The 217,870-nt window shown below is 38.8% G+C and overlaps 2 protein-coding genes across 3 annotated transcripts; one reads left to right on the top strand and one right to left on the bottom strand.

The window, feature by feature from the left end:
• Window positions 1-79,333: 79,333 nt before the first annotated feature.
• LOC5571274 lies at window positions 79,334-217,456 on the bottom strand. Of its 2 annotated transcripts, none has more exons than XM_021840211.1 (12): window positions 217,330-217,456; window positions 180,002-180,745; window positions 134,945-135,015; window positions 109,303-109,400; window positions 108,886-109,238; window positions 108,513-108,818; window positions 97,760-98,014; window positions 96,262-97,654; window positions 96,020-96,207; window positions 95,809-95,960; window positions 95,505-95,749; window positions 79,334-81,872 (listed from the first exon to the last, which is right to left on the bottom strand). In XM_021840211.1, the coding sequence occupies exons 2-12, from the start codon at window positions 180,183-180,185 to the stop codon at window positions 81,458-81,460; spliced, it is 3,660 nt and encodes a 1,219-aa protein (XP_021695903.1). In that variant the 5' UTR covers window positions 180,186-180,745; window positions 217,330-217,456; the 3' UTR covers window positions 79,334-81,457. The 2 variants fall into 2 exon arrangements, with proteins under 2 accessions (XP_021695903.1, XP_021695904.1); XM_021840212.1 differs by having other exon boundaries at window positions 180,002-180,735.
• LOC5571275 (neurogenic locus notch homolog protein 1) lies at window positions 109,619-124,893 on the top strand. Its single transcript, XM_021840213.1, has 8 exons — window positions 109,619-109,881; window positions 109,943-110,175; window positions 118,266-118,491; window positions 118,566-118,802; window positions 119,140-119,399; window positions 119,466-119,679; window positions 119,789-119,927; window positions 123,587-124,893. Exons 1-8 carry the CDS (start codon window positions 109,707-109,709, stop codon window positions 124,692-124,694), a joined length of 2,592 nt encoding a protein of 863 aa, XP_021695905.1. The 5' UTR covers window positions 109,619-109,706; the 3' UTR covers window positions 124,695-124,893.
• Window positions 217,457-217,870: the final 414 nt, after the last annotated feature.

Here is a 217,870-nt window from a genome sequence, read left to right as displayed (position 1 = left end):
AAATGCCACATTATTTCGATTCGGTAGACTTTCAGAGATTGAAGATATGATTAATGTGGGTTCAACCCTCGGAGATAATGCCCACCATGCTGGGGAGTGATCAGTGATTTGTTTTGAAGGGCAACCCGAGTGAATGACCAACACGGTGTGTCTGAAAATGTCATCTTATGTAAAACAAATGTCCTAGAAGTTGGTTTCTACTATTCTGAAGATATAAAATCACACTTAGAAAAAATCATTAATCAAATGTGCCCACCATATTAAAGCATTGCCGGGCGTATTGTAGAGCTCCATCTTCGTCGGTCTTGGGCGAAACTTCGCCAGTTGCCCCGATCGTGTAGGGTCGCCAGGTCTTCTTTCACTGCGTACAGCCAGCGTATTTGTGGTCTTCCCCGAAGCCGCCGACCTCTACCTGGTTCCCTGCTGAATATTATTTTCGCAATTCTTCCTTCCGACATTCGCACTAAGTGACCAGCCCACTGAAGTCTGCCGTTTTTATATTCGCATCTTTGTACACTTGATTGTGATTCGTGCATCTGCGCCACACACTATTTTCAAGTTTCCCACCGAGTATTGTCCGCAGCACTTTACGCTCGAAAACACCGAGAGCTTTCCAATCTGACTCTTTCGACGTCCACGCTTCGTGCCCGTAGAGAGCCTCCGGAAGAATCAATGTTTTATACAGGGCGAATTTTGTCTCCGTTAGCAAGCTGCGGGACCTAAGCTGGTTACGTAGTCCATAATAGGCCCTATTCGCAGCCGCAACACGTCTTTTCAATTCGCGTTGTCACATGCCACAAGTGTTCCAAGGTAAACAAATTCTTCAACAACTTCAAACACATCCCCATCAAACATTACCTCAGCACCTACACCACATTGCCTGGCTCTATCTCTACCTCCAACCATGTACTTCGTTTTGGTAGAATTAATAGTCAGGCCTATCCTCGCTGTCTCCCTCTTCAGAGGCACGAAGGCCTCTTCCACTGACCTGCGATCAATTCCAATTAGGTCTATATCGTCCGCAAAGCCAAGAAGCATGTGCGACCTTGTGATAATAGTGCCATTTCTCTGCACGCCAGATCTCCTAATAGCACCCTCGAGTACAATGTTGAACAGTAAATTCGAAAGTACGTCTCCCTGCTTCAATCCGGCTAACGTCACGAACGAAGTTGACACCTGGTCTGCGATCCGAACACTTGATTTCGAACCATCCAGCGTAGCACGTATCAGCCTAATTTGTTTCGCCGGAAAACCATTTTCAGACATTATCTGCCAAAGCTCATTTCTTTTCACTGAGTCGTACGCAGCCTTGAAATCAATAAACAGATGGCGAGTCAGCAAGTTATACTCCCGGAATTTGTCTAGGATCATTCGCAAGCTAAACATCTGGCCCTTTGTCGAACGGTCCTCACGAAAACCAGCTTGGTATTCGCCGACGAAGGACTCCTCGAGCGGTCTCAGTCTGTTAAACAGGATGCGCGACAGAATTTTGTACGCCGAATTCAGCAGGGGAATTCCTCTGTAATTGGCACACTCCAGTCTGCGCCCTTTCTTGTAAATAGAACGAACCTTCAGAATTACTCGATGGATCGACTGGTAAAGCTGCTCACTTTCGTGTTTGAGAAGCTCGACCGGGATCTCGTCCTTCGAAGCAGCCTTACAGTTCTTCAGCTCGCTGATAGCCTTTTTAACCTCTCCTATGGTCGCTTGATCGTCATCATCTATGTTCATCCTGTTCCTCGTTACATTTCCATTTTCACCGTTCAACAATTGCTGAAAGTGCTCCTTCCCCCTGGCAGCCACCGCCGTTTTATCGGTCAGCAAATTCCCTTATCGATCATTGCAAATAGCGGGCACTGGTAAGGTATTGTGCCGCGCACCATTGACCGTTGCATAGAATCTCCGCATATCATTCCGGTTCATGCTTTCTTGAGCATCAGCACACTTTCACACTTTCTTCGTGCTGCCTTTTCTTTCTGCGGTGGATTCGCTTTTCTTCGGCTCTCGCTGCCCTGTACCACTCTCTATTCTGTCGGGTACCGGCCACAAACATACGGCTTCTAACGACATTCTTCATGTCTGTCACTCTCTGGCACTCTTCATCGAACCAGTCGCTCCGTCTTCGTCGTTGACCACTGTCAATCACTTCCCGCGCCGTTGTTGTCACAGCTTCGTGGATAGGGTCCCACAGGCTGTCGACGTCTCCAGCAACGTTGATTCTTCCCAACTGCTCGACTAGTTGCTGACGGTACTGTGTAGCTACCCTATCAGTCGACAAGCGTTGTATATTGATGCGCAGCGTTCTGTTTGTTGTGGAACTCGTGACGCTGGATAACCGCGCCCGAATTATCTACAACGAGATTATGATCCGAGTCGATATTAGGGCTTCGGAAGGTCCTGACATGCATGACATCTGAGAAATGTCGACCATCAACCAGCACGAGGTCTTTTTGGGAGCAGGCATCGCCACTCGGGTGTCACCAGGTTGGTTTGCGGATATTCTTTCGTGCGAAGTAGGTACTGCTGATTGCCATCCCTCTAGCAGCAGTCAAGGTTACTAGCCGCAGGCCATCATCATTGGTAACGGAATGAAGGCTTTCCGTTCCAATGACGGGTCGGAAGAAATCTTCTTTCCCGATCTGCGCATTTGCGTCGCCGATGACTGTCTTGACGTCTTGTTTTGGGCACTCTCCGTAGGCCTTATCCAGGCTCTCATAGAACTCACCCTCCATGTCATCGGGCTTATCGTTCGTTGGCGCATATATGCTGATCAGGCTGTAGTTGTCCTTCATTCTCAACACACAGATTCGGTCGCTTACCGGTTTTCATCGAATAATTCGCTTCATCTGCTGCCCAATCACTATGAAGCCAACTCCACGTTCTGCTCTGTCGCCACCGCTGTAGTAGGTGTGGTACTTGAATGAAGTATTGGCGATGGGGTCCACCGCTCGGAATTCGCGTATTTCCTTGATAGCTGCCACGTTCACGCCGACATTCCGCAGTTCACGAGCCAGGAGCCCAACACGCGCGGGTTCATTCAAAGTTCTCACGTTCCAAGATCCGACTTTCCAATCGTTGTCCTTCATACGTTGCCGTAGAATTAATCCGTTTGCTCTAATTTGCCTTTCTTTGTTGGTGAAGAGTCATCGATAGGCCACCTAACCAGGGTTGCACTACCTACATCGTGCTACAGGGGCTGCCTCCTTGGTGCTGACACGACACAGTACTGTCCGCTTGTTCTTAACATGATGACCACGGTCATAGCCATCACAACCATCCACCTTTATCAGAGCTTTGTACCTGTAGCTCTGGTTCTGAATAGTTTCAAGTTCTTTCGGACATGCTACTATGGTGAGTCGTCATGCGCTAGCGGTGTTAATCACTCCATATGAAATACTTTACAGTATTAGAAAAATAAACTAAATTCTAGACTTATCGAATTTTGTCCAATTTTACCCAAAACCCCAAAAGTTAAACTATTTTTTAAATTTCCATTATATTAAACAAAAACTCATGTAATTTTGTAAACACATCTTTGTAATAATACAGTAATACTTGTTTTGTATTTTCACACAGTTTTAAGAAAATGTCCAGTTCTTGAATAAAGGTCACATATGCGAATATTGATTTTACATGGCCCACACACATGAATAGTGTACATAATGCTTCTAAAAATCATTGAAGACGTTGAAGCGATAAAAAGTATGAAGAACGTCTGCCACAATCGACATTACGGAGATAGATTCATAGCATAGTACAACCCTACGGAAAACTGCTTCAAAGTGAACCGTTCCAAAGTCTCGATGTCACATTGTTCCATAAGGATTACATTCTAATAAGGTTTCAAAACTAATAATTGAAAAATAAAATTCGCAATATGGGTTCCGTTTTTGGCAACTGAAAATTTCGACCTTGTTGCCAAAAACAGAATCCCACTGTATAACCTAAAATTTTTCAAGGATACCCATAGAAATTACCTTATTTAAAAAAATAAGATGTTTTTCAAGATTGTACCCCGTTTGGCATAAAGTCGTTTGGCATAAGGTCGTTTGGCATAAGGTCGTTTGGCAAAAAGCCGTTTGGCATAAAGTCGTTTGGCATAATGGTTGTTTGGCATAATGGCCGTTTGGCATAATGGTCATTGGCATAATGGCCGTTTGGCATAATGATTGACTTAAAATAAATATCGGCATTTTTCTAGATTTTACCGAGATCAACAGCACCGAGCCCATAGCAAAAAATTTTGGTAGATTCTAAACAAATGTGGTGTTCGTTCAGAGATTTTCCAAGCTAAGAATTTCAAAAATTGTTGTGACATTAGAGAGCATTACTAAATAAAACTCGTGACGGGTCTCTACATCTCAGAACATAGAGTATCTTTGAGCTTGTTGCGATATACATATTTGAAAACAGTAAATTGGCAAAGAAAGTTTGCAGTTATTCATCAAGGGAACGCTTATAGAATATTTCGCTGCAAGCTCTGTCCCAGTTTGAACGTAATACTTGATAAAAATTACTTGATAAAAGCATGGAATGTTTTTTGCAAAATATCAAAAGCTCTAATTCAAAGATCTGCAAATGCGACTTAATGTAAAAATAGCCTATATATGAGAGCAGATTATTTTTCGTTCAAAATGTTTAAGGCTCTAACACAAAAAAATCTCATAGCTCAAATAAACAACACATCTTTAAAAGAAAATATTTGTGGCAAAACTTTTCAACGGTTCAATATAAATTCTCATTTTGAAGTGTACATTAAAAACACCGTCTATTATCGAGAGTAGGAAAAATTTGTGATTGAAATAATATTTTTTCCAGCATATCTCGGAAGGAGATCACGCGTTTACGTATAAAAAAAAGTTAATGTTGAATATTGACAGGTTCTAAAGTAATTACCATTCTAACAACACATCTGGCAAGAATTGATAAAAAAGCAAAATATAAAAATGGTTAACATTTAACTTTACTAAATAATAAAATTTAAAACAGTATAACTATAAAGAATAGCCTATTTTTAAAAGAAGGCAAAATTTATAATTAAACCAATAGAAGAATGGACGCCAAAAATCATTGTGGCATAATAAAACGAAAATACATAAAAAAAGTTCGTTCAGTATCATCGGAGTGATTGTGCTGCTTTACCCCAATTGCCATTTCCCCGAAAAGTGGTGACGAGAAAGAACGATAAACAGTCAAAATAAGGAAGTCATTCTTGGCTATACACATGTTGGCAAAAATGCTGAGGACGGTAAAACTCGAAAGAACCGCCAATTAAATAAAGAAGGGTGCATATTAGATGGTCAGTTCGTTCACCACCCTGAAATGTATAAAGTTACGACAATCATAAGTGCTAAAAACTTTTCGGGGAAGTGGGCTAGTCCTGGAAACGGGATATTCAGGGAACTGGCATTCTTGCAACTGGCGTTCGGGGAAAAGTAGCACAACCCATCGAAGTAACTGCAATAATAAATTTCTCTTTTCGCTGATAATTTGAGCAGATCAATGTTGCCGATTGCCGCCTTTTCGTCAGTTGGAAACAAAAAAATACTTAAAAAATATAGCTTCAAAGAACAGCCTATGCATAAGAGAAGGAGAAATTTATTGAAATTTTAAATTAACAGTTTTCATACCTAAAATTATGGTTACATAATATATAGAAAAAATATAACAATTAAAAGAAGGGTAAATTTGTGCTAAATAAACAAAAATCTTCAGTGCAAAAATTTGTTCCAATAGCGAAACTCAAAAATATATATTGTTGAATAAAGTGTCATTTTGTATCAATTTACTCCAAATCAAGCCTGATGTCATCAGAAAGATTCAATAGAAACTTAAAAACGAAAAATTGAGCAATTCTTGATTTCAGACTTATTATGCCAAACGGCCATTATGCCAAACGACCATAATGCCAACAGACTTTATGCCAAATGACCATTATGCCAAATGACTTTATGCCAAATGACCTACCACCGTTTTTCAAGGAAATTATTCAGTCTTTCAGGATTTTATTTGGTTATTCTTCCATCAATTTTCTTATCTTCCAACGTTCATAACATCTGCAAAAATACTTTGTGAGATCTACTTGAGTAATAACTGGAGAATTTTGTTGAATGATTAGTGGAAAATACTTCTTTGAAAAAAAATCAGGGTAATCCCTAAGGAAATTACTGAAGATAGTATTGTTGGTGTGCTCAAATATTTCATGGAGAAAGTTCTGATGAGAACCTAAACATTTAGAAATAGCTAAAAGTATTCATTGGAAAATTGCTGGAAGAATTTTTGCGAGAATGGTAGAGAAATCTCTAGAACAATTTCTAGATCGATCCCTGTTTGAGTCCCTGAATGTATTCTAGATGAAATCTGTGGGAAAATCACTTGAAGTTTTTCCTCTAGTCATGTGAGACAAAATTCTTGAAGAACCGGCTGAATAGCCGCGTTATAGTCTTTGACTTAGTTTTATTGAAGCCTGTTGAATTTTGTATCAGGACTCACTGCAATCAGAATAAGAAAAAAAAATGACTAAAAGACCATTTTGACTAAAATAGATCTAAGTTTCTATTAAAAGTAGAAACTTTTTGAACAATTGCATTAAAATAGAGATGAAGTCTCTAGAAAAAGACCACCCTTACACCTATGTCTTCAATCAAATACTTTTAAGAATAACTGTTTCTTCAACAATTTGAATAATGAAATATGAATAGAATAACTATAATTAGAATTATGTTACCATGTTATATGGAAATCATCAAATGAATCTTGTTTTTGACAAATAAGCCCCAGAAAACATGGAATTTACCCTTTAAACATATACAATCTACAAAGATATAAATCATTATAGAATACTTGTAACATTAATCAAATTTAAAATTGATTTACGTTATTAGGGGCAGTTTTGAACGTTATAAAATTGTTTGTTTTCTGATAATTAAAACATTTCAAAGAACATCAAAAATATCCATTCTATTCTAAAGTATCAAAATGTATCTCTGGAAAAAGGACCCTCACAAGACAATGGTCCCCGTGCCCCCACATTTGTAAATCTGGCCCTGGATGGGACTAGAGTTACGTATTTCTCAGGAGCACATAAATGTACTGACGAGCCTCCTACCAAACCGTCCTTCAGCTCATCGGAATCCTAGTGTGCTGCGCTCGGGGAGACTCGTCTCATGCGCTGCTCGGCGCTACGGCTCGCCATCGGTATCCAAGTTGTGAAACAACTGCTTAGTAACAAAGAACCTCTACAAGTATTATCGCCTCATTATGCCTGTGTCTAGATGGCCTACATGATATGACCGAAGACTCGCGATCCAAGAGTTACAATTTCAATCCTCGTTGAAAACTTTTGTAATCACTTCATTTATTGCGCTGAATTTTAAACAGCACATGTGACGGAGCGCATGAGACCGCAGTGAGACACATCTCAAGAAATATGAGGCGCACTAAAAAAGGTCTCACAATGCACAGCGCGCCCGTGTGCTTGCAAGCAATGAGGCCTCCTGCACCTAAGGCTACAGCACGTGCACAATAAATCTAGATGGGATTTCCTATTAAATGAAACAGGAATAATGGCTTGAGACGACACTTGTAGGGACGAACTATTCATAGTTTGTTTGAAAATAAACGTAGCATGAAACGAGCCCACCAGTTGGCAACCCATCGTCCATGGATATGTGTATATCCATGTAACTTCCGATTTTCTAGACAAAATTATTTAAAATTTACAGAAAGGATTCTTGGATGTTACATTTTGAAACGCTTAACCTTCCTTGTGCATTGGGGTCATTTTTGGCCAATCGGCACGGTAAATAAGCTGTAACTTTGTAGAGAAAAGAGATAGAAATATGAAATTTTCTGACTTTTCCGAACTTTTGAAAACGAACATTTTCGTACTAAAAGAAGCTTTCAGCGACCTCTAGGAGCGGCGCTACAAAAAAGTGACACATTATGCATTAAGGGTCAAAAATGACCCATGACTTTAAAACGCTCTCAAAAATCCATTTCTTAACCGATTTTTGTTCTTTTACCTGTATATGAAAGATATGGAACTCAAGAATGGAACCCTGGAAATTGTTTGTCATTATGGCCATTCTTGGCACAAGGGCACAAGGGAACCCGGAACCTGTTTCAGAAAGAATCACATAACAAGATTATGACACATTGTAACAAAAGCTGTTAAATTAACAGAAGTTCATATAACTTTGTCAAGATGGCTTTGTTCTTAACTTGTCACATTTTTTGTATCAGATTAGTTACATGACATTTGTTATATTTCTTACATTGCATGTGTAAGTTGGTTGTAAGTAACATCTAAAGTTATGAACAATAACAAAATTTGCAATAATGTTGTTTTGTTGTGACAGGTGGGTAACACGTTTTGAAATCATATTGGTATAATTTTAATAGGATTTGTTATATTCTATACTAGTGTTCCCAGCAAACTTCGTCTTGCCATCAAGTAGTCTGTTGAAAAACGCTATGGATCGTCCCATACTGTGTACTCTCGTTTTTTCTACGTTCCAGGTGAATATCCTGGGATTTTTATTCACACAAACTCGTTGGAACCCTTGACGAACAAAACGGAGAAAAAATCATTCAAATCCGTTGACCCGTTCGTAAGCCATTTCGTGACATACAAACACCATTTCTTTTTTATTTATATAGATTAATTTGGCGTTAAATTTGTTATTCCAACTACTAACGGTATATGTTTTATAACAACTGGTCTTATAATAATATCATATAAGAGCAAAACTGTTATAATCTTGTTTCTTCTATCTGGTCGGGGACTCTTCTTAGCATTCCTCCAGGAATATTTCTACAAGGATTTATGCAGTGATGTCTTTAAGGCTTCCTCCAAGTTACAATACAACGATTTCTTGAAGCATTACTCCAGATATTTCTCAATTTGTTTCTTCAGAATATTCTCGGGTAGTCTTCTCGAGATTCTTCTACGAATTATTCCTGAGGCTTCCTCCGGGATCGCTCCCGAAATTCTCCTGGAGAAATTCATCTAGGGATTCTACAATAAATAACTTCTTGAATTCCTTTAGGGATTCCTCAAAAGTTTACTTTAGGAATTCCCTCAGGCATGCATCCAGGAAATCGCTACATGAATTCTTCTAAGGATTTTTTCAGGTAATCTTCCAGGAATTCCCCTCAAATTTCTTTAGAGACTCGTTCTGGGCCTCCAAAAACTCCTCCGGGCAATTCTTGGAGAATCCTCTATAAATTCCTACATAGATTTACCCATGAATTCCTCCAGAGATTTCATCAAAATGAATAATAATTCATCCTGAATTTCATCTGCGATTTTTTTTTTTAATATTCCTCTAGGAACTTCTTTTCTCAAGAAGATGTTTGAATGAAAATAGATGAGGTCCTGAAAAGATTCCTAGAGCAATTCCTGGAGAAACCTTAAAAAAACACCTTCACGTAAATGCTTCCAGTGGACCTTTTGTTCTTTGAAAGAAGCACCACACCAGACCACGGACTAGCATGCAACGCCCAATTTCACAATCGAAACACGTTCCTAACGAAAAGTTTTCCTAACTGAATTGGGAATCGAACCCACACTCCTTGATCGATGCGGATAAATGTGTTGTAATTGTTGTAATTCTAGAAAAAAATAGATTAATCCCTTGAAGAATCCCCGGTTGAATTCCTGGAAAAATGTCTGAAGTAATTCTTGCAAGAGCCAATCGAGATTTTCTTGGAAGAATTCTCTAGAGGAATTCATGAAAAAATCCCTGGAACATAAAATATGCTTTTTGGCTCCGCTGTTTATTTTTTTACCGGCATTTTTATAATAAAGACTACGTAGACGAAAAGCATATTTCATTAAAATGTGCAGTTGATTGTCTACCAGCCCATCCCTGGACAATTTCTAGAGGAAATCATTGAGAATTTTTTTAAAGCAATCCTCTGTGATATTCCTGATGAAAAGCTGAAGAAATCCCTGCAGGAATCGCTGTAGAGGTTTTACTAGAGAAATCCATGATTCCATGAAGAGATTTAACAAAAAAATCAATGTAAAGCATTTACTGGAGGAATATTTGTAGAGATTTTCGTAAAATGATCCCTGAAGTAGTTCTTAGCATAATGTATGACTTAATTCCTGCAGGAATTCATAGGAGAATCACTGAAGGAATTTCAAGAAGAACTCTTAGAGGAATCCCTGTTGGCGGTTCAGAACGAGTCCCAGTTAGTCGGGAGAAATTATTAAAATAATTCATGTCGCGATTTTCCTTTTTGGTAACTCTGGGAGAGTTCCTCCAATAAATTCCTTAGGAATTTGTAAGTTGAGAAACACCTGTAAAAATTTCTGGTAATTTCGGGAGGAATACAAGAAGAAATTTTCGGAATAATTCCTGGAAGCATCTTGAGAGCACTACTTGGAGATATCTTTGTATGTTTCCGTGGAAGAATCATCAGAGAAAATATTCTGAAGAAATCACTAGATAAATATCTTGAGTAACCATTGAAACAAAATGTCCTAGTGTAACTCTTAGAGATATTCCTGGGGCAAACCTTGAAGATATGAACATTAACATACTCTAACAATCCCTTCATAAAAAAAGTTTTGCCTTGAAGATTCTGTGCAAGTATCCTTGATTTTCTAGAGGAATCTCTGAAAGAATTCCAGAAAAAATCGCATAAAAATAATCTGGAGAAATTCCGCAGCTTTCCTGAAAGAATTTCTGGAACAGATCTTGGAGGATTTCTGGGAGAATCCCAGTAAAAAAATTACTTTAGTAATCACTAGAGACATTCTTGCAGAAACTCCTTGAAATCTCTAAAGGAATCCCTGTAAATGTCTTGACTGTCTTGGTAGTGTTATTGGAACAACACGCCAAGCCGTTCCCATAGGGGACGTTAGCCAAAAAGAAGAACGTTTCAAGTAATATTGTTCTATATGGTATGCCCTCTTCAACATCTAATCCAATTTCTCTCGCCGTTCCTTTACGGTACCTATCCATCTAGTATTCATCGCTTTCTTCTTCATGCTCCCTCTTACTTCAAGTAAAATAGACCGATACGCCGGTAATTAAATTAAATGCCTGTAAATATTGTTTGCAGGAATCCTAGGACGAATTTCTTATCGAATCCCTGAAGAAACTCCAGAAGGAATTGCTAAGATATTCAGCCTATCAAGAGCCCTATCAAAACTGGTCTAAAATGTATCATGGAAAACAATATTTCTTCCTGGAGCAATCTCTGGCAAAAGCCCTATTGAAGAAATTGCTGTAAGAATTACGGTAGAGATTATTCGTGAAGGAATTTTCGAAATAATTCCTGGAGAATTCTCTGGAAGAACCTCTGGAGATATTAAGAGAGTAATTCTTGAAGGAACATCTGAAGGTTCTCCTAAAAGGATGTCTGATGCACGGTGTGCCCAGAACCGTTATTAACAAAAAAAAAAATGTCCATCAAATCGGAACTCACCACCTGAAAGATATGATATTCAAGCATCTTCTCTGTGAAAATGAAAATATTTGAACGAGGGAATCGAAAGTTACAGTGATTTGAAATTTTACGCTATATTTGATAGATTTCCAATCAGCTCTAAATCAAACAAACACTTAGTTTTTGTTCGAACGTTAGTTCAATTAAAAAACAATTTCACCTTTGTTTGCGGCTTGCAAGAACTTTAATTATAAAGCAATATTTAAGCAAAGAAAATAATATTCCATCAAAATATTAACGAGATATCGAATTTTAAAAATTGCCTTATTTTCTTCATAGAGACTCTTGAGACTAAATATTCAAAACGCTTTCTTTCTAAATGCTATTTATTTTCTAGTTTCAGATTTCTCAGCCTTTGTATTTCAATTATTTACATGACCGCTGTTGTAGTCTACGACGGAGCGTAAAAGATGTTCAAAATATGATTTCGACGTTTTTGGTAATTGATACCTCGACCAAGTTTCCGCAAAATCACTATGAACGCTTTCTGATGCTTGTTCACCATACACTCCCAAAGATCTACCAGTATCCTCGCAAAATTGTCTCACATGAAACCGTAGGATATGGAACTTTGAAGAGTTTGGCAGCTTTAACGATTCCCATAACGTTGTAACTCGTCAATCAACGATGAATACTCCGGTTTTAGATCATCTTTGAAACACGCCTGGTGTATATTCCTGAACAGTTCCACTGCCTGAAAATATAAGCATAGTGAAATTAATATTACTTATTAAAATACTTTCTAACCATTTTACTCACTTTTAGAAAGTCTTTTAGCTTCACACATCCTTTGAGCACATCAGAGTTCTCCATCAATTCATGGCAAGCTTTTCCAGTGAATCCGTAATTACGCTGCTGGTGCCTCACACAGGCTTTCGTAGCCCACATTTCGGCAAATTGGGAATTCGTTTTCTCGACAGCTTTGTATAATGCGTTCACAATACCTAATGTAATATGCAATGATGGTGGAGGACAGACTGTCAAAACTAATTGCTGTTCTGAACCTTTGAACAAAGGTCCATTAACACAACAAGCAAATTGCTTAGCTGACTTTGAATTTGATTTTCTCCATAACTGTACGTATTCCATCATATTGCCGATAGTCCTTAAGTTTCCGTTGCATGTTGTTAGATGCTGTTTATCAGCATCGCAATATGGGCATGGATGTGACGATGAGTGGGCCATTATACCAGTAATAATATTCATGATTTTAAGGTCTCCTGCAATAACTCCATCAATTTCTTGCAGCCTTAAAATTTTCCAGATTGGAGCAACATTTTCATATTTCTCTGCCAAACCAGGGACAAGGGCAAGAATCAACAATCTAAAGTAAAATAAACATGTTTAAAATATTGGGTTCTGAATAAACAATCAAATACTGACCGGCGAACTCCTCCATCTTTGAAGCGTTCGGTTTTATTTTCATGTTCCGCTGCAATAACCGATAAAGTTATTTTAAAAAAAACCACCGCCTCTATCAATGCCAAACTTTATCAAAACATCTTCACCGTTGATTTTGCGGGCCTCTTGAATTTTTCTGATCAGTCCCTCAACATCGACGCAGTATACAACTGGAACATCTCCGACACTTTCAACGCCTGCTATCTCTCGTATGTTTTTGACTTCGAAGAAATCACGGTTGAAAGAACTTAATTTCCTTTTTAGGTTAGACTCAAACTTTATTCCGTATTGCCGAAAGTTTTTTGTGACGTTTATAGCTTTTCGTATGATCAGATTGTTATCTGTTTTCATTCGGAAAACGTTCTCGGCGGATACCAAAGAAGGTTGTTGTGTTAAACTAAAATAAATTAAACATTTAAAAATTTCAAAAACTCAGATTCAAAATTTTGAACTAAATAGTTTACCTATGTTTCTGGAATACTGATGGTTTGCCCCTTCTATTTCTAAGCTGGATAGTCAAATTTTTCGTCTCGACTATTTTTTTGTGGATGAAGGATGAAACAGCCGCTTCTCCAGCGCGTGATGCAGAGGAGTCATTATCCAGTAGACCAGTCAAATTTCGGACACGCTCAGAAATTGTACAAAAATGTCTTTTTCCTTGGCCAATGTTAGACAAGCAACCAGTACACATGCGTTTAGTCTCCTTGGCTTTATTTTCTTTGATCCTTGGGCGACCTCGTGGGAGCTTGGATGGTTTGATTTTGTTAATCCCAGCCCGAGCAATTACACAAATTTCACAACAGCACTTAGGATTCAACCTTGTAACTGTTGAACTTGTGTGCAAAAAATTGTACAATTTTAGGGACTTTTCGAAATTACCAGCAGCCTATTCAATGTAAAAAATTCTTCAAGTTCCACAAATCACAGCAGGATAATTAGCCACAAGTCGTATAAAATCACTTATAAAATGTGTAGTAATCGTTTGTTTCTGAGCCTCCGTTATTTTTCTCAATTCACCTTTTTTTTGAGGCACATAAGGCACACAAAACGTAGCGATTTGCTTCGTGTGATTTATGTTTCACCATTTTCGTTCGATTTAACGTCAACGACAACGTGTTCGCGCCACTGATAAAAACAGACTACGCAAGATCCGACAAATGACGAGACGTACATTATTTCGTATACACATAAAACTGACATAGTTTTACTCATTTTGTTTTGATGTGTATGTGAGTGGTAGCTGAGTAAATCAATTTCTAATTGTACATAGAGTATATTGTCAGAGATTTTCGGATGCTAAGAGCATCCATTATTTTATGCTTATTAGAAATCGAATCAAAGCTGAATGTGTGCGCTGTTAGTACATAGCTGATATATCTGAATATATATCAAATAGAGCGCAAACCTTCAAATCGCTCTAACTTTCGATTCCCTCGTTCAAATATTTTCATTTTCACAGAGAAGATGCTTGAATACCATATCTTTCGAGTGGTGGGTGCCAATTTGATGGACTTTTTTTTTTTGTTAATAACGGTCCTGGGCACACCGTGGATGCCCTATTTGAGCAGGTCTCTAAATTGTGATTGGTGTCAAAAGTTATATAGTTATAAGTTAGAATTATGTCGATTGATTTCGATTCCTTATATTACATTTTTTTTACTAATTTGGTAATAACGGAAATAAAATTCAAGTATGATAACTTTATGTTTAAGACACCCATATAGCCTCAGCGGTAAACGCGCAGCTAAGATAAAACTGAGGGGCATGGGTTCGATTCCTACCGGTCGAGGATCCTTTCGGGTTGGAAATTTTTTCGACTTCCCAGGTATACAATATCATCATGCCTTGGCATATATACATAGACAAAAATAGTCAGATGGCAAACCTCTTCGTTTATAAATGCTGAGAAGGCTTTGTTCCACTAGGTGCGTAACGCCAGGTATATGGCATGGTGTCCATTCACATCTGGATGAAAAATCATGTATTTTGAGCCGTCGCATGATGATACTATATGATGGTCTGAAAATGTCCACATCACACCCTAGCGGAACCGGTTCCGGAATACTCCGAAATACCGGCCAAATCTAAATGTTGGTCCTCTTGGTGCTCTTATAAATCGGAATGAAAAACCTTGAAATTTGAACCGTCGTTATATACATGTGTATGAATTGCTGAATATGATATACGCCAGTTCCTTCTGAAACAGGTTCCGGGTTCCCTTGTGCCCTTGTGCCAAGAATGGCCATACTGACAAACAATTTCCAGGGTTTCATTCTTGAGTTCCATATCTTTCATATAAAGCTAAAAGAACCAAAATCGGTTCAAAAATTGATTTTTGAGAGCGTTTTGAAGTCATGGGTCATTTTTGACCCTTAATGCATAATGTGTAACTTTTTCTAAATGCATTAGGAAGGTTAATGCAAACCTGTTACATATTAATATTGATGCACTGTTCGCGAATATTTTGAAGTGGGGAAGGGACGTTTCGCATAAAGACATTTCGTATAAAGACGTTCCGCATAATTTTATGGGTGGACGTTTCGCATAATGGACGTTTGGCATAAAGTGAATTATATGCCTTCTTTAAAATGCTACCTGTTCTTATATGAGACTGCTTTATGCGAAACGTCCATTATGCCAAACGTCCGTATGCGAAACGTCTTTATGCGAAATGGGTCACCCCCATTTGAAGTATCTGGATATTCTTTTCAAAATAGTCCAAAACCTTCAAATATTTGCGGAGGAGATGCTCAAAAACTACAACTTTCAAACAGTTGCTGCAAAGTGCTAGGACACTTTTATTCGTTAATACCGATTTCAGTCACACCGTGACCACTTATAGTGACTCAGTCAAGCTGAGAGGATGATGTTGCGTAATCGGCCTGTAAAGTGCCCTCCTTTGGCATCCGATCGACCTTGACGCATTTGTTTCGACTTGTTTTTATTTCGCTTTCATTTGGCTGGTACCAGCATTGAATCGCGTCCCCCCGGGCTATGAATAGTAGCGGTAGGTAGGTACGAGTTCGAGAAAAATGTTTTCGGGTTATTGATCGATTTTAAGTGCTAGAGCAGGCATGATTTGCATAAGGCAAGCATTACATTTCAAAATCGAAGCAGACATTTGACATTTGTTATTTACCACTTTAGCCATCCCCAAGTGATCATATGACGCGTTAAGAAAAGGAAGGGATTTACTCCATGCAACAATGACAAAATTGACATGCATGAACTTTGTTGAATCAGGTTAGTGAGGAAATTTACAGTGTGAAAGGAGTTCTGGAGTGGTACATATCTCATTACAACAAAATATGATTATTTGTAGCTCAAGGATAAAAATTTCATAGAAAGAACATCGAATACAATATTGGCAAATCATTGTGGCGGAAACAGCGGAAGATGTCGTATTTGATTGCGTAAAGCAGCAAACATAGCACATCTGATGATGCGTGACGGTGTAAGGTAAAACTTATATGATATTGAAGAAAACAATTGTTTGAATACTTGAAAGCCCTGAAAACTAAATGCTGCGCAGTCAGTTGCATCCAATTTCATTACACAAAATCAATTTACGCCGAAAATTAAACCCACCATTGGACGGTTGATCAACTCAATGAAGCAATTTATTATTTCAGTACCCATCTACTGGCACCAATTGGGCTGCATTTTCTATAATTTACTTGATGAAAGGCACTGCTCCGTCACTAATAGGAACCATAATCCGTCAAAAATGTGTTACTCATACCTTTTTTCTTCCAAGCATCATTTCACTTTCATTTTGCCAAATTAGCTTCACGTGATCACCGACACCAGCTCCGCTCATTACATTCCCCTCGCAGCAGATCGTTTCGCACACCTGCCACTCTGCCAGCCCGAGCAAAGGCAACACACAAAATGTGGGTTCAAAACTTGGAATTTGTTTATTTTTTGTAAAAAACAGTCATGCTAAAACGGGAGCCTTCCTTAGCCCTGTAGTTAGAATCCGCGGCTACAAAGCACAGCCATGCTGAAGGTGTCTGGGTTTGATTCCCGGTCGGTCCTGGATATGTTCGCAAAGGAAATTTCCTTGACTTCCCTGGGCATAGAGTATCATCGTACCTGCCACATGATATTCGAATGTGAAAATGGCAACTTTGGTAAAGAAAGCCCTCATATAATAACTGTGGAAGTGCTCATAAGAACACTAAGCTGAGTCCCAGTGAGGACGTGATGCCAAGAATAAGAAGAAGTCATGCTAAGATATAAACGGTTTAAAAATCACGACCAAAATTGTCATTTTTTCGTTTGTGAAATACGGCCGAATTAAGGAAAAATCAAGCTGAGAAATTGAAAAGATCGTAACTCCAACTTTCGAGCTCATCTTTCAAACCCCAAAAAGGGTGCTGCTGGTATGAGTATGTACTTTCAGGATGTGAAGACAAAGTTTTTTTTTTACATTCTATGACATCGAAAATATTGCACTGTATGATTATGGTATGATTATGGTATGATTAAGGTGAAGATCAATCGAAGCCAAACCTCAAATTTTCAAGAGCTCAAATCTAGAGAACCAAGCATACGTTTAAGCTCAAAACTTAATCGATTGGTCACTATCTGGTGGTGACCAATCGATTAAGTTTTCAGCTCGAACGGGTGTTCGGTTCTCTAGATTTGTGGTCTTGAAAATTTGAGGTTTGGCTTCGATTCATATTCACCTTAACACACTTCTTTCCTTCAACATTTCAATAAATCGTAGAGACGACGAAGTATATTTTTTTCCTTACAAAATTTTATAAATTTGTTTGGAACGTAAATTTAAGCTGGAACAAATCAAAAAATAGTAACCAGTTAACAAAATTTCTTATAATTTTGTTATCAACTTCAGCAGGGGCGCGCCTCACAGCGAGCACGTCAACTAAAAGGCCACTCACAAATCTGGCGGGAAATTTGCGTGCAACAACTAACTATCTCCGAAGGGGGGACCTTGGCCTCCTAGGGTTACGCCTCATTTCACTCCGAATGCGTAAATCCGATCTCGTCCACGCTGCTTCACGACCTTCACCCGTGCGACTGTTACTAATTACAAGCTTCAGTTGTAGCTGCAGGAAATAGCTTTTTACAGAAACATTGTCACCTCGCCGTAAGCTCCCACTGCCACCCAGATTGCCGGTCATGCGGCGCCAGGTCTGTGCTCCCAGAGCGGCCGGATGTAACAAATTGAATGTGTTTCATTTCCCTCGGCTCCCTCAGCGGTACCGCAAGCATCATTGGGTAGGTTGATCCATCGCCACAGTGGGCAAAACCAAACCCGTAATATGATCTAGGTATTTATAAACCGTTGAATTGGAATTTTAAAGTTGCCCATTTCTGACTTTGTGACATTTAAGCTATTTTGTGCATGAAATCATGCAAAATGTCAGTATTTTTTGTTAACTATCTGTTCGATAGTAGGGATGAATAAAAACGCTTGAAATTCATATTAACTTTTGAACATATATTCGCTTTGAAGGTTTGGACAATAATGACCTTTAGTACAAGTTAGAGCAGTATTTGTAGTAAACTTGGATGTTAGTTCCGTTGTTACGCGGTATACACAACAAGGTAGGCTATTCCCACGTGTAAACAACGATTTTTAATCAAAACATGTGTCGTCATTTCTATCGTCAAGCATGAGGCTCAAAGGATAGTAAAAGAGAGTAGGCCTCACTCGTTCGAGTTTGCGATTGGAATGACGTCACTATCAAATATAATACCTTGTTTCTTTTTATCGTGCGTTGTTTATAGACTACTAGGATAGTTGGTTGCTACAATAAACATAGTTGGTTACTGCCTGAGAGAGAGGAGACAGCTCACTGACAACTGGCTTGTTTTCTTGGCTTCTTTGATTTCTTCTTCTCATGTTTGGGTTGTGCACAATGGTTCAGAGAACACAAACTGGGTCAAAACCATTTTCACATCCTATTTGTTATCAAAAAGATCATAAAATTAAAACATTTCAATAGCAATTTGAGTTCAATCTACAATATTCAAATATTCAACGATTTTATATGCGAAAGTACAGGAAAAAAAACCCAAATTTTCAATCACATCCAGTTTTAGTTTGACCAAATTTTGACGGTTTATTACGCTCTGCCCTTCGAATGTGCGGTTTTCCAGTGACAGTTGATGACAGGTTTCCTTGACTTTTGGGAGCTCGCAATCTAAGCCAGCTGTCTCCTCTCTCTCAGGTTACTGCGATACAATAAGCAGGAACACTATCTTCTAATATATTGGTTTATTTAACTTTTGTCGTTGTGTAGATTATGGTGATACAAAAATTAAAAATGTGTCCAAACCAAATCCTCCATATCTTGCTCACCATCCCTACGTTCCGTGAAATATTCAGCTTTTTCGTAGATGATGGCACAAATCTCCCAACTGGTGGGGAACGTGCCTTTGGAGCCGGCCTTCTGATCTGTCTGATTAATAAATAAATATCGACCTAAGAAAAAAATAATTAACATAAAACTGCATCATTTTATGACCACCTTTAAATATTTACCTAGAAAGCTGAAAATTTCACAGAACATTATTATACTATAAAGTGAAGAAGATATGAGATATTGGGTTTTCAAACATTTTTTTTTTAATTTTGAACCGCCCTTGTGTACATCATTTGATCCAAAAAAAAATAATATTTTGTTCGATTTTAGTTTTTGAGGCTCTACAGTTTATTCTAAAATCGTCAAACCATTTTAAAATTAAAAAGGAATTTTGCTGTGGTACACAACATGCGTATTGTAATACTCACACTGAATATTGCAGCACCTTGAAAAATTTAGCATCACCTAAAATAAATTTTATTTCGGGATTTTAAAGAGCAATGTTAATATTATTTTAGGTAACATCTTGACCTCGACCTTGAGCCACTGCGATTCTTTATTTTAGTTGAAAAAACTTTTTTCACTTGGTTTTGGGTGATGGTAAACTTAAAAGTGCTGCAATATTCAGTATGTCTTCAATTCCACTCTTTTGGTGGGTAGTGTATACTACTTACTTTGATGGCTATAGAGTAGTGTCACGCCATAACCGAAGGTTTTGGGCGACATTCTCCTGTTGTCCGAATAATTTAGGTTCCTAGTATCTCTTCCAGTGTATACTGGATACTCTACTCTACTTGGTTCCTTGTTAAATATTAATTTCGAAATCCTTGCTTCCAAAATTTGCACAAAATGACCAGCCCATTGAAGTCTGCCGTATTGTACACGCCTAGTAATATACGCTTGTTTATACACATGATGTGCACAAGTGTTCCAAGCTAAACACATTTTTCAACACTACCTCAGTACCAACACCAGTAGGCCTATTTCTATCTCTACCTACAACCATGTACTTTGTTTTAGTAATTGATGGTCAAGCCCTAGGCGGGTTCAGCCCCTAAGGTGACACATTATGCTCGATTTGTGGAGAAAACCGAACCGGGCAGGTGAGGAAGGGATGATCGTTTTTGTTTACAAACATCTGAGACAGGTAGTCGGACGATTGACTTCTGATTGGTTGAAGAAACAGTGTTGTCAAGAATTATTCTAATACGGTAGCACTTGCTCCTCGTGTCCTCTATACTTCTTTCTCTCTTTTCTACAATTTCGTCCACACTTATGGCAGCACGGTTAGTTTTAGTTTTAGCATCTTCCGGGCTAGGCAATAATGACTCAATTGGTTGGAGAAAAAGTGGTGTCAAAAATTAAATTGCGGCTGTATAATTATTCTTATAGAGCCGCATCTGCGTAACGCATTCTACTTTTATTTCTCTTTTTTAATATTTCGTTCGCACTATTGGCAGCACGGTTAGTTTCAGCTTGGGAGGGAGGCACCGATATTACACAAAGTTATTTCGAATTGCAAGAAAACTCCATCTTGCCAACGACAATCAAGGCAGACATGATGAAAATCGCTAGTTTTCTTTTGTTGTGTTCCTTCAATCGTTCTGGACAAACATGGAAAAAGAGCCAAAGTTTTTTGTGCATTTAATTTTCGTTTTTATTGGAAAAAGTAAAATAATGCGTATTTGAACACTTTGTTTTCAATCAGGATAAAAGTTGCTATTGTGACATTACTTTTGAATAAGCATGAATAGCTTTTCAGTCGATTTTTTGTCACATTTGATAAAATTCAAAAATAAGTTTTACTCAAATAACGCGATTTTATCATGTTTGTCCATTGTTTTAGATCTGGGCTCACAGTGACAGTTCGTGACAGCAGAATCTCGGCTCACCTTGACGTACATCAATTTCGTATTGGTTTTTCCCTCCCAGGTTTCAGCGTTATGCAGTCCAGGCAGAAATGTTTATCAACAAAACGGCCAGCAAGTCTAAGATGGCTTCCTAGCCATTTTCGCCAAGTGAGACCACCTTACTCTGGCTACAGATCCCGCCTTGGCCAGGCCTATCCTTGCTGTCTCTTTTTACACACGCTCGTTCAAATCTACTCAAAAGAGAGTAACTTTGACTCACTTTTGAAGTTTCAAGTTAGCTGTCAAAAGTGAGTAACTTTATTTTATCAAAGTGAGTAACTTTTTACTCAACAATGAAAGAAAACGACCTTACTCACTTTTGATTAAACACAAACACTTTGTAAACGTCAAAGACTTGTGAAAATTTCGCGCGCTCGAACTGACAAATCCTCCATTGTGGTGAAATTTCTTCCGTCGCCGTGATGTCGGACTGTTTTCAAAAACAGTCGAGATAAAAGCCGAGCCGGCAGAGCGCTTCGGAAGTCCAACCGGCGAACTCCAGAATAGTGCTGCGAAGTCAATAATCCTGATACCAAGTGAAGCGAGGTCGGATTGAAGATGACCAAGATTTTGATCAAATAACCGCAAAAAGAAATATAAACTGTAAGTTTTACCGTCGTTCTTTTTATTGAACTAATTATCAATTCTTTACAGTCTAACCGGGAAGGTTACTGGATCGGTCAAACAACATCCTCCATGACTTTCATCAATGCCCCAGATATTTATAACATCCGGGGATCCATTCCAGAGCAGCGAAAATTTCAACACAAATATCACAATTTTTTTACTTGTAATCATGTAGTATTATTATGTATTATGCATGGGATAATGAATAAATGTTATGCTCTTTGTATATTTCTTCTGATTTCATAAATAACATAATACATTTATTTCCAAAATTATTATTTCCTGAAGTGAGTGACATCTACTCACTTTCGCAAATTTAAGATTAAACGAAGTGAGTAAGTGTTACTCCCATATTGACATTTGACTATGTTACTCTAAAGTGAGTAACGATGGTGATACTCACTTTTGAGCAGTTCCACTTTGTTCCGAAGTGAGTCGAAATCTACTCACTTTTGAGTAGATCTGAACGAGCGTGCAAAGGCACGAACGCCTCTTCAACTCACCTGCGATCGATTGCAAAGCAAAGTATGATGATAGTGCCGTTTCTCTGCACGCCAGATCTTCTAATACATCCCTGTAGTGCAATGTTGAACATTAAATTCGAAAGTGCGTCTGCTTGCTTCAATACGTCGAAAGTTGACATCTCGTCTGCAATCCGAACACTTGATTTCGAACTACTCGGTGTTGCACGTAGCAGCCAAATTAGTTCCGCCGGAAAACCATGTTCAGTGATCATCTGTCATAGCTCATTTTTTCATTTAATCGTACGCTGCCTTGAAACCAATGAACGGATTATGAGTCTGAAAGTTATACTCCCGAAATTAAGGTGAAGATGAATCGAAGCCAAACCTCAAATTTTCAAGAGCACGGATCTGGAGAACCAAACATCCGTTTGAGCTGAAAACCTAATCGATTGGTTACTAGCTGGTGGTGACCAATCGATTAGGTTTTCAGCTTAAACGGGTGTTTGGTTTTCCAGATCCATGCTCTTGAAAATTTGAAGTTTGGCTTCGATTCATCTTCACCTTAATCTAAGATTATTTGCATGGTAAACATCGGGTCCGTTGTAGAGCAGCTGTCACGAAAATCAGCCGGGTATTCACCGATGAAGGACACCTCCTGCTATCTCAGTCTGTTAAACAGGATACGTGGCAGTGTTTTGAAAGTGGAATTCAATAGAGTAATCCCTTTGTAATTGATAAACTCTAGTCTGTATCCGCTAAACGAAGAACGTGAATTCCGAGCGATGAATTTGTGTGTTGAGAACTGTGTCGTATTGAATCTGCATTATTGCAAACCTACAAACTCCGAAAAAATCATGTGTTTTTACGTCTTTTGGATGCACATAAAAGAAGCGAGCCAAATGACGTTAATTTGTGTCACATTTTAAATACGATGATGTCTGATTTGGGAAATGTCAATCATAGTGGCATTAGTTTTCATGTCCTACATCATGTAAAATTACATTTTTCGTTCAATACATTTTTCAGAACACATTTTTACGTCGTTCCATCACTTACATCATGGGTCATTAGGGTGGGGCTTATTTCCAAAAATCTTCCGTAGTCAGGATTTACAAAGTGGAAAATGATCATCGGTCCCAAAATAACATCCTGTGAAAGAATGAGAATTTTTGGTGAAGGTTTAGAGGTGGCGCAAAGGGCGTAAGTGCAGTTTTACCATTTTAGTGAACTCTGAAAAATTTTGGTATGCTTTTCAGCTTGTTTTGGTGATTTTAAGACCCTTAAGGGCAAAAAATCACCTCAAAATTGCGATATCTCCACTTCTTTAGATGACATTTGACGAAATATATTTTATGCATGCGATTTTTGACCCTTGAATAGGTTACGCTGGCTGATTAATATGAACCCGAATAAGCATATGAATAGCTGGGGAGAATTCCTATGCTAGTAGAATGGAACAAAAAGCAATGAAGAATGAGAGAAAGAACAAAGAACACAGAAGAATGTAAGGTGGGGTGGGTTAAACAGGTGGGATGGTGACTGAGAAATCTAGAAAACGATGATTATGTTTATTGACTTCATTTTTTTTTCATTTTTTTTTCTCGGGGATGGGATTTGATCCCAGATCCTCAGCGTGAAAGGTGTGTATTCTAACCACTACACCAGGTCCGACCCCTTGACTTCTATTTAATATTACCTACTTCAGAAATATTTCGAGCAATTTTTCTTCAAGTAGGGGAAGAGCACCAAATTTTTAACCATCTCTAGTTTTCAACCCATGTATACGATTTTATTGGAACTTATTGCAACTTTATTGGACTTTATGGAAAAATTTCAATAACGGCTAAAATGTCCTTAATTCCATGCGAAGTTTCATCATTATTCTCCTGGTAGATATAGATAAATGCACGTCACTTTACTGCTTTAGTTCAATAATCGTTTGGTTGTTTTTTTTTTTGAATGATGATAGCAATATATCGAAAGGGACCGTTGCAAAATTTACATCCTGGAAATTCAGCCTCACGCAGTATCTATTAGGTTCATAACTAATTAAAATGCTTTATCCTCTAATTTGTCGTCGATCACGACTCAAAAGCGTGAATAAAATACTAATATATAAAATGATATTCCGGCCTATCATCACATACGGCTTTCCAGCTTGGCACAGCTGCGCTCAGTCTCGTCGCATGAAACCTCAAGTCAAGCAGAACAAGATCTTGAAAATGATGCTGGGTTTACCATTCAACTGTTCATCTGATGAGCTACAAGAAGTATCACACACTGAACACTTGGGTTCATGGACCACAAAGCTGCTCCAAAAATTCTGGACTGGATGCACAATTTCGGAAAACGATTTGATCGTCAATTTGGTGCCATAATTTGTCTGTGATATAGTTTTAAGTAAATAATCCTTCCTCTTTCTGTCCCATCTCAAGTAATGATTGCAGGTTTTTTGCTAGTATTTTCCTGCAGAGCTGCTCAAACGATATTGTATAAATTACGTCAAATAACAAACTGAATTATGAAATAGTTGTAAGGAAAACCAATATATATATATATATATATATATATATATATATATATATATATATATATATATATATTAGAGTGGTTCAAAAAATCGTTTTTACTCCACACCGCTCATTCGATTCTAGATCAAATTCTGGGTGTCCTCCCAAAATTTGAGGTCATTCGGACGAAAACTGAGACTGCACAAGCCCTTCAAAGTTTATATGGGAATTACTATGGGAAAAGCGAGCAATTCATTCAATCGGTCATAGTGTTTGCCCATGTGCTCTTGGAGACTAGAGCAACGTTGATACTGTGAGATACATTCATCAGCTACAACTTTGCCGAATACCGTTTTTGAGTCGGACGCCCCAGTAATTAGTTATTGATTTTTGAATGAGTTGTAAAACTTTGGCTATAATTATTGGGCAGTTCTGCAGGCATCACTGGGTATATGCAGTAAAACATAGTAGCCATGATTTGTGCGTGCTATCTTTCGCGCCAGGTGCAGCAATGTTGCCTGTTCAGAAGTTGAATGAGCACTGCTGAAGAATTTGTAACCGGATATGAATCAATAACTAATTACTGAGGCGTCCGATTTGAAAACGGTATATATATATATATATATATATATATATATATATATATATATATATATATATATATATATATATATATATATATATATATATATATATATATATATATATATATATATTTATATATATTTATATATAGGACACCCTGTGAAAACTTCTTCATGTAGCTCTGTCCTAAAAAATATGTTTCAGAACTGTGACGACTTAATTTTGGTTTAATTTGAGAGGTTTTCAACCTGAAGTGCTTTATCTATTGCACCCTATAGAAGCTCGTGCACTAATTCGAATTTTGACTACCGATTTTTTTTCCTTCTGCAGTTGTTTATACACATCGATTTCAAATACAGATGTAGAACGATGTATTGAACTTCATCTGCATTTTCGTTTGTCCGAAGTTATGTTGAAGGTGTTGTGGCGAAAGTGAAGTATTGGAACCCCAAACGCAATTAATTGCTGAAATGGCATCATAATCCAGAAATTCCTGTGGAAATTCTAACAAGAAATGTTATTGCTGGAAAGCAAAAATCGTTTATGGATTTACCTAATAAGGATATATCGTGTGGGATCAAAATCCGAACACCTAAGAAATGAATCAAAACCTTTCCACTTCATATAAAACTCCTTCTATTTGTATGAAGTGTACGGACTTTAAGCTTGTATGGATTTGGGCCCCTTTGTAATTTCTTTCAGATTATAAAAGCAATTGCTGGAGTTATATCAAACGGACATTCTAAAATACTAATTGAGTGATAAACTTGCATATAATCACATCTCATACATCCAACTGAGATATTTTCACGGCTCCATAGTTGATTCTAATATAACATCATCAATTAGACCCTCCCCCTTGTTTAACCCACCCCACCTTACATTCTTCTGTGTTCTTTGTTCTTTCTATCTTCTTCTTTGCTCTTTGTTCCATTCTACAAGCATAGGAATCCTCCCCAGCTATTCTTATTCGGGTTCATAGTAATCAGTCATTGTAACCTATTCAAGGGCCAAAAATCGCATGTATAAAATATATTTCGTCAATTATCATCTAAAGGAGTAGAGATATCGCAATTTTGAGGTGATTTTTTGCCCTTAAGGGTCTTAAAATCACAAAAAAAAGCTAAAAAGCAAACCAAAATTTTTCAGAGTTCACTAAAATGGGAAAACTGCACATACGCCCTTAGCGCCACCTCTAAACCTTCACCAAAAATTCTCATTTTTTCACAGGATGTTATTTTGGGACCGATGATCAATTTCCACTTTGTAAATCCTGACTACGAAAGATTTTTGGAAATAAGCCCCACCCTAATGGGTCATTCAGTCATAATGTGAATTACGTCCGCAGTAATTTTCAGTATTTTTAAGAGTGTAGTAGCTAAAGAATGTGAAGATGACATCCAATTGTTAATCATGCAACCAAGTAGGCATAGCGAAACCAACACCTCACTCTTCCAGTAACATCATAAGCAGAGTGTCGAACTTTTGGTGGTGCTCCCGTTTGCTTGCTACAATTCCAAAAAAAAGCCTGATCAGCACCTGAGACGAGACTCGCGAAGACGGTCTTCTTTTTCTGTGATTGCTGAGTTTTTTTCTTATCCCACTCAGTGTTTATGTAAATCTTGCGCAAGCCGTTCAAGCTCTCACATGACCATCTTGGCAAAAAACTGTTTCATTTGAATCAAACCGAAGCAAAAACGGCATTTTGAGTGAAATATTATGCCAGCAAACGTAGCAGACATTATAAATAACTAATGTTGTGTTTAGATCAATCAGCATGTTTGGATAAACTGCTCGGCTGACTGAGGTCTTCAATAATAGTTTATTTTGAATACAATACTTCTCACTTTCTCAGCGATAAAAACGACTGGCTGCATTTGACGTTTCGTGACAGTCGAATCTGGGCTGCATATGACGTTGATATTTTTTCACTTTGCGAGTCTCTCTCAGATCAGCACTAGTTTCACCTTAACAATGCAGCGGATGGAGTCGACGGAACGATTAGTTCGACCAGGAATGCATGCAGATTCTGGAGGAGAAGAATGCAGCGCGGGCGATCATACTGCATCCAGGGACCCGGCAGAACGTGGAACGTTATAGACAGAAACGGCAACAGCAGACCCGCCTATTTCGGGAGTAAAAATGCCATCTGGAGGAGACGAAGTGCGAGGAGATGGAGCAGCTTTACCAGTCTGAAGAAACATGTAAGTTTTATCAGAAGCTTAACGCATTCCGCAACGGCTTTGTGCCGCGAGACGAGATGTGCAGGGATAAGGATGGGAGCAGCACTTCGACGAGCACCTGAATGGCGCTGAGAGCACAGGCAATGAAGGACGGGACAACGGAGGAAATGCCTTCGTCAGTACTAAGGGCGATGAAAACCAACCAGCAACCACTTTGATGTAGGTTAAGGATGCCATTCACCTGTTCATGAACAATAAAGCTGCTGGTAAGGATGGTATCGGAGCTGAACTCATAAAGATGCTTCATCTACAAGAAAGGCGACAAGTTAGATTGTGAGAACTTTCAAGCGATCGCCATTCTAAATGCGGTTTACAAAGTATTATCCCAGTTCATCTTCCGTCGTCTGTCACCTGTAGTAAACGAGTTCGTGGGAAGATATCAAGCCGGCTTCGTTGACGGCCGATCGACAACGGACCAGATCTTTACTGTACGGCAAATCCTCCAAAAATGTCGTGAATACATACCAGGTTCCTACGCATAACCTTTTCATCGATTTCAAGGCGGCATACGACAGTATCAATTGCGTAGCGCGAGAACAGCTTTCCCGGTAAGCTCACGAGACCAATAAGAGCGACGACGGAAGGTGTGCAAAATTGTGTAAAGGTTTCAGGCGAACACTCCAGTTCGTTTGGATCCCGCCGGGGACTACGGCAAGGTGATGGACTTTCGTGCCTGTTGTTCAATATTGCGCTAGAAGGTGCGGAGAGCCGGGCTCAACAGCCGGGGTTCGATTTATACGAGATCCAGTCAATGTGTTTGCTTCGCGGATGAACGTTGGGTGCTTAGGACAATCTTCGGCGGTGTGCAGAAGAACGGTGTGTGGCGAGCTCGCCCAACTCTACGGCGAACCCAGTATCCAGAAGGTGGCCTAAGCTGGAAGGATACGATGGGCAGGGCATGTTGCAAGAATGCCGGACAGCAACCCGGCAAAGATGGTGTTCGCTTCGGATCCGGTTGGTACAAGAAGGCGTGGAGCGCAGCGAGCTAGGTGGGCGGATCAAGTGCGTGTCCTTTTGGCGAGCGTGGGGCAGAACCGAGAATGGAAAGATGCGGCCACGAACCGAGTATTGTGGCATGAAATTATTGATTCAGTGTTATCTGTTTAGATGTTAACTAAATAAATTGATAAATTAAGTTCGAAAACGGGTCCAATTTTGCCCACTGTGAGTGGTGGTACGATTAATTATTGATCGACATAACATCAAGGCCGTTTGATCACCCGTAGAATTGCATTGAAACCAGCATAACCTGTGATTGCCGTTGAGTTGTATCCGTCGAGAGGTAACCCGATAGGCAGGCAGGCGCTGTTCGCTCATCGTCAACGTCGACGAATCATAATACATCCGTGAAAGGCCGTGATCAAATGAGAGCGTGAGGTAATAGAAATTTCACAGCACGGTAATTTGCAACCGGGATCGCAGCAGCGGAGCAATAATCATTGTTATTGAGCACCGTGGTGTACATTATATACCCTAGCACTGTTTTGTCCCGGGAGTGTATATTACCCCAAATGTTCCTAACCACTTTTTTAGAAGGAAAGTGAGATTTAGAGGTTTCAGAGATCCACATTTCTTTGTATTCATGTTTCAACCATGTTCAGTGAACATTCAGAAGAAACGTTCTAAGAAAGGTTACCATCGCATTCAAAATTGTACTTTCGCCAAGACATCAATTTACAGACAGTACTGAAAATTATTCTCAACGTGTGCACAAACAACGTGTAGCAATATCACCTTCGTGAGGATCCCGTCAAAGGTTCCATTCTAATAAATCTGGTAGCTAATATGGATTCAATCCTTTATGCCCTAAATTGGCATTTTTGCCGTTCATTCATGTTCCCTTACCGTCCAGTACAGTAGGTGTCAGCAAGTGCGCATTTTTTCATTGCTAATCCATTAGGCTCAACCCGTACATTACAATGTACAACCACACGAGGTCAACGAATCGTTCGTGTCAATAAATCCGACATCAACCAATTTCATTGCCAACCCTCCGCTGAAACCAGAGTAATGTAGAAATTTCTCGTTAAATTTAATTAAACTCGAATTCCACACATGTGACCAATTCGATTCCCGAGAAACACCGTCCAGCTGGCAGTTGACTGATTCAAGTCGATGGAGCCCAACAAAGTGGATTACTGTGGAGAGGCGGGGGTCATCTGCAGGTAACGACGATGATGACATAACACCTCGCGCGATTTGGCCCAGAACCACTTTCCGAAAGTAGGTACTCACATAGAGAGGTATCTGACCGCGGAGACAACATTTTACAAAACGGCGGCCAGAAGTTTGACACATGCGTGCGTAACTGCCATACTGCCGCGGCGGCGGTGTCGATCTGAGACGACTGCAATAACTTTTGGGGTGGTATAGGAAGGGGGAAGCTGCATTGATGCAATGCATTGCGCTGTAGGGGTATGTGATATGCATTTTTGTTTCATGTCGATTCGAAACAAAATGATACATGATATCCATGTATCATGCAGCACGGGTAATTGATATAATCACAAAGAGTTAAACCCGAGATGAGATCTTACATTCCAATCCCTTCTTTAAGGGTCGGCGCTCACCACTGATCTGAAGCAGGCTTGACAGCAATTCCTTCATTTCTTTTATTTAGTTAACATCTAAATCTGAATCAACAATTCCACGCCACAATACTCGGTACGTGGCCGCATCTCTCCATCCTCGATTCTGCCCCACGCTCGTCAAATCAATCTGCACTTGATCCTCCACGTTTCATGCCCATAGAGGACTACCGGCCTTATGGGCGTTTTGTGCATGGTACATTTGGTGCGGGTATCAATCTTTTTTGTCAGCAGCTTATTGTGGAGACTATAGTAGGCCCGATTTCCACTGATGAAACGCCTCCGTATTTCAAAGCTAACGTTATTGTCAGCCGTCAGCAAGGATCCATGGTAGACGAACTCGTCGACTACCTCTAACGTATCCCCGTCTACCGTAACTCTGTTACCTAGACGAGCCCTGTCTCGCTCGGCTCCACCAACTTGTACTTTGTCTTGGTCGCATCTACCACCAGTCCAACTTTTGGTGCCTCGCGTTTCAGGCGGGTGTAATGGTCTGTCACCTTTTCAAACGTTCGGCCAACAATTTGCATATCATCCGCAAAGCAAACAAATTTACTAGGTCTCGTAACAATCGTACTCCGGTTGTTAGGCCCGGCTCTCCGCATATAGAACGTGCACGAAAATCCATCACCTTGTCGTAGTCCCCGGTGGGATCCAAACGAACTGGAATGTTCGCCTGAAATTTTCACACAATCGTTGCTTTTATCAGTCTCGTGAGCTTCCCGGAAAAGCTGTTCTCGTACATGACTTCCAATAGCTCTACACGGTCGATACTATCATATGCCGCCTTGAAATCGATGAAAACGTGATGCGCTGGGACTTGGTTATCGATCGGCCGTCAACGAAGCCGGCTTGATAACTTCCCACGAACTCGTTTACTACAGGTGACAGACGACGGAAGATGATCTGGGATAATCCCAGTCAACATTTTGGTGGGTATAACTATTGTTATACATCATTCTATATGAACCAATTCAATCGTATAGAATGCATGAAAAGGCTATATACCTACCAAAGTGGAGGCTATATGCGTCCTTGGCACGACTTTTTCAGACTCTCTGCGATCAGATATACGATGCCACAAAATATGGATGAAAATAAAAAAAAGTTTCCAGCGAGTCCTCAAACGCGGGACCTCTAGATCAGGAATCGGACATCTTAACACTATCCCACTAAGGGTTACACATCAGACGGGTGATTATTTGCCAATATTAATACATGTTTCATGTACAGCGACTTATACTTTGTTGTTCTTTGAGGCCCATCGTCAGCAGATACAAAGTTTGGGTGTCAATTTTTGCTAAGTTTTTGCGATTTCATACGATGCTTTCTGGATTGATATATGATCTGTCAGTTTATGTAACATAACGCGATTCCATGTTGCACGATTTACGACAAGTTTTGTTGTCAATACAGATTGTCGTTTATGAATCGTATTGGGGATTTATATACAACTTGTATTAACATTGATAACGCCTTATTTGGCATCTTGCGCGATTCTGATTTTGGACGCATGAATATGTGATTTTGGATGCACATTCTTAAACGATACGTGGTTGACTGGGATACTTTGTAAGCTGCATTTAGAATGGTGATCGCTCGGAAGTTCTCACAATATACTTTGTCGCCTTTCATGTAGATGGGGCATATTACCCCTTCCTTCCACTCCTCCGGTAGCTTCTGATAGAACTTTCGTGTTCCTTAAGACCGGGGTCTATTTTATTCCTGCAGGTACGCGAGGTGCCAATGGTACGCCATACCCAGCCATATACCGTTCCATGTAAGCAAATGCAGTAATGTATTGATTTGTACTGATACTCTTGATTTTCCAAGAATAACATGCACTATCAAAAAGATCTACAAGCGTGCCCAGTGCTCTAGTAATAGTTTTTTTTTTAGTTATGGTATATAATCTTGATCCTTCATATAAGTAAACGGTGTATTGTACGGATTCGTGAGCAGTTTGGGGTCCTTCGAGGATTTCAAGGAATATAGGCCTATTTCACGAAGATTCGCGTTGGCGAAAGTCTGTTAGGATGCGTGCAGCATGGTGCCCCGACAGACCGTTATTATGTAAAAAATTGTCCTTCCAATCTGAGTACAGGCAATGTTGATAGACTCACACTCAAATCTCAATCAATACGTTCTCCCGTGAAAGCTAACTAATTAGAGATCTGTTTAGCAAATCTCACGCTTGAGATTTTGATGCAAAATCACTCAATCAACTCAAACTATAAAAAATGATTCAGTCCCAAAACCCGTCAAAAACTCGTGAAATCCGTATGTTGTTGTTAACGTTAGAAAGGATTACTAGAACTTTACTAGACAAACAAGAAATTATTGCCGTTTGTGGGTAAACTGTGGAAATACGAGACAATGAGTAAAACGGTGAGCCAACTCATACATGATTTTTTGACTGCTGAGTTGCGTGATTGACGACTCACGCATGAAAAATCTCAAGCGTGAGTTATAAGAAATTTGAGAGTTTTTCACAACACTGAGTACAGGGATCGATTCCTGAGGTCATTCTGCACCTTTGGGCCAAATTTTAAAGTAATCCCTAGGAGGAATCTCGAGTAATCGAGTTTTGAAGTTTTTAATTAAAAACTTCGATACACCTAAACCATATTTAAATTACACAATAGCACTGAAAAACCTTCAAAATCACTCAAAAAATGACCAAACTGTTCTCAACTAGTATACAATGGATACCGTTGTTATAATTAGAAATATTTACAACAACCTAACTAATCGGAGTGGCTTAAGTATGTGTTTTTTTCATAGTTTACTGGTCTAAGTTTAATTGATTGTCGTTTTCTTTGTAAAATCGATTGAAAGGTAGAACAAATAAATTTACAATTACCAATATTGTTGTTTCGAAAAACAAGGATCATAGAATAAATGTAGCATAACAATAGTCAGAAGATAAGCCATTAATGATTAATCGACTATTTAGAGAAAGTATCAAACGTTTGTTTCAAATCTGGAATGATTTGGTTGCTCTGGTACGCTCACGTCAATATCAGAATGAACTTACGCGGATGTATTCCACGGGGCCACTGACCTCCACCTGATTGATTTTACTTTTTATTCCGTCATTCGCACTAAATGACCAGTTCACTGAAGTCAGCCGTATTTTATTCGCTTGATAGTCTTCGCTCCTATTCTTAAATAAATGTGGTTAGAGAACCAAGAATCAGCGTTCTATACAGGGCAAATTGTCAATGATGTTTTATGTGGGCATGCTTGCATTGATCGTTGCCCTCTTTGTATTAATATTGAAAACTGATTTACTTTTCGAAACACTTTTCAGTGTTGTACAATAAAGGGTAGCAAGGTGTTTTGTGCGAAGTTATTAACGAAAGAATGTATCTATGAAGTCAGATAAGCCTTTATCAAGTAACAGTGTGGAAATGTCTAATTATAACAACGGTAACAATAATAGCACAGTTGAACCAACTTTTTAAGCGTTTTTGTAGATTTTTCAGTGCTTTTTTGTTATATTAATATGGATTATATTGAATTTTCAAGTCAAAAACTTCAAATCGAGATTTTTCGAGATTCCTCCTAGGGATTTCTTCAAAAATTGTAATCCCTGTACTCAGATTGGATGAACATTTTTTTACATAATAACGGTCTGTCGGGGCACCGTGTGCAGGTGTACAAAGATCTTCGAAAGACCGCGATCATCCGTGAAAGTAGACGAAAGTAGGATCAAGTCCGCAAAGAACCCAAGCAACCAAAAGTTCGGTTAAAAGGGTTGATTTTGGCTTAATCAGCTTGCATTTTAAGTAATTTTTTGTATGGGTGTAGCCTCTTATTTAGCTTTTAAGTTCGGATACGGCTCTAGTCAGCTTGATTCGAACCACGCCGAACTTTAAAGTTTGGTTAAGAAAAAAATTAAGTATTATCCGAACTATTGGTTGCTTGGGAACCGCTAATAGGTTTACTGTACCTGCGAAACTCCGCGAAAGTTCTAATAAGCCTATGAAAATAAGCAGTTGTGCTCGTTCCAAAAATCACCTTGTCGTGCCCGTTCTAAAACTACCCATATTGCATTGGTTTTCCCAAACCAGATGTTGCCATCTTGGATTCCAAAATAGCATCGGACATCGATTTTCGTCATACCCGTTAAAGAAATATTCATATTGCAACATTGGTTTCCAATGATTTACCCAACTAGAGGTCGCCATATTGGATTTCAGAATGGCATCGGATATCGATTTTCGCCATACCCTCGTCGTACCCGTTCCGAAAATATTCATATTGCATGGATTTTCAAAATTTTTACAAAAGGAAGTAGCCATATTGGATTTCCCACATAATAGGGTCCTAAAATGTTTAATGAAATCTTGTTTTTTATTCAACAACACGAAAGAGCATGTTACTACAACTACTTTAAAAAAAATTTCCCGCTCAAATAACGGCTATATTACTTTAAGTTTCTGCCAACACTGCTGGCGATTCATTGAGCTGCATCCGAGTTGTTTTTACTTTTGATGTTTTTTTGATGTTATATGATTCCTAAATTACTGTTATTGTGCGCAACCGTTAGTTATCGCGTCTAGATTTTTATATATTGTTAATGTGTGAATATTTTTTTGAGCTTGTGCAGTACTGAGTGTTTTTTTGGTGATAGTATATTATTTGTTTACGAAGACATCAAGCAAACCACACACGTTCCTTTTCTCCATCGAAGCGTCATCTGCCTGCAAAAATTGAAAGCTACCTGCCTGTACATCGTATGCTGCCTACTTTTTAGCGATATTCGTCTTTGCGCTGTACGCTACATAGATTGATTTTTTTCTGTTGCGTATTGCGTATCCCGATTACAAAAATGAGTGAAATCTGCCACTCTTGCACTAATGAAATCCATGAAGATCGTGTTACGTGCGGAGGATTTTGTACTGCCGTATTTCATTTGAAATGTTGCCGCCTACCAAGTGGATTACTGGACGAAATCAATCGAAACAAGCAGATATTTTGGATGTGTAACGCTTGTGCTGTCATCATGTCGGATGTTCGGCATAAGAAAAACGTTAAGGCGGCTTACGAAGCCGGGTTGGAGAAGCAGCTAAGTTCCCATACAGAGATTCTTGGGAACTTAAAACAACAAATTCTTGATGAATTGAAAATTGAAATCCGATCCAGCTTCTCCAAAATGTCAAATATTGCTTTCACTACACCGATTACTTCAAGACGCTCCAGTAATGTGCCACGCACCATCGGAAGTCGACGGTTGTTTGCGAAGAAGGACAATAATGTGCCAACTTTAATTCACGCTACTGGAGAATCCGAATCTCCAAGTCTAGGTCGATTGACTGTCCAACAACCGACAAAAAAGTTTTGGATTTACCTTTCACGAATTTCTCGAGAAGTTACTCCAGAACAAATCGCTGAGCTCACCAAAAGGCGTTTATCTACTGAGAACATCGAAGTTGTCCGTTTGGTTGCAAAAAACAAAGATATTCGCACTATGTCGTTCATATCTTACAAAGTGGGCGTTGAAATGGAACTGAAATCTGTGGCTCTCTCTTCGTCCACTTGGCCAAAAGGGATGCTATTTCGTGAATTTATCGACGATCGCAAATCGGAAAATTTTTGGCGGCCTCAAACGAATTTTCTGCACACTACACCGAATTCGGTCAATTCAGACGATCAATCCCCAATGATAGAATGATGCTTTTATCCCCGTCTCCACAAACGCTTCAGACATCGGGACGCAAACTTGCCTTAAGCCGCTTGGAAGTCCTGGATCCTCTCAGCACAGTCGAGTTATTCCAGCCAGCGATCGTCAGTCGTCCCGATCCTGTGTTTGAGTCCGGTGATAGGATCTTCCAAACCCAAATCCAAGGCAAGTATCATGATGTATTGAACAAATCCGTTCCTGAAATGCCTACCAGTTTTAGCCAACCTCCCATCAATGATTCCTGCATGATTGACATAATTCGGAAACCGGGACGCACGTATGCCGCAAGTATTATGGAAGCCCCTCATCCCCTCGCTGCAGTCGTGCCCTTCCAGCCAGCGACATCCAGCCGTTCCGGTCCTGCGTGTGAGTCAGGTGACGGGGTCTTCCAAAACTCAACTTCAGGCAAGTACGATAAGGCTCCGGACAGTTCTCTCCCTAAAATCTACGATGCTTACAGCCGATCCTCATCACAATCATTGCAAACTGCCTCTTCAAAATTAACACCGGGACGCACTCTTGCCTCTGTAATTATGGAAGCCTCCAATCCACTCATCACAGTCCCGTCTCTCCTGCCAGCGACCATCAGACGTCCCGGTCCTGTGTTTGAGCTAAGTGATTGGGGCTTCCAAACTCCATCAATCGGCAAGTACAATCGTATAAAAGCAACTCCTCCATCTGAAAGAAAATTAAGTTTCAGTGCGCCCTCTTCACTACCCGTGTCTCGCCAGCTCTGGTCTAATTATGACAGTAGCAGCAATCTTCGTTCATCAACTGCCGTCACTATCGGTGAAACAGCCGAAATTCTGTCCGAGGAGTTCCGCTCTGCGCCAGAGAATTTGCCGACTAGTTCTCAACACGATTTACGTGTATTTTATCAGAATGTTAGAGGGCTACGTACGAAAATTGACTCTTTTCACCTGGCAGTAGCTGATTCAGAGTATGACGTAATTGTTCTCACCGAGACGTGGCTTGATGATAGCATATTATCAACTCAGTTGTTCAACGGTTCATTTTCCGTATTTAGAACTGATCGCAGTCCTCTAAACAGTAGAAAATCCCGAGGAGGTGGAGTACTAATAGCCGTTTCCTCACACTTGTGTTGTCATGTTGACCCGGCACCTGTTAGCCAGTCGTTGGAGCAATTATGGGTTAAAATTAAGCTGCAAACACACTCTCTAAGTGTTGGTGTACTTTATCTGCCACCGGATCGAAGGAGCGATATAAGTCTAATTCAGCAACATGTTGACTCTATTGGATGCGTTTTAGCCGGTTTGAGTCCCGGTGATGGTGCTATCCTTTTGGGTGATTATAACCATCCTGAAATGCGTTGGATTTCATCGGATAATGGTGGTCTCAAGATTGATATTCACAACACGCGATTAACAACAGCAGGTAGTAGTTTGTACGACGCATTCTGTTTCCATGGTTTAACGCAGATCAACCATATCGAGAACTCTAACTCCAGAACTCTCGACTTAATTCTGGTAAATGAAACGTTATTGCCGCTTTCTCGTGTAATTGAGGCTGTTGAACCACTTGTCATGACGGACATTTCCCATCCTGCCATCGAAGTGACACTTTCCGTCCCTTCGCCTCAGCGCTTCGTACAATGGAACGACAATAATCTGTTCGATTTTCGTCGAGCAGATTTCAATGCACTAACTGATGCTCTCCATGCTTTGGACTGGCAATTCTTGGAATCGGAAGTAAATCTAGACAGTATGGTAGAAACTTTCAACAGTCAGATGCAAATGGTTATTCAAACACATGTTCCAAGACAGCAGCCACCATTGAAGCCACCGTGGACAACGAATCGCCTACGTAAACTGAAGCGCCTTAGACGGTCGGCTTTGAAGAAATATAGCCGTAATCGCTCTGATCTTACAAAACACCGTTTTGTGCTTGCCAGCAACGAATATATTAGGCATAATCGCTTTCTGTATGACTGCTACATTGACCGTACGCAGAGAAATCTGAAATCCAATCCTAAACAGTTTTGGTCATTTGTACGATCTAAGCGTAAAGAAGAAGGACTGCCATCTAACATGTTTTTCGGAGAGTCTACGGCGAATACAGCTTTGGGACAATGTGAGTTATTCGCGGAGCATTTTAAAAGTGCATTCTCACATGTTACGGTATCTGCAACGCAGTTAATTGAAGCCGCACGTGATGTTCCTGCAAACAGTTTCGATTTTCAGATCTTCGAAATAACCGAGGAGCACATTCTCAATGCTCTCAGTAAACTCAAAAACTCGTATTCACCTGGTCCGGATGGGATTCCGTCGTCCTTTCTGAAAAAATGCTCCGCTGCTTTGATGACGCCATTACTCAAAATCTTTAATTTGTCGCTGCAACGAGGAAATTTTCCTGCTGGATGGAAAGTATCGTACCTTACACCTATTCACAAGAGAGGTGATAAATGCAATGTTGCCAACTACCGTGGGATCACATCCTTAAGTGCATGTTCGAAGCTGCTCGAAATTATTATGAATAATGCTCTTTTTGAAACCTGCAAGAATTATATTAGTAGTGCTCAACATGGCTTCTATCCTAAACGATCAGTTACAACCAACCTCGTCGAATTTACATCTCTATGTACGCGTTCCATGGATGCTGGTTTGCAAGTGGACGCTGTTTATACTGATTTTAAAGCAGCTTTTGATAGAGTCAATCACGAAATTCTTCTGTACAAGTTGGAAAGAATGGGTGTGTCGATAACGGTAGTACGCTGGTTGAAATCTTACTTGGCAGACAGATCTGTGAGAGTACGCATTGGTTCAACATACTCAGAAACATTCTCATTCTTGTCTGGCGTTCCGCAGGGGAGTAATTTGGGTCCTCTCCTATTCTCCCTTTACATTAACGACATGTCTCGTGTGATACCTAGAGGTACCCGCCTGTTATTTGCGGATGACGTTAAATTATTCATGATTATCGCCAGCTTAGATGATTGCCAAGTACTTCAGCAAAATTTAAATACGCACCCGTAATTGTTTGGAGCTGTGTGTAACTAAATGTTGCACAATTTCATTTAGCAGGAGACAGAATCCTATGCGTTATGACTACTGCCTCTGTGGTCATATTTTAGAGCGCAAGGACGAGGTTAAAGATCTTGGAGTGATCTTGGATCGCCACATGACATTTCGTCCGCATTTCGATGATGTGATAGCTAAAGCTAATAAACAACTTGGGTTTATATTCAGGATTGCCTGTGGATTTGATGATCCCCATTGCTTCAAGTCACTCTATTGCGCTTTAGTACGCTCGATACTGGAATCTTCTGTGCTGGTTTGGTGTCCTTACAGCAGAAACTGGATCGATTGATTTGAGGCCATTCAGCGAAAATTTGTGCGATTAGCACTTAGGAATCTTCCATGGCAGGATGCCCTCAATCTCCCACCCTACGAACACCGATGCATGCTGCTTGGAATCGACACCTTGGAAAAGAGAAGACATAGTATGCAGGCAGAGTTCATTTCGAAGGTTCTCAACAGCGAAATTGATGCACCAGCTATTTTAGCGGAGCTGCAACTCTACGTTCCCGAACGTCCCCTTCGTCGACGAAACTTCTTACATTTACCAAGCCGCAACAGCCGTTATGGACAACACGATGCCCTGAGATTTATGGCCTCCCGCTACAATGAAACTGCTGAGCATTACGACTTTTACATGTCTGACCAGAATATTCCTTTGATAAGTTGAAGCTTACATTGTTTACTAGTTTATTAATTCTTTGTATTTAAGTATTTTGTAATTTTGTTTATATTTGTGTTATAATTACTAGTATTTTAATTTGTATTGCCAGACGTTTATATGTTATGTATGTGTAAATCATTGTCGAAAAGATATGGGGTTTTTATGCCAACTGAATTATGCACCATGCTGACAATCGTGTCAGATGGAGAAAATTAATAAAATAAATTAAAACTTTAATTTCAAAAATTGGGTCCATAAATGAACCTTCACACTTTTGATCATATTTGACGTTCGTTTAGTCGACAAAAACACCATAGGGCTTTTAGTTTTAACACTGGGGTTGTTCCTATCTGACATTTCGGAAGGGACACGCTTAACAAAATACACCCAAAATTTTAGTTTAAGCCAAAGGGTGTGACAAAATCAAAAATAAACACAAAACAAAATTTGGACTTAAACAAACGAAAAACATTAAAAAAATGAGTAAACATGTGTTTTTGGCCTAAGTTTAAGCGTTTAGCACTGAAATTTTGACAAGGCTTTAGGACCCTATTGTCTAAACTCCAATAACGCATTTCGTAAAAAAAAGTGACGTAAATTAAATTTACATCGTGAACAAAGTGACGCAAATTGAATTTACGTAAAAAAGGTTTCCTAAATTGAGATTTTATTGTAATATATCTGAATCTTGAATCGGATGCCTAAAATCATGAGTCACGCATCCGTTTAGGATCGACAAAATAAAAAAGGATTATCGCGAGACTCGTACCACATACCTCCTTATCAAAAGCCACGTGTTCTTTCCCACACTACCACTTTGTTGTATTGATGATGGGGTGATCAAAACGATTAAGATGAAGCATAACTCACCGTTTAATGTTGTCACTCTCAATGTTTTGTTTTATCAGTATGGGATACACTGTGCAGAAAAGTTACAATGGGATTGATCAAAGCAAGCGGTTTAAATGTGATGCATACTGCCATGGTGTCAATGTTGGCATTCCTACTGTCACTTGTCCACTAGATGCCTCCAAGGTTTTTATAATGACAGGTTTACCGATCTAAGCAACCAGTGCGTACGCGGTGTAATTTTCTGCGGGGAAGGTGGAAGTGACAGCTGGCGAGTTGACTAGCTGTTTTTTCACTCTACCGTATGACGGGGTTTGTGGTCTAATCGCTACTGCTTCTGGTTCATATGTCATGTCATGGGTTCAATCCCAGGCCAGTCCCTTTCCTCGTACTTTGTAGTTGTATCTTTCACTTGCTTCTATCTACCACTCTTAAGGCGTAGTAGGCCGTCATTGAAATTTGTACGCGTCGTTGATGATTGTTGCTAATTCATCTCACGATTTCGAATTAAAGAAAATCAGTCGGTTTTGCACTGACACACCTGAAAAAGTATCAGCATACTTTTTGCATGTTAGCGCGTACAGTGATACTTTTTCAAGTCAATATAACCTATCAAGGCTGATTATTATCACTTTGAAATGCAAGCTGAAAAGTCATCATTGTTGCCAAATCGAATGACGGGCTACTTAGCCTTAACATATCACAGTTTCATCCAACACAGTTCATAGCATTTGCTAGAACCCGAGACGGACAAAAATTAACCATTTCCCTACGCTTCCATTCTTTCATTATTCTAGCACACCTTGCCTTAAGCCTGATACATAGGCAGTCTGTGAACTAAGAGAATGTTTATTCCAACAAACATAGATACAGTGAAGTGGAAATTTTCTCCAGCATTGATGAGTTGATACAGTGGCGTAGCTAGAGTTCAGCAGGGATTGAAGAACTAGCCGGATGAGTTAATCGATTGGTCACTAGTTGGTGGTGACTAATCGATTAGGTTTTCAGCTCAAACGTATGTTTTGCTCCGTGCTCTTGAAAATTTGAACTTTGGCTTCGATTCATCTTCACCTTAAAATTCACACAAAAAAAGTCAAAAAAAAAAGTTCAGTAGACCCGGTGCGGAGGTATTTGGGGCCCCCAAAATAGAAAACTCTTATCTACCTTCAACTTACCAACGGTATTTTCGTAATTTAAACGTAAAAAATAATTTGCTGCCAAAAAATCACCCAAACATGGACGTAGCCTGGATTTCCGTCAAGAAGTAATTTCTAGAGTGACATCTTGTAGAATCCAAAACAATATATTTGCTTCGATAGTTTCTATGTATTTTTAAAGGAACTTCAAAGGTATTCATGGATAATTTTGTGTAGTAAAAGTGAAATAATTTACAGAAGTATACTTACAGTAATTCATAGTTGAACTCTTAGAGGACTCACGAATAAAATCTTGGAGCAATTTATAAGAAAATATCTTGTGACATCGCTAGACGAATTCCTAAAATTTAGTAGCTTATTTTGCGTCAATCAATGAAAAATTCTTTGCTATGGTTTTTGAAGTAATTCAATGAGGCAATAAAGATGAAATGCTTGATTGGATAATTGATGTATGGTGAAAATTTTGGTCAAATTAGGCTGATACAAATATTAATTTTCTTTTATGTCACCCCCCCCCTTCAAAAATCCGAAAATTTTGAAGGGGAGAAAAAAAAAGATTCGTCATTTCTTTGGCATCATTTACGTTTTTTTCAATTTTTGAAGTAAAACACAAGTAAAATAATGATCCAGAGGACGTTTGGAAAAAGTTTAACAATTATCGTTAAAAATAAAAATTCGAAAAAAAAACTTTTTTTCATTTTTATTTTTTTGTTCCTTATTTATTTTTATCCCCCCCCTCGAACCTTCCAAGTGGTCTCGGACATAAAAGAAATTTAATATTTGTATCAGCCTTATTGAAGGAATAAAACAAATCTGGAACATATCTTAAAAATATGCTTGGAAGTGCATACTTTTCCTCCGAAAATATCGAAATTCCATAAATACTTTCTCGGGCAACTCCTTGCTAAAGAACTCCTGAAAGATAAGAAAGAATTATTAACAAAAATTAATTTCTATAATGATTCCTGTAGGAATTCATAAAGAATCATTGGCAATAATCCAGGAGAAAATTATCGGAATCTCTGTGGCAATTTCATGAAAAATCATCTTATGAATTGAATTGTCCATAAAGGAATGTCAGTTAGATTAAAGCTATATTTGAATGGTTTTTCGCTAAAAGCAGTTCGTTAATAAAGTATTTGCAAAATCCCGATGGCGTTGCTCAGAATTTATTGTAAAGTTTCTACATGACAGCACTGGAAGAAGCTTTCTGGATTTGTTGCTATTGTTGAATCTGTGAGTATGCTTCATCACAATTCGTTGGTGAAATCAATCGCCTAATCTTATATAAAGTAACATGCGAAATTTCTAGAGAAATATCTTGTAAAGTTATTGAAGGTCACCCGAGTACAAATTTAGATGAATGTTTGATGATGAAAGAATCTGAAGTCACCATTACTTAAGGAAAGTCTACACTAATACTATTACATCAATCATGATTTCAATGTCACCTTGAGTTACAGGGGTTACAGTCAATAATCACAGAATTGAATCATAATTTTATCTAAATTTGTTACCAATAACAAATTTTGTTTCGTATTTGCTAGAAGCACATAAATAGGTCGACAAAACTACAACACAATATAATAGCAAAGCGTATTCATAATTAGTTCTACCTGAAACAATAATCATAACACAATTTGTTATAAGTAATCTAAAAACATTTTGAAATCGAATGATTTCAATTTTCATAAAACCCAGGGAAATGCTATTTTTAGTTAAGAACTTAAGAAAAAATATTAAAATCATAGAAATAGGGTCCTAAAGCCTTGTCCCAATTTTAGTGCCAAACGCTTAAGTTTAGGCCAAAAACACATGTTTACTCAATTTTATAATGTTTTCCGTTGGTTTAAGCCCAAAAAACATTTTTTTAGATTTTTTCATATCCTTTGGCTTAAACTCAAATTTTAGGTGTATTTTGTTTTCCGTGTCCCTTACGAAATGTCAGATAGGAACAACCCCAGTGGTCGAACTAAAACCCCTGTGGTGTTTTTGTCGACTAAGCGAACGTCAAACATGATCAAAAGTGTCAAGGTTCATTTATGAACCAAATTTTTAAATTAAAGTTTAAACATGTTATAGCCATTATTTGAGCGGGAAAAATTGCTAAAGTAGTTACAATAACATGCGTTTTCGTGTTATTAAATAAAAACAAGATTTCCTTAAAAATTTTAGGACCCAATTGATCAATATTTCTAAATCACGAAACATTTGAAATCGCAATATTTTATGGAATCATTCAAAATATCGCACACCCTTACCCCGATGAGGCAAATTGGGTTGATCTCGGTGAAATGGTTCCAAATGAGTGATGGTTGCGCTAATTGAAGGCATCAGGACTGGAACCGGTATTTTTCGAGAGCGGCATAGTTGATCCTCCTCCGTCTTCTCGGGTGACGGACGGCGTTTGATTTGGGAGTCGCAGCATTCCAAACAGGTGGTTGAAATTCGATTGCAAGCATGTTTTAACTGAGTGTAATGCACACTCTTGCCGGGGTAAAGTTGGTGGTCTTGTTTCGATTCGGTAAATGTGGGACACGCATTCGGTCGATAAAAAGAAAAATGCCAATAATGTTATTAATCGTTAAGACCGTATACGTTGGTACTGAAAAAGTTTTTGATCTCTTTCGGTAGATAAGACGTAAAAATCTTGTTCAGTAAGCATGCATGTGGGCAGTTGTTATGCAACGGCGGCGAAGGCGACGGGTTGAGTGAAATTCGAACATTGAACATTGGGTTGTCTTATGTTGACTTATGATGTGCGATTGTGGGAATATACGTTGCTGAACTGGTTTTATTACGCAAATGGCACTTGCTCGAATCGATGAATTGTTTTAATGTTATCAGAACTGCAAAATTCTTCTTCTTGGATTTACGTTGCTGGTGGCCAGGTGCTATAGATTATACCGGATAATGTTTCAGAAATTTGTCCGTAAGTTTTACAAAGAGTTCTACTGCATAGTCCCCCCTTAAATCAGAATTTCCATGGATTTTTCCCAATTTTTTTGACGGTTTTTCTTTGATAAATTTCTGAAAAAAATGTAAGGAATGATTCCGGCAGAAATCCTTGGAATAATATCTATATGTAATACTTTTCCCAGGATTCCCTCGACATATCTTATGAGGAGTTTTTCGAATCTATTTGTGAAGTAATTTCCAAAGGAACTACTGGAAAACCCCCAAAAATCTTGAAGATTGCTTACTGACAAATCGGTGAGTCACTTCAATCTGAAAAACCCTGATTTCAAACATAAGTGGTTAAGATATGCGGCCGCATTAATGTTAAAATTCCCTCAGGGCCCAGTCGTCATTGATTAACCACAACTCCGATAGACAATCAAATAATTCCGTGAGGTAGTTTGACCTTACCGCTGATGTCTATTTCTTAAAAAAATACCATCCAAATTGTATTGACCTATAAACCATGACAGCATAAGTGATCCACTTCGGAAACTTGAACCACAAACAATGGCCGAACTGATGGAAATGATGTATGCTTCCTGTCAAACGATATAAAACAAAACCAATTCCACCCAAAGAGATCACATGTCGATCTGTCTGCCTCGCCCCAAGAGGTCCACATCTCACACACGTAGGTACCTACCAACATTGGGCAACCCCATGGTAATGGCATTTCCATTCCTTCTGTCCGGCGTGTGGTTGTCCTCGTTGCTCTGACAAATCGCCCCGCGACATAATGGGCCACAGTGACGATGATTCCAAACCCGTCCACCCCTGATAAAAAAATATATATAAATACAACAAAATGATCATTGCATAGAATATTTTCTGCTGTTTCTACTTGGATTTCGGAAGAGTATTAAAGTTGAAGAAACTTTGAAGCTACCATTCCTTATTTGTTTTTCACAAGGTCAATTTTTAGTCAAAACACTAAATGTGTCCACCTTACTGAAACATTTACCAATAAATGAATTAATGATTATATTTACAAAAAAGGTAGCATGGTAGTTTAATATTTTCTGTAAATTTTTATTCGGGCTCTAACACAGCCAATTTGGTGCAATGGCAAGGGGAGGAGTGCATCGTCGTCGTCGTCGCCCAAGTCGCACCTCATTGATCTCGCGCCACGTTGAATGGGCTTGCTTACAACAATAACAATCGGTCCGAAAAATCAGTCTTCTAAGAGCATCCTTCTACTCTCAGATTTAAACAAGCATGCTTTGAATCCATCTTTATGAGCGGGATCGTTTTGAATCCTTATTTTTCGATCTCAGCGTGCGTGATTTGTGCTAGGATTCAATCCCGGGATTGAATCCCTGTCATTGAGCTCATAATCAACTATTCGGATGAAAATAAAATGCTCCTCATCTCGAACATGAACATTTCATAGGGGATTAGGACAAACAAAAACTGCTGAACGTGAAGCGATAAGGAAGGCAATGTTTCTGTCGTGTGAGATGTCTGAAAATTGTATCCAACCTCTGCAGTGTACTACAAGTTTGATGGCACGTCTGTCAGTCTTGTACACTCATGTTGAAGTTAATTGAGTCAAAGATTTGACCGTCACAGCACTATTATTGCTAAATCTAGACATGCTTTCTAGAGAGTCCATTACAACATTCCTGATTGCATCTCAATCATTGTCTGTTTTAGAGGAAGCATTCTGATAGTCCGTTCTAGTTGAGAAATCACTACATACAGGTCAAAATGCTGCCAAAATGTATCTACAGACTTGCCGCTCACTGGACCCATTGAAAACTTTTAGAAACTTCCCATGTGTCAGAAAATGTCTATCGAAGCTAAAGAAAATATCGATGCTAACTCGATTCATCTTACCGACAAACAATCGATCAAGGATTGAATCCTGGGATTAAATCCTCTCATACACGTGGCGTGATTCATTGCATCCCGGGATTTGAACAAAAAATGCGCTCGAAACGAATCTCGGTCTGATGGTTTTGAATCTCAGCAGCTCTTGGAGTAAGATTTTTTGAAGACTGCGAAAAATCAACCCCGATTTGACACCGCGCGTACTTTTCTCGACGGAGAGACGACGACAATACCCTAGGCTCTAGGGGTTGCTTGGCTATTGTTGAACTATGGGCATCGAATGCGAAATTGAAGTCGCGCTCGCGACATTGCTCGCCTGTCATTAAGATCAATCACCTCCCTTTGGACAGTGGGGTGAATTCGGAAACTGTGAGTCAAAATAACTTACTTTGATAAGTAAGTTAAGGTTACATTTAAAATATTTCAATTTCTCTCGGCACGCTTTGTGGGTTTTCCTCAACATTATGAAAAAAAGCCACCAACACGTTAATGCTTCCAGTGGACGATTTGCCCATAAATTCACTGGAAACTAACTCGATCTCGTAGAAATGTTTTGCTTTGAAAATTTTGGTCCAAAAAAATAAGTAATAAATAGAAGTGTTTTGGTAAATTATTGAATGATTACAAAAACGACGACAAAAGAACAACTTTATCGGCATGCAAATTTGTTTCAATTTTGTTTTGACGTAGGACTACGTCTTTGTTTTCTATATTGGGGTGCACTTTAAAAGTACGGAAAATGAGACATGTAACGAAATTAGGGGAGATTTTGAACGTTAATAACCCTGTTGTTTATGAACCAATTATCACGATTTTAGTATCATTCGATCAGAAATGTATCTACGCATCGTTAGTAATATATCCGATAAGTGAATTTTGTTGTTAAACTATTGAAAATATGATAAATGTTGACCCCTTTCTTATCCAACCAATCACGTTCGAGCACTTTTCGACGGTGTCGCTGCTCGGAGAAGCGTCCAAGCCATCGTCGTCGCCACCGCAAATTTATCCGCGCTCCCAGATTTCGACCCGTGATAAATTCAGCATCGGCGGTCAAGCAAGCCCGTTACGAGCCAATTACCAGAAGCCCCCAGAGTTGCTGATCCGAGGAGTTGCTGCTAATCGAGCGTCGGAATCGCTCGAGATTCCAAGAGTGAGCATCGTTTCCAGATTTCGACTTGTGCCCGGGGATCCACTACCCGTTGCTGTTGCTGTTTGCGTTGAGGATTTCCCGTTTGACCATGGCAATCAAGTGATAACTTCCCGCAGTGCTATTTATCTGCCATCGGACCTTGTCAGGACCATCAAATTTGTGGAAAAGAGTTGAAGGAATAATATTTCCGACCTTATTAGATCTTATATTTCTCAATCAATCTCGCAGCTTCATACAAAATTCAATTTGTTATGAATAATTGACTATTCGTGGACGCTGCTGCAGTGCAATGAATGATTACAAAAACGACGACTAAAGAACAACTTTATCGGCATGCAAATTTGTTTTAATTTTGTTTTATATCATATTTCTGCTTTTTTTGTGAAATTTGAATTGTGTTTATTTTATTTTTGGCTGGATTTAAACCAAGATTTTCCCAGTTCCAAATCTATTATGCGTTGTGCAAAAAAAATTCTCGCGGCAACGATCTTGAAACCCTTTAAAAAATTTTGTGGATCGTCGCAGTTATTTCAAATCGTTTGGCGGCTTTGAGCAATTAATCCTGCATCCTTTGTTTCATAAGATCGTCGGCACGAACAATTTTCGCGCCACACACAGTATTTTGACACTTCAATAAGCAAGCAAGTGTGTTAACTAGTTAGGATGTTTATCGGCAAAATGACCATCGTCTCTGGTTCCTATTAAAACAGGACAAGCAAATAAGGGAAATTTATTTCATTGCCTCGTTTTTGTTTAGCAATAATAAAGACTAGGCATAATATACCCAATCTACAAGAAATGGTGATAACTGGAGCGTGCCAATAACAGAGGGCTTACCCTGCTGAATTCAGCGTACAAGCTACTCTCACGCATCCTATTTAACAAACTGAGACCGCTAAAGGGGACCGTCGTCGGCGAAAACCTTGTATATGATCTTAGATGACTTCCTGGAAGTATAACTAGGTATAACTTGCAGACGCACCATTTGATTATTGATTTCAAGCCAGTGTGCGATTCATTGAAAAGAACTGAGCTGTGACAGACAATGTCTGAACATGGTTTGTCGGCGAAACTATTTAGGCTGATACGTGCAACGCTGGATGGTTCAAAATCAAGTGTTCGGATTGCAGATGAGGTGTCAACCTCGTTTTCGATGTTAGACGGATTGAATCAGGGAGACAAACTTTCAAATTTGCTGTTCAACGTTGCACTCGAGGATTCTATTAGAAGATCGGGTGTGAAAAGAAAAGGTACTATCATCACACGGTCGCATAAGCTCCTTGGCTTTACGTACGACATTGATATTTGTTTTAATTGTCGCACTTTCACCTACCCCAACTATCTGGGATGCTAATGAGGTTTAGGCTCTGTGGTTCTCACTCAACGGTCTATTACGGATGCACGTCTCAAGTGTGGTACAGAGAAAAAAGGAGTAAAACGACTCTGTACCACGACACCTTTATTTGGCTTGAGCTGCAAGTACGATGTCCTCCTGGAATAACCTCATGGTATTACTTCAAGGGCTGAGGGCTTGTTGATGCCTCTACGCCATTTCCGTCACTTACATTTAGGGGTTGGCCACTCGCCTGGGCCATGTGTGACTTTTTATGATAGATGCTTCTGTGCTTTTTGGTTCTCTGGGCTTTATTGTGCTATTCATATTGCTCTTCGGGCTAACCGGTTATATGCCGAGGTTGGTCTTGTGATTCCGGTTGAGTGGTGACTTGCAATACGCGAGCGCCCCGACGACCCAAGGCCGGCAATTCGCCGTGATCGATACTACTAGGCGTATTTCCCAACGGTAAAGCTAGCCTTCTCCGATGGAGAGTTCCCCGATGGAAGAATATATCCCGAAACCGGTAACGTCACGCGTTGATATCTCACCTTAAGTCGACCCAGCGATTTCGGTTGGAGCAAGGCTCCCGGTTCACTAGCGCTTTAACGACTCAAGCCGGTGACCCGCTGCGAACTACTGGCGGTGGATCTATCCTACTCCGACATAAATTTCTCCGATGGCGGAAGATCTCCCGAACCGATGCTATCCAGGCAGATTGCCGAGATCGGTCCTGCAATTCCGGTGAAGGTACACTTCCGGTTCACAGGCGCCCCGACGATTATTAGCCGATGGTGTTTCGTGATCTACTCAGCTAGTCCCCGGCGAAGGATCTAGCCTACACTGACTCGATGGTGGTCGGTATGGTTCCGAGGACAGTTCTACGATTCCAGTGGAGCAAGGCAACCGGTTCGCAGGTGCCCCACTACCCATCTCCGATACTACTTGACGTTAGAACTACTCGGCCTTGTCCCCAACAGAGGATCTAGCCTACCCTATCACTGCCCGACGTCCTCTGGTCTTCTCGCCATTTCTGTTGCAGCTATGATATGATATGCGTTATCGTTCTATTCACCGCGTGCCACGTACTTACGTGCTGACATTGTTGTCCCGTGTTGTCTACTCTTTGTTTTGCAATCTAGGCAGTGTGTCGACTCTGCGTCTATGACTGCGAATCTTTGGAGATACTTTCTGCAACATCCATGACCTGATAGGAGGTTACCTCTCCATGCTTCCTATTGATCCACGTCGACAGGTTTTGAATGAACCAGTGGGTCCATGTTCTTTTCTTCGCGCATTCTCACTTGTCCCGCCACACTCTGACCATCTTCCTTATGTTTCTGATTTCTCTTCGTTGGTAGCTAAAGTGATGCAAATGGGGATCATACCGACTTTAACGCATAGAGCATCTGACGATCGTTCTATACGCACTCGCGACTCGCACTGCCATCAGCCGAAATGCTCTGTTCAGCCTTTCGCGGTTCCCCCAGCAGGGACTCTATACCTTAGTATCGATGACGGACGTTAGCTAGCAAATGCCTCGTACTGCTGCTTGGATCGTCTAAGTCTGGCATGATTCTCCGTACTGTGTTTATTGCCTTCTCAGACTTTTTGACAGCGTAATCAATGTGGCTGTTGAAATTCAGCCGATCGTCTATCATTACTCCCAGATGCTTCAACACGCGCTTCGATGCAATCACATACCTTCCGACGTTGACATCCATCTGCTGAACCGCCTTGCAGTTGCTGACTTCTGTTTTGCGGTGAGCTATCTGCAGTTTGACTCCGTTCATCCAGCTCTCGATTGCGTCAATTGTTTCCAACACCGACATCTCCATTTCTTCCAGCGTCTCGCCCTTCGCCGGTAGTTCGTAAAACCAACGATCTTCACCTTCCTTGGTAGCGTCAAGACTCCGTCGTACATCCCGTTCCTAAGAGTTTGACCGATAATGGAACCTTGAGGGACGCCCGCTGTCACTTGCATTGACTTGTCTGCCCATAACTGCATAACAGTCACATTCGACATTTTTGACAAATTGGAGTTAATACCATGGAGAGTCATCAAATGATAAATACTTTCGATCAACTTACTGAAATCTGTGAGATTGTTCTAGAAAATTCGAGAAAAATACCAAGTTGTTTTGTCACATTGGTAATTATAACCGCATAACAGTCACATTGAGATTATAAATGAGTCTCGTAATGTAATAGCAATGAAATTTGTATCAAAATTATTTTCTGACTATTCACCTAGTATGCGATATGAGTTGTACAAAATATCAGCCTCAAATAAGCATTTTTGAGTTCCTGATAATTTTTTGAAATTTTAGTTTCCTCCCATACTGCCATGAAATGCACACTTGGTATTCAATTTACTCAATGCCTACTTTTGTCGAATGTTACAAATATGCAGTTATGGGCAGTTGTGCCATTCATTTGTTTCGAACAGCCCACTGCTAAGTAGCCATGTTTTTGTAGTGACCATCAAACTCAAGAGTAATTACTCACTTTGGCAAAATCGTATCAATAATAATTTTCCATTTCATCAAACTGTTTTCGAGGCTCACCATAAAAAAATGTTTTCGCTCAGAATCAAATATTTCAAGCGTGTGCAACTGTGTTTTTGATTAAATCAGCATAAAGTAGGATTAAACACATATTCCCCATAATTTTTTTCGCCATTCTCGATTATTTGTACCGAAACGGCTATTTGTTTACTAACATTGAGCTGTCTTGGGGAACCACTTACTAGTGGGAACAGAAGATGGTGGCTCGTTTTTTTCCCTTAGGGTAGTATTGTGGTGCCAGAAGCCTGGTTTCGAACACCAGGTTTCTGCTCTGGACGTAGCTCTTCGGCATTTTGCACTGCGGCGACGGCCTCCTAGCTGACACTGTTGAATGCGCTTTTCACATCTACCATGGCCACGCACGCTAAACTTGCTACGCTCAAAATGCCGAGTGCCGAGTACACAAAATCGGCCTCTCTTCATGCAGCACAGATTCTGTGCAAATGGGGCTGTACACAATTTTTTGCAAACGGTGGTAAACAAACCGAATGAGTGAAATGCGCACAGAGGAGGAACGCTTGGAATGCGGAATTCGCTTCCATTTTTGTTTTGCTTCTGAAAACATTAAAGAAAACATTCCGATTTTAAAGTTTTTCAGGGATTTTTTTCATTTGAATAGCCGAAGCGGAAGCAAATGGGGGAAAAACTTTCTCATTTGCGACCATTTTCCGGCTTTTCGCTAGAAAAATCCCAGAAAACTCCACATCTTACCAACGGTCACCTGTTTGCTGCCGCGCGGGAGATGATTGACAGTTCCGTTTCCATCGATCCCCGCACAGCCGAAGGCCAACACGTCGGCTGCTCACAGAATGAGTGCGACCTACACATAATTTTCACTCAGTCAGCCAGTTCTGCATTAGTTGCCTCATTCTGTGTAGTTTTCACACATGCGCTGCGTGGAGCAGGCTTAGCGTGCGGCACAGTAGATCGATACTTTTACCATTCGTTTCTGCTTCGACGCCTTTTCACCACACTCGAGTACTGCTCGAATTCGTGCCGAAAGTTTTCCGAGCGCATCCAGCTGGCAAATGAGCCCAAACGAGGCTGGATCTTCCAGTAGCTTCCCTGGCTTTGGCAGCAGTTTCTCGATCTTCCATATTCTTGGAAAGTTACCTCGTCAAGCCACTTCTGCAACACCTTCCTGAACACGTCCGAATATACCAGGATGACAGTTTTCAGCGCTACGTTCGGCATTCCATCTGGACCAGGACTGCCCATAACTGCATATTTGTCACATTCGACATTTTTGACAATTTCGAGTTAATACCGATAAATACTCAATGCCTACTTTTGTAGAATTTTACAAATATGCAATTTGTAACCAGTGGTGTGTTGAAGTGTCCAATGTTTGTGGGATTATCGTTATTTTGTGTATCGATTAGATGTCAAACCGCCATCGCAAATACCGATTTGATCAGGTCGGTACCGAATAGCATTTCCTTTCAAGGATGCTCAATGCTTCGTTGCCATCAAATACGTTCCATGTTTTCTAGTTTATAGATGTCTAATGATGGTTTTAAACTATTTCATTTTTATCAAGGTCAGTTTTGCATAGAAATATTCACAGTTTTTGAAGGTGTTAGCAATACTGTTGGAAATGTCGGTACTTAACAATCCGTTGGTGCTAAGCCAACATGTAAACTTTGAGTGTTAAAAATGTTGCGAAAGCTTCAGTGTGAATTGCTGAACTCATTTTTGAAGTCGTACAGCATTACAAAAATAGTTGTTTGCTCATAAAACCGTTTTATTGTTGACTAACGTGCTAATTTCAAGGGAAATTGCATACATTTAGGCGTTTCATGCAGATTTTCAAAGTATAATTTTGCAATAAAATGATGATACACACGAGTTGTAAGAATTTTGTCATCAATTTCAGATTCAGGAGACCCAAATTTAGTAGACAGGAAAATTTTACATTCTAAAATATGCTTTATTATATAGTGATCAATTTCGCCCCAAAGTGTCATTTTCAATTTTTGATATGAAAACTAATTTTATGAAATGTTAATTTTTTTTTACAAAAAATTGATAACTTAAACTGATGGAGATCAGTGAAGTACTGATTTTACCGAAATTTATTTGTCATTTTTTGAATTCCTAGGGAAAATATGACAAAAAGTTGTGAAATAGTGATCAATTTGCCCCCGGATTACGGTACCATTAATAGAGAAAGACGTGTACATAAGTTGATTCCTAGGAACATTAAAGTTAGACAAAGCAATTGAGAAAGATAGTGAGTGTTAGCAGTGGGAAAATAAAGACATCCAGGACCCTGTTAGTTCTCCCGTAGTTTCTCCGAGTTATACGTCGGCGTTTTCCCGTAGTGGTCCTGCGCCAGAGCCTGAGTCAGCCTGTAGTGTCGCCGAAAGGGTATGGTGATCATCTCTGATTGGCCATACCTCGGAGTTGGCCCAGAGTAGAACCATGCGCCAACCGGAGGCCAATCGTGAGCCGTTAGATGCCACCAAGGCGCGGCCATTTTGTAAATGGACTGAAGTCCAGGCGTCGAAGGGGAGTAGTTCTAGCCGGCCGTTTACCCCAAATGAGACCGTGAAGAAGAAGCTGAAGTATCCGTCCAGTCGGAGCGAGAAATAGCGGAGAGCCGATCAGCAAGGCGAAGAGGTGAAGTAGCGGGATGAGAAGAAGGGGCCTCGTCAACAGTGAATAAGAAGAAAATAAGTGAGGTAGGAGATAGCGTTTAGGAAAGTGGGAGTAATAAAGGCACCTGATTGTGCAGTAGAAATAATAAAATGGGTTTGTGTTCCAGTAAATGTAGTCAAGTGCGTACGCCGACCCTGAGGCGGTTGCAGAGAAGGGAGTCTCACCTGTACTGGGCAGGGATCTCCCCACCAGTAACAAGTTATGGGCAGAGGGACTTTCTTCGCTTTTAGTCATTTCGCCGCTTCTACAAGCTCAGCGATTGCTTCTGCGTCTTCACCGTACGGCATTGGTGGCGGTTGGATCGTGCTTCGGAAAGAGGCCCTCTTCGTTCAACTTCAGCTTGTCTGGGCACATATCAGCTGGTGTCGAAGGACTCTTGATCTTTACCATAACGACTTGATACGCATTACCCCACGGATTGGTGTCTGCATCTCGGACAACTCCTTGTAGCAATTAGATTGACCAGTTTGAGTGCAGTCCCTGTGTACTCGGTGGCACCGTCTTGACAAAGTACCTTAACAAATAGAAAGCCTTTACGTCTTCCACTTCCGCTCGCTAGTTATTCTTCCCATTGTTGGCGCAGGGTTCCGTTGACCAATAGTGAATTGGGTGAACTCCTTAAAAACTCTCCAGTTTATATTCCCCGACAGTTTAGAACTGCAGAACATAACGTAAATTATGGATACCCTTCCGTTTCTCCGAAGTGTGTCAATGGAGCCTTCATTAGACAATCGTACATCTAGCTTTGCTAAGGCTTCCTACAGGATATATCCTCTTGCGTTGGTCACTTTGCTGCCCCACACCACAGCTCAGGCATTGAAGTCTCCGGCAATGAGTTTCAGCTTCCCGTTAGCTGATACACCTTCCTCAATTGGATCGCCATTTGCACGTCGCCTAAGTTACACTGTGACTTAAGTGCATCACTCAGCTCTTCTTCTGACGTAATTGCGTCCAGTTCCTTGCAGACAATTATACGGGGCATCTGCCTTATCATCCAACAAAGCCATGCACTCCTGAGTAGCCAAACTGTCAATTGTAGGATTATCGTTCAACTCAAGAGCAACTCATTGATTTGGATATGTACGTCTGTCTTTGACCACGTTTTCGCCCAGGTTCCTTAACTTCGAGTCAAGTCTGATGCTTTTGAGGAACGCTGCGTACGCCGTAGCATCGTTAGTCTTGACGAGTACGGCGTCCCTCTTCGACGGCATCTGTCGAAGTGGAGGATTTTCTCTCTTCTTCTGCTCCATTTTTCTGTGCCTCCCTCCGCTTTGGCTGGTTTTTCTTCCTTCTGCCAACGACTTTTCTCCACTCATTCTCCCCTGGAGTGGCGTTCGAACTGCACATCTCTCTTAGAACGGCGTCCCTAGTATCATGTCGCGTCTGTTTCTTGGATCCACCTAGTCTCCCAACTCCCGGCGAGATTTTGCTTCTCTTTGGAGTCATGGACACTAATGTGTTTTCCACCCCCACTTTCTTTCGTCCGCTTATCCGATGTAACAGCGAGAGCAGCTTTAGCCGTCCCCAATGCGTACTCCGCTCTAAGGGACGAATGACCCTCGGGTTAAAGTCCCCCTCATCTAACAACAACTCCGCTCTCACCACGGCCATTCGGATCCGTAATATCATGAGCTTTATCTCTTTTATCTTCTCTCTACGTCAGCCTTCGTGCCTCTGAATAGGGAGACAGCGAGGATAGACCTCAAACTCCGAAAAAATCATGCGATTTTACGTCTTTAGGATGCACATAAAAGAAGTGAGCCAAATGATGTGAATTTTTGTCACATTTTAAATACGATGGTGTCTGATTCTGGAAATGTCAATCATAGCGGCATAGTTTTCATGCCCTTCATCATGTAAAATTACATTTTTCTTTCAATACATCTTTCAGAACCCATTTTTATATCATTTCATCACTTACATCACACGGGTAGAAATAAGAATCCAAAAACAAGATTGTGGCTCATGATATCATGATTCCAGCGTGTTTTCGTCTTATGAAAATACACCATGATTTGGACTCATGATATCATGAGTCAGATTGCCGTAACGCAATACACGCGTTAGGTTTTTGTAGCTGATTGCTCGGAATCATGATTCAAATTCCAAAAAAGCTGAGTCGCGCATCCGTTTATGATCGACAAAATAAAAAATAAATAAAAATAGCACACATTGAGATTCGAGCCAAGAACCTTCCGATTGCAAGACACGTACTCTACTACTCAACCACTTCGATATCTTGAATTAAAAGTGATCGATACGAATGACTTGAAGCAAAGTGCGCCGCTTAGTGTTTTCACACTGGATGTTACGCTTATGAGGAATCATGATTATGACTCCAGGAACCATGATTTGTGATCCTGATACTATGACCTAACCAATTTATGAATTTCATGATTTGTAAATCATGATGTGCGGATCAGATTTTTATCCGTGCATGTGTCATTCAGTCATAATGTGAATTACGTCCGGAGTGATTTTCATTATTTTTAAGAGTGCTGCCCATTAATTCTACCAAAAAGAAAAACCTGGTTGCAGGTAGAGATAGATGTAGGTCTAGTGGTGTTGGTGCTGAGGAATGTTTTTGAAGTTGTTGAAGAGTTTGTTTACCTTGAAACACTTGTGACATGTGACAATGACGCTTCTCGCGAAGCAAAAATATAAATTGCGGCTGCGAATTGGGCCTTTTACGGATTAACGTAACCAGCTTAGGTCCCGCATCTTGCAAACGGGAACAAGGTAGAGATCAGCGACTTCGTGAATGACCACGAATAATTATTTGAGATTTATCCAGAAGGCCTACTGGAATTCCACCGGGAGAGCCAGGCGTTCCATCAGATATTTCTCCAGTTGTTCCATCTGGAATTGCTCTAAGAATTGTTTAATGATTTCCTCCATGAATTCTTACGGAATTTCTCAGAACTGCTCACAAAAGTTGCTCTAGGAATTCCACCGAGAGTTCCTTCGCAAGTTCCTCCAAGAATTCCTCCATGAACTTTTCCGGGGATTACTCCAGGTGGTTTTTCTCTTAAACTTTCAAAAATTCCTACGGACTTCCTACAGGAATTAATTCGTGAATTTGACAACAAATTCTTTGAAAAAATAGCTCCAAGGGTACCTCCAAGACTTTCCTTAAAATTCCCACATGAGTTCCTCCAGTAGGCCTTCTTGAAATTTATCCGTTGGTTCCATCAGGAACTCCATAATGAATTCTTAAGAACTTCTTTCAATAATGTATAAGGATTTCCTTCGACAGTTCTTCCAAAACTGTCTCATAACTTTCTACAAAAGTTTCTCCAGAGATCTCTGAGAGTTTCATCATAATTTTATTCGGTAACTTTATCAGGAATTTCTCCGAAGATTCCTCTAAGAAGTAATCCGGGGTTTCTACAAGAGGTCCCACCTAAAATTCTTCCAAGAGGTCTTCAAAGAATTCTTCTTCATCTTGACTTTCTTCTTGAGTTCCATCAGCAATTCCACCATGAATTCTTAAAGATTTCCTCAGGGATTTCGTTCAAGAATTCTGATTACTGAGACGTCCGATTTGAAAACGGTCTTCGGCAAAGTTGTAGCTGATTATTGCATCTCATAGTATCAATGTAGCTCTAATCCCTAAGAGCACATGGGCAATCACTATGACCGATTGAATGAATTGCTTGCTTTTCCCATAGTTATTCCCATATAAACTTTGAAGGGCTTGTGCAGTTTCAGTTTTCATCCGAATGAGCTCAAATTTGGCGAGGACACTCAAAATTTTATCTAGAATCGAATGAGCGGTGTGGAGCGAAAACGATTTACTAAACCACTCTAATAGATATACTTACATACTTACATGGCAAATCACGATAATTTGCTCGATTTATAAAAAAGAGTTTCTTCTGAAAAAACAACCCTTTGACAACCCGCAGAGTAATCTATAAATTATCATTTTTTTTTATATTTACCTTCAATGAAATTCCCGAATTTTCCCACAAATCATCAAAATCTTTCCGAAATATCGAACATGTTTAATAATTTCGAGATTAGATATTCACTAGCTTCTTGCTATTTCTTATAAATAATTTCACTCCACCCCATTTGTACAAAACATTCCACATTCGCTTGTACAAAACAGACAAATATGTACACAAATATGCAGTTTCTTCCTGAAAAATACCTAGCATAATCTAAGATTTCTTTCAAAAACAAAGAATTCTGCTAGATTCTTCCGGTTCCAATCATAGTGTCATTATCTCTTGGTTACATTTGAAGTATGTAAAGAAAAATCCAACAACCGATGCAGGCAAAAGCAATTTTTCTTATTGTTTTGTGTGAATCACCACTATCACCACTTGTCATAAATCATGTACCGTAAGTAGTTAAAATAACAAAAACTTTAACAAAATTGGCACCAAATAAAAACTAAATATAACAAACCCAATTATTAATATATCAAAATTATTACAGAATGTGTTTTAAGGATGTTACAAAAAAAACACAATTATAGTAAATTTTGATACTTTTCATAAATTCGGATGTAATTCACAAAAAAATTACAAACACAAAAAAATAAAACATGTGTAATAAAAATAATAAGTAAGGAACAAATCCATGTTGATAACAAAATCAAATATTCCTTGGTTATTTTTATTTGCTATTGAAAGATGTGTGTTATATTTTATTATGTGATTCTGGTCGGGTTAGAAAAATGATATGGAACGAGCTCAACAAATCATTCAACAATAGTATTTTCACATTGGAAACAAAGGAATAAAAAATGAATTGCTGCTAATTCTAACGTTTACTATCGTTTTGTCATGATGTTGAGGAAAACCACTTCAATGCAAAATTTGTGGCCAACATATTCCGTACCCATCCCACAGTGAATTGCCTTGCTCCGGCGCTGAAGAGATCGTGACTTTCGGTTTAGTGAGCCTCCCGGCGATGGTGTGACCCTTTTGGTCGCCAAGTCAGTTCTTCAGAATTTCATCAATATGTTGGTATCGCTTTTTTTTCTCGCTTTAGCATTTCGATTAACGGCTTTGGCGGCCTCACCGTCCGTCCAGTTGCATTCATTAAGAACATCATATCTACCGTTAAATAGGTTTTTTTTGTGCTACCACGGTCAAACAGAAAACATGTCCACAGTGACCACCTCGATAGTGGACGAAAGAAACCGCGGATGGTCGGAGAGTGTAATTATGTGCGGATTGGATTCTGTATTTGCTGTTTTTTAAATAGTCTCGTCATCATTAGTGCAAATATGAATCGAACCAATCGCGATGCCGCTATTTACGGGCCGATTAAGGTGGCACGTTTGCCTTGTAAGTGCCTTGCAAGCGAAATGATGATCATCATCGTTGCAGAAAACGTCGACATTTGGATAAAAGAAATGTTGCAACGATGAGCGCTCCAATCATTTGTCAGATATTTGTCAATAGACATGTGTACGTTGGTGAGGATTAACTTCAAGTTGGTATAGTATTCAAGAAATGACTAATGACCTACACGTTATCGATGTTCGCAGTTAGATACCTTCGGGAGGTCTGAGTGTGGATCAAAAACGTATATGTCCAAGTTGAGAATTGAATAACCCTCACATTGCTCATGGGTAATGTATTTGCAAATTTAATTTTTTAATGCATTTAATGTTAAAAAAGGTATAACATTCGTTCATTTTTCACTGATCTACACTACTTTTTTTTTTTTTTATCTAGTTCATTTATTTGTGGCTCAATCGCGTTTAACGCTTTACGGAGCCGAAATTCATCTTTTGTATTTTTTACAATGTATTGACTTTTTGAGTGCCAAAATTAGTACGGGATGGAGCCAGGGTACTCGTGGCAACTCGAGGTTAGTGGTCACAATTGTTGAAGGAAGGACATGGTAAGGATTGGGTTTAGGGTTCTCTGCAGCTCATCCGGGAGGTATATCGTAACTTTCGTCTCATGGCGTTGGTACCAATTTCTTGTCGGTATTCGTCTGCCGGATGGCCAGGATCCTCAATCCAACACAAAGGGGACAACACAGAGAAAAAAAAAACTGGGGAAGAAAATACAAGAGAATTAAACTTTTATACCACACAAGCGAAGGAAATCGTAAATTGCGACCATATACATGTAATCACGGGTTCCCAACACATCTCTAACTGAAACATAGGGTTGTCTACCTCGGGCCGCGAGGGTATCCAAAAGTTGCGCTCTGGAGGCGTCCATATCCGGGCACTGCCAAACTACGTGATCGATGTCATCATAACCGGAACCACACCTATTACAAATATTGCTCACCGCGAGGTTAATCCTGTGCAAATGTGCATCTAGCGAGTAATGGTTGGACATAAGTCTTGACATCACGCGAATGAAATCTCGACTTACCTCCAAACCTTTCCACCACGCTCGCAAGGAAACTCTAGGAATTATGGAATGTAACCACCGTCCCAGTTGGCCATTTAGCCAATCGCTTTGCCAACCGCGAAGAGAACTTTGACGTACTAAATGAAAAAATTCATCGTGTGAAATTCGTCTATCATAAATCTCACCTTCCTCAGCGCCCACCTTTGCGAGAGAGTCCGCCTTCTCATTGCCATAAATTAGGCAATGTGAGGGGACCCATACAAAGGTAATCTTATGTGATCTTTCGACCAGTGCACACATCTGCTCTCTTATTTTTGTAAGAAAGTAAGATGCATGCTTAACAGGTTTCATCGATCGGAGTGCCTCAATAGAACTGAGACTATCCGAGAAGATGAAGAAGTGGTCTGCGGGCATGTTTGAGATCATCCCCAAAGCGAAGTTGATTGCTGCCAGCTCAGCAACATAAACCGTGCAAGGTTCCTGAAGTTTTCGGAAGGCGGAATAGTTTTCATTGAAGACACCGAAGCCAGTGGATCCATTTATACGGGACCCGTCAGTGAAATATCTCCTGTAGGAATCGACATTCTGGTACTTTGCGTTAAAAACACGTGGGATAGTTATACATCGAAGTTGATCTGGAATTCCATGAATAGCTTGTTTCATGGACAGATCATATTCAACAGAGGAACTGTCATTGGTGAAGCGTACACGTGGAGGGTTATAACATGGAAGGCTAATGTCAGATGACATGTAGTAGAGATAAACTCTCATGAATTTCGACTGAGTATTCAGTTTGAGCATTTCTTCGAAGTTTTCGATAACGAGTGTGTTGCTCACTCCACACTTAATAAGTATTCTTAGCGAGAGCTCCCAGAATCGGTTCTGTAGCGGTAAAACCCCTGCCAGAACCTCTAGGCTCGCATTATGTGTTGAGTGCATACACCCTAAGGCGATACGCAAACAACGATATTGAATTCGTTCCAATTTAATCAGGTGGCAGTTTGCTGCTGAGAGAAAACAGAAAGAGCCATACTCTAGAACAGATAGAATGGTTGTTTTATAGAGTTTTATGAGGTCTTCCGGGTGAGCACCCCACCATGTTCCGGTAATTGTTCGTAGAAAATTGATCCTTTGTTGGCATTTTTCCGTTAAATATCTAATATGGGTTCGCCAAGTGCCTTTTGAATCAAACCAGACCCCAAGGTATTTTGAAGTCAAAGACTGATCGATGTCTGTTCCCAATAGCTTAAGCTTTAGTTGGGCTGGATTCCGCTTCCTTGAAAATACGACCAGTTGAGTTTTTTGCGGAGCAAACTCGATCCCTAAATTTCTAGCCCATGTGGATAGATTATCAAGGGAATTTTGCAATGGTCTTTGCAAGATTTCCGCTCGTGGGCCCTTCATAGAGACCACAGCATCATCTGCAAGTTGTCTAAGCGTGCATGGTTCTTCCAAACAGTTGTCAATATCTTTAACATAAAAATTATAAAGCAAGGGACTTAGACATGAGCCTTGGGGCAGACCCATATAGCTAATTCTGGAAGTTGTCAGTTGACCGAGAGTGAAGCTCATGTGTTTTTCTGACAACAGATTGTACAAAAAATTATTCAATATTCCAGGTAGTCCACTATTGTGCAAGTTTTCTGACAATATTTCTATGGAAACTGAATCAAAAGCGCCCTTGATATCCAAGAAAACTGAAGCCAATTGCTCCTTGTCCGCAAAGGCTAGTTGAATATCTGATGAAAGCAACGCTAGACAATCGTTTGTTCCTTTACCCTTGCGAAAGCCAAATTGAGTGCTGGAAAGCATATTGTTTGATTCGACCCAGTGGTCAAGTCGCAAAAGGATCATTTTTTCTAACAATTTCCTTAAACATGATAACATAGCAATCGGGCGGTATGAATTGTGATCGGACGCTGGTTTCCCAGGCTTTTGAATAGCTATTACTTTGACCTGTCTCCATTCAAGTGGAACAATGTTATGCTCTATGAATGAGTTGAACAGGTCAAGCAACCGTCTTTTAGCGATATCAGGGAGATTTTTAAGAAGATTAAACTTAATCATATCGCGTCCCGGAGAGGAATTGTTTGATGAAAGAAGAGCCATAGAAAAATCCAGCATAGTGAATGGTCTGTCCAACGCATCGTCACTCTGGGTTTCCCAGAATGGCGGTTGAGCTGGAACTGAGTCTGGACAGACCTTTTTTGCGAAGTTGAATATCCAACGATTGGAGTATTCGTCACTCTCATTTGAGGATGAGCGGTTTCGCATGTTGCGAGCCACTCTCCAAAGCGTCGTCATTGAAGTTTCTCGTGAGAGACCATCGATGAAACGTCGCCAATAGCTACGCTTCTTCGCTTTTACAAGATTCTTCAGTCTTTTTTCGAGCTTCGAGTACTCTAAATAAAGTTCTGAGGTACCATATCTGCGAAAAGCTTTAAAGGCATTAGATTTTTCTCGATGCAACAGAGTGCATTCATCATCCCAACCAGGTGTGGCTGGTCGTCTTTTGAAGGATGCACTTGGAACTCGTTGCTTTTGGGATTCTAATGCACTTTTATAAATCAATTCTGTTAGGAATCGATACTCGTCCAACGGAGGGAGAGTGTTGAATGATTCGATACCAAAAGTTACCGCTGATGCAAATTTTTGCCAATCGATATTCCTAGTGAGGTCAAAAGGAACCTGAATTGACTGTTCTGACCTTTCACAATTATTTCTGATAGAGGTTATTATGGGCAAGTGATCACTACCATGGGGATCATCGATCACCTTCCACATGCAATCGAATGATAGTGAACTTGATCCCAAAGACAGGTCAAGACGGCTTTCTTTGCCGTCGGATGAAATACGTGTCACTTCACCTGTGTTTAAAATATTCAAGTTGAAATCGTCGCATAAGTCATAGAAAATAGCCGCTCTATAATCGTCATAAGATTCGCCCCATCCAGTACCATGGGAGTTCATATCACCCAGTATTAAAACCGGGAATGAGAGCATAGAGACTGCATTCCAAAGATGACGGCGGTTTATTGAAACTCTTGGAGGAATATAAACAGAAGCTACGCAAAGATCTTTACCCTTTACGTTTATTTGGCAAGCAACGATTTCTATGCCTGGATGAGTCGGGATGGGGATTCTGTAGAATGAATGGCACTTTTTGATCCCTAAAAGCACACCCCCGTAATTATCATCTCGATCCTGGCGTATAATGTTAAAATCGTAGAAGTTAAGATCATCTTCAGAAGAAAGCCATGTTTCACAGAGTGCAAATATATCACAATCGGAATTGTGAAGTAAAAACTTAAATGTGTCTAATTTAGGTTTTAGACTATGACAGTTCCACTGTAGCACAGTGATCATATCTTGTACCTCACTTGATGAATTAGCCATCGAAAGATATGATCGAAGCTAGGAGGGGCCATGAAATAGTCAATTCCTTGAGATACTCTTCTATTGCGGGGAGAAAAAGGTCGAGTATGCCTCTGAATGAGTCTGAAACTCCGAGAGCATTACATATGCGATCCACAAGGGCCGTAAAAGTTATCAGACCTCGCTTGGCCCTGGGGGTTTTTGAGGAAGAGCGAGGAGCTTCAGTAGCATTTCTTTTGCTTTCTTGTCTAGAGCTTCTTTTCGAAGTGTATTTTATCTGTGGAGGCGGGGGCGGCAGATCTTTGCTGCAGCACGGAACGGAAGCATCAAAGACCTGTTTCTTCGGGATTTTCAAATTTGCCCCACCACCTTTGGAATTAGGCAAACTTCTGAGGGAAGATTTTAATACCTTACGGCGCAATCCCGGAGAAGATGGAGACTTTCTTTTACCGGGTGCGTGTACCTCCGAAGAATCTCCCCCATCGGTTTCGTCGTCGTTCGCTTCATCGGAAGACAACTCTTGAAAAGAGTTACCAACTGGGATGGCTGATGAAGACTCTTTTGCAGGCGGATTTAGAGCTTTCACCATCTCCGCATACGTCTTCTTGGAGCGCTTCACAATTGAGCGACTCTCATTTCGAATGCGTCTTTTGTATGCCGGGCATTTCTGCAAGTCATGCAGATCCTTGCTACAGTAGCTGCATTTTTCAGCTTCCTGTGTGCAGGCATCTTCTAAATGAGCTTGGTTGCATTTGCCACAACGGGGCTTGTTGTCGCAAAAGCTAGCACTGTGGCCAAGCTGCTTGCAGTTGGTACAATTGAATACCTTCGGCACGTAAAGACGCACTGGGTAAAAAACACTATCAATGCAAACAAATTTCGGGAGGACGGAACCAGGAAAAGTCACTCGAAACGAGGCGGACGGCGAAAAAACTTTCTTATTTCCTTCCATGGAAACTGATTGCAACTGTTTGCAATCCAGTATAGCCACATCAGGAATTGACCGGTTCTCAAAAACGCCTTTGCCAGTCTTTATGTCTTCACATGTCAGACTCGCGTCGATGATTTTCCCTTCCACCTCGACTTCTCGTGCAGGAATGTAGATAAAGTATTCCACAGTAAAAGCCTCATGCTGAGCAATTTCGTTCGCTGCTTTGTAACTAGGTGCAGTTACACGCAGCTTGGATTGCTTCACTTGGTGAATAACGGTCCCAGGATATTTACGCGTCAGCTCTCTGGAAATCGAGAGCACATTCAAAATCTTATTTTTGCGCCGGAAATAGACAACCCAAGGCCCAGCCGAAGACGGTTGATAAAACCGCGTTCGAGCAACGAGATCTTTAGGAGGCGTATCGCCTCCATCCGATTCGTCCATGCGGGAAAAATCCAACCGCAACCGAATCAACAAAAATTAAAAAAAAATGCGGAGAAAAAAAAATGAGCAGAAAAACTAATCAATTAGTGAGCTATTTTGTACACACCTCCCCTATAAGGGCAAAAAAAAAATAAAAATAATTAAAAAAAAAAAAAAAAAAAACTTTCGAAGAGAAAAAAAAAGTCAGTGGACTATTTTGTACACACTTCCCCTAACAGAGCCAGCAAAATAGCTCCGGGAGAGAGACAGAGGCGAAGCGAAAAACAACTTTGAACTCAACACTGTTTGTTCTGGGAGATGCGAAAGCAGTTCAATAGAGTATGGATAGGTATAGAAATTTGCTACTTATCCGTTCCCGTTCGATGACCGCAAAGCAGCTAGCCTTCCACGTCGTAGGTAGGCAAAAAATCGTATCGCCGTCTTCGCTGTTGATTTGCACGGGGGGAACCAATCACCGGGGGATGAAGGTGACAATGTTTTATTGTGGCACGATACCAGTTGACCCTTGTCAATCTGGTTCGCTTCCTTCACGATGCGCGGTTTAAAGCACTACGGTACAATACTGCACTGGTAAAAACCACACGGGCGGTGGAAGAAAAAACCAAAACACTACCGACTGCCAAAAACTGAACTGGCTTGTTCAAGCGCACAGCAAGGAATGTACACTACTTTAACGACACTGGGATTGGTCCACATCTGGAACTAGGCAGTATAATTCATATTATATACATGAGCGCATTTCATTTCGAATATTTTCAAATTTGCACCAATGCACGAGTTCACTATTTTTGGACATTTTGCATCTTTAAAATATTACACGAAGAAAAAAACCCGCGACACGTGAGACCTAAAAAAAATCAAGTTCAGACAAATTGTTCCATAAAGCTTCCAGAAATATTTTTCCACTCTAACAGCTCAGGTGACGGTAGCATATTTGATGATGTTTGCCCTAATGGAAAGTGATAATTTCGTAATAATCAAAAGCTCAGTAGATACTTTGCAAATTGGCCTATTAGATACATTTACCCTGCTCTTTAGGGCAAGTGAAACACATTCAATTCAATTTATTTATCGACGTTGAATATGATGCTGAAATTACACTTTTACACAGTTCACATGCTAATAAAACAAAAATATTTTATTCGTAATACATTCCTTGTCATTATTGCTTCAACCTTCATGAAGAATACCCCGTTGGAAATCATACCATAAATGAGTTGTGCCTGAAGGTCCCACTTACCCTGGGTACCTTTTTCTATTTTATGTTATCCAAACCTCAAATGTTCAAGAGCACAAATCTGAGGAGGTTGGCAACCAATTACTTCATTCTTCTGGCATACGGGCAACGCTGCCTGTCGTGTTTTATGCGCTTGACAATATCCACCTCTTTATACACTTGGTACAACTCGTGATTCATGCGACGCCTTCAGATGCCATTTTCTAATTAACCGTCGAGTATTGTTCACAGCACTTTACGTTCAAAAACCTCGAAAGCTATCCTGTCGACTTCCTTCAATGTCCATAGTTCATGGCCATATAGGAGAACCGGAAGGATCAGTGTATTGTATAACGCGAGTTTTGCTTTCGTTTGCAGGCTACGGGACTTCAGCTGGTTACGGAGCCCGTAGAAAGCCCGACCCCAACTGCAATACATCTTTTCATCTCGCAGGTAACATCATTATCGCACGTCACAAGTGTTCCAAGATAAACAAATTCTTCAACCACTTCAAACTTTACTCCATCTAGCACCATTTTGCTACCACTAACACGTCCAGACCCACGTTGACCACTGTAGTAGGCTAAGAAATAAGGGTCACTAAGAGGGAGATAATAAACGTGACTGTTATTCTGTATACCACTAAATAGAGATGTGTTTTGGGTTCTCTACAATGGCGACGAGTGAAAAAAGTGAAGTAAAAGAAAAAGTTTTATTTTTACCATATAATTTCTCTGTGGAGTGGAACGTAAATGTAGGTATTTATTGATAAAAGAACTTTTCAAGGGAAAAAAAGCATGTGGAACACGAAGGCATACTATAACTCAATTCAGGTAAGATTAATACTAAATCCTGGTGAGTGCGGTAAAGAGCTTAAATTTATGAAAGATAGATTATGGTGAATATGCCGATGAATTTATTCCAGAAGTAAGTTAACAAGAGCTGTTAGTGTAGCGGCTGAGAAAAAATGAAACGAAAAATGGGGGTATTCGATACGTTTGTTATTGATTGTTTTTGCTTTATGTTTTTTCGACAAGTAATGAATCGTCCTCATAATATTGTTGTCATACGTTCCAATGCAATTATAGTGATTTTATCGAAAGTAAAAAGCCAAATTTTTCATCTTAAGATGCAAATAATTAAGCATTCATACAAAACTACAGTAAATTGGATTATTATATGCTGACCTCAGGTTTGATTCAGTTGTTCTGATTAATGTGTTCATTTAAAGATTGCGAGCAATGTTACACAAAGTAGTTGAATATAAATATATTGGGGATTCGATCAAAGTGAAATAAAGTTTTTTTTTTGCAAATAAACAACAACGAATATTCTGCCGTACAGCGTTTTAATTGTTCAAGATTAAGTTATAATTGAAATAAAAGGATTAGTTTTCAGGTGTTCAAATTATGGAACATTGTTAAGATGGAAAATTATGAACTAAGAAAATTTTCTACATGTAGTGAATATGTCTATTTTTGTTACATTATTCAAAATCATGATACCGTTATTTCTCGATACCACGGATTCAACAATTTTTGGCGTGATATAGCGAAGCGTGTTTTAATAAAAATGTATTTTAGTACCCTATAATTATAATTAAAATTTGAGCTTTATGATGCAGAAATAGAGCGAATGAAATAAAAAGCACGCAAGGGATCGATCAAACAGATATATGTTGATTGTTTAGTGTTATTTTTCAATATAAAATGTATTAATTTCATACAATTTTTGTGGCGTGATAAAATCAACAGAAAAGCGTTCTAATATCAAAGATATATAATGAAGTGATAATAAAACGAATAGTGATAAAAACGAGAAACTACTGTACAATGGAAGCTTGATGTATAAACTGACAACATGGATGGAAAATTGAAGATTTCACACCACTACCTAGCGTTAGCGTTAGCGTAGTTACGGTATACTTCGTAGATTGGATACTAGCAACATTCATGTTTCTTTTTAATAATCTCATCCTGACTACTTTCAAGAACAAGGCAGGGGAGTATACCTTGTTCAAATCATAAACAAGAATACTAAAAGCATGAATATCGCTATTCCCGGCCACGCCCATCTTTACCGTAACTTGGGATAGGGGAAGGAAATGTTGATGTAGCACTTACTTAATGAGAGGCCACCGACTCAGCGACACCCTCATAAGTGCTACGGAGTTGGAGGTTGGGGAAGGTATATTGTCAGGATTCGCCTAGAAAGCTGGCGATAGACCATAAATATTTGTTGTTTAAGCGTTTTCAAATAAATCTTCTGAATGCCGGCAATCAAAAGAGAAAACAATAGCTTATTTATAGTATAAATAGTATTTCGCGAAATGCTTGTCGATTGTGCAGTAATATTTTTGCTCAATAACCAGTAAAAAGCAAAACCGATCCCTCCAGGGTCATCGGATTGTATAAAATAACGATACGCGTAAAAAAAAATCACGCCTATTGAAAAACTGTACTGTGCCCATTGAAAAACTGTACTGGGTGGTACTGTATTTTTAGATAATCGAAAAACGAAAGGAAGCGCGTTCGAACTAAACACCCGAGGATAACACAGTCGGTTTTTCTGCTCAAAATTATACGAAAAGCAGAATCGATCCCTCCAGGGTCATCGAACGGTTGAAAAGCATCCACAACCGATTGTTAGTTGCGTAACACCCGCCCGGACAGAATGCGTAATCTGAACATAATTATCAAACTCCGAAAATAACATTTTCCGTTCAAGAAACGATCAGAAGTTCCACGACGCGGACAAAAACGATCCGGAAGGCTCACAAAAGTAAAAGTATCATACTGGAACAAACTCACCGGATTGATTCTCTAAATGTATGTGCTGCCTGTCACTTCCGGATGGTTCGGTGAACTAAGGGCAGCCAAAAACCAACAGTACTGAGGACACAAATCAAACAAATCACTTTTTCATTTTTCACTTTTCACTATTCCATTTCTGAATGTAAAAACTGTCCTGCTTGGGCTTCACGAAGCACTACCCAACAAGACGCTCCAAAACAGGAAAAAAATCTCCGGCGACGAAAACATTTGCGAAACCGTGAGCTAAATCTATCGGACTACGCAAAACCGAACTGTCCTGCTTGGGCTTCATGAAGCACTACCCAGCAAGACGCTCCAAAACAGGGAAAAACAAAAAAAAAAAACTCCAGCGACGAAAACACGCGCGAAGCCGTGAGCTAAATCTATCGGACGACGCAAAAACCGAACTGTCCTGCTTGGGCTTCACGAAGCACTACCCAGCAAGACGCTCCAAAACAGGAAAAAAAAATCTCCGGCGACGAAAACATGCGCGAAACCGTGAGCTAAATCTATCGGACGACGCAAAACCGAACTGTTCTGCTTGGGCTTCATGAAGCACTCGAAGATTTCACACCACTACCTAGAACCGCAAATCGCAATAAGGATCAAAATTAGGCTTAAACAATGACAACAAATACTTTTGTCTATGAATCGATAAACTCTTAAAATATTTATCTGGGAATCTAATTTACTATCAAATTGACTGAATATAATGGAAACTATATGAAAGCTAAATTGAAATCATGAAATGAGTAACGAATAACGCAAACACATTTTATTAGAAATGTAATAAAGAAAGATATTAGCTATAGCTTCTTTGAGTTCGTGTTGTGGATATGAAAGAAAGTAAATTCGGTCCATTTCTGAAAAGAAATGAAGGAATATTACAAATATCTTACATGATAACTAATTAGTAGAGAGTAAAGGGAATACTTTAAGTAATTCCGGTCTGCTACTCCGAAAGAAACATAGAGGTTAGTCATCCTGGTCTGTTTCTGAAAAAAAAGAACATAGGGAGATTGTGGAAATTCGGGCCATGTCTAAAAAGATATGAAGGAATAACACAAATCATCCGGTCCGCTCTTGGTCAAACTGTAGAGAGTAAAGGGAACACCTGATTCCGGTCTGCTTCTCCATAGGAAACGTAGAGGATAAAATTCCTGGTCCGTTTCTGTAAAAAGAACTTAGGGAGTTTGTGGAAATTCGGCCCATTTGAAAAAATGAAGGAATAAACAAATCATCCGGTCCACTCTTGGTTGATTAGTAGATAGTAAAGGGAACAACTAATTCCGGTCTACTTCTCCATAAGGAACGAAGAGTGTAGAAACCCTGGTCCGTTTCTGTAAAAAGAACGTAGGGAGTTTGTGAAAATTCGGCCCATTTGGAAAAAAATGGATTGTGCGATATTTGCCAGAAAACCATTCGCCAGAAAACTATTCGCCAGAATGACATTCGCCAGAAAGTACCATATGCCAGAAAACTATTTGCCAGAAAGTACCATTCGCCAGAAAATCATTCGCCAGAATGTACCATTCCCCAGAATTTACTATCCCCTAGAATTTTTTTGTATTTTATTTTCTAGTAAATCAAGTTTGCAATTGTAGAGCCTTAAAAAATGTGTGAGATTATTTTGGTAATATACTCAATAAAGTACAGGGTCTCTTGGACACAATCTACCGTTGACTTAGTGAGCCAGCTTCGAATATCCATATTCTAATTGTTGGACTAGGTACATATTATGAAAATATCGATTTCTAGAGCATTCAATGATCAACATCAATATTTGAAGTTTTATAAATATGAATTGAAAAAGCAACACTTAATACTGGGGGACCATGGAACTAGAAAGAATATACAATAGAATAACAGTTGCATTCATTAAAAGCTGCTTCATTATGCATGAAAGATACTGCTTACTGATGTAAAGTTTAATACTTAGCATGACTGATAGCATAGTAAGTTTTTTTTTATTATACGTTGTCCTTGTAAAATGGTATTATGGTTTGAAAGGCTTCACAAGAGGTTCACCCTTCTTTTCAGCATAAGCTGTTCTTCAAAGTTTAGTTGTAACTTATGGATTAATTCATTTAATATTTACGAGATTTCAATATACATTACAACCATCGTTCTACAGATGTTATAGCATGAGATTATGCTATTTTAGAATTATTAAATTCCATCTTTCTGTTTTTTTCAGTTTCAATTAATTTTTTATTTATGTATTATTAAGTTTTACAGGAAATTATGGTTTGGAATATTTCACAAGTATTGCTCCCTTTTCTTCATCATAAGCTGTTCTTAAAAGTTTTGTTGTTTCTTAAGGGCTAGTTCGCAATCCAAATTTACATTTACTATAACATTTTTCAGGTGGAGGACAAATAAGACAGTTGTAAAATTAATAAGAACATCCTATACATGGAGAATGGAGAATTCTTATTTGCCAAACACCATGTCAAGTAGCGGTAAGCAAATACTCTTTTTTGAATACTTTTTCGTGTACTGAAATTTAGGTGAACATTATTACTAAAAACCTTTTGGTCTATTTTTACCCGAATGTTGTTCCCTCGATGATATTCGAACGCCCCGAACGCCAGACACCCGAATGACACTTTTTCCTGCAATCTATTATCCCGAATGACCCAAAATTTGTATGGATCGTGGTATTATGATAGAACCACCCACTTCTACTCCCTCTTGAACGACCACGTGATTCATGGACGGCTCCAAAATAGATGCAGTTCAAAATGGATAAGAAACAATCTTCAGAGACAAGTGGTGAACTAGAAAGAACGATAAAGAAAACAAGAAAAAATGCTGAGTTCGGAGAAACATTAAAGAACCGCTGATCAAAAAAGAAGGGTGTATTTCATATGAACCGTTCATCACCCTGAAATAATCAATAAGTTCTAATAATTATGAATGCCAAAACATTTTCGAGGAAATAGGCCACTTGAGAAAACGGGGTATTCAGGGAAACGACAATCGGGGTATCGATATTCGGGAGAAATTAGCACAACCCCAATAAACTGTCAATTGAAAAGCAAAAAATATCTGGTAGTTGCACGAGAAATTCTGTACAATACAATATTCTGAAGAAGAACAGCTCGCGGTGACGCGGTGACAGGAAATAAAATTTTCTTAAGGCTAAGTAGCCCGTCATTCGTTTTGGCAACAATGATGACTTTACAGCTTGCATTTCAAAGTGATAAAACTCGGTCTTGAAAGTTTATATTGACTTGAAAATGTATCACTGCACGCGCTAACATGCATAAGGTATGCTGATACTTTTTCAGCTGTGTCAGTGCAAAACCAACTGATTTTCTTTGATTCGAAATAGTGAGATGAATTAGCAACAATCATCAACGGCGCGTACAAGTTTCAATGACGGCCTACTTCGCCTTAACACTTCAGTCGTCGCGCTGTTGTATTTTGTACAACACCGCTGAAAAAAACTCGCTTTTCGTTCACAATAGTAGCGTGGTGCTTCTGACGGTAGGAAACCGCGCGACGACTGGAAGGTTAAAACTAGGTAAAACAGCTTAGAATATTGTATCAAAACCTCATAGTCGAAAATCTCGTGAGAGATGTAGAATAGGGGCCCAGATAGCGGTAGCGGTAAACGCGCAGCTATTCAGCATGACCAAGCTGAAGGTCGTGGGTTCGAGTCCCACCGGTCGAGGATCTTTTCGGGTTGAAAATTTTCTCGACTTCCCAGGGCATAGAGTATCTTCGTACCTGCCACACGATATACACATGAAAAAATGGTCATTGGCTTAGTAAGCTCCTAGTGAATAACTGAGGAAGTGCTCATAAGAACACTAAGCTGAGAAGCAGGCTCTTTCCCAGTAGGAACGTAACGCCAGACAGAAGAAGATTTGGAATAACAGTGTTATATTGTCTCCGCTCTGTGTACTAGCAGAAAGCTTAAAATGAGAAAAACGAGATAGTTACCGTACTATTTGTTCAATTTAGTGCTTTTAAACATGTAAAAAGTAGCATAAGTCGAATATTGTGACGGCCGTCCTTGGATTCCGAGATGTTTCATGATCAAAATCGACAAGAAAAATATTTCTGGGGAATGGTACTTTCTGGCGAATGGTACATTCTGGCAAATGGTTTTCTGGTAAATGGTACATTCTGGCGAATGGTTTTCTGACAGATGTCATTCTGGCGAATAGTTTTCTGGCGAATGGTTTTCTGGCAAATATCGCACAATCAAAAAAATGAAGGAACATCTCAAATCGTCCAGTCCGCTCTTGTTTGATTAGTAAAGGTTAAAGGGAAACATTCCGGTCTACATCTCATATAACGAAGGAAATGGAAAAAAATCTGGTCCAGATCAGATTTTTTTTGAGAAATCATATATTCTCTAAAAAATGTGTTAGAGAACAACAAAGGTGACTTGAAAAATTCGTAACTAGTAATCGAGGTTGGTCTAATCCTTAAACTGAAAGATGAAAAAAGGGACCACATCAAGTGTGGTGCTACTGGTCGTCGATATAATTGATCTTTCTAAAAAGTTAGTGTACTCAGTGTATAAGCTTTAAGCTCAGCTACGGTTAAAAAAGTTAAATGTTAGGATCATGAAATAATTTAAACCATATGCGTTTTGATACATTCAATTACGCAAATAGTCCCAAGAAAATAATATATTTGTTTATTCTGTAGTTTGTTCTATAATGAAGTTTCTCATTAAATATGCAATATAATGTATAATAAGAATATGTTAACATTTTTGATATGTTAGATGCAACTTTAGTTACAATTTTAGAAAAAAAATCAAGCAAAATGTCCACTAACATTGGAGAGGTGTTTTGAAGAATGAAATATTCAAAAATAATGAAACTGAAGAAAACGCGGATGCACGAGATTTCCACTGAAAAGCATAAGTATCAACACATTTTCTATGTAAATTATATAAAAAAAGGAAAAATACGGCAAATTATATAGCTTTGAATCGGCTATTATTAATAAGCTATTTACTAATACATATTTTCCATAAAATTTAGGCAAGCGCAACTGTCAACTTCGAAGTTTGTGACGTCCAGGAATACGACGATTGAACCAGAGAACATGGCAGGATACTTATAAATTATACTGAAGCTCGATGCACAGCAAGAACGCTACGTAGTTCTGGAATTGAAGAAACATATCAATTTATTTAAAACACATTACACAACAGCAAAGTCTTACCAAAATATTTCATGTTAGGATAATTATTTTTACATGTTTTAGTAATTATCATGTTGTTTCATACCATTCGAGTTTGATTACGTCAGCTAATTATTGATTAAATTTTATTCAAGACAAGGAGAGATGTAGGGGGATTAGGGGCATAATGAACATATGGGGCGAAATATCTGATAATACGCATATTTCATCAAAAGTTCATTCACTGCATGAAATCTGTAATGCATTTGAAATGTTTGACGGTATAAAAGTTTATTTTTTGCTTCAATTGTTCTTCAAAATTTGACTTAAAATTTTTCTCAGTTTCAAATTGGCATATAAGCAAGACCGTGGAAGAATCTAATTTCTGAGCAAAGTAACGAACCCAGAAAGGTTCTTTTTAGCTTTTATGATTGAGGGAGAGCCCTTTTGCATATCGGAATGATTGACAGTCATTGAATATATTGGAATAACTAAATTTCATGCAGGTGTTCATTTCGTCCGGATACCTTTTTACCAGCCTTGTTTTCGACTCAATTTTCTATCTCGCTTTTCTGACATATGATATGATTTTTATCAATATAAATGAATGTGGTACGTCGTACTAACATCAAACTTGAAAACTAGCCGGGGGTAAATTAAAAACATTGCCATTTAATGGTCTTAAAACGAACATTTGCTTAACGTGTCCATTATGCCCCTAATTCCCCTAGTAGGCTAATAAATAAGGGTCACTAAGAGGGAGATAATAAACGTGACTGTTATTCTGTATACCACTAAATAGAGATGTGTTTTGGGTTCTCTACAACGACCAGCTATCATGTACATTGTTTTTGTGGTGGTGATCGTGAGTCCAATCCTCGCTGTCGCCCTCTTGAAAGGAACGAACGCCTCTTCCACTGCCCGACGGTCAATCTCGATGATGTCGATATTGTCTGCAAAGCCAAGGAGCATACAAGAACGTGTGATAATGGTACCGCTTCTCACCTCACCGACTCTCCTGATAGCACCTTCGAGCGCTATGTTAAACAACAAGTTAAAAAGAGCGTCACCCTGTTTCAATCCATCTAAGGTTACGAACGATGACGAAATCTCGTCCACCACCCGCACACGATTGATTTCGATCCATCAAGCGATGCACGAATCAGTCTAATCAGCTTCGCCGGAAAGTCATGTTCGGATATAATTTGCCACAATTCGTTTCTCTTCACTGAATCGTACGCTGCTTTGAAATCTACAAACAGATGATGAGTCTGCAAGTTGTACTCCCAGAATTTATCTAGGATTTGACGCAGGGTAAAAATTTGGGTCGACAAAGAACTCCTCATGCGGTCTCAATCTGTTGAACAGAATTCCAGACATGATTTTGTACGCCGAATTGAGAAGTGTAATCCCTCGGTAATTGGCGCACTCTAGTCGATGCCTATTCTTGTACATAGGACAAATGTGACCATCCAACCAATCCAACTAGTAGGCATTTGTTCTTCCTCCCATATCTCCGAAATGATACGGTGAAGGAGTTCGTGTAGCTGCTCACTTCGGTGTTTAAGAAGTTCGGCTGGGTGTTTGTCCTTCCCAGCAGCCTTGCTGTTCTTCAGCCCATTGATAACTTTATTTACCTCATCTAGCGTTGGAAATTCCACAGCCTGTGCATCGTCATCGATTTGAATCCTGCTACCAGATGCACTATCGTTATCTCCATTAAACAATGACTCGAAGTACTCTTTCCACCTGGCGGCCATCATTGTTTTATCAGTCAGCAAGTTTCCTTCGCGGTCGTTGCACATGGCGGAAGACGGCGAAGGAATTATGCCGCCCAAACACACATGTGAGGAAATAGCGAAATTTAAGAGATGAGAAGCAGGCTTTGTTCCAATGTGGACGTAATGCCAATACGCAGGAGTACCATTTTGATGTTGAAAAATCTGGCGGCCATCTTGAAATTTGACGCCGTCTTGGTTTTAAACAGTTGAATGCAAATTTTACCATCTTAGCGCTCATCATGTTGAGTTATGAAGCCTCTGTTGAATGAATGTATGGTATTCGAATAGAAATATTAGTAGTAGAACGCTAGTGGCGCATTTGTCTCAAAACTGATTTCAATTAATATTACCTTAAATTATGGTTTTTCATTGTTTGTTCAATACCATGCCGTTGTTTTGGATTTTATAATTACTTTGACACTTTGATGCCCGGTACTCACGCTGTCAGTTCGTGGCAAACTAGATGTTGGTAACACGAACAGCAGCGACAGTAGCATTCTTAGGTTAATGCTTCTACTGGTATTCGTGAACTCAAACATATGCCGAAGATTTATTCGGTTCCGGGTCATTTGGCCGAATGCCGTTTGGCCGAAATTGAAAACAAAAATGAGCTACAGTTAGCATGCTGTCAATGCTGAAAGAAGAAAATGCTGAATGTAAGCAGTTATTCTACTTCTCTGCTAGTGGTCATAGCTGCCAATTTGAGGTTTTCGCATTGCATTTGTAGTCAGCTTTTGACAGTACCTAAAACTGTTTACGACTTATTCATTCTTCTCTACCATCGGTTTGCTTTGATACTTCGAATCGTTCTAAGTAAATTAATTCTTAGTTCTAGTAACAAGGAGTTTAAGCTTCTTCTTTTCACAACGGAAAAACAGTGAGAGTTAATCTTGGAGAAGAATAACATCTCAGCTAAGTTAACCCTTGTGTTAAAAAATATGTTTTTTTTAATAAGACTCATTATGAGCGTCCAAACTACGAAAAATATTCAAATATGAAAGAACAGCCTATGATCAAAAGAAGGAAAAATAAAATTGTATTATTATATCAGTATAGCTACAAAACACACACCGGACACCGATTTATTCTGGTACCAAATATACATTATAAAAGAAAATTCCTATGTTATGTATTACCTGTTTTTATAACCAATTAAGTTTAGAAGCTGGCTCTGTTCCAGTAATGATGTGACAACAGAATAAAAAGGAACAAGAAGAGTAAGCGTTACGGTAGCCTTAAAATCCAACAAGTCCTAACAAGGTGAAAAACTAATTCCACTACCGTAATTCGAGGTGTAGTTGATCAGTGGGGAGAAGTTGATCATTCGCGTACCCACACGTATAAACTGTCAAGAGACCTATGATTCGATTTTAATTAGCACAATTTATGTGGCGTCGTATTACCTGATGGCTGCTCTTGATGATCCTAAATTCTGTTTGATATTCAGTATAATTATATCATGGAAAAACAGACTTTTTAGAAAATGTTTGATGAACTATTGAAGAGCTCTTCTCCAAACAATCGACTATTGACAAGGCTAGATAAAGACACCATTTAAATAAACTGTTCCATACATTTCAGATATGTTCTGTGAATCCAGTTTTGAATTTTCATTGTGGATAAATAATCATTTTCGGTGTAAAAATGTATTGTTTTGTGCGTGAGTTGCTTATTTCAAAGAACATTGCATACTTTTAGGCGTTTAAAGTGATGTATTCTGTATGTTGCCGCGCCACAATTCTACTGGCAACCCTCTCGACACAGAAATCTCTGCTTCATGAGTGCGTCAGTCTATTGCTACTTAACATTGCTATTGTCCTATTGCTACTGTCAACACAGTGACTAGACATAATCGCAAAATCTACAACCCTACTTAGAGAGTGAGAATACGAGTTTGGTTAAATTATATTATTAGCTTTGGTGAATTTGTAAACCTTTATCTTATAGACAAGTAGGTACCCACTATATATCCTGAATTATCCATAATACTAAAATACGGAATTTCATTAGACAACCTAATCAGACGACTCAATATAGGTGAGCAGCGACGAATAGTTGAGCATCGAAAGTCGCAAGTATGTACTCATGAATTCTTAGTTTACATATCTAATTAGTCGATTTATAGTACCAGAGTTCGTGAGAATTAGGCACAGTTGATGCGTGGATACCTTAGTTTAGAGAAGAACACTGAATTGTATGTATGACCTTTGCTTCTTATTTGACACTTATAACAAAAATTGTGTATTTCAGCTTTGAAGCACTACTGTTCAATAAACGCTATCGAAAATCAGTAGTTTCTCTGGTCCAGTATCAACACTGTAATTTACAACAATCAAATTTAAAATTGACCTATATATCATTAAGTTGTAAGATTTTCGAGACTTGAATAAGATTCAGTGACCCCAAGTTTAGTGAATAGTGAATCTCTTTATCTTAAGAAACTTACCGCAATAATTGATCAACTTCACCCCGGAATCAAAAACTCTACTTATTGATTAAAAAAAAATGTTTTTATCATGAAGAAAACATTTCGTTGAAATTTAGTTTGTATAATTTGATATATATCCAACCAGTACATGTTTTGAAAATATTTGGAATATAATACATGTATTCTACTAGGAGTTACAGAACAGAATCGCTCTAAAGTGATCAACTTTACCCCATTTTACGGTACTTAAAATGGCGCCTAAATCCAAGTTCCCAGAATTCAAAACAAGCGGTGCGCTAAAGAAACGTTTTTTCTGCCAAATTCAAGATGGCGGCTGTAGGGATTGAGAGGGGTACTATAGAAGATATCAATTCGGCTGATTGAGCCATTAGTTTTGAATGTGCCGGTTCCTCCTTCCGGACACTACAGCGGCCAAATTCAAAATGACCGCCAAAATTGCATTAGTTTTAAATGAAAGCTATATCCTTTTCTATACGGTGCCACTAAGTTTGCTACCTGCTCCACAGGAAATATGGGACATATCACGCAAATAAATACCTATGATTTATCAAAAATTGGGCTGGTTTTAGCGAGAATTGCTCCTATGCTATGCTAATAGCTGCTTTGGTAGAATAGTTAGATGTGAACTCGGTTGAGAAAAGGTTGTACAGGGTGGCAATAACTGAAGAAAACCATATCGCCGAAAGAAAAAACAGCACAAAGAAAGTGTGATAGCTGAAGCACAAGATAGCATGAACACAGATTAGAAGACATGCATGCATGACTCAGTACATGTGAAGAATGAGGTGATATTATATTGAAAATGATATGACATAAAATATTATAAAATTTATTGAGTACATCCAGGTGGCAGTCCATGCCATCAGCATCTGTTTTATTTTCAATGGTTCATTCCGGTAAAGATAATGGAATCTAATTACAAGTATTACTAATGTATTTTTTTATAAAATTGCGTAACATAACTCTAAGGACACATAACATCGATATTTGTAAACGAAAGATCTAATCATTCGTTGCCCCTTTCAAATCGCATGTGTCCCGCTTATGATCAATTCAAATAGCTATACATACCTAACATCGTAACATCCTACAATTTTACAGACCGATGTGTGTCGTCGCAACTTGTGATTATTTCCTATCGTGAACGAATCTACCCGCGATTAGAGGATAATGGCTGACTAAAACTTATACTCGAGTACTACATAACAAAAATGTATAAAACCATAATTTACACGCGCCCAATCCGACCTGTTCCGGTGAAGCTTGCTTCCAACCGGTCGGATGAACTATTCTGTCCTTTTGAGGTTAAATATAAAATTCTGGGTTCAATCTGCACATGCTCTCTGCTTAACGTTCGCTCATTAGGTCTATTGGGGAAAAAATAACTAAAACTGTGATTATTCTTGTTGTTGTGACTTCGGCTCCCTGATTTGTGTGTGTGAAACAGACAGAGGAGGATATAGAGTAAGGTGGCCCATTTTTATAATCAACTGTAAAAATTTTGAGTTGCACCCCTCAAATTTGTTCTTTTGAATTCCAGAAGTTTCTGTGAAAGTTAAAGCGAAATCCGTCAATTCTTAGAGGCGGCTATACGAGTTTGAATTGTGTTTGTAAAGAATCTGTTCCAACTACAATTTTGACCGTGAGGTAAGCTGTGGTCGATAAAATTCTTCCGTTATTTGAAGATTCTCTCATCAATAGAGAAGAGACAACAACATACTGGAAGAGTATTCGTTAAGAATCAAAAAACTTATACCTAGGGTAACCACCTTAGAGTTGCCAGATTTCGATCGAACTTTCCCAGTATATTCTAGAGGCCCAAATCAACGAATTAGGGGGATGTAACTAAAGATTTATGTAGTTTGATCATCATGTTTCATCCTAATGTAAAGATTGCATAGGAAAAAACAAAATCATAATCTATATAAATAAAAGTGAATTGAAATCATGTGTGGCTCAACTGAAGGGTGCGAAAAACAATAACACAAACTGAATCATAATTAAGTAGAGGAAAAGCTACTGCATCTGGTTGCATTCTCCTGCCAGGCATGCCCTTCATTGTGCCTATCAAATAGACGACACTCACTTCACTTTCTTTCGCATTGCATTTCGTTGTTGGCTGGCTGGCTGGCATTGCACAGTATTTTATGTTGTTGATTTTGTGCGCTTTTTCAATGGCGCAAAAACCGTTGATTTTAGCGATAAAGTTTGTTCGGAGAGATTTCTTGGTACACCTCTTTTTACGTAATGGATCAGAAGTACGTAAAGGAATTTTACGTGAATATAATTCAAACCCGCGAAAATCGTTTTGTATGAAATTTCTTGTATTAAGTCTACTACAGACAAGACTTGTTAGAAAAACGTTATGTTAAGGTATGTAAATTGTATGCTAGTTTGTCTGATCACTAAGATCAGGTCAACCAAGAACTGTAGAAATCAGGCCTTCAGATCTTTAAGCGTAATCAATGACCTTTGAAGGATTAGGATCAAAGTTGATACCTATACGGGATTAAAAATAACACGCTGTCAGATATATCGTCAAGAGATTACTAGTTACGTATGTTGATCTGAAGACCTAAGCTCAACGGACTTCTTGGATAAACCTAGAAAGCCGGTGGACTCCAAACTTGATAGAATATGTTTGTTTGAGTCTACTCGGGTATGAACCTTATTCATAAACTATCGAAAGAACTCTGGTTACGCGTGGCCTTCACTTCAAGAATGATCAGTAAACTTTTCACATCAAAGGATGCACCCTTATATACCTAATAAGAAACTTCTTCGAGCAAAGCTTATCGCTAAAATTAACGGTTTGTTTGCTATTCACAAAGCGCCCAAAGTCGACTAAATAGAACACAGTGCACTGCATGTTGACGTCTTCATCGCTTCGCGATGCACTCACCACACATAAAGTCACGCAAAAATGCCTCCCCGACTCTATTTCTTGTCCTTGTTGTAGTCGACAAAGACCCTCACCACCTCGCCGGAGTACTTCCGCTGCGTTGGGGTGAAGTACAGGTCCGACGATTCCGGCATGTGGTTCTGGTGCATGCTCGCCTGCTGATACTGCATTCCGTTGCCGTTGGTTATCGAACTGGTGGCATAGTGGGCGGCGCCTCCTCCCGACGATGGGGTCTGCTGACTGGACCGGGATTTGCTACGGCGGTCCTGGGTATAGTATTCGGATCCACTGGGTCGTTGCATATGGGATTGCTGGTGGTGTTGCTGTTGTTGCTGCTGCTGCTGTTGGTGCATTGGTCGCGGCAGGGAATAAGCTCGTTCGGCATATGAGGAGGACCGCTCACCATTACCGCTGCGGTCGTGCGTCGAGCGTGGGTACATTGAACCGTTTCTACGGTGGGAAGAGAAAGGAAAGAAGACGGTTAGTTGTTTTAATATGTTTGGATAAAATGCACTTTTTCACGGACACTTAAGTTTATGGCATCATAAAACATTACTGTTGACAAGTTCATTGTGTAACTTGGTGTGAAACTAAAAACTGGCTTCAGAACTGCAAAGCCTAATTATACCGGCAAAAATTCAAACTTCTGGTCATAAATAATTAATATTATCCGTAAACTGTAAAACCTCGCAGCAATCCTGTACATAAACCACGTGGTCATTTGGGATGGAGGGTGTGTCTGGCCAATAATCAAGGTGAACACCCTTTTCTTTTTAATTTTTGTGTGATGTTAAACCATGTAGATTCAGCAATTCAAAAACAATCACGAGGTCATTTATTTAGGAATTTCAGAACTCAAGTGGTTTTTGCTAATATTAAATGGACAACCTGAACGGGTGTTCCGTACGGAACGGGTGTCCCCAATCACTGCCGCAGTAGCATGAAAAACAGCGACACACATTCTATCATCACTGAATCACACGATGAACTCACCCAATTGCAGCCACTGATACGACCCACACTACCTACGTCACTGAGAGAGAGAGTTCCCACATCGAGTGTGAGTGCCAACAGTGAGTGTCCCACAATCAGCGTCATCGTCATCATAACACTCATCGTGTGGTTCATCCAAGGGTTCATCGTGCAGTGGCAGTGACGATAGGAGCCCGCGCATCGCGATGCTTCCACGCGATTCTAGAAGCTTCCGCGTGCAAATACGCGAGCCGTTCGCGTAGAAATCAGTATTATTTTAACCGCCGTGTGATTATGATCGACAGTGAAAGTGAAGTGTAATAGTAAAGTAGTGAAGTAGTTAAGTAAATAAAGTGTAGTGATTAGTAAACCAGTGGTGTCGAATATTTTCATCCGAAATACAGTCCACCCCGACCCGACCGGAGTTGGCCACGGTTAACGCGCCAACATAGTGGTCCTTCGAGCTGGATCCAGCGCCGCTTGCCGTAGGAAAATATTCGATACATCCGCTCGTTGTGACGAGATAATCCGACACGTTAGCATGGCTCTAGCCAGGACGTGTATTGTAGAGAGGTCTACTAATCACCATCGCCGTCCAACACGTCTGCGCGGTACCTACACAGGGACGTGTATTATTGAAACAGTTGTTCACATCGTCGCGCGCTACGAATCCCAAGCAGCTCTGAACCAGAACCCGTAACACCAGGAGAAATCGCCTACCGGTTATCTGACCCGAAATTCAACCCAACGAAGAAGTTTGAAGCCGAATCGAATCCGACGCTTCTTTCTCCAGGAATCACTGTTATCGTTTCGAGCCAACAGCTACCCGCTCAGTGAGGATCGCCTCGGAGCCATGCAGCAAGATCGTACACCGAAGTCCAGATCCAGAAACGAGAAGCCGTTTTCCACGACCAAACCACCGAATGGAAATTGTCCGATGACCCCATTACACTCAAGGAGCTGTCGTCACTTTGCCGCCAGAGAGACCAGGTGAGCCTTAAGCTAGTACGAGTGCAAAGGGCACTAGGTACCGCCCAACACCAAATCAACCAGTCGCTGTTGAGAACATATTTGAAGAATGCCGATGATGCCTACACCGAATTCAGCACCGTGCACAGCAATATAATAGCAATCATTCCCGACGAGGCTTTTCGGCAGGAAAAAAAGCAGTACATTGCATTTGAGGAGCGCTACCGTCAGATCCAAACAACTATCGATGAGCTAATGCTTGCCTGCGAGGTGAATCCTGCCAGACTTTCTGACCCACAGCCACAAGTGATAATTCAACATCAACCATTGAAGGCTCCGATCCCCACCTTCGATGGGTCCTACGCAAACTGTCTGAAGTTCAAGGCCATTATTCAGGACTTAATGGCCAACTCGCCAGATTCGGATGCCATCAAGTTATACCATCTCGACAAGGCACTTGTTGGTGAAGCTGCAGGAGCTCTGGACGCGAAGGTGATCAGCGAGGGAAATTACCAGCAAGCATGGGCTATTCTCACGAACCGCTATGAGAACAAGCAAATCATCGTAGAGACGCACATCCGCGATCTGTTTGATACTAAGCGAATGTCATCAGGGTCGTCCAAGGAGTTGCGACGCTTACTCGACGAATGTGTCCGCCACGTAGAGAGCCTGAAGTATCTCAACCAGGAGTTTTCAGGAGTTTCTCGTCTACACCGTGACGTCCGCTATGGATAACGCTACAAGGATGGCTTGGGAAGCAACCCAGAAGAAGGGCGAACTACCCCAGTATTCGCAAACTATCTCGTTCCTTGATGCGCGACACCAAATGTTGGAGAACTGTGAAAACGTTTTCCAGGCTGGCTCACAATGTTTTACCGACCCGAGTTTGAAGCCTTCCCAATCGTGTACAAAAACTTCCAATATTTGCACCGCTACAACCGAACGACCCACAAAGTATATCTGTGATTTTTGCCGAGGACCTCACCACAACTTCCAGTGTTATATATCGCTGCCTTTTGACCGAAGGATGGGCAAGGTAAGGACGACTAGAGCATGCTTCAACTGTCTCCGAAAAGGACACTCGTTCAGAGAGTGCTCTTCTTCAAAGGTGTGCCAAAAATGCCAGAAGCGGCATCATACACAACTCCACAAAGACGAACCAACGCAAGGCCTGAGAAACAACGTGCCCAACCCAACGATGGAAACCCGACTAATCCCGAACCAGAACACCGTGCCCACCAGTCCAGCAGTGTCGAGTGAAGACTCAAGACCATCGCTTCAATGCAGTTACGTCGATTCCTCCAAAACCGTGTTTCTACAAACCGCAGTCGTCAACGTTATAGACCAGCACGGCCGACCGCTGCCATGCCGTGTTTTGCTAGATAGTGGTTCGCAAGTGAACTTTATCTCGACCGATTTAGCTAACCGCCTAGGCGTGAAAAGGCAACGTGTCAGCGTCCCGATTCGAGGTATCAGCAACGTCCGAACTAATACTCGGGAGAAGGCTATGATAGATTTCCGATCCCGAATCACCAACTATCGTGCGAACTTGGAATGTTTGATAACGCCAACCGTAACCAGCAATATTCCGTCAGCAGGAACTGATGCTTCGACTTGGAGGTTCCCATCTGGTATTTGTCTTGCAGATCCAGACTTCCACAAACCGAACAAAATCGACATGCTGCAGGGTATAGAGTTGTTCTTCGAGTTACTGCAACGAGGACATATCAAGATCGACGAGGACTATCCCGAGTTACGAGAAACCCAACTAGGATGGGTGATTACCGGAGTTTTGAAAAACAGATCCGTCATCGAGGAAATCCAAAATTCATTCACCACTTATGTACACCATTCCAACCGACCACGTAGACGCCGTGAGCAGTTTGAAGAAAACACGAATATCAATCCGGAACCGATTCACTACAACATGTACGAGAGACATGATGACACCAGTAGCCGTGCTAACAACATCGCAGACCGTCATGCGCAAGACGACAAGGAGTACATCTTATCCATCGTTTCCGATCCACCAAGTCCCATAAAGAATCATCGAATACATCCGACGAGTTGTGCACAACGAATAGGTATTGACGTTCCTTCATCCGATCCAGTTGTTCACCAAGGAGAAATACCGTCCAGCATGCCTTTGAACTATCGTGTCAACCGGGGGGAGTATTTTCCGTATGGAACGAGTGTCCCCAATCACTGCCGCAGTAGCATGAAAAACAGCGACACACATTCTATCATCACTGAATCACACGATGAACTCACCCAATTGCAGCCACTGATACGACCCACACTGCCTACGTCACTGAGAGAGAGAGTTCCCACATCGAGTGTGAGTGCCAACAGTGAGTGTCCCACAATCAGCGTCATCGTCATCATAGCACTCATCGTGTGGTTCATCCAAGGGTTCATCGTGCAGTGGCAGTGACGATAGCAGCCCACGCATCGCGATGCTTCCACGCGATTCTAGAAGCTTCCGCGTGCATTCTAGAATGCGTGCGCGGTGCTATAAATACGCGAGCCGTTCGCGTAGCAAATCAGTATTATTTTAACCGCCGCGTGATTATGATCGACAGTGAAAGTGAAGTGTAATAGTAAAGTAGTGAAGTAGTGAAGTAAATAAAGTGTAGTGATTAGTAAACCAGTGGTGTCGAATATTTTCATCCGAAATACAGTCCACCCCGACCCGATCGGAGTTAGCCACGGTGAACGCGCCAACAACGGGTATTCAATAAATAGTAATTTACACAACAAGGTGCAGAATGAAGATTTTTACAGAACGAGTTGTATTTTTTACAATTTCACGAATGGTTATTAGAGGAATAATTTTTAAACTATTTCTCATCATTCCGCACACCATCGTCCGTAGCCATGTTTGAGAAATTCTGCTCATAGTAGGTTGTACAGAGCAACTGTCACAATGTCCGAATAGCATCATCATTCGAAACAATGAGCGACAATAGAATTGTACCTTTTTTTTCATTATGAATCGTGCTTTACGGCTAACAAGCCGAGTAGAAGTTTAACAACTACCGAAAAACTAAACATTACGTATAGGTACTTTGCAATTGTATTAAATGGACAAATTGATGTGAAATTTGTGAAAATGTCCAAATAATTCTTCCGAAAGAGGTGCGCTTTGCAAAAGAAGACCACGTGATTATTGAGCTGAAATTGAATTCAGGTAATCTTCTGCGTTCAATTTGTCATTTCAACTTAATTTCAAAGTATATGTAATGTTTTGTTTTTCAGGAGAATTGAACCATCAATCAAAGTAGATAGTTGGTTTGTTCAGTTATTTGTAATCTTTGGACGAAGTTTCAGACCAGAAGAGCAACAAAATAGGGTGGGGTGAAATGGGGCCAAAAATACGTAAGTTCTGTTTTCGTAATTTGATCGGAAATGCTCTGTTAAATATAAGAATACATATTTGCAAATGCTGAAAAATCAATTATTTTTCGTTTATTTTCTTTTGATTAGGAAACGTACGAAAAGTGGTCTAATTTCACTCCTTTGAGCGGGCGACTTGATTCGACATGGCGTCCAGTGTTTTAGTTCTGATAGTTTTGAGAGTTATAAAACAAAGTTTTTTTTATGAGTACGCGATGTCAATGCACAGTGAACACATTTTCATCGAATAATTTTCAGTTTTGAACAGAAAACCTGCTTTTGAAGTTTCGATGATGACGATGATTACGATAACGGAGCGTTGATCGTTAACCCCTCTACCGGCAGCTTCGTTTTTTACCGCTAAAAAAATATTCAAATCGCTATAACTTTTTTGTTTCTTGATATTTTTGCATCATTCTTCCACAAGTTCTCAAAAAACTCTTCTAGTTTTCGAATGTGTGTCGATATTGATAATTGGCCATCTGGATCCGGAGATAGGGGCCCAGATAGCCGTAGCGGTAAACGCGCAGCTATTCAGCATGACCATGCTGAGGGTCGTGGGTTCGAATCCCGCTGGTCGAGGATCTTTTCGTAAAGGAAAATTCTCGATTCCCAGGGCATAGAGTATCTGCTGCTCATAAGAACACTAATCTGAGTGTTCATAAGAACACTAATCTGAGAAGAGCAGGCTTTGTCCAAGTTGGGACGTAACGCCAGAAAGAAGAAGAAGAAGAAGATCCGGAGATATTCCAAAATTCCTTGGGGGATCTCAGGCGACAGATTTTTTATCGTATTCGGATAGTCACTCCTTGAAATGATACATTAATGCGAGTATGTTATGAAAAAATGAAGCAATTTGGTGTAGCCGTCTGTAAGTAATGATCATTTATGTTTCTGGTACCACCCTGGACAAATAAAGATCTTGAAAACTCTAAAAAACCTCATATCGTAATTATCAGATTTCTCCAAGAATACTGAACCGATTTGTATGATTTTTTCAGGGCAGCTCATTGTTACCTGGTATTATATAGTACACATAAATTGACCAAAAACATAATGGCGGCCCGAGACATTTTATATGGAAAATGTCGGTCCCCCAAGGTACCATATACCCAAGGAATATCTTCAAAACCAGATCATCAATTAAATATTGACACGGCTTCTTAAACAAGAAGAGTTTTTTGATATCTGGTGAAAAAATGGTGCAAAAATATCGAGAAACAAAAAAGTTATCGCAATTTGAATATTTTTTATAATGCAATTTCGGACTATTTCAATATGAGGACGCAATTTCTTTAAATTATGCCTGGAAAATATCTGATAAACACGATGGAAACATATTTTGATAAATAAAAAAATACTCATTTGACTGAAAATTGATTTACAATTTCAACACTGTATCGTTTTGATTCATTTTACGGACAGCTTCAAATTCCGGACACTCTTCTTTGTATGGGGAACATTTCACGAGAAATGCTTCAATTTTTGCCGTTCAAAAGTTCTTATATTCGAGGTTCGTTTTAGCAAGCGTTTTCTATAAATATCTATGAAAATTTATAATGCCCATTGTAAGATTTGACAGCCCGGCAGGGCGGCTTGGAGCAGGGTACTTCAACCAAACTTTGAATTTCGGATGGGTTAAATGGGGGAAAAGAAAATATTCAATTTAAAAAAAAAAACCTATATTCTAATCTGATCTTCTTTCTCCTCCCTTACTACGGCACTGATTTCGTTGGTCGACTCGTTGGGGCTCGCACGCTATGTCTGAACCAGACGATTATAAAAATCGAATGTACATCGGATTTTTTCTCGCTAGAGATCAGTATTTGGTCTATATTTTCATAATCGGAAGGTTTTAAAATATTCTATCGATGAAATTTTTTCCATACATTTTGTATGGGCGGAAATGCGTCGAAAACGTGATTTTCAAGGGATTTAGTATGAAAAATGGCTAAAAAGTGGAAAAAATCAAATTTCACCGATGGAATATTTTAAAACTTTCCGATTATGAAAACATAACCCAAATACTAAACTCTAGCTAGAAAAAATCCGATGTACATTCGATTTTTATAATCGTCTGGTTCAGACATAGCGTGGCCCGTACTGCAGCAGTGGCGATGGTTGTTCGCTTTCTTTCGCTCCCCACGGACTGTGCGAAGCTCCTTCTTCTTCTTCTTCTTCTTCTCCTTCACTGGGCCACAAAACTGCACGAAGCAGCTCTGCCCATAACTGCATATTTGTAACATTCGACAAAAGTAGGCATTGAGTAAATGGGATACCAAGTTTGCATTTTACTGCGAAAAAAAAAAATCGGCTGTCATTTTTTTGTGTATTAAAACTTTTCAAAAGAATTAATCTGGCCAGTGCTTTTAACATGAGTGTCATATGTAGTGAATGGTATTATCGGTGCAATTTAAGCTTTGAAGGACGAATGGATCGGTTTCCGGAGAAGCAATATGTTGTGGTGTGCCGTGGGGACGTTCGGTTTCTTGGTAGTGCTACCTGAGCCTAACGGTTGGCGTACGTGGTAATACGAACCACTGATGGAAATGGATTGGTCATCTTACCAGCTATACCCAATTGGGGGGAGATCCGGTGAGTTTGTTCCAAATTATTATCAGAATATTGTTAGCAATAGTTGACTCTTGATAAGTGCCGCGGGAACGATTGTTTTTTTTTTGTGATAAGCATCGTCGGTTCGAGGTCACGGATAATCGGATGGTTCGCGTATGAGAGGAAATGTATTTTGAAATTGCCACTATTTCCACATTTTTTTCCGTTTTTTTGAGCTTTTTTTACAATGAACATAAAAATACGCGTGTTTTTTTTTTGTTTGAATTGCTGCTATTCGTTTTAAATAAGTTGACCACGTTTTTTTGTTTCTAATGTTCAATTACCGAATAGTGAAATGAAAAAATTCTAGGTTTGTAGATCATACGCGTAGCGGTTTTCCGGTTTTTTTTTATTTTTTATTTTTTGTCTTCTATTATTTTCTTCCGATGACCCTTGAGGGATCGGTTCTGCTTTTAAATCATTAATAAGCAGATACCCACACTTGATTCGTCGCACACATAATTATTTAAAACGGAAAGTACTATGCGGAATCTTATTAATCATATATCTTAAATACGACAAATATCTTCTCTTTGATTGCCGGCATTCAAAAGATTAAATTCAAAACGCTTAAACAATAAATGCCATGGGTCTATCGCTAGCTTTCAAAGCGAATCCTGACTTTTTTTTTCCTCTCCCAACCCCCACCTCCGTAGCACTTATGAGGGTGTCGCTGAGTCGGTGGCCTCTCATTAAGTAAGTGCTACATCAACATTTCCTTCCCCTATCCCAAGTTACGGTAAAGATGGGCGTGGCCAGGAATAGCGATATTTATGGTTTTGGTCTTCTTGTTTAAGATTGGATCAAGGAATACTCCTCATCCTTGATCTTGAGAGCAGTCTGAATGAGATTATCAAAAAGGAACATAAATGTTGCTAGTATCCAATCTACGAAGTATACCGTAACTACGCTAACGCTAACCAAGTTTGCATTTTACTGCAGTATGGGAGGAAACTAAAATTTCAAAAAATCATTAAAAATTCAAAAGAGCTTATTTGAGGCTAAAATTTTGTACAACTCATATCGCATATTGGGTGAATAGTCAGAAAATAATTCTGATAGAAATTTCGTTGCTACTACATTATGAGGCTCATGTATAATCTCAATGTGACTGTTATGCGGTTACAATTGCCAATGTGACAAAACAGCTTGGTGTTTTTTTCGAATTTTCTAGAGCAAACTCACAGATTTTAGTAAGTTGATCGAAAGTATTTATCATTTGATGACTCTCCATGGTATTAACTCCATTTTGTCAAAAATGTCGAATGTGACTGTTATGCAGTTATGGGCAGAGCTGTCCTTAACAATTAGCTAGGGGGAGGAGATAGACTTCTTTGTCGGACCCCCCCCTAGCGACGCTGCACATTGGACCGAATCGACAATTTAGCCGGAAAAAAGTGTTATCTCTGTTCTCATCGATTTTAGACGTTCGATGTCTTCAGAGAAGTTATTCGTAATTGTGTTTTGCATCTTTTAAGGAAAAAGTTAAATAGGGTGACCCATATTTAAGCTAAAATTTTGACTCAAACTTTTTTATTTGATGAAACTCGTGGCTGCGCTCTTCTGCAAACTTTTAGAAAATGTTATTTTGAACAACTTTGTCGAAGACACTTTTGATCTAACTCTTCATTTAAGCTAAGTAAATTTATTTTGAAAGTTTTAACTTAGGGTGGACCCGAAAAATCAGTAATTTTGATCTAACTTTTTTGTTTTCTGTTTTACGTGAATGTGGTCTTTAGAAGAGTTGTAGAGGAAGTAAAGATACACATTTTTGCTGAACATCGCAAGTTTTTAATTCTTGTGATTTTGAAGTTATAAGCAAATTTAAGTGAAAAATTATGAAATCTTAAGATGCCCATAACTCATGGAGTTGATTCGATAAAATTTTTCTTTAAGTGGCATTCGAAAGGCCATACCATAGGCAACTTTTGCTGCAAAAACTGTGAGAACGTATTTTTTCTAAATTGAGAAAATTCACTTCAAAAATATACTTAAAAAACTCGAAATTCGCTTGTAACTCACAAGATTTTAAAGTTAACGGCGTGCTGTCTTCAGCAAAGTTGTAGAATTCAACTAGATCTATAACTTTTCCATACACCAATTTCAAGAGAAATGTGAAACAAAAATATGTAAAACTTATAATACATTTTACTATTAGTTAATACAAAATTATTCAAGTAGTAGCAATATAATTGTACTTTTATTCAATCAATAATTTTCCAAACCTGCACACTTTTTGATTACCTCGGCTACTTCAATAATATTAGATTATTCCACCATTTCCACAGTTCTGTATCCCAGGACACTATTGTATGTATTCAGTCACAATGACGAAACAGTTAAAGTTTCTTATATTGTATTGGCATCATTTAACATTTTGAATTATACGTGAATTATACCACTGAGTAATAATAATAATAAAATCATAATACGATACAAAGTTTACACCAGCAAGTATATGAAAGCGACTGCTGATATACTAACTTAATGTTTTATAGTAATAAATATAAGGTGACCTACATCTGAATCGTATCATCATTTCTTCATATTTTGTTTCACATTTCTCTTGAAATTGGTGTATGGAGAAGTTATAGATCTAGTTGAATTCTACAAATTTGCTGAAGACAGCACGCCGTTAACTTTAAAATCTTGTGAGTTACAAGCGAATTTCGAGTTTTTTAAGTATATTTTTGAAGTGAATTTTCTCAATTTAGAAAAAATACGTTCTCACAGTTTTTGCAGCAAAAGTTGCCTATGGTATGGCCTTTCGAATGCCACTTAAAGAAAAATTTTATCGAACCAACTCCATGAGTTATGGGCATCTTAAGATTTCATAATTTTTCACGTAAATTTGCTTATAACTTCAAAATCACAAGAATTACAAACTTGCGATGTTCAGCAAAAATGTGTATCTTTACTTCCTCTACAACTCTTCTAAAGACCACATTCACGTAAAACTGAAAACAAAAAAGGTAGATCAAAATTACTGATTTTTCGGGTCCACCCTATGTTAAAACTTTCAAAATCAATTTACTTAGCTTAAATGAAGAGTTAGATTAAAAGTGTCTTCGACAAAGTTGTTCAAAATAACATTTTCTAAAAGTTTGCAGAAGAGCGCAGCCACAAATTTAATCGAATAAAAAAGTTTGAGTCAAAATTTTAGCTTAAACATGGGTCACCCTATTTAACTTTTTCCTTAAAAGATGCAAAACTCAATTACGAATAACTTCTCTGAAGACATCGAACGTCTAAAATCGATGAGAACAGAGATAACACTTTTTTCCGGCTAAATTGTCGATTCGGTCCAATGTGCGCTGGTGATATACACCGAACTGCCTACTCGCCGTAGACAGTCCCGGCAGATTCCGCAGAATTCTGCCACAGGTGGTACGCCCCTTTGCACGCACCTGTCTTCGTCTTCCTTGGCGATTAGCTACACGGGCGCGACTATGCTCTATTGGCTGAGCCTGTGTAGCGAAGACAACGGGTTTTGGGAACCTTTGACGGAACCACCGGGAAGCGAACAGCTCCTTAACGTTTAGCACTCACAAAATAGTGGCGGTTTAAACCTTTTTCACTGCACTACACAGCACTCGCGTTCTCGAAACCACGGGCCGGCACTTTCCGATCGGGAACCACTATCATGGTGCTGGGAACAATCTTCCAGCTTTCTTCCGGACAGAGACGGCATTATTTCCCGGTTTTTAGTGGCGAAACTCTCTAAATTCGCGGAAACAAAACAAACGCGACCGTCGCCCTTCGTGGTTCGAAACTTTTTTTCCCTTATATTTTCACTTGAAACGTCATCGTTTCGACCAAACACACACCACATCATCTCCTGCCACCGTGCTCGACTGTTATGTTGCTTATGCTGTGTCGCTTTTTGTGCAACGGGAGGAGAACGAGAACTAATTTTATCACACTCACCGGAACAATCAGAACGGTATTTTTTTCCCTACATTTTAGCTACACTATCTACACATTTTAAATAAAATAAATAACGAAAATGAACGAATTAAAATATTTACAAAACACGGTGGTGGATTATGTTGCCAACCAATACTAATACTTCAGACCAAAACAACTCAACACGGTGACATTAAACACGCCACGTGAAAAACACTCAAATGTGGGTAAATAACACACGGAAAATAAAGTGGGTGTAAAATACACTCCACATAAAAATTACACAAAATGAGATAATTGCACCATGTGCCTTAGGCGCCTCTTTTGTAGTTTGACGATTTCAATTGATTATTTGACTTTTCTATATGCGATTTTCATGAGCTGTCCGGGATTCGAATCAAAGTGTCCGGAATATAAGACAAAAGTAAGGTAGCGCCCGGAATAAGAATCAAGAAAAGTCCATACATTTCTATTTATTTAAAATAGTTCATGTTGCGTAATCAAAATCTTCACCCACCATTCGAAAGTGAAGTGTTTTGAATTCTCAATACCACGAGGTAATTATACAGAATGATTTATTTTAAATGCGTTTTTAATAAGTTATACGTCACTAAAGCTTTAAGTGTCCGCAATATGAATCAAAACGGTATACATGAGCATGAGCATGGCATGATTGACCGCCCGCAGTTGCTACTCCGTTATTGCAAGAATAGCTGTACCTACACAGGGAACCAACAGACGCTACTCGGGATCAGTATCATCCTCAATGTGTAAATACCACCAGTACCTCTTATTATTATAATAAACAATACCGGCGCCGGCTGCGTCCAAATGCAGGTCAATTTGGGAATGGGAGGGAAATGTTGACGTGTTACTTGCTTTACAGAAGCCAAGGAGTCCTCTGCACTTCCACAAGAAAACACTGGGAGTTTGGATATGGGAAAGGATTCGTTTTGGTAAACGATAAATATATAATTCGAAATGAATACGTGAGCATATACACGAATGACCGCACTATCCAAACCAGACTGATTTCGTTGCTCGCTCGACAGGAGCATACAACAGGTTAAACGTATCAAACTCTACTGACGCGTTATTTTTTGTTTTTTACCGGCGCATTTCGTTTTTTCTTCCGCGCAACGCGAACCGGACACAATGGATCCGGATTCCGTCGCTCGCCCACAAGGAGCATGCAACATATTCAACGGATCCAACACTACTGTCTTAGTGCTAAAATATCCAGCTCAGCAAAAATTAAAATAGATAACTTTCTAGTTGAGAAAAACTAACTTTTTTTATTCTAAATTCTTTGTATATTTATTTCCATCAAAAATGCATCATGAAATATAATATTTCGATATGATTGCTGTTGTTGTGTTAATTGAACAAGAATTAGTCACATTGAAATGTTAGCAACATCGTAAACTCTGTAATTTAAACGTTCTTAGTATAAAGTAAAGAACAATAAAGTAACAATAGACTTCAAAAATTTTAGTGGAAAACCAATTTATCAACATTTTTTTTCCTGGTGGGTCGCGCACTTGTAAAGTTTGGGAAACTATGCTCTAGAGGATTTATAGTGATATAAATAGAAGATTAGTTGACCAAACCTGAGGAAATTTAATACGTATTTTTGCAGTATACGTGGTAGATTCCTGGCAATATCTATGAGAACTTGAGAATCCTAAAGTTCTGGTAAACTCCAAGAATTATCTGAGAAGATTCTAATAATTAGTAATTACGTAATTATTACGTAATCATTCATTTGACATTATGGTCAGGGCAAATATATGGAGAATTCAAAATATAACCAGTGTCTTGTATTAGTGGATACCTGTAAGTAAATGATATCCGTTTTAGAGAATACTAAGGAAGAGTTCTGTATGCTCGAACACTTTTTGTTTCAAATTTAAAATTCAAAAAGTGCCATATCTTTGGTGTTAATTTCCTGACTACCTGTAAGTTTTACAATTGAATAAACGAGAAAAAAATAAGTAGCATGTTAAACCTTCTAACTTTGATGTTAAAATCACGCGTTGTGTAGAACTTTGTACTGTATTGTGAAGTGTTCGGACACTAAATTCAATAATCTCATAGAAGTGAACTAGCTAGAGTAAAATTACTCTTGGATTCTGAAAATGTCCACACAAAGAGGTTGTCCTGCCGTACAGGAATATCATCTATGCCATTTAATAACGATATTTCCAGAATGAAAACTACACCTACCTGTGATCGCCACCGTTGCTTCGTTCCCGATGCATTCCATCGGTCCGGTCAATCTCGTAGTACTGAGACTTGTTCGGCGAGTGCGACATCTGCAGTGTCGTCTGCTGACTATTGCCATTGCTGTAGCTCCGGTCCGACCGGTGCTTACCGTGATGACCGCTCTTCATGTCCGCTTCAAAGTTATCGAACGCATAGTTGGTGTTGGACGAGTAATCCTTCCAGGCCGAGTTGGGGATCAGTTGTTCCTTGAAAATAGAAACGAATAAGTTTCGTGAAACATATTATTTCGGACAAACCCTCATACCTTCATCCGCCTCGTCGACCTCGTTTTGTAGATAGTGCAACTTGCCTGCACGATGGCAATGAACACCAGGGCAGCGATACAGCCCAGGATCGTGAACAGCCTGGTTCCAGCTCGCTCGAAGAACGAGGGTTCCTCTTTGATCGGTTGCTTATCTAGGATTATATTTCGATAAATTAGCTAAAGTTGAGCTTCATTACCCGCATAGACTCACATTCCAACGCCATGAATTCTAGGAACTCCGGATCAACCGATAGAGCCCCAACCTTTCCGGAAGACAAATTGTTCTGAATCAGATGTTGGATAGTTTGCTCCAGCTTCGCTGGATCATCCACCAGATTGCTCTCGATTCCATCCTTGTTCAGCAGAATGTTCATGTTGACCAAGACTCCGTTGGCGTCCCTTGAAATAAATTCGTCATAATCACAAACGTCTGATTTCTTGATTTACACTTACTTTTCAAAATTGACCACATCGGTTTTGTGGAATCCTCCGACGCCTTTGAGCATACCGTTGAAGCTCTCCGTAATAGATTTCGACAGATCATTGTACTCTGGGGTTCCAGTTTCCGGAACTTCAAATCCTGTAGCCAAGTTCGTCAGCATAATGGCTGCCCGATAGGCAACTCGTTCAGGTGCTGGAGTTACGGAAGGATTGAACAGATATTCGAACAGCTTCGGACAGGATTTGATGCACACTCGGGTGTCCGTCACTACAGGAACTGATTCATGCTTCCTGATCTTCTTATTCACTGGGTTGAACATTCCTCCACTCAGTGGGAACATTAGGTACAGACACTGGTCTTCCGTGAAGGCCAAGTCGCTGTCGTCCATGGTGTCGCGCTTTCTACTGAAGTCCATTATGGTCATTCCGTTTTGAATCTTTCCAGATGCGTTGAACAAATCCTGACGATCGTCCAGCTTTGGAGATGAGTATCCATTAATCCATGTGTCCATCAGGAAAGGCCTTCCGTTCAAGTCCACCCATCCAATTACGGCATCAGTTTGGGACATCTTCTGATCCTTGCTGAATCCAATACCGGTCCAAGTTCCAGTATTGTTGGTTTCGATGTGGAAGTGCATGGAATCGCCTTTGCCGGTGACTTGCCAGCTAGCATAGTACTCGCAGTTATGTTTGTCCAACTCGCAGTCCCTAGGGTACTTCCAGAAACCTTGACATTCATCATCTAATTCGTGGCTTTTTGGACCAGATGGTACAATGACGCCATCCTCAGGCATGGCCATCGATCCGTTGGCTGCCTTCACCGGTTCAAGTTTCTTCTCTTCCAAGAAGTTGATCTGCGTAACGCCACGCTGCATCCGATGACCGTGGTACTTCAGCTCATCACGCATATAGAAGTCCTTCACGCTGGCCATTTCCTTCTCCAGTCCGGATGGTGGAGAATGAACATATGCTCCCGGTTCCTGTCCTTTAGCCCAGATGACGTGCATCAGATCGTCCACAAACGAGTGATCCGTTGGTTCGTTGGCTTCCAGCTTTCTTCGGAACACAATCGTCGTAACGCCATCGACTTCGAAGCCTCCGGTAGCGGTCAGGTCGGATTTGCCTCCCCAGAAGGAGTCCACCCGTGGAGTGGATCGATCCCGGGTGTAGTAGTCCCACACTCGATGACTCTCGCCACGAGCCGTTCCGATGACGATATCCGTACAATCCATGGGGTTGAAATCGTGTCGCGGTGTCCAGGGGTTGGCCTTCTTCTGTGCGGCTGGCTTCGGTTTGGCAGTGGTTTCCGCCTTTGGCTCTGGTTCCGATGCCGGTTCGGACTTGGGCTCTGGTTCCGCCTTGGGGGATGACTCCGGTTCGGGCTCGCTTGCAGGTGGGTGTGAGTCTGGGAAGGGAATGGAGAATGTTTTGTTGAAGGAAACGGTGATATTGCAAAGCAAGGCAAAAAACAAAACTAGAATATGAGAAAACCACAAATTGAAACACTTACCGGAAGTAGCGCGTTTACTCTTCTTGTTAGACTTAGGTTCAGCGCTTGGTTCCGCCTTGGATTCCGGTTCCGGTTCGGATGTGCTTTCCGGTTCTGGTTCCGAAGCTACTTCCGGTTCATGTTCAGCGGCAGCTGGTTCTGGTTCAGGTTCAGCTTTAGGAGATTTTGGTTCCGGTTCTGGCTCCGAAGTGCTCTCAGGCTCGGGTTCTGGATGAGCACCTGGTTCAGCATTTGGTTCCGAAGTTACTTCCGGTTCTAGATTGCAAAAAAAGTAAAGCATCACAGCAAACCACACATGCAGGTATTTGATTGTACAGCTATCCCAGGATTTGGGACGGTAATTACCAAGGATGGAAAAAAATCAGCTCTAACGACAAACAACACGGTATTTGAACGGTCCAAGAGGGCCATCGCTCTTGCAGCAACATGATTTCAACACCTCACCACGCGCGCTAATCATAGATATATCGAGCATCCGATAAACTGTTTGTCGTAGGACAAAGGGTTTGTCGGATATTGTAACATGTTGCGATTAACGCGAATCATTTTAAAATTCACGAATAAACTTTCTCACATTCTATGCACGATTGACTTTGGGATCAAAAATTATATGCTAGAAGTCATATCACCGAGTGGAAGCGTGAAAATCTTCCAAAATTTATGAATTCGGTTTGCGAACAATTGATCGTTAGCACACATGCCGAGCGATTCATTTTTCGCTGAGCGAATTTTGTTGTGATGGCTTGACGACTAAGGGTTTATCGTTGTTGCTATGATCGCATGATAAAGAACAACCACGATGCATCATTTGTTTTATCATGATCACTAGATTTCCATCCTTGGTAATTACTATTGCGTAGATGGAGATCCACAGCTTAGGAAATCTCGGGTAATTGATTCTAACATGGAAAACTTTAATAGCGGGATGACGTACAAAGTTCATTTCTTCGACAATTTTGTTTGAAAGGTCTTGGAATCCAAGGTAGTAGACATAAAAAAAAATAAAGTAGTGACCTCGAAAATTGGTATTTTGATCTTAAGAGCATAATTATCAGCTGTCCTGCTGTCACATAAGTTTTAAGTTTAAACACTATTCAAGGTTATCCAATAACTCCTTAGCATACAGGTCTTTACAACTAAATGCATGACCAGTGATCTCTCAATGATTATGATCTTCATTTATACGAATGTGAGCTCTGCATCAGTATGGATTTCATTTCCAAATTTCACAAATATTAGAAGGCCTACACTCAAAGCGGTTTCAGGATAACCGTAAACAATCGTTCAGCTCAAAACGTGATAAGACATATTTTGTTAAGCCAATTTTGGTGTAAATCTCATTAATTATCATTAAGAAACTGGTCACACTTGTAGATCTGAAAGCAAATACTGCTAAACCTCTATGAGTTGATATCTACAAAGACCAAGGGACCCGCCTAAATCAGCTAGTCCTATCATAAATCCTATAATGTTTCTGAACTTCCGGAAACGTGGTGCCGGTCGGTAGCCCTTCGTTAACATGTCAGCGGGCTGCCCATCCGTCGGTTGGTACTTCAGCATAAGTTTGCCCCTTTTGATTAGCTCTCGCACAAAATAATACTAAACTTCGATGTGTTTCATCCATTCCAGCTTTCGTGGATGCGAGATAATTGCGATGCTCAGTTGGTAAATCCTCAAAAATTGTAACTTGTTCCTTCACGGACGAATGCGAGGTGATCGAAAGGTGGAAGCAGTACTACGAAGAACACTTGAATGGCGCTGAGAACACAGGCAAGAAGGTCAGGACAGCGAAGGCGATGGCTACGTCAGCACAGTGGACAGTGGAACTCATCAAGATGGGCCCGGACAGGTTGGCCGCTTGTCTGCATCGACTTATAGTCAGAATCTGGGAATCGGAACAGCTACCGGAGGAGTGGAAGCAAGGCAATCACTATCTTAAACGCCGCCTAAAAAGTGTTATCCCAGATTCTTTTCCATCGTCTATCACCTATAGCAAACTAATTCATTGGAAGTTATCAAGGAGGTTTCATCGACGGCTGCTCGATAACGGACCAGATCTTTTCCGTGTGGAAAATCATCCAGAAATGCCGTGAGTACCAGGTCCCTACGCACCATTTGTTCATCGATTTCAAGGCGGCATACGATAGTATTGACCGTGTAGAACTATGGAAGATCATGGACGAGTACAGCTTTCCCGGGAAGCTCACAAGGTTGATTGGAGCAACGATGGACGGTGTGCAAAACTGCGTAAAGATCTCGGGCGAACACTCCAGTTCGTTTGAGTCTTGGCGGGGACTACGACAGGACGACGGACTTTCGTGCCTGTTGTTCAATATTGCGCTTGAACGTGTCAACAAGGAAAACCCTGTAAAGATGGTGTTCGCTTCGAATACGGTCAGAACGAGAAGGCGTGGGGCGCAGCGAGTTAGGTGGATTGACCAGGTGCACCAGGACCTGGAGAGCGTTGGTCGCAGTCGAGGAAAGAGAGAAGCGGCCATGAACTGAGTGAATTGTTGGTGAGGTTTTATCAAGATAATTGATGTAAAACCAAATAAATAAATAAATAATTGCAATTTGCAAACTGATAATCCGCAGTACCCCGAAGATATCGCACAACATTGCAAGCCGGCGAAGTAGTTTACCGCCACGCAAATGTCTGATGTGGAAGTCACTGTGAGGTACACAAGACATCCGATCATTTCACGATTCATGACGACGCCATTGCCTTTCAAGAAGTAGAAATAGTAGTCATGGTCACTTCGCTCGAACCCGAGTTAGTCGATAAACTCATGGAATCTCAAGTTCCAGTTCCGTGAGGACTGCATCAGGCCATGAATAGCCTTATTCAGACGGAAGATTCGATTACTTCCCACCTAAAAGCCAGGCGGTGGGTGCTTATAGATTTCCTCCTCTAACATGCCATTCAAGAGAGTGTTCTTGACGTCCATTTGGTGGAAGTACATGGCAAGTTAGTCTTGATACACATACTGTCCACGACCTTTCTCCCCGCTGGTGGCACCTTTAACGTTCCAGTATCGTTTTGATCCAGTGATTCTAGTTCTTCTCGTATTGCCCGCTTCCACATTGGCCAATCCTGCCGCTTCTTCAACTCTCTGACATCCGTGGGAATCTCGTCTGTGCCACATCTGAGGCACTGCACTTCTGCCACTTCGTCAAACACCAGCTCCCGATTCGTTTCCAGCTTCGGGCTGTTCAACGGGTCCATCCCACGCCACGGGTGTATCAAGTCTGCACACGTCGCTGTGGACTAACTCCAACGGTCTTCCTGTTCATTTATCTGAATGTCGCCCAAATGGTTCCTTTGTCTGCTTTCCATGAATGCACGGCTCGCAAAGCAATTTTGCACCTCCAGCCCTCACTCTCTCCTCGTTAAATCCTTCAAACATGTTCTTTGTCGTTTCCCAAATGGCCGATCCGGTGGAGCCACAACTCCATCGCCAACTAGTGCCAATACATGGCTTTTAGCGACCTGAATCACAACTGGCCTATCTAGCTTCTGGAGATTTTCATAAAAGACATCTGTCGTTTGACATGTGCTCTGAAGCACCACTATCCAAATGCTATTTCGATTCGACCCGGGAGAAAAAGTTTGGAAGCAACTCGAAGACTCTCAAGATTTTTTCACTCAAGCGTCAATAAAGAAAATGGTAGACGCGGATCTGAAGAACGCAATCCTGCAGCTCATCAATCTCATCGCGTGGCAGCAGCAGCAGCAACAGATCGAAAACCTGGGACACCGAGGCAATCCGATTGCTGGCAGCGAGAAGATCATCGAGTCATTGGCAAGCGGAATCCAGGATTTCCAGTACGATCAGGACGGAGGCGATAGCTGGTACGCAAGGTATGAGAACGTCATCACGCAAGACGGCTGCCTTGACGATGCCGCCCGTGTGAGGTTGCTTCTTTGCAAGCTAAGCACATATCTGCACGACAAATACGTCAATACGGTTCTTCCCAACCAACCTCGGGACTACTCGCTGGAGGAGACCGTCACAAAGCTGAAGAAACTGTTCGGTCGACAAAAGTCGGTCTTCCATTCCCGTTACCAGTGGCTTTGAATTCGTAAAAAGTGACGCGTTCGACTCGTATGCTGCCATGGTGAACAAACACTGTGAAGCGTTTCAACTTTCCAAGCTCACCGCAGATCAATTCAAATCGCTCCGTTTCGTCTGTGGACTCCAATCGCCACGGGCGCTGCGGACATCCGCCAGATTGATTTCGAAGCTGGAAGCCGACGAAATCAAAGTCATCGAACTAGGAGAAGCCACCAGCAAAATCTAGTGGAAGAATGCCACCGCGTGGCCAATCTCAAGCTGGACACACTGATGGTGGAGAACAAAGAAGCACGCAACGCCAACATTGTCCCTCGCAACCTGAAGATCCTGTAAAAAGCAAGTCAGTATCCAAAACACCATGCTGGAAGTGTGGTGACCTGCTATGTCCATGAGTGTCGTCCATTCGCTTCGCACACCTGTTCAAGATGCAAGCAACATGGGAACAAGGAAGGGCACTGTTCTAGTAACAAACCCACAGCTTCGAAACCATCCAAGCATTCGAAGCCCAAAGAAAACGTCAAGACGAGAAACATCCACACGGTTCGCAACATTGGAAGCTGAGAGAGAGGAGACAGCTCACTGACAGTTGGCCCGTTTTATTTGCCTTCTTTGACTTCTTTTTTAAATTCTTGGGTTGTGCACAACGGTGAGGTGAACCTCTTTTGGTCAAAATCATATTCCCTTCTTGTTGTTCACCATGAAAAAGGTTATGAATGTAAAAAAATCAATAGCAGTTTTGCAAAACACAATTATATTTAGGTTTTCAACTTTTTGAAATGTGAAATCATTGAAAATCACCTAGAAATTTTGATTAATTTTACTTGAATTTTGACGGTTTTTCACGCTTTGCCCTTCGAATGTGCCGGTTTCCCAGTGACAGTTGGTGACAGGTTCCCGTGACTTTTCGGAGCTCGCAATCTAAGCCAGCTGTCTCCTCTCTCTCAGATTGGAAGCAAGCTTATCCGACGCTCCTCATCGTTGGTCGAACCAAGCAGGAACACGATCGCCATCTCCACGCTGTTGTAGAGCGTAATCGTGAGTATGGTTTTCGCTTACGTCTCGAAAAATGCCGTTTCGCACTTTCCCAGATCGAGTTCCTCGGACACATAGTGGACCCGATCCATCCGAAACGGAAGCCATTACCATGATGCAACCTTCAAAAGATGTCCAGCAGCTCTGTTCCTACGGTTGGTTCATCAAGCAGATGGAGAAGCTCCGGGCACTTCTGGACCATCTGCTCAAGAAGGATGCCCACTGGAATTGGACCAACGATCGCATCGGTTCCCGACCGGTGAAGTGAAGATAATCACCAATGACTCTCGATCATTGACACCAGCAGAGATTATCTACGGCCAAGTTGAAAAGAAAGCATTGGCCCTGATCTTTGCGGTTACTCGTTTCCACAAAATGCTCTACGGACGCCACTTTTTCCTACAGACAGACCCTCCTCAAGGTATTCGGTTCAAAGAAGGGGATTCCGGTATACACAGCAAACCGCTTGCAATGCTGGGCCTTGACACTCCTGCTGTACGACTTCTACATCAAGCACGTTTCGAAAACGAACTTTGGCAACGCAGATTTCTTGTCCCGACTGATGTCAGCACAACGTAGATCAAATGAAGATTACGTGATAGCGGCCGTGCCCGTCGTATCCAAAGCAAAAGCAACTCTCGTTGACACCATCAGCAACCTTTCAGTCACGCATCAGATAATAGTGGCTGAAACGCAAAAAGATCCAGTTCTCCAACAAGTGGTGAATTTTCTTCAAGAAAGTTGGCCGGCCCATGTAAAGCAAATTGAAGATCCTGACGCCAAAAAGTACTTCACTAGACGAGATAGACTTCAAATCGTCGACCTCTGCGTCATATTTAGCGATTGATCGTCGTGCCACTCGAATTCCGCAAACGTATTATTCGACAGCTACATCGTGGACTTATGAATGGACCGGATGAAATCTCTGACCCGCAGCTACATCTATTGGCCTAATGTAGACGACGATCAAGCGCAATATGTTCGTCAGTGCACCGCGTGTGCTGTAGCAGCAAAATCTCCGACGAAAGCAACCCTGGAATCGTGGCCCCTCGCAGTGAAGTCGTGGCAACGTGTCTTCATCGGTTTTGCTGGCCCAATCGATGGATACTATTATTTCGTCATTGTGGATGCCTACTCCGAATGGCCCGAAATCTTCCGTACTCGATCGATCGACTGCGACGTTGGATCTGCTGAGTAAGACGTTTTCCCGTTTCGGCAATCCGAATACTTTGGTCTCGGATATCGACACACAATTCACCAGTGTGCAGTTTCAGCGGTTTTGCAGTGAAAATGCTATTGCTCACCTTCGGACTGCTCTTTCAACCGCAGTCAAATGGTCAAGCGGGGCGTTTCGTCGAATCCCTCAAGCGTGGTCTCAAGAAGGTCACCAGGAAGGGTCACCTACACTAGAGCTCTTGCATACATTCCTTTCGGTGTACCGTTCAACTCCATAGCAAAACACACCATAGTCGGTGTATCCAGCAGAAGCGATCCTAGGACGACCAGTACGTACTACGTTGGACCCTTTGAAGAAGCCTTATCCTGTAGCCCCGACAGTCAAGAATCACAAGCAGAATGATCAGTTCAACCATCGGTATGGCAGTCAAGCGTGACTTCAAAGAAAATGACCTGGTGTATGTTGAACAGCACTCCCGAAACACCAAGTCTTGGACGCCAGGTCGAGTCATCAAGGTTCCGTTAATTATATCGTGTCAGCTAGTGAGATCGCACGTCTACCAAATACGCTCCCGCTACGATTCCGACATGCCAGAGCCAGCAACGCTGCAACTACCATGGGAAATCCTGATAGAGGAAGGGCAATTTCCTGTCGCAATCGCCAGACCGGCTGAAACAGCACCACTGTCGGATGTTCCCGAAGCTCCTATTTCTGCTGAGCTTCAGACGCCGGCCTCTCTAGAAGCTGATTGTCCTGACGAAAGTGCATCGGGAACAAGCCCTGTGCCACCGATTAAAGACGTAGAAGAAATCCAATCTACTTCAACGACCACGCTGTATGAATCGAGTAGATAATTTCTGAGACTTTGCGGACGTGAATCAAGACTTCCCGGATGGCTCTATTCTTATGACTTGAGATGTAGCAGGTCTAGCTTAATTTGTATTTGTCAAAGTAGGCCGTGCCTGTAAATTAGAAACATAATTGTCATTAGTTAGCCACCACCACCCAAGCAAGCTTAATAGACTATTAGCTCGTACAAACTTCGTCTTTACCAAGGTTACGACATTCGGCATTGGTTACGGCCTAATCAGCTCATTTTTAAGATCACATGAAGTTCTTCAAAGTTGCTTATAGACAATTGTCTATACATTCAAGTAAGAAAGAAGTTCAATTCAAACTTGTTCTGAACTTTCTAGTTCTAGATAAGTTGAGTTACTCTTTCGAGAATCAAGTTCCGTTAGTATCCGTAGTGTTGTCGTAATCAGCGCAAAAGTTTTACTAAAATTAGATACCGTAAAACGGGGTAACTTTGGTAGTTTTTTTCGAAGAAAACTTGAATATTTATGCATGCTGTTTCAAAGAATTATAATTTATATTTTTAAAACAAGTACTGGCATCCTAGCAATCGATTGCAGTTGATAGATTGCCGAAATATTTATTTTGAATGGATATATAATTCTTCATATAATCGAAAGTCGGTTTTCTGTTTTGGGGTAACTTTGATAATGGAGTGTGAATCGAACAAAATTGAATGAATAACGAACATTTGTAGGGCATTGCATACCTCTAGACTAGACCTGTTCATATTTGAAAAAATGTCTGGAAATCTACCGGTCAAGCAGTATTTGGAATTCTCATGCCAAGAACAATGTCTGGTCAAATTTTCAGCTCATTTGATAAAGATTTCAGTATGCTTCAAGTTGAAAATGTGTTTTTGGGCTCATTTCAAGGTTTAAAAAATCATAACTAGCATGTGGAAAATCAAAACCACATGCTATTACCACTATTTGAAAGCAATTTCTATTCTGTTAAAGTTTGTCGAACACGCTAGTAAGATTAAATTGGGTTCTAACATTGTTTGATCCAAATTTGTTCTCCACAGTACCCAGAAATTACAGTTTTCTCAATATACATGGTATATAAAACACCCATTAAAATTATTTTTTCATGCCATTGTCAACGGGAATCGAACATAATACATTTATTACTTCAATGACGATCAACAGCTTACATGTTGCTCAAGGCAATAAATTACAATAAATGCCCAAAAATCGAACACTGCATCGCAACCTGATGATAATTAAATCATGCATGACACATGTACCGAAAACGAATGAAAACAAGTTAGCATTGCTCTTTCTTTCCGAGTGATGATTGTTTTGATCGCATTTCACTGATCATTTAGAATGATTTGAAAACAATCATCATCATCGACTGAGAAAAGGCAGTGCTAACGCGTTCATTTTTTTGTGTTCTTTGAAGCTCACGGTGGTGCTCTTGGCTCACCCACAGTGGATTTACAAATGTGCTTTACAATTACTATTTTTTTACAATTTATTTTCGTAAGATAAATGGTAACTTTGAACGGGATTGACTTTAAGATATGCATAGTCATCATGCCTGGAAATTAAAAATCCGAAATGTTCATGCAGGCATGAAAACACTTCCCGAAAAAAGAGTTTTTCAAGAACCTCGAGATACAAACCTCAACCAAACTGTGTTAAAACTTGCTTCAATCTTAAAATCGTGTTCGGCAAAAGTTCGTAGAATTGCACGGATAAAAATCTGATCCCCACACCATGATTTACAAATCATGAAATTCATAAATTGGTTAGGTCATAATATCAGGATCACAAATCATGGTTCCTGGAGTCATAATCATGATTCCTCATAAGCGTAAGATCCAGTGTGAAAACACTACTCGGCGCACTTTGCTTCATCTCATTCGTATTGATCACTCCTAATTCAAGATGATGAAGCGTTTGAGTGGTAGAGTATGTGGCTTTCAATCGGAAGGTTCTTGGCTCGAATCTCAATGTATGCTGTTTTTAACTTTTTTTTTATTTTGTCGATCATAAACGGATGCGCGACTCATCATTTTTGACACTTGAATCATGATTCCGAGCAATCAGCAACAAAAACCTAACGCGTGTATTGCGTTACGGCAATCTAACTCATGATTTCATGAGTCCAAACCATGGTGTATTTTCATAAGATGAAAACACACTAGAATCATGATATCAGTCATAATCTTGTTTTTGGATTCTGATTTCTACCCGTGTGGATAAACTACTATGTAGAGGTATTTCCAATAAACTTTGATGTTTCGTTCGGTAGTTATGATTTTTTAAAGCTTGAAAATAGCCAAAAAACACATAATTGATTTGAAGCATACCTAAATTTACTCTAAATTAAGTGAAATTTTGGCCAGAAGTTCATTTCGCAATGATAAATAAAAGCCTTGGTTGACTGGGGAGTTTCCAGACATTTTTGAAAATATGAATAGGTCTACTCTAGACGTTAAACGTTATATGGAAATTTCTGACTAAGATTACAAAAATGGTCCCAGTTTGTGAAAAGGCTATTCGCTAAGAGATTTGAGACCATATTCAAGTTCTATGATAACTAGGCTGTCAAAAATAAGTGGCCAACTATTCAAAACTACATCAAATAGTGATCGTAGAACAGATTGTTTGTAAACGTTTCGAAAATGCTAAAACCGTGTCAATTTTTAATATTTGTATAAAAAACCTCAAATGTTCTTGATTCAAATGAATACCACTCTTACATGAAGTGTCATACTAATATTCTTTAATTTTACATTCGTTTTGCTTAACTGATTAACAGAAATTATGATATTTCGTTTAGTATGTGGTAGGTTACGCACTAACAAAGTTACCCGCATTATCAAAGATACCCCGTTTTACGGTGCCAAAAGTGAACTTCGGAGTTCTCTGCTTAAGTACAATCCGAACTATTGGTTGCTTGGGGGTGCAGTTGACTCAGGAGCTCATGGCTAGGAGGAGTTCGGCAGCTAGAAGAAGCTCGGTGCCAACAGGAGTTCAAATGACCGAAGGAGCTCGGTGGCAGATGTGCTGTTCGGAGGTTGTGTGATGAAGAGGAGTGTTGGAGAGCAGATGCAGTGGAGATGTCTGAGGTAAGAATTGTACATGTACCCAAGTAACATTGGTAGTTGAAGAAAAGCTTATTCAGCTAAAATTGCTGTTCATTCAGCTAAATAAACTATTATGCAGCTTCTAATGTTACTTGGGTAGTACTTTAAGCTAATGAATTGTAATATATACCCAGGCATTATTTTGTTATGGCTATATCGGTCATTCGACTCGAAGGCAAAGGGAGTCTGTAGAAGATTTTTATAAATGATGAAATGAATAGGCGAGCGACAAGGTTGAAATTTTAATAGGTGGTAAAAAATTGAGCAAGCATGATGTATACCCAGGCATTGAATTAAGGAGAGGTGCTGACATGGTAGCTATATCAGTCAGTAGCCGGATATCGAACCTTATATGTCGTATGTTATCAATATATTCCATGTTGAAACCAAAAAGAACTGATATCCAGTAAGCTAATGATCTCCGTCTACGTATTTCCGTCCTACATGGAAACCGCCGACATGAGGTACGTCCTACATCGTGGGATATCTGTACTATTGTTCAGAAGTTCTTACCTGGTTCACTTCCAGGTTCTGGTTCTGCACCTGGTTCCGGTTCAGCATTTGGCTCTGCACCCGGTTCCGGCTCGGCCGAACCAGCCTCAACTGCTGCTGCTGCTCCGATAAGCGGGAAGTTCTTGCATTCGGCCGTCATCTTCCGCGGGCGCCATCCCAAGCCAACCCACGATGTTCCGTTGACCTTGAGAACCACTTCGATTTCACTCTGCTCTTTGAGAACACGCCAATACACGTTCAGATCGGGTGATAGGTTCTTAAGCTTGTAAAGTGAGTAATCAATGTCCGTTGATTTGATTGGAGATTCTGCAAATATTGAAACAACTCTGTTATCGCATCGCTATCAAATCAGGTAAACACTTCTGCTTCTTACTTTTGTTGCATCCTGGTCCGAACCACCCGAGCCGGCAGTAGCACTGTTTGCGAGGTAGTGAAGTTCCCCCCAGATCTACACATGTTCCCTGGATACCGCAGTCCTGATTCGTGGTACACTCATCCCAAAACTCACACCGATTACCGTAGTACTTCTTTTCGCATTTGCATCGTGCGATGAACTTTCCATGTCCGGAACAAGTTTCACGGAATTCCTTCCTCTGAACGATGTCCACATCGGCGCAAGACCAAAACAGGTAGTTTCCACCCCACTCATCGGCTTGCCGCGTTAACCGAATAGTACAATCCGGGCAGGTGAAGTCCTTCGGAAGCGATACCTGGAACTGTTGAGCTCTGAAATGCAAGAATCATTTGTTAGGTTTTACAACTATTATCCGGGATATCCTAGATAACTTACGTAGCATCTTCCCGTAGGAATGGCTTTCCCTTGACTACCGGCGTAAGGTTCATGATGGGTTTCTCTTTCTGGTCCAAAATCTCGAGCCGGAATCCCCCCTGAAAAAGCACAAAGTAGAACAAAACATTAATTTTCACGTGAGTCCATGCAGGCAGATTGTTTGCAGAACCACTTGAGAGAAGCGATGTTTTATCATTGCCATCGGTTTGCGGGAAGGTAAACTGATGAGCGCTCGCTACTCAATAAGCCCCCCAATGTTTAGGAAGCACTTGAGCAAAGATATGTCCATCAAGCGTACGCCTTTGCCGTTATAAAAAGAAGCGCCCCGGAACGGGAACTCGCACAAAGTGGCTACCTCGCAGTGAAAGATTTGGAGTGATCAATGTGACTTTGATGTGTTCGATATGGCTCTCAAAAGTGTACTTTTAGTGGTGGCAGTGGGCGCAGTTTGGCCGAAGGCGGTCGAATCCCTGAGCTGCTATTCGTGTTCTGGAGAAACGTGCGTTAATGGGGTTGATTTTGGAGCAATGCTCGATTGCAATGGTGTCCAGGACGCGTGTTATACCAAGTTCAATGGGTGTAAGATTACTGATTAAAAAGGGCGGAAAAAATTAATGAAGCAATTTGATTTATATCGTAGATGTGCCTACTGAACGAGGATGTACTTCAGCATTGAATAATCCATGCACGGCAGGGTCATGTGAGTCATGTAACAGTGATTATTGCAACGTTCTTGGCGCAACTCAGCACAAATGTGTGGTTTGCTCGTCGGTGCTGGATGAAAACTGTATTAGCAACCCAGGCGAGCTGCCAGGGCAACAGTGTGGAGCCCCGAGTACGGACGTGGCGGAAACGCAGTGCTATTCGCGAGTGGTGAGTTAGAAAAGCAGATGGCTGGGTTTGACCCCCGTGAGGCTCAGGATCCTTATGTAATGGAAATATACTTAATTTATTTGGGCATAAGTATTATCGAGCCTGCGACATGATATCGAATGCAAAATGGCATCTGTAGCCAGGAATCGCTGAGTTCATAACTTTGAGAGTGCTCTAAGTTCTGTGTTCTAGCTTAGAAGCAGGCTAAGCTCTAGTGGAGATACCGAGATACCGAAAGTGTCAAGAAAAATAACTATAAATGTTTGAAATGTTGAATCATATCAGCAGCTTCGGAGAGGCAGATGTTTTTGCAAGATCAGACGGTTATAATCAGTTTTTTTTTCTGAGTGATCCAACGTGAAACATGAAATTCGATTATCTTGTGAAAAATCTATGAAAATTTAAAAACAATTAAAATTTGTGTGTGCAAGTTGTACGTTTCTATCGTAGCTCGACATTTTGAAAGAACGTTTTATTATTTTCACCAGAGAAGCGCAGAAATTGGGCCCAGAATAGCTGATAGTCAAAATCTAGGAAGCAAACAGCTACCAGCCTATTTTCAAATATAATGTTGGAGTGTGAACGATCATCAATATGAAGATTAATAAATTTTGAGGCCAGCTGCAATAGTAATGTTTTCAGGAAGCTTATAAATTGATAATACTTACGATGGATGGCGTACTTAATAGTTCAAGGTTAACAAGTTTAAGGGAAAACACTCCACTTTGTTCAAACCACTCCAGGAACTATGACACGGTGATGGACTTCCATTCCTTGTAATGGTAGCCATTTTTGTTATTCGTTGACTTGCTTTTTTTTTATTTATATATAGTTAACTCTCCCTTACTCGATATTCCGTATCTCGATATCGAGTTAGAGAACCATAGTAAAAGTTGGTTTTCATGGCTAGCTCGATGGTCCCTTCGATCGCAGTTGCACTGGTTTTGTGTTCTGTTACTCGATACCTCCCTAACTCGATGGCTCCTTCAACAGAGAATTGGCTGTATCTCTTTTCTATTGGAAATTAGTTAATCAAATTGAAATTCACTTAAATATTTATCAACAAAAGTTACGTGGATATTATCAAAACCAAAATGACACGAACAATTTAGAAATTACATACAACTGCTTCAAGCGAAGATACACTCAGAAACACGGGTAGTCAAAGAATGACTAAATTTTAGTAATTTATGACTATTTTCTATCTGCCTCTCTTTCATCCTGCAGGGAATTTTATTCCTATTTGTAAATTCGCCTGGGTTGAAGCATCGCTAAGCTTCAACCCAGTCGAAATGACAGTTAGTGTGAAAATTCACAACAGAATGAAAAAGAGGCAGATAGAAAATAGTCACTAATGCATAAACTTTAGTAATTCTGTGACTATTTTTATTTCTCAGATCCGGATTATCCGAAACGCAGCGTAAAGGCTCCCCCAAATCAACGCAATTTTTTCAGCGACACCGACAATAAATCGACGCGTTGTTGAGTCGCTTTCAGCACTATTATATGAAACCATCTAAACTGACGCGACTAAAATTGCTGCGAAACCGCGGCGCTGTGACTTAGACACGCTCATTAAACTGCATCGAAACATCAATAAAATCGCAACGATTGTTTGTCGTTGTCGCCGTACAAAATCGCATTGATTTGGCGGAGGCTTAAGGTGAAGATGCATCGAAGCCAAACTTCAAATTTACAAGTGCACGAATCTGGACAACCAAACACCCGTTTGAGCGGAAAACTGTATCGATTGGTCACCACCAGCTAGTGACCAATCGATTAAGTTTTCAGCTTAAATGGATGTTTGGTTCTCCAGATCCGTGCACTTGTAAATTTGAAGTTTGGCTTCGATGCATCTTCGCCTTAAATGCACAAGACTGAGAATTACTGTTCGTGTTTACCGTGTTAAGCCTGGATTACACTACGAGCGAACTGTTCTAGGTTCTGTAAATACGAACTGTTCGTCCATGTATTACACAGTTCAAACAAGCACGTCTTTGGTCCCACGATTGTTGGTCGCAGCCAGGGATGCCAGGTTGGAAGACATGTCTTCCATTAAGGCTCAAGAATCCATCATTCAATCATCAGCAATCATCAAAAATGAAAAATCAGTTTTTTCGTTTAAATTTCAAGAAATCCTCATAAAAATCTATCATCGCCATCCAGATAGCAAGTGTAATACAATGATAGATTTTATTGAACATTGCTTAAATTTTGAGCAAAAAAACTGGGTTTGAAAATTTGTGAAACGATGATGGTTATTTTCCTCTTAAAAGACGTTTGAGTTGTGTAGAATACTTTTGGAAGACGGAAGATATTTGGAAGACATTTCAAAACTTGTGAAGACATGTGGAAGATAATTTTACATTTCCTAGATAAAAAATAGTTGTAAATTGCAGGAACCCTTTTAAAAGATTCCTTGTAATCCCTACTTTCATTATTTTCTTTCAGATATTCAATAAAAATTTCTACAAGGGTTTTAAAAGTTTATTCCTCACAGGGATTTAGGGAGAAGTTTTCCTAGTACTTCGTAGAATTCATTTAAGGGCTGATTCTTTGAGGAATGTCTTAAGCTACTTTTCATGGGATTTCTTTGGATTTTATGTTTCATTGATTCCTCCTAGAACTCCTCCATAATTTCTTAAAACACTCGAAGGATATTTGCAGGAATATTTCTGAATCAATTTTACGGAATTCTTTCAAACTCATTCAAGAATACTTTGACGGAATTCCCAGAAAATTCTTTTAATATTTTAGATACTTCAGAAGGAACCAGATTAAACCAATCCATGCGTAATTATCGCAGAAACTCTACTGCAAATTCTTAAAATGCTGGGGAAATGTTGAAAAAATATTTTGAAAGAATTTGTAAATTAATCCTTATTGAAATTTATAGAAAAATTCTTCACACAAAGCACATACAAGTATCCTTGAAAAAAAAAATCTAATCGTAGATTTCAGAAAAATGACCAAAGGAATCTATAGATAGTTTTGTGAGATTTTTTTGCGGAGAATTCTATAGTTAATATTGGTATTACTCAAACAATGAAATTAAAAGAACTCTTTTACTTCATTGCTGATTTTAACACACATCGAATCAAAAGCCAACAAAAAACGGTACATTGCTTTCCTTATCAAAGATTTTCTTCAGCATTTTACTTAAATAATTGAATCGTGAGAAACTTCCTAAGGTCTAAAGCATAAGCATAAGCATAAGCATAGATGACCGTACAATTCGTAGTTGCTACTCCGTGATTGACCAGAACAATCGAAGTTGCACAGGGAATTAATGAATGGGGCTTGGGATTAACTTACCATTCTTCAATGTGCACAAATCGAGAGCTCAAATTTAAAAGTCAATAACGGCGCCGGCCGCGTCCTTACGGTCATCGGGGAAGGGAAGGAATGTTAGTGTGACTACCGTTGTTACTAGAGACCGAGATCACCTCTGCATCTCCACGGTTGTCATGGAGAGGATATTGGGTTAGTGGGATAAGGTAAAGATCTGGGAGTCACCAATGTATGGTGATGCGATCCATGATATAATCACGCCTAACCGGATTCGCGAAATAATTCGATAATCGCATTAAACGCCGAACAAGTGTTCGTCACTCGCCCACGCAAGAGCAAGCGACGCGATCAATAGATCAAACACTACTAGCGATCCGCGCAGGAGCAAGTGTCAAGGTCGAAGGATCAAACACTACTCCGTGAGAAACTTCCTAAGGTCTATACTAAAAACCTCCTTTGGAATATTCCTCGAGGATCTTCATCATTGCTGAAAAAGATTTCTATAAAAATAAAGCTTAAAAGTTATAATCAAAAGTGAGGAAATTATCTTTATTCGCTTAAAAAAAACTTTCGAACCATTCAAAAAAAGCAAAAACCTTTGCTTAGACTATTGAAGATTTTTTTCTTGTGAAAGTTTCTGAAATAAGGCCAAGGAATTTTCATGAAACACTCCAATACATAATTGAAAAGGAAATATCAAAATGTATCTAAATTTTTCTCTTGTATGGTATCAGTGATTTCCCATGATGTTTTTTTTTAAATTACTCATATTAAAACTACTGTGAATCCTGTCATGAAATACCTAGAATTCTTAATGAATACAAGGTAGTATGTCTATTATGTATGTCAGGGAATATGTCTATTAATTTTAATAAGAATTTCTACAGACATCTTTTAAAGATTTTTATTTTATTCTTTCAAAATTTTTTACTATACTTTTTGAAAAACATACGCTATTTTTTAATCTAGAGGAATCCTTCTAGGATTTGAAAAATTTCCTCCAATGCATTTTTTTTTTCTTAAAACATTAGCTCTTAGTAATGATTTATCTAGAATGTCTAAGATATTAATAAAATCACTATAATAAAGCTAAACATAATTTTCACGGTGTTCATTTGAGAACAAATCGCGAATTCGTCAATCAGTACTAGATTTTTTTTAATTCCATCAGGAATTAGGAAAAAAAAATAAGGATTTTTTTTAGAATAATTTTACAAATTGTGTCTAAGATTCGTCAAGAAACGGCTTTAAACGTTTCTGTAAGGTTCTTAGAAGGTCTGTAAGGATTCCTCAAATATTATTAAACTTTTTGGATGCGTCTTTATTATTTTCCAGACGTTCTTTTTTGGGTTTTCCAGGAGTTACTTTTTACTAGAAGGAATCCAAGAGTACTTCACGAACAACTTTCCCTGAAGATTTTTTGAGTCAAATCATACAGAATACAATTAAAATATCGTGAAAACTGAGAAAAAAATATGATAAATCTTTGCAAGAATTTTCAAATATTCGAGCAATCTCTGAATGCATTTTATTAAGAACCTTCAGAGGTATTCTTCGGAAATTTTTTTGGCTTGGAATCCTGGAAAGAAATTGAAAAATGATAAGGGGTTGTCCATTTAATACGTAAGACAATTTCGTAAGACAATGGTAAGATATTTTGTATGAAAATTAAAAATATTTTGTGAGACGCGTAAGAAATCTCAAACAATCCCCCGCTTACCCCCCATAAACCCTTACGCAAATAATGGACGATCCCTAAAAGGTTATTCTGGAGAATCTTAGAGGAGTTCCGGGAGTAATTCTTGACAAAATTGCTTAACTAATTTCTTAATGAATTTCTTCTTTCTGGCGTTACGTCCCAACTGGGACAAAGCCTGCTTCTCAGATTAGTGTTCTTATGAGCACTTCCATAGTTATTAACTGAGAGCTTTCTTTGTCGATTGACCATTTTTGCATGTGTATATCGTGTAGCAGGTACGAAGATACACTATGCCCTGGGGATCGAAAAAATTTCCTTTACGAAGATTCCCTCGACCAGCGGGATTCGAACCCACGACCCTCAGCATGGTCATGCTGAATAGCTGCGCGTTTACCGCTACGGCTATCTGGGCTCTTAATGAATTATTTTAGGAATAAAACCTAATTTTTTTTTCGATGAATTGCTGGAGTAATCCCTAAACATTAAGATCATCTGTAGAAGAATTTAAAAAAAAAATCCTGAAATTCTGAGAACGTTTCTTGATAAAAATTCTTAAAGTTCTTTGAGACATACCTGAAAAAATCTTGATATTTTTTTCACTTGTTAGGTTTTTCAGGAATCCAGGGAGAATCTTCCTTTAAAATGCGCGAAAGCAGAATACCAAATTGGTCTGATATCAAAACTAGTCATAGTTAAAAGTAGTTTTCTACAAATGGTTCCTCTTTAAAAAAAAACATCTTTGTTTGCCCATAATTTTATGAGTACTTTATCGATTCCAAATCGTTTAACATGCTTTTAAAGATAATTCAGTAGTTAAAGATTGTGGGTACAACAAATCGATTTGAAAAATAGTTTGAGTTAGTTATTTAATGAAAACTGCTTAAAATCATGATTTTCCGTTGAAAAATGTATACCATATGTTAAGAAATTTGTAAGTAAAACGGTAATATTTGAGCTTAAACTGTTTTTTTTCTCATTTGATTAACTTTAAGAAAGCTCTAAGCAGCAATTTTCCAAAAATGTTATTACAAAAACATTTTTGAAATAAAAAAAAGGTGTACACTATTCAACTCGTAATTGTAACTAGATGCTCTTTATAAGCTTCAGATAAATAGTAAAAAGGTAATTTCCGGCAAAAAAAACGACAACTCTAATAAATTTGATTTTTTTTTCAATAAAAAATCATGTTTTGGATAGTATTTGTTAAATAACTAAGTCGACACTATTTTTTTAATTAAATTTGTTTTATACACAGTTTGAAAACAACTGAATTAGCTTCAAAAGCATATAAAAAGATTTGGAATCAAATTAGTATTTATGAAGTTATGGTCAAACGAAGTTAAACTTTTTAGTAAAAAAGAGGAAACATTTAGAGAAAACTGCATTTAACTAATACTAGTTTTGTTTTTTTGACAAATTTGGTGTTGTGCAAACTTTTCATACTTTTAATTTTGAAGAGAATGATGCTAAGATGTGTAAAGTTGGTTAGAAAATAACAAAGTTATGAACACTTTACTGAAGGTCATATTTCTTAACTTGAACATTCACCTTCAAGTCGCTTGCGCCACATCTATATCTTAATCTTTGGCTCAAAATTAGGTGTGCCTTTTTATGTGATGTGATGACGTAGCAACCAATGTTTAGTGTATTCAAGAATGCAAGAATGTTAAGAACTGAAAAAAGCTCCAGCAACTCGTTCAGGAATTTCGCCAAGAGTTCCTCTTGGGATTCCTGTAAGGATTATTCCAGGAATTTTTGCAAGGATATTTCTACAGGGATTCCTATATTCCTATAATAATATATTAATAATACTTTTGATCATGTTTGACGTTCACTTAGTCGACAAAAATGCCACAGGGGTTTTAGTTTTAACACTGGGGATGTTCCTATCTGACATTTCGAAAGGGACACGAAAAACAAAATACACCCAAATTTTGAATTTAAGCCAAGGGGTATAACAAAATTAAAAAAACATAAAATAAATGTTTTTTGGTCTTCAACAATCGAAAAACATTAAAACATTGAGTCAACATGTTTTTTTTTGGCCTAAACTTAAGCGTTTGGCACTAAAACTGAGACAGGGCTATAGGACTCCATTAAAAACACATTTGCCGATTTCGACATTAATTTTTCGTGGGTGACCCATTTCGCATAAAAACTTGTCGTATAAGGGCGACATTTCGCATAAAAACTGCTTTATGTGAAATGTCCATAGAGGAACAGGTAGCATTTCAAAGAAGTCGAAATGTCCCACCTATAATTTTTCATAACGGCTTACCTGCATTCATCAATTTCTCTTCATCGTTGCACTCATTGCATTATTGCTAAAAACTTGCTCACTTTTTGTGACGTGTTTTTGTGACTAAGTTAAAGAATCACTACGTCTAGCTTTATGAACAAGAAATTCTACGAATTTATTGAATTTGGCGTAGTTATTAGGGTAAGAAAGGATCGATGAAGAGAAATCCATCATGTCAGATAAGCCCTTATAAAGTAGCAGTGTTGATTTATATACACAGTTAAAAATAATGAAGATTACACGTCATGTAAACTTCATTTATGCGATGTAAACATGACGTCATGTAAATTTAAGTCTGGAATCATGTAAAAATATGCTGCATGTCATGTAATCACATAGGATTCTGCTGGATAACATGACATATAATTTAAGTTTACATGACATATCATGTAAATATCTATGATATTCCACGCTCCAATTATGTGCATTATATGTCTCAGAAATTTACACGTTTCATTCGAACTGTGTAACTACACCCGATTCTGTTTTTGCACGGAGGATGCGTACCGTGCAAAAAAAAAAATCAGTTTAAATTTTCAAAAACAGTGCAAAACAGTAACACCATTTCTCGAAGTTTCATGCAAAAATAAAGTTTTGGCGAAAAAAAATGTATGGAACCTTTTTTTGCACGGCGTGTAAAATAATCCGTGCGAAAAAGCATTGAGTGTACTAAGAATTCGTTAAAATATACCAGGAGTGGAAGCAAGAAGCTTTGGTTGCTCCATTTTTTTTACACTTCAGTCTAGATTTGACGATAATCTGGAGCTGTTTACCATTCTCATCTAAATTCCCTACATATAGATTGGATCCGTTACCGAGCGAGGCTGCATTCAATCCCAATCCGACTTGGACACCTGCGATGGCATCCAATGCTCCACATGCGCCGGAGAAGCATGCAACAACGCGGAATATCCCGAAAAACGCCAGAAGTGCGTCAAATGTAGCTCAATGGAATGCAAAACCTCCGCCACCACCAGTTACTGTGACCTTCCAGATGACAGCTGCGTGACCGCCAAAAAGACTGATGGTAACAACCAATACTAATCAAAGTACCTCTAAACCGTCTTAATCGTTTCATCCACCAAAACCTCCCCCTTTCAGGAACGTATCTCAAAACGTGCGAACATTCCATGACCGATTCGGACCGACAATTCTGCCAATCAAATCCATCCGCCTGTTCGTTCTGCGGCCAGAACGAATGCAATCGTAACGAGATCAACGTCGCCGACCCTGGCCGCCAATGCTACACGTGCCAAGGCACCGATTGTTTGCATTCGTCACTGAGGATCGAAACCTGTCACGAAACCGACGATCGGTGCTTTACCATCTTTGACGGTTGTAAGTATTTGTTCGAAGGCAGCATCGAATCAGAGCCAAAAGGTCGAAGATTAAAAACAAGGGACAAAACTGCCGAAATCGGACGGAGTGACCTAAGCGCCATTTTCAATTTTCGGCTTATTTCGCAACATATTTGCAGAAATGGTGAATTTTGGTATTTCTGTAACATTGGGGGAAAATTGAAATGGTGCTTAGGCCAAAACTCTTCCTTAAATAAGGGGAAATTTCCCGACCAACAAACCATTTTCGGCCGTTTGTTCTTTTGACCTTTTATGCATTCGACTTCTTCGCTTGAAATCACGATTTCGAATCTGTACTTCTCGCACCCAACCAACAGACAACCCAACTCAACGGGGCTGCCGGTCACAATTCAGCACCCAGGAAAAGGCCACTTGCGATAATGCCGACAACGTTAACTGCAATCTCTGCCAAGATGACCTATGCAACGTGGGTGGACGTGAAGACCACAAATGTCTGTACTGTTCCTCTACGCTAGATGTAAACTGTATCAACCCGTCCGGTCAGATGCCGAGTTTGGTTCAATGTCCTGCGCCAACCACTGAAGTCACGGAAGAGGCCCAATGTTACACTCGAATTGTAAGTACGAAAAGTCGACACAGATCGAACCGGAAACCAGTTCCAATTATAATCGAAATCTCTCAGATAGGAATGGTAACGGAGCGGGGATGTCTCGGTTCGGCCACGGATGTGGACCAATGCGATCCGGAAGAGAACTGTGCGACCTGTTCGGGACCCGGGTGTAATATGGCACTCTTCCCAACCGACAGAAGGAAATGTGTGGTGGACTCTTCGGCCAATCAGTACTGCCCGGACCCATGGGATGTCTGTGTACAAATCGCCAACAGCACCAGTGGAGGTAGGTGGATGACCTTTGGTTTACGCTGAAGATGAAGTTGTGACTCATGAAACGCGGAAGAGTCACGCGCTGTGAGCAAGCATTTATTCGATTTTTTTTATGATTGTAGGGGCCAACATTAAAAAATGCCAGTCATCGATGACTGCGGAGGAGGCGTCCTTCTGCAAGGCCAACAGCAACAAGTGTGATTTTTGTGCGTCAGATAACTGCAACCAGAACGAAGTGAACTTTAACTATGTAGAATGCATGTGAGTATTACAATATTGTTGTTAAAAATACTCCTGCTCAGGATTCTCTCTGAATCCTGCTCAGAAATCTGTATGAATCCTGCTCAAGATTCTCTCTGAATCCTGCTCAGGGTTCTCTCTGAATCCTGCTCAAGATTCTCTCAAGATCCTGTTCATTATTCTCTTAGTATCCTCTTCAGGATTCTTTCAAAATCCTGTTCAAGATTATATCAGAATCCTGTTCAGGGTTCTCTCTGAACCCTTTAAAGGGATTCACTCTTAATCCTGTTCAGCATTCTCTCTGAATCCTGTTCAGGATTCTCTCTAAATCCTGCTCCTAATTTCCTCTGAACCCTGTTTAGGATTCTCTCTGAATCCTGCTCAGGATTCTCTCTAAATCCTGCTCAAGATTCTCTCAGAATCCTGTTCATGATTATCTCAGAATCCTTTTCAGGGATCTTTCAAAATCCTGTTCAGAATTCTCTCAGAATCCTGTTCAGGGCTCTCTCTGGATCCTGTTCAGGATTCTCTCTGAATCCTGTTCAGGAATCTCTCTGAATCCTATTCAGGATACTCTCTGATTCCTGTTCAGGATTCTCTCTGAATCCTGTTCAGGATTCTCTCTGAATCCTGTTCAGGATTCTCTCTGAATTCTGTTCAGGATTCTCTCTGAATCTTGTTCAGGATTCTCTCTGAATCCTGTTCAGGATTCTCTCTGAATCCTGTTCAGGATTCTCTCTGAATCCTGTCCAGGATTCTCTCTGAATCCTGTTCAGGATTCTCTCTGAATCCTGTTCAAGATTCTCTCTGAATCCTGTTCAGGATTCTCTCTGAATCCTGCTCAGAAATCTGTATGAATCCTGCTCAAGATTCTCTCTGAATCCTGCTCAGGGTTCTCTCTGAATCCTGCTCAAGATTCTCTCAAGATCCTGTTCATTATTCTCTTAGTATCCTCTTCAGGATTCTTTCAAAATCCTGTTCAAGATTATATCAGAATCCTGTTCAGGGTTCTCTCTGAACCCTTTAAAGGGATTCACTCTTAATCCTGTTCAGCATTCTCTCTGAATCCTGTTCAGGATTCTCTCTAAATCCTGCTCCTAATTTCCTCTGAACCCTGTTTAGGATTCTCTCTGAATCCTGCTCAGGATTCTCTCTAAATCCTGCTCAAGATTCTCTCAGAATCCTGTTCATGATTATCTCAGAATCCTTTTCAGGGATCTTTCAAAATCCTGTTCAGAATTCTCTCAGAATCCTGTTCAGGGCTCTCTCTGGATCCTGTTCAGGATTCTCTCTGAATCCTGTTCAGGAATCTCTCTGAATCCTATTCAGGATACTCTCTGATTCCTGTTCAGGATTCTCTCTGAATCCTGTTCAGGATTCTCTCTGAATCCTGTTCAGGATTCTCTCTGAATTCTGTTCAGGATTCTCTCTGAATCTTGTTCAGGATTCTCTCTGAATCCTGTTCAGGATTCTCTCTGAATCCTGTTCAGGATTCTCTCTGAATCCTGTCCAGGATTCTCTCTGAATCCTGTTCAGGATTCTCTCTGAATCCTGTTCAAGATTCTCTCTGAATCCTGTTCAGGATTCTCTCTGAATCCTGTTCAGGATTCTCTCTGAATCCTGTTCAGGATTCTCTCTGAATCCTGTTCAGGATTCTCTCTGAATCCTGTTCAGGATTCTCTCTGAATCCTGTTCAGGATTCTCTCTGAATCCTGTTCAGGATTCTCTCTGAATCCTGTTCAGGATTCTCTCTGAATCCTGTTCAGGATTCTCTCTGAATCCTGTTCAGGATTCTCTCTGAATCCTGTTCAGGATTCTCTCTGAATCCTGTTCAGGATTCTCTCTGAATCCTGTTCAGGATTCTCTCTGAATCCTGTTCAGGATTCTCTCTGAATCCTGTTCAGGATTCTCTCTGAATCCTGTTCAGGATTCTCTCTGAATCCTGTTCAGGATTCTCTCTGAATCCTGTTCAGGATTCTCTCTGAATCCTGTTCAGGATTCTCTCTGAATCCTGTTCAGGATTCTCTCTGAATCCTGTTCAGGATTCTCTCTGAATCCTGTTCAGGATTCTCTCTGAATCCTGTTCAGGATTCTCTCTGAATCCTGTTCAGGATTCTCTCTGAATCCTGTTCAGGATTCTCTCTGAATCCTGTTCAGGATTCTCTCTGAATCCTGTTCAGGATTCTCTCTGAATCCTGTTCAGGATTCTCTCTGAATCCTGTTCAGGATTCTCTCTGAATCCTGTTCAAGATTCTCTCTGAATCCTACTCAAGATTCTCCTAGAATCATGCTCAGGAATCTCTCTGAATCTTGTTCAGGATTCTCTCTGAATTCTGCTCAGGATTCTCTCTAAATCCTGCTTAGAATTCTCTCTGAATCTTGCTCAGGATTCTCTCTAAATTCTGTTTATGATTCTCCCTGAATCCTGCTCATGATTCTCCTAGAATTCTGTTCTGGACTTTCCCTGAATCCTGCTCAGAATTCTCTCTGAATCCTGTTCATGATTCTTTCTGAATCCTGTTCATGATTCTTTCTGAATCCTGTTCTGGATTCCCTCTGAATCCTTCTCCAGATTCTCTCTGAATCCTGTTCAGGATTCTCTCTGAATCCTGTTTAGGATTCTCTCAAAATCCTGTTCAGGATTCTCTCTGAATCCTGTTCAGGATTCTCTCTGAATCCTGTTCAGGAATCTCTCTGAATCCTGTTCAGGAATCTCTCTGAATCCTATTCAGGATACTCTCTGATTCCTGTTCAGGATACTCTCTGATTCCTGTTCAGGATTCTCTCTAAATCCTGTTCAGGATTCTCTCTGAATCCTGTTCAGGATTCTCTCTGAATCCTGTTCAGGATTCTCTCTGAATCCTGTTCAGGATTCTCTCTGAATCCTGTTCAGGATTCTCTCTGAATCCTGTTCAGGATTCTCTCTGAATCCTGTTCAGGATTCTCTCTGAATCCTGTTCAGGATTCTGCTCAGAATTCTCTCAGAATCCTGCTCAGGATTCAGAGAGAATATTAAGAAGAATTCAGAGAAAATCCTGAACTGGATTCAGAAAGAATCATGACCAGAATTTAAAGAGAATCCCAAACAGGATTCAGAGATAATTCTGAGAAGGAATTAGAGAGAATCCTGAACACGATTCAGAGAGAATTCTGAACAGGATTCTCTCAAAATCCTGTTCATGATTCATTCTGAATCCTGTTCAGGACTTCTTCTGAATTCTGTTCAGGATTCTCTCTGATTCCTGTTCAGGATTCTCTCTGAATCTTGTTAAGAATTCTCTCTAAACCCTGTTCAAGATTCTCTCAGAATCCTGCTTAGGACTCTCTCAGAATCCTGCTCAGGATTCTCTCAGAATCTTGTTGAGACCTCTCTCAGAATACTGAATCCTGAACAGGATTCAGAGAGAATCTTGAACAAGACTCAGAGAAAATCCTGAACAGGATTCAGAGATAATTCTGAACAGGAATTAGAGAGAATCTTGAACACGATTCAGAAAGAATTCTAAACAGGATTCAAAGAGAATCCTGAACAGAATTCTGAGAGACTCTCTCTGGATCCTGAACAGAATTCTGAGAGACTCTCTCTGAATCCTGTTCAGATTTCTCTCTGAGCTCTAAATGCTTTTTATTTCTTACGTTGGGAATGGTTTCCTAATTTACATTGCCTTTTTTCTCATCAGGGTCTGCAACTCCCGTGACAATCCAGCCTGTGCGACAAATCCAGCTGCCATCACCAGCATGGCACGCTGCCAAGCCTGTGCAAGTTTACTGACGAACGACGCCCAAGGTGTACAAGTACTGCAACGTGGATGTCTAGAGCAGCTCTCGCCTGGAGGTGTCGAGCAGTGTTCAGGCACAACGTGTACAACCTGCAGAACAAATCGCTGCAACATCGGAAACTATCCGGAGAGCCGTTTGGAGTGCTACTCGTGTCTCCAACCGCCGTGTATTTCTCATGGTTCGATCAGTCTTGAATACTGCCTGCAATATTCCACATCGGATCGATGCGTCATGCTGCTGGACACGTCAGGTATCCCTATCCGGTTGGGATGTAACAGTACCCTTACGTCTGCAGAGCAAACTTCTTGTAGCTCGAATCCCCAACAGTGCAGATACAGTTCCAAATCCAAGTCGAATGACCCCTCGGCGCTTCTAAGACCTGGCAGCTGCGTGCAATGTAATTCTGCCTACGAGTCCAACTGTATGACCAACCCCAGCAGCTTCGAGGCCACGCCTTGTAACGATCCAGAGAACAGCCAATGCTACTCACGTCTCACCAACGGAAATATCGTCGAACGAGGATGCCTCAACGACCTGGACAGGGCCTCCAAAACCAAGTGTCTTTCGGGCAATAACTGTATGCTCTGCTCGACCCGGACGGAGAAGTGCAACTCCAGGCAGTATCCACCGGACCTAATCCGTTGCCACCAGTGCGACTCCAGTCAGACTGCCAGCTGCAAAAACGTTCAATCCGGAACAGCTCCAGTCTGCCCTAGCTACAGCCAGGACAACCACTGCTACACCATAGTGCAGAAAAGTGGCCAAACGGTGCGGAAATGCTCGACCTTACCGCGGGATACGGAATGTGCTGGAGCAGATCGGTGCGAGATTTGTCGTTTCAGCGGTTGTAACTCCCGGAATTCAACCGACGTAATGCCCGTTGATGTTCCGAATCAAACGACAACTACCACACCAAAGCCAGAAAAAGCTGCGGCGGCCATCGTGGGTGCCAATTCGATGGTGGCGCTCATGACGTTGATTGCGGTACTTGCGGTAGCACAACACTAAGCGGTGGCGAGGGTATGCGATATTGCGAATGATCCAGTCAAACTCCGATCGAAACGAAAATACGCAGGATAGCACGGAACCGAATGAGGCAAAATTTATAATTTTAAGTTTCGTTTCGTTTCGCCATACTGTAAAAAATCAGTTTTTTTGATAATATACGGAATTTTTCGAAATGTTCATCGATTGAAAACCCCTACAAGCTTGCCTTTCCACATTCATTGAAGTATAGTAAGCATCTGAGAGAGACTCGCGAAGAGGAAAAATATCAACGTCATATGCAGCCCAGATTCCCCTCTCACGAAACGTCAAATGCAGCCCACCGTTTTTATGGCTGAAAAGGTGAAAAGTATTGTGTTCAAAGTAAACTGTTATTAAAAACCTCAATCGGCGGAGCAGTTTTTTCCAAAGTTGCTGATAAATCTAAGCAGAAGATTAATTATTTCTAATGTCTGCTACGTTTGCTGGCATGAAATTTCACTCAAACGGCTATTTATAATTCGATGTGATGCAAACTCAATCATTTTTTGCTGCGAGCTTCACTGCCCATACTCGCAATACAGTCCCATTAGGAAAATCATCATGTCGAGAAAAACGCTTCTAAACATAATACAAAACGTTTTCGTTTCACCGTTGCTGACAGTAGTAAATTGTAGTGGGATCATTCAACACATTATCATTGTAGTATTATAAAACCTTCAAGAACTACAATATAGTTAAAGTGGTTGTTTTACATATCTTAATCTAAGACTCAATCCAATGGGACTCGTTATCCGAGTATTTTACTTGCCAAACACAAATATACCCGCATACCAGTCCCATTATGGGAGACTGGCTTACTATGTTTTTACGCAACTTGACATAATCGTTTTCAAGTTTACAGTAGATCTCACGCTAAATCCCAAGGAATGTTTGTAACTGCAACTGTTAGTACTAGTAAATGTGGATTAAAAATGTCCTTCAAAGTTATTGTACTATTCGGTGGCAACAGTGATCATGTTGAAGACTCTCCTGGATTTTATTTAACTGCAGAACATGTTCCGGTCGGCCAATCTAGAAAGTTAATTGAATCCACCACGGGGATGTTTGCTTCAAGCAATGCAACAAAGCAATTTTCGGTCAGCATGAAGACGGCAAAGCTATTGAAGATTCCTTAGATATATGTGGATTGTCCTGCTGTATGCCATGAACCACCTTACTTCTTGGTTTTAGAAGTCGCATGTACCTACTTAGGGTGACTGTGGAAACTCTGGCTGGCCAAAAAAATCAACCCAATTTCATGCCATAACAAGTTAAGCCTACAAGTTAAGAGAGCAGCAGCATTGACTTAAAGGGATGCTATTTTGACTATTTTTGGTTTAGAAGCACACATTTCGAGTTGCGGTTCTAGAACTTCGCAGCAGAAATCATTCTGGGAAAACTTTAATATCACGTAAGAATAGATACTTCACATGAATAAACATGATTTGAGAAATTGAAATTTGTATTATTTCTCCTTTGAATAAAAAAAATACGATGCAAGATTACAACACTTATAACAGGGCCAGGTTTGCTTCAACTTCTTTGTAATTCTTTAATGGGACTATTATGCGGGTACTTTCAATATGGGACGCACATAATTTGGTATTTTTTTCGCATTTTGTCCATACAAAAATGCAATTTTAAGCATGATTTCATAAAGTACACTAAAAATAAACACCATTCATGAAGTTAACTAAAAAATGGTTAAAATCCATATGGGACTGTTATGCGAGTATGGGCAGTTCATGTGAGGGTTTGAACGGCTTGCGCATAATTGGTATAAACACAAAGTGAAATAAGAAAAAAAAACTCAGCAATCACAGAAAAAGAAGACCGTCTTCGCGAGTCTCGTCTCAGGTAAGCATAACATAGGCTGCCTGTACATGTCAATGGACCTATAGGCCTATTCACATGACGTCTCAAATCAGCTGATCGGGAAGCACTTTGACAGATCTTCTATGAAAATGACAGGCCCGCGTTAGCACCGGTCCTCCACCGATGTAAACAAATGCATAGACGGATCTGTCACATGAAAAGGCCTATGCACGGGTTCACTTTTTGACGTTTTAGCGATTCCGTGCCCATGGAAACCAGTGAATTTGGCACCGCTCAAACGTCAACGGACACCAAGTAAGAATTGCAATTCGATCCAAATGAATGACGGATGGGAATTTCCACTCTCTTTCGAATTACACATTTCAGCAGATCTCATATCATTGATCCAGCAGGACATGACTCTCATTATTAACAACACGCTCATCGGTAGTTATTTACGTTATTTTATTTTGTACAACAATAGTGGAAAAATCTGTCGTACACACCTCAAGCGTGGCGGTGCTGATTTCGGTGAATCGCGCGACAACCGAAAGATTAATCGTCCAACTTTAGCTCGATTAACTACCGCTAGCAACAGCTTGTAGTTCTGTACGATAAGCGCAATTTTTCGATATGTCCATTTCAAAAATACCGTGATACAAAAATCATCAATATCCTGAAAATTTGATTCTTAAAATATGTTTGATCTAATAAATACAAACTACGCTGTTTAAAAAAAACTTATCATAAAGCAGTTAAAGTGATGCAAATTTTGAACTATTTGCTCCCCTATGCTTGAACGAAGTTAATTTTGACAAGAATCATTCTCCGAAAATATAAAGTGATTTGGACGAAATTTGTCAGTGCACACGCATTTATATGGAAATAACTATGGAAAAGGCCAACTTTCTGCGTTCGGAACTCTATGTGCTCGCCAGAATATTTTATGAAAAAGTGAGTAAACTCTTCTCAAATGTGGTCTTCAGAGGGCTGAACAAGAAATGTTGGCCTTCTCCTTAGTGATTCCTATCCAATCTTCAAATAGCTTGTACACAGCCAAATTTCTTCTTAATCATTTCAAATTTTAGGAGAATTCTATAGCCATAATTAATATTGTTTAAGCTGAGGGGTGCCAAAATTTCAAAAATGTATCAATCTTATTCACTGCATTATGATTTTCCATGTTTGTTGGTGCTAATAAAGCTTAATTTGTAACAGATTTCAAGGATTTCGAACCTGATTGCCAGAAATTTAAACTGGTGTGAAAAAGTTCAACATTATTGATCATAATTTACAACAGATTGGTAGCAAAATTTTTGAAGCCACCCATCATTATTCCTTGAAGAATTTCGGTATTATCAAATTCAGAATTGTTATTCCCAGAATCTCTGGGAAATAAATCAAATAATAAGATTTGTTCATACTTTCAACGTGATTTCCTCCAGAAGGACAACCTTCCTTCTATGCCTACTTTCCGGAACATGGTCCCAGATTTAAATAAAAAAAAAGCTTAACCATTTTACAAATTGTTTCTACTAAATATTATACTAAGTAATTTCGCAAAAGCACTTCTAGAACGCTTTATTGAATTCCTGCGAATGGTTTTCCAAAAAATATTACAAATTCTTTCGCGAAGTTCAGTCCTCCAGGATATTTCCAAAATTCGTCACAAATTGCGTCAAAAATTCTCCTATAGTTTTTTTTTCCTGGAAATTTTGTATCTAAGCCCCGGATTATACAAGAATAATTTACGAAAAGTGTTTTTTAAATATTTCTTGCCTTAGAAATTCAGAGGAAATTTGTTACGAAGCCCCTAGATACTTATGCTTCTGAAAGAAGCATAGCGGTAAAGCAGTCTGTGGAGAAACATTTGGCAAAATAACTGGGAAGGGGTTTATAGCTTTATCAATTATTGGCAGAATTTGCAGAGGCTTTCTGGCAAAATTCTGGGGAATCAAAGAAGGCATTCTGTTTCATTTCAAGGATAATTTCTTAAAAAGATTCTATTGGAACTCATTGGGATTTTTTTGTAAATTAATTAGATAGGTTTGAATTATCTTGTAATCATTCACCTTTAGAGATAAAAATATAAATAATCACTTATCTTTTGCTGTTCCGTTGTCCATCTGTTGTTTCTACCTGCTTCAATAATTTGTTGTATCTCCTTCTTTCACATGACACTTCCTTGAGGAACTTTGCACAAAAATCTTGGCATACTCCAAAAAGCAATGCTTAAGAGATTCTAAAGAAACAAGTAAATTATAGAAGTGCAGAATGCTTATATGTTATTTCTGAAAAACTATTAGGAATTCTTCAACATTTTTTTTAAATATTGCGATGATTTCCTCTAAGATTTAAATTGAGTGAAATCTTTCATCACGAATATTATCATAAGCCTTTTTTAGCAATGATTTTGAAAAACAAACTGCTAATATTTTCGCATTCAATAATTTGAAATAGTCCCTCCAAAAAAGTTAGTTTGAAATGTCTGCAAATGGGGGATTTTTTTTCTGCATTAATCTTTTAGCAACAGTATCGCGAAACTTCGAAGTTCATCCACAGCATTTCCTAAGATGATAGATACAAATACCTTCAGTATTTGACCCGCTCCATCCATTTTAACACCTCGAAAATTTTGTAACCGTTAACATGGGAAAAGCCCTCGCAAAAATCAAGTTAGCGTTAAATTTGTAGATTCTCCAAAGCCATCATCTAGCTCTAAAAATTCAACACTTTTCAAGAAGTTGAAGAATGATTTGGATTCAGATTCAGATTATTCTGATGGAATGCCTTGCCTCATGATTTCTTCCGTCAATAAGATCAACGATCCCTGCTAAGTGGTTGTTTTGCGCTGTAAAAATGATTTTATCCCGCTTGTTGTCCGCTCATGATTTGATGAATTCTACACAGGATGGTGAAACACTTATACGAATCCTATTTTGACTGTTGGAAACATTGACGTAGCAGACAAGCAGAAAGTTCTTGAAGAAGTAAAAAGTAAGTTTCCGACAATTCTTACCAAAGATTTTTCTAGTCCAATAGTTGGTTATAAGGGAGATTTAATCTTGAAGGAAGACATACCCATTTTAAGGAAGGCCTACGAAGTTCCATTACGTTTGAGACAGCAAGTAGTTGACTATTTGGCAGATTTAGAACAGCAAGGAGTAATAACGCCCGTTGAAGCCGGCGAATGGGCTTCGCCGGTAATTGCTATTGTGAAGAAGGATCAAAGTATTCGATTGGTGATAGACTGTAAAGTCTCCATCAATAAAGTTTTGCTTCCAAACACGTATCCTTTGCCCGTAGCGCAGGATCTGTTTGCTACACTTTCAGGTTCAACAATTTTTTGTTCTTTGGACTTAGAGGGTGCTTATACTCAGCTGCTTTTAACGTCTCGTTCGAAGAGGTTTATGGTTATAAACACCATAAAGGGTCTCCTACAATAGACTCTCTCAAGGAGCCTCATCAAGTGCAGCAATATTTCTAAAGGTCATGGACCAAGTCCTTTGTACTTTGGAGAATGTTTCAGCTCATTTGGACGATATACTGATTGCGGGTAAGGATTTCAGCAACTGCAAGATCAAACTTTTTTTGTTTTTGGAGAGACTTGCCAAGGCCAACAAAAAAGTGAATTGGAAAAAATGCTAATTTTTTGTGTCGCAGTTGCCTTACTTGGGACATGTTTTAACATACAAGGATTTACTTCCCTGTCCCGATAAAGTTAAAACTATTCGTGAAGCGAAAGCTCCACGGAATGTTTCAGAATTGAAGGCATTTTTGAGACTTGTAACTTACTATTCTAAGTTCATTCCTAATTTGTCCACTCGCATCAGTTACCTTTACAATCTTTTAAAGAAAAACGTGACATATTGTTGGACAGACAAATGTGAGAAAGCATTCAACGATTGTAAAGGATTTCTTTTAAACCCAAACCTTTTGGAGTATTTTGACTCGTATAAGCCCATTGTCGTAGTAACAGATGCTTGCAGCTATGGTTTGGGAGATGTAATTGCTCATTTGGTTGAAGACGAAGAAACACCTCATTTTCTTTGAACAGCGCACAGAAATACTACCCCATTTTGCGTCTTGAGGATCTAGCAGTAGTTAGCACAGTAAAGAAATTTCATGAATTTCTTTACGGGATGCATTTTACCATTTACACCGATCACAAGCCTTTAATCGGTATTTTTGGCAAAAAAGGGTGAGAATTCCATTTTTTTTTTCTATTTATAACTTTGATATTGTGTATCGACCTTCTTTAAGGATGGGTAATGCCGATTTTTGTAGTCGTTTTCCTTTATCTGATGAAGTTCTGAAAGAGTTAGCACGGGAGTACATCAAAAACCTTTACTTTTCCGACGAATTTCCAATAAATCATAAAGAAGTTGCCAGAGAAACCTTAAATGACGAATTTTTGCAGTCAATTTTGAAATACCTGCAGCAAGGTTGGCCTCAGAGATTGGAAAGGCGTTTCGTGGATGTGTACTTTCATTACCAGGAGCTTGAGGAAGTTGAAGGATGCGTTTTGTTCCAGGATCGCGTGGTTATTCCTGAGAGTATGAAGAACAAAATTCTTAAAATGCTTCATATGAACCACTCAGGTATTAGCAAAAGTACATTAGAGTACATGGGCTATGGAACGGAATGCAACAAGGTTTTAAAGGTTCTTTTGGGAATTTTCGCCAGGTATGGTTTGCCAGACGTTGTGGTCACAGATGGAGGACCACCTTTCAACTCCGACAAATTTGTAAAGTTTTTGGAAAATCAGGGAATTTTGGTGATGGAAAGTCCACCGTATCACCTGGAGAGTAATGGACAAGCAGAGAGAACGGTTAGGCTGGTCAAGGACGTCTTGAAATAGTTTTTCCTTGATCCAGATATGAGAAGATTAATCGGATGCATTGCATCATTTCATTCGTTTCGATCTCCTCATTTTCAGCATGATAAGGTGATAGTGTGGTATGATACGGGACTCTCAATCAGAAGGTTCTTGGTTCGAATCTCGCTCGCTAGCTTTTAGTTTATTTTTTTTTATGATGTCGATCATAAACGGATGCGCGGCTCATGATTTCAGGCATGTGATTCATGATTCCGAGCAATCCGTAACAAAAGCATAACGCGTTTGTTTCGTGACGGTCATTTGACTCATAATATCATGAGTCCAAATCATGGTGTATTTACATAAGCTGAAAACACTCTGAAATCATGATATCATGAGTCATAATCTTGACCGTTTATACCACTGCGTCTACGCCAGTTCATTCGCAAAGGGTAAGGGGTGGGGTAATTTATATGGTAGAGAGTCTTGCTGGTTTGGGCAGCAGACTATGATGAAAAAATGGAAGCGTAGGTAAACGGTTTATTTCTGTCGTCTCGGGTTCTAGCAAATGCTATGAACTGTGATATATTAAGAGTGGTAGATAGAAGCAATTGAAGGATACAACTACAAAGTACGAGGAAAGGGACGGGCCTGTGATTGAACTCACGTCCTTCTGTTTATGAAGCAGAAGCGATGGCCATTAGACAACCAACCTCGTCTAGAAAACTTTTGAAAGATAATTCAAGAAATTAACTAGAAGGTTCTCATACATAATTTGATGTCAGACGGGAACTACACCTAATACATGGCATTGATTTCTCCAAGATTTTCGTGGGTAAAAGAGAATGATTTTTCTCACGATTACTCCAAACATTCAAACAGATTTTTTTCAAAGATGTTTTAGGAATAGTTTCAGCACTTCATCTAATGCTTGCTTCAGGTTTATCTATGAATACTTTCAAGAACACCAAACAAATCTGAAGGATTAGAAATATCTCAACATATTGCTTCTTAAATTCCACAGATTTCTGCAATGGATATGCAAATCCTTAAAGGAGCAATAAACATTTGATTGATCATAAAACCATGCTGGAAAAACCGTGAAAAAGGACAAGTTTCCCTTGAAATTACGTGAACCCAGACCTAGTTTGCAAAAACAACAGCAATACATATCGCATACCCTTAAAGCGGAGCTGGCGCAAAGTGTGATTGAGTTGGGTGATGTCACCGGCGCTGAGCTAATAAACAGGAGGCAAAAAAGCGATGATGACGGCGCGGCGTGGTGAAGAATAAGTTTTGTGGTTTTCGTTTTGTTCGTCATCCGAAACAATCCGTTAGACGAAACTCATCAAACCGAATGATGAATGTGACGTTTTTTCTTCGGTGGTTGATGTTTGTTGTTAGCTGTTGAAGGAATCCGACTGCTGTGAGGTATTGTTCAATCAATTAACCGTAACAGCCATAAATCAGAGCAGGAATTGGAAAAATGGTGCCACTTTTTTGTTTAAGTAATTTGTCTTAAATTTTCTTGACTGATGCTGCCTGCCCAACTGTCCCATTTTGTCATTTTAAACCAAAGTTTTTGAAACTGCGGATATTTCTGTTGAAACACAGCTTGGTAAATATACTTTCATAGCTGCCTATTTGCCTTTTCAATGAACTGGGCAGGGGTTATAAGTTATAAAAAATAAGTTATAAAAAATGTCATTGATGGCATTAATGCAAACATAGCTCATGGAATAATTAGCAAGGAATTCCAACTGCAGAATTCTATTTGATGAGTGCTCTTCAGGATGTTTCTCAATTCTGCAATACCCTGATAGCCCTACTTATTTTCCTCTTCTAGAAACCCTTCTACGATTGATATGGTCTTAACCGACTCGAGTCACCTTTGTAGCCAACTGGTCACTCATGCTGATTTTGATTCTGAAGCGATTCTCAATCCTATCAGCTCCATATACATTCCATATGAAACATATATCGATAGTCATCTTGCTTTTGATATTGACGATGCTCTTGAAACTTTAACAAAATCCAGGGGCATTGCAATATCAAAAATGTTAAGTAAAATTCGAATCCATGATTAAAGACGACGATTTTAAACTCCGTTTTAAAAACGTGAGGAGAAGGCAATTTCAACGCACTCACGATCCTGCTACGAAAATTGTATGGCAAGTAAAAGAAAAAAAGAAAAAGAAATTAAAAAACGTTTTACTCAATCCAGAAACAAAATTTTCAAATAAAATTTCTTTATTGGACCCTTGCTCTAAGCTCTCTTGCAAATTATCTAAAATTTCGAAAAAAAAACCTCAGAAGCCAATCCTGCATTGAAAGAGGAAAACATATTATTACTAACTAAAGCTCAAAACTTGCTATGCAGATAGAAACGGCGCACAATTTTAATTTAGAACTCACTAGTCCAATTGAAAATCAAGTTACTCAGGATTCCGAAAGCATTCTCAATCAAGAGAACGTTTTAGAACATTCCTGGGAGACTAATTTGGAAGAAGTGAGAAATATTATTAAAAAATTCAAAAATATGAAAGCCCCTGGCGATGATGGAACTTTTTACATCCTCATCAAGAAACCTCCATAAAATAGCTTACCATTCTTAGTTGATATATAATAAACAAATGATTTCAGTTGACATATTTTCCTGTCAAATGGAAAAATGCCAAGGTTGTACCAATTTTAAAACCAGACAAAAAACCTGCAGAAGCTTCTGGCTATCGTCCTCAGTTTGCTTTCCTTCATCAGTAAACTTTTTGCAAAGGTCATTGAACAGAGTGATGGTCCATATCAACTAAAATTCAATTTTTGCCAATGAACAGCTCGGATTCCGCCATGGACATTCGATCACTCATCAACTTTTAAGTTTTGCAAATTTGATACGTTCCAACAAATCTGAAGGCCATTCTACTGGTCTTGCTCTTCTAGACATATAAAAAAGATTCGACAGTGGTTGGCATGAGGGTTAGACTGTAAAATAAAAACAAAACTTTGATTTTTCTACATACATTGTTAGAATAATCCAAAGTAATCTGCCAAATCGTACACTTCAGGTAAAATATCAGAACTCCAAGTCTGAAAGACTTCTAGTAAGATCTGGTGTTCTTCAAAGCAATTTCAACAATTTTTTATCTATTTCACAATCGTCAACATTGGATTCGATGCATCATAATCGCCGAGAAACACATTACACTGCAATTGCCGAACATTAATCTGAAATCGCAGTATTTCAATTAATGGAAGGTGAACTATATCTTAATTGAATTCCTGAGCACTTCAATGGCATTCAGCTTACTCTACCTCTCCGTCTTTCAAAAGATTAATTCGATTGAATGATGCTCCATAAAATAATAATGCTCAACTGCCACCCACGCTTACCGACAATCTTCTCAATGTCAAGCTACACGTAACACTTCAAAGTCCAACCACAACAATGCTTTCCCATAATCTTCGAAAAGTTGTAGCTAGTGTCTTCATGATCTTCGCCATAACACCATCTAAAGTGCCTAGACATTTAGACAATACCGCACATTGCAATCGTTGCTCGCGTTCCTATAAATCTCGATCTCAATGCTGAAAACTAACTCACCCGATGCGGATATGCGAGGTGCCACGAAACGTTGAAAGTGCTTCCGGCCAGGAACGACGTTTTCAATGAACCTGAAAATTGAAACGAACAAAAAAAAACACGGTTTCAGGTGAGTGCGGAATATCTACAGTGTGGGACGATATGTTTGCAAGTTTTATGGTTTCTCCATACAGAATGATCGATTTTAGTACCAAGATCAGATCTTAGATATTTATTTTTTATACACGATCAAAGCATATATTTTCGGCAATGTTTCGCAAGTTGTAACCAGAGTTAAACCATATCAATCATATCAGCTGATAGCTGATCTACCCATAACTGCATATTTATAACATTCGACAAAAGTAGGCATTGAGTAAATGGAACACCAAGTGTGCATTCTATGGCAGTATGGAAAGAAACTAAAATTTCAAAAAAATTACCGGGAACTCAAAAGTGCTTATTTGAGATTTGAAAAACATCTGAAAGCAACAGTCATCAGCGCGGTTTCCAAGGTGTCTTGTGCTTTGTGAAAATCAGTAATGTGACTGCTGCGGTAACTTTCTTTTCAACCGTAGTTATCTCTAAAATTGCAATACTAAAAATTTGATTTGACAACCACCAACAGTGATGCTACATCGTGCTCTAGATCATAATCACTGCAGCATGAGTGGTCACGTGGTAATTATCGAAGCTGTTACTGTTCTTCAGTGACTAACATATAGTTTTAATCCATCTGCAGCATTTTCAAATATATCGTGCTGATAAATTATCGTTTTACTTGCTTAATTTAAGGCTCAACATAATCCACCAGTGATATCTGTATTCTATCACCATCAATGTACTGATGATGGAATAACCAGCATGATGGAATGGGATCGATGGGATACAGAAAGATCCGAATTGTATCACAATTGGCCAGTTGAAACCTTGGCTGTTTTGGCAAAAGCCTACTTTCAGTAAGTTGGATTGCAACAGGGCACATTGTTGCTAGCCGTGTTGCTAGTTCATAAATTTGATTTTTCATCATAAGTTTGGAAATTTTCCATGTTGTCTTTTTGTTTAAAATCCATTTATATTCGATGTCAAGATTTTTGCACGTGCTGCTACAGTGCTAGAATAAAAAATATATTTAATTGAGATGATGGGAATGGTGTCAATTTTCTCTAAAAATATCTGCAGTTTTGAATATTACACGGATTTAAAAAAAAACTAATATCCTCTTTTGCACTGAATAAATGAAGCGTGCAAGAAACAACCAAATTATGAGCCTTGATATTCGAATTTGTTCACAAGATTTGTTTTTAAGAACACTGGTAGCACTGGCTTTTGTATCGTCAAGGTTATCGACTTTAAAACAAAGGGACAGCCTTAGTTGAGTTGTCACGTCCTGTCCAAGCGTGATAAATAACAGCCGCAAACGAGAACCCCAAAGAGAGAGCGAAGGTAAAACCTTTTTTATCCACTCGTTTACCTTAAGAGCAGTTGTTTTATTTGGTTTCGGGTCATTTGGCCGAAAGGGTCATTTGGCAGAATACCGTTTGGCAGGATGTCTTTTGGCCAAAATTGAAAACAATAGTGAATAACAGTTGTGATGAATTCTAAAGCTGAATTTCAAAGAACAGCTTATTCTTAAAAAATGATTAATCATTATTGAAATACAGCTCTTTGGTGTTAGATCAAGGACCAGTCGATTCTGAAAGAAGAACATCCTAAATGTAAGCAATTATTCACTTCTCTGCTAGCAGTAATAGTGAGCTTCTGTAACGTGAGTGTTCACCGAGTCATTCGGTTTAATTTTTAACAGGACTCTCTATGAAAGTATTATAAGTCTTAATTCCAATAACTATAAAACATATTGATATATGAGAACAACCTTTGTTCAAAAGAAGGAAAAATCTCTTATAAACATTTAAAGATAGTGTAATGCAAATAATCGGTATATCAATAGAACTTCCGACGATTTAAAGGTAAAATTCCCAATTAAAATATAACCTAAATTATTGCCAATAGTGATGAAACCAGTACAAATCGAAAGAATAGCCTATGTTTGAAAGAAGGAAATTTTTTTTATGAAATTATCAAAAACATTTCATACCCTACCACACCGTTGGTAGCCCAGAAACAAACCAATTATGAGCTCAGAGTCTTGACACGAGTTTAAAACTTCTTCCTGCGTTAGGAACCACTGCTGGTGCATCAGGCCACGTCGCGCGCGCCAGGTATTCGGACAGGTATAGGAATGCTTGGTAAGCAGTTTTAGACTATAAATGTGGCCGATCCACGCGGTTCGACCTCTTTTTCCTTGACAGCGCGGTAGTAGCAACAAGTCTAAATTGTAGTTAACATTGTGTAAGTAATAAATTGAAGTGAAAGTGTATTTTTTAAAAAGTGATTATTGGAAAGAATAGTCCTAATTGGCGCAGCCGGTAGGATAGAAAGAAACTGGTGTTAAGAAAACAGGAGTTTTCCCAAAGAGACTGCAGCGACTGGAGACCGGACGTGGTCACGCCAAGCACGAGTTGGGATCATCACCGACACCGCTGCGACACCACCAACGCGAACGACAGCTGGCAGTCCGCCGTTTATTTCGCCTACCACCCCGGATGCTACTTGTTCAACTGTAAGTACACCCAGAGTTTTTTTTATCTCAAGTGAAACAAAACAGTGACGATGCCGGAAACGCGGTCTAGTGAAATTGAGCAGCTCAAGGCTCAGATAGCAAAGCTTTCAAATATGATTCAGGGAGCCGGAAATCTCTATTCCGTGCCCGACCCTATCAAACAACTATCGGAATTCTCCGGTAATAAGAAAGAGTTGATGATTTGGCTCGACGAAGTCGACCAATTATACAACACTTTTAAAATTAAGGGCCAGAATGGTGGACCCGACAGTATGAATGCCTACTATGTGCAGGCGATAAAAAACAAAATAAAGGGAGAAGCTCGCGTAACATTATGCGCGAACGGTAACCCGTCCTCCATACCGGAGATTAGAAAAGTGCTTATACAGCACTACGGCGACCAACGTGACATCGCCACGAATTTAAATCTATTATTTAATGTCAAAAAAGGTGACAAATCTCACCACAAATTCTTTAACGAAGTCAGGGAATTGGAAACTAGAATAAAATCTAATCTACAGCTCAATCCACTATCAGCAATAGAGCTACTAGAGATGATCACAATCACAAAATATCTTGACAACATTCAGGAACCGTTGGCAAGCATCATTAGGACTACTAATCCTAGTAGTCTAGAAGATGCCTTTCAAATCGTAACTTTAAACCAGAACGCTGAAACTAGAAAACCGATCATCAAAAAACCTCCACAGTTTAATCACCAATGCAGTAGTTCAAATTCAGATAGGGCGAAACAAAACCCTGGACCCCAGTATAAATTCAAACCCGCTGTTAAGAATGCATCCAAACCAACAACTTCATACCCTAAGCAAAAAATCGAAGTAAACGCCAACGTGGCCTGCGACGAGGAATCAGATGACAACGAGTACGTCGACTATGACGATGGGAACGACGACGATGGAAGTGAAGTTGAAATTGAACAGCAACCCGCGGCTGACGAACTAAATTTTCAGGCAGCCAGGGTAAAACGGAAACAAACTTGAATTTCATTCCATATTTACGCATCGCAACCACTAAAGGATTATTAAACTTTTTGATAGATACAGGTGCGAATAAATCGTATATAAATCCACAACATGTGAAAACGGCTAAAAAAATTAAAAACCCTGCTTTGGTAACAAACAAAAACGGAAAGTTTCTGATCAACCATATAGTCAATGCCAATCTGCTTTCGGAATCCTATGACCATAAACTTCCATATTACGTATTCAAATTTCATAGTTTCTTCGACGGCCTCATAGGCTACGAAAATCTATCAAAAATGAATGCCGTGATTGACACAACCAATCATCTACTTACGATTGGGTCGAAACGGTACACATTTTCGAAATATTTTCCGACATCTTTGAACGTCCATGAAACCGGCGAGAATATAAATAAAATCTGCACCACATCAAACGGTTCATTTTTGATAAAACACGAAATAAATTTAACAAGTGGTGTGAAACTACAACCTGGTCTCTATGAGGCTAACGACAACGAAGCGCTGGTACACCTTAAATTTAACAGACCAAATTTGAAACATGATTTGACGCCATTTCACAACGACTACTTTATTTTGGAAGACAATAATAACACTCAGTCGAAATTCAAGCTCAATTTTCCTTCAGAGCATTTAAATGATGAGGAAGTAAGGCTTTTAGTAAAAACGCTGAAGCCATACAAAAGTGTATTTTTTCATGAAGACCAGCAACTGAGTTTCACTCATGACGTGAAACACAATATCACAACGACTGATGAAAAACCCATTCATCAGAAAACTTATAAGTATCCGTATCACTTAAGGGACGAAGTTTCGGCCCAAATCGATAAGTTACTTAATACAGGCATCATAAGGGAATCTTCATCCCAATGGACATCGCCCATTTGGGTGGTCCCCAAAAAGTCCGACAATTCCGGTAAAAAGAAATACCGTATTGTCGTTGACTATCGAAAATTAAATGAGAAGACTCCTGCTGATAGGTATCCGATACCCGAAGTAAGTGAGATATTAGATAGATTGGGAAAAGCTCAATATTTCTCAGTCTTGGACTTGGCAAGTGGATTCCACCAAATTGAAGTGGATCCCAAAGACATTCCAAAAACCGCTTTCAATATTGATCACGGCAAATACGAGTTCGTTCGTATGCCTTTTGGGCTGAAAAATGCCCCCGCTACTTTTCAGCGGCTGATGGACTCAGTTTTGAGAAAACATTTAGGGATTAGATGTTTTGTCTATATGGACGACATCATAATCTTTTCCACATCGCTCCAATCGCATTTGGAAGATATTGCGAAGGTATTGCAAACCTTGAAGGAAGCAAACCTCAAAATACAATGCGATAAATCGGAATTTTTGAGGAAAGAAGTTGAATTCCTCGGTCATGTTGTGACGACCGAAGGAGTCCGACCCAATCCACGCAAGGTGGAAGCTGTGAAGAATTGGCCTCTTCCCAGAACACCAAAGGAACTAAAATCGTTTCTAGGAACCGTTAGTTACTATAGGCGGTTCATACCACGTTTTGCACATATAGCAAAACCGCTGACCTCGAAATTACGAGGAAATGCGAAATCGTTCGAAATCACACCCGAATTCGAACAGGCCTTTGAAAAGTTAAAGGAGATTATAGCTACTGATTTGATATTAGCTTATCCCAACTTCGACCTACCCTTTATTTTAACTACAGATCCCACAAACGTGGCAATCGGAGCAGTCTTGGCTCAATCTGTAGACGGAAAGGAACGACCTATTGCGTATCTTTCCAGAACACTCTCGAAATCTGAGGAAAAATATTCTGCCACAGCTAAAGAGTTATTGGGCATTTACTTCGCCGCAAAAACCTTTCGACCATATTTGTATGGAAGAGAGTTCTCAATTTACACAGACCATGAGCCACTCACCAAGGAATTAAAGCTCACGGATGCCACTGGTCGTGTAACAAGACAACGCCTTTATTTAGAACAGTTTGATTTTAAAATAATTTATAAAAAAGGAAAGCAAAATGTTGTTGCGGACGGGCTTTCCAGAATTCAGAACCAAGAGCTTAACTTACAGGAGCTAAGAAATGAAGTTTTTCCGAACGACCGAGTGTATGGACCAGAAATAATCAATAAATACAAAAATCAACTCCTAATCAAAATTTCAAAAGACAAAACGAAAAGCCCTCATTTAAGATGCACGATATTTCCCGGCCAAACCAGACACGTGTTCTACAGAGAAGAATACACCGATGCAAATTTATTAGAAATTCTTAAATCTTATTTAGACCCTGGAGCAGTAAACGGAATTTTTGCCTCAGTAGAAATAGTCAAAAAATGCGAGCAGCTTATAAACCAAAATTTCCAAAGAATCAAGGTTGAGTATTCCAATATTAAATTACCCGATTTAGTCTCTTTACAGGATCAACAGGATTTCATCAAAAGATGTCACAATTTCAATCATCGTGGGTATAAATTGACGTACGGCGAGGTGCAAAAGTCAGTTTATTTCCCCGGTATCCTTGGAAAGGTTAAAGCCTTCATAAGTAATTGTGAAGACTGTAAGTTTTCCAAGTACGAAAGAAAACCCTTTAAAATTCCCCTAACAAGAAGAGTTTACGATAAACCATTTGAAAATATTTATATTGATGTCTACGTTAAAGAAACCGAAAAATTCCTCACCCTCGTAGACGCCTTTTCAAAATTTGCTCAAATCTATAAAATTAATCATGAAACTGCAGATGAATTGATCGAAACTCTAGTGGAATATTTTAAAACGTACGGACTCCCGAAGCTTATCACCTGTGATCAAGCTACAGGCTTCCACAATGCGAAGTTTAAAAGATTCCTGGAGGATCAAAACATTTCCTTGCATTTTGCCAGTTGCAGTAACAGCAATGGGATTGTGGAACGTTTTCACAATACTTTGCTGGAAATGTACTTGGCAAACCGAAGGAAAGTAGAACGTTTAACACTTTACGAGGGACTCGCTCTTGTTACAGCTCTCTATAATGACTCGAAACATTCAACAACAAATTTAACTCCTAGAGAAGTAGTATTTGGCAACTCTACTTCTTTGAACATAGATGAAATAAACATTGCGAAACAAAGAACTATACAAACTGCCAGGGACAACATTAAAATTTCGGCCGATAATCACAATGCAAAGTTACCGACTATGCATTCTGATAAGTTCAAAAATATAACCAAACAGACAATACTAGTCAAAGGCAAGGCTAAACCGACCCCCAGCGGACATCGATACAGACAGATTGAAATCAAAAAACAGACTGACAAAACTGTAACCGACGAAAAAGACATCAAAACGCATAAAAAACATGTTAAACGTTAAGACCGATCCTTTTTCTAAATTATTTACAGACTCTGCCTTTGGGCAGCGACGGTACGGACAGACCTCTTAATACATGACCTTAACAAAAACCCTTTGGCCATCGTACCTCTTGGACCGGCAAGGATTAGTAACAGCTACTTAAGATTAGTACATCGAATCAATCTCCAATTGATAGATGAAGCAATTAAAAATCTAAATTACCAAGCTCAGGACAGGATAAATAACCAGAGTTTGATGAGCCCTCTAGTAAAGCCCAAAATCGAAAAATTGAATTCAATCTTCAAAAAATTACAGCCCTATGCCAGAATTAAAAGATGGGAATCTTTAGGAAAGTTCTGGAAATATATTTCAGGAAGTCCAGATGCCGAGGACTTGAAAATTATAAATAAAACTTCTAACTTGTTGATAGATCAGAATGATAAACAAATTAATATCAATCATGTATTTGAGAACAGAATTAACAATATTTCAAATACTATACTGACAATAGTACATAATTTAGACTCAGCAGAATCAAGAACATTAACTGGATTTGACATAATTAGTTTTCTTTTCAATATTGACGAGCTCATCAAACAGTTAGAATACATAGAAGAAGCTATAGATCTGGCCAGGCTGAATATACCAAGCAGTCGCATCATCAGTCTCTCCGAATTAGAAGCAGTTCAACAATTCCTCACCGAGAATGGATTAGAAACTACCCTTATTGAAAACGTTTTGGACATAGCCAGCGCTTATGTCATCTACAATAAGCACACAATTGTATACATCCTGAAAGTACCTCGAATCAAGAATGCGCAGTACACCATGAACTACATCGAATCAGTAATCGTTAACAAAACGAAAATTTTCCTCGCTTCAAACTACTATCTGACAGGTCCCACATTATATAGTACCAAAACACCGTGCAATAAGTACAGGAACATCTATATATGCCTTAACAAACAGTTGGAACCCGTAACCGAGTGTATCCAGCAAATCCTAGAAGGCGAAACAGCACAGTGTCCTGTGGAGAAAGTCTATACTAATAATATCATTACAAGTATTGATGATGGTAATATTTTCGTTAACGATGCAGACATACAATTAGCATCCAACTGCTCAAATCATCAACGACACCTAAAAGGAGCATACCTTATACAATTTTCGAGTTGTATGCTAAAACTAAACGGGGAAGAGTATACCAACAGCAACATGGAAATTCCATCGAAATCGTTTATTCCTACAACAGGAGTAAAGGTAAATTCAACCCGCACCATAAATCGCATTCCTTTAGAGTACTTGCAGGAACTTCACCTGGAACAACGAAAACACATTGAACATCTCAATCTGACGACAAAAAATCTTCATTGGAACGTACATTTTTTCGGCTGGCTGTCTTTTGGTGGCATATCAACCGTCTCTACATTCCTAATAGTCATCATCGCAATCTGGGTGATCAAATCACTCATCCCGCATAAGACAACATTGGTGATACCCAAGGAAGAACCATCGACGGACGACGCGAACCCGAGGGAGGCAGCAACATCGAACAAATCTCTCAACATACCATTCCTACCACAGGGGTAAAACATAACCATACGCTGAGGACAGCTTTTCTTCGAGAAGGAGAGCCGTTAGGAACCACTGCTGGTGCATCAGGCCACGTCGCGCGCGCCAGGTATTCGGACAGGTATAGGAATGCTTGGTAAGCAGTTTTAGATTATAAATGTGGCCGATCCACGCGGTTCGACCTCTTTTTCCTTGACAGCGCGGTAGTAGCAACAGGTCTAAATTGTAGTTAACATTGTGTAAGTAATAAATTGAAGTGAAAGTGTATTTTTTAAAAAGTGATTATTGGAAAGAATAGTCCTAATTCTGAATGAACGAAAAGTTTTAATTATTCTCTTGGAGCACTTATATAGCGACAAACATTACGTCCCGCCACATCTAAAAAGATCAGTAAATTATCTACTGAACTAGCAGATCAGTTAGTGGACCACACTTACACTGAGGCAAAAAAACTTAATAGTTTCTTAAGGAATAATTATGATTTGGCGCCACAACGATTATTGTTGAAATTTGTAAGTTTTACTTATGATTTTGGTGAAGAATTTCAGTAATGAATTTCATAAGTTAATCAATGAAATTCGGTAATAAACGCAATGACAATAATGCAAATCGAACTATCAATCGATAATGTTGTTTGCCTTTTATTTCAGGCGTGCTCAAAAATTGGCATGTTTTGATAACATGTGATCTGTTTTCGATTAACTTGAAGCCAACATCGAAAGCGGAGTAGTTCTTCTAGCGATTGCTATGATAAATATTTCAAGTAATTGTTATTAAAGAATTCAAAGCTCTCACTTATGAAACTTATGATCCCATTTTCGAAATTTTTAAGCGTGCAATGAAACCATAATTTGGCTGGTTCATAAGTCTTGATTTATGGAAAACCTAAGTATTTTTGCCTCAGTGTACGAATTCTACACATCAGCGTTGAAAAAAAAATGATTTTTTTATTCGTAATTAGGTCAAACGACCCATTCGGCCAAAGGGCCTGTCACCGTTTCATTTTATTATCATGATAATTAATCCCCTAACATTTCATAGCAATAGTATCCCCAGCTTTGGAGTTTGTTTAGATGGGTTTTATCATGCACTATTATTCCCTTGTAGCAGTAGACGATAAACATACACCCATGATGTGTTACGAATCGTGATTGTCTCAGAGAGTATTAAGTGAGAGATACCCTCAATTTTCTCAGAATTCAATCCCTCTCAGTATATATTTCTAGCGTGATATTCGATTCTTAAGGTCTAAGGATACCTCAGCCCACGATAGTAGATCGGATAGTCAGCACCTTGATGCCCACTCAGCTTTTAATTTTTCACTAGCCACCGGTGAAGGCATACGTCAGCCAATAAAGCACGTAAATCTGCTATAGTTTGATCCAATGAAGTGTCGTTATGATTATAAATTATGAAAGTGTTCCTTAGAGAAGAATGTATCACGTTGCTATAAGTATGAGGGCAGATGTGCTGTGCTCCCGATGAACTAAAGAGAACCACCACCATTCACAGACCACGTATCGACGATTTATGCATCATTCCCGACCTAGGTGAGCCACGACCTGCCCAAACATCTGTGTGATTCGTAACTGTGTGGGCATGGTAAGACGTATCCAGCTTTTTATGAGCGCCAATGACTGCCGCAAATAGGCCTGCTTTCTGGTAGGGATTAAACGATATGACATTTGGCTTAGGTCCCAAACCAAACCTCAAATCGACCTATCCCTACGAGAGAGCGAGCCTGTTTTTGGCAGCCATGGTCTTATCCACTGGTGTACTAAACGAACTCGGCCGAAGAATGTTGACACGGGAGCGTGCCCCGCTCGAGTGTCACAATTCTCAGACCGAGTGAATTTAGTACACCGGTGGATTAGACCATTAGCGGTTTTAAAAAGTTGGATGGTCTATTTTACCGGTGTACTAAACTTACTCGGTCTGAGAATTGTGACACTTGAGCGGGGCACTCTCTCGTATAGGCTTTTTCATGTGACAGGTCCGTCTATGCATTTGTTTACATCGGTGGAGGACCGGTGCTAACACGGGCCTGTCATTTCCATAGAAGAACTGTCAAAGAGCTTCCCGATCAGATGACTTGGAACGTCTTGTGGAAAGGCCTATGATCCCCACGTCATCCCGCTCTAGTGTCAAAATTATTCAACCGAGTGAGTTTAGTACACCAGTGGATAAAACCATTGCCTTTGAACTAATTCGTTTTGATCCTCATGTGTTTTCATTTGCGGAAACTACAATATTCTAGAGCTGATCTTACATAAACATATGATAAAGTTTTAATCGTATTGCAGAGTTGGTAACGATTAAGTGTCTTGAAAATATGAACTTCAGAGACCTCTTGCCTGTTTTTTTTTTCGTTGCTTACTCTAGGAGAACTTAGGAGTTTACTCAAATTTTCCATCATTTATTACTCCAAAATGTCTTCAGGAGTTCATTTAGTGATTATTACAGACTTTCCAAGAAATCTCTGTAATAGATTGGTTTAAGATATCTTCAATATTTTTTATAAGGATAATCACAGAATATATCTCATGGGTTTCATCAAGAATTCCTACAAAGATTCAATCAGATTTTTAAAGAAAGTCCTAAGCCTTTAAATTAATTTTATCAAATTATTCTGCCATCGTTTTCTCTAGGACCTCCTCCAAGAATCTCATTTGGAAAATCTTCAAGAATTCAACCAGTTTTTTTTTCAGGGATTTTGTAAAATTTCTTACAAATTTGTTGTACAGGCTTTCTTTATCCTTTTAGTCAGGCAATTACTTCTGAATAATTCATCCCAGAGATTCCTCCCAAGAATCCTTCAGGAATTCTTCTAGGAAACAATTGGAAATTTCCTGAATGAAGTCTTCAAATAATGTTGCAGTCATTTTTTCAGGGATGTCTCCTGGAAAATGTTAAGAATTTGATTTTCACACATAATTGGAGATTTTTTGTTAAATCCAGGAGGTATTTCATAATCCCACAGTAACACTGGATTAAATTTGATAAGGTTCTATAATAACCATAGTTTAACACCATAAGGTTCTATGGGAGAAATCGTGAAGTCTTGAATCCTACAAATATTCCGGGGCCCGGAAAAAAAAAAATTGATGAAAAGTGTTTGAAATTAAATTGTTAATTTATCAAAATGATGAATTCATAAATAAAAATCAAATATCATGCACTTCTAACATTGATTTTCAGATTTTCTTTTGTATTCAATACTGTAAAATATTTAAAAAAAATATGTTATTTGTAAGTGCTTTCAAGATGTTTCCGTCAAAGATCTTGGACGCATTTATTACGAAATGTGCAATGGTATCGCAAATGTTTCTCTGAGAGAAAGTGGATACAAATTATGTGACAATTACCATCAAAAACCCATCAGGATGTCACCAAGAATCTATCAAAGTTGTCGGAAACATCCAAGAATCAAGATTCTCTTTAATCAAGCCATAGCCACGTTTGGCACTATGAGTCAATGGAGATTTTTTAAATCAATTTGCCACGAAGAGTCCATAAAAAAAACTAAAACGACTTGCATTTTGTTTTGTCTCTTCTTTGTATTGTCTTGCATAGCTCTGAGATGAGTTTGTCAAAGCATTTCCATTGCAAATGCGAGAGGAAATATTCAAAAACCACAGAAAGGAAATGCAAAGAATGAGTCGAGCAGGCATCCAAGATTTCTAAAGATTTTAAAAGACCACAATATTTTCAAGAAATGCAAAGAGAACAGCGCTGCTCTGAAATAAGTTATCCAGAGAGCATCTTTTATTACCAGATCTAGAAGTTGATATTAATTTTAGTTAGCTTAAATATGCCATTTATCAAAATTCGTAGATTTTAGTAAGTTAATAAAACTTACCGCTTACTTAACTTAACTACATGTTGCAATGGTTTTGCGGACCCCTTGAGAGGCCGTCGTGAACCCCCTAGGGGTTCGCGGGCCTTGGTTAGGAAACGCTGATCTGATGTGAAACTTTAAATGAACTTTTGAAGAATCAATTTAGATTTTACTGAATTTACTTGACAAATTGTTCAAAAGAAATTTTATAGGAATTTGGGTAGGAACTTCAAGAGAAATTTCAGGTCGGAAGAGTATTTTTGGAACAATTCCAGTAAGTAAAGGTAAATGCCTGAAGGCTAACCAGAAAAATTGGCCTTGGAATTCTTATAGATCTTCCAGGTAAGATCGTTAAACGAATATCTACAAAAACTATGAAATGAACGATAAAACATAGTAATAAATATAAAAAAATAACCTTGTACATGAATTATTCAATATTTTTTATTGGCCATCTATAAAAATTTGTCAAAAAAATTACTTGAGCCAAACCGCTATTGCTTTTGAATTCGTGATTGTAAAAAATCAAAGCCAAAAAAGTGGCAAATGCATTGTACAATACTGTACCAATGCGGATGGCGCGCGATTAGAGGGATTTATCGAAAACACAATGGCGTGTGCTTTCCGAGACGTTATTATGAACGTCAAGTCAGAAATCATTATGACTCTAGTGAGGAAGAGAGTGAACGAACATATCTATGGTACCGCCGCTGACGGACAGACAGGTGACGGTCGATCCCGATCAGAACGAAATAGTCAGCCTCATATATTCACATACCAGACTAAGCTGAAATACTGTGACTTGATTTTGATTCGATATTACATGAATAATTATGGAGATAGAATTTGATCGAAAGTAAAAAGAATCCTTGAAAACTTCTTAAGCTGGATTTATAAATGAATACCATCTAAATAATTTGCTATTAACTTGTTATTAATACCTTTTCAATAACTTATTGATCTCCTGAACACGTTTTATTAATAATAAATCTTCGAGCTGTTTAGTAGAATACCTAAAACTAAATAAAACCCGAGTTTAGTACTACACCATTTCATTCCACTAGAATATGTAGCCTTTGACAGATATGCATATTTGGACCTCATTTACAGTTGAGCCGTCTTCAGTGTCGTGTACAAGACTCGACTTCTCTACTTAGGTTTTATAAAGCTTTCTTTTACTAACATTTTATAGAGATTTGGTTTTGTATTCGGTATTAACAGGTTCCTCTTATTAATTTATGGTATTACTGTTTTGTATTTTGACTGTTATTCTCGTCTTATGAAGTATTTTACTTCAGTACCATGATATGGTATGCGTTTATCATACTTTTCTACTCGGAATGCCTCCAAGTGCTGGCGAGGGTGCGTTTGGGAGGAAGGCAGGCAGGTAACGTGCATATCAATCAAGACGGAAGAATCATCACCACCGGACCGCAGACACTGAGAGTTTTCAATTCAAATGTGGATCCGCTTGGATCGCGGTTGGCGCTTACGTAACCCCATCCAAGAATTAATTACTCATTGTTGTGTTTTGGAGTTTGACGGCTAGGTTGGGGCACTGCTGCAGTTGATATGCATTGAACGTCGTCATCATGGTCGTCGTTGGCAGGGAAAGACTATCGATTGAAGTGCATCCACAGTAATCTGTCAAATCGTATCTTATTCTTTCTGGCGTAACGTCCCAACTGGGACAAAGCCTGCTTCTCAGATTAGTGTTCTTATGAGCACTTCCACAGTTATTAGCTTAGAGCTTTCTATGCCGATTGACCATTTTTGCATGTGTATATCGTGTGGCAGGTACGAAGATACTCTATGCCCTGGGAATCGAGAAAATTTCCTTTACGAAAAGATCCCCGACCGGTGGGATTCGAACCCACGACTCTCAGCATGGTCATGCTGAATAGCTACGCGTTTACCGCTACGGCTATCTGGGCCCCAACTTCAAATCGTATACTTCACACTCTTAAAAATAATGAAAATTACTCTGGACGTAATTCTGGTTATGACTGAATGACACATGATGTAAGTGATGGAATGACACAAAAACGTGTCCTTGAAGATGTATTGAACAAAAAATGTAATTTTACATGTAAAAGGACACGAAAACGATGGAACTGTGATCGACATTTCTCGAATCAGACACTAACGTTTTTGAAATTGGACATAAATTTACGTCAATCGGCTCGCTTCTTTTATGTGCATCCCGAAAGACGTAAATCACATTATTTTTTGGTACTGTGCAGGTTAATAATCACAACTCCAAGTCTGAAAGACTTCCTGTAAAAGCTGGTGTCCCTCAAGACACCATTTTGGGGCCAATATTATACAATATAGATTACACTGCGAACACGATTTTGTCTCAAACACCAAAATACCGCTATTTATTGAATTAAGGGTTGCTGAGTCCATTGCCGTTTTCAGAAATATCATGGCACGTCTAGTTTTTGAGATATTGACTGTTGAAAATGCAAAATTTGACTGTTTCAGCCAACTCGCATGCAAGTTTGCCAACTTGTACGGCAATTTATTTGCTCAATTTGTCACAGAATTCAAACTTCATGTATAAAACAATACTTACCAACAAAGTTCATAATATTTTCGATGGTAAAATGTTATTTTTGGTGGTTCTGGAAAGTATTGTATTATGCCATATAAGAGAAACGAAGAATTTTATATGAAGACTGCAAGCATGTTGAAAAAAATCGATTAAAACTAAATTTTATCGTGAAATTTCAACTAATTTGAATCTAAATTGAGAGTTGAATTCCTATTTTGCATGTTTGGTTGATTATATCACAAAAAAGATTGATAAATCATACCTTAAATTTCATGTAAACATCAATAAAACCAGTGTTTTATACAACTTTGGCGACCTGTAGCTAAAAATTGTGACGTGCTGGAACATTTATGAGAACGGCATCAGATTCAGTGACCCAAAATCTATTAGAGACACATAAGTTGATCCTTGAGACACGCAAAAGTGTCATTTTTGTTACGCTGTGTTATATACTAATATACTAATAGATTGCAAGAAAGTTTGTATATTTTTCCTACATACTTGAAATAATGGAAGATTTCTCCTCATTTTACTAAAACGATACTTATGATATTCCAACACACCCTTAAAGAACGTTATTTAAAACCTTCAAGTAGACATGTTGTCACGATGAGAGGGGTTCCAATAAATTGGTCAGATAAAGTTAAAGTATCAAGAACTCATGCTAGAAAAAAAAACAAATGTAACAATTACATTAAATGATTGTACGATTGAACGACGATTCTTTTTTTTATCAAAATCATTTTTGAATCTTGCTGAACGTCATAGAATCATTTGAATCCCATCCATAAAGATTTAGAAATATTTTGTTTCTGTATTTTGATTTATGTAAGTTGTTTTTTCTTGTTGTGATGCAAAGATTTTGGTATCACTGTATTGATTTCTAATTGTTCCAATAAGTTTAATTATAAATATATTAAGTCGTAATTTGCGTGCTGCAATTAAGATGAAGAAGAAGGTGTTGACAATGACACCCCTGATTACAATCTTCAGATATGTAAATATCTCGTCATTTTTTTCACAATATATCCACTTTAAAGTTTTTCTATATCATATCCATAATTACCAAATCCTCAGTAGCTGGGCTTGTGTGTACAAAAGTTACACACTACCCATGATTGCCTTATATTTTCTTTCAGTTGCCCAAAAGCCCATGAAATTAGTTTGTCTTTTTATGGCAACCGCATCATGCTCAAAAGCTTCGAGTTGATGTGATCACTCAATCAAATCTAAGCCGTACCACTGTGACGAAACCGAACATTAAACGGCAGCTATCTTGATTGAAAAACCAAAAAACTTCTATCGAAAAGAATATTGAAACTTGGATTCATTTTTTTTCTAGTTGAATGACGCGCAAAAAACTTCATGGCATCAACAACTTTTATCAGCACCCAACAGCGCTTTTCTGTGAATTGTGGCATCTTCGCCAATCACTTTCACTAAGTTTGCTATTCCCCACGATAAGTTGGTGCTCAGCATACGGACTCGATCGCCCAGATAGCGCACCACACTCCCATAAACGGTTGTCTAGTTTTACATAAATAAAATCGCATCGATCGATTTTACGGACCACTACCAGCAGTCGGCGATGCAATCTCGCTCGTCGTCGGTTTTGTATTGGTTGCGAGAAAACATGCAAACATGGCAAATGTGTCCATAGGACAGTGGTTTCCAACACACGTCTTTTTAACGCGAACTCCTTAAATGGAATGTTCTTAAAATCAAAGTTTATGCAAATATCTCCAGAATTCCAAGATCATTTCTTGGAATGTATTCGCCAACCATCAAGCAAGAAATCTGTTTAGATGATCAGAAGAATCATGCCAAACAATTTAAAACACTTAGCCAAATTAAAAATCTCATTTTTAGTTGTCCAAAGTATTCTTCTATGATCCACCAAAGAATTATACAAAGAAAAAAAAAGTTAATTCAAGAAATTTGCTAATATTCTTCTAAGGAGCCAAATATGCCAGGAAATCTCTGAAAATCTGTAAAATATTTGTCAAAAACCTTGACATAAACTAAACAAAAATCACATATTGGTCAAAAATCTCTCTTAAAATCCTGCTGATCACCTCGAGAGGAGTCCGTCACTTATTTGGTTGGAATCAGTTAATAATATTGAATTTCTTGGTGCAATACCAGAAACTCGAAATTCCTAACTTATTCCCATTAAATTAACAACGGAACGCTCTCGAGATGATGAGCACTTTCTTTCTTAAAGGATTCACGAAACATTTTGCGAGGATCTCGCCAGGAAACAAGTGACAAAAATGTACGCCAAAATATGCCTAGCTTTGGTCCACCTAGTGGCCCGTAAACTACCGGTTGGGAAACCCCGCACTAAAGCTCATACCTCAAGACGAACGAGAGCGCGATTGCGCGAAAACATTCAATTCAGCGCCAGTTTTGTGGTGCTGAAGACGACGATCGGATGGCGGTTCGCATGGTAGGTGGGCAAGACGCAAACACTCCTTCGGAATGCGGTTCCACAACATTGGTTTGTGGGTCCCAACGGCTTCGAAGTTTGTGTGTACAGCACACGAATGAGAGACTCTTTCCATCTCTCGGAATGGCAAACAGCAGGTCCCACCAACTCTTGAGGTTGCTGTGTGCATAATCCGAATCAAGCGGATTGTCGTTTTCGCTGTTTAGCTTCGCTGCACCAAAGCGACGATCAACGACGCGATCAGCAGTTTGGGAGACGATTAGACGAGAAAAAGGTCTAAGAAAAGCGAAAATCCAATCGAATGGATCTGCATTGGATTTGTTTGAGATTTTGTTACAACAATTATTTCAGGAATTCCTATTGAATTTCAACAATGGTTTCCAGAAATTTCACCAATGGTTTACTGTGGTATTTTTTTTTTAATATATATTCATATTTTTGATTTAAGGAATGTTATCAAAAATTTTCCAAAAAGCTACTCCATAACTTGTTTTGGAACTTCTTTACGGATTCCTACAAGAATTTTATCAGAATCTCTTCAAGGGTTTCACCAGAAATTTTATGAGATTTTTACAGCAACCTTTTCATGATCTTCTTCTTCTTCCTGGCAAAATGTCCTCACTAGGACAGAGCCTGCTTCTCAGCTTAGTGTTCAATGAGCACTTTCACAGTTATTAACTGAGAGCTTGCTTTGCCAAAGTTGCCATTTTCACATTCGTTTATCGTGTTGCAGTACGATGATACTCTATGCCCAGGTAAGTCAAGAAAATTCCCATTACGAAAAGATCCTGGACCGACCCAAAAATCGAACCCAGACACCAGCATGGCTTTGTAGCCACGGAATCTGACAACTCGGCTAAAGAAGGCCCTCTTTTCATGATATCTCTCAGTCCATCTTAGCCTAATAGTAACGTCCACGGTTGCAATGCAAAGCCATGATGAATGTGTATGGGTCCGACATCGGTTCAGTCTAGAATATTTTCCTAATTAAATTTGACAACGTTAACACAGAAAGTTCGCAGTTAAGTGAAGACGTTCATGAGAACATTAAGCTTAAAAGCCAGATTTGCCTCAGTAGAAACGCAATGTTAAAAAATAAGAAGGTAAAACATTCTGGCAATAATTGAGCTTAAAACATCCTCAACAAGAAACTTCCAGAAAGTAGCCTATTCCATTATTGGATGATGTAGATAAAAAAATAAATGGCATATTTTCCTGATAAATGGAAACATGTCATGGTCGTACCAATTTTAAAACTAGATAAATATCCTGCCGAAGCTTCAAGCTATCGTCCAATCAACTTGGAAACTCTATCAATAAAATCAGACAAAATTAAATCAACGAAAATTTAAAAGAGAAACAAAAAAGTAGATTGGAGTCCTTTGTACCTTTTAATTCCGCCTTAATTGCTTATCTTTGAAAGATACGCGTATTCCGACTACCACTTGCAGAATTCTTCAGTGTCAGTTACTCGTATCCGGTTACTCGTATCAACTGCATACGAGTAACTGACACTGAAGAAGACTGCCAGTGTTAGTCGAAATACGCGTGTCTTTCAAAGATAAGCAATTACGTCGGAATTAAAAGACAAGCATGGAAAAAATTCACTCGATTATTGCGTTCCTCTCGCTCACTTCAACACGCAGTCAAGAGCGAGGTTACCGTTTCTACAAGGGACGGTTCAAATATGACGTCCATCGTTTTTCGGGATTCCTAGACCCCCCCTCCCCCCTGTGTCACGCTTTTTCCAATACCTAATACACGCACTGTCACACTTTCATAGACCCCCCCCTCCCCTAAATGATGGACGTCATTTTTGGATGACCCCTCAACCATGCTGAGTATTTCAATGTCTAATTCGCTTTCTACGTGTTCGCCAAGCGACAAGTTAGACAAAAACGGCAACAGAATGATTTACTACCGACTCCGTGTTCCGAAGGCATCCGATCGCTGAGGCGAATGATTCTTTACATTCCGATTCTGCACGGAATACACCCGGCGAAATGATTCAGTGAACGCGAAATCCGTACATTTTATAGAAAGCATTCGGTGATTGAATGGCAAACGCGTTCTATCGTGTCTCCCATTTAAGACCGGATTGGTGCTCTCTCCGCTCCGTTAATCTTTTGATTTTCGGTTTATCTCAATCGCTTGCGATTCTTCGGATTGCGTTCACCCTAGTAGCGTTCGGCAGTCACATATTCGGTCGCAGAAGATACATTGCAGATATTTTATCAGTAGCGTTCGAGTAAGTGAGTGAATGTTCTTATGCTTGGCAAGGTACAAGGTACTACATTCTACATTCTCTATCGAGATTCTGCTCAGAGGATTCGAATACATGAAAAAAGGGAAAATTTCATATTTGTTAATTGACGGTTTCAGTTATGAAGATTCAACGATTCATCAGCTTCTACGAGTAACAAATTAGTTGAATTTGGCAACTGGTCTTGCATTTAGACATTTAAAATATGAATAAAAGATTTAAAGTTGATTGTGAACTAAAAATAAACTTTTATTTTCCAACATACATCTGTCCAACCGTACTTTTCAAATTGAATTTTAAAGCTTCTAGTCTGAAAGACTTCCTGTAAAAGTTCAAGTTCCTGAAGGCAACGTTCTGGGACTAATTTTGTACAATATTTTGGTTTGCCTGAGGGATGCTAAAAATCTTTGTTTGTTGAAAATACAGGCCTTTCAGTAAAAGGAAGAAACCTGCGTCATCTGTAGTAAAATAACTTATAATCACGCAACTAGGGTTGTCATGTCTATTACGGCTTAAACCAGCCGACGGTGTTTTGAAAAAACCTGAAGGTCGTAAAATTGTGAAACATAATAGAATCGTACTGGTAGCCTTCGATCCCACGATGACTTTTGTGTGCACAGTTAATTAATGATCATGTAGGCAAATCCAGCCTAATAAAACTTGCTGTTATAAGGTTTTAACGTTTTGAAGTTTACATGTTCATCGACGATGTCAAATGTACACCTGCTCCGGTGGGGATCGAACCCACGACTCCCGTAATCGATCGGCCTAGATCCGATCTTGTCGGACGACGACTAAGAACTAAATTCCCTTACCAATAAGTGATTGGTAGGAAGCGATTTAGTCACGAAGCCGACGTCTAAAAATAACTCTCGCTCGCTTTGATGTATACATGTACACGACGATGTATGTGTCAAATGTACATCTCATATATCCGAACGAAGTTTAGACTGCGAAATGATGATCCCATGTGCTTTGGGGTAATCGAGTTCAGTTCGCCTTCGAGCGTCGTGGTCTCTCAAGGGGCTCCGCAGCTTGTAGGTTGAAGCGCCCATCTAGCGAATATGGAATATCGTGGGTTCGATCCCCACCGGAGCACGTGGTTTCTTTTCGCAGTTTCAATTTCAATTTGTACATTTGACAAGTGTTTCGCCGTGTACATGTAAACTTCAAACCGTTATGACTTTTGTGTCTACTACCTTCAGGTTTCAACTTATAATATTCTCACATAAGCCAAAAGCTCTTTATTAGAAACCTTCAAGTTAACATGTTGTCACGATGAGAGAGAGAATCCAATAAAATGGATTGATGAAGTTAAGTTGTTAGGGCTCATGCAATTTGTTAATTCAACTTTTATCACTTTGAGTGTACTAAAGCCAAATGTAACAAACAAACAAAATCTATGTAATCACTAGCAAACAGAAAATCAAAACTTTGTCTTTAGAACAGGGCTGCCCAAGGTACGGCCCGCAAAAAGTTTGAAGATTATTTCATTTTTATATCTGGCCCGTCGGTTGTTGGGCTAATTTAAAGTTAGTACATACCAAGGAATATTATTGAATCTTTCGATAGGATTATAGTATGGTAATTTGGTTTTCATTTCTTCTACATTTATTTGATTTCATGAATGATTCAGAATGATTCATTTTCAAGTTTTAAAATACTGGAAAACATGGTAGCATCATTCTTTAAAGTGAATAAACGTTAAAATTTTACTTCACATAAACTTTGCTTGCGAGAATCATAATAAGAGACCATTCTTGTTTAATCATAAGAATGATTTAAATAAGATTATAAGAACAATCTGACATTACTTTCTCTAAATTTTTGATAAAAAAAACTGAATTTAAATTGAGCTTAAATAAAATATTATGGCAAAAGGTTATACTGAAACAAAAACCAATACATTAATTTTACGGGAAACATGATCAATTTTCACAAAACCGTCAGTAGGATTTCTCAGAATTGTCAAAATAAAATTTTGGCAGAACTTCCTGAGTAGACTTTGATCAAATTCTGGATTCATATAAAATCCTAAAAAATACATTTCGTAGATTCCAGTACTGGATTATATAATTAAGATTCAGAAGAACTTTTTACAGAAGCCTGCGCTGGAATTTCGCAAAATGTCACGCAGCATTCTCACAAAACTCTGGGCGAGATTTTCAAATAATGTTGGGTGAGATTGGGTCAATATTCTGAGAAGGTTTCTTATAACATCTTTGACATGATCCTAACATAAAATTAAGAGCTGATTTTTTTATGATTTTGAACGAAATTTTGACGTAATCTTGAACGCAACATTTTTTTTTTTTTTTTTCAAAATTATTATAGAATACTAAGAGGGATTCTTACATAATTTTTCCAAAATAAATTTTGTTTTTTTTTTTATAAAATTCGTTTTAAAAATATTGGAAATTCTTCTATCCGCCGCGCAGTATAATTTATGAGATTTGGCCCATGATTCGAAAAGGTTGGACAGGCCTGCTTTAGAACAAGCTTGGGCTACATTTAAGGAAGCGGCCAGAACTACCAAAAATTATTTTGAGATTTTTTCGTTTTTCATTATTTTGGAATATACCTAATGTATTATATTATTATGATCCTCGATTGAAATTAAACTTCTATGCCATCTGATTGGCTGAAGTAAAAAAATTGAAAAATGTAATAATAATATAACGTACATCTATATAAAAAAATGGAGCGGTGTTTGTATGTTACGAAATGGCTTGAGAACGGATCAACGTATTGACGCAAGTTTTTCACTGTTGCAATCGATAAGGGATGCGACGTGTTTGTGCTAGCAAAAAAATCGGGTAAGTGATCGGGAAATCGAGAGCATACCAATGTGTAATTTTATATGGGGTATTGCCACGGTAAAAAGAAGCAAGGTATTATATTCCGAAAAATGACATTTGGCAGTGACGTCATTCCTATCGCAAACTCGAACGAGTGCAAAAGAAAGCAAGGCTTGCTCTCTTTTACTATCCTGTAAGCCTCATGCTTGACGATACGAATATAGGTATTGCATGACGTTTTAAAACAGCCTACTTGATGCCAAGACGAAGTTTGCTGGGACCACTAGTAATTCATATTTTAGGATTGCAATATTTACCTATTGTTATGCACTATCTGAAAGCTTATGGATCAATATTTTTATCGAGCACTATTTATTATTAGGGGGAGATCCCCCAGTACCGGACACTTAAGCCACTAAATTCATAATTCGAAAACTATTGATTTTATGGGCTCGTGTTACCCATTTATGATAAATATTATCATTTTTATAGTGCACAAAAATAAATTTAAAAAAAATAAATATGAATTTTGACAATGCATTTTGATGATGTATTTTAGTACCAAATTGATCGATCTTGAAAGGTGGCATCCATTACCGGACACGATCTGGAAATGCTTCGATTTCTGCAAATTTGAACATCATTGAATGTGTACACTATAGGAATAGTAATTGCAAGATGCCTATCAAAAACCTCTTCCATATATGATGAAAAAATAGCACATTTTACGATGTTGTTCTGAATAATCATTCTTCTTAATTTTTTTGCATAATTGATACCATGATCGACGGAACCCATGAAAAATGAAAGTAAATTGAGACACTGACGCAATAATTACAAAGATATCATACAACAAATCAAGCTGTCCGAAACTGAGGGACAGGAGGTGCTTAACAAAAATTGTAATTTGTCCATATTTAGTTCAATTATGGTACAAAATACATTTATATTATCAAATTAGGGTTATGTTCGATCATGCTTGTGTGATCCAAAGTATTTTTTCATATTCAAAATAATTACTAAATAGGCTCAAAATTAAGAGAATACGTCAATTTTTTAAAGATTTTCAAACTTTTCTACTTTTTTAAAAAGGCATGCATATTTCAAGGATGTGTTATTCTACGCAAACATTAGTCTACATAATAGCTTTCTTTTCTACTAATACACCATCTTGATTGGACCATGATTTCTCAATGTTTCGACTTTGTCCAGTATTGGGTGCTGTCCGGCACTGGGAGATCTCGCCCTATACTTAAGTAATTTTGATGATTTTAAACATGAAAAACAATACTTGCCGCGTCATGTCGCCTCCATTTTGAATAGTTTATATTACAAAACACATCCTTAAATCTTACCAAAAAGGTTTAATTTTTCGGTAGAAATTTTCTGTTTTCAAGTTTTTTCTGTTTTTAATTAGTGGTTGAATAATTCAATACTTTACCTATATGTTGACGATATTTTTCATACTGAGTTGATTTAAAATAAAACTAAGTGTATTGTATTTTTTTTTTCTCAGACCAAAATGGGCTAGCTGTTGTAACTTGTCCGAGCCGAATTACGTTACACCGCATAACGTTAGGCCGAAATACGTTGAGCCGAAGTTTGTTAGGCCGAATGGGCTATCAGGCCGAATATATCTAAATTTAAAAAGAATAGTTTTAAACGATTTGCATATATTGTTTTAGCATTTTGATTATTTAGCTAGACAAATTTTCTTTTCTTATAAATAAAACGTTTATTTAAACTGAATTAATTACTTCAGCAGAGATATTCTATTCAATGAAGCTTAGTGAACCGCCGAAACGTGAGCCTGCTTTTGCTCATCATAGTAGTTCACTACATTACTTCAGTGAAAAAATCCGCTCCACGCGAGAGGGCCATTAATGTTTGCTTATGAAATTCTCCGTTTTCCTATTGGAATTGGAAGTACTATCGATTTCGATCTAGCATCGACTCGATGAATATTTTTTTAAAATAAATTTGTTCTTTTGAGTTTTTTCATATTGAAATTTTTGTTACTTATACATTAATTAGTGGTTTTCATTAGTGGTTTTCCCTTCTATTGAAAATTAGCTATTCTTTAAGGCTACACGATTAAAGTTATTGTTGGAGTTGTTGCTACTAAAGATCTCATGAGAGGTTGTTCTTTTGAGTATTGTTACTTTAATGAAAAGTTTTTGGCATCAAAACTGCTATCATTTCATCGGGAATGTTTCATTTTTTTTTGAGAAAAAAAAGCTTTTTTGAAATTATCTCAATGTATTGATTATTGGCACCTCTCATGTTTTGAAACTTTCTAAATTCATCAAAGCTTAATCTTAAACCCTTCTCTTATCTCAAGACATTTGAAAAAAATATGACAGTCAATGATAAATTATGAAAGTTGGAATCTACCATCATTGTTGAACTCATTATACCTAATAATCCATTCGGCCTAATGACCCAGCACCCTGTTGTAATACCAGGACAAAGAATCTACAGATGTTTTGATGTAAAACAAATTATATTCAATTTTGAAATATTCTAGGAAACGTAGAATTAAATTATTTTCAATAATATGAGGCAAAAGTAGTTATAATCTGCTATGGTGATTGTCTTGTAAATCTTCGTTGAGTTTATTAAAAAGTGTTTTCAATCTCATAGTCATAAGCTAATAGGTTCAAATCACCTGTAAACGTTCTTGAACTGAAGCAGCAAACGAAATATTTTGTGATGTTAACAAAATGTAAATAATAGCTTAACTCCATTTTACTAAATTAAGGTGCGTAAAACAGAACATCTGAACATGAACAAATGTAAGAAACAAATTTTATGTTTGAAATTATACAGAAACATTTTGAGAGGAACACATAATACTTATCTTTTAAAGAAAGCTTTATAACAATCTTGAGAGATATCCCAGTTTGAAATGCAACAACTTCCAGTAGGCCGTTAAAACGATTTGTGATGGCACCGCGGTCGTGTCGGTTATAACTAATTACCTACCTACGCGCGATATGACCGCCAAATTCCACTCAAATCGTGTTTTTAAACAAAGCAATAAATCGCAAAACGGCAAAACAAACTCTACTCTGGCGAATGCTAATACAAACATTCCCTCACCGCACACACAAAGACCGGATCTCAACTCAGGCGAAGGAAAATGAGAATTGTCTCAACGCTCTAGTTGAGTGCCATGCTAGAAGCTGTAATGAAACTGTACAGTATAACCTATAAAAATACGAAAATTGTACAATCTTGAGTTTAGAACACGCCAGCGTTATTTTTAATGTTTTCATGTTTTGTAATTATGTTCGGTCTTACAGAATATGTATTGTATAGAAATGTATAGAAACTACCATAAACCATGATATGATTTCCGAGTGTTTTATGGCCCACTCTGTACTGTAAGCAGTTACGGTTTTCATTGGCCAGACTCATGGCCGGTCACGGGCCAGTCTCAACCGGCGGAACGTGACAACTGTCAATTAGTGGCCCGTTTGCACCCGCATCCGATAGATGATAGATGGAATCGCAACGAGCTCCGATCTAGGAAAAGTCCTTGAAGCGTATCAATCAGACGAGAATAATTCGATCAAGCAGAAAACCCCGACTAAACACCTGACGGGTCATGTGTCGATGACTTGTGGTGGTGGTGGTCATCCATAAAGATGCCCCGATATGGAGCTGCGTATGATGATGATGAGAGGATATGTTTTAGCGCTGCGCAATGAATGACTATGGGGGGTTGCGATGTTCAAGGCTGAGCAATTGAACTCGTCCGATCACATGGACCGATGGCCTTGGTCATGTATTGCGATCGAATTGTAACGCACAGGTTGATTGCCTACATTAGGGTGTCTCAAAAGATTAATGTTCGAAAAGTCATCAAATGGTTCTGAACCCTAAAGAGAAAAATGTGCTTAACACATTGTACTACAAGTACACTAAGCACTAATAATAAGCCCCAAACCAGCATCAAAAATGCATAAACATGCATGGCATTATACTAGCACTAAAAATGCATAAGCGCCTTAAAACAGCATTTTCAGCGCTTAGAAATTCTATTACGATACAATTAATGATTCCAAGCTTGATGCGTACAGTCAGCTTGTTACTATATGCGAAACATTGCTGATCATGGACCGATACAGTTTTGATGATTTTCCCTGCTTGCTTCGATCTTGCTCGGAAATCATATGAGAACGAATTCTGCAATATCTGGTTGTGCGCATTGTAGTGCTAACTGGTTACTTGAGAATTTTATAAAAAAAAAACGGTACATTTCTTTATTCCAGATCCAGAAGAATCTATTCTGAAGTCTGTTTCGTTAAGAATTGGCCGCACACATAATTTTCGAATTAGTACAAATATATAAAAATCTTAGCACATCATTTTGTGGCATTTTTATTGAGCTTCAAGGCAAAAATTATAACAAAAAATCTTGTTTCACAAAAAATCTTGTTTCACAGAATATCTCTAAATAAACACATCTTCCACTCCAGTGGTGAGCACCATGATTTTTCGAACAGCGATTTTTTTCTGGGACACCCTAACGTACCAGTTCGCACGTGATTGAGGGGTTCCTAGTTGAATGCGATTAATGAACGTTTAGTTGGAACAAGCGCAAAATAAGTGCTAAGCAAATTTTACGAATTGTTAACTGCGGCTCTCTTGATCAATGAGCGTTCGTTGCGTGATCCTGTGCCCAATCGTTGAAATCGTTTTCGCGGCTTTATGGTACGAAGTGATGGTTTAGTTTTGATCCAATACGATTCGTTTCGGATCATGTCGGGGGTTTGTTCAATGTGCAATTTTATTCTGCGGACCATGAACCGCCAATTTTATGTTTCCTCGGGGTGGATTGGTAATCATGTTTGCCACATTGAAAAATAATTCAGTGAGCTTTCCAAGTCGGTTTGTTTTTATTCGAAAACAAATAATTTGCAAGACAAATTTGATCGTTTTGATATTTTTGTAATCGAGTCTTCTCTAAACAAACATCCTCCTTCAACTAAGACAAAGTTCTTGTAGCGCTTACATTCTTCTATTGGTGCTTACGAATTCTGATCAATGTTCCAATGCTCATAGCCTAAGAAATGCTTCTCACCTTGTAATTCGAACCCTTTCTAGAGTTGAGTGAAGACAAAAGAAAGCTTGACGGTCAGACTGGCCAATGGAAAATGGGAGCGCCATCATTAATTGTCATGCAGTTGCATGGAATTTGCATTGACAAGCACTTTAAGAGAGAATTGGCATGACCGTGCTTGCCATGAAAATCATACTTGACAGAAAAAGAGAAGGTCTTTTGATAATTTTCAATTCAAGCCGTTCGAGTAATCATTTGGTGAGCTGTGGGATCGATACATTAGAATGAAAATATTCTTGACACTCTGGGTCCTTGGATGAAGAATTAACTTCATCGTCAGACAGTGCTTCTCTTGAAACTTTTCTAATTTCCAATTCTAATTTCTAAAATAAATCATAAAGAAAAACTCGAAAACAATCTTCTTCTTCTTCTTTTTGGCGTTACGTCCCCACTGGGATAGAGCCTGCTTCTCAGCTTAGTGTTCTTATGAGCACTTCCACAGTTATTAACTGAGAGCTTACTATGCCAATGACCAACTTTGCAAGCGTATATCGTGTGGCAGGTACGATGATACTTTATGCCCTGGGAAGTCGAGAAAATTTCCAATCCGAAAAGTTCCTCGACCGGTGGGATTGGAACCCATGACCCTCAGCTTGGTCTTGCTGAATAGCTGCGCGTTTACCGCTACGGCTATCTTACCAGGAATTAAACTCCCGAGCTACCGATTAGGAAACAGGCTCGTTATTATTGAACGAAAGCTGGCACTGAGTGCTAGCGGTATGCAAAAACTGAAACAAAAGGCTGTCAAATGATTTCACAGAAGTTCGGTGAAAATAATGATATTTTTTCCAACATTCCCTTCTGGTCACGGAAATGAAATTAACTTAACCAGAGTTTCTAAACCATTTCAAACCTTTTGCGTGTTTTGAAGATAATTTGATTATTTTGGAACTAAAATAAATAGGGTTTCTGATCATAAATAACAGAATACCTATGTCTAAAGTATGAAGAAGGTTAGATTATGAGTTTTACGAATAAATAAATCGCATCTTATTTCTCACAAAAACAAGTAAACCCACTGCATTTTGCAGCCATTTCAACGGTTTGAAAACCTCTCATTAGGTCTGCATACAAGTTGTCTACTCCTGAGTGTTGTTACCAGCGCTACACTGCCACATTCATCTATCATCGCCGTAGACGTCTTGGCTTCACTTGCAAAGCAAGCCAGCGTTAAAACGGATTACGTTGCGATTGTAGTCAGCTCCAACCTCGATCTCACCGATTACTGTTTCACTTGACTCCCGAGAAGAAAAATGGGCCGGCGACGCCCCATCATAATGAATCACTCCGGTGCTTTTAGGGTCGACAAGTCGAAGAAGAACGCTTCCCGCTTCTACGACAGTACAGTCATTAGGGGAAAAGGCGAGTCCTCAAATGAATATGTGTAAAATTGCTCGCTTAGTCTGGCAATTAATCCCCCGTCAGATAATCGATCCAATTATGCTCGACAGATTGGCGCCCAACTGGCGACTTTCGCCTAGTTTACCGCCCGTAAAAACATAACTGTCCCATATGGGTTCGAACCAACAAATATTTTCATCGCAACATCCATGTTTAAAAAATGCCATTTTGTGCAAGATTTTGTTTTTAAGCCTGTATAAACTTTGTTATATTTATATTAAAGCTACATTTGTGTAGTTTTTTTCAAATTTTATTTTTAAAGACATAATAAAGGCTTGTTTGAAAAAATGTTTCAAAAAAATCAACCATGCTCTGAGATATACCGTTTCGAAACATAAGACAATATAAAACAATTATAAACATTCGAATAAGAAGACAAACCTCCAACTTTGAGCTCTATTTATGCCTACTTTTCAATATGGGACAGTTATGCTTTTATGGTCAGTTTAGCTCCCAATAGGTATGCAACGCTAGCTAATAATAAATAGCCTGCTTTATGATGATTACCGTCGAGTCTGAAAGTGAGACCCCAATCCTACCGAGACCGACCGGTTATCCTCGGAGCTCGCCACAACAGGGTGCGGGAGAAAAGTAGTTCAGTAGAGAGATAAAAGCTGCTGGGTTGGTCACAAAGCGACAGGTATTTGCATATCAATCCAGTTGGACCCGTTTTGCGTACACACTCATCCATTATCAGCTACCGCAGCGCCGGGTTGTACCGACAGAAAAAACAATATTGATCCAGCTTTGGGATACCAGAGTCCCGAGCAAAGTCGCACATCGGAAAGAAAGCAAGTCGAAAACAAAACTGATTTTCAGCATCAAATTGATATCCCAATTTGATTTCACGATATCATATTTTGTTTTCAATCTGCTATCATTTCAATTTGAAATTATAAACCTATAAGCGCTATAAATTATAAACCTATAAACACTATGAGAATATTAAAGAAAAATCTTGTAGCAGAGTCATTTCTAAATCAAACAAAGATATGTATATTTTAATGAGTTCTCAGTTTGTTCTCCGTGATAGCAGAAAAAAGCTTTCAATTTATTTTCACTGATAACAAAAGTAGTTTTTTGCAATTCCGTTATATATTATCCTACTTTTCATCAAGAAGATAGACTACATAACGGCCTACTTTTCTTAATTAAAGAAACAGTGATGAAAAGTGCTATTTTTCAGCACTGTTATCGGTGCTGAAAAGTAGCACTTTTCAGTACTGTTTTGGTAATCCTCAACTTAATTTCAAAGTGTCCGTGAAAACCATTCATCGAATTGCTCTGGTTTGTTCAAGGATTGATATTTTATTTTACATCCGTTGAACGATCCAAATCCGACTCAGGTGACCGTTTCTGATTCAGAATAGGATCGTCTAGCAAAAGTAGATGAGGCAATAAATTAAGCTATTTTACCTCCAAAAAGTCCGGCGCTTATTGCGTCTAAACCAAAGCTTCCCAAACACGGTTTTCGCGGCGCACCAGCCGTTCACAGGATCGCTTTTTCGCGCCGCGAAAATCGTGTTTGGGAAGCGCGGGTCTACACGGTTCAGGATACAGGTATAAGCAATTTGGCAAATTAAGAATAACTTTATAATTTATCCGGTATCTTACCTTAGCTTCGATGGTGAAAATTTGTGACAGTCATGTAGAATGCATGAATCACAGTCTACCTGATTGGAAAATATTGAGTCCATACCAAGGTATCTAGAAGGGAGGCAGTCCAATGTGTCAGATTTCCCATTCCGCCATTTTGAAATATCAGATGCATGGCGTGACAAAGTAAGTATAGAATGTTTCTTTTACACTCACATCTGTGTGGTATACGCGGCAAAGTATCTGAATTGACTTCACTGTGTAATGCACTGATAGTAGAATGACTTAACTTACGAGATAAAGTTACAAGAACACAACCGTCATCGTCAGACGGCGACACCGTGGCGCATCCTCTCTTTCATCGGTAGACCATCGGTGGTTGGTGGCGCTGCACTATTCGGAATTTCCACATTTACATAGGGGTCATGCACAAATTACGTCACGCTTCGAGGGGGGGAGGGGGTCAAGCCAAGCGTGACAAGCCTTACAAAAATTTCGGAGGACTCATTCAAAAAACGTGCAAAGGGGGGGAGGGGGCCAAAAAAGTTGAAATTTAGCGTGACATAATTTGTGTACCATCCCATACATTACATGCAATTGTAAACCAATTTTTCAAATAATCTGCTTTTCTTCGACACAAAACATCGGAATACTACATTAAAGACAAAAATTTGATTCGTGACAAAATGCTGGGGAAAATTTTCACTTTACTGTGTTTATGTTTGTTGGAGTAAACATTCCCTAACAACCCCATAGAAACGGTTGAATACACAAACCCGCCAGCTAGCCAACTCACCAGCTGTCACTTCCGCCTTCCCCGCAGCTAACCACACCACGCACCCACTGACTGCTAAGATCGGTAATCCTGTCATTATAATAATCTTGGTCCATACTTCGCATGTAATAGCAAAAAATGTTGTATGCAACTCGTTGCAAAACTCGATTTTTTCAGCACTCGTCGTATTTATCCAACTCGGCGAGCCTCTAAAATCATCATTTTGCACCTTGTTGCATAAATAACTATTTAATTGAATTTCATTTACCCGTTAAAACGACAAAAATTAAAACAAATGCTGAGTTGTTAAAATCTGCGACATCACAACATCAAAATAAGTTCGCAATGTGATCTCAAGCTCTGTTCGAGTTAGGAATCTATGGTAGAGCTTTGAAGTGGCAACGGTGTCGTGAGAGAATTTCGAAAATGAAATCATTGGAATGCGAGTCAATTTTCAGAAAACCGTTTAGAACCTATTAGAATGGATACCATGTTTGTAAACAGCTTGAATGTTGTCACATGTTTCCATTTGTTTACATACGAGAAATACATCAAAGAAAGATAGGAAGTTCAGTGAACGGACACGTATGGGAAGAGCGATATCAGAAACACGTTTATTAGTGTAAACATGGGTATTGCACTCTGCACTTCAACATGTTCAGCGCCGAAAACACTACCCAAGCTTTGTTTGACCTGATATCGTTCGTTCCAGTTCAGAGGTAAATATTGGTTTTTACTGACATTTGTTATGTCGCAAGATAGGTCTCAAGACCGCCAATATAATGGCCACTTTCTCTGGGGAACAGGCTATCCAAAACAACCTGGCATGTTACTAAGTCATCCAGGAACCTTCGAATTACCCTTCTTCAGCTTTGATTTGTGAATTTATGAAGTTTGATGTCGCCAGCTATGTTTCAGAACCAACAGTTTAGAGGCCATTTCCCCCAGAATATCGGGAATTCAAATACATTTGAACTATCTGTAGACTTGATTTGCAAATTCATGAAAATTGATATGTCGCACGTTTGTTTCGTTGTCATGGTCAGCAGTCACAGCGCGAGATTTAGAATGAATGTCGACAAACACAAAAAAGTATCAATTGAATGTCGTCTGACACGATGACATTTGCATAAATCATAAGTTTTGCATAGAATTCCGACATCGGATCATAAGCAACATGAATAGTTTGATCTTGCCTGTTATGTAGAATGTCACACACAGAACAAAGCAGAACAGAAACAAACAAAACCATAACGTTTCTTAGCGAAGCTATTGTGGTCAGTGGCATTCAATTGACATTTTTTTTTCGACATTCATTTGATCGCTCGTGTTGTGTATGTTTAAGGGAAGCACTGCCAAATATCAGCGAAAAAGTATGGGCTACTGTGATTGCTTACAAACTGTTTGTAATTGAAACTATCATTTTTATAAAAAAAAAATAATTAGCATAAAATATTAGCACGATTCGAAGCAATGGTTATTCTAACAGCAAGGCTTGAAAGAATGAATCAGACAGCAAAATGTATCAAAAAAGGCTTTACCCAATATTTTCTTACAACAATACAACTCTAAAGAACAGTCTATGTTTGAAGGAAGAAAAAAATGAATAAAACAATAGAGGATTGGAGTGATCGCCACAAACAATTACAACAAAACTAAACGAAAGAATAGTGAAAATTGCATTTGGTATTATAAGAGAACTGCAGCCATCGATTTATCATTATTTATATTTCTTATTGCTAATAACTTGGGCAGGTTAATATATTCGTTTGTCACCCTTATAACTATTGGAATAATATAGCGCCAAAGAACAGTCTATGTTCAAAAGGTAAAATTCATTTAAAATTAAATTCACAGTTGTAATAACTATAATTATTGTTACATCATATTTCGAAAGAACAATCAATATTTGAGAGATGGGTAAATTTGTGATAAATATATCAATAGCTTCAGTACCAAAATTTATTCCGATAGCAAAACTCAAATGAATAATTTGTATTTGAAAGAAGGGCAATCTGTTTGTAAACAATAATTTACTATTTGCAATATTTTCTCATCCGCCGGTAATCATTGAATTTATACAAAAGAATAATATTGTTGAATAAAGCACCTTTTCTTGTACCAGTAATTCCAAAATAAGCCTGATGTCGTCAGTGGAAATCGAAGGAAACTAAAAAACGGATGTAATCCTTGGTTTTAAACTCATTATGCCAAACGACTATTATGCCAAACGACCGTTATGTCAAATGACTTTATGTCAAATGACTATTATGCCGATCAACTTTATGCCAAACGGCTTTATACCAAACGACTTCATGCCAAATGATCTACCACCTTCCTAGATATCTTACACTAGCTATGATAAATTGCCTAATTTTTGAAGGACCTCTACCGTGGTGAATCAAAATCCGGACGGTACCAATATCCGGACACTCTGATAATTTCTATCTATTAAAAGTAAAATTGAATGGTTATATGTTTGAATTTACATATAACTTACACTTTTAACACTGCTGATCATTTCACTATTATATTCAACGTAAACAAAAATGTTTCCCCGGTTAGACGTCAGTTTAAGTTCAATTTCACCAAACGGCGACGAATGCATCACAACATTTAGTGAACGAAAACCGGCCTTTAATTATATTGTTTGATCAGTTTTTCCAACATAAAAGTGAAAGCGACGACTATTCGAGGATTTGGTTACTTCGCGGCCTTAAAATATGGAGCAAATAAGCATTTAAAGTGGTGAATATATACTGTCCGGAATTACAGGCAAGTGGCTTCAAATCCGGACACCGTTTTATCATGTATGTTAATTGTTCAAGCACCTAATTTAATAATGATAATCAATATTAGTATAACATTATTGCCAAAAGCGTTATCAGTGACCAGAATGCCGTTTGAATACCTGAAAACGATCGATTTAAATCATCAGTGAAACTGTTCGAATCCACAGTGCCAAATCGGATATCTTTAGCGTCAGGTGAGGTAAGCGAAGCTAAAATATATGTATGTTTCATTCAATAATGTGCTCCATTATGCTCGTTCATACCTGAAGTTCTTACGGATTAGATATTTAATCGATGAAAGCTTTTCTTTTTAAATTATTGCACGAATTTTTCGTGGAACGTGCAGCTGTCCGGATTTTGTTTCGAAAGTGTCCGGATTTAAATACAAGATTTGCTTCTGGTGTCCGGATTTAAAAACAAGACATATCTCATTTTATCAGCGATTTTCATATTATAATTGTTAATTTAAACATAAAATTTACCACTAGTACCCAGATCTAATATGAAACTGTCTGTAAGACAATTAAACTTAATCTCAACTCAAAGGAAACTTATTCAAAACTGCGTTTGAACATTGGCCCTTGCTTAAGCGTCCGGATATTGATTCATCACGGTATATTATGCACTTGTGGACATTCTCAAATAGTAAACAAGTCAAATACGATTCGAAACTTTCTCAAAACTAAGCATATAGTATTTTCTTTCAAATGAGACCGGTTGAGACAGATTTGGTCATGATTTAGTACATGAACTGCAATTTCCATTGAACAGCATTCGAGAAACTTGAAAAATTCAAAAGGGTGTATTTCCACTGACATCTCTACAGGTCACATGGTGTGAAAAACCGAGATATAAACCGATTGATTTAAAACTTCGTTATTCATTACTAAAGAAATACACAAAAATTATCATCCGATGGTAATGTTTCACGGAACACGATCATGTGCATTAGAGCTTGTAGAAGGCGAATAAAAACGAAGAATAATTCACCATATCCTGTAAAAAAAACACAGAATTTTACCTGTAACAACAAAAATGCATATTTTCCTGAAATCTATTTTTTTATCGACAAAATCCGAAAAACAAGGACAATTTACTGTAACCATGTAAAATACTAAAGAACAGCTCGCTGACAGCATTATTTTTATCGAACTCCTGTGAAACCATTTGATAGCCACTCTGACAGGTATGAGCTTCTTTTGTTATAGTTTTTGCATATCACTAACAAGCAGTAAAAGCTGACTTAGTGGTAGCTAGCCCCGATTCCTGATGGGTAGCGATTTTCATCTGCTGAGATTACGATGAAATTTCTCCGTAATCTTTAAGTCTTAAATATGATAGTGTGAAACACCATGTGCACGCCTCTGCTTGTGAGGTACGGAACATAGAAAATTGTAAATCCTCTTTTAAAGTGTTTTCGAATAAAATTCCACCGCTGTTACGTCTGTGCAACTGAAGTCTGGTTTCTTCAAAAAGCTTGAACTCCAATCACCTGCTTTTGCGAAGCACAATGTAAACGTGTGATTTGCATTCACCCGGCACGCTGTCGTTCGTTTTTGCGCATTCGCTGGAGGTTAAACCGATAAAACCAAGGCTAAGTCCGCAATATAGCAATGGCAATCAGCAACCGCTGGTGGTTGACGGGCGTGCATAGTTTGGATTTATGAAAGGCACGCACCACCCACCCTAAACTCAGCATTCCAACCACGTTCCGGTCGTGTTTGCCGCCTTGGCTCCCATTCGACCCAACACTGACTGTTGCTGTTTGCAAAATAGGCACATATGTACGACGAAATTTGCCAGCACCAATTGCACCAAGCGGTCGATCAAACCCATTTCACAGTCCAATCAACGGCTTTGGAGGCAGAAACGCAACCCTGATCGGGTCCTGTTCGATACAGTTGTCTCCCCGGATAGTGAGGTTTGCAGGGATCGAATTAATCATAGAAACCAACTTGTGAACCATCGTACGGCCTTTCAAGCGTATTATTTCGATGAAAACCGTATCCGGTACCTAGATCATCGGTACTTGCGCATTCCGGCAGTTAGTATTGCGTCGATTACCTGAGGCTGCCAGCACGGTCTCGTTGTTATTCGGTTGATTACCCTTAAAACGTTGGCTGTTTCAGCAATGAGATCGTGGCACGTTGGGAATGCGAGGATTGATGCAATTCGCCTCGTCTATATCGTTCACTCGGGAAACATTTTTATTTGTATCATTTGCTGCACCCTTGTCGGTAGCATTGGTTCGATCATTCGAGTGTCAGTTTTAATTGATTCGTTTGTTTCGATAAACAATGATATTTTTACTTTTAGATTTCAGCTTGCTTTCAGTGGATTTCATTGAGGAAGCATTCCTTCTTTGCGATTGCCGATTGGGCATTTAAACCAGAGCAACTTTGTAGTAAAGTGATGTTGAAGCAATTGGCTTTAAGATTTTCAATTCGTTGAACCTTTCATATGTTACGCTTTTTGTCAATTATTAAGCTAATGAGAAATAATCAACAACAACTATTTAACTCAAGTAGTATCTTTTTTTCAGATAATTCTAAAAAACTGCGTAGCATCTGTACCCAAGCAGGAGAAAAGGTATTCCTTGTAATTTCTAATACTTACAACCCGAATGAGGTATGAATGAGCACTGCATAAATAGTTAAATACTTCAAATAATACCTCATGCATATTCTACAAACACCAAACTGTATTGTAATACCTAAATAATACATGATAGATTTTCATATAAAAGTGAAATGTTTCAATAGTAGTTCAATACCTTCAGCTTCAGTAGTCCTCAGTAGCTGTTGAATACCTCAATCAAGTATTTTTAATTGTTTCAAACATTTTTTTTCAATACCATTTTAATATCAAATTGACATTTTAACTACTGAATAATACCTTATTATCGTATCGTAAGAAAGGTATGCATAGATTATTGCTAGTTGTTTGTTCCTCCTCGGGTAGTGGTTGATTGAATTGAATAATCGACACTACGGAACGCATCATACATTTTATACAGTGTTATTTGTGCTTCTTCGCCTTTGACTCCTCTCCAACGATCTGATATTGAGTAGTGTTTAGCCCTATAATTCTGTTGTTAGCTCATCATCTACCAGATGGGAAAGGAAAGGGAAATATGGGTGGAAATGGGTGTGGGTCCCTTGATGAGCCTAAATCGCATATAGCTCCATACCACGAGGGGTTCGAACAACGCCCTAAACAGGGTGCTGCTAAACGCATGAGTGTAAAAGCCCACAGCTGCTTATCACAACGAGTTGAGGTAAATCTCGACAATAGAGCTTGTTATTGCTATGTTATGCGGTTGTGATTCGACTTTGCTCGGGTTATCAGGTTGATACGAAGTTACATAATCGGCATCACAAGTAACACTCATAAATGAATCAGTATTTAGAATATTTGTCAGGTGTAAGTTGAGTCGGCAGTAGCCGGAAAACATTCTGTTTTTCTGCTTACAGATCAGTTAAATACTTCACCACCCTTGAAAATGCGTCAGTCATATACAATTCTGTTTGACACCACTACTCCAAATTATTCCAGTATTACTTGTGCTGAGTTGCCGCTTAAGAATTGATCTGAAACTTCGCCTAGGACAGCTGGCTCAGGATTTCAGTCAATTCATTTCCAGTGTTGGAAGAAATTACCATTACCGGGTGAAATGTTCGCATCACGAAACACCTCACAAATCAATTGTATATTCATCAAATCGATGGTAAACTACCAGTTTGTAGTGAAAACCCTTGTAAAAATAGAAATCTTCGAGGGTAAATTGATTTTTTAAAACTCAATTGGCTCTGAACAGCTCCGAAGAGGCTCACGAATCACTTTTGCTTCGTTTAATCGCGAGCACGACATATGCGAGATGAATAAATACAGTTCCTCAAGCACAAGCATTCAATATCACAAGCCTGACGAAATGTCTACAAGAGATGACCGTTTTTGAGCATTTGATGAACCTAATTGGTAATTATTGTAAGAAATTATTTCGTACAGTTTCCAATATGGCATCGATCAATAGCACCTTCAATACAAGAAAACACCCAAGCAGGATTGTTTCTACACGAATGATTTCTAGAGGCTATAGTCCATAGTGGTTGTCATATTAATTTGAACGAAGAAGCATGATTGTCAAAAAGACAGATGTGGTGATTAATTATGCACTCCAAACATATCACAAAGAAAGAGTATAAATTGATATATGATTAGTATTAAATTCTGTATTTCATTATACGACATACGTCCTCCTTTGGGGATAAACTTTACAGTAATATTACGCCAGGATCTCTGGATATACCCGGTAGAAAAACTGCTTAGTGTTTTCAAATTATTTTTCATAAACTCAAATTCCTTCTTGAGCAGCATAGGATAAATCCCATCTGCTTCTTGAGGTTTTCTGATACTCTTTTTCTAGTAGATATTTGAAGATTGGGCGATTGCCTATATTGAGTAATCCAATATCAAGAAATTTCCCTCAATTTTTGTCTTTTCCGGCCAGAAATAAGAATTCAATATCTCACCCTAGTTCGGGGCCTTTTTCAGGGAAAATAATAAATCTGAAATCATTTACAGTGGATGATTCCTCATGTGGTAAATAAAACAAGCTGATTAAAAGTCAAATCTCAAGTTCTTAAGAGCACAAATCAAGATTAATGAAGCTGAAAAATTGATTGATTTTTCCAGGGATTCCTCCAAGGATTATTTCAGGAGTTTGCTATAATTTTAATTGGATTTGTTATATTCTATATTTATTTTGTGTTCATTTTTTCAGAATTTTTGTTATTTCAACTGCTAACGGCATACGATTTATAAAAACTGGTGATATAATAAAATCTTATCATAGCAACACATTCTGATACAATCTTTATTTTTTTGTGTATCTTTATTAGTATCATTCCAAACATTACATTCATTTCTTATATCTAGGTGTTCTGTGTTATTAGACAACACTATCATCCTAATTTGGTGAAACAAATTTAAGTTCTGTTATAATCTTATTCTTATATCTGGTCGGGGACTACTCTAAAGATTCCTCCAGAAATATCTCTACAATGATTTATGCAATGCTTTCTCCAAGCTACAGTACGACGATTTCTTTCTGGATTACTACAGATATTTCTCGATAATTCTCTGCTAAGAATTATTCCTGAGATTTCCTCCAGAATCGCTTCAGAAATTCTCCTGAAGAAACTCATTTAGGGACTCTACAAGAAATAACTTCATGAATTCCTATAGGGACTCCTCAAGGGTTTACTTTATAAATTCTCTCATGCATGCATCCAGGAAAAAATCGCTACATGAACTATTCTAAGGCTTTTTAAGGTAATCTTCCAGGGATTCCTCTTAAAACTACTCCACAGATTCGTTCTGGACCCACAAAAACTCCTCCGGGGAATTCTCCGAGAACTCCTCTAAAAATCCAACGCCCATTAGTTCTTCCAGGGATTTCATCAAAGTCAATAAGAATTCATCCAGAACTCCATTTGCAATTTTCTTAGAGTCCTCTAGGAACTCCTTCCCTAAAGAAAACCCTATATAAGTTCCGGAAGAGATTCCTGGAGCAATTGCTGGAGACAACTTTTTTTAAAGACACCTATGTGTAAATGCTTTCAATCGGACGATTTATCCTTTGAAGGAAGCACCACACCTGACAACGGACTAGTATGCAACGCCCAATTTCACAGTCGCAACACGTTCCTGATAAAAAGTTTTCCGGACTGAAGCGAGAATCGAACTCGCACTCCTTGATCGATGCGGCTAAATGCTTTGTAACGGATTTTTTTTTATAATAAAGACCTTGTAGACGAAAAGCATATTTCATTACAATATGCAGTTGATTGTCCACTAGCTTATCCCTGGAACAATTTGTAGAGGAAATCGTTTAGGCATTTTTCTGAATCAATCCTTTGTGAAATTCTTTGTGTAATACTTTGTGAAATTCAGAAGGGCGTCTGAAAGAATTTCTGTAAGAATTTCTGAAGAATACTTGAAGGCATCCCAAGTAGAATCGCTGTGGAGATTTTGCAGGTGGAATTTGTAAAGAAATCCCTGGAAAAGCCCTGTAAAGTTTTTTCTGAAGAAATCCTGGAATAATTCTTGGACAAATCCCAGAAAAAATCTCTGGAGGATTTCATGAAGAGATTTTCCAAAAGGAATTAATGTAGAGCCAAGAATAATCCCTGAATTAATTCTTATGATAATTTCTGACGAAATTCCTGCAGGAATTCATAGGAGAATCTCTGAAAGAGTTTCAAGAAGAACTCTTGGAGAAATCCCCGGACGATTTTTTGGAGGCCCAGAACGAGTCCCTGGAAAATTTTTTTGGAAATCCTTGGAGGATTATCTGGAGAAATCATTAGAATAATTCATGTCACGATTCTAGAAGAATTCCTGCAAGAAGGAATTTGTGAGTTGTGGAGCACCTGCAAAAATTCCTGGTTGAATCCCTGGAGTGACTCAGGGAGGAATCCCTGAAGAAATCTCCGGAATAATTCCTGGAAGAATCTTGAGAGGAATATTTGGAGATAACTTTGTGTGTTTCCGTGGAGGAATCCTCGGAGGAAATTCTGAAGAAATTACTAGAGAAATATCTTGAATAATTCCTGGAAGAATCTTGATTGGACTACTTGTATGTTTCCGTAGAGGAATTCTTGGAGGAAGTTCTGAAGAAATCACTTTCTCTTAAGTAATCCTTGAAGAAATTGTCCTAGTGAATTTCATAGAAAACCTTGAAGATATGAAAACCACTAATTGAAGCTTAACATACTCTAATCATCCCTCCAAAAAATTAAAAGAGAAAGTGTAGCCTAGAAGATATCTCTGCAAGAATGTTTGATTTTCTAGTGGAATCTCTGAAAAAATGCAAGAGAAATCGTTTGAAACATATCTTGAAAAATTCCGGAGCTTTCCTGCAAGAATTCCTGAAATATATCTTGGAGGATTTCTGGGAGAAATTCCTGAAAGAATCCCAGTAAAAAAATTACTGAAGGAATCTATGAAGAAATCACTAGGGATATTCCTAAAGGATTTCCTTGCGAAATCTATAAAGGAATCCCAGTTAATATTTTTTTTTTTTGCAGGAATTCTTGGAGGAGTCCCTTATCGAATCTCTGGAGAAACTTCTGAAGGAATTGCTAGTATATTTTTGGAGCCCTATCGGAACCGGTCTAAAATGTATCATGGCGAACAAATGTTTTATCTGGAGGAACTTCTGGCAAAAGCCCTAGTAAAGACATAGCTGTAAGGATTACGATATAGATTATCCCAGAAAGAATCTTCGAAATAATTCAGGATAATTCTCTAGAAGAGTCACTCGAGATATTTAGAAAAGAATTCTTGAAGGAATCTCTGGAGGTTTTCCTGAAAGAACGTCAGGTGCCTTATTTGAACAGATCTCAAAATGGCGATTGGTGCCAGTTATAATTCGCCAGCAATAAAATGTCGTTTTACTTATCTAAAACATGAATAATGACTTGAATATAATTTGGTGATAACGAAAATGGAATCCGAGTATGGAAACTCATGTTTAAGAGGCCCATATAGCCTTGACGGTAAACGCGCAGCTTTTCAGCAAGATCAGAAAGAGGGGCATAGGTTCGAATCCCACCTGTAGAGGATCTTTCCTGGTTGGAAATTTTCTCAACTTCCCAGGCATAGAGTATCTTCGTGCTTGCCACACCATATACAAAGGCAAACATAGTAAAATGGCAAGACTCTCGGTTAATAACTGTGGCTGAGAAGCAGGGCCCAGATAGCCGTAGCGGTAAACGCGCAGCTATTCAGCAAGACTGAGGGTCGTGGGTTCGAATCCCACCGGTCGAGGATCTTTTCGGGTTGGAAATTTTCTTGACTTCCCGGGGCATAGAGTATCTTCGTACCTGCCACACGATATACGCATGCAAAAATGGGCATTGGCACAGTAAGCTCTCAGTTAATAACTGCTGAGAAGCAGGCTCTGTCCCAGTGAGGACGTAATGCCAGAAAGATGAAAAAGAAGAAGAGAAGCAGGCTTTGTTCCAGTAGGGAAGTAAAGCCAGATGTTTGCATGGTGCACATTTACATCTGGATGAAAAATCGTGTATTTTGAGCTGACGCATGATAGAACTGTATGATGGTTTGAAAATGTCCACATCACACACTAGTGAAACCGGTTCAGAAATACTCCGACCAAATCCGGTCAATTCTAAATGTTGGTCCTCTTAGTACTTTTGTTAATCGGAAAGAAGAAATTTAAACCGTCGTTATATGCATGTATATGAAGTGCTGAATATGATAAACGCCAGTTCCTTCTGAAACAGGTTCCAGGTTCCCTTGTGGCCTTGTGCCTAGAATGGCGATACTCACAAAAATTTCCATATCTTCCACATAAAACTAAAAGAATGAAAATTGGTTCAATGACGAATTTTTGAGAGCTATGCAGACTCATGGGCCAATTTTCAACCTTAATGCATAATGTGTAAGTTATTCTTAATGCATTCGGGAGGTTAAGAATCGTCAACAGTTCCATGGGGCTGTGCACAAAAATGTACAAACAGACCGACAAAATCGTCGCCAACAAAATAATCAAAGGAGGTTATTTGCCGTTGTGTTGGTAAAACTGGGGGAAACGTCAAATTCGCACCGGCTGGATGACTAGCGACGATCAAAAATCGTCGCGTCCGATAAGGTGCAAAATTTACAATATGAAACGCACAATACGAAACCATATAGGTGGTAATATAAATTAACTAATAACATATCCATAATTTCACTCTTAATTAGGCTCAGGCTTGAGATTGAAGAAGGGCAGCCAATTACCTGGAGATCACCTGCACGATTGCTCCGGGTAGCACAATACAATAGAAGGCGCCATGGTACTCCACAGGCTCGGATTACGGATAGGCCTAATTTAGACCCCCTCACTGAGCGTTTTTAGCTACGGTAAGCATGAATCTTCATCACTCTATAAATTAAGAATCACCTGTGAGGTAGACTTTTACCACCAAAACAGGTAGTCCGTAGTGTTAATTTCAATTATCCAATTGAAACAACCGCTACTGAAACTACACAGCTATCTATAGACTGCTCGAAAAAAAAAAGTAAATATAAAAAATATAAATAATAAGAGCAAACACGCGAACATTTTTATGATGATTAACTCTTTATGTGCCCAACAGCCGATAAAACAGATGGACTAAGAATAAGTGAGTAATGGGGATCGAAAATTTCGATTTAATTTTAATCATCTTTCACATGATTGAAAAACAAGAAATAATTTCCTCCGATAACTATGTGCCTCTCAAAAAATTTGAGAACCGCTGTAGCCATGGTGACACTTTGTTTCATTTTATTATTTTTGTTGCTTGCTTGTGACTTTTGCACAAGAGATTCTGCGCAAACCGTTGATGACTGGGTCACCAAGGATGGAAAGAAATTCATAAACCTGCCGCCGTCGTCGCCTTCGTCGTTGTCGAGTGCCGCTAAATTTTTGACCTCCCATGTTCGAGTGGCACTTGCAGCTCTGTAACGCCATGGTGGCGTGGCCATGTTTTTCCCAACTTTTATACTGTCCCTGGTAATTAGAAGTTTAATGGATAAACAGCACTGAACTAAGGGCGCACGATATTACATTATATTTTTCTGCTGGGCGCCCGATGAATGTTGTAATGTTGAACTGTCGATGATCATGATCATGAAATGATCGATCTCCGAATCCGCCCGTCAGTGGGGCACGTGTTCGACTCTCGGGTTGGCAGGTCTGTCGGTTAGGAGATCAGATTTTACCGGTGGTAATTTTATGCTTTCATTTTCGATTTCCTGTGCCTAATTTACGCCTCGAAACGTGCGAAGGGCTCGCGTTACCGATGGTTTTGTGGAATTCAGCGTTGTTACGCAACAAATGAATTGCAGAAAAGTTTATTTTGGCTATTACACGATCAGTTCGAATTGAAAGGGCCTGTGCATTTTGATGAAGCTGTGCTTTTCGAATCAGACCACTTAGTTTGGCGGAAAAGACCTTATTTTCTTCTTCAACGAAAGAAGCCTCCGTATTTGTCACATTTACGACTGATTTTAGCCATTTTGCAATGGAGACGACTTGTCTGTGAAACTGGGGCCACACTTTCACATCCAGTGGCCAGGCTGGACGGTAACCCATTGACTAATCTCAATCCACTTATCGCTCGGCCAAACGGAAACAAGGTGTGAAATCGACACCACCGTCCAGCATCCCGAACACGAGCATAAGCATAGAGACAGTGGTGTTTCGGTTTTATCATCACACTTTTAATTGACTACTCGCCATTTTCAAGTAAGGTTTTATCACGATTTTGATTCGAGTTTTATTAAGTTAAGTTAAGTAGATGAAAAACCAAATTTAGTACTATACCTTTTAATTCGACTAGAGTTTCTATCTTTTGACCACACTTAAATTATTTTACGGATTCCTGTGAAATCTCAACAGCTGAACGGTTCGGTAAAATAAATTTACGGAGTACGGTAAATTTTCACAGTATTCGGTAAAAATTCACCGGAATCCGTAAATTTCCGACGAAATTACGGTGTTTAATTTCACCGAGCTGTTCAGCTGTTGAGATTACGGTGAAATTCACCGTAAGAGCTTAGTGTGACAGATACGCGTATTTCGACCTCAACTGTAAGGCCGTCTTCAGTGCCGTGTACTAGACTCGAATTCAGCTTACACAACACGGACGTTTACTATTCCACTAAACAGTTCGAAGATTTATTATCAAGCAAAGCTAGATTATCCATTCATCGTAGTTTAGAAGAAAACTTTTGAATCTTCTCAAGTATTTTTTTTTAAACCGTATGAAAATTACTTACATTGATTTGAAAAAGTAATCGAGAATTGAATTCGAAACAGATGTTTTTTTTTTCGTTTCGCAAAATTCAAGGGCGTGATCAAATCGAAACCACACTGTATAGCGGTAGAGATATCTACTAAGTAAGAGGAGCTGCTTCATTACTCACCTTTCGGCATCCCACAGGGCGCTTTGGTGCGCGAATTGTCCAGAAAATCGAGGTCATACTTTCTTGCCGGTGGAAACGTCAACGCGACGTGTGCTTCGGCAACTGATCCAAGTAGCACAGCGATCACCACCGTTGCCACGACTACGCCGCACAGTGACAGCTTCCTAGCTCTGTTCATCTTCATGGTGCTCTCGACTATTGGCGCTACTATTGGCACATCGGACCAACTTGGCCCCAAAACTATATTATTCACCGAAACTCACACTCAAACTCCACTCGCATTGATTGCCTAACAAATAACCATCAGTTGCATCAGGTTTCACACTTTGATCGGATCCTCGGGTCGGAATCTGCCTAACAAAGCCCGAGGTCTTCCAACTTCAACGGGACCTTTCTAATTTTCACACTTCGAGCGCTTCACGCTCCACCACTGAATGACACTTTATTTTGAGACACTTTTCGATCCACTTCGTCGCAACCGTATTTGTTTGTGTGATTACCGACTTCTCCAATGTGGAGATACAAATCACAGCTCAGTCACACAATGCACAAAGTGCGCTATTTCGGTAACCATTCGATCACACACAACCAAACACACAGTAGGCCGCGGGAAATGCTCTTCTGATCGCAGTTTGCGGCCCGATTGCTGCGACGGTTGATCGATTCCTGCTTCCGGTTTTGAGGAGATGCTCGATAGCCGGGGTTGACTCAGTAGTGGAACATGCGGCACGAAACTGAAAGTACCTACACACACAGGGAGGAGAGAGAAAAAAAAACTTCATTAAAATTCGATTTGCGGCGGAGGTGCTGGAAGTGCGTGGGCCGGATCCGAAGAGTTGGGCGTAATTAGTGGTTGGCTTGAGACAGGGGCGTAGATGAGGGGGGAAGTATAGGGTTCATAGGTACCGGTATTAATCTACAAATTACAAAATATTTACACTAAAACTTCCATTTAGATAATGGTTTCCGTATTCTTAAATAGAATATCATGTGTAAAGCTATGCCATCTATAATGCTAATTTTTCTTTAGTATTCTTGGTTAGCCGCGAACTCTGCGGAAAACAGGTGTTTAGATCTAAAGTGCAATCAGTGATCTCTTGTAGGCTTATGAACAAACTTTATACCGATTTTTCGTTTTGACTCAAATTTTCCGGATACTCTTCTTTGTATGGGAAAGATTTTGCTCCAAATATTCCAAAATTAATATGTGCTTTTAATAAACATTTTATGTAGCAATCGATGAAATTATACACTTTGCAATAAGTATTGACGTCTCCCTAACGGCTGTGTTTAATTTATAATTTGACTATTCTAATTCTGTTTTCTATAGCTATCCGGCATTCAAATCAAAGTGCTCGGAATATGAAGCAAGAGTAAGGTTGTGTCCGGAATAAGAATCACATACAAACAGACGTAACAAATTCTTTTAGAATCCATCGTCCAGTGCACACCATCATCATCTGGTGAGTATGTTGCACGAAACCCTGTTTTATGCGTGAAACGTTGAATTGTTGTTTACGTTTGAAAGGATTACTATCATTTTACCAGACTAACGAGAAATTATTGCCTGTGGAAAAACGAGACAATGGGTCAAAAAAGTGAGCCTACTCATCCATTTTTTTTTTTGACTGCTGAGACTGCTGCCATATAACACTGCTTGTAGGGTGATGTGCTAGTATCCATCGTATTAAGCATTGGTCAGTGAGAGCTGCAATTTTCCCAGTATTGCAGTGAATGATGCTGATACAAACCGATGCCAAACAATTCTTTCTCAAAACGGCTTTAGCATTGTACAATAACATTTTGATAAATCTTGATCTGTTTTTGGAAATAATGCAAAGAAAATGCATCTTATCGTATTCTCAATCCGTCGTATCGTTTTCAACTCCGTTGCAATCAGTTTCCAGATTCGTCCCACAACTTACGGCTCACTGTGATGTATCGAGTGGTTAAAACACAATATATCAACGCCATAATAAAATGTTTTACTAGAATATATAGATCTACGGGCATCTCCCTCCATTCCTTCAGCATGATGGAATATACTAATTTCCTTTAAAATTCATTGTTCGTCATCAAAATTCTGCCCAAACATATGAACACTATTCCTTTTGACCGTACAATTATGGCATTTGCTCACAGTACAGCGAAAACAACACAATCAAAGGAACCGTATTTTTACGTCGAGCGCAGCGCACACATTGATGCGCACAAGCTTTTTTTCTCAGTACGACGGATTGAACTTTGTTTACATTCTCAATAGGGCGCTTGCAGCAAACAAAAGTGTGCCCAACGGCTCCCTTTGATTTTGCTGGGTAACAGTTTGGAACGGAAAACACGTTACGAAACGTTTCCCAGCAAAATCAAAGGGGTCCGTTGGGCACACTAAACAAAGGCTGCAAGTGCCCTATTATACGCGGCGGTTGAGGAATTTTCGTAAAGTTTGGTGATCAATTGAAGTTTTACGGCGTGTGATTGGAATGAAATCCTTCAGTGAAGAAGTACGAAGATTTTCCATAGTGAAAATAAGTGCCCGGCGATCTAAGTCACCCACGGGGGCGGGAAGAAACTTGTGTTCGAAAGTGGTGTGACTGATGTCGATCGCTAAGCATTTCTCTCAAATCGTGTTCGTCCATGCGATTTCTGTGAAAAAGTGAAAAGTGGACAGTTGAACTGAAGTTATTCATCGAAATACAGTAGTTTCATTGCATTTTTGGTGTACAGGTGGACGAATCATAAAAGCTTTCACAAAATTACATTCGGAAAATGAATCTATGTTGCAGGTAAGTTGGAATACCCGCCGTAGTGAAACATTTTAAGTTTGATACGACGAATAGTAGCTATTACGACGAAGTTGAACGAAACCCTATGTAATCAAATCTTCAAGCGAAACGAACTATCTTTCAGAGCCTCATGACCAAAGGTAATATCCACACAGGTTGAGTTGTATAAAATTTTCAGATGACTTACGTACATTTAGGTGACAATTATCTAAAGTTTTTAGAGCAATTTGGCATCAAGCTGTGTATGGTGTTTTCCGAGCTTAATTATGCAGCATGCAGCGTGTAAAATAAAGTGGGGCATTTTTTTTCTTCAATATTTCTATCTCATTTTGAAACAAATGTTACAGTATTTCGAATACTCTTCAAGCAAGGGACTTTCACCCAAAATATCATAGAAATCGATTGAGATTTGAGAAAGTTATAGCCATTTGATGTTTTTGAACGTGAAATTCGTAATTTTCGATCCAACTTTCATTATATAAAACGAAATGAAGATATTACATCATAAGATTGTTTAAGTAAGGGCGAAGCTAGGTAAATTGTAAGGATGCTTCGAGATGTATTAGTTTTTTACATATATGTTTGAAAACCAAGTTAGGCGCATAGTTAAGCAAAAGTTGGAATCATCGGGGGCAAAGCCCAAATCTATCTCACGAAAAAACTTGTGTTTTGCCTGTAAATTTAGCTAAATATGCTTGATAGTGCGAAAAAGTTACTAAAATTCCGCATTTTGCTTTAGTTTTGCGAAAAGCTGCTATTTTTCAACATGTTATAATTGAACCTGTTTTGGGAAAATTGCTGACCCAAACTAGTATGTATGTATGGCAAACATAATTTAACAGTAAGTGAAAGATATTCCTGGTACAAAAGTATCAATACTTTGTGTTCCAGTCAGGGAACTTCTACCCCACACTAGATCCGAACTCTTGCCCCATATCGGTGTTGAAGGTCCACTGTGTGGTATTTGTAAGTTTTTAAAATATTGATTATATCTTTAGGGCCAAACTTTTGGCCCACCTTGCTCTAAAATATACAATGCGGGCATTATTTAATCATTAAGAGGATATAACCATCATCGTTTTACACATTTTCAAAACCTTTTTTTTCAAAATCGGAGCAATTTTCATGAAAATCTATCATTGCATTGTACTTGCTATCTCTATTTCAATGATTGATTTTCATGAAAATTTGTTAAAATTTTAACGAAAAAACCGGGTTTCAATTTTTGATGATTGCTGATGATTGAATGATGGATTTTCGAGCCTTAAATAATTATACTTCAAATTACTGTAGGGATTATGGAGACTAGAAGCGGAGTTTAGTTATAACAAAATATAAGAGTATTAAATATAAATTTAAAAGCATTTTGAGCTTCTTTAATATTAGAAAATTACTATCACTTATGTTGACATTGCGTTATGATCCAGGAAAATAGATAGCCTGGAAAATAAATAGAGAAATAGAATACCAAGCTACTAAATGTTTTAGCTTTATTGTTTAAAAGAAATGAAAATCAATGTATTCTCGATGCTTAAATCAAAAATAATAAAATTTGCTATACCCAGTTTAGTTTGAGTGCATTTGAAAATAGAAAAAAAGAATGAAACATGAATATAATAAACAAGTTTGTAGTTGAGATTAGGATAACTGTTCTGAAAGAGTCCCCTAAGAGGGTAGATGAATCAAAACGAGCCCGCTGAGAGGGTGAGCTTTACAAAATGCGAGTCCCCTGAGAGGGTAAGCTAAAAAGAAGTATGTCCCCTGAGAGGGTAAGCTAAACAAGCGAGTCCCCCGATAGGCTAGCTAACATAAAAAGCGAGTCTCATGAGAGGGTAGCTAACAGGAAGTGAGTCCCCTGAGAGGGTAAGCTACAAAAATGTGAGTCCCCTGAGAGAGCAAAAAGCGAGTTTCTCAAGATAGTTGCTACGAAAAGCGATTAAATGATTGATTAAATAAATGTAGCGAGCCTCTTGAGAGGATAGTTAACACAAATTCCAAATAGAAAATAAGCTATATACAGGGCAAGTTTTATAAAGCAAGTCTCCAAAGAGGGTAGCTGAAAATGCAAGCCTTGTGAGAAAGTAAGCTGAAATAGAGCAATTCACCTTTGGATAGGCTTTAACCTTCTTATACCCAACCCCGCCTTTAGACGGAGTACCATTTGAATTTTTGTTGTGTAGTTTTCCTTAGTTCGAATATCAAAATGATTTTATTTTTGGCTTAAACCATGGGCTTAAGCATATGAGGAAAGATTTAAACGACATTTGAATAATTTTTGTGTTCTTGAAAAATGATTAAAAACATTATTTTTATAACTTATTAATGCCTGGATCTTATTCAACGTGTAATACTAAATTTGTAAATTTTATTCTTTTCTACAATCCACCTATCACAGAAGAAGAGCCTGGTGGAATTGAAATAATTTTAAGTTCCAGAAAAAGGTAAGAAATTTCAAATTTTCAAAAGTACGGCAAAATTTTATTATAGTCAAAACGACGGGACCCTGAAGAAGCTTCAAGAAAAAATGAAAAGGTTAGGGATGCCCAAAAATAAAAATTAGAATAATCAAAAATCAAAAAGCGAATAAAAATAAATCATTGTCCAAAACGTGTATCGATCGATTGTAGATAGCAAAAAATTATACTTAGTTCGAAATTGAAAATTTTAAGAGGGTAGCCATCACAAAATGCTAGCAGTCTGAAATTTTAGAAGGTTCACTACTGCTTGCTATAACGTTATGAACCAAGAAAATTATTTTCTTAGTTGCATTATGGGAACATAGAATTGAAATCTGTACAGCGTTTTGTGCTGTTGAAATTTTGTAATATTTTGCTCACTTTTAGGTTTTTAGCCTGGAAAATTATTTCCAAAGTAGCATTACGAGTACATAGAAAACCAGTAACATATAATTATAATGTGTAAAGCGTTTTCCAGAACATTTCGAACTCTTATGCACACTTTGACGTTATGAGCCTTGACAACATTTTCCAAAGTAGCATTTCGAGAACATAGATAGCCAAATAAATGAAATTAGAGAATTTAAAGCATTTTGTACTGTTGAAACATTAGAAGATTTTATACTTTATGCTAACTTTGCAGTTTGAGTCTGAAAAACTCTTACCAAAGTAGAATTTTGAGAACTGGGTTAATCAGTTAAATAGAATTGGAATGTTCAAAGCATTTTGTGATGTTGTAGTTTTAGAAGGTTTCGATCTCACTTTGAGATTGAAGACTAAAATTTGTTTTCCAAAGTAGCATTTTGATAACATAGAAATCTAGTAAAAGATAATTAGACTGTGTAAAGTGTTTTGTGCTGTTGAAAATTTAGAACATTTCAATCTTTTATGCTCACTTTGATGTTATGAGCCTGGAAAGCATTATCAAAAGGAGCATAGTAGAACATGGCTAGGGCTAGGGTGATACGTGTTGCATGTTAAGTACAGGTCGGACTCAATTATCCGGAGTGTCGACTTTTTTTTCACTCCGGATAATCGAATTTTCCGGATAATCGAATCACTAAGAAAAATATTGAAATCTTTGATAAAAAAAAACTAAAATATTATCTTTTTTCGTTATTTTATTTATATGATGCGGTGATGTAGCCAGAATTTTTTTTCAAGAAACAGTAGAGTAAGGTGGGGCAAAAGTTCGACCTTAGTGGTGTAATCAAAGTTTCCAGGATAACAATAGCAGTTAAAACAAAACAAATACCATACAGTGAACCTTCAACATATTGGCTATAATTTTACTGAACAAACTTGTGTCATAATATTAACCCATTTTTAGTTATAACAGTTTCAAAATTGATTGTCTTATTCGATCTAGTGCGGGGCAAAAGTTCACGGGCTAAAACACAAAATATCGATCCTTTTATGACAGGCATACTTTACACCAGCCGTAAACTTAAGTTTGACGAAAAATACACACTAAATTTTCATCAAAAAATTGCCCAAAACCGGGTTGATTGTAATATATTCAAAAATAGCTGTTTTTCGCAAAACAAAGTGAAAATGTAAAATTTTGGTGACAGTTCACACACGATCAGACAAATTTAACTAAATTGGAAGATAATATGTGGATTTTAGGCAATTTGCAAATTTTTCCGTGATTTTATACATGGGTCGAACTTTTGCCCCGCTGTTTCGAACTTTTGCCCCACTATGGGCCAAAAATTGTTTTCAAGCATTTATGCAAAAACTGATACACCTCAAAGCAACCTTATGATAGGCCTAGAAACGCCGTTACATAAAATATTGAAAAAGATTTTATCTTCAATTGGTTCCATGCAACGAAAGCTTGACCAAAAATTACAATATTCACGTTGAAAAACAACAAACAGCCATAACTTTTCCAAATCTCAATCGATTTTTATGATATTTGGATTGAAAGTCTCTTACTTGAATAGTATTCGAACCACTATGACATTTATGAGATTTGTTTTGAATTGAGCTAGAAATCTTAAAAAGAAACTCTTACCCCACTCGAACTTTTGCCCCACTTTACTCTAGGGGGCTTTACAAGAAAAACAATTTTTTGACCAGCATACACAAAAAACCACTTTTCAAACCCCCTCTTCTTAAATACGTTCTAAACTGCAAAATCATGCATATTCTATATGGAAATACCAAATTATCTCACATTTATGCATAAAAATTGAAAAACAAGAACATCAAAAAACAAATTCCGGATAATCGAGTCTAAAATTCCGGATAATCGAATCCCGGATAATCGAGTCCCCGGATAATCGAGTCTCCGGATAATCGAGTCCGACCTGTATAAGTTTTAGTTCAATTCAGCAAAGCATTCCCGAGTCCAATCTTTACACCATTGTTTATTGGACCACGATTTTTCAATTTTTCGGCTTTGTCCAGTATTGGGTGCTGTTCGGTACTAGGTGATCTCCTTCTTATCGTAATTTTCGGATTCCATTGGATTGGATTCCAGTATTGGAACAACATCAACAATAATAGAATAAACAAGAAATATAAATGTCTGAACAAATATTACGAAAAATATTACGTACGAAACATTTGCTATATAAACACCAGAACTTCGTCCGATCAAAAAGTTTTGGGCGATAATGAAGAAGATGTTGAAGAAAAGCGGAAAAACATTCAAAACCGATGAAGATTTGAAGAAAAACTGGGAGAAACTGTGTAAGAAAGATGGGCAAAGCCTCGCCCAAGATCTCACGAGCAGTGTTAAAAGAAATATACGAGTATTCAGATCGCGGGAGAAAATTATGACAAAACATAGCTAATATAAGTTATTCTATCCCTAAAAATTTGAGAAGTATAAAATTTAAAATTATTTTTTGAAATTCCATACTATATGAGCCTACTTTTCATCTAAGAAATGAACAATATAATGGCCTACTTTTCCTACCAGATGAAACAGTGCTGAAAAATGTTACTTTTCAGTACTGATAACAGTACTGAAAAGTAGCATTTTTCAGCACTGTTTTTGGTGTCGTCAACTTCTCTAATCGTCTCTTCTCTAATTGCTCTGAATTATTAAAATACTTAATAGAGATGGTCGGGTTTCACATTTTTCAAACCCGAACCCGACCCGTACCCGACTTATTTCATTTCTTCAAGCCCGGACCCGACCCGAACCCGAGACAATAATTGAAGAGCAAACCCGGACCCGATCCGAACCCGAGAAATTTTCGCTGTGTAAACCCGAACCCGACCTGAAACCCGATTTTTTTTTAATTCAACTAGAACGGCATTTTTTCGTAATTGCAAAAAATGTTGTATGCAATGCGTTGCAAAACTCGATTTTTTCAGCACTCGTCGTATTTATCTAACTTGGCAAGCCTCGTTGGATTAATGTACAACTCACGCTGAAAAAATCATTTCTTTGCAACTTGTTGCATAAATAACTAATTTAGCTTATTTTTGTGTGTCTCATTTTTTCGAGTCAAGTCTTTATATGAAATAACCTTTGCAGAAATTTCTGGTAGCATTGCTGACGATATCCTTTGAATCATTGCTACATGAATTCTTAAAAGTAATGTCTGAATTATATCCTAAAAAAATCCAAGAAGAATTGACTGAAGGAGAAAACAAGAGGTATCCCTACAGAAATTACTATTATCGTTAGAACCCTTTTTACATTCTGTAGCACCTTAGCGATAGGACGGGGTTGGTGGTTTAATGACTATCGTTTCTGCATCATCAACATGGGTCATGGGTTCAATCCCAGGCCCGCCCCTTTCCTCGTCCTTTTAAATGCATACTTGCTTCTATCTTCCGCTTGTAATATATCACAATTGAAAAACTTATTCGTTCATAGCAATCGCTAGAACCAGGGACGGACAAGAAACCGTTTCCATTCTTCCATCATTATAGCACGCCTTTCTTTACGGCTGACACACAGGCAGTCTGCTAACCAAAAAACAAGCCTATCTGACATGAAATCGCCTTACCCCTAAACCATCTCGCATGAACTGGCGTAGATGCAGGGGTATATCCGGTCTAATGTGGGGCCAGCTGTAATACAACATCAATTCCTCCCCCTTCCCCTCATTGATCTGGCGTGGCAGGCGCCATTGTTGGCTAAAAATAGAAGATCACCAGCACTTACACACTGAGGGTGTCTGTTAGTCCCAAGCAGTCATCTGGTTGACTTCTTGTGTGAGTACAGTTGATCTGATAATACTGGAGTAGCAACCATGGGTGACCAATCCAGCGTAAGCCCTGGAGAAACCCAAAGAAGGTTTCTAAAAATCCTAGTGTAATACACAACAAATTTAAACAAATTACTGTTAAAATACTGGGAGTAATTCCTGGAGGGATAAAAGAGGTATATCTGATATAATTTCTTGCATTCTAGGTCGAATAAACTCATGGAATGATGCCTATAGAATTTTTAGCATTTTTCAATAAATTTACTGAATCTCTAAAGGATACTCGGAGAAACAAATGGAGCTAAATAGCATAACCTCAGAAAACTTATGAAGAGCGTTTTGAAAGAAAAATCTTTGACAATTACATATGACATTCTCTGACAAAACTAAAGCAAAGTTGTAAAAATAATTCTCACGTTTGAAACTTAGAAACAAATGCCAAAACCATTCCTATAAAAAAAATGGTTTATTTGAGCTGCATAAAGATTGCGGATATGGGTGTATCCGAATTCAAAAATGATTACCTTTAGAATTTTGTAGAAGAATGCGTAGAGGAACTCCTGAAAGAAACGACGTGAGTGGAATTTTTAGAGTAATCCTTACAGCACTCAAAGTTTCCTAGGAAATTTAGCAAGATCTTTTGAAACAGTTAATAAAGCAATGCTTGGCAACTTTTTTGGGATTTTTCTTGATAAATTTCTAAATCTGTCTAGGAAGAACTATTAACTTATTTTCAGCAGAAGTTCAGTTTAAATTTTAGAAGAAGTTCGTAAAAAAAATCGTGGAAATTTACGTTGAAGGCTCATAAGAAGATTTCTGGATGAATCGCTCTAAATCCTTCCAGAAACAGTTTCATCTACACACTGAAATTATTTTTGGAATAATCTTTACAAAGTGGAGGAATTTTGTTTCAAGACACTTAGTAGGTGTTAGAAGATTGTCATAATTATATTTTGGAAGACGATGAACTTTTCAGTATTTAAAATTTATTCCTCATTTGAATCAAGTATCCATCAGTTTGAATTCCTAATTTATACCAAAAACTGGTCATTTTACTCAAATCGCATTCTGCTACTCCTTGAATATCTCATTATAACAACCCCCTTTGTAAAGTCACAGCTACGCCAATGTCTCCTCGAACTTACAACGCACTAATCGTGTGCTCAGTAGATGTTTGCGAGCATTTTTTTTTCAAGCATTTCCAAGGCGTTCGGCATTTAAATCAATTATGCGAGATTAGATGCGTGCTTAGTGGGGCTGTTTTTCGCGAAAACTGTTCCTCCAGCTCTCCGCTGCATTGGCGCAAGTCGATGATGTTATGTAAATTTTCTCCGCCATCAGCTGATAAAAAAAACGCTTTCTTTTTCGTCTCCTCCCCCCTGGCTACTGGATGGTGGCAGAGGCGAGTGCGTGGTGCATACCTACTTAGGCTCTAGTTGCACCCCTTAACCAGAGTCCGGACTGGTCACCATCATATGACTTGAATTCATCACGAAAGCGGTGTTTTCTGGTGATGCAACTCCGGGCGTGCTCTATTAGGTGACCGCTTAGCGAAATTAACGAATCGGTCGACGAGATGGCGATTATACATAGCTGCTGCGCTCGTGATGGTTTTCTTCTGTGCTGTTGTGGATTTGATTTCGTTCGGTTGATTGAATAAGTGATACTAATGTTTTGGTCAAATACGCTATTCATAGTAACGTGTTAAAATAGCACATATGGAGGATGAAGTAGCAAACACTCAGGTGCGATAAAACCAAAATAATCTGCACGTGTAGCAAAGTCACGGATTCTCAACCACAAACACAGAAAGAAAAAACCATGTAAATTTCAGCGTAAAATCATGCACATGAAGGGAATGCCAGATATGTCGCTAATTCGTTTAAAATTACAATAACATCATGTAAGTTTCCGCTATACATAGTGTAATCTGACATGGACTCTAACCGATTACGCGACAATTCGCATAAATTTACATGATGTTTATGTAATTTTACCCGATGTGTCATGTAAATTCGCGAAATATCTGCCATTCCTTTCATGTGCATGATTTGACGCTGAAATTTACATGGATTTTTCTTTCTGTGAACGAAAACTTAGTTTCATCCCAAAAACAACTGAGAAATTGTGGCAACGTCTTATGGGATACCTAACTGGGTTCTCTAACTCGATGTCGAGATACAGAATATCGAGTAAGGGAGTATACTATATTTAAATATTTCTTCATGGCCAGTGAATGACAATCAAAAAATCTTTGAAATTTCACACCTACGAAGCTTTGTCTGTCCAATGCGATTTATCAGCTACATGTGAATCAATTATAAAAATGCGATGACATGTGTGTTGACTTGCGACAAATGAATGATAAAATAAATCAAATATCTCGTCATAAGTTTAAGATCGTCGTCTATAATCACGGATTTTACTTCATATTTTGGTATTGCAATGTCCCTTGCTTCTACCATGGAATTTGTTAAAGTTTCAAGAGTTTTGTTCGTAAAGAAATGTTAAAATCAAGATTGTTATCGATCTATGTCTCATATATATTTCAGCCGGCTCGTAAATAATTGAAAGTGGAGCCGATAGGATTGAGAATCGCTTCATGGGATATTTGAAAAAGAACAGTGACATGATCAGAATGAATATCAGCGTGAGTAACCAGTTTGCTATAAATGTGACTAGAGCCGGTTAAGACCAAATCAATCGTAGAAGGGTTTCTAGAAAAGAAATAAGTATGGCTATCAGGAAATTGAATTGAAAAATATCCTGAGGTGCACTCATCAAATAAAATTCTGCCGTTGGAATTACTTTGCGAATTATTACATGAGCAATGGTTTTGCATTATTGTCACCAGTGACACTTTTTTTTTTGACTTACTGCGAGCCAATTTCCGCAAGGGAGTTTGAAACAAACTTGCTGCCCAGTGCTTTGAAAAGGCAAATAGGCAGGTATATTTACCAAACTGTGTTTCAACAGAAACCCTCAAAAATGTTGGTTTCAAAGGACGAAAAAAAGTTGACGTTTTATACGCCTATAAATGATGATTGCAACTCCCCAAGCATCATCCAGTCAGTCATGCTCCACCCAGTCGATAATTATGTTTAATCCGTTAACGCCCAGCGTTCTAAAGGGCGAACACGAAATTATTGTGACACATTCAACAGGGCTAACTTTTCTACCATTGGGTAAAAATCAACCAAATTTTGCACACTTTCTCATTGATGTGTATTGTTTACATGCTGTCAAACTGGAAGTCGTGTTTTGCGATTCAACGAAAATGGAGGTGAACCAACGCGAGTCGAGAGAACAAATTACTTCCAAACACCTGGAATTTCCTGACCTGTTGCACCGGCAGTTAGGAAAAATGTTGAACATTCACCATTCGACCGTCACCAGAGTGTTGAAGCGGTTTCAGGAGAGGTTGACGTTGGACCACGGCTAAGGAGCTGGAAGAAAACCGGGACCGGAGAACCAAAAGACGGAGGGAAAGGTGAAGCGGATAATTAAAGCAAATCCGAACGTCTCTAGCCGTGATTTGGCTAAAAAGATCGGCGTGTTGCAGAGCTACGTCCGGAATGCAAAGAAGAGAGCTGGACTACATACATACAAGGTATACTGAACTTCCCAAACCGCGATGAGCGGCAATAGTCGACGGCTAAAACTCTACGAGAAGATGCTGACAAAATATGGCTGCTGTGTGATGGACGACGAAACGTATATAAAAGTCGATTTTAAGCAAATTCCGGGGTTGGAGTTTTTCACCGGCAAGAGCAAGTTCAATGTGGACGACAAATTTAAGAAGAAGAAAATGTCGAAGTTCGCCTCCAAATATCTCATTTGGCAGGCCATCTGCTCTTGCGGACTCAGGAGTGAGCCTTTCGTGACAAAGAGCACAGTAAATGGCGAGATCTACAAATCTGAGTGCCTCGAGGACCGCCTTTTGCCGTTCTTGCAGCAGCACGACTAAGCTCCGCTATTTTGGCCAGATTTGGCATCATGCCACTATTCTAAACGTGTCCTGGAGTGGTATGAGGCCAATTATGTCCATTTTGTTCAAAAGGATATGAATCCGCCAAACTATCCGGAGCTGCGCCCGGTTGAGCAGTACTGGAATAATGAAGCAGGAACTTCGGAAGAGCAAGAAGACAGTCAAAGACGAGAAGGACGTGTTAAGAAAATGAAAAAAAAACTGAGAAACTGGTATCGGATGACACTGTAAAGACTTTGATGGAGGGCATCAAGTGAAAATGCCTTCATTTTTACACTCAAGCAGCGTTGCCAACCTTCCAGATTTATCTGGAATATTCCAGATTTTTGAGGTCCCATTTTACAAAAATCTGGAAGATCCAGATAAAAATAGAAACGAATTTGTAAGGTTTTGTAAATAATTTGTAAGGTTCTCCATGTACGAGATAGGCGATCCAGACTTTTCCAGACAAATTTTCAAAATCTTCCAGATTTTTGAAAAATTGACTTGGCATCCCTGCACTCAAGGCTCCGTTGATTAATTTTTCTTCCGATTTTTTAAGTTAATATATGTATAAAAGTACCTTAAAATTTTAGTTTAATCCTAAGCATTATAAGAAAATTGGCATGACATTTTCGGTGTCGCACGAAATTATGTGTTCGCCCTTTATTGGGAATGGAATCTGGCATTTCCTAGTAAACCCCTGAGATTTCTAAGACGTCCAATGAGTTTTTAGCGGAATATTGTGGATTTCTGGTATTTTGAGTATTACTATTACTGATTACTATGAACCCGAATAAGCATATGAATAGCTGGGGAGGATTCCTATGCAAGTAGAATGGAACAAAGAGCAAAGAAGGATGAGAGAAAGAACAAAGGACACAGAAGAATGTAAGGTGGGGTGAGTTAAATCAGTTACACCGATGATATTATATTAGAATGAACTACGGAACCGTGAAAATATCTCGGTTGGATGTATGAGATGTGATTATATGCAAGTTCAACACTAATTTTGTATTTTAGAATGCCTGTTTGATATAACTCCAGCAATTGCTTTTATAATCTGAAAAAAAAAATACAGAGGTGCCTAAACCAATACAGGCTTAAAATCCGTACACTTTATACAAATAGAAGGAGTTTTATATGAAGTGGAAGGGTTTAGATTCATGTCATAGGTGTTCGGATTTTGATCCCGCACGATATATCCTTATTAGGTAAATTCATAAAAGATTTCTACTTTCTAGCAGTAACACTTTCTCTTAGAATTTCCACAGGAATTTCTGGATTATGATGCCATTTCAACAATTAATTGCGTTTGGGCTTCCAATACTTCACTTTTGCCACTTTTGAGAACATCTCGAATCAAAACAAAATTTAAGCTTCACAGTTCTGAAACATATTTTTTTAGGAATTGCGACAGAGCAACATGAAGGAATTTTCACAGGATGCTATGTATATATAAATTTGTTATGAATTTAATTAATACTGTGTGAGGCTGAATGTCCCGGATGTATATTTTGCAACGGTCCATTTCGATAAATTGCTATCAACATCCAGGAAAAAAAAAAACCGAACGATTATTGAACTAAAGCAGTGAAGTGGACATGCATCTATCTATACCTAACAGGAGAATAATGATGAAGCTTCGCATGGAGTTGAGGACATTTTAGCCGTTACTGCAATTTTTCTATTAAGAGTAATCTAAAATCGTATGCATGGGTCGAAAACTAGAGATGGGTCAAAAATTTGTGCTCTTCTCCTACTTGAAGAAACATTGCTCAAAATATTTCTGAAGTAGGTAATATTGAATAGAAGTCAATATAATCATCGTTTTCTACTGGAACTTTTCTCCATTGCGTAAAATCCAGATTTTACAAGATTCCTCAGTTACACTCAACACATCACTAGTTTCACCCTCCCAACTGTTTAACCCACCCCACCTTACATTCTACTACGTTCTTTGTTCTTTCTCTCATTCTTCTTTGTTCTTTGCTCCATTTTACTAGCATAGGAATTCTCCTCAGCTAATCATATGCTTATTCGGGTTCATAGTAATCAGTCAGCGTAACCTATACAAGGGCCAAAAATCGCATGCATAAATATATTTCGTCAAATATCATCTGAAGGAGTGGAGATATCGCAATTTTGAGGTGATTTTTGCCCTTAAGGGTCCTAAAACCACCAAAACAAGCTGAAAAGCATACCAAACTTTTTAAAGAGTTCACTAAAATGGGGAAATTGCACTTACGCCCTTTGCGCCACCTCTAAACCTTCACCGAAAATTCTCATTTTTTCACAGGATGTTATTTTGGGACCGATGATCATTTTCCACATTGTAAATCCTGACTACGGAAGATTTTTGGATATAAGCCCCATCCTAGTCTGACAAGTCCGAATTGTATTTTGAAATTTTCCATCGGTGACTTGAGAACTTTTAGTAATATCGCAGCGGAGTCTTAAAATTCAAAGCGATACTGTACAAATTCTAGTGAGCTGTTGGGTAGATAGCAATTAGCAATTTCTATCTGGAACATAAGCAAGATTCTGGGAATTCTAGGCAAAATTCTGTGGATTCCTAGCGAGCAACCTCAGAGTTCCTGTGAATTCTAAACGACCACCTGAAAATTCATTCATTGATTCCATACGGTGGATTTCCACATGCTTGAATAAAAGTGACGGGCCACAGTTTTGGATCATGAGGGTCGGATACAGCTTGTGGGCTGCAGGTTGAGCACCACTATTTCATGCAATTGTTTAATCATTCCTCTATGAATTTTACATCCTTATATCTATGTGAAATCTCATTACAAAGTCAGTTAGGGTTACCATACGTCCTGATTTAGCAAGATATGTCCTGATTTTGAGTCTTTTACAGCAAAAAATGTTAACCAAATTTGCTCAGTTTTACAAAAATGCATTAAAGTGGACGGCATCCCTAAGCTTAGTCAATATTCTGTTTCGAAAACTATAATGATTATTATGCATAGAAATTTGGTCCATATTCGCACAACTGTCCCAAGTTTTATACGTTTTTCTTTATAAATGAGACAGTTGGGCGAATAAGAGCAGAGTTGGTTTCAGCTGTTTGTATGGACTCACTGCACTTTTGATTGATTCGATATAAGATGCCTAACTATGCAATAAGCATGGTGTTGAATATTTTTTCCAAATAACCGAAGATTGTCAAATTTGGCTTAAAGATAAACTGATTTATGTTAATGAAAAAAAAAACCTAGAACATTTTTTTGATAAAAACGGTTCTAATGAAATGTATTGTATATCTGTATTGTTACAGAGTTTTGCGAAATTTTCCAGTTCTCGAATAAGGGTCACTTACGCTATTGTTGTTTCAACATGGCCCATGCGTACAAAAAGTATACATAAAACGTATGAAACAACATTGAAGGCATTTAAGCGATAAACGATATGTGGAACGTCTGCCCCAATTAACATAAAGGGTAAAGGGTCTATAGATATGAAGCATAGTCCTACCCGACGGAGATGTGCTTCGAAGTGGACCGTTCAGAAGTCTGACAATCATTTGGTTCCGTAAGAATGATGTAACAACATCCTAATGATAATCTCACAATTACAAAAAAATGGTTTTGGCACAGTTCCATTTTCGGCAACTGAAAATTTCTACTTTGTTGCCAAAAGCGGAAATCAACTGTATTCCGAACACTCGGTTTTTGTATAGCGATTTGGTTGACATGTTTCGCTCAAATATGTCATCAAATCTTTAGGAAATGACAAACACTTTGAATTTTTGAATTAATCAGTAGGTCAGTAGAAGAAGCTCGGATAAATTTATTTGGAAAATTCATTCGAATATGATTTATTTGTGATGTTCGGAATTTGAAACAAGGTGTTCGGAGTATGAGACAAAATGATAACAGTGTTCGGCATTTAAATCAAAATGTTGTTACATTTTTTGCGTAAAATAACGTATAACTTAAATAAATAAAATAAACATTATTATTGGCACACCCAACAGCTAACAATTAAGTTTTGCGAAGTAATTAAAATTTTAACAAACATCGTACCTATCGCATGAATTTGAAGACATTGTTGACCTTAAGTGTTCGGAATATTAGTTAAAACGGTTGTTGATTTTTTAATCCACATGTTTCACTTGATTACTCAGCGGCTCAGCTGCTACCCAATAAAATGTATTTGCTTCACAGAAATAATATGTTATTACGAAGAATTCATATCGAATTGTATTATATCAAGTAAGTAAGAATTAACCTTGTATATTTTACTACTTTTTGTTATGGGTGGAAAGCTATCTTCAACAATTAAGGTTTCTGTAACACAATAGTCTTCAAATGGATTGAAACATCTTGAACCTTGGTTCTCAAATAATACTAACTATGATTGCTTCGGAGCATCATCTTCATCGCATCTCAGTGACCTTGCCATGCTGACTGCCTGCTCCCAACTTTACGACAGCACGCAATGCACCGCCTACTGAAATGGGTTCCCCTATTCGTCGAAAGACAAACACCTATAAAATAAACACGACATCAAACCCACGGTTTCTGTTCGGGGTTGGCCTACTTGATGCACAGAACCGCGCTGATTTCGCTCCGAGTAAATACCTACACAGCACGCAGTCCACAGTCAGTCGCAGCAACCAATAATAATGGAATCAACTTCATCGAGGGAGTGCTCAGCACACCCAGCACCGATCGTTTCTTCCGACAATTCTAAGAGCAATCGGTTAGAAGAAAAAATGCTAACACTTCAACCTTGAATGTGAGCTGTGAACCCGCTCTATCTAGACTTTAGAGAAGTTTCATTACCCACACACATCGCGGTGTGGCGTAGGGGAATTGCTGGTAAAACTATCACCTTAAGGATTTTATCTAATGAAAATATGATGATAAATAACAGGGCTGGTAGCATGTCTCTTTTAAGAGACTTGGACACTATTTTAAGGCAAGTCTCTAATAGTCTTATATATATATAGTCCTTATTCTTCAAAATTCTTCAGGCTCTACACAGAAAAAAATATTTAATTTTCAATGTGATGTAAACTTAAGTCTACTGTAAAAATAAATCAAATTCATGTGTTGTTACAGCATCATGTAAATTTAAATGAATATACATTCAATTTTCAACTATAAATGGTTGAATATTACATGATCGTGTAAATTTAAAGTGAATGCGATTGAAAAATAATTGATTGGTAGTTGAAATTTAGGTTTATTTTGATGCTCCAAATATGTGCATGAAAATAAACTTAAATTCACAACATATTTTTAGCTGTGTAGAGAAACCTTCAGATATTATTATAGATTAATTCAAAAGTTTCTTCTGGACTGTTCCTCTAAAATAACCCGAAAAAAAGCTTCAGGGATACTTTTAGTCATTTCTGAAACATCTTCAGAGTTACTTACGGAACTCAATATAACGAAACCTCCACCAATTCTACCAGAAATTCTTCCAGATACTTTTCCAGAGTAGCTAGAGGAATTTCTCTTGAACACTCTAACGCTATTACCTCTGGTAGTATCCACAGAGATTACTCCGAAAGTAAAAAGTACTGTATCATTTTACCATCACTTCCCCTACAGAATGTTCCTTCCAGTTTGAAAACCCATTGCCATCACCGAGCGAACATTCGGTTGGATTGGATTAGGCACGTTGACTGGCTTCGGTTGGACGGACCCCCGCGAATTGGTTTGAGTCCGACCTGTGTAGTTGCACCGAGAAGTCGTTTGACAGGCAGCACTACCGGACCCGGTGTGTGGTGGCGGGTACTCAATGAACACCGCGTAATCGAGGAAGGGGAGCGGGGAGTTGAACTGGATTGTTTTGAATGCATTATAGTTCAAGGTCCCCAATAGAACGAACACACATGTGATAGTGTCATTCGAGGGTGAGCGATCCAAGGCTGGTAATTGAGTAGAAATTGTTATTCGAGTGAGTGAGTTCCTGGTTTCACGCTTGTTGAAATCATTTGAATCAATATTTATGACTCGACCGGGTTGATTGTCACTTTCCGTGAGTTGACATATCAAATTCCAGAACAATGGATATTGCTGCAACGACAGCGCGGCGGCCTACATAGCTCGAAGCGAGGAAATCTCACAGCCAATCACGTGTGTCACACAAACACAGTTTTCTGCAGTCCTGTAGCGAAGATTCACCTTACTGCCAGCTAGCTAGTTAGTTGTAGGGATAGAGCAGCGGGGGAGCTGCACCACTAATAATGAAACCGGTTGAACCGCTAATGAGTAGATCACTTGATCGCACTCGCTGAGTGTAATTGTCCCTCGAATTGTTCAAGAGCTGCCATACCGTCACCCCGCACCGCATCTTCCACTACCGATCGACGACCTATCCTTCGAAGCGATATTACGCCATCTATCTAGTCGAGAGTTCAAATATTGGCGTAGCAAGGGTGAGGAGGGTTCTTGCAATTGAAAACAAAGTTTATAATAAACTACAGTCGCCTCTCCACATCTCGATATTGAAGGGATCATCGAGATAGGGGGAGATCGAGACATAAAGCATTAATTTAATGAACACTAGATTGAAAATCACTCCGTTACTAGAAAAATAATAAACAAACTTCATTTCGAGTATCCAAATTGTTCTGAATCGCTTTAATTTGTTCTAGTAACCTTTGATAACATTCATATCAATATATGGAGAGAAAATTGAAAACATAAAATCATCAGGAACACATTGAGATATGGAGATATCGAAATATAGAGAGAGAAATCTTATGCAGAATGAAGGTACTGAAGCAATCATCGACATGGGAGAGATATCGAGATGTAGAACATCGAGATGTGGAGAGTCGACTGTATTTAAATATGTTATAGCCGTTATTAGCTGTTGAAAGTAATTAAAAGAACATGCTCTTTGAATAAAAACAAGAATTCGATACCAAGAAAAAATATTTACTGGGAAAATTCTCGAGTCTCCGAAAAAAGTTCTCAAAAGTTTATTTTTCCCAAATTGCTACTAGTACTAGCCAAATTCTACTGGAAACCTTTTCAAAGCCCCCTAAATTTCGTCAGAAATACTCAAATCACAACTAAAAATCCACAGTATCCCGCTAGGAATTCAGAGGACGCCCAAAAACTATTTATAGTGTATTATGAATTATCAACTTTCGCTCAGCATCCCCAATAACCATGTATACATTATCAGGATTCCACAAGAACCTCCCAGGGTGCGCTAGGAATCTCCAGATATCCTCAAAAATCTACGCATCCACTAAAGATTCTCCAGGGTACAGTTAGAAAACTAATAGACCCAGCTCATAAGGAACATTTTGATTATTTTAATAGATCCGTGTTCCTGGTTGAAAATCTTTAGAATGTGTCTGGCGGTTGAAGCATTAAATTTGTATTTGTTATAACTTCAGTTTTGAAGTGGTAGTTGTGCAATGCCAACTTCAGCGAGCCGAAAGTTCATGAAGTTGTCGAAGATGACGTCATGTTTGGGAAGCTGCAAACATTTTTTTCGCAGGCTTGTCGTCACCATCAGCTGATCGTTTTGTTAACATCTTTTTCGTGACTAAAACAAGCAAACATATACTAAGAACCGGACCTCTCATATATGAATTTCGTAGATGCAAGGGTGTATCCGGTATAGCATTGGCCAGTTGCCTTTTTTTTAGTATTATTACATTCATTTCTTATATTTAGGTGTTCTGTGTTATAAGACAACACTCACTATCATCCTAATTTGGTAAAATAAATTTAAGATGTTATTAACATTTTGTTAACAACATATTACATTTCATTTATAGTAGCAGTTCAGATTTTTTACAGGTGAGTTGATTTCACCTGCTTATAAGAGAAAACAAATCGTTTTTAATATACTTAACCTAACTTAACCTAAACATATAACGCATTAATCGTGGCAATAGAAGATTGCAACGATTTTTGCCTGAAATTATTAATGATTTTATTTGACATTTGTTCCAATGTTTCAACATTGGATATTCTATGTAACTCATTGGTACTATACCAGGGAGGAAGCCTCAGAATCATTTTCGGAATTTTATTTTGAATTCTCTGCAGAGCTTTTTTCCTGGAATTACAACAGCTAGTCCATATTGGTACAGTATACATCATGCCTGGCCTGAAAATTTGATTGAATATCAGAAGGTTGTTCTTATGACAAAGTTTTGATTTTCTATTCATAAGGGGATAGAGACATTTTACATATTTATTACATTTGGCTTGAATGCTCTCAATGTGATTTTTGAAAGTTAAATTCTCATCTAGCATGAGCCCTAGATAATTAACTTCATCTGACCAATTTATTGGAACCCCTCTCATCGTGACAACATGAAGCGACAAAACGTTCTCTTGATTGAGAATATTTTCGAAGTCCTGAGTAACTTGATTATCAATTGGACTAGTAAGTCCTAAATTAAAATTGTGCGCACTTTCAAACTGCATAGCAAGTTTTTGAGCTTTTTCGCAATTAGTTAGTAATAATTTGTTTTCCTCTTTCAATGCCGGTATTGGCTTCTTAGGTTTTTTCAAAATTTTAGATAATTTCCAAAAAGGCTTTGAGCCAGGGTCTAATTGAGAAATCTTATTTTCAAAATTTTTGTTTCTTAACTGTGCAAAACGTTTCTTGATTTCTTTCTGCAAATCCTGCCATATAATTTTCATAGCAGGATCGCGAGTGCGTTGAAATTGACTTCTCCTCACGTTTTTAAGACGGATCAAGAGTTAAAGATCATCGTCTTTAATCACGGATTCAAATTTGGAATTGCAATGCTCCTGGCTTCAACAATGGAATTTGTTAAAGTTTCAAGAGCATTGTCAATATCAAGTTTTGTTTGTAAAGGAATATTAACATCAAGAATAGAGTCAATAAATGTTTCATATATATTCCAGTCGGCTCGAAAATAATTGAAAGTGGAGCTGATAGGATTGAGAATCGCTTCATGGAATATTTGAAATGTAACAGGGACATGATCAGAATCAAAATCAGCATGAGTAATCAGTTGGCTACAAAGATGACTAGAGTCGGTTAAGACCAAATCAATCGTAGATGGATTTCTAGAAGAAGAAAAACATGTAGGGCTATCAGGGTATTGAATTGAGAAATATCCGGAAGAGCACTCATCAAATAAAATTCTGCCGTTGGAATTACTTTGAGAATTATTCCATGACCGATGTTTGGCATTAAAGCCACCAATGACAAAAATTTTTGACTTATTGCGAGTCAATTTTTGCAAGTCAGTTTGGAGCAAATTAACTTGCTGTCCAGAGCATTGAAAAGGCAAATAGGCAGCTATGAAAGTAAATTTACCAGACTGCGTTTTAACAGAAACACCTAAAGTTTCAAAAACTTTAGTTTCAAATGACGAAAACAGTTGATGTTTTACACGCCTATGAATGATGATTGCAACTCCCCCACATGCCCCATCAAGTTGATCATTACGATAAACAAAAAAGTTAGGATCTCTTTTGAGTTTAGATCCAGGTTTTAAATACGTTTCGGTAATAACTGCTATATGCACGTTATTAACTGTAAGAAAATTAAACAGCTCGTCTCCTTTACCATTCAGAGAACGAGTATTCCAATTTAAAATATTTAAATTATTATTTGGATCCATTAGAAAAACGTGAGTTGCTATCCGTCTCTCTACCAGACAACACGCGTTTGATTCTTTTGTGCTCTATTTCGTTTTGCAATCATGCCAGTGACAAGAAGAAATTGTATTGTGCTGGACACATCAGTCCTCCCAAAGCGACCTAGCATCGCTGATATTAAACAGTTTCTGGATTGTGAACTGAAACTGGACATGACACTAGTGAAGAGTGTCCAAACTCACAACGTTAGAAACGCCGTGTTTCTAACTATGCATTGCGAAGAAGCAGCAACAAGAATTGCTGCTAACCACCATATGAAGCATTATATGCATTGCGAGGGGCAGCGGCTCGCATTTCCACTGCCGATCTACATCGACAGCAGTGCTGTGGATGTTCGGCTACATGATCTCCCAGAGGAGATCGAAAGTCATGTTATCATCAGCCATATGCAGCAATATGGAGAAGTTATTTCTCTACGGAACGACGTTTGGAGAAGTTATTTTCCGGGCCTCAGCAACGGGATACGTGTATTACGCATGAAGCTGATAAAACCCATCCCGTCATATATCACCATCTCCGAAGAAATGACATACGTGTCTTATTTCTCGCAGGTTAAAACCTGTAAAAACTGCGGCAGCAAAGAACATGCAAAACTACGGTGCTCTGAAGCTGCAAAATCCACATCAAACCCAAATCACAAAACAGCAAACCAGCAACCTAATGCATCAAATGATTGCCAACATTCATCTACACTTGTTGAAAAACAATGGCCAGCCCTATCCAAGCCGGAGACCGTTGGTAAAAATAAATCGAAAAAGCAAATCACCTGTAAGCAAGAGCCGAAACGACAAAGGTCTATCGAGTCGGACACAACAATCACTTACAACGCATCGAAACGCGTCGCACCGCCTATCTCCGTCTCCAGCGAAAGTGATAGCAACGAAACTCTTTCTACTGCCCCCCCCGCTGCTGCAAGAGCTGGGATGCGACGTGGCTCATTTTCACATGTTGATGACCCTGTTCTTCGTCAGCAATACATCGAGGAGGAAACGCAACGTATAGAGGAATTGTACAGGCAAGGTTATAGAATTTAATTGATTTGTAATTAAATTGTTCGGAATATTCGGCTCCGTTATGCCTAGTGCGCTTGAGCCTGTCAAATAAATGAATAGAAAAAAAAAAATAGAAAAACGTAATCCAATAACAATTTGATTTGTAAATTTTACACCAACTTGGACTGCTTCAGTCATAGTGGTGGCTTTGAACATTGCATCAATCATTAGATTCAATTGTTCAGTTAGAAAATTAAAATCTGAGGCAGTGGGTACATTTGATGATTTCCCATTAGAATTTTCGGTAGACGAAGAAGCGGAGTAGGAGTTACCTGTGGCGGTAGGGTTTTTTTTCCATTTGATTTGAAACAAGTAGAATGGGTACTCATAGTACGAACAGGGGAGGAGTTCAAAATACCTGCTACGATATCGGCAAAGGATTTTCCGTGGGTAGATACACTCGAAATTTAAAGATTCGAACGGCTACCCGACGGATTAAAATTAGTTTGTGAATGTGCATAATTATGATCTTCCTGATGAGAATGATTCCTAATCAAGCGATCGTTAACTGAATGTTCGATACTCTACCAGGGAAATTCCGGAAACGACCGTTATCGTAACGGATATTATCTTTCATCTGCCTGACACGAGCCTCAATGACTCTTTTGCGTGAAGGACAATCCCAAAAATTTGACTTATGATTAGCCCCACAATTCGACCATATAAACTTCCTTCACTGGCCAGACGTCCTTGGCGTGAGAAGAACTTCCGCCAATCATGCATTTAGCATCCATGAGACAATTTTTTGTACCATGACCCCACTTTTGGCACCGACGGTTCTGGCAATTTCCTTCAAATTTCTGGAAATGTTCCCATGTCACACGGACATCGAACAAAAGTTTTGCTTTTTTTTAAAGCTTTCATATTATTTAGATATTTTTTGTTAAAGTGAACTAAATAAAGTTCTTGAGAAAGCCCTTTCCGAACAATGCCAGATTGGGTTCTCTGCTTCATAATGATTACTTGGACTGGGGAAAATCCAAGTAAATCATTTATTCCATTTTTGATCTCTTCAGGTGACTTATAGTCACTTGAGAGACCTTTCAAGATAACTTTCGTCATAAGCAAAAAAAAATATGCTTCTTCTCTTCAAGATGTTTGAGAAGAAGTTCACGATCTTCAAGAGTTTCCGGCGAAACGCGATTTGGAAGGAAACCTTGATTGCCCTAATGGAGTTCAAGATCTCCTGCCTAAATCCCAGAAATTCGGGAAAACTGACCACGATAGGCGGCACTCTTTGCTTCCTCACTTGAATCAAAGAGCCTGGGCTAGAGGCTGCTTCGATTTGGTGTTCGGAAAATTTGTCTAGAGCATCGAACTGATTGCTCATTTACATACAATTATCATTATTATTCATTTCACCCTTGGAAGAAAGTTCGCATTCCGGGGAAACGTCCTTTCTTCCATTCTTGCAACGTGTAGTGACAGTTTTAAAACCCACTTTTTTGGAAGGAAGTAGTGAATTCAGAGATTCACCCTTCCTTTTGTTTGTTGTTGATACCATGTTTAGTGAATAAACGAAAAAAGACGTGACCTTCGAGAGGTTTTTTCCCAAGACGGTGTCCAAGAAGGATTACCACCGCTAGCTTTCGCCAACGGGTCCAACGAAAAATCGAAGGCACGGGTCCAAACAAGGATCGTAAAGGGATCAATAGTAGACAATAGTACTGAAAAGTACTGTTTTAGTAGCACTGAAAAGTACTGTTTTTAATTTTAGCACTGAAAAGTACTGTTTTATTGCTTTAGGTAGTTTTCAAGAAAACTTCCAAGAGCAGAGAGAATTCGTGTACGCACAGCACGAAGGTACGATGTGCACTGCCATTGTTGCCTAAGAGATCACAAACACTGAGGCAGTCTGTTAGTCCCAAGCACTCATCAGGTTGGTTCCTAAGTGCAGCTGATCTGGTGATACTGAAGCAGCTTCTTCTCTTATTCTTCTTCTTCTTTGCATTACATCCTCACTGGGAAAAAGCCTGCTTCCCAATTTATTGTTCAATGAGCACTTCCACAATTGAGGGGCCCAAACGCAAATTTGACATATTGGCATCGATTTTGAGTTGAGTATACTGAAAAATTCTACTGTTTTCAAGTTTTCCAACGGTATTCTCATGTGAATTTTCCGACCAACAAAGAAATAACATAGTTCGTAGAAGATTGGCTTATTTTTTCGGCTCCCATACCATTTGTATGGAACGAAAACTTCTGAAAAAACTTCAAAGTCGATTTTCTCAAAACTAGGTTTTTGTTACTTACACCCCTTTGCTTCTAACCCTCTCAGTTATTAAGTGAGAGATTTCTTTGCTAAATTTGCCATTTTCGCATTCGTATATCATTTGGAAAGTACGATGATACTATATGCCCAGAGAAGTTAAAGAAATTTCCATTAGGAAAAAATCCTGGACCGACCGGGAACCCAGACACCTTCAGCATGGCTTAGCTTTGTAGCTGCGGACTATAGACACTTGGCTAAGGAAGGTCCCTAAGAAGGTATCAACCACTGGCGGCCAATCAAGCTCAAGCATTCATATTTCTCATACCGCTCCGACCGTATAAAAATCTTAAAAAGTTGACAAAAATATCATTTCGTAAATTTTAGATTGCTTGGGGATAATTCAACCGATTTGTATGATCTTTTCAGAGTAGGTCCTCGATACCTGATATTGTACAGCCCATATTTTGTTTTTCATTAAATTGAAACAAACAAGATGATAGTCAAAGAATTATATGGTAGTAACTGTTGGTCCCTCAAAGAGTATTTTTTATTAGTTAACATATAAATCGACACACATTTTAAAATAGGAATAATCTATATAAATAAAAATGGAGTGGTGTTTGTATGTCACGAAATAACTTGAGAACATGACATCCGATTTGCACAATTCTTTCACTGTTGTCTTCTTGACGTGTTCGTGTTACGAAAAAGTTGGTGAAAGTTATCGGAAAATTTGCTAAAACGGGGGAGTACTAATATATCATTTTGTATAAGAGATACCATGACATTTTTCAACAGCCTACTTGATGATTTGATGGCAAGACGTAGTTTGCCGGGACCACTAGTGTTTTGATAACTTGATAACTTGAAAATGATGCAAAAAAATTATAGCGATTAAAATATTCCTTGTGATGAAAAATTTATGCCACCGGTAGAGGGGTAGCGGTCGTTCGTCCCACTGATTGAATTCCTAGTTATGCCTATGGGTCCAAATGGTTAAAATATATAGAAATAAAAAATGACACTTGCCGCGGTACTTCTCCCACCGACTCTGCCAGCCAGGTGTGCGCCACTCCGATCATCCAGCATCAACAACAGCTGAAGGTAGACAACTGCAAAAATGTTGCCTTCTGGCAATCGATGTCGGATCAGATCGGTCAGATGGTTGTCCGCTTTGGAGGCGACGAGAAAGGCAAGGCTTCACAGCTTCAGAGCGCAAATGACTATGAAAAGAGGGGGAGGTCATTCGGTAAAACGAAGAATTTTTATATCCATGATGTGATCGCCGTTGTCAGTGCCTTCATCATCGCTCTTTTAACAGCGAGAACTTATGACTTTACTGAGATCCGCTCAATTATATTCCGCAAAGTAAAGTGCAAAGAGCCACATGCCGACCGACTGCGGGATCTTCTTGAAAGCAGTGACATTCCGAATCGTTGAGGTAATCGCTAAATTCAACTGAAGCTCTCGAGGCAGGTGTCATAAACCACTTGCAGTAATCGTTCGAAAACAGGTTTTCGAGAATGAAATCCGTCTTATTCCGAGCAATGGAAACAGTCTGAAATACACGTAGGTACATATGCAATCAACCGAGAAATACCCCCTGAGGGCACCAAACTTTCACCCGGCCGTTGAACTGAACTGATTCGGTCCCCGGTGGAACATCTCTCGACAAACGCGAAGAAGTTGCAATTTAAACGCACCGCAGCAATTAACGTAATTAATCTTGATACCAAAGTTGCTGAAGGTCATCTTCAGAGTGAGCTGTAAAACGCTGATGGCTTTTTGTATGACAAACCTTTATGCTAGTGCTGTTAGCCCTCGAAGGACGGAAGTTATTTTTGACGAAAATGATTATTCTCTCGGCTAATTGGTACCTAGTGGACGAAAATTGGATGGCTTAGGGCAAAGTACTAAAGCAGTTCGAATTTCAGAAAATTTTCCACAGTTTCAACTCATGTGCGTTTCTCACATTACACAATGGTCGCAAGAAATAAATGTTGACCAAAACTAGCTTTATCACCCTAATGGTTGAAATTTGTATTTTGAATATGTTTTTTGGTGGAACATTTTTGAACCACCCTTCCTGAACCTAGTGGTTAAAGTCCGCGGCTATAAAGCAAAACCAAGCTGAAGGTGTCTGGGTTCGATTCCCGATCAGTCCAGGATATTTGCGTAATGGAAATTTCCTTGACTTCCCTGGGCATAGAGTATCTACCACATGATATACGAATGCAAAAATCGCAACTTTGGCAAAAAAAAGTTCTCAGTTAATAACCGTGGAAGTGCTCATTGAACACTAAGCTGAAAAGCAGGTTCTATCCCAGTGAGGGCGTAATGCCAAGAAGAAGAACAAGGTAATAGCAAGAAGTGTAATACACAGTACTAGAGTTTACGAGTCACTCATAATAGCTAAACATCAGTCACCAGTTTCAGCAACTTTTAAGTTCATTGTCTCCCATAGCCTCCGTAATTACTAGTTAATTGCTGATAATTTCACCATCTTAATCGATCTTCGTTAGCCTAATAATGGCTCAATCAGTAGCGACAAACAGCACCTGATTCCCCCTTTACAAAACCCCTCTAGACAATAAATCTTTGCCTCTAACGACACTCTTTACTGAGAGAGTCTCAACGCATTGCCTCCATATATGCAAGGAGGAGAAAATTTCCCTCTATTAATAAACAACCTTTTCAATCGGACAAACCTTCCATCGTTACGCTGCAAGAGGTTCAATCGAAGCGAATTTTATGCGCTCACGTGCATATTCAAAAGCGAAATATCAAAACGAGATTTCTCGCATTGCATTGTTTTGCTGTCTCTCGCAGGTCAACTTAATCCGAAAACCTATCATCATCGTCATCAGGTGGAGTCGACGTCGCGCCGCCGCCAACATAACCTAGTCAGGTGGAATCGAAAATTTCGATTATTCGCCTAAAACAGGTTTTGTTTCTCATTGCATGTTTCGTGTCCGGTGTGGATTGTCACCACGCCGAAGCTTTCACCTTATAGACAAAATTCGAAATCGACCCTCTACCGAATCAGAGGGAGAGGGAAAACAACGGGACACAAGTTTACAAATTTTACATTTAAATATCCGTTATTGATGGGAATTTCTGAACATCCACACTGATTTTGACTATGCCAGATAGATGCGTGGAAGATTTGATCCAGCATCATCGTGAAGCCGCATTTTAGTAGCAGCCGGGAATCATTGAATGGGTTACTATGATTGTTAGGGTTATGCACGATCCGAAGCCTGCTTATCGAGTGTAGGGGAAGGGGTGGTAAAATGAATACCATGTCTTTTACCAAGAAAAAACAAATTTCGATGATTTTTTATTACGCACGAACGATGTAGAGCATAAATCGGAGTGTTTGGGTTGATACGGAGGTATGTTGAAATGAAAACATCAAAATAAAGGTTTTGGAAAATTAGAATGAAAAAAGGGTGGATGTCATCCATAGTTTAACGTTTCATCCAAAAATGGTGCAGATTTTGTTTATAATGATCTTTTTGTGAAATTCTTGAATGAACTTTATGATTCCTTACAACCACCCTCATTCACCCCCTGATGAAAATCCAGACTACGCCCATAAACATTGGCAGAAAATAAACTAAAGTCCATGCTTGTAATTTTTCACAATTTTAGTTTCAAAGGTTTTCCTCAATTGTTCAAATTATGGGGTAATTGAAATACTTTTACAACCAATTAAAAAAAAGTAGCACTAGAGTCCCCGAATTATCTTATTTTAGCAGCAAATGAAAGAGTAGAGTCATTCATCAATCCAAACTATAGAAAGGCCGATTTTTTGGGTAATATGATTATTTGAAAAAGACACCGTGAATAATATACAAAAAGCTTTTATTGTGGTTTATTTTTTTCCTCAAAAATATAAAAAATCATCTACAATATTCATCGTCTATTATGTAACAACATACATCATGATATACCTGCTACAGAACTGAAGCAAAAAAAAAACAATTTTGAAAGAAATCCAAACAAATCAAACTGAAATATATTAAAAATGAGCATATTTAGAAGAAGCCATTGCATTTCTTTCTTCTGATAATATGCAAAAATTTGTAGACTAGTTTGAATATTATCCTAAAATGGATTGTTTTCAAAAAAATTGAAAAATATAAAATATTTTATAAATTTTTTTCAAGCGTGCTACTGCTCAAACTGCATGAAATAACCTCAGCGTTGTTGTAAGAACATGCGTCTTGCCATTAATGATACTGCAGCCAGCTGACTGGACAAAAATTGAATTGTAATGACTAGATAATGACACTTGCGGTGAATCTTTGTTGGTACCAATTATTTATGTTTATCAGAATTAGGGCATTGTCTGGTTATTTTTCTGAAGTTTCAATACATGCAAAGAGCATGTCCTTTTTGCCACAATAAGATTATGTCATGAAGTTTGCGCAATCGCATGTTTACTTTTTTCTTCTATATATGTTTGTCTTGCGGTTCATCGAAAGTGACCTCAGAATTCGCTGATAGTCTTGTCAGCTGCAGAGTTGCTCACTGTCACTATCATCGCTTGAAATTTTCTGATTTGTACAGGCCGACTGCGATACAATTCGGATCAATCTATATCACATCAACATCATGCTGTCTACTACATCACCAGTGAATTTATGGCTATAGACTATGGATATCACTGAAGGGTTAAGTTTTGGCATAATTTGGCATTTTAAGGTGATTATAAAGCGAAGCCAAACTTTGAATTTTCCAGTGCACAAGACGAGAGAATCAAACAACAGTTCGCGTTGAAAACCAATCAGATTGCTTGCTTGCTGGTGGTGACCAATGGGATAGATTTTTAACGCGGAGCGCTGTTTGGTTCTCAAGTCTTGTGCTCTTGAAAATTTGAGGTGTGGCTTCGTTCTATAATCACCTTAACAGTACGATATTTTTGACAGTGCTGTAGATAGATTGAAACTATGTGTTAGTCACTGTAAAATATTAATAGCATGGATAATTACCACATGATCACTCATTCTGCAGTGATTTTGATCTAAAGTGCGATGTCGCATCACTGATGTTGATTGTCAAATCAAAGTGATATTGATAGCTCGCAAGTGATATTGATAGTTTTAGAGCATCAGCCATCAGCTGATATGATTGATATTAAGCAACTCTGGCCAGCTGGCTGAAGTGTCCAAACAGGAAAAAAGCATGTATTCACAGCGCTTGCTAAGCCTTCTTAACGAATGTGGTATTGTGCTAATGGATTAGATTAGAGTAGGCCATGCTTGAGAATTGTGACAGGAAGGTTCAGAATAAAACATTGTAATTCATCACTCTGAAGACGGAAGATGTATTTTCACTTTGCTACATTGGCGACGATTGTTGGAACGGATCCCATTTTGACTCGAAGGCGCGGTTCATAGATTTGTGTACAAAAATCTTGAAAATTGGATATATGCTATTCGGAACGCCTGACGAAATGACAGAAAGAGGAAAGGGGAAAATTATTGCGATACAGATTTTGGTGCTGCCTATGATCGGAACGTATCTGGAACCGGAAATACATGTAGGTAGACACAGTTTTGTTTATTCCGTGTTAACTTTTGAGTGGAGTCGACAGCCGGCGGTATGTCAAGTATAAAAACACTCAGACAGGTTATTTTGAATGATTTTCCTGTCGTGATTCGCGATCCTAATTACAGTTAATTTCATCAATTCAACTAAAAAAAATAGTTCAGGTTTGTTTAAGAAAGCTTAAGCTTCCAATTCAAAATTCACATTTTTAAAAAGTAAAGGAAGAGAGAAAAGAAAATTAACAAAATATACAAATTTTCAAGCAATATCTAGTTTTAATTTTCATGAAAAATTACTTGATTATTCCTTGTTTTTGGGTTTCTTATATTAATAAAGACAAACTATTTGGTTTGTGCTTGAAATCTGGCAAATTTAGTTAATAATTGAAAAATTCGTACAAACAACATTTGTTTGGCTTTGAAATAGATAAAGTAAAGCCATAGAGAATGGCATATAATAGCCATTAATCAAAGTGCAATTTAAAAATGTAAAATGAATCAATTCGATAAATAAACAAAGAAGGATGTTTTTGTAGTATGATACGTTGAAAACACTTGAATGGTTTTGATATGAACATAAAAGTAATGAAAAGGCACCAGTTTCATTTGAACGTTACTTCTTCTGCGACGATAAACTCATGAAATAACGAAAGAATATTTTCAATGTGTGATTTATGATTTTGCATTAATTTAAAGCATTCCTCATGGAAGTTTTTCACGCAAAACAGTTTTTGTATAGTAACCATTATTGCGTGTTTTAGCGTCACTTATTTGGTGAAGGAGTATTTATATATTTTATTTAATTAAAGCAATATTATTTACATTTCAATCATGAGCTTTATTATTATTTCATTAAAATTCATGTGTGTTCCGAAGGAAATATGAGTTGTTATAAAAATATGCATCTGGTATTACATCAGAATAAAAGAAAACAACAGGACTAATTATTGAAGCATTTAAACATTTGCATTTAAAAGCAAATGAAGCAGTAGAAAAAAACCAATATTCTGATTGCCAGTAAAAGCATTTCTGTAAAAGAAAATCTGTTGACTAAGGAAAACATCAAAATAAGAAAAACACCAAAACGTTTAATTCAGCGGTATTGTACAATATATTTATTTAACGTTCTAAAACTAAATTCAACTTTCTTTTTTAAATTGTTTAATTTTATAGTTAGAAAACATTCAATGTATAGTAGTAGTGTTGTCGTATTTCAATGTATTGTACGTTTTGTTGACGAATAGATATTCGAGAAAATTTGCAACGTGGAATAAATAAATATTCACACGTATGTTTATATGGCAGTTTAGCAGAAGCACACACATTGAATTCAATGCACAATCCAACAGTGTGCATTACAAATGCGTTATATGTTTGTTTTGGTAGCTACGGCGCCATCCAATATAAGGCTAACATGATGGGAGGATATTTTGATTTGACAAAATTATTTGGGTGTGAGTCTATTGGAGGGCAAAATCCTCAATAGTTTTCATTATATTACTCTTGCGTTATTCAAGGAAGGAAAGTTTAATTTTTAAAATGGCTTACAATTTTTATCAAATCTACTGAAGGTATTAATTGGGACCATAATTGAAATAAACTTAAATGAAATTATCAGAAATGTACATGACTCAATCATGTGATTATAAATAGTTCGTAAACGCGTGAATACGTTAAGAAGACTACCAAGTACAAATTTAAAAATTAAGAATTTAAAGAAAGTTGAATTGTAAAAATTGAAAATGAACTTGACTCGCAAATTGGCGTTAAAAAAAAAGTGAACTATCCTGCGAATACATAGCATGACGAGACAGATGTAAAATAGCTTGACAACGGAATAATTATGCTGTCTATGGTCAAACAAAATTAGAAAACAATAACAAATTGCTAAGAATTAAAACATTACTGCAACATATATGATTTGTAATGTAGTTCAAGGTACATATATATTAGAAACTTAGTCCATTTTTGAAAACGACATGAAAGATTGGAAGAAAATATTTGTTCCTTTTCAATAATAAAATGAAGGAATATAATACACAAGCAAGTTATTTATATTGATAAGCAGAGAGTAAAGGGAATACATTAAGTAATTCCGGTCTACGTCTCCTTATGAAACGAAGAGGATAAACCTGGTCCGTTTCTGTAACAAGAACGTAGGGAGTTTGTTGAAATTCGGCCCATTTCTGAAAAGTAATGAAGGAATAAAACAAATCGTCCGGTCCGCTCTTGGAGAAAAAGAAGAGAGTAAAGAGAACATTTTGAATGATTCTGGTCTACTTCTCCATAAGAAATGAAGAGGATGAAACAATCCTGGTCCATTTCCGGTAAAAGCACGCAGGGAGGTCGTGAAAATTCGGCCCTGTTCGAAAGAGAACAGTAGGAATGAAATGTATCATCCCGTCCGTATCTTTATAAAGAAAACGATAAATAATAGAAAAGTATGTTCTACACCAAATAAACGAATGATTCCAGTCTGCAATTGAGAAGACCAGATCTAGGAGTCGGGTCTATTATGAGATGTAGGAAATATTTTTTCCAGTACATCTGGGACATGCAATGGAAATAAAAGTACTACCAGTAGTACAGTTTGTTACTAGACAACTTCATTTGTCATTATATTGTATATCTAGCAGTACTAATTCATATAAAATGCGTTCATTTATCTATTTTTGTTAACATTTTTAGTAGTTTCAAAAGTATAGTGCGGCATGGATTGTTTAAAGCATTTCAAGGGAACCTCTTTTACAACAATCAAGAACGAAGAATGGGCTAGATCAAGCATGCTTTGCATAATTGCAGAAACTGAAACGCTAATGTAAAATAAATAATTTAGCGATAAAAGAAAAGAAATAAGTATCTCAATGCAGCTAAGTATACTTTCAGTTTTGACTTATATGCTTAATAAAATTAATTCCATTTGCATTTAGAGACCATTGGTGGTGTGACGAGATACGCACAGTATCAAACTCATCAGTACAAAGAGGAAAAACTCGAGGATGTCTTGCTGTATGCTTTCCGGCAGAGATCAACAATATTTCAAACAATGAACATTCCTGAAGACCATTCATACATTATTTGAAACAAAATCAGTCTTGACTGTTCAGTAGTTTTTGAGCTAGACTAAACTATTGATTCACATTTATGGAAAAAAGGAGAGAAGTGGTATTGTGCTAATGGATTAGATTAGAGTAGGCCATGCTTGAGAATTGTGACAGGAAGGTTCAGAATAAAACATTGTAATTCATCACTCTGAAGACGGAAGATGTATTTTCACTTTGCTACAACGAAAAATAAATACAAACAAAAAGCATGTTCCAACAGTTACGCTGAAATTATTTCATGAAGTTTGAGCAGCCGCATGTCTGGTCTTACCTATTTTATATGTTTGTCTCCTTGTTCACCGGAAGTGACCTCAGAAACCACTTGTCTCGTTATATGCCCGAAATTTCAATATATGCTAGAAGCATATTCTAATAACAACGCTAATAATCCGTATTTGTCTCCTGATTCACCGGGAACGACCGTACAGCCCATCCTTTGCCATTGGTTTTCTGAGATAATTTCATGACTATCAAGTAATTACACATGTTGCTTCGGGTAAAATTTACATTTGATCATTGGCCTCGACTTCTATCCGGAAACTTCCGGAACCAGAACCCATACGACGCCAAGAGTTGAAAATATCACTTTTAAACTAACACAAATGGCTGAAAAGCTTCATGTAGAGCAAAAACAGGAAAAAAAAATATAAATTCTGAAAACGGTATCAAATCGACCAGCAACTTATTCTTAGACCAAATATGCATAAAAACAAGAAGAATTATTTTGTCGGAACAGTCAAAGCAAGCTTTTCCATAAAAGTAAATTATCTTAAAAGCACTGCCAATGGATATTTATTGATCCATTCCTATTTAATTGAGGTGACAATTTTTGATTTTGCACACTGTTTCATAACATGTCTCAGTATGTCCAGATTGTGAAGCATTATTCACAATAGTGTTTCCAGCAATCGCTAGAATTTCTATTTTTTGTATTATCCTGAATAAGTAAATATTACTCGTTTGATAGTTTACTAGCCGAAGTTCTATAATGAAACAGTAGTATTCGGCTTTTAATTCAAAGTTATATGTATTTTATGCCCAGATAGCCGTAGCGGTAAACGCGCAGCTATTCAGCAAGATCAAGCTGAGGGTCGTGGGTTCGAATCCCACCGGTCGAGGATCTTTTCGGGTTGGAAATTTTCTCGACTTCCCAGGGCATAGAGTATCTTCGTACCTGCCATACGATATACACATGCAAAAATGGTCATTGGCATAGTAAGCTCTCAGTTAATAACTGTGGACGTGCTCTTAAGAACACTATGCTGAGAAGCAGGCTCTGTCCCAGTGGGGACGTAATGCCAGAAAGAAGAAGAAGATGTATTTTATGTTGGTTATTATGAACTTGATAGGTTTGATTGATTCATTACCCAGGGAAGTCAACAAATTATCCATCATGAGTAACCTTCTGCATGGCATTGCTTTGTAACCGTGGACGTTACTACAAGGCTATGAAAGGCCCCTTTTAATATCCGTCATTGATGGAATTTTTAAAGATCGACACTGATTTTGAATATGCCAGATACGCGGAAGATGTGATCCAGCATCATCGTGATGCCGCATTTTAGTAGCAGGCGGAGATCACCGACTAGCTTACTGCGGTGGTTAGGGTTACGTACGACCCGAAGCCTGCTTCTCGAGCGTCTACTCTGAACAACTCTTGAATTTTGTTCATCTCCTTCTGTGGCGCGGTGCCTACTTGATTCCTCATTCACTGTCTGTTGTTGCATAGCACACCGCCTCCTTCTCGTAAAAATATAAACAGAAAAATATCATCGGTGATCGATGATGTAATGCCCGATCGGTTGAATCTGGCACTGGTAGCAGGCAGAAAAACGAAAATGAACAGGTACCTCTCCCCCTCTGAACGTATAGAATTAATTAGGCTCGAAGTGATCAGGTCCATGCGAAAGGCTCGAACCCCATCTGCACATACATAACCTAAATTACGCATAAGATCGCGTACGACTTTTACGCGCCACCACCAACCATCACTATAAGGCTTGTCGTCGCCTCGCATTTAGCCTCCTTTTGCAGATCACGACATTCCTCGTTTTACTCGCTAAAATCAGTCACTGCACACGATCCGTCTGGGCTCATTGCACTCGATTTTTCTTCTGCAGCTCATTCAAGCACTACCAACTTTTCCTCACATCACCTTCTTGTCGCAGAATTCAGCATTGCATTTTTCCCACACGCGCACTAAATTTATTTACCAAGTCAAATTTCTGACAACTTTTTACGACGATCTTCCACCAATCCAGCCACCAGTACGCCATCTCTGCGAGCACCACAAAAACATGAACACCGCGGGATCAAAGCCTTCTCCTTAACGTTGTGAAGAGGTTCCAAGCACCCCCCTCAATCCTTCGCTCGCCTCCGTACTTACTTCTCTTGCTTCAGACCGCCTTTTCAAAACAAGTGCTCCTCCACAAAATCGCCTTCGTTACGCTGTCTTCGTTGTCGGGCAGCGAGGTTCAACCACAACAAGATCTCAAACTCAACTGAATCGCAGCGAGCGCCAACCAAACCGACGAACGTCGATCTAGAGCCGAGTTGCGCGACCGCGCTTGTATTGGTTGAAGGCTTGCGCCACCCCCTCGCGCTGAGCTGAGTGCTGCGGTTGAGATAGCACCTTGTGAGTTTTCTTCTAAAGGTGAGTGTCTTTGTGAATGATGAAACACACTGTGAGCGAGCGTGAAAGCTCCGAATTGTATAGTTATAAACAAACTCACAAACTTTTAAAGGGCAGTATACTACAAGCAGGGTTGGGAAAAATCTTGAAATTCACTGTACAGTAGCCAAGCAAAGCCAATCACAGTCAGCGAAGCCAGTGAAACTCACGTCCATCGCTGCTGTAGGCAAAAAGCCTTGAAAATAGCAAAACATCCGTTGCTAAAGGCAACCCAGAATTACTGTAGAAAAATGTT

Source organism: Aedes aegypti, chromosome 2 (genome assembly GCF_002204515.2).
Source record: "Aedes aegypti strain LVP_AGWG chromosome 2, AaegL5.0 Primary Assembly, whole genome shotgun sequence".
Taxonomy (NCBI): domain Eukaryota; kingdom Metazoa; phylum Arthropoda; class Insecta; order Diptera; family Culicidae; genus Aedes; species Aedes aegypti.
The sequence above is the reverse complement of the archived record's forward strand: the minus strand, read 5'-3'. Positions and strand labels throughout refer to the sequence as shown.

Excerpts from the sequence above, each read along its gene's own strand:
- LOC5571275 (XM_021840213.1), top strand. The coding sequence starts at position 109,707 with ATGGCTCTCAAAAGTGTACTTTTAGTGGTGGCAGTGGGCGCAGTTTGG. Across the intron at positions 110,176-118,265 it reads CGCAGTGCTATTCGCGAGTG|ATTGGATCCGTTACCGAGCG; the intron begins GTGAGTTAGAAA and ends CCCTACATATAG. Across the intron at positions 119,928-123,586 it reads TTTAACTATGTAGAATGCAT|GGTCTGCAACTCCCGTGACA; the intron begins GTGAGTATTACA and ends TTTTCTCATCAG.
- LOC5571274 (XM_021840211.1), bottom strand. The coding sequence starts at position 180,185 with ATGAAGATGAACAGAGCTAGGAAGCTGTCACTGTGCGGCGTAGTCGTG. Across the intron at positions 135,016-180,001 it reads GCCCTGTGGGATGCCGAAAG|GTTCATTGAAAACGTCGTTC; the intron begins GTGAGTAATGAA and ends TTCAATTTTCAG. Across the intron at positions 98,015-108,512 it reads AGAACCTGGAAGTGAACCAG|AACCGGAAGTAACTTCGGAA; the intron begins GTAAGAACTTCT and ends TTTGCAATCTAG.